This window comes from Saccopteryx bilineata, chromosome 2, assembly GCF_036850765.1.
Source record: "Saccopteryx bilineata isolate mSacBil1 chromosome 2, mSacBil1_pri_phased_curated, whole genome shotgun sequence".
Classification (NCBI taxonomy): Eukaryota; Metazoa; Chordata; class Mammalia; order Chiroptera; family Emballonuridae; genus Saccopteryx; species Saccopteryx bilineata.
The window spans coordinates 134,310,104-134,580,403 of NC_089491.1; the positions used below are offsets into that span (position 1 = coordinate 134,310,104).

General features: G+C 45.4%; 7 protein-coding genes, 2 non-coding genes and 3 pseudogenes across 21 annotated transcripts in view; 7 read left to right on the forward strand and 5 right to left on the reverse strand.

The window, feature by feature from the left end:
- FAM186B (family with sequence similarity 186 member B) overlaps positions 1-1,105 on the forward strand; it is a 22,258-nt gene extending 21,153 nt beyond the window's left edge. The window contains exon 8 of the mRNA XM_066254389.1: positions 937-1,105. Coding sequence (XP_066110486.1) covers positions 937-1,105 — 169 coding nt within the window. The remainder of the gene's footprint in view (positions 1-936) is intronic.
- Positions 1,106-22,417: 21,312 nt separating this feature from the next.
- On the forward strand, positions 22,418-32,500 carry MCRS1 (microspherule protein 1). Of its 5 annotated transcripts, none has more exons than XM_066257922.1 (15): positions 22,582-22,599; positions 23,749-23,868; positions 24,379-24,517; positions 24,883-25,021; positions 25,617-25,775; positions 25,917-26,026; positions 27,239-27,347; positions 27,634-27,772; positions 30,539-30,614; positions 30,831-30,859; positions 30,978-31,070; positions 31,268-31,350; positions 31,506-31,593; positions 31,827-31,984; positions 32,053-32,500. In XM_066257922.1, exons 2-15 carry the CDS (start codon positions 23,859-23,861, stop codon positions 32,224-32,226), a joined length of 1,506 nt encoding a protein of 501 aa, XP_066114019.1. In that variant the 5' UTR covers positions 22,582-22,599; positions 23,749-23,858; the 3' UTR covers positions 32,227-32,500. The 5 variants fall into 5 exon arrangements, with proteins under 5 accessions (XP_066114023.1, XP_066114019.1, XP_066114021.1 ...); XM_066257924.1 differs by having other exon boundaries at positions 31,827-31,954; positions 32,075-32,500; XM_066257923.1 differs by having other exon boundaries at positions 25,917-25,993.
- Positions 32,501-32,504: 4 nt separating this feature from the next.
- KCNH3 (potassium voltage-gated channel subfamily H member 3) lies at positions 32,505-50,795 on the reverse strand. Of its 3 annotated transcripts, none has more exons than XM_066257919.1 (15): positions 50,431-50,795; positions 48,726-48,959; positions 48,124-48,258; positions 47,071-47,204; positions 46,379-46,622; positions 45,012-45,169; positions 44,720-44,927; positions 40,608-40,880; positions 40,144-40,343; positions 39,541-39,790; positions 36,148-36,365; positions 35,055-35,386; positions 34,555-34,661; positions 33,553-33,629; positions 32,505-33,458 (listed from the first exon to the last, which is right to left on the reverse strand). In XM_066257919.1, the coding sequence occupies exons 1-15, from the start codon at positions 50,495-50,497 to the stop codon at positions 32,865-32,867; spliced, it is 3,231 nt and encodes a 1,076-aa protein (XP_066114016.1). In that variant the 5' UTR covers positions 50,498-50,795; the 3' UTR covers positions 32,505-32,864. The 3 variants fall into 3 exon arrangements, with proteins under 3 accessions (XP_066114016.1, XP_066114018.1, XP_066114017.1); XM_066257921.1 differs by having other exon boundaries at positions 48,726-48,955; positions 50,431-50,479; XM_066257920.1 differs by lacking the exon at positions 48,726-48,959.
- An 11,626-nt stretch (positions 50,796-62,421) lies between these two features.
- On the reverse strand, positions 62,422-204,533 carry SPATS2 (spermatogenesis associated serine rich 2). Of its 2 annotated transcripts, XM_066257928.1 has the most exons (13): positions 204,495-204,533; positions 137,901-137,997; positions 121,722-121,801; positions 114,250-114,358; positions 113,520-113,569; positions 100,702-100,963; positions 98,153-98,311; positions 93,373-93,508; positions 81,891-81,949; positions 75,105-75,214; positions 67,485-67,587; positions 64,703-64,917; positions 62,422-63,684 (listed from the first exon to the last, which is right to left on the reverse strand). In XM_066257928.1, exons 3-13 carry the CDS (start codon positions 121,731-121,733, stop codon positions 63,394-63,396), a joined length of 1,506 nt encoding a protein of 501 aa, XP_066114025.1. In that variant the 5' UTR covers positions 121,734-121,801; positions 137,901-137,997; positions 204,495-204,533; the 3' UTR covers positions 62,422-63,393. The 2 variants fall into 2 exon arrangements, with proteins under 2 accessions (XP_066114025.1, XP_066114024.1); XM_066257927.1 differs by lacking the exons at positions 137,901-137,997; positions 204,495-204,533 and adding an exon at positions 137,738-137,858.
- On the reverse strand, positions 116,552-116,625 carry TRNAR-UCG (transfer RNA arginine (anticodon UCG)). The gene has a single exon. It is a non-coding gene; the product is annotated as a tRNA-Arg (tRNA).
- LOC136322964 (keratin, type I cytoskeletal 18-like) lies at positions 134,331-136,133 on the forward strand (annotated as a pseudogene).
- On the reverse strand, positions 137,870-231,851 carry DNAJC22 (DnaJ heat shock protein family (Hsp40) member C22). Of its 3 annotated transcripts, none has more exons than XM_066257932.1 (4): positions 231,722-231,851; positions 228,676-229,633; positions 226,993-227,174; positions 137,870-137,997 (listed from the first exon to the last, which is right to left on the reverse strand). In XM_066257932.1, exons 2-3 carry the CDS (start codon positions 229,513-229,515, stop codon positions 226,995-226,997), a joined length of 1,020 nt encoding a protein of 339 aa, XP_066114029.1. In that variant the 5' UTR covers positions 229,516-229,633; positions 231,722-231,851; the 3' UTR covers positions 137,870-137,997; positions 226,993-226,994. The 3 variants fall into 3 exon arrangements, with proteins under 3 accessions (XP_066114029.1, XP_066114028.1, XP_066114030.1); XM_066257931.1 differs by lacking the exon at positions 137,870-137,997 and adding an exon at positions 205,896-206,390; XM_066257933.1 differs by lacking the exon at positions 137,870-137,997 and adding an exon at positions 221,146-222,484.
- LOC136323717 (large ribosomal subunit protein eL15-like) lies at positions 140,862-142,764 on the forward strand (annotated as a pseudogene).
- On the forward strand, positions 150,255-152,305 carry LOC136323718 (large ribosomal subunit protein eL32-like; annotated as a pseudogene).
- TRNAG-GCC (transfer RNA glycine (anticodon GCC)) lies at positions 157,204-157,279 on the forward strand. Its single transcript has one exon. It is a non-coding gene; the product is annotated as a tRNA-Gly (tRNA).
- An 11,398-nt stretch (positions 231,852-243,249) lies between the features above and the next one.
- Positions 243,250-245,784, forward strand: C1QL4 (complement C1q like 4). Its single transcript, XM_066254808.1, has 2 exons — positions 243,250-243,786; positions 245,605-245,784. The coding sequence occupies exons 1-2, from the start codon at positions 243,250-243,252 to the stop codon at positions 245,782-245,784; spliced, it is 717 nt and encodes a 238-aa protein (XP_066110905.1).
- Positions 245,785-247,399: 1,615 nt separating this feature from the next.
- TROAP (trophinin associated protein) lies at positions 247,400-254,134 on the reverse strand. Of its 4 annotated transcripts, none has more exons than XM_066254811.1 (15): positions 254,067-254,134; positions 253,662-253,810; positions 253,379-253,565; positions 252,716-252,873; positions 252,501-252,638; positions 252,229-252,311; positions 251,676-251,728; positions 251,116-251,237; positions 250,037-250,153; positions 249,846-249,929; positions 249,699-249,758; positions 248,965-249,099; positions 248,175-248,808; positions 247,709-247,902; positions 247,400-247,558 (listed from the first exon to the last, which is right to left on the reverse strand). In XM_066254811.1, the coding sequence occupies exons 2-15, from the start codon at positions 253,803-253,805 to the stop codon at positions 247,511-247,513; spliced, it is 2,157 nt and encodes a 718-aa protein (XP_066110908.1). In that variant the 5' UTR covers positions 253,806-253,810; positions 254,067-254,134; the 3' UTR covers positions 247,400-247,510. The 4 variants fall into 4 exon arrangements, with proteins under 4 accessions (XP_066110908.1, XP_066110906.1, XP_066110907.1 ...); XM_066254812.1 differs by lacking the exon at positions 247,400-247,558 and having other exon boundaries at positions 247,766-247,902; positions 248,175-248,317; positions 248,446-248,808; XM_066254809.1 differs by having other exon boundaries at positions 249,699-249,929.
- Positions 254,135-270,300: the final 16,166 nt, after the last annotated feature.

Genomic DNA, 270,300 nt, shown 5'->3' on the forward strand with positions numbered 1-270,300 from the left:
GCGTGTCCCTCTGGAGACACACACTCTACTTCCACTCCCAAAAGTGCATCTTCTCTTTGGCTGTCTGCCCCTGGCCCACCATGAATCCTCAAGGTTACCTGCTGTGTGGTTTCAGGCCACTCACCTCTTCGTGATCTTGCTGACCTCACCAGCTCTCCTGGCTGTGCTGTCCAGTTCACAGCACCATCTAGTTTCATAACTAGGACCACCAAACTCACTCTGACTGCCCCGTTTTTCTGATCTGCCTGGCAATGACAGCCTGTCTCATCTCAGGTCTGCTCAGGTGTCCTCTCAGCATGTGGGAAGGACTATTCATCTTCCCACTGTGGTTTGGGACACTAGGAAGATAATATCCCTGAAAAACCAGCAGACTCCCTCCTTCAAAATCTTTTTCTGCTTTGCCTCACAAGCATCTCCCTTGGGCTTTCTATCTGACAGGGAAGATAGCTACATGTCTGCACACACCAAATACTGTCTGCAGTTGGAGAAGAATCTTAACCTTCACTCTAACCGCCCTTCCTCACTTGGGGCCTATTCCTGCACAGCTCAAGTTCAGAGTGGTTTACATGTGTGCACTGAGATGCAGCGAGTGCTGACTCACATAGATGTCCAACATGCTACAGACAGAGGAGACAGTTTATAACTTGGTTTCTGGAAAGGAGATTAGATGGTGATGGAGATGGGTAGGAAGAAGTAGGGAAGAGTGAGGGGAAGGAAGAGGGAAGTATTCTGTGATATGACAAGAGACAAACTCACAAGAAAAGAAGCAGAGCCCTTGGGATGTGGTAGAAATGTGTGTTCAGTAGGTCCATGTCCAGGCCAAGTCTGGGCCCAAAAAAGACCTGGGAAGCTCTTGGATGGGCTGGGTGGGGGCACTCACATCCTGGGGCCTTGTCCCTGCTATTCCCTCACCTATAACTGTATTAACTCTTTCAGTGCCTCAGCAACCCAAAGAAAGGAATGCCAGGAGGCCTCAGATGAGTCAGCTGAACTTGTTCATAAAAAGTCATGCAAGTCTCTCCCTGGAACCCTAAAAAGCCAGAAGGATCGAGACAATCAATCCCCACTCCATCCCCAAGCCAGTGATTTTCAAAATTTAGGGTGACTAAAATCATATGGCAACTTGTTCCAAATTCAAGTTCCCAGTTGGTGTTTTTCAATACCAAGGATGTTGCTAAATAGTCCTAGAACATTGAGAAATACTACTTTCCTCCTTCCCCAAACTGTATATTTTTAATAAAATAGAGGTATGCTTATTTTAAAGTTTTTCTGTCTCACACAGAAACCCACACCTTCCCAAATGATTTTTGGAACCAGGTCCATGGCTACCTGGCCACAGACCTGGACACTAATCAGAGAAGACTCCCAAGTGTTGTCGCTGTCCTTTGGGAGCCAAGAAGCTGAGACAGCCACGACTGGTGCCTAGCACACAGTAGGGGTCAGGAACTCTTGAATTTATCAAAGACATGGGCAAATAAGTAACTGGAATACTGGTGAGTAGCCTGAAAGCACACAAGATAAAAACAAAGGGGAATATTATGTATAAGTCAGTGCTGTGTCACTGTGTGGGAGGCGAAGGCAAGTGTGGCTCTGAGCAGTGGTGGAAAAAGTGGCAGAAATGGAGACATGGAGGTACCAAATCCATATGGTGTGGGCGAAGGAGGTCATCTCTGGCAATTTTTTGTCAGTTCAGTTAAGACACTACTTTCCTTAGTTCATTCAGCTAAAGAGCACTGTCCCACCCTTACTGTTCCTAGCACACAGCCATCTCTTATCTTTCACTTGGCCTCTGCCCTCCCCTCCACTCAGCCCCTGGCCCAGGGACCAGGCATAATAAAACATTATCTGGGAAATGACCCTGTCTTTGGAGAACCCGCAATCCAGTCATTGTGATTCTCAGGAATGGTGACCATCTTTGCTTCCAGCTTAAGGTTGAGAGTCTGGAAGGAGGATGTGAGCTGTGAACAGCTGGCTCTTGGATAACATCGAAGTTATTAGGATTTGATTTCTGAGCCACAGCTTAATATATTGCAAGGAAAACCTGGTTGGGGTGGAAGGTGAGAGGCAATCCTGATACAGGTCACACAGGACAGCTATGGCAGCAAAGGACCCTTTTAGGTCCTAGGCTTATTCTTTTTTGGAGGCCTCATACCAATTGTATCCAACATTAAAACACCCTCATACTCAGTGTATTGCTTTAAATAATTTGAAAGGGAAAAAAATAATAATTTGAAGATTTTTATAACTCTGCTTTGGAAATTAACTGGCTATGACTGTTTTTAATGTGCAGTTGGCTGTGATTTTTCAGCTATCATCATGCATTGAGATGAAATCTAACATATTTAAATGTAATGAGAATATTTTGAATATTAAATATGACAGTGTAATGAAACTAAAAAGATGTTTTATAAACACTTAATTACATACACATATATTTATATTTTGAAACCAATAATATTTTTTGAACCAGTAACATTTTAAAATGTTTCATATGCCAGCCCTGGCCAGTTGGCTCAGTGGTAGAGCGTCAGCCTGGCGTGAGGAAGTCCCGGGTTTGATTCCCGGCCAGGGCACACAGGAGAGGGGCCCATCTGCTTCTCTACCCTCCCCCTCTCCTTCCTCTCTGTCTCTCTCTTCCCCTCCCACAGCCGAAGCTACATTGGAGCAAAGGATGGCCTGGGCGCTGGGGATGGCTCCTTGGCCTCTGCCCCAGGTGCTAGAATGGCTCTGGTCATGACAGAGTGACGCCCCGGATGGGCAGAGCATCACCCCCTGGTGGGCGTGCCGAGTGGATCCCAGTCGGGCGCATGCGGGAGTCTGTCTGACTGCCTCCCTGTTTCCAGCTTCAGAAAAGTGCAAAAAAAAAAAAAAGATAAATAAAATGTTTCATATGCCCTTGGAACTATGCTTAAGGAGCCTAGTGGCTAAAATAGCTCTGGTGATGGAGGACTTTCTGCATGTCCTCTAGCAAGCTCTCTGTCAAGATTCTTCTGCTTTGTCAACAATTCACCTCCTTAAAGGCAAAGAAGGCCTGGATGGGCCAAGCTGTGAAGTCAAGAGGGTTAGAAACCAAGAGATATATAGATATATGTGATGCTTTTCTAGGACTGAGGTTCTTTGATACTATACGCGTGCCTCATTTTTTTATTTTAGAGCAAAGTTGATATATTTAGTGAAACAAGATATTGCCTCCACCTAAAAAAAAACCCTCAGGGAAGCCAAGGCATGAAAAGGAGTACTTCTTGGCATGTTTCTTCAAGCCAGATTTGGGGGTTGGCCATAGTTCTGCTTGTCTGGGAGCCTCCAAGATGAGGATCCAACACTAATGTGGAAGGGGACATGAGGAAAGGCTCTACTTTAGCCCTCACTGTGATCTTCAGGGAGGCATTGATAAAGTGGAAGGAACCAACACCATCTGCAAACAATCCAGCCAAAGAAGCCACGTGGAGGAAAGCCATGTGGAGGCTAGTGTGTCCTATGTACTGGGGAGACTAACTTGGAAAAACTCAGAAAAAGAATAAGCATGACTCCATGAATAGAGGAGTCATCTCAAAAAGAGGTGTGCATGACAAACATGTAACTATCAATTAGGGACACTAAAATAATGTTAAAGGAGCTAATCTAGTGGAAAAGGTGGTCAATATGTGTGAACTAATGGGGAATTTGAGCAAAAGTAGGAAATTGTAAAAAAGAAATAGAAAAATTAAAATTCTAGAAGTGAAAACCTTAACTTAATATCAGAGGTGAATTATTGAACAGTTTTGCAGCAAACTGGACAAAAGTAGAAGAAAAAAAAATCCATAAACTTTTGGCTAGGTCAACAGAAACTAATCAAATTATAACACAAAGAATAAAAGCAAGCAATTGGCCAAACCCAAAAGCAAAATGTGTGGGACAATGACAAATGTTCTAACACACATGTAATTCAAGTTCCAGAAGGATAAAGGAGAATGAGGCAAAAGAAATATCTAGAGATGGGCCTGATGTATGGTGGCGCAGTGGATAAAACATCAACCTGGAACACAGAAGTCACCCATTCGAAATCCTGGGCTTGACAGATCAAGGCACATATGGGAGTTGATGCTTCCTGCTCCTCCCTCCCTCCCTCTCTGCTTTCTAAAAACGAATTTTTAAAAAGTCTTAAAAAAACAAACAAACAGGTAGAAATATCTAGAGATAATCACTGAGAATTTCCCAAATTAATGAAATACAATAAACCACCAATCCAAGATGCTTAAAGAACCCAAAACAGGATAAACACAAAGAAAAACACACATAAGCATATCATAGTCAAAGTGCTGAAACCAGAGATAAGAGAATAGCTTGAAAGCAACCAGAAAGAAAAACAATTATATCGAAATAATTAACAAAGCAGTCTTCTCATTGGAAACAGTGCCAGCCAGATAGTTACTGAGGCCCAGATGTATCCTTGCCCTATATATCCACAATATAATCCAGGAGGATTCCAGGATATTCCCCTCTTTGGGGCTGATATTAGCTTAGACAGGTTTCTGTTACCTGCAAAAATAATTGGCTAGAACTAAGCAATGGCTCAGCTGAGCAGTGTCCTACAGGGCATGAGCTCTCTGGACTTCTGCCCAACCCCTTCTCTCTTTACACACACCTAACCCTGAACTGGCTGGTAGCTGCATCACCCTCAAAGACTATTTATTGGCTGTGAATTGGGAGGAAACAGTGTAGGTGGAGGCTAGATATACTAGTCAACTGGCTTATATGCTCCTCAAGGTAGGCCCTGTGATCTGCTTATTGCCTCAAACTTTTCCTCAAAGGTAACCAGCCCAGGACAACCAAAGTCTGAGGCACACCTGTCAGAGTTCTGCTAAGAGGTGGTAATTGCCATTGGTGGCGATGTCTGTGAGATAAGGCAGTTGTCAGTAACTCAAGAGTTGCCAGAGGATCAAGAAGATTCAGATTCTTCCACAATCCCTGTTCCAAGAGTTCCTGTCATCTCTCTGGAAGCATTTCTTTACTGCAGGAGCCACAAGGGGGCAGCAAAGTGCCTGTTTAAGGGCCTGAGCTGGCCTGGATGGGGAGAGGGAATGAATTAAAAGTACAGAAATTGTTGAAAGATGGACACAACTGAATCTGGGTGGGGTTCGCCTGAGAAGGTGCCTGGCTGAGCATGGAGGGCAAGTATGACAATGGTAGGGGAAAGAGACAAGGGATTCCTGGCCCATCCTTTGGATATCTAGATCCTGCAGAAAATTCTTGGTGGCAGGAATGCTTTCTCTGAGCTTAGGGCCACTTCTTCCTCACTTGACCACCCACCCCCAGCAGGGCCCTTGGCTCTGCAGATCAGAGAGCTGTCCTTGCAAATAATTCTTCAGGCAACTGTTTTTTAGGAACTCCACCTAGAGGTCCTTCCTTTAGGCTTTCTCAAGCATGTATCGTGTCCTCATTCATTCATTCAACAAGTATCTACTGAACAGCTAATACTAGGTACCATTTGAGGTATTAGGGATACAGTATTGATGAAAAATAGTTTTTTTAAAAAGTACTTTCATGAATTTTACATTCTAATGGGAACAGACAATAAAAAATCAGTAAAATAGACAGTATGTCAGATAGTAAAATGATGTCATGGAGGAACACAAATTTCAAGAGTAAGGTACCAGAATGTAGGGGCTACAATTAAAATAGGTTATGTCAGGCTTCAGTGAGGTGACATTTGAGTGAAGATTTGAAGGAGGTGAGGAAGCAAACCATGGGGGAAGAACATTCCAGGCAGAGGGAATGGCCTGAAGTGGGAGCATGCCTGGCACATTCAAGAAATAGCAAAGTGTCCAGTGTGGCTGCTGTCAGGTGAGTATGTGGAACAACAGAAGGAATGATGCAGAAGCAACTGCAGGGGTGGAGTGCAGATCACATAATGCCTTACAGACCATTATAAAGACTCCCCGCCCTGGCCGGTTGGCTCAGCGGTAGAGCGTCGGCCTAGCGTGCGGAGGACCTGGGTTCGATTCCCGGTCAGGGCACACAGAAGAAGCGCCCATTTGCTTCTTCACCCCTCCGCCGCGCTTTCCTCTCTATCTCTCTCTTCCCCTCCCGCAGCCAAGGCTCCATTGGAGCAAACATGGCTCGGGCGCTGGGGATGGCTCTGTGGCCTCTGCCTCAGGCGCTAGAGTGGCTCTGGTCGCAACATGGCGACGCCCAGGATGGGCAGAGCATCGCCCCCTGGTGGGCGTGCCGGGTGGATCCCGGTCGGGCGCATGCGGGAGTCTGACTGTCTCTCCCTGTTTCCAGCTTCAGAAAAATGAAGAAGAAGAAAAAAAAAAGACTCCCCTTCCCATGCTGAATAGGAGCCATTTTTATTCTGAATGAAATTGGAATCATTGTAGAATTTTAAGCAGAGATGTGACATTATCTGACCTACACTTCAAGAGCATCACTCTACCTACAGTGACGAAAACAGACTGAAGGCTGGGAGAAGGAAGTAGGGAGACCAGTTGGAAGCTATTATAATTCCCATCCCATTCAGGAGAACTTAGTAAATAAGCTCAAATGCTACCTCCCCTTACCATGAAGCCTCTCCTAATACTTCCTAAGACCTCCATTCTCCTGGGAACTCTCTCCATCCTTTGTTCATGCAGCTCTGGTCAACCTTGCCTTTGTTCTGGGATTACTGATGGGCCTGTCCTCAGCCTCACCAGACTTCAAACTCTTTAAGAGCAGATGCCCAGTTATTTTCCCAGCTGTAGCAGCCCCCAGCACAGAGGACTGTGCATATAATAGAAACCAAGTCAGACTTTCCCCTAAAGGATAAGTTATCCCATTCTTCCTTTGTTGAGCTGCCTTGCTCTTGCCTCTGAGGCTTCTTCCAGGCTGTATTTCTGCCTGGAGAGGCACATCTTCCCGAGTTAAACAGTTACCTACCATTCCAGCACTAATTCAGTCTGTTAGCTGCACTTCACAGTCCCTCAGTAGGTCCATGTTTACATGACATAGCTTGCCATTGGCCTGCCAAGGCAGCTTGTCAGGGCTGGCAGCAAGCACATATAAAACATTGTTTGCCAAAGCTATTGGCCTCTCTGGAGGCTCTCTTCAGGGCAAATTATATGCATTAAGTCCTTAAACATTTATTGAGCACCTACTATGTTGCTATGCTCTGTATTAGGCAATGAGGTTTTAAAAGTGAACAAACTTCCAAGGAGATTACTGCCAACATAGGGTACAGACCATATGAAAAGCACTGGAGTGGTAACAAAATAAACAGATAAGTCCTTGTACTCCTAGGACTTACCACCCACCCACCAATCCATCACTCATTTAGCAAGTACTTACTGAGTGCACTTTACTAAGTATTGGCTATATAAAGATGACTGAGATACAATCCCTTTCCACACTCCAGTGTGGAGATAGGTAGTAAATAGTGAGAAGCTGGCATATGTAACAAACACAGTACAGAGCAAGTGATGTCATTTAGTTGCAAAGTATTTTGTATTTGTATTTTTTTTTCCTGAAGCTGGAAATGGGGAGGCAGTCAGACAGACTCCCGCATGTGCCCGACCGGGATCCACTCAGCACGCCCACCAGGGGGTGATGCTCTGCCCATCCGGGGCGTCGCTCTGTTGCGACCAGAGCCACTCTAGCGCCTAAGGCAGAGGCCATGGAGCCATCCCCAGTGCCGGAGCCATCCCCAGCGCCCGGGCCATCTTTGCTCCAATGGAGCCTTGGCTGCAGAAGGGGAAGAGAGAGACAGAGAGGAAGGAGAGGGGGAGGGGTGGAGAAGCAGATGGGCGCTTCTCCTGTGTGCCCTGGCCGGGAATCAAACCCGGGACTTCCGCACGCCAGGCCGATGCTCTACCGCTGAGCCAACCGGCCAGGGTCAGGTACAAAGTAAAATGGAGAACAGAAGGAGATGTTCTTGGCAGTAAGCGTCTGTAAAAACCTTCAGGGCTAACTGAGATTTCAACAGCATGTTGAAGAACTACCGCAGGTGGCAGGAAAAGGGGAATCTGGGGAAATGCAAGCAAATAGAGCACTATAAATATAGACCATACTTATGGACCAGAAAGTGGTCAGTGTAGCTGTTGTTCAATGGGTAAAAGCCAGGTGTTGTGGGAAATAAGCTGGGCTAGGACTAGATTTGGATAAGCTTGAAGGCTAAGCTGAGGGTTTTCCTCTGTATGCAGTGGAGAGTCACTGATGATTTTCAAGAAAAGGAATGTAGTACCAGATCTGTGCTTTAGAGGCAGTTTTGGCAATGTGGAGGTGCTATAGAGTGAATGCAATAATGAAGGTGTGAACTAAAGTAAAGAACTAGCTATGATTGGATTCATGCACTGATTTGTTCACAGACATACCTGTTATGTGCAAAACCTTGTGTTCATTGAAGGTTGGGATGGAGCAGACAACAAAGAAAAGTAAAACCCAGCTTATATCAACAATTTTATAATCAAGTGAGAGACACAGACCACTAAAACGCTACCACAGGTCCTGGCCAGGTAGCTCAGTTGTTTAGAGCATCATTCCAAAATGCCAAGATTAAGGGTTTGATCTCCAGTCAGGGCATACACAAGAATCAACCATAAATAAGTGGAACAACAAATCAATGTTTTTCTCTCTCTCTAATTATTAAAATTTTTTTTAAAAAGTTAAAACACACACACACACACACACACCTGCTACCACATTCTTCCCTTGACTTCTGTGACACTAGGTTTCCCTCCTCCATTCATGTAGGAGCTGGCTCCTGTAGGAGCCCCCTACCTTCTGCTGTGTACTCTAGGGGTCACTCCAGTGCCTGGATTCTCTCCTTTCCTCATGCCACAAAATATCCCAAGATGACTTCATTCTCCCTTACTGCTTCCAACATCAGCTATATGATTATTCCCTAATTCCAATCTCTCCCTGGAGCCATAGAGTTGTATATCCAAACACCCAACTGAACATCTCAACTCGTTGCCCACTGGCATCTCCAACTCAATTCACCCAAATAAAACTCATCCTTTCTTTTCACCCAACCAGGCTTCTCCACCAGTGCTTCCTATTCAATGCATTAACCATCACTCTCCATCTACTGCCAAAGCTGGAAACCAGAGTGTTATCCGTGCCTCATCTCTTGTGCCCTTACATCTAATCTATCACCAAGCCCTTATCCAGTTTACATCTTCTGTATCTTCTCCTTGGTGACTAATTTAGGATACTGACTGATCAACCTGACTCTAGTTCTACTCTTTCAATCTATACTCCACAGGCCACGTAAATCTTTCTAAAATCCTGATCTCATGTCACACTCTGCTTGAAAACTCTTTAATGGCTCTTGATGATTTTAATCATAGCCTATAAAGATTTTTGTGATAGCTCTTTGGTCTGGCTATATATTTCACTGTAAGGAGGGACTGTAATATATTTAAGTTCTTTTAGAAATAGCTGTTTGACTTATTTGTAAACTTTTGCTACTATAAGCAATGTTATGGTTGATAACTTTGTATATAGTTCATTATGTATATGTAAAGTATACTGGATCAGAAATTATATGCATTTGTAATTTTGACAGGTATTAGAGACTTACAGTTCTACCAGTAATATCTAAGAGGGCCTATGTCCCCACAACAATGCCAGAAGTCTATTGTCAAACATTTGGAATTTTTTCCAATCTAAATGTAGTTTCAATTTTCTTGTGAGGTTGAGTATTTTTTTCCTATACCTAAGAGCCATTTATCTTTCCTTTTATGTTAACCATCCTATTTTCTTATTGGATTTTTGTTCTTTTTCATATTGACTTGAAGGAATTTTGTATATATGAAGCAAATTAGTCTCTTTGTCTATGATATAAATTGCAAATATTTCCCCCAGTTTGCAATTTGTCTTTGTTTATGGTGGGGTTTGCACTGCAGAAATTATAGATTTTTACGTTGGCAGATTGTCTTTTATGATTTGAGGAGTTTTATGCTAGTCTGAAAAATACTTTTTTCACTATCACATTATAAATTTGTTTTTACTGTTTTAAATTTATTTAAACACGATTTATATGGATTTGTTACTGTTAAGGACTAAAGTAGAGATAGCACATTATTTTTTTTCAGATGGCTACACAATTGTCTCCATACCACTTATTGTACAATTCATCTTTTCCCTATTGATAAACAATGCCATCTTTATCACACACTAACATTTTAAATGTCTTGGGTCTATTTCTAGACTCTCTTTTGTTCTCTTGACCAAGTTGCCTATAAATGCGCCAGTGTCCCCTGATTTTTACTATTTTAATTATTATAGCTTTTAATGGTTTAATATCTCGTAGAGCTATTCCCCTCTCGTTAATCTTCTTTTTTTTAATGTTCATAGCTATTCCTAATGCAAAAATTTCCATATGAATTTTATATTCAGGTTATGTAGTAGTTAGTATTTTTATTAGATTGTGTTAAATTGATAGATTAATTTATGGAGAGTTGGCATCTTTATGACAGCAAGTCTTGTCTTTCTATCCAAAAATAGAGTTTCCTTTCCATTTACCCAAGCCTCCTTTTGTGTCCTACCGTATAGCATTTCAGTTTTGGGCACAGAGATGTAGCATATTCATTGTTAAAATTATTCTTAGTTTACTTTGTTGTTGCTATCACAAATGATACATTTTATACCCCTACATTTTCTAATTGACTGTTGTTAATTGTTTTTTTGTATATTAATATGTGCTCATTTTGCTAAAATGTTATATTTGTATTATTTTTTTCATTTATGTCCTTAAATTTTTCAGGTAGGCTCTCATAAGTAAGGATAATCCCCCCATTTTGTATCTCTTTCCTCCCTCTTCTGTAATTAAGTAGGCTAGTATTTTCTTTTTTTTTTAATAAATTTTTATTAATGTTAATGGGATGACATTAATAAATCAGGGTACATATATTCAAAGAAAACATGTCTAGGTTATCTTGTCATTAAATTATGTTGCACACCCCTCGCCCAGAGTCAGATTGTCCTCTGTCACCCTCTATCTAGTTTTCTCTGTGCCCCTCCCCCTCCCCCTAACTCTCTCCCTCCCTTCCTCCTGCGTCCTCCCTCCCCCCACCCCTGATAACCACCACACTCTTGTCCATGTCTCTTAGTCTCGTTTTTATGTTCCACCAATGTATGGAATCATGTAGTTCTTGTTTTTTTCTGATTTACTTATTTCACTCCGTATAATGTTATCAAGATCCCACCATTTTGCTGTAAATTATCTGATGTCATCATTTCTTATGGCTGAGTAGTATTCCATAGTGTATATGTGCCACATCTTCTTTATCCAGTCTTCTATTGAAGGGCTTTTTGGTTGTTTCCATGTCTTGGCCACTGTGAACAGTGCTGCATGAACATGGGGCTACATGTGTCTTTACGTATCAATGTTTCTGAGGTTTTGGGGTATATACCCAGTAGAGGGATTGCTGGGTCATAAGGTAGTTCTATTTGCAGTTTTTTGAGGAACCACCATACTTTCCTCCATAATGGTTATACTACTTTACAGTTCCACCAACAGTGGATGAGAGTTCCCTTTTCTCCGCAGCCTCTCCAATATTTGCTATTACCCGTCTTGTTGATAATAGCTAATCTAACAGGGGTGAGGTGGTATCTCATTGTAGTTTTGATTTGCATTTCTCTAATAACTAATGAAGCTGAGCATCTTTTCATATATCTGTTGGCCATTTGTATTTCTTCCTGGGAGAAGTGTCTGTTCATGTCCTCTTCCCATTTTTTTTAGGATTGTTTGTTTGTTGTTGAGTTTTATGAGTTCTTTGTAAATTTTGGATATTAGGCCCTTATCTGAGCTGTTGTTTGAAAATATCATTTCCCATTTAGTTGGCTGTCTGTTTATTTTGATATAAGTTTCTCTTGCTGAGCAAAAACTTTTTATTCCGATGTAGTCCCATTCATTTATCTTTGCCTTCACTTCTCTTGCCATTGGAGTCAGGTTCATAAAATGTTCTTTAAAACCCAGGTCCATGAGTTTAGTACCTATGTCTTCTTCTATGTACTTTATTGTTTCGGGTCTTATATTTAGGTCTTTGATCCATTTTGAATTAATTTTAGTACACAGGGACAGGCTGTCGTCGAGTTTCATTCTTTTGCATGTGGCTTTCCAGTTTTCCCAACACCATTTGTTGAAGAGGCTTTTTTTTCTCCATTGTGTGTTGTTGGCCCCTTTATCAAAGATTATTTGACCATATATATGTGGTTTTATTTCTGGGCTTTCTATTCTGTTCCATTGGTCTGAGTGTCTATTTTTTTGCCAATACCATGCTGTTTTGATTATCGTGGCCCTATAATATAGTTTAAAGTCAGGTATTGTAATGCCCCCAGCTTCATTCTTTTTCCTTAGGATTGCTTTGGCTATTCGAGGTTTTTTATAGTTCCATATAAATCTGATGATTTTTTGTTCCATTTCTTTAAAAAATGTCATAGGAATTTTGATGGGAATTGCATTAAATTTATATATTGCTTTGGGTAATATGGCCATTTTAATTATATTTATTCTTCCTATCCAAGAACAAGGAATATTTTTCCATCTCATTGTGTCTTTTTCTATTTCTCTTAACAATGCCTTGTAGTTTTCATTATATAGGTCCTTTACATTCTTTGTTATGTTTATTCCTAGGTATTTTATTTTTTTTGTTGCAATCGTGAAGGGGATTATTTTTTTGAGTTCGTTTTCTAATATTTCATTGTTGGCATATAGAAAGGCTATGGACTTTTGTATGTTAATTTTGTATCCTGCGACCTTACTGTATTGGTTTATTGTTTCTAGTAATCTTTTTGTGGAGTCCTTCGGGTTTTCGATGTATAGGATCATATCATCAGCAAAAAGTGATACCTTTACTTCTTCTTTTCCGATATGGATTAGGCTAGTATTTTCAAAGCAATGTCAAATACAAATAGTCACAGGAGCCAGTCTTGTGGAATACCTAACTTTAAGGGGGATAATTTAGGTTTCCTCATTAAGTGTGATTCTGGCTTTTGAATTAAGATGTGCTCATTTTCTCATGTTAATGAAGTTGGACATATCAAAACATAAAGTCTATCTGTGACTCTTTAACTTGGGGATCAATATTTCAGGGTTTTTAGTCTGTATATGAGACTCTACCTTTGCAAATGGTTTCTCCTCCCTTAGAGAAAAAAAACAGGTACAAACATTAGGTAGAGTATTATGTTGACTTAAAATGCATTGTAAACCCAAAGATAACTTCGTACTGGTCAACAGCTTTATTAAACTTGACTTCCTGTAGTTGAACCAACAGCAGGTAGATCTATGTCCTCTGACTGGGTGCCCAGAATGTAATAGCCTTAGGTGAGAAACTGGTCTTGTTCTAGTGGACAGGAGCGGGGAAAGGCCTAGACTTAAAGTCTGGGTCCTTGACTCTGACCACCAGGAGGGAGATGCTGAGACCCAAGCCCTAAGAACAGTACCAACAGCTCATATTTCTTTTAAACTTGCTATATACTACCCACTTGTGTAAGTAGTGATTTATACCTTGGCCAGATAGCTCTGTTGGTTAGAGCGTCATCCCAAAGTGCAGAGGTTGCCGGTTTGATCCTGGGTCAGGGCACATACAGGAACAGATCTATGTTCCTCTCTCCCTTTCTAACCCACTTCCTTTCTCTCTAAAATTAATAAATAAGAAAAAAAAATTTAAAGTAGTGATTTACTCCTCAAAAATATCCTATCAAGGCCCTGGCCGGTTGGCTCAGTGGTAGAGCGTTGGTCTGGCGTGCAGAGGTCCCAGGTTCGATTCCCAGCCAGGGCACACAGGAGAAGCGCCCATCTGCTTCTCCACCCCTCCCCCTCTCCTTCCTCTCTGTCTCTCTCTTCCCCTCCCACAGCCGAGGCTCCATTGGAGCAAAGATGGCCCGGGTGCTGGGGATGGCTCCTTGGCCTCTGTCCCAGGCGCTAGAGTGGCTCTGGCCGCAGCAGAGCGATGCCCCGCAGGGGCAGAGCATCAACCCCCTGGTGGCCGGGCCAGGTGGATTCCAGTCGGGCGCATGCGGGAGTCTGTCTGACTATCTCTCCCCGTTTCCAGCTTCAGAAAAATACCAAATATATATTTTATATATATATATATCCTATCAAGTTAAGTACTATTATTTCCCCACAGATGATAAAACTAAGGCAAAGAAAGGTAACTTACTCAAAGTCACAAGTTGGTCGGTGATATTGCCGTGGTCTGGTTTTAAACCAGAGCCTGTCTTCTTAACCACCATGTTCTAATCCTCCAGAAGAAGCCTGGGGCCCTGAGCAGATGGGCAAAGATCCTGAAGAAACTGCAAATGGGGCCTCCTTTATAAGCCACATCTTTCTGGGGCAAATAGTGCCAGACTATGAGAGAGTACTCTGGAACCAGGGATGGTTAACTGGAGGCTGGACGATTGGTGCCATTCTTCTCAGGAGTCAGACACGAGTGGAGGCAGCACAGAGGAGCACCTGACCACTGGTTTTTGTTATAAGCCACAGTTATTGACTCTCTTTTTTTTTTTTTTACAGGGACAGAGAGAAAGTCAGAGAGAGGGATAGATAGGGACAGACAGACAGGAATGGAGAGAGATGAGAAGCATCAATCATCAGTTTTTCGTTGTGACACCTTAGTTGTTCATTGATTGCTTTCTCATATGTGCCTTGACCGTGGGCCTTCAGCAGACTGAGTAACCCCTTGCTCGAGCCAGAGACCTTGGGTCCAAGCTTTTTGCTCAAGCCAGATGAGTCCACACTCAAGCTGGCGACCTCAGGGTCTCGAACCTGGGTCCTTCTACATCCCAGTCCGATGCTCTATACACTGCGATACTGCCTGGTCAGGCTTTGGTGCCATTCTTACTTTTTCTTTTTATCCACACTCTTCTTTTTGTTCCTTTGCTGGTTCCTCCTCTGTCTTAAACACTAGAGTGCCCAGGTATTGGTCTTGGGACTTCCTTATTTTCTACACTCTCCCTTGACACTGGCATCCCGATCTTCACGATAATGATTCTCTAATGTAGCAGTTCTCAACCTGGGTCCCGACCCCGGCGGGGTCGCCTAAAGCCATCGGAAAATACATAGTGCATATCAGGTATTTACATTCCGAATCATAACTGTAGCAAAATTACAGTTATGAAGTAGCCACCAAAATTATTTTTTGGTTTGGGGTCACCGCAACATGAGGAACTGTATTGCGGGGTCACGGCATTAGAAAGGTTGAGAACCACTGCTCTAATGTGTATCTCTAGTCCTGGCCTCTTCCCTGACAGGACTAGGGTGTCCACCTCTCTACTCAATACTTCCACCAAGATACCTAACAGGCATCTCAAACTTAACATGTCTAAACTGAATTGGTTGTTTCTGCCTGTAAAGCCAGTAGCCACGGCCACCATCACAGCAACCTGGCCCTAGCAGGTTTGCATTTGATTTGGACAGATGGTAATAAAACAACAGAGCCAAGAACTGGTGGGCCATTACCTTTAATCCTAGCTCACACCCGGCGGGTGAGAAATACACACATTGGGAAAACACTTCTCTTTCCATTCAGGGTTCCCAAAGCCACTGACTCATCCAAGTATTCCTAGAATCAAAGGATTCTACCTCACCAGCCTTATTCACCTCTGTTTCCCATCTCCTTCTCTCTGCACAAACTCTGCACAAACTGGCTTCTCCTTCAGCACTCCCAACATCTTGGCTGCCTCTCCTCTGCAATGCTGATGACAGGATCTGAGCGAGCGCCCCTCCTGCCCACCCCATCTGCCTCATTTTATAGTGTAGAAATTAAAGCCTTTAAGTCAATATACAAATAAGGAAGTCTCTGATACAAAGCCACTTGTCTGAGTCATAAATGGGATTCCTCATAAGAGTGCACCACCCCACATCATGCAACAGTCAAGGGTGTGGGGAAAAGCTTAGTTTTGAAAAGATTTTAGTATTAGAAGGATATTGAAAAGATCTTAGTATTAAAAGGGTGGGAAAGGCTTAGCCTTAAAACTAAGCCTTACAGCCCTGGCCGGTTGGCTCAGTGGTAGAGCGCGGCCTGGCGTGCAGGAGTCCCGGGTTCGATTCCTGGCCAGAGCACACAGGAGAAGCGCCCATCTGCTTCTTCACCCCTCCACCTCTCCTTCCTCTGTCTTTCTCTTCCCCTCCCGCAGCCGAGGCTCCATTGGAGCAAAGTTGGCCCGGGCACTGAGGATGGCTTCATGGCCTCTGCCTCAGGCACTAGAATGGCTCTGGTTACAACAGAGCAATGCCCCAGATGGGCAGAGCATCACCCCCTGGTGGGCATGCCAGTTGGATCCTGGTCGGGCACATGAGGGAGTCTGTCTGACTGCCTCCCCGTTTCCAACTTCAGAAAAATACAAAAAACAAAAAAAAAACTAAGCCTGGGCCTGACCTGTGGTGGCGCAGTGGATAAAGCGTCGACCTGGAAATGCTGAGGTCACTGGTTCGAAACCCTGGGCTTGTCTGGTCAAGGCACATATGGGAGTTGATGCTTCCAGCTCCTCCCCCCGTCTTTCTCTCCTCTCTCTCCCTCTCTGTCTCTCTCTCCTCTCTAAAAATGAATAAATAAAATTAAAAACAAACAAACAAACAAAAAAAACTAAGCCTTAGGCTATAATGACTTTGCCAGCTTACAGCCTGTCTCCCACACCCCATGCAAACTATAAGTGAGCAAACATATATATCATATTTACAAACTTATTTGACCTACACTGCCCCCATACAAACATGCTCCTCCCACAGACTTCTTTTCAGTAAGTTTATTTAACACACTTACTCAAAAAATATTTATTAAGCACCTACTCCAAATAAGCAAAAATCCCTGCCTTCATAGAGCTTATACTCTACTGAGAGACACACAATATACAGTGTTGGACAAATAAAATTTTAAATATGACATATATGTTTGCTCGGTTTGGGTGTGGGAGACAGGCTGTATGCTGGCAAAGTTATTATAGCCTAAGGCTTAGTTTTGTTTTTTTGTTGTTGTTTTTTCATTTTTCTGAAGCTGGAAATGGGGAGACAGTCAGACAGACTCCCACATGCGCCCGACCGGGATCCACCTGGCATGCCCACCAGGTGGTGATGCTCTGCCCCTCTGGGGCATCACTCTGTTGCATCCAGAGCCATTCTAGCACCTGAGGCAGAGGCCACAGAGCCATCCTCAGCGCCCGGGCCATCTTTGCTCCAATGGAGCCTCAGCTGCGGGAGAGGAAGAGAGAGACAGAGAGGAAGGAGAGGGGGAGGGGTGGAGAAGCAGATGGGCGCCTCTCCTGTGTGCCCTAGCCGGGAATCGAACCCAGGACTCCTGCATGCCAGGCCAACGTCTACCGCTGAGCCAACCGGCCAGGGCATAAGGCTTAGTTTTAAAACTAAGCTTTTCCCCACACCCTTGACTTGTTGCATAATAGGGGGTGGTGCACTCTTATGAGGAATCCCATTTATGCCTCAGATAAGTGACTTTGTATCAGAGACTTCCTTATTTGTATATTGGATTAAAGGTTTTGATTTCTACACTATAAAATGGGAACAGACTGGGGGCTCGCTCTCTCAGATCCTGCTATCATCATTGCAGGGGCCGCCCTGATCCCTTGCCCTCCACAGGAAAAGTAGGTTTTCTGCTTTTCCCTTGACTTCTCTTGTGGCTTGCCTGTCTTGGTGAGACGCAGCCAAGGCCACCACCACAGCAGCCTGGCCCATGCAGGTTCGCAATGGATTCAGACAGTCGGCAAAGAGACAACAGAGCCAAAAGCTGGTGGGCCATCATCTTTAATCCTAGCTTGCACCCGGCGGGCAAGTAAAAACACACACTGAGCTCCAAAACACACTCATTCAGTGCTCACAAAGCTACTGACTTAATTCGCTCAGTTTCTCAGTCCAAAAATTTAGGTCTCATCCTTGATTCTTTTCTTTCTCTCATATTCCATATCCAAGCCATCAGCAAGTCTTTGTGGTTCTGCCTCCAAAATACACACCAAAGTCACTGTTTCTGTCCATCTTAACTGCTACCACAATCCAGCAAAACCACCTGGGTTTACCTCTCACCTGGATTGCTGCAATAGCTTCTTATCTGATCTCTGTGCTTCCTCTTTTGATCCCTACAATCCAATCTCCACAAGCAGCCAGAGGGCTCATTTTAAAAATTAAATTATCAGGCCTGACCTGTGGTGGCGCAGTGGATAAAGAGTCAACCTGGAAATGCTGAGGTCGCCGGTTCAAAACCCTGGGCTTGCCTGGTCAAGGCACATATGGGAGTTGATGCTTCCAGCTCCTCCCCCCTTCTCTCTCTCTGCCTCCCTCTCTGTCTCTCGCTCCTCTCTAAAAATGAATAAATAAAATAAAAAAAAATAAATTATCACAGGATGGGCCCTGGCCAGTGGCTCAGTGAATAGAGAGCATCACCCTATATAGACATCCTGGGTTCAATTCTCTGTCAGGGCACACAGGAGAAGTGACCATCTGCTTCTCTCCCTCTCCCCCTTCCTTCCCCCTTTCCCTCCTGCAGGCAGTGGCTCGATGGGTTCCAGAGTGGCCAGAGCTGAGGATAGCTCTGTACTACAGTGGGGTTTGCCAGGTGGATACTGGTTGGGAGCACACAGGAGTCTACCTCCCCTCACCTCATTAAAAAAAAAATCAGCCTGACCAGACTGCGCAGTGGATAGAGCATCAAACTGGGATGCGGAGGACCCAGGTTCGAGACCCTGAGGTCACCAGCTTGAGAACAGGCTCATCTGGTTTGAGCAAGGCTCACCAGCTTGGACCCAAGGTCACTGGCTCGAGCAAGGTGTTACTCGGTCTGCTGAAGGCCTGCGGTCAAGGCACATATGAGAAAGCAATCAATGAACAACTTAGGTGTTGCAATGCGCAATGAAAAACTAATGATTGACGCTTCTCATCTCTCCATTCCTGTCTGTCAGTTTGTAAATATGATATATAGGTTTGTTCGCTTATAGTTTGCATTGGGTGTGGGGGACAGGCTGTAAGCAGGCAGGGTCATTATACCCTAAGGCTTAGTTTTAAGACTAAGCCTTTCCCACCCTAAGTGACTTTGTATCAGAGACTTCCTTGTTTGTATATTGGATTAAAGGTTTTGATTTCTACACTATAAAATGGGGCAGCCTGGGAGTTTGTTCTCTCTCAGTTCCTGAGATTAGCATTAGAGAGAGCAGAGAAAGGCCATGTGGAGGAGAGGAGAAGCAGCCAAGATGGCGGAGTGCTGAAGAAGAAGCCAGTTTGTGCAGAGTTTGTGCAGGAGGAGATGGGAAACAGAGGTGAATAAGGCTGGTGAGGTAGAAAACTTTGATTCTAGGAAACTCGGATAAGTCAGTGGCTTTGGAAGCCCTGAATAGAAAGGGAAGTGTTTTCCCACTGTGTGTATTTCTTGTCCGCTGGGTGCAAGCTAGGATTAAAGATGATGGCCCACCAGTTCTTGGCTACGCTGTTTCATTACCATCTGTCCAAATCAAATGCGAACCTGCATGGGCCAGGCAGCTGTGATGGTGGCTGCAGCTACTGCCATACAGCATTAAACATAAAGGCCAAAATTCATTCCATGAACTACAAGGGCCAATGTGGCCTTCCCCTGATGACCTCTCTGTTCCCTTCTCATTCCCTTTTTTTTTCTTCATCACCCTGCTCTAGCCACACTGGGCGACTTCCTGGGCTCAAACTCACCAAACTCTTCTGCTTTGGAGCTATGCTTTCCCTTCTGGCAAGATCATCTTATCCTAGCTCTTTTCCTTATCAACTGTCAAATCTCAGCTCAGTTGTTACCTGATTAGAGATCTCTGATAACTCTCATCTAATTTAGACACTGTAGCTAGGTAGTTCACTAGATCTTGTATCGAAACAATCTTTCATGGGAGATAAAATAGGTCAATAATCATTCCCAAGATCACAGGGAAGTAAATGAAGTAGGAACTTTTTTTTTTTTTTTTTGTACTTTTCTGAAGCTGGAAACGGGGAGAGACAGACAGACTCCCGCATGCGCCCGACCGGGATTCACCCAGCACGCCCACCAGGGGCGACGCTCTGCCCCTCCGGGGTGTCGCTCTGTCGCAACCAGAGCCACTCTAGTGCCTGGGGCAGAGGCCAAGGAGCCATCCCCAGCAATCGGGCCATCTTTGCTCCAATGGAGCCTCGCTGCGGGAGGGGAAGAGAGAGACAGAGAGGAAGGAGAGGGGGAGGGGTGGAGAAGCAGATGGGTGCTTCTCCTGTGTGCCCTGGCCGGGAATCGAACCCAGGACTTCTGCACACCAGGCTGACGCTCTACCACTGAGCCAACCGACCAGGGCGAAGTAGGAACTTTAAGTGAGAGGAGGAGAGGGAGAGAGACAGACTCCCACATGTGCCCCAACCAGGATCCACCTGGCAACCAAAGTGGGAATTTTCCAGGCAGAGAACAGCCAACCCTTCATCCAACACTTGAATCCTCTGTCAATGTCCAGGAGTCATGTACTTGATACATTCATTGAAGAGACTGCCCTGGACTGAACAGCTTTGGAATCGGATCTTCCATTTTCTGAGCCGCGGGATGTTTCTGTGGAGGCACTCCACTTTTGTGCCCTCCAAGGAAATAAAACAAAAAGAAATCCTTTATTTATTTATTTATTTATTTACAGAGAGAGGGTGTAAAGCCAGTAGCCAGGGCTACCATCACAGCTGCCTGGCCCATGCAGGTTCGCATTGGGCCAGGTTCGCATTGGATTCGGACAGTCGGTAAAGAAACAACCGAGCCAAGAGCTGGTGGGCCATCATCTTTAATCCTAGCTTGCACCCGGCGGGCAAGTAAAAACACACACAGGGCTCCAAAACCCACTCACATTCAGTGCTCACAAAGCTACTGACTTATCCGAGTTTCCTATAATCAAAGGTTTCTAGCTCACCAGCCTTATTCACCTCTGTTCCCCATCTCCTTCTCTCTGCACAAACTGGCTTCTCACTCAGCACTCCACCATCGTGGCCTTTCTCTGCTCTGCTTTCTAATGCTAATCTCAGGAACCGAGAGTGAGAGCGCAAGCTCCTGGTCTGTCCCACTTTATAGTGTAGAAATCCAGACCTTTAATCCAATATTCAAAATAAGGAAGTCTCTAACACAAAGTCACTTATCTGAGGCATGATGGGATTGTACCACCCACATCAAAAAGGGTGGGAAAGGCTTAGTCCTAAAACCAAGCCCCAGGCTACAAGGATCCTGCCTGCCCACAGCCCGCCCCCAACACACATTAATATCCCCTGGGCAACGGGCTTCTATCAGTGGAGTGGACAGTGGCATCTTTAACAAAGTGAGCATAATATAAATATATTTTATCTGCCCAACAGAAGGATAGATAGGGACAGACAGACAGGAATGAAGAGAGATGAAAAGCATCCATCATTAGTTTTTTGTTGCGACACCTTAGTTGTTCATTGATCGCTTTCTCATATGTGCCTTGACCGTGGGGCTACAGCAGACTGAGTAACCCCCTTGCTCAAGCCAGCAACCTTGAGTCCAAGCTGCTGAGCTTTGCTCAAACCAGATGAGCCCATGCTTAAGATGGCGACCTCAGGGTCTCGAACCTGGGTCCTCCGCATCCCAGTCTGACGCTCTATATACACTGCGCCACCGCCTGGTCAGGCAGAAATCCTCTTTTGAAGGACAGTTTTTCTGGTTTCCCAGGGCAGCTCTTACACCCCCAACTCCTCTGTAGGCTTGTTATCCCATCCCATGATTCCCTCCACAGCACTCCCTTCTGAAGGTGCTTCTATTGGTTTTCTCTCTTACCTCCGGGACCCAAAACGCCTCCAGTAGTCCAGGTGGAATAGGGTTCAAGGGACAATTGAGCATCACTCTTTCTCCCAGAGTCTCTACCTTTTAGGAACGTGGCCCTTCCGTTAAACAGACATCTTCTTCCCTGCCCCCTCTGTACGCTACATCTCTTTGGCGAGCCCCTCAACATCTCTTCTCGTCACGTGCCTAGCACAGGGCCTGACACAGAACAGTTCACTTAAAACCTCTGGTTGATGATCTGACTTGTGGTGGCGCAGTGGATAAAGCGTCGACCTGGAAATGCTGAGGTCGCTGGTTCGAAACCCTGGGCTTGCCTGGTCAAGGCACATATGGGAGTTGATGCTTCCAGCTCCTCCCCCCTGTCTCTTTCTTCTCTCTCTCTCTCTCTCCTCTCTAAAATGAATAAATAAAATAAAAAATTAAAAAAAAAACAAAAAACCTCTGGTTGAAACAAACAATGCATAAATGGTCCTGGGACACTATCTTGCCCGCAGCTGGGGCACACCCCATCCTGAGGCCCGCCCCTCCCCTCCCCTCCCAGCGTCGCCCCACCTCCTTCTTCTTGGTCTCGCCCCTCACGTATCCCCTCCCAAATCTTGCCTCTCGCTTTTCACTCGTTCCCCTCAGTAGGGTAACCTCTTTGGTGCCTATAATCCCTGACGTTTCCCTATTGGGAAAGACTTTAATTTTACCTGTTAGCAAAATAGCGATACCTCCGCAGCCATGACCACACCCCCTTCACTCTCGTTCTCGCGCGAACCGGAAGGGATTGTTCAATCCCTAGTTTGTAGGCCCGGAAGTAGACGTGCCTCACGGAAACTGGCTTTGGCCCTGCGGCAGCTGCTGTCGCCGCAGAAAAATTGTTGGAGCTGGCAGCGTAGGAATGGTGAGACTTCGCGGTTTGCCTCTGAGACTTCTGAGGGGAGTTGGGGGGTCAAATGGAATTTCCCAGAGTACGTCCAGGGACGACCCCCGCAGGTTTGGGGCTCCGCCCCGGTAGCGCCCCGAAAATCTGCGCATGCGTGGGCAGGACCCGGCCAGAATCGAGTCCGCGATGATACGCATGCGCACAGTTGGTTTGCCGAAAGTGGGGTGAGCGTTGGCCCGGGAGTTGTACCCTTTTCCCCGCCACCAGCCCATGGGGCTTAAACCAAGGCTGCGAGAGCATCGGGGTTCTCTCTATGCTTTGCTTTTGAGTTACATCATCACGCTTATCCCGAGCCCCTGAATCAGACCTGGATTAATCCCCACCTTGATGTACACCCGAGGGAGAATGAGTCGAGGGCTGGGGAAGGAAGGGAGCGCTGACCCTGCCTCAGTCGGTCCGTGGAACCGGGGTCCTTCGCCCTCTCCCCAGGTGTCAAGATTCCCAGCCGTATTCAATGGGACCGCGTGACAGCACACCTGGGGACTGGGCCGGAACGCTGCGGGAAGAGCAGCCCTGGGCAGGAGCGGGACCGCAAGCGGTGCGCCTCCTCGAGTCCCCAGTACCTGAGTTCTGCCGGGGGCAGTTGATGTACAAGCAGTTTCCAAACTGTGTTTTAGTTTTCCCCAGGTACCACCCACTAAATCTTCAACTGAAGATTTAGGTGGGGGGTGGGGAGATGGACTGGTTGGAATTCTATCTTTTTCACTTATTTGGCCTAGGAGGGAAAGGGGTGGTGCTTTTGACCTGAATAACCAGCTGATGGAAAGAAAAAAGTGAGCCAAGAAATCCTTGTTTCCTGCTAGTTTATATCAAGGCTGTGTTAACCTAAGGGTTATCAGTAGAATTAGTGGGGTCCATCAACTGCCTAATATTTAGAAAAATTACGTTTGTAATATTTCTGGGGTCCATAGCTTTTAGTATATTCTCAAAGATGCCAGTGGCCTCCAGAAGGTCTGATTTATACTGATTTATGAGGGTCATTTTGGCAAAAGAGAGGCTTGTGTCTTCCTTAGCTTATGGGGTCTTGGGGGACCTGTTACAGTATAAAGAGGTGAGTCTGGCCGGTTAGAATCCTGGGTCTCAGGAAGCCTCATTTCTCCTTTGCAGAATCTCCTCTCAGCCTCTACGCTCAGCTGGTCAGAACCCTTGCATGAGCCTGTGGGATCCTTCTGCCTAGCCGTGTGGTTTGGAACCTGTGGCTTTGGGACTCTAAGAGGATGGACAAAGGTAATATGAGGCCAGGCCAACCCCCAAACGTTAGGGCACCAAGCATCTGCTGATTCCACCCCATGCCTGGCACTTAAGTGTTTCGGTCCTGGCTGGGCATTGCCACCTCCCCCTGGGCCAGCGCCACCTATGTACCTCTCAGCAGAGGCCCACAATTGACTGACTTGCTGTTGAGCTGCTGCTCTTTGGCATGGCTGCATTTTGATGGCAGAGGGAGCAGTTATGCTCAGAGCCGGGTATGTTGGCATCACCACTCTGCCCTGAGCACCATGTGCTGCAGGACATGACATGTGGCACCGAGAGAACTGCCCAGCGTGGAAGGTCTGGGCCAGGTCTGAGCCCAAATGGCCAAGGAATTACCACCTTAAAATCTCAAGTGTTAAGGAAGCAGGTGAGGGCCTGAGAGGGGTGGTAGAGGAAGAGGAAGACTGAGAAAAAGACCTATGAGCAGAGGCTCAGGGCTTTGCTAGGCACTTAGGAGGCCTGAGTTAATTACTTCTCTTTTTCTAGATTCTCAGGGGCTGCTAGATTCATCCTTGATGGCATCAGGCACTGCTAGCCGCTCAGAGGATGAGGAGTCACTGGCAGGGCAGAAGCGAGCCTCCTCACAGGCCTTGGGCACCATCCCTAAACGGAGAAGCTCCTCCAGGTAGTAAGCGTTCGGAGGGCCAGGAAAAGGCAGGGGCATAAGGTACTGCATGCCTTTACCCCTATTGAGAATGACTGCCTGAGACCTTAGAGACCTAAGGGTTGGCAGAACCTTGTGGTTTTCCTGTCCATACTAAATCCCTGACTGAGGGTAGGGGAGTGAGATCTTAGGTCTTTGACATGAAATGTTTGTGATGCAATACCCTTGTGTCTCAGAGTGGTGGGGCATCACAGTTTCATTTCTTGACCACTGATCAGAAGTAGTTAGCGCCCTGCTGGGAACCTGCTCTGTTCTAGAGGTATGGTATGTGTGAGTGGGTACTGGGGAGGGGTCAAGGATTGCTCACTGGGTAGGAGTCTCCACAGGTTTATCAAGAGGAAGAAATTTGATGATGAGCTGGTGGAGAGCAGCCTGGCTAAGTCCTCTACTCGGGCGAAGGGGGCCAGTGGAGTGGAACCAGGGCGCTGTTCTGGAAGTGAACCCTCCTCTAGTGAGAAGAAGAAGGTGAGAGATTGAGAGATGTTGTGGGGAGGGAAGAGATGGGGTCCAGCGTCAGATTTTGTGTTTCCCCACAACCTGTCAACTGGCAAGAGTTCTTCAGAGGAGGCTGTGAGAGCCCCATATTGCCCCAACCCCAGCCTTAGATGCCTCCTTATTGGGAGCCCATCTCTTCCTACTTCATCTTTCTTGCTCCACTCCCCACCCTTCAGTGCATCCTGTATCACATTCTGTGTGGGTGGCATGGAGTGTGCATCTATTTTGGGAGCAGACAGCCTGTTCCCAGCATTGCTGGGTGTAAAAATAACACCCAGGTGGCATTGCTTTGGCCCCAGACACTGTACCAGCAAGTGTTTTCCTGGTATCCTCCACCCACCCTCCACTCGGGTTGGGGGTGCCACCAGCAAAGAGAAGACCTCATATGGTGAAGGACTATGTAGAAGTACTCTGGTGGGAGTGGGGGTTAGAAAGCTGAGCTCCCTGTCTGCGCTTATTGTTGAGTAGGGCTGGGGTTGTCACGTAATATGTGAAGCTCTGGGCCTGAAGACCCAGCTCCCCTGATGATGGCTTTGAGCTCATTGTATTCCTGTCTTCTGCCTAGGTGTCCAAGGCCCCCAGCACTCCTGTGCCACCCAGCCCTGCCCCCAACCCCGGACTCACCAAGCGTGTGAAGAAGAGCAAACAGCCACTTCAGGTAACCAAGGATCTGGGCCGCTGGAAGCCTGCAGATGACCTTCTGCTCATCAATGCTGTGCTGCAGGTAGTGCTTCCCACCACAGTTTTCGTGTCGCTCCCCCCAGCCTCCAGTTGTCCCCCAACTAGCCCAGTAATGCCCTGTGGATGGCAAGGGGAGGGTTCTTTACAATGCTAAGGCTGAAACAAACCCCTCTGAGCCTTGCAGACCAACGACCTGACATCTGTCCACCTGGGTGTGAAATTCAGCTGCCGCTTCACTCTTCGGGAAGTCCAGGAGCGCTGGTACGCCCTGCTGTATGATCCTGTCATCTCCAAGTGAGTGGGGCTGGTCCATTAGTAAAGAAGTACTGGGGATACCACCAGAGTTTGGCCCCTGGAACAAAGACAGTTGTATCAGGGCCCAAGGAGGGGGTCTAGGAGGCAGGGTTCCTGGGCCCTTGCATCCCCTGGGATAATACCAAGACCTGCCAGTCTGGGGAGGGGATCTTCTTCCTGCTGCTAACCCTGCTAGTTCTGGCTTGATACCAGAGACAAGGAGATTGCAAGCCAAGGAAACAGCATAGGAGAAAACACCTAAATGAGTGCCAGGAGCCCTGATTCCACCACTGTGTGCACTGTGGTTTGGGGCAAGTCACCTCTCAGCCGTTCCACACAGCCCTCCCACAATTCTTTCCAGCTCTAGCAGCCTAAATTACAAATAAACTTGTCCACACACACCACATACTCTTTCCTCAATCACCTCATTTAATGTCATCCAAATTTGGTTGGATGCTTAACACTTGTCTTCTACTCCATACCCCTAACATTGTTTAAGCTTTGGCCATGTCCCTGATATACCAGGAAACAGGCAGGGCTCGGCGTGCGAGAGAAGAGGTGCTGGGCAGTGGCTAGTGGGTGGCAGCTTTGGACGAGAAGGACAAAGATCCTGGGGAGAGAGCCTCAGCTGGGCTCAGGATCTCCTTCAGGACTGGCCTGTAGGGGGCTGTGCCTTTGAATCTCTTTACAGCAGTGGTCCCCAACCCCCGGGCCGTGGACCAGTACTGGTCCGTGGGCCATTTGGTACCGGTCCACAGAGAAAGAATAAATAACTTACATTATTTCCGTCTTACTTATATTTAAGTCTGAACGATGTTTTATTTTTTAAAAATGACCAGATTTCCTGTTACATCCATCTGAGACTCACTCTTGACGCTTGTCTCAGTCACGTGATACATTTACCCGTTCCACCTTAAAGGCCGGTCCGTGAAAATATTTTCTGACATTAAACTGGTCCGTGGCCCAAAAAAGGTTGGGGACCACTGCTTTACGGCATTCAACATAGAGACTCATTTCCTGAGCTGCCTGTTCATGTTTTGGACTAACCCATGAGGCCACAGATGCCGTGCTAAGCCTTGGGCTTTTCCTATTGAGGGCCTGGCCTTTTGTTCTACATCTCAAAGACCTGCAGACTTTGGGGGAAATAGGAACCTCGGATTGCTTGACACCTTCTCTTCAGTCTTACCCTGACTTTGTCTCCTTTCTGCCTAGGCTGGCCTGCCAGGCCATGAGGCAGCTGCACCCAGAGGCCATTGCTGCCATCCAGAGCAAAGCTCTGTTTAGCAAGGCTGAGGAACAGCTGCTGAGCAAAGTGGGATCGGTAAGGGTGAGGGGTAAGGTTGATGAAGGGTCTAGGCAGGGTGGCAGCTGGACTACCTGGAAAACTGATGTGGCAAGGCCCCATTGCCTGGAAACATCTCCGTGTACGTACACACACCCTTGGTGGACATGGTACTCAGGAAGAGCCAAGCCTGGCTCCCTAGGCAGCTATAGCTGTTGCTTCTTCCAGCTCCTGGTGGGAATGGGCAGGAGGTAAGGGTGGGGTGGTAAGGCAGAGGCGGGAGTGAGAAAACCCAGGTGCCTAGAGCACACTTCTTGCCCTCCAGACTAGCCAGCCCACCTTGGAGACCTTCCAGGACCTGCTGCACAGACACCCTGATGCCTTCTACCTGGCCCGTACTGCCAAGGCTCTGCAGGCCCACTGGCAGCTCATGAAGCAGTATTACCTGCTGGAGGACCAGACAGGTAACTGGCCCCAGGAGCTGGCACAGTGGGTGTGCATGTTTATTTGTGACATGATCTGGGCAGGCTGCCCTCAGTGCCCTGTAATAAATACCTCAGTGGCCCCCCCGTGTCTGGTTCGCCTCTCTTTGCAGCAAAAACCACTTCCTTCTAGAGGGAGGGAAAGTAGCTGGAATGGTCTACAGCTCCATGGTAAGGGTAGCCATGCAGGGATTCCTGGGCAAACGTCTTAACTGGCAGAGTTGTTTTATCTCTTCTGGATTTTGTTTAGACATTTTATAATTACATAAATAATATGTTGTATATTTCTTTTGTTTTAAATTTTTTTTATTTTTTATTTATTCATTTTAGAGAGGAGAGGGAGAGACAGAGAGAGAGAGAGAGACAGAGAGAGAGAAGGGGGGAGGAGCTGGAAGCATCAACTCCCATATGTGCCTTGACCAGGCAAGCCCAGGGTTTTGAACCGGCGACCTCAGCATTTCCAGGTCGACGCTTTATCCACTGTGCCACCACAGGTCAGGCATGTTGTATATTCTTTATGAATAACATTCAAGCATGAGCAAAGTGTGCACCATCCCTCTTACCACTCACCCTTCCTCATTTCCCACCCAAGAGATGATTCCTTTTCTAGGTCTTTCTGTCTTTCCCTCTTTTCACCTTCCTGTCTCTGCCTCTCCTGCCACAACAGTGAGTGCCCTTACACTGCCTGTGGGCCATTCAGAACTCCCCACAAGGATTTCCCACCCAGTCCGTTTGTCCTTCCCAAGGGCCAGAACGCTCCTGCTTCATCTCTTCTCTCCCCAGCGAAACTCGCTCTCCTAGTCAAGGATCAGGAAAGCAGTCCGATTAAACTGCAAGAACACTTGTTACGCCTGACTGGTGGTGGTGCAGTGGATAAAGAGTTGACCTGAAATGCTGAGGTCGCCTGTTCAAAACCCTGGGCTTGCCAAGTCAAGGCACATACAGAAAGCAACTGCTGTGAGCTGATGCTTCCAGCTTCTCCACCCCCCACATCTCTAAAAATCAATAAATGTTTAAAAATATAATAAAATAAAATAATATCTTTTAAAAAAAAACACTTCAGTTAGATTCGGGCTTCAGGGTCAAACTTTCGTAATATAGTACACACTGCTCTTACTTCCTAAATACTGTTACCCATCGCCTTCTAAATTGTTCACATTGTTGTCAAAGGAAGCTTTGGCCATGCCTTTCACTTTACCATCTGGGTCCTGCAGCTCTCACTTTTTAAAAGTATTTCTACAAGAGGATTTTCGGAAATCTTATCAGGGGGAGGTCTCATCTTTCTTTGTTACATTTAACCTTAGCCAGAAGGCTGAAGAGATCTGTCTTTGTTTTCTAAGGATGTCTGAGTATAGTACCCAGCAGGCAGCCCACTTTATTCCTGTAGCTTCCAAGTCTGCTGCTTCCTCAAGCTCAAATGTGAATTCCCACAGAGAGAACGGACACTGGATAAAGTTTATTTTTGCTGTTATAACTAGTTCCTTTGTCACTGTTTTGAAAGTTATTTTGTGTAAACTTGTTAGCTTAAAGGTGTTTTTTTTTTTTTTTTCTTCAAGAGCCTTTTTATGTCAGGGCACACAGAAGTGACCGCCTACTTCTTTCCCGCTCCCCTTCCTGTCTCTCTGTCTTCAGCTCCTGCAGCCAGTGGCTCAGCTGGTTTGAGCATGGCCCCAGGCGGGTGCAAGGTGCATCGGCCTCAGTGCTAAAGATGGCTCCACACGGGCGCATCTCACTGTCTTCTCCTCTTGCTTAAAAAAAACAAATTTTATGACCTATTAACACATTATGACCCACAGTTTAAAAAACACTGGTTAAGGTGGGGTAGCTCCTGTTAGCACATCTTTGTAAGTGGGCATGTGCCTCTTACCCCCTCGCAGGCATGGCAGAAAATGTTCAGGAGCATGTGGTACTTCTGGTTTTGGGGTTTGGAATCGGGAAAGCAGGGCTTGAATGTTGGCTCTGTCCTAAACTAGAATCACATAGTTGAACCTTCCCTCCTGTATCTGTTTCCTCATCTGTAAAATGGAGCTATTAGTAGTTGTTTCCTTACTCAGTCAAAGGCTGTGTGAGAGCTCTTTGCATACTGCAAAGCCCACATGAAAGGTCAACTTCCTGGCCCTGGTTGGTTGGTTCAGTGGTAGAGTGTCGGCCTGGCGTGTGGAAGTCCCAGGTTCGAGTCCCGGCCAGGGCACACAGGAGAAGTGCCCATCTGCTTCTCCACCCCTCCCCCTCTCCTTCCTCTCTGTCTCTCTTCCCTTCCTGCAGCCAAGGCTCCATTGGAGCAAAGATGGCCTGGGCGCTGGGGATGGCTCCGTGGCCTCTGCCTCAGGCGCTAGAGTGGCTCTGGTCACAACAGAGCGACGCCCTGGATGGGCAGAGCATTGCCCCCTGGTGGGCATGCCGGGTGGATCCTAGTCAAGTGCATGTGGGAGTCTGTCTGACTGCCTCCCCGTTTCCAGCTTCAGAAAAATACAAAAAAAAAAAAAAAAAAAAAAAAAAGGTCAACTTCCCTTCCCTTTATAGAAACACCTGCTTTCTGTTAATCCTGAGCATGCTTTGCCAAATTAGCGTGCACCCTAATGTGGCATGCACTCCATTACTTATATTGGATTAACTTCTGTTCATTTTAGCATGAAGCTGATCCCATGAGCTCAGTCTTTACAGTGTGCCCCTTAGTCAGTGGTCGACTCAGCAGCTTGAGGTTGGGTCATAGCATTGGCACTCACCTTTCCTTCATCCTTTGTTCAGTGCAGCCTCTGCCCAAGGGGGACCAGGTACTGAACTTCTCTGACGCAGAGGACCTCATTGATGACAGTAAGCTCAAGTGAGTGGCTGGGACCACAGGCAGGGTGCAGAGAGCTGAGTGCCTCCCGGGGGACAGAGTGCCCAGGTTACCTGCCCTACTTTAAGTCAGAGAAGCTGCCTGCTAGGCCACTCTGCTAAGGGGCTGAGGGAGGTCTTAATGAGCTGAGGAGCACCTGGTGGTGGTGATGGCAGGTGAGCTGGAAGTAGAACCTCATTCATCCTTCTCACCTCCCAGGGACATGCGAGATGAGGTCCTGGAGCATGGTGAGTGTGCCCTAGTAGGGATGGTGAGGGGGTGGAAGCTCCTGCCAGAACAGAGAGGACCAGTACAAGGTGCTGGTGACTTTGGAGCGTTCTTCCTTACCACCCCGCCTCACCCCAGAGCTGACAGTGGCTGACCGGCGGCAAAAGCGAGAGATTCGGCAGCTGGAACAGGAATTGCATAAGTGGCAGGTGCTAGTAGATAGCATCACAGGTGAGGAGGCCAGGGGACCAGAAGGTACACACTTCAACTCTTCACACTATCCTGGGCCCCCTCGTTTGCCTAGCTGGGTACACGGTCCTTTCCCAGCCCCAACTCCTTTCCCCAATAGATCTTGCTCTGGCTCCTTGCCTTCTTCCCCATAGCCCTGAAGGATGGGCTGTCCTGCACATGAATTTCTCCTCTACCAGGCATGAGCTCTCCAGACTTTGACAACCAGACGCTGGCAGTGCTGCGGGGCCGCATGGTGCGGTACCTGATGCGCTCGAGAGAGGTGAGGCAGGCCCAGCCCAGCCCATTCCCATTCCCCCTAAGTTTCCCTCTGCCAGTCTTCCCCTCACTTTCTATGTCTGGTCCCTGATTCTCACCATTCCCTGGACCCCTTCCCCAGTTCTCAGCTGCCAGCCCTTACCTGCCCCATTTCCCCAGATCACCCTGGGGAGGGCAACCAAGGATAACCAGATTGACGTGGACCTGTCTCTGGAGGGTCCAGCCTGGAAGATCTCCCGGAAGCAAGGTACCAGCGGGAAGCAGTGCAAGGATGTCCCCCTTAGCTTCTTGCTGCCCTCTAGCCCTGGGGCTTAGTCTCAGTGGGAACTCTCGTGGATGAGCTGTCATTTCAAGATCTCTAACTTGGGAGTCCTGGGTGTCTTCTAGCTTGTCCCTAGGAAGCAGAGAGGTACACAGGGGCTTTGGGCTCTTTTCTGGCCTTCCTCCACTCCCTCATCTTTTTCTTCTCTATTCCCGTAGGTGTCATCAAGTTGAAAAACAACGGTGATTTCTTCATCGCCAATGAGGGTCGGCGTCCCATCTACATCGATGGACGGCCCGTGCTGTGTGGCTCCAAATGGCGCCTCAGCAACAACTCTGTGGTGGAAGTGAGCTGGGAGGGAGGTGCAGAGGCCACAGTGAGACCTGCTTGGGATGTGATGAGCCAGTATGTGGGTCCAGCTTGCAGTCCCACCTCTGTCCTCAGCCACCCTCTCTCCTGTCCACAGATTGCCAGCCTGCGATTCGTCTTCCTCATCAATCAGGACCTCATTGCCCTCATCCGGGCCGAGGCTGCCAAGATCACGCCACAGTGAGGAGTGGTGGAAAGACCCATGGGCTCTCTCTGGCCTCAGTTTCCCCTGCCATTTCAGGTTCCTAGAGCTGGAAACTCAGGTTCCAGGTAAAACCAGAGTGGGCAGCTGGAGACACAAACGGCCTGTTGATCTGAGCCTCTGCAGGGGGCGGGGCAAGCCCTCAGGAAGCCCCTAGAGGCTGGGACCCTGCAGCTTCCTTAGAGCCAGAGCCCTCCTCCTCTCTGCAGACCACACTCCCCTCTCCCCAGTTCCTACCTTCACCCCGTGTATCCAGCTGATTAGCTTCAGACTTTTCCTTTATTAGTTTTCTTTTGTAAATAAAAAGCACTGAGTTCCAAAGTAGTTTCTTTTATTATTACTTTTTAATATAAAAAAATGTGGGGACAGGTGAGAGGGGCACATGCAGGGGATGGCAGAACCCCTCCTTTGCCTCAGGCCTCTGTCGTCCCCCCCCCAGCCTGCAGAGGGAGATAAGGTCAGAGGAGCAGGCTGAGGAGGGGACCCACAAGTAGAGGCCAGAAAATTACTGGCCCAGGGCCTGCCCCTGAGTCTCCAGCCCACCCTTCTTGGTTCTCAGGCTCCCTGTCTGGGGCCAGCAGGCAGCCCAGAGGCCCTGGGATGACTGCTGCCTTCCTCTACCCCAAGGTTGGGCAAAGCAGCAGATGGCAACATGTCTGGCAACACCAAGTTCTGATGCTGGAAGTCAAACCCCTGTGCCTTCTTCCTGGGTCCACTGGACCGGGCCAGGGCCATGGCATCCAATAAGCACCATCTCCAGGCCAGGGGGTTCCCAGGGCAAGGCCAGGCCCCTTGATCCTGGTGGGGGCTCTCCAGTGCTGGCAGCCTCAGCCTGGCTCACGGGCTCCAGGGGCCCAGTCCTAGCCCCTTCCTCCGGCAGTGGTGAGCCAGGTGTGCTAGGCTCAGGACAGAGTTCTGAGTCTGGTGGCTCTGAGTCAGAGGTGGAGGTCCAAAAAGCTGTTGCTCGAGGCCATGGGGAGCTCTGAGATGCTGGGGGACCCCAGGGCCAGGGTGCCACCAGAGGAGGGGGCCCTGGGCGAGGGTGGGGCCAGGTCCCACTCAAGACAGAGCCAGCTGGGGGCTGCAGACAGTAGGAAGATGTCCCAGTGTCCACACACAAAGGCTGTAAGAGACCAGAGGTGCTGGCTGGGCAGGGCCCCTCTCCTGATGCCTGAGGGCATGGGCCCTCCCTGAGAGGGGCCACGATGAGCTGCATGGCCTGGCGCAGGGACTGCAGTCCCTCCCGCATCTGCAGCACCTGCTCAGACAGCTCCATCACCTTAAGGGAGGGAGGAAGGTAGGTGAGGTCAGTGGAGTTACACAACAGCCAGGGCCCCTCTCCCCGCCCTGCTTCTACTTTGCCCCTCACGCACTGCCTGCCGAAGCTTGTCCAGCGTGTCTGTGTTGCTCTCCTCACTGGGTCCGAGGGGGACAGGAAACAGGCTGTTTTCTGTGAACCATAAGGATGAAGTTACGAGCCAGGGCTGATAAAAGGAGACAGCATGAGGCCCAGGCCTCTGCTCCAGTTAGCACAGAGTTAGCACAGACCACACTGGCCTGGCAGGAAGGTCCACTTTCAGCCTGGCCCAAGTTGCTGAATTCTGCCCTGCCAGGGGGCCATGGGCACATTGGCCCCCTGATTTCCCCAGCAGGAAACTGCTTTCTGTACCTGTCTCTTGTTCTGTCCTCCAGGGACATGGACACTCCTGGGACCTCCTGGTCCACTCCTAGGGCTGCCTGATTTGGCTGAGAGCCCTTTTCAACTCTCCTTCAGCCCTCTATCCTCCCAGCGAGCCAACCAATGTGCTAAGGGTCTTAGCAACATTATCTCATTTAACATTCAGCACCACTTTACAAACCAGAAGCTGAGGCAAGAATCAAGGTCACATTGCTAGCTACCTTCCAACACCAAGGTGCTGGTCTTTTTTTTTTTTTTTACAGAGACAGAGTCAGAGAGAGGGATAGATAGGGACAGACAGACAGGAATGGAGAGAGATGAGAAGCATCAATCATCAGTTTTTCGTTGTTCATTGAATTGCTTTCTAATATGTGCCTTGACCGCGGGCCTTCAGCAGACCGAGTAACCCCTTGCTCAAGCCAGCGACCTTGGGTCCAAGTTGGTGAGCTTTTGCTCAAACCAGATGAGCCTGCGCTCAAGCTGGCGACCTCAGAGTCTCGAACCTGGGTCCTCCACATCCCAGTCCGACGCTCTATGCACTGCGCCACCGCCTGGTCAGGCTAGGTGCTGGTCTTAACAACCAAATTCCCTGTTGGTACCAAGAGGGCTTCCAGGCAACATTTGTACCCTGCTGGTTTCTCAGGAGTTTACAAAGAGATTTCCCCACCGACCACCCCCCAGGCACCGGGCCCAGTACCTGTTCCAGGGGAGGGACTGCTGCTACATTCCGGGACAGACTGCCCCATGCGGAAAGAGAATTTGGGTTGGTCAGAGCCACAGCCATCCTCAATGCCATCTACAATCCTGTGGACACAGGTACCAGGACAGTAAATTGACAGGTAGTCACTGAGGTATTTCTCAGGAAAGATGCCCCAGTCTCCTCATAGTCTTCCCTCCTAGGACTGGGACAGGGGACTTGGGACTCCAAGAGAAAGGTGACACGAGACGTCCCTTCCCCTAGGAGATTGTAGCTCTGCTGGGGACCCAACCTTGAGAGACATGAAACAGCAAGAGAGTTCTGAATGGTGGTGAGGGGGTAGCAGGGAGATGGAGGAGTCAAAGACGGCTTCCTGGAGGAGGCTGGGAAGACTTAAGATGGAAGGATGGGCGCACAAAGCAGGAAGGATGTGACTGGCTGGGGCCCCAGCCCTATCACCACCATATTTTCCAAAGTATAGTGGCCTGGGGCCTGCTCACCTGGGGCTCAGGTCCGGGGGCACATTCCATGGTACAGGGGGCAGCTGCAGCCCCTCTAAGCTCCGAGGGTGAGCAGAGGAGCCTGCCTCAGCCTGCAAAGCCCCTGCCTTCCCTGGCCGTCCTCTGCCACCTAGACGGGACCGGGGTGCAGTTCGACGTGGGGATAGCAGCTTGGCAGCAGAGGATGAGGAGGTGCAGCCTGGGGACAGCAGGGGGCTGGATGGTTCATCCGCTGGGGCTGGTGAGGCTGCAGGGCCCTGCTCCCCGTCAGTCTCCTTCTCCTCCAGCGTGGACATGAGGGTGTCACCCCCACTCAGGGAGCTGGTGTCCGCCTGGAGACAGTGGGGCACAGAGAACTGGCATAGATAGCCCTTACTGTGCTTCCTGTACCTCCCCTACCCTGGCCTCACCTCCCTAAAACAGAGCCGTGTTCTTGTTAAACAGGTTGCCCAGTACATCCCGCCTGCCAAGGAAGACGCTCAGTTTGGGGTGGGAGGAGAGAAAGCTGCCACCATAAGGCAAGCAAGCTCTGGAGGCACTTGGTGCCCCTCAAAATTCTAGCCAAGTGTGGCTTGGTCCTAGGCTAACTGAACTACTCAAGAGAAAACAGTACTAAAGACTGGTTTGGAGTTGGTGATGTAAGCCAGGAAAATTTAAAAGCCCCTCAGAGCAGTTCTATTCACTGTCAAGAAGCAGGGCATATGCAGGACTTTCTTCAGAGGTGGGCTGGTAGGTTCTGTGTGGCCCTGCCCACCCTATCCTGTGGCACCCTCCCTCATCTTTGGCCGAAAGGCTCCTTTTTTGGTACCAGGGAATTCGGACTCACCCTGCGCCCCCAGGGACCTTGCCCTGAACAGGCCAGGCTATCTCTGCTAGGCCAGGGGAACCGGGAAGGGTGGCTGAGCATGGCTGGGCTGGGCTCTAAAGGACAGAGTGGATGTGAGGGGCAGGAGTGTAGACCCCCTACCACATGCGGGAGGTGTTCATCCAGGCCATGTGCTCACACAGCACCTCCTCAAACTGCAGCCTCTGCCCACCTTACCAGGCTCCCTGGCACCCAAGCCTCCTCCATGCAAGTACCCAGTGTCCTCACCTCCGCGGGGCCTCTGCTAGCACCCAAGTTGTAGCTGAGCTCCCCTCGGAGGCCCCGGCTGAAGCGCGGGGCAAACTCAGGGTACAATGCCAGGCTGTCGTGCAGCCCAGCCAGCTGCAGACACTGCAGGACACAGTACGTCAGCCCCTTCACATCGGCATTGGCCTTGACCACCTGCTCACGCCGGGGCAGCTCACAGCCAATCAGGTCACCCTTCCCTGGGGAGAGGAAGCAGAGGTCAGTGGCTGCCCCTTAGCTGCTACAGAGGGAAGTCAAGATGAGGCTGCTGAGCTTTCCTCATGGGCTGAGGAGCTCTCCAGCCAGACCCCCGCTGTGGGTCCTGAGGGCCAGGACAGGGAGAAGTGGAGGGGCCATTTTCCAATCCGATGGTGTTCCAGCTTCACGAGTGATTCAGGTACAGCTTATTCTGGAACACTATGTGGAACCAGCTGGTTAGTGCCCCGTGTGACACAGTGAAAATGTCAGGTGGCTGCATACTTCAAGCCCTAGTGCCTGCTCTCTACAATACATCCTGTATTGAACTGAGGCTGTGGTGCTTTCTTGCTGTTCCCAGCATGTGTCAATGAAGGGTTTTCCTAGCACTGGGCTGAGACTGCCACCTCGGGCAGTGATTATAAATCTGCATCCCAATCTCAGAAATGTGAAATGGTGGTGGTGGTGGTGGTGGTGGTGGTGGTGGTGGTGGTGAATGTGTGTCTTAAAATCAATGAAATAGGCCTGACCTGTGGTGGCGCAGTGGATAAAGCGTTGACCTGGAAATGCTCAGGTCACTGGTTCGAAACCCTGGGCTTGCCTGGTCAAGGCACATATGGGAGTTGATGCTTCCAGCTCCTCCCCCCTTCTCTCTCTCTGTCTCTCCTTTCTCTCTCTCTCTGTCTCTCCCTCTCCTCTCTAAAATGAATAAATAAAAAAATTAAAAAAAATCAATGAAATAATGGTGTCTCCAATCAGGAATATGGTGAGGATTAAATGAGATGGTGGAGATAAATGCCTGACACATAAGACATCAATCGAAAGTTCATTTTCTTCCCTCCTGACAACAAGAGTCCCTTGTAGATCCTTCCAACAGGGATGGTGTGCCGTCAGGGATTGGCCAGAGCACTCACTGCCCTCACAAGCCAGCTCAACCCACAACCAGACAGTTCACAGGATTAGAAAGCGTTTCCTTATCCTTAAGGAAGAATGCAGATCACTGCCACCCCCGCTGTGGGCTGCCTCATACTGCCAGCAGAACTCTCAATGTTCATGGACTTTTGCTCAAACTTAAAAGCAGAATGCATCACTGTTAAATCTTTTTTTTTTTTTTTTTTTTTGGTTTCAGGCCATCCTTCTGGTTCCTTCTGAGAGCTGTTTGGATCTCAATGTGATCATCTGATGAATGAGCTCTCTTCTCGTGTGTGTCATCTGGAAATAGGATACGTATGTATTTCTTGTCTTCCTCCAAGAGGTGAGATAAAAATGAGAAACAGGACAGAACCAAGGACAGAGTTCCATGCCACCCTCCAGGCTGGCATCTCAGCCAGAGCCTCCGGCTTAGCTCGTCAAGCCCTGTAAGATCCTCCTGGCACCATCACCCAACCCGCCTATCTTTGTCTTGCCATCTTCCTCCCCCACAACCAAGTTTGCACATGCTTAGCTGTTAGTTCATACACAGAGGGAGGGGCCAGAACCGACACTGCTAGATGCACGGTGAGCCTCCGCTGCCAGGGGCAGGCAGGAGGCCCTGGATGTTCAACCAAGGAATCAGGTGGGAGGTGGGATGAAGGCAAAGCAGAAAACCAGGTCATGGGGAACCAGCATTCTTGGGGCACCCAGAGCCACCAAGGAAACACAGGAAACAGTTCATTCAGAATAAATGAGTAGAGATAGGATGGATCAGAGCTGACAAGTCTCAATGCTGGGGACATTCTGAAGGCAAAGGCCCAGGGCACAGGTGGTGGCCATTCTTGAGGTTTTGTCTTAATTTTGAATGTGGCTATTCTGAGCCTTGGTGGTTGGCATCAGTGAAGATGTGCCCTTGTAGGACTCATGCCAGTTCCCAGCAACACTGCTTCCTTGCTCCAAGCTGAAGCCATCTGTTTAATAATCCACTCAACAATCTTGTTTTGGGGTGACCAGTCTGCAATTGTCAAACTCATAAATAACACAAGGTAAAAAGTGTAGCAGTCTCTTGCCTTTCTCAGTTCCAAGATCCTACTGATAGTATTTCTTTGTCCTGTTTCCTGTTGGAACAGTATCCTCTGCAAGGGAGAGAAGATGGACTCACAGTAGTTGCTGGGCATCTGGTCATCCTGGTTCTCCAGATTAGTGGCACACCTCAGCCACTCTGGGCATCACCTGTCTCCACGGTGAGTCTACAAGTGCCTGGCTGCCAGAGCATTCAGCTGTGGTTGGGGTGCCACCTCCATTTTGTTCTGTCCTGTCCCGTGTGCAAGGTCCTCGATTACTCAAGTAGATCACAGTGCTCCTGCCCTCTGGAGTCACTGCTGCCAGCCTCCCACAGCCCAGGCATCATGCAGCCCTGTGTTTCCTGGATGCTCGGATGTGCTGCATGTTTGGGCATCCTGAAACAAAGCCTTTTCTTCAGTGCAGAGTCTCTGCAGAGCAGAGTGCCTGGGAGTACAGAGTATACTGAAGCCTGAGGTTTGAAGCTGGGCAGACTAGCTCTAACGCCAGCCTGACAATTCATTAACCTCTGGGAACCTCTTCTCCTTCTATGTGACCTGGGAATAACACTAGTTCCTCCCTCCTGGGTTTTGCTTGAGATGAAGTGTAAGCACACAGGGCTGGCCCCACTGTGATAGTGCTGATTCCATAACTGCAATTTCTTCTTCCTTCTAAAGGGAATGGAGCCTTCATCTTCACCTCTTTCTTTTGCCAAGAAAGGAGTATACATGCTGTGTCTGAGCTTTGCTGTTGCCCTTTAAGGCCCTGGGCTTGCTCTGTCATCTGCCCTGGGAAAGTAGCATTTGCCATCTCTGTGGCCCAGTGGTAGTGGGAGCCCCACTAGGAGAACTTCCATTCCTCCTTTTTCTGGCCCTGCCTGAACACTCTCCAGCACTTAAATCCTCAGCCTTTGAATTTTCTCCTTGACATGAAGTGCTGCTCTGCTTTGTCCCCTGTAGACTAAAGACTGTTCCTCCACTCACTCTGGCCTCCAACACCCTCGAAATCATTTCCACTTCCCTGTGTTGCCACCTTATGATCACTAGGTCTGCTTTGAGCTTTGCACTGGGCTCCCTGGCTACTCCCGGTTCCATCCGGGCTGTTTCTCTCCAGGTGGTCTTGCCTGAGTCCCTTCTCTGGGTTTTCTGCAGGTGGGGCCATCTGTCTCCCACAAGCCCATGTGCCCTCTCTCCCACCCTCACAAACCTAGGATGGCAAGCACGGTGCCACCCTTGAGCACCTCCATGGAGCCGGAGCAGACGAAGTAGAGGGCCTGGAGAGCATCGCCTTGGTGAATGAGGTACTCGCCAGGCGTGCAGAAGGCGGGGCGCAGGGCCAGGGACAGTGACCGCAGGCAGCCTCGGCTTGCTGCCTCAAACAGGGGCAGCTGCAGGACCTCCTTGTGCAGGTGCATGGCAATGTCTGCTCGAAGCTCATCAGGGAGGCTCTGCAGCAGCTGCAGGTGAGGAGCAGGGGTGGGGATTGGGGTTGCAGAAAGAGAAGCAGCCTTCAGCCAGCCCCACAGGGCCTGACCAGTGAGGAGGCTCTCTACCTGCCTTCTCAACCACGTTAGCCCCTCTATGAGCAGCCCAGCTTTCCTCCTCCAGACATAACAAGGCTGGAAAGAGGCCCCCGAACCTTTATGGCTGCCCTCTGTCCCATGCTGCTGTCCTCCCAGGAGAGAGTGGAGGCAGAGAAGCCAGAATTCTACATCCCTTGCCTCCCAGCCCACTTCTCAGAATTTTAGGCCAAGCACACACCCTTTGAGGGAGCAAAGGCTGGAAGGGCCAACCCTAGAGGCCTGCGTACCTCTGTGGTGTCGATACCGTTGTTCACCGCCCAGGTCGCCTGGAAGTACTCGAGCATGCGCTGTTTGAGGGGCTTAGGGATGCGGTGGATGCGGATGTAGTCGCGCAGGTCACGGGTGCGGCTGTGGTACAGAAAGCGGCGGGCGTACATGCGCTGGATGATGGCCGTCACGTTCCCAAACACCACCGCGTGCATCAGGGCTGGGGAGGGTGGCGAGAGGGGGTCACCTCCAGGACTGGCCTGGTCCAGCCTGACTGACACCATGCTGTCCTATCCCCGCACCTCCCCACCCCACATTCCTAAGCAAGGTACAAAGGATGCTGTGAGGCATGGAGTCCTGCAGCCAAGTGGGCTCTCCTGGTCCTGCCTTAAGTTCCTGGGGCCCTTAAAGCAGAAGAACCTCGGGACTCTGGGAGAAGTAGAGAGGGAGGGACCACCTGGCCCCCGAGAGTGGCAGGCCTCACCACCAATGAGCATGGTACAGATGGAGAAGATCTTCTCCGTGTCCGTGTTGGCAGACACGTTGCCGAAGCCCACGCTGGTGAGGCTGCTCAGTGCGAAGTAAAGGGAGGTGATGTAGGCGCTGCGCAGTGATGGGCCGCCCAGGAGCTCCAGCCCCGTCCTGTTGGTCTCGCTGCTACAGTTGTCACTCTGGCCAGAGCTGTTCCCTCCAGCTGGGCTCCGGCCCACCAGGTAGTAGGGGGTCTCCAGTCGGCGTGCTAGCTCCTGCAGCCAGCCTGGGGTGGGGACAGGTGGGCCAGAATCAGCAGGACAGCACTGCCTGCTGTGGGTGCAGGTATGCTTGCTGGTACCCCCGGGGTTGGGGACAGGTGGATACAGATCTACCCCTGTGCCTTCCTGCCACCTTTTTTCTTTGCCAGCCCAGTATGCCCCTCTCCATTCCCTCGGCTCTCAGCAAGACAAACATGTGAGGATGAGGCTGAGATCTCCCCAGCAGGTGTCTATTGGTGCCGAGGATGGTGCAAGGAGCACTGTGTCCTCTTCCCCGCAGCTGGCACTAATCCCAGACTATCGTCCTCAGGGCCAGATGGGTGAGGCCACCTCCTCTGCCCTGTCCACCCAGACTCCTTTTGCTCTTTCTTTGAACTTGCCGGCTCCAGAAAGCTGCTTCCCGTTCAGTCTCATTCCTCCTCACAACCACTCAGCTTCACACACGTTTCGAGCACAGCAACATGGACATGCACATACATACCATCAAGGCTCCGCACGTGCTCCGCAAGGACAAGGACAGGGACAGATATGTATGAGCCATTTTCAGATGCATGGCCCCACCACTCACGCAGAAAAGGCCCCCACACACTTGGGAGATAGACAAGGCCACACAGGTGCTTGCACACTAGTGCCTCGGTTGAGAAGGGAACATACTTGCTTGGACACAAACACACAAGTGAGGACACTCAATGCCACAGACAGGCAGGCACCTGTGCACACAGAAAGGCCCTCAGCACACATGCAGACAGGTCAGTCTGGGCTGCCAGTTGAAGGCCAAAGATCACCCGTCTCCCAATCAACTCCATGTTCTCTGGGTTGGCCTTGGCAGGAGCAGTGGGATCTACGTCTTCATATGCACTTTACCCCTTCCACCTCAACAAACCCTAGCCCCTCTTTTCTACACTCCAGAACACCTTATACATTTTGCCTCCCATGATCCTGACTCTCCTCCTCTTACCCACTCTCCTATTCATTCATTCAGTAACCTGACACAGGCTTACTGCAGGGTAGGAGCTACATCTCGGTTATACAAGGCCTGGTGTAACATGGTGGGGCTCAAACCATGTTATGGGCTAGGGCTAGAAGGCTTCCTGGAAGAGGGACATCTGTGCTTGGTCTTAGAGGATGGCTAGAGGTCTGTTTTTATTTTATTTTTAATGAGAAGAGGGGAGATAGACAGAGTCCCACATGCACTCTGACTGGGATCCACCCAGAAAACCCCATTTGAGCTGATGCTTGAATCAACTGAGCTATCCTCAGTGCCTGAGGCCAATGCTTGAACCAATTGAGACCACTGGCTACAAGAGGGGAAGAGAGAGAGAAGGGGAAAAGGGAGGGGAAGAGAAGCACATGGTTGTTTCTTATGTGTGCCCTGACCAGGTATTGAACCTAGGACGTCCACATGGAGGGCTGACACTCTATCTACTGAGCCACCTGGCCAGGATGGATAGTTTTGATACAAAGAAACTGAGGGGGTCATTCCTGATCTAGGGAAAGGCATGAGTCAAATATCAAGATGGAGATGAGTATAGGCAAGCAGCTTGGCTTAGGTAGAACGAGGGTTCACACTGGGGCATCAAATTCTAGGCCAAAAAATTTGGGAGGGGGTTGTGATAAGACCTGAGCCAAGGTGAGGATTCCCCCTCCTGTAAGTTGAGGTGTTGCAGGGAAATATGCAAAACTTTTCAGTTATTATTTGGGCCCTTGAGGTGAAGCCAGTGCTGGGTAAGGAGGGAGGGAGCCCAGGGGTACAAGAAGCAGGAGGACAGGGGAGGGGAGGTACCTCTCCTCTCTGTCTTGCCCTGGGGCCTCCATGTGGTGAGAGTCGGGTGGCAGAGGCTGTTCTGGAGGCTGGTGACTCATTCTGTGAATTGCCCTCACTACTTAGCACAGTCTTTTGAAAATCCAGCCCATCTTCACTGGGCTCATGGGAATCTAGGGCAGGAACTCTGTGTCCACAGCATGGAACAGGGCAACCAAGGCAAGGAAGTCATGGGAAAGTGCCTCCAGGGAATGCCACTCTCCCCCAGGGACATCCTTCCAGAGCTGGACTTTGGGAGGTCGGGAGGTGTGACTCCAACCCAGGTTGGGGTAGTTTCTCTGGAGAAAGAAGGGGAAGATGATAACCTGAAAGACTTACTTGGAAGCTCCCCAGATGTGAATTAGTACCAGCCCCAAATAGAACAAAAGTACTCTGAAACTTAGCGTTCCAGAGGACAAGAATTGCCATGTGTATATCTGCAGAATAATCAGCCAGCCCCCCACATCTTCATGCTCTCCACGTGGGGCCCAGAGCACTCTGGGAGCCAAAGGTGTTCCTAATGTCAGCTCCAAGGCCCCTGTGAAGTGGCCAGAACAAAGGAACCACATGGACTCAAGACTCAGGGTATCAGGGTCCCATTTGGGGGTCAGGGGGCTAACCCAGGAATTTGGTGTCTCAGCCCTCTTTGGGGTCAGGGCTTTGTGTCAGCATCATCCATCTTCTAGCCCTCTGAATGTTCACTGAGTGGCCGTCTGAGCCCAAAGCAGCCTCCACCATGGCCTCCCTCTGGGAAGGGCAGGTACCAAGGATGTGATACTGCCTGGAGCCTCTGTGTGCTTGGCAACTAGAGCACTTGGGAACTATCCAGGTGGGCCCTCTGGATTACACACCAGTCTCTGTGGCTTTGGTGAAGGCAAGAGAATTCACAGGAGCCTCCACATCACTGGGAATTAATCAGAGTAGGTTTCTAAGACCAACCTGGATCCCACCAGGGAGTGGAGAGTCATGACAGGCCATCTGAGCAGCTGGTCTCTTGCCAACTGGAAGCAGCTGCTAAAGACTTGCTACTGGGAAGTTACCAGAGGTCTGGAGGGCATGGGAGGAAGATGTTGTGTTGAATTTTGGAGCTGTGAGTTGGAGAATTATAAATGGCTGGAACAGAATGGTCTGGTGTTAGAGAGACCATATGTGAAGTTGAGATATCACTTAGTAGCATCAAGGTGGGAAGGTAGAAGAGACCTGACGAAAGCTGGGAACTGAGAGGGGCTGGAGCACAGGAGGCCTAGCTAGGGCAGAGAGGCAGAACATTTCCAAAGAGTGTGGCTGGCAGGGTCAGGGCTACAGGGACTTCAAGAAGATGAGGGTTTGGACCCAGAAGGTCACTGATGTTTTCGGGTGAGAGGTGGAGGTGGAAGCCCTCCCAGCAGGAATTAAGATGTGGGTAGGAGGTAAGCAGAGGAGGAGTTTGAAAGTGGAGGTGAAATGAAGGAGAATGAAAACACTGGTGGGATGCAGAAAAAGACCATGTTTTAGGCTAGAGAAGGGTTGAGAAGCTGCTGAGAGAGATGCAGCTTGGAGGTGACAACGTGGGGAAGAACGCTTAGAGCTGAGGTCGTGGGGGATGAGCTTCAGAAAAAGTGGCAGGAAAGTACCAGACATTACCGAAATCCTGGAGGGCACTTGAAGAATGTGATAAAAGTTTGGCTACAAGGAGGTCATTATGGATGAATATACGTCCTCCAGGCAGCCTACTAGGCTTTCTTCAGAATGCCTGGCTGCTGGAGAACAGGCCTATTGTAAGGTGATGGCTTTGTCACACTCAGACATGCACACATACACAAGCTCCCACATTCTTCTCACAAACTCATGTCTACTTGCACTCATGTTGCTGAGACAAACATATAAGTACACACGTACATAGACCTATACACATCTCTGACACTGTGCACTAGCTCACAAACATGCCCTGACAAAGACACATGCACTCACACTTCCCTGACACACATACACTTGAGTAGACACACTCCAAGACCAATATGTATGCACACCAGAATGCCCCCTCCCCAACCCAGCCTCTAGTACCGATCTCAGGCAGCTCAGATGCGCTGTTCTCAATCTCCTGCTGGCCAATGTAGAACCAGACACAGGCCACCCAGTGGGCCAGCAAGGCAAACACGGCCATGAGCAGGGTCAGCACTACAGCACTGTACTGTGAGTAGCGGTCCAGCCGTGGGAGCAGGCGCAGCAGGCGCAGTAGCCGCACTGTCTTCAGCAAGTGGGCCCCAAAGTACTAAATTGGGGGAGGAAGGGAGGTCACCCTTGGGTCGGTTCCCACTGTCCCACTCCAAAGCCCACCCTGCCCAGCCACACTGACCACGTTGACTTTGAAGGCATGTAGCAGGTCAAAGGGCAGGGCTGCGATGACATCCAGCAGGAACCAGGTGGTAACGTAGTGGAGGCAAATGGACTTAGGGGCAAATACCACCTGGCCTGACTTGGACACGAACGTGGTTCGGAAATTCAGCACGATGTCTGTGGAATGAATGTCCAGGTGGGCGTCAGATCAGGGTGGGGAGAAGCCACTCTTTACTGGGTACCAGCTCAGTATTTGACACTATCCTGAGCCCTTAACTTGCAGTAAGTCTAAAAGGTGAACAATGCTATGCCTATTTGATGGAGAAAGAAATTGAGGCTTGGAGGGCTGACTTGCTCAGGGTCAAAAAACCCACTAGTGGTAGAGACACATTTGGAACCTAGGTCTGATTTCTTTTATTTTTTTAATTTCTTTTTTTTTTTTTCTGTATTTTTCTGAAGCCGGAAACAGGGAGAGACAGTCAGACTCCCTCATGCGCCCAACCGGGATCCACCCGGCACGCCCACCAGGGGGCAACGCTCTGCCCACCAGGGAGCGATGCTCTGCCCCTCCGGGGCGTCGCTCTGTTGCGACCTAAGCCACTCCAGCGCCTGGGGCAGAGGCCGAGAAGCCATCCCCAGGGCCCGGGCCATCTTTGCTCCAGTGGAGCCTCGGCTGCGGGAGGGGAAGAGAGAGACAGAGAGGAAGGAGAGGGGGAGGGGTGGAGAAGCAGATGGGCGCTTCTCCTTTGTGCCCTGGCCAGAATCGAACCCGGGACTTCTGCACGCCAGGCCGACACTCTACCACTGAGCCAACTGGCCAGGGCCTCTCTTTTATTTTTTATGTTTCTTTTTTTTATTTTTATTTTTATTTTTATGTTTCTTAAGTGAGAAGCAGGGAGGCAGGGAGGCAGAGAGACAGACTCCGCATGTGCCTTGACCGGGATCTAACCGACAAACTTTCTATGGGGCAATGCTCTGCCCATCTGGGGCTGTTGTTCCATTGCTCGACATCTGAGCTAATTTAGCACCTGAGGTGAGAACATGGAGCCATCCTCAGTGCCTGGGGCCAAGTTGCTCCAACTGAGCCATGGCTGTGGGAGGAGAAGAGAGAGATAGAGAGAAGGGAAAGGAAGAGGGGTGGAGAAGCAGATGGGCACTTCTCCTGTGTGCTCTGACTGGGAATCAAACCCGGGACATCCACATGCTGGGCCAACAATGCTACTGCTGAGCCAACCGGCCAGGATCCTAGGTCTGATTTCAAAGCCCACAGGTCACAGGAGGAGGGCAAGGGCACACTTGTGAGGTACTGGAGCCATACAGACTATCCCTTTGAAGCTTGAGGGACACCTGGCATGGGGTTGGGTGGGGGGCACAGAGGACACCTACCAAGAATGAAAAGGACCTCCACCGCCAGGTCGCAGACGCTGGGGGGGCCGCGGGCAGTGCTGGGCTCCCGGGCTGTGCTCACACAGACGCTGTAGGGCACAGTGACGGCCACATAGAGGGTGGCGAGCAGGATGAAGCCGTCCCAAGTGGCCCTCAGTGCCCCACAGTGCAGCAGGATGAATGGTGACTTCCGAATGGCGGCTACTTTGTATTCAGGCAAGTTTGGCTTCTCCCCAAATACCCTCTGAGTGACACAGGGCAGGTTCAGACAGGGAGGACAAGAAATTAGTACAAGCTGAGTTTGGACAGGGTCCAGGCAGGCATCTACCTTCCCTCCCTGCATTCTCAAAGCAACGTCTGACGTAGGCATTAGAGTGCCCATATTATAGATCGGAAGACGGAGGATCAGGGAGATCAAGTAACCTAGCTAAAGTCACACAGCTGCTTAGGGAAAGAGCCAGATTTGAGCCAAGGCCCCATCTAACCCCAGTGCCAAGACTCTCTTCTAGAGCTTTGATGGATCAGGCATATGACAGTCCCTCCCTCAGGCATAACCCTCAAAGTACTGGTGGGGCCTCTGTGGCCCCTTGAACATTTTCTCTATGGTGAACTGTATTCCCCCCCCCCATTTCCTCAATCTGCTCCTACCCTGTTCCGACACCCAGACACACACCCTAGTGTTAAAAATCCACCTTATTGAGCTTGTGCTTGCCCTTGGGTTGCTTCTGTAGATGCCCGGACAAGTGGTAGAGCACAGCCCGGCTCCGCCTCCGGTTGGCATTGAAGCCTTTGGCTCTTGCCCGGCCATATCGGTGCCGGCCACCACCTGCAAAAGAAGAGGGGCCCATGAGGATGATGGTATCATGATCTTGGGTGTAGAATACTAGTTGCTGGTCCATGGACAGGTCTGGCTCACTGACTACTTTGTCTGTTTAGAGTTGGGGGCTCTGGCATTCCTCACTTACTAGGATCACTTGCACCCCTATGGGCAATCCTATGGGTGATCACAGATGCTACTCCCAGTGCCTGCTTGCAGGGGAAGGAGGTTTGGACCAAGGCAAGGCAGGAGAAGATCTCCACAGGGAAAGGCCTGGGAACAGAGGGGAGACATGGCTCTTAGGGGTAAGGGGAGTGCAGAGCAAGCAAAAAGCTATCAGGCAGAGTTGCAGAAGCTCAAAGAAGCCTAGGGTCCAGGTACAGGGACCACTGAGGATTTATACATTGTGTAGACGCTGACCCAGGGCTGGGGGTGGGGGACTGAGGAATAGAGAGTACCCAACATCCCCAAGTAGCAAAGGGGACTTGGAGCAGGTTCAGATGACAGCTTGGTGAGCTGTCTAAGGGCCTTCCCCAGCCCTGGAAGGATACATGAGGGGCAAGAATCCAAGGTCTTAAAAGATGGTTTTGGCCAGGGCTCCTCACTCAGATTTGTGTGAGGAAAAGGCATGGGGGATGGTGAGAGTTGTGCTCAGCCTCACTAATTGGTCAGAAAATGGAACTTCACAGGCACTAGTGAAGTTTGTTTGCTTTCAGTGTCTTAGTAAAGATGACTTCAAAACTCCAACTGTATAACCAACCACTAGTCTATTTGGCTTTCCATACCTGGGTATGTGGAGAGAAGAGCAGCACAGGCCTCTAGGCTAGCAGAGTGGGAGTCCATGAATGTGAATGGGTGTGGGCACCCATGAGTCCAGGCCTACAGTACTCAACACCTCAGCCACAGCAGTTAACCCACAGGTACCTACCCGTCTCCTTCCATTTGTCAGGGCCTCCTCGGTTCTTGGTGTCACTGATGTCCTTATGAGAGACCAGGAAGAGGGCTACCTCCCCTTTCTCATTCTTGATGGGTATCACATCCAGCAGACACCAGAATGGGAGCCCTGGGCACAAAGATAGACTCATTCCAGCTCCCATTCTCCACCTTGCCCAGAGGTTCCACTGACACCCGTGCCTAAGACACAAACAGGATCCCAGGAGGGGAGCGGCAGCCTGCTCCATTTAGGAAAGATCTTGATGGAACAGGGCGGTGGAAAGCAGGGGAGAACAGGGATGACTGTCAGGCATGTGTGTTCACAGACCTGTCTGTCCTATGACACTGGGACATTTTCCTGCTGCGGCTAGGAACCCAAGGTAGGAAACTGAGTGAAGGCTAAGGCTGGGGTGAGGATGGAAGAGAGGAGGGTCAGGGACAAGGGTGGGGTGGAGAAAGAGGAGGTGGGTATGTGGAAACTGGGATAAGATGGGGAGATGGAAAAGAGGAGAATGCAAAGGAGGAACAAAGGACGGGGCAGATGCCAGGCTGGAGGAAATTGAAGAGGTGAGGTGGGCTGGCCAGGTGGCCCCTCACCGCTCTTCCGGTAAAGGATCAGCTCCGCCTTGAACTCCTTGTGTTCATCCAGGGCCTTGCGGATTTGTTGGCGGACGAGCTCACTGGTGTCTGGCCCATAGAGGAAGGAGCAGGCACAGCCCCGCTGCATGACTTCAGCCCGGGAGAAACCCGTGAGGTCACAGAAGCCATCAGAGCAGTAGACCACAGGGAAGAGCCCTGCCACCTGGGCGTTGCCCAGAACGAAGTTACTGTCTGCAAGAGAGTACCTCTCAGAGGAAGTGTAGGATAAAGAGATCCAGGGTTCACCACCCCTTCTTTACATCAAAGGTGGCCTTTACAAAACCCAGGAATCGTGTGTGTGTGTGTGTGTGTGTGTGTGTGTGTGTGTGTGTGTTGGGGGGTGGAGAGGGTTAGGGCAGGACCTGTTAATGAACAGGAATGAGTGTGTCACCTGTGTTAGTGCCCCATTCCTAGCCATGTGTGTATGAGTATATTGAGAACTAGTATGTGTGAACACTGAGGTTGGTGAATGCAGCCTCGTGTGGGCATTGTGCCCTCTAAAGTGGGTCCTGAGCAGCATAGAGTAAGGAGTGGGTTTGGGGGTGCCCAAAGGAGGACTGTACCACCAGTTATAGGCCAGCTTCTGCCCCACATCTACTTCTGCCAAGCTCACTCACCAGCTGGGTACCCAACTTGGCTGTGTGGCTCCTCCTACTGGGACCCACCTGGACTGAGAGGCAGTCAGGGCCACCATCCATTCTGCACTCTCTGTCTGAGCCCCAGCTGGGTGACCTGGCTCAGGAATTAGTGAATTTGATTGAGAATGAGCATGTAAGAATGGTATATAGCTGAACACTGAGCCTGGACCCAGAAATGTATTGGGGATTGGGGTGGGTGGGTGGTTGGGGGTTGCTGAATCAGCAGACAGCAGGAGCCAAGCAAACAGCAAAGCAGATGGAGAAGCCTGGGGGGGGGGGTGCTCTGTGATGGGCTCCCACCCGCTTCCTATCAGGAACTGGAGACCATGAAGGGCGCTAGGCAGAGAGATGGGAAGCCCCACGGGGGACAACTGTGAGGGAAGAGAGAGAGAAGGGGACTTTCATGACTTTGTGCTCAGTAACTTGGGACTCTACAATCCAGAAGGTCTTATCTCCTTCTCCAAACTTCCCCAGTCTTGGTGGGAGTCCCCAAAGCTACCTTTTTGGGACTAGTGGACTCCCTGGGTTTAGACTCGTGGATCTAGGCGGTGAGGTGAGCTTAGCCAAACAGTGCGCTCCTGAGTCCCGCCTACTCTAGCTCCGCTTGCAAACCTCTGTCCTAAATCTTTCTTTTTGAGCCCTCCTGGCTATCTCTGAGCTCCAAGACCCTGACTCACCCTGGACCCCGCCAGCTTGAAGGTAGTCCGGTGGGATAGCGCCAGGCTCGGGGATGGGATGGATAAGCCTGACTAGGTGGGGTTTGCTCCCCAGCGAACACACGGCATCCCATGCCCCCAGCCCAGAGACTTCTAGCCGTTTTGCCTGGCCTGGGGGAATAGACTCTAAACCTTCAAGGGGAATGACATCTAGAAGGAGAAGGTGGTCTCAGCTAGAAGCAGGGAGTGGGGGCAGGAGGGTGGGTGAGAGCAGGAGGGCGGCAGGTCGAAATGTGGGGCACAGGACCCGCAGGGTCCCTGGCAGGGGACTGCTGGTTCAGGAACCAGTGGGGCTAGAGTCGGACTCACGCGTGCCGTCGAAGCGCGTGGCGATGGTGTCCAGAAAGGTGTTCTGCGGCGCCAGGAGTCCCCTCATGGCCGGTATTTTAGGCGGCCGTGGCCGCCCGCCCCATTCCTCCGGGATGCGGGGACTCAGGGCCGGAGGAGGGCGCCGAGTTCGGCCACCCCCCGCCGGGCCCCGCGTCCCCTAGTGCAGCCGTCGAGGGAAAATGTCCACCTCGGGCTTGCAGGCCCCGTTGGCCGCCCGCGCGCGAGGGGGCGTCCCGGCCGTCGGGGCCAGGGGCATGGCGCGCGGCCCCTTGAGCTCTGGCCGCCCACGAATCCCGGACTCCAGGCTCAGCGCCTGCTGTGCTCTGGGCACTTTCCGCTCGTCACGGCGGCGACCGTGGCTCACTCGTTTCAGCTGCAGTTGTGCTCTTGCATGGGCTCGGCTGGGTGCTGGGTCCCCGCGGGTCTCTGCCTGTCGGGGAGAAGCGGCAGTCTCCCTCCCTCCCTCGGGCGCCCACCGCCTGCACCGGGGTAACCATGGAGACCGGGCACACCCAGGCAGGGCCGCCTCCTTAAAGAGACAGGACTCCCGCCGAGGGAACACCTTCCCCTCGGGACCTCGGTAAGGGCAGAGGCGGCGGCGGTCCTCCTATCCCCGCTACCTGGGCTGCCCCAAGCCGCCCGGCCCGCCCCTCAAACCTTCAAAGAACGACATGCAGCTCCGGGTCTGGCTGAGGCTACTCAGCCGCAGGGGAGAAGCATCTTTCAATGCAGTAGGGACCTGAGAAGAACCCGGGGTGGGGGGTAGGGGGGAGAGGTAGAGGATGCTTTCCCGGAGGAAAATGTAATTGGAAAGGGGGCTGGGCAACTAGCGGAGGTTAAGGCCAGGTAGTTGGTGGAGGTTGTGACTCCTAGAGGGGCTCCAACTGTACAGGGTAAGTCTAAATTTGGTGGCGGTGGGGGCGGTCTGAACACAACCTCTGGGCATGCAAGCCTTTCTCAGCCTCAACTAGTCCCCTTGAAAATGGATCGTGCCATCTCTAGCAAATGCCGCTGCAGCGAGGAGCTTTTGAGAAATTGGAGGGTGGGTAACCCTCCAAGGAAGGTTCAGATGGTCCCCGTGTGTGCCCCGGGAGTGAAAAGGGTATATGTGCGCATGGCTGCGTGTGTGTGTGTGTGTGTGTGTGTGTGTGAGAGAGAGAGAGAGAGAGAGAGAGAGAGAGAGAGGCTAGACTCTGTCTTTTCCCTATATTATTCATCACCTAGGGTGTCAGGTTGCAAATATTGGGGACAGGTAGACGTCGAGCGCTGGGAAGAACTTCCTAACCTTGAGCGCGAGGCTCCTGGCGAGCCGGGAGTCAGGAGGTCCCGGCCTACGCTCCCCGCCCTGCTTCAGTCCTCCAAAACTCAGTTCTGAGCTGAAAGGGGATCTGGCAGGGGTTGGGTGCAGTGGCTGCAGGGACCCCCACCTACTCTGGTGAGGGGATGGGGAGGAGGATCCAGGCGGGCGGAGCGGAGCCAGCCCGTACTGCTGTCTCCTGCTGGTCTTTGGCGCTGCATCGGTGCCCCCAGCCTCATGCTGCCTGGGCTGCTCCTCCTCCCTCCCACGGTTTGCCAGAGAGCGCGGCTACCGCCCGCGCCCAGAGGAGCCGCCAGGGCCAAAACAGCAATTTGTTCCCGAACGAGTGAAGCTGGAGGCTCAGCACTCCTCACCCCTGTAGGGGATATATCCATAGTCGTCAGTATGGCAAAGGAAGAAGTGTCATCCGCAATGAGGGTCAAAGTCTAGGCACCTGTATTAAAATGAACTGGTGCTTTGGGCGGAAAGGGAGGAAGCGTGCTCCTTCCCCAGTTCTCTGAATCCTGAACTCCTGCTCCCAGGAAGAGTAAGCCTAAGAGGAGTCTGCAGATCATGCTCTCTCACTGCCACCAGGGTCCTGGGCTGCAAAGTAACTTACCCGCGTCCTTAGTGGCTCATCTATGTCCCTCCAAGGTGTCAGGCATTCTACTAAGGAGAGGGTGCAGTTTGAAGGTGGAATGAGGCTGTGGTAGAAAGCACTCACCAACTTGGGAACCAAGCCACCTAGTTCTGAATATAGCTCTGCTACTTACAGTGATTCTGTGACTTAATTTTCTTATCTGTGAAATGGGGATAATAACACTTCAGAGGTTTGTTAGGATTAAATGAGTCAAGGACTGACCAAGAAAAATGTAACATTTGCATTATGTCAATGTTTATGATCTGAAATCTTAGAAAAGGAGCCCTGTGGAATAGTCAGGGTGGGTGCTACTTACACTCCATTTCACAAATGAGGAAACAGGTTCTACCTAGAGATACATATCTTTTACCAACTTGGTTTTCTTCAGCAGTCTATCTCATTACCTAAGTCCCTAAATAAGGTCCTTCTGCCTTCTCCTTCCAACTCTCCCCATCCCAAACATATACAAGGAGCAGGAACTACAATTAAGGAGAGTAAGATGGGAGTTGGGGAGGAGCTGAAAAATGAACGGAGCACTGGGAAGTCAGAGAGCACTGGCTTCCACACTTTAATCTCCTTTCCCTTTCCCCTCCCAATTATTGACTCAGACAGGCGAAGTGTCAAAGCGAGGGGAAGGTTGAAGGAGAGCCCTGTTCAGAGATAGCTCAAAGCCATTGTCAACAAGAAACTCAGGAGGCTACACTTTGGAGCTGCCGTGGGAGTATTATTTACAAAAGGAACAAGGAGAAAGAGAAAGGAAGAGCAAAGCAAGGGGAAAAAATGTTCAAGACACAAAAGATGGAAAAAGCCCCCACCCCCCAGGCACAGGCAGTCAGTCACTGTGCAGTGTGGGTGAGAACAGGTGGCTGTCGAGGAATAGAGCCTAGGGGGCTCTCCCTTCTCCCCCCCTCTCCACCCCCCTTTTTGGAGATCCTCAGGTGTGTCACTTAGTGTAGCCATTCTCCACTTCTAAGACTGTGTAGTGTGGTGGGAAAATCCCAGGGTTTCAAGTCAGACATTCTCTGCCATTAATCAGCTCAGTGAGCCTGGGCAGGGATGGGATGGGTGCTAAACTCAGAGCATCAGTGCCTTCATTTCTTTTCTTTTTTTAATTTTATTTATTGATTTTTGGAGAGACAGGGAAAGAGATAAAGAGAAGAAGAGTGAGAAAGAGGGGCAAAAGCAGGAAGAATCTACTCATAGTTCGTTCCTGTATGTTCCTTGACCAGGCAAGCCCAGAGATTTGAACTGGAAATTTCAGTGGTCCAGGTCAATGCTTATCCACTGCGCCACCACAGGTCAGGCAGTTCCTCCACTTCTGAAATAATCTTTCTAAGAGGATTGTTGATCTTAGAAAGTGGTAGCAATTGTTATTACAAATTCCCTAGTGCTTGCTCTGGCCTTGGGTGCTAGGACCACGGCAATGAGCTCAGAACGAACCCTCACGGAAGGTTCCCCTTTTCTACCAAAATAATCAAAGCACTTTGGTATACTCCAAGGCCTCCAGTAATTGCCCACCCCCTAGCTCTCATTTTAGGCCATTCCTTTTCTTTTTTTTTTTTTCAGAGAGAGAGAGAGAGAGAGTCAGAGAGAAGGAGAGAGAGGGATAGACAGGGACAGACAGGAATGGAGAGATGAGAAGCATCAATCATTAGTTTTTTGTTGCGCATTGCAACACCTTAGTTGTTCATTGCTTGCTTTCTCATATGTGCCTTGACCACGGGTCTTCAGCAGACTGAGTAACCCCTTGCTTGAGCCAGCGACCTTGGGTTGAAACTGGTGAGCTTTTGCTCAAACCACATCAGATGAGCCCGCGCTCAAGCTGGCGACCTTGGGGTCTCGAACCTGGGTCCTCTGCATCCCAGTCTGACACTCTATCCACTGTGCCACTGCCTGGTCAGGCCATTCCTTTTCTTTTTTATGTTCAATGTTAACTGCAGCATTACTATTAAAGTTTATTTTTCAATTACAGTTTACATTCAGTATCATTTTGTATTAGTTTCAGGTGTACAGCACAGTAGTTAATTACAGTGTGTCCGTAAAGTCATGGTGCACTTTTGACCGGTCACAGGAAAGCAACAAGACAATAGAAATGTGAAATCTGCACCAAATAAAAGGAAAACCCTCCCAGTTTCTGTAGGATGATGTGGCAGCATGTGCAGATGATGACGTAACACCGAGTATGCAGCGGAGCAGCCACGGCCACGCCAGTCAAGATGTGGATGGTACAGAGGAAAGTTCAGTGTTCTGTGGCTCGCTAAATTCGAATCCATGACCAAAGTACAACGTGAATATTGGCACGTTTATAACGAAGCGCCACCACATAGGAATAACATTACTCAGTAGGATGAGCAGTTGAAGGAAACCGGCAGTTTGGTGGAGAAACCCCTTTCTGGTAGGCCATTAGTCAGGGACGAGTCTGTAGAGGCTACGGGATAGCTACCTAAGTTAGGAGCCCTAAAAAGTCTGTGTGTGAGCCCACATCGAACTGCACTGAATAGGTATGAAACTGGGAGAGTTTTCCTTTTATTTGGTGCAGATTTCACATTTCTACCGTCTTTTGTTGCTTTCCTGTGACCGGTCAAAAGTGCACCATGACTTTACGGACACACTGTATATGCTTTACAAAAGCCATTTCTTTTAGTGGATGATCTTACCTAGTAAGGAAACCACAATAAACTTTCAAACAATGTACTCCTGGAAGATAGATGGTTTTATTAACAGATAAATAAACTGTTTTATGTCTCATGGCTAGCAGTGGAGGAACCGGGCCTGGACCAAGATTGAACTGAATTGACAGCAGTATGCGACTGTGCCAACTGCAAGGGTGCTTTGTCCTGTCCTTTGGTAAACAGCCTATAAAAGGCAACAGTATGGTCATTTTGATGAGTGGTCAGATAGTAACCTGTAGTAACTGCCCACTGTAACAGCAGCCTGGACTGTGGGCCTTGAGCAGGCTACTACAATCCTACCCAAAGCCAGCAAGAGTCTGAGAATCTGTGTTCTAGCAGCACCAGAAAATGGGTTTGTTTGAAATCGAGTTACAGAGAAAGCTAACTGGGGTAAGCTGAAGAGATAGAAAAAAGGAGACCTGACTTTTCCCTGAAGAATCAGAGTGGGTGGTGCTTGTTCCTGCTGTTTTGACGGCAGTGAAGGGGCGGATGGGCTGGAAACAGTTGTACTGGTTGTGGTGATGGTGGGTGAGTTTCCTCACCCAGAAAAATCTTCAGATAGTGTTTCCTCCTGCGTAAAGAGTAGCAATGTAGGTAAAACCCCTCTGCACCTGTATGGAAATAACATTCTGTCTCTCCCCTGGGAAACCCTGCCCCCCCTTCTCTCCTACGTGCTGCTGTGCTGGTACTGCGTTAGTTAACCCAGGTCAGGGCCATCGGCATCCGGCCTGCTCCACCGGGAGGGCTCAGAAACTGGGGGTGGGGGTGCACTTTTCTAACAGGTATGGCACACAGACAAGAGGGGCACCATGCTGGGGGGATATAAATTAGAAAAGCTACAAAAGGAATAGGATTACTGAATTACTTTTTTGGTTAATAAGTCTGTATAGCTGGAGATAGAAGTTTTTCATCCCTTTTTAACAGGGCAGAAGACACAGAAAGCAGGAGTTATGGTGAATGAACTGTCAACTGGTCACAGGTTGACTTAGACACTACGGTATTGCTCTGCAACAGCTGGTACAACAATGAATTCGTTGCTATTGTTCCTCCTTTAAAGTTCATGAAAAGCTTCAAAGGTGTTATTGCGCAATGTTAGTTGCTCATATGGCTACCAAGTAATGAAGCCAGAATTTAAATCCAAGTGTGTGTCTCAAAAGTCCAGGTCTTAGCCTGACCTGTGGTGGCGCAGTGGATAAAGCGTTGACCTGGAAATGCTGAGGTCGCCGGTTCGAAACCCTGGGCTTGCCTGGTCAAGGCACATATGGGAGTTGATGCTTCCAGCTCCTCCCCCCTTCTCTCTCTCTGCCTCTCTCTCCTCTCTCTCCCTCTCTGTCTCTCTCTCCTCTCTAAAAAATGAATAAATAAAAAAAATTTATTTAAAAAAAAAAAGAAAAAAAAAAAAGTCCAGGTCTTTCCACTCTAGCACACTGCCTAGGCACCAGACATGACCTCCAAGAGCTTAAGGAAGAGCTAAGAGCTGTTTCCTTCAGCTAGAACCATTCATCTTAGCCTCAGAGCAGCACGTGTCTAGCACACAGTAGGTGCTTTAATGTTTGAAGGAAAGAATGTGCTTAGGTAGCTAAAGCAACCAGAAGTCAAGCTTGACTGATTTTACAGAATGTTGTCTGGCTACCAGCATTATGGCCTGGTACTCAGAACTGGTTAAAATAGGGACAAAATAGCTCCTTCTATCACTTGGTGACCTCCACACATGTATTGTTTTGGACACCTGTGTCTTCCATGAGATGTGTTCCATATGGATATAACCCTCACCAGATGGGACAAAAGGTGAGATGAAATCACCATCAGGCAAGACCAAGCCTCTCTGTTAGGTCAAATGGTAGAATTTCCAGGGCCAACAAGTCATTATTCTACTGACCTCCAAAAGTATATAGCTTTGTTCAGATTGATAACCATGCATCCTAACTTTTCCAGGTCACTCCCAACCTAAGGCAGTTTTACCCTATTTTTCCTTATACATACATTAATATTCTCAAGTCTGTACCCTGGTTTGGGATTCTGAAATATATCGTCACTCTACCTATAACCACTGAACAAATGCCTGATCACCCCTTGAATAATTCCTAAAGTGGTGCTTTATCCATTTACTCACAGAAGACAGCATGGCTCTTTCATGCAACACTGTTACCTTGTATTATTATTATTATTTTTTTTTTGTATTTTTCCGAAGCTGGAAACGGGGAGAGACAGCCAGACAGACTCCCGCATGCGCCCAACCGGGATCCACCCGGCACGCCCACCAGGGGCTAGGCTCTGCCCACGGAGGGGCGATGCTCTGCCCCTCCGGGGTGTCGCTCTGCCGCGACCAGAGCCACTCCAGCACCTGGGGCAGAGGCCAAGGAGCCATCCCCAGCGCCCGGGCCATCCTTGCTCCAATGGAGCCTTGGCTGCGAGAGGGGAAGAGAGAGACAGAGAGGAAGGAAGGGGTGGGGGGTGGAAAAGCAAATGGGCGCTTCTCCTATGTGCCCTGGCCGGGAATCGAACCCGGGTCCCCCGCACGCCAGGCCGACACTCTACCACTGAGCCAACCGGCCAGGGCCTACCTTGTATTATTTTAACTGTATGTCTCAGCTGCCCCAACTAGTTTATCAGCCCCTTGAAGGGATGTTTTAGTTATCTTTATCTCCTCTTAGCTTCCAGCTTAGCAACTGTACAAAGCACTCCCATACACTGTTGGTTAGACTGTAAATTGATGCATCTTTAAGAGTACTTTGTAAATAACAGTAATCCAGTAATTATACTCCTAGGTATGTGTCCTAAGGGCACACATTCAAAAATGAGGAATGATATGCCTGACCAGGCGGTGGCGCAGTAGATAGAGCGTCAAACTGGGATGCGGAGGACCCAGGTTCGAAACCCCGAGGTCGCCAGCTTGAACTCAGGCTCATCTGGTTTGAGCAAAGCTAACCAGCTTGAGCCCAAGGTTGCTGACTCAAGCAAGGGGTCATTCAATCTGCTGTAGCCCCCTGGTCAAGGCACATATGAGAAAGCAATCAATGAACTAAGGTGCTGCAATGAAGAATTGAAGCTTTTCATCTCTCTCTCTTCCTCTCTGTCTGTTCCTATCTGTCCCTTTCTCTGTCTCAAAAACAAAAAAACAAATGGTTAACAATATGCGTATTATGAGATGCTCATTTCATCAATACATAATAGCAAAAAAACTGAAAACCATCATTTGGGACTGGTTAAACTAATTATGATAAATCTATACAATGGGATACTATGCAGCCATAAAAAGAACAAGGAGGCCCTGGCCGGTGGCTCAGCGGTAGAGCATCGGCCTAGCGTGCGGAGGACCCGGGTTCGATTCCCGGCCAGGGCACACAGGAGAAGCGCCCATTTGCTTCTCCACCCCTCCGCCGCGCTTTCCTCTCTGTCTCTCTCTTCCCCTCCCGCAGCCGAGGCTCCATTGGAGCGGGGATGGCCCGGGCGCTGGGGATGGCTCTGTGGCCTCTGCCCCGGGCGCTAGAGTGGCTCTGGTCGCAACATGGCGACACCCAGGATGGGCAGAGCGTCGCCCCTGGTGGGCGTGCCGGGTGGATCCCGGTCGGGCGCATGCGGGAGTCTGTCTGACTGTCTCTCCCTGTTTCCAGCTTCAGTAACAAAAAAATAAAAAAAATAAAAAAAAATAAAAAAAAAAAGAACAAGGAATATTTGTGTATACCAACTTGGAAAGAGGTCTAAGTGATATACAGTCTTATAAGACACGTGCACTGGGACAGAAAATCTCTTAAGGGAATCATGAGGTACTTAAAGAGTGGTTGTTTAAGGGGTAGGGGCCAATAGTCTAGAGTGCGATGGAGGCGTATTTTTCATCATATGCAGTTTTGAACTGTTTAAATTTATTTTTAACATTTATATATATTGATAAACTAGTTATAAAAGGTGAGGACAAGTGAAAACAGCAACTTTATGGCATTATGCATAGTTTGATTTCTATTTATATAGAAGTGTATCTGCATACTTAATTTTAGAAAATTTGTGGCAAGATATATAAGAAACTTATCAGTGTGACAAGACGGGAGGATTTTTTTTGTGTGTATAACAGAGACAGAGAGAGGGACAGATAGGGACACACAGACAGAAAGGGAGAGATATGAGCAGCATGAATTCTTTACTTTGGCACCTTACTTGTTCATTGATTGCTTTCTCATATGTGCCTTGACCAGAGGGCTACAGCAGAATGAGTGACCACTTTCTCAAACCAGCAGCCCTAGGCTTAAGCCAGCAACCTTGGGCTTCAAGCCAGTGACCTTTGGGCTCAAGCCAGTGACCATGCTCAAGCCAGCAACCCTGCACTCAAGCTGGTTTGACAATAAAAAATCCCCCCCCCCCCCCGCCGTGCTCAAGCCAGCAACCTCGGGGTTTCAAACCTGGGTTCTCTGTGTCCCGGTCCGACGCTCTATCCACTGAGCCACCCCTTGGTAAGGCGGGGGGGGGGGGGGATTTTTTATTGTCCATTATGCATCCTTTTGTACCTTTGTAAAAAAATAAAATAAAACTAGTCTGGATTACTTAAGTGAATTTTAAGAATTGTCATAACTAAGCAGCCTAGGAAATATCTGATGTCCATAATAAAGTTATGCTAATTTAAATGTTCTCTCTCGAGTGGCACATACTTTTAGAGCTAAGAAACCTGAAGTTTCAAGTCCTATCTCTAACTTGGGAAAGGACAAGACATCAATCTTTTTTTTTTTATTATTTATTATTTTTTATTTATTTTAGAGGAGACAGAGAGAGAGAGAGAGAGAGAGAGAGAAGGGGGGAGGAGCAGAAAGCATCAACTCCCTCCCATATGTGCCTTGACCAGGCAAGCCCAGGGTTCCGAACCAGCAACCTCAGCGTTCTAGGTCGACGCTGGATCCACTGCGCCACCACAGATCAGGCCAAGACATCAGTCTTTAAAGGGAAATGGAAAGGGAAGGAAAAATGATGACTAGGTAGGATCTCTCTGACCAGCCAGTGAGAGCTGCCCAGAGTTTGAAGCCTCCCTTCTCTTGGGAAATCCAGAGCTACAATGGGAGCAATGAGTAGGCAGCACAATTCAAACTTAAAATAATTTATTTTCATTGAAGAAAGTTAAATTGGCAAATTGAGAATATCTACAACAAAAGATCCTAAATGAATTATGGTTTGGGCATGATTTAAAAAAGAATCATAGAACAAATATGATCCCTTTTTTATGAAATAGAACAACACAAAAGAACCTATATATTTATGTGTATATACACATATATGCTTTGAAAAAGGTCTATAAGGGTATATACCAAAATTATTTTTGTGTGTGTGACAGAAATAGACAAACAGAGAGAGGGACAGATAGGGGCAGACAGGCAGAAAGGGAGAGAGATGAGAAGCATCAATTCTTCATTGCAGCTCCTTAGTCTCCTTAGTTGTTCATTGATTGCTTTCTCATATATGCCTTGACTGTGGGGCTACAGCAGACTGAGTGACCCCTTGCTCAAGCCAGCAACCTTGGGCTTCAGGCCAGAGACCTTGGAGTCATATCTATGATCCCATGCTCAAGCCAGCAACCCCATGCTCAAGCTGGCAACCTCGGGGTTTCAAACCTGGGCCCTCTGTGTTCCGCGTCCCAGTCCAATGCTCTATCCACTGCACCACCGCCTGGTCAGGCTACACACCAAATTATTAATAGTCATTACTAATTCTGAGGAATAGAATAAGAAAACAAAAACTTTAACTTTCTCTTTTTACCTCTCTGTATTACTTGATATTTTAAATACTCCTTTTGTAATTAAAATATATAGAAAGCCTGACCTGTTGTAGCGCAGCGGATAAAGCGTTGACCTGGAACACTGAGGTCACCAGTTCAAAACCCTGGGCTTGCCTGGTCAAGGCATATATGGGAGTTGATGCTTCCTGCTCCTCCCCCCTTTCTCTCTTTCTCTCTCTCTCTCATTCTAACTCTCTCTCTTCTCTAAAATGAATAAAAAAATTAAAATATATAGAAAATCTTCCTAAATTTCAAAGTTTTTATAGTCACAGATAAAAATCTTCATATACTTTCCTATAAGAAGATTTTAATTTCAACTTAAAGACAGTTTTGACAAACAGTGGCTTCCCCTCTGTCTGGGTGTTTAAATACAGTTTTGCCTGGATCCATGGATAGACCTCATACTCCTTCAAGGTTGCTTCAACCTCAGGATTTCCTATAAAGTAAGGTAGGCAATTAAACAGAAAAGCAGGACTTTCTCCTCACACACAGCAAGCTGATGATGTTGTTGAACAAATCCCCCAAAATGAAGGCCCTGGCCGGTTGGCTCAGTGGTAGAGCGTCGGCCTGGCATGCAGAAGTCCCGGGTTCGATTCCCGGCCAGGGCACACAGGAGAAGCGCTCATCTGCTTCTCCACCCCTCCCCCTCTCCTTCCTCTCTGTCTCTCTCTTCCCCTCCCGCAGCCAAGGCTCCATTGGAGCAAAGATGGCCCGGGCGCTGGGGATGGCTCTTTGGCCTCTGCTCCAGGCTCTAGAGTGGCTCTGGTAGCGGCAGAGCTACGCCCAGAGCGTCGCCCCCTGGTGGGCAGAGCATCGCCCCCGGTGGGCGTGCCGGGTGGATCTCGGTTGGGCGCATGCGGGAGTCTGACTGTCTCTCCCGTTTCCAGCTTCAGAAAAATACAAAAAACAAAAACAAAAACAAAAAAATCCCCCAAAATGAGGTGATCAGCCTTTTAGAAAATGGCTTCCAGTACTCCTCGACTATTGCTTTCATTACTGAAAGTCACACACACACTCTCTTTCTCTCTAAATCTGTTCAACCAACCTGAACCCTGGCAGCTCAGCTTCAGCTAAAGAGCCAGGGGAAGCCCTGAGGCAGCTAAGTTCTGCACCACTGCTACTCCGTGTTTGTGGTTCAGACTTGGGAGAACAATGCTGGAGAAATAAATAGCTCTGCTATTATTAAATCATAGATGCTATGAGTGGGGGTAGGGTGGAAGGGTCTGGCACCAATGCCACCTGCTACATGAGGGAGCTCAATTACACTGTTACAGTCACTACTCTCAAGGGACAGGCAGGGAGGAGAGGGGTGCTGATATAACCTTTGGTTGCCTGGGAGAGCTGTTGGCAGCTGTGGTTTTTCTAAGCTGGTTAGCTCTCCTTTGGAAAGTCACCATTCCCTCTCCTATGACTCTGTCCCACAGGAACAGCTGCATTTGCTCATCCTGGCTTTCACACTGGTTCAGAAGCTAAGTGGCGGACAGATGACTTAGGCACAGACACCCTCATTTAAGCCCCAGGCAAGCTGTCTGAGACTTCTACCCCATAAGATCCAAAGAAAAACAGATAATAAAAAGAAGTAATTTGCTGCTGGGAAACAAATGTGGGAACATTTTTGCAGTTGTTTTTATTTACTGAACTATAAAGATTAACTGAGGCAATTTTCTGATGGGTAACACCCCAGATTAACACTAATTATATCACTATAAATTTGTTTCAGGATAAGAATATGATTCAGGAAAGAGGTAGAATAATAACAAAAATCTTCAAACATTAAAACAAAGAAACATGAAAACAAACAAACATTAAAAAAAAGAAAGACTTTTTTCCCTTCTTTTAACTTTAACTAAATGCTCCTTTCCCACAGACTTCCCTAGACTGGTTTGCAGTCAAAGGTGATAGGAAACAAGGCTTTGGGCATTTTGAAGAAACTGTAGGTTAAGCTACTGTGCCAAGCAGGAGACTGAAACCCTGACCTGTGCGTCAGTCTCAGACACAGTCTGGAAGGAGAGGCAGTTTCTCAAATATTTCCTAGTGTTCTTCCCTTTTCATCAATTAAGTTTTACGTTCTCTGGCTAATTCAATGTGGCACACAATCCCTCACTGCATCTCCTGGTTAAACTATTGTTAGAGGGTACCTAACAGGCATGGGTGGCTTTGCTTGGACTGGAAGGGCAGAAGGACTAGCTCTGCTCCATCTCCCTATTGAGAGCCTAAATGGGGGGGGGGGGGGAGTTTGCTGAGGAAGGCCTCTTTGGGCAACTGAAAGGCCTGGTGCCCTGAGAAGAACACTGCTTACCCTTGGGAAACCTGGCAACAGCTGTCCATGATTCCTGGTGGAAATGACCAATCAGAATCAACCCATGTCAGTGGGAAAGGTTAAGGGGAAAAAAGAGCTTCCCCCCAAAAAAATGGTAAAAAAGGAAATTAGAAAAAAAGAAACCAAAAATATTTAGAATGGCATAAAAAGTGATATGTGAAAACTTCTTTTTGTTATTAAATCTAGCTATAAGTTTCCTAAAGTCTAGTTACCAAGTTGAATTGTGGAATAGAGGAGAGAGGCCAACTGGAATTTCCCTTAACAGTTCACAGCTTCAGGATGAGAGGTCCTGGGTTTGCGCTGGGGGAGCCCCTTTTGAATGGGGGCTTGGGTGGGCTGGCTTCCATTGGTCCCTGCAGAGTGAGCCTGGCCCTGCTCACTAGCATTTCCTGGTGCCTGGGGTGGTACACTCTGATACTTGGAACCAGATGAATACGAGTTATTTCTGTAACGACCCACACTGTCATGTTGCCCTTGGTTTGAGGGGTCATTGAACTTTCGGCCTTGAGGCCTGTAGCCTTGTCCTCCTCTTCTGTTCCTGGGCAACACCTAAGGATAAAAGAATACATGTTCAAAGCACTCTGGCACTGTGGTACTCTGTTTGTTCCAGTTTAGTTTATAGGAGTATTCTGACACCATAATTGTGGTATTCCATGCTTGGGACTTAGCTATCTCTCAAGACTCACAGAATTCTGTCAGCCAGTTCAACCTAGCCACTACATCAGAAATAATAAATGTTTCACTATTTTTTCCTGCCTTTCACCTTAGGCTCTTCTCCAATGAAGAGGAGTTCACTTTTCTTTAGTTGGGCACAAGATAAAAAAGGAAGATAGAATATTCTTTGGGTTGTTGCAAGCCCTCAATTGGGCAAGTATCCTGTCATATGTCTGAAGTTTGCAGATATAAGCAATCTGTAAATATAATGAACACTTGTTATAATAAAATAAACATTATGATCTACTTTGCTATATATCATGAATCACAGGTTCTGTGGTTATGTGTGTCACAATGCTGCTGTGACATTAGTACATTTTTACCTTGCAACCCAGAAAGCTTACGGTATGGGATTTTGTTTTTGTCTTCCAGTTCCAATGTAATACTACTTCTAAAGAATTACTGACAGCACTGCCTTGAATTGCTCTTATGTATTTTTCTCGAACCAAGGAAAAGAAACTGCACATGCTTCAAATTTCTAGTGTTTGCTCCCCAAGGCACGAGGTTCCCTCTCTCTCTCCCTGATATTATACATTGTGTTCTAGGGAGTTGTTGCTTCACTCTGTTAACCTGCCACTGTGACACTTACCCACCTTGAGATGGGTGCACGACTCCCAGTGTGACTATTACCAGGTGTTATTAACTACAACAGCTAGTATCACTGCCCACATCAGAAAGTCATCAGTCTTGGTAATAGGAAATCTAAGCTGACTGGTAGTTTGGAACAGACATACCAAACGCTTTCTCTGGAACTAACTGGGGCTGAAGGGATTCAAAATATTCAATAGGTATGGAATGGGAATAAAGAAAGGAAGGTAATATACTGAGCTGTCAGGTGTGGAAGCCAGGTTACCTCTCGATGAGGCTGACAGGACCGACCACTGGAGTGTGCTGTGCCTGCAGGAGTCTCTCCTGGTGCTGAGTTTTTCTTGTTAGCACTTGTAAGGCTGGGAGCAGAGGCACAGGCAGACGAGGAAGCAGCAGAGGCATCACACAAGCTACTCAAGGACACTGATGTAACTGAGCTACACCGGGACCGGGTTGAATAGCTGTTCTTTGGATGGGATACTGAAACAGAAATATAAGAAATATGTGGTCATATTATGGAAGAGCATAAAAAGTAAGGTTTTCCCTATTTCTCCACTTCACAATCAGCAATTTAAGATATAGAACTGTCTACTTGAGTAGTTGTAAAGAAAAGCTTATAAAATGGGTAACAAAAAGGGAAATCTCCCTTCTGTCTTATTCTTGCACTCCCTCCGAATCCTCACCACTCTGTAAAGGCACACTTAGAGATAGAACAACAGTTTAAGATCAGAGTGATCCATCCCCCTACCAACTAATGACTCCTTGACACTTCCTTTTACTTAAACTCCTGGCTATGGCTCTGGCAGTTGACTAAGTCTAGGAATAATAATATAAGCCATATGTTCAGTTACCTATGTGAGGAACACTCTAAAGTACAGACTTTGCAAAGAAAGAAAGAGGTAAAAGCTAAAGCTTTTTCTTTTTTCAGAGAGAGACAAGACGATGAGAAGGATCAACTCATAGTTGTGGCACTTTAGTTGTTCATTGATTGTTTCCCATCTATGCCTTGACTGGCAGGCTCCAGCTGAGCCAGTGACCCCTTGCTCAAAGAAGTGACCTTTGGGCTCAAGCTAGCAACCATGGGATCATGTCAATGATCCCACGCTCAAGCCAGTGACCTTGCGCTCAAGCTGGTGAGCCTGCACTCAAGCCAGCAACCTCGGGGTTTTGAACTTGGCACCTCAGTGTCACAGGTCGATGTTCTCTCCACTGTGTCACCACTAGTCAGGTGGTAAACTAAATCTTTGAAAGAATTTTTGAATAATGCACAGTATAAATAGTCAAGATTAGCTAATATAAACAGAACTAGTCTTTACTATAAACATGGATCTTCCTAAGGTTCTTTTGCAAAAACAATCCCAAATTCAAGATACTAATCTAGATGAAAAATATTAGCATTTTAAATTTGAATTTATTCAGAATTCAATGGTTTACTGCTGTCCACTAGATTTTTTCTTGGTGTTAAGCCTGTACTAATGTTGAGTTCATAATCACTGCCTCAGATCCAACATTTTACTTTTATACTGAGATGGAAAGACAAAGGAGCTCAATCTGACTGGTGGTGGCACAGTGGACAGAGCATCAGCTTGGGATGCTGAGGGCCCTGGTTAAAAGCCCCAAGGTCACTAGCTAAAGTATGGGGTCGCTGGCTTGAGTGTGGATCGCTGGCTTGAGCAAGAGGTCACTGGCTGAGCTTGAGCCCCACACTGGTCCTATGAGAAACAATCAATAAACAACTAAAGTGAAGCAACTATGAGTTGATACTTCTCATCTCCTCCTGTCCCCCTCTCTCCCTTTCTGTCTCTCTCTTAAAAAGAAAACAAAACAAAACAAAAACAGGCCCTGGTCAGTTGGCTCAGGGGTAGAGCGTCAGCCCGGTGTGTGGACGTTCCAGATTTGATTCCTGGTCAGGGCACCCAGGAGAAGGGGCCATTTGCTTCTCCACCCCTCCCCTTCTCACTTCTTTCTCTCTTTTCCCCTCCTGAAGCCATGGCTCAATTGGAATAAGTTGGCCCTGAGTGGTGAGGATGGCTCCATGGCCTCTGCTTCAGGTGCTGAAAAGAGCTAAGTTGCTAGGCAATGGAGCAACGCCCCAGATGGGCAGAGCACTGCCCCCTAGTGGGTTTTCCAGGTGGATCTCAGTAGAGGCACATGTGGGAGTCTGTTTCTCTGTCTCTCCTCCTCTCACTGAAGAAAAAAAAAGGAACAGAGGAGCTGAGCTCAGGGTTAGTGTCACAACAAATTCTTCCTTAGAGGCACCACCCCCTTTGAAGCTATTATTTAAGTACCTATAACGTGCCAGGCAAAGCTGGTATTATCCTCTTCATTTTGTAGAGGAGTATAAAATGAGGTTCAAAGAAGTCAGTAGAGAGGCAAGTATTCAAACTTGGTCTGACTCCACAGCTTCATGTTCTTTCTCTACACTATGTATCATATACCTCTCAACTCAAGAGAGAATGGATGAAAAAATTCTTATGCAAATTGAAGGCCCATCCTCAGGACTCAAAGCATCTGCATCTACTGACTTTTTAAAGATCTCAGTATTACTTTTCATAAAAACAAACAAAAACACGAGAGGCTCTAAAGAAGAATCAGTGGTGGCCTTGGCTGGTTGACTCAGTGGATAGAGCGTCAGCCCGGCATATGGATGTCTTGGGTTTGATTCCTGATCAGGGCACACAAGAGAAGGGTCCGTCTGCTTCTCTCTCCCTCCCTCTCCCCCTTCTCTCCCTCTTCCTCTCCCACAGCTAGTGGCTCAATTGGTTCGAGCATTGGCCTGGGTGCTGAGGACAGCTCGGTTGGTCCGAGCACTTCAGCCTCAGGTGCTAAAAATAGCTGGGTTGATTTGAGCATTGGCCCTAGACAGGGGTTGCCAAATGGATCCCAGTTGGGGTACATGCAGGAATCTGTCTCACTATCTCCCCTCCTCTCACTTAAAAAGAAAAAAAAAAAAGAATCAGTGGAGAAGCCAACTGGCACTTCCGTCTGTAATTAGGACAGTATGGTCTTTTTACCACCATCTCTAGTGCCCAGAATATCTATCTCACCTTGTCCAAATGAATCAATGTTCTTCTTTAGGGTCTCTACATCACAGGTGAACCGAGCTACTCGTCCCAGATCCTCGTCATATTTACGTTCACTAACAAAGTGCTGGAGAAAGGGCAAAGAAAGGCCTCCAGTTGAGACAAACGATATACATGGAATCTACAGCTTGCTATGTATAGATAATACAGACTTCTTTTCAGTTGAATTCTTTATACTGCTTCAAAGTTTACTCAATGACTACAATTATTACCAATACTGGGTGATTGACAAAATCCAGTCATTTTCTTCAGAGACCAAAGATAAGTCTATTTGGGAGCTTGTATTATGAAATACTACATGATGGTCAAAGCCCACTAAATATAATGAAGAGAAAGGAGAAAGAATTTATAGTAGAGGGCCATCTTTCCACTGCTAGCTACTCTCCACACTGTTCCATTTTATACAGAAGCAGAGGTTACAGCAAAACACTCATAAGTTACAACAGTGATTCCATTTAAATAGATGGTTTAGTGTTCTTTAACAGGAACTTCCTTAGGAAACCCACTTCAACTCTTTAGGGTTTGTTAGTCCGTGAAATAGAAACAATTTCTTGGCCCTGGCCAGTGGTTCAGTAGACAGAGCACTGGCCCAGCATATGGACATCCCAGATTCGAATCCCAGTCAGGGTACACAGGAGAAGTAACGATCGGATCTGTTTCTTCCCCCTTCCCCTCCTGCAGCCAATAGCTCTATTGATTCAAGTGTGGCCCTAGGCATTGAGGATAGCTGTGGAAGCACATCAATCTTAGGCACTAAAAATAGCTCAATACTTGAGCATTGGCCCAGATGGGGTTGCCTGGGTGAATACTGGTAAAGGCACATGAGGAAGTCTGCTTCACTATCTCTCTTCTTCTAGAAAGAAAGGAAAGAAGAAAGAAAAAGAAAGAAGGGAAGGGAAGGGAAGAGAAGGGAAAGGAAGGGAAGGGAAGGGAAGAAGAAGGGAGTGAAAGGGACAGGAGGGGAGGAGAAGGGAGGGGGGAGGGGTGGGGGAGGGGCCGGGAGGGAGGGAGGGAATGAGGGAGGGAGGGAGGAAGGAAGGAAGGAAGGAAGGGAGGGAGGAAGGGAGGGAGGGAGGGAGGGAGGGAGGGAGGAAGGGAGGAAGGGGAGAAAGAAAAATTTCTTGATATGGAAAATCATTTATGTGAAAAATCAATTTTACAAATGAGAAATTTATGCTGCAAATAATTTAATCCTTTAAGTAGACTGAGCTGAGAAGTAAGTAATCCCTTGGGTCAAAAACTATACTATAGAGGCCCTGGCCGGTTGGCTCAGTGGTAGAGCGTCAGCCTGGCGTGCAGAAGTCCCGGGTTCGATTCCCGACCAGGGCACACAGGAGAAGCGCCCATCTGCTTCTCCACCCCTCCCCCTCTCCTTCCTCTCTGTCTCTCTCTTCCCCTCCCGCAGCCGAGGCTCCATTGGAACAAAGAAAGCCCGGGCGCTGGGGATGGCTCCTTGGCCTCTGCCCCAGGCGCTAGAGTGGCTCTGGTCGCAACAGAGCGACACCCGGAGAGGCAGAGCATTGCCCCCTGGTGGGCGTGCTGGGTGGATCCCGGTCGGGCGCATGTGGGAGTCTGACTGTCTCTCCCCGTTTCCAGCTTCAGAAAAGTACAAAAAAACAAAACAAACAAAAACTATACTATAGAAATTATGGGACTAAAACTATGTTACGAATAAAGTGTTTCTGAGGGTCTATTTCAATAAACAATTTCTAAGGTAGGCTGGAATAATTTTTTTCAGATAAAAAAGTTATAATTTTTTTTAAGAGGAAGGGAGAGAGAGAAACACACACAGAGGCAGGAGGGAGTCGGAGAGAGTTGAGAAGCATCAACTTGTTGCATCGCTGTTTTTTAGTTGCTCATTGATTATTTCTCATACGTGCCTTGACCACTTGCTCAAGTCAGCGACCTTAGGCTCAAGCCAGTGACCATGGGATATTGACGATCCCATGCTCAAGCCAGAGACCTCAAGGTTTCGAATCTGGGACCTCTGCATCCCAGGTCAATATTCTATCCACCGTACAACCATCAGTCAGTCTGTTCTACTTATTAATGCATTCATTAGCGTTTGACTCATCTTTTTTAAGTGCCCTGACTGGGAATCAAACCCGTAACCTTGGTGTACCAGGATGATGTTCTAACCAACTAAGCTACTTGGCCAAGGCCGAAAAATATTCTTCTTCTAGGTATAATTTAAAATAATTGAACTCCTTTGAGCAGCCCTATAACTTGTGGTGGTCTAATTCCACTTTGGATTGTCAAATCCAAATGCATCAGAATCCTTGAGATGCATCTAGAAGCAGTGAAAGGGTAAAGAGAAATAAAAATTACCTCTGGTCCTTGAAGTCCTAAAGCTTCAGAGTATATTGTGACTTAAGAAAGCACACAAACCTCTGTGGCAAAGCCTTCAGACATATAATATCAGTCTGAGATTAAGTCCGAAACAAATTCTAGAGTTTGTTGAGCCAAAGAACAGGAATGACGGAAATAAAATGATCTGAAAATAAGACATTTAAATTGCATAGCACCCACTTCAGTACACTGAAAATGTGGAGAGAAACAGATCCCTAGTCAGTCTGCAGAAATATTTCTAGCAGCTTTTCAACCATGTGGGAAGGAGAACAGATGAAGACTGTGAAAGCCAGAATTCTCATCTAATTCCAAAGGGGTTTCCAGCTTCTCTCAGATAGTTGAATGAGACTGGCATCAATGTGAAGACTTTCTATAAAATTTAGTAACATGCCCTGGCCGGTTGGCTCAGTGGTAGAGCATCGGCCTGGCGTGTGGAAGTCCTGGGTTTGATTCCCGGCCAGGGTACACAGGAGAGGCGCCCATCTGCTTCTCCACCTCTCCCCCTCTCCTTCCTCTCTGTCTCTCTCTTCCCTTCCCGCAGTCAAGGCTCCATTGAAGCAAAGATGGCCCAGGCGCTGGGGATGGCTCCATGGCCTCTGCCCCAGGCGCTAGAGTGGCTCTGGTCGCAACAGAGTGACACCCTGGATGGGCAGAGCATCGCCCCCTGGTGGGCGTGCCGGGTGAATCCCGGTCGGGTGCATGCAGGAGTCTGTCTGACTGCCTCCCCGTTTCCAGCTTCAGAAAAAGACAAAAAAAAAAAAAAAATTAAAAAAAAAATTTAGTAACATAGTTTTAGTTACTCAGAAAATGGTCATTTAAAATTTACATTGTTTTGATATTTTACCCCAATAGAGTCTAAGGGAAAGAAGTGAGAGAACAATAACATGACTTAGGATTTGTGTGAAACACTAAGTCAGAATGTTGACAAGGATACTTCTAAGAGTTTAGTGATCTTCCATCTATGCTTTTATTTTACAAAAACTGTTATATAGCCTACACAGCAAGTATTCCTCTTAAATATGGCAATAATTCTCATGTATGCAGAAAGAACAGAAGTTAAGGGTTCAGGAGTAGGGCAGGCCAACTCCCTTTGTTCATCTACCTACAGTTTAAAAACAATTACTTAGAACATCAGTGTCTACAACAGTGGTAGTTAACCTGGTCCCTACCGCCCACTATTGGGCGTTCCAGCTTTCATGGTGGGCGGTAGCGGAGCAACCAAAGTATTATATAAATAAAAAGATAGATTTAACTATAGTAATTTGTTTTATATGTTTTATAAAGATTTATTCTGCCAAACTTAGTGAAAATCTGACATAAAGTACTTGGTAAGTAATTATTATTATATGCTTTAACTTCTTATAACTCTGCTTCATAAATTTTATAAAGTAAAGTTACTTCCCTACTTTATAAATCACCGTTACTGTGGAACCGGTGGCGGTTAGAAAATTTTACTACTAACAGAAATACAAAAGTGGATGGTAGGTATAAAAAGTTGACTACCCCTGGTCTACAACTACCAATGAGTATCCCAAACTCTCTCAGGTTCCCATGGTTAGTCTGAGAAACACTGTTCTTTAGTTAAGAACACTGTAATTTAGTTAAGAATTTAAGATGTATGAGTGTTAGAGAACCCTAAAGATTCTAACAAAACCCCCCCAAAAAACCTATTAGAACTAATAAATGAATTCAGTTAAGTAGCAGGATACAAAATATTCAGAAATCAGTCACCATTTTAAAATACCAATAATGAACTGTCAGAAAGGGAAACAATCCCATTTATGATTGCATCAAAAATAAAATATCTAGGAATAAATTTAACCAAGGAGATAAAAGACCTATACTTGGAAAATTATAAGACACTGAAGAAATAAACTGCAAAAGAACAGCAAACAAACAAACTGCAAATAAATGGAAGGATATACTATATACTGTGTTCATGGATAGCAAGAATTAACATCATTACAGTGTACCCAAAGCAATCTACATAGATTAAATGCAATCCTCATCAAAATACCAATGGCATTTTTCACAGAACTAAAACAAATAGTCCAAAAATTTATATGGAACCACAAAAAACCCTGAGTAGTAACAGCAATCTTTGAGAAAGAAGAAAAAGTTGGAGATATCACATTCACATTACCTAATATCAAACTATACTACAAGGCTATCTATAGTAAAATAGCATGGTACTGGCATAAGACACACAGATCAGTGGAACAGAAGAGAAAACCCAGAAACAAACCCATGCCTATACAGTCAACTAATATATGACAAAGGAGGCAAGAACATAAAATGGGGTAAATACAATCCATTCAATAAATGGTGTTGGAAAAATTGAATAGATACATGCAAATAAATGAAACTAGACCACCTTCTTACATCATAAATAAGAATAAACTCAGGCCTGACCTGTGGTGGCGCAGTGGATAAAGCGTCAACCTGGAACGCTGAGGTCGCCAGTTCAAAGCCCTAGGCTTGCCTGGTCAAGGCACATATGGGAGTTGAAACTTCCTGCTCTTACTCCCTTTCTCTCTCTCTCCCCCTTCTCTAAAGTCAATAAATAAAACAATCTTTAAAAAAAAAAAAAGAATAAACTCAAACTGGATTAAAGACTAGAAACCATAAAAATCCTAGAAGAAAACACAGGCAGCAAACTCTCTGATAATTCTAGTAGCAATATTTTTTCTGATCTATCACCCCAGGCAAGAGAACCAAAAAAGAATAAACAAATGGGGCTACATTAAACTAAAAAGATTTTTTGCGCAGCAAAGGAAAACATCAACAAAACACAAAGACAATTTACTGAATAAGAAAACCTATTCACCAATAATACATCCAATAAGGGTTTAATATCCAAAATTTATAGAAACTCAAGACAACTCAACACCTAAAAACCAAACAATCCAATTAAAAAAATAGGTAAGGGACCTGAATAGAGACTTCTCCAAAGAAGACATACATATGGCCAATAGAAATATGAAAAGATGCTCAATGTCACTAATCATCAGAGAATGCAAATTAAAACCACAATAAGGTATCACCTCACAACTGTCAGAATGACTATCAATAAATCAACAAACAACAAGTGCTGGCAAGGATGTGGTGAAAAGGGAACCCCTTGTGCTCTATTGGCAGGAATGCAGACTGGTGCAGCCACCGTGGAAAACAGTATGGAGGCTCCTCTAAAAATTAAAATGGAACTGCCTTATGACCCAGTGATTTCACTTCTGCATATATCATATATCCAAAGAAACCCAGAACACTGATTTGAAAAGATATATGTACTCTTTTGTTTATTGCAGCATTACTTACAAGCCAAGACATGAAAGCAGCCCAAATGCCCATTAATAGACAAATGGATAGAAAAGTTGTACATATGTACAATGGAATATTACTCAGCCATAACAAAGAATTAAATCTTACCACTTGTGCTTGACCAGGCAGTGGCACAGTGGATAGAGCGTCGGACTGGGATACCGAGGACCCTGGTTCGAGACCCCAGGGTCGCCAGCTTGAGCGCGGGCTCATCTGGTTTGAGCAAAGCTCACCAGCTTGGACCCAAGGTCGCTGGCTCAAGCAAGGGGTTACTCAGTCTGCTGAAGGCCCACGATCAAGGTACATATGAGAAATCAATCAATGAACAACTAAGGTCTCACAACGAAAAACTGATGATTGGTGCTTCTCATCTCTCTCCGTTCCTATCTGTCTGCCCCTGTCTATCCCTCTCTCTCTAAAAAAAAGAAAATAAATAAAAAGGAAAAAAAGAAAGAAAAAAAATGAACAAACAAACAGAAACAGACTCATGAAACAAACAGATGGTTGCCAGAGGGAAGAGGGGCTGGGGACTGAATGAAAAAGGTGGAGGGATTAAGAAGTACAAATTGGTAGTCACAAAACAGTCACAAAGATGTAACATACAGCATAGGGAATATAGTTAATAATATTGTGGTAACTTTGTATGGTGCCAGGTAGGTATCTGAGATACCGGGGAGTAGTTTGTAAACTGTGTGATTGTCAACCACTATGCTGTATACATGAAACTAATATAAAGTAACACTTAATATCAACTGTGATGTAAAAAATAAACAATAATAAAAAATAATAAAATATTTAAGTGTTGGTAAAGCATTGGCCTGGGATGCTGGGGACCCAGGTATGAAACCCCAAGGTTGATGACTTGAGTGTGGGCTCACCAGCTTGAGTGTGGATTCACTGCCTTGAGCATGGGATCACAGACATGACCTCATAGTCACTGGCTTGAAGCCCAAGGCTGGTTTGAGCAAGGGGTCATTGGCTCAGCTGGAGCCCCTTGGTCAAGGCACACATGAGAAAATATGTGTTAAACCCAAGTAACCTTTATAAATAGATAATATAATCAATATCTCAAATTGCCCATTTTTCTCTATAAAATCAGAACTGACCAACCATTTAAATATTTACTGAACACCTATTAAGTGCCAGGATAGTATGCTAGGCACTGAAGAGACAGCAGTTCCTGTCAATGTAAAGTTCACAATCTAGTGGGAATGACAGCTTAGTCAAATATACACGGATTATAACTATACTATGAAGGCACAAAAGAGGGGAATATGACAGAAAAATCAGGAAGGATGAGTAGGTCTTGAGTGACTACATCTGTAGGAGTAGCAGGGAGGGAACAGGATGTATCTGTGGAAAGATGTTAATATGGCTGGAGCTGAGAACAAGGAGGGCATGGAGGGAAATGAGGATGTTGGCACAGTCAGACCATGCAGAGCCCACCCACCCATGCCAAGGATTATAGTCTTTATCCTAAAAGCAATGGAAAGTTTGCAGCAGGTTACTGTAGTGTGAGGAACAGATTTAGAGGGATGGAGAGAGTAGGATAGTGATAAAGAGGATAGGTGGAATCAGTTAAGATGCTATTGCAGAAGTCCAAGAAAGAGATAACAATAACTTGATCATCACAGTAGTGGTGGAGATGAAGAGAAAAGGTCAGATCTGAGATTCAGGAAGAATTCAAATGCCAGGGACTACTGATAGGTTTCATGTAGGAAAGGGGAAATTTCCTAAGATTCCCAGTTTGGACAACTGGACAGATGACAGTACCACTTAAGAGAAAGGGAACCTGGAAGAGGGTCAGGTTTTGAAAGGGAAGCTCATGAATTCAATATACTAGAGACGGCCATGAATTATGGAGATTTGCTACGTTAGTCCCCAAGGGCAAGAAGAAAAAAAAGGAGAAAATTTTACCTTGATATCAGCTCTAAGCTCAACTAACTGTTCCTCTGACATTCGGACAGCCACATCAGTCATCTTCTTTAGAAGTTCAGCTTTCTTTTGTCGGCTGAGCAAAATTTCCACTGTAGAGGAAAAAAGAGTATAACTCTTATGTTCTGCTCAATAGGATAAAGAACTGGATAGGCCCTGCAGTATATATTTGGACAGCCAAAGGTTTAGCTGCCCACCCATGTAGAAAATGAAAATACCAAAGGTCCAGTTTCCACCTTCTTGAGGGACTCTGAAGGCAGTTAAACGGTAAACACTTTATGAAATTATAAAGATGTATAAATCATTTGTCATTTCTCTTTCTCCTCTTCCCATCAAATAAAATTTTTTTTGAGAAGCATGTAAATTGAAACAGAAATATGCACGTGGTAAAAAAAAAATATTTACCTAGAATAAATGAACATGAAAAGTAAGTGTCCCTCCTACTTCTGACTTGTCCCCTCCCCAAAGGAAACCACTTAATTTCTTATGCGTATGTGCAAATATATTCTTTTTTTTTTAAGTTTTATTTTATTTATTCATTTTAGAAAGAAGAGAGAGAGGGAGGGAGAGAGAAAGGAGAGAGACAGAGAGAGAAGGGGGGGAGGAGCAGGAAGCATCAACTCCCATATGTGCCTTGACCAGGCAAGCCCAGGGTTTCGAACTGGCGACCTCAGCATTTCCAGGTCGACGCTTTATCCACTGCACCACCACAGGTCAGGCCCGCAAATATATTCTATGTATTTGTAACATATCTCTCTCTCCTCTTTTTCCCTCTCATACATGGGATTAATATATCACAGGGTCCTTCCTTTACCTTAGCTATTTTTACTTAATATATCTTTTTTTTTTTTGTATTTTTCTGAAGCTGGAAACGGGGAGGCAGTCAGACTCCCGCATGCGCCCAACCGGGATCCACCCAGCACGCCCACCAGGGGGCGATGCTCTGCCCATCGGGGCGTTGTTCTGTTGCGACCAGAGCCACTCCAGTGCCTGAGGCAGAGGCCACGGAGCCATCCCCAGAGCCCGGGCCATCTTTGCTCCAATGGAGCCTTGGCTGCGGGAGGGGAAGAGAGAGACAGAGAGGAAGGAGAGGGGGAGGGATGGAGAAGCAGATGGGTGCCTCTCCTGTGTGCCCTGGCCGGGAATCGAACCCGGGACTTCCGCACGCCAGGCCAATGCTCTACCACTGAGCCAACTGGCCAGGGCAATATATCTTAAAGTTCAATCCCTATTAATACATTGAATCTCCCTCACTGTTTAACAGCCACTCAGTATTCCGCTTTATGGATATACCACAATTTACCAAGTTCCCTAATGGTGCTGTTCACAGCCTGTTAAGAAGAAGCATCTTCTTTGGTATGTTCCCAGATGTATATTACTCAGATATGACTTTGAAGGATAACAAATTGAAAATAAAAGCTCTCAGAGTAGAGAGCAGAGGCTATAGAGGACACGGGTCAAAGAAGTCCTCCCAGAGCAGAACTACAGGTTGTCAGATGAACCAAGGAAATTTCTCTTCCACCAGGGCAAGGACTCTGCTACTCCTGTCCAGTAAAATTTGATCATTGCTTTTCCAAGTGGGAATTTTTGCTCTATTTATCTTTTCTTTCTCTATTAGTGCAATATTGGAGAAGGGGGGCATTTAACTTTTCTTTTAGTTTATGGGGCCCCAGACTACAGTGTGCCATATCCAGATCTGTTGAAAGGGCTGAAATTCCCCAGAAGTCCTGGACTTTCAGCTATATATACTAACTGGATGAGACAGACTCTGGAGGTGATGCCATTGAGGAGGAAATGAGTCCATTCTCATTTTGGGGAAAAAAGGTACGGGGGGATGGACTGTAGCAAAGACTGTTACTGACTGCATATTCATTCTCCTCTTCTTCCTACCAGAAGTGTAATGTTGTTTGTACCAACCTGCTTCAGTAAAAATCTATATTTCTTGACTTTGGTACAAATAAGACAGTCATGTGATAGTTAGGACATTGAGATCTAAGCAGAACTCACAGGGCAAGGTTTACAGTCTTAGCCAGCATGTAGCATTTTGTTCCTCCTTGACTGGAGTCTCTTTAGACATAAACACACTCTAAGGATGGCTGGGTAGAAGGATAGAAAAGCCTGGATCCCTCATGTCATTTTGGAGATGCCCTTTAGCCCTGGATCACTTAATTCTGGACCTTTCATTTCAGGAGAGAAAAATAAACTCACATTTATTTAGGCCACTCTGTTGCATATAATCAAACTCAATTCCTAACTATTATACACAGAATCCTGTAATTTACTAATAAATTAGCCTAATTTATTTTAGAAAAAAATAGAATTTTCAAAGAGCTACATCAGGTATTATAAAGAACTGAACTTCTTTAGCATCTTTAGCAAGTTTTTCAAATCTGATTGCCACATACATGCCATCCATGGTCGCCCATGTCAGGTTAATACCATGTCAGGTAAGGGCATACTTTCCCAATATATTAAGAACAATGCCTGCAAACACCAAGAACCAATAGCAACAAATGATCTACTGGTCTGGCTCCCAAGATAAACCATCTTGCTATCTGTATCAAATTCAGTTTCTGCCTGACCAGGCAGTGGCGCAGTGGATAGAGCATCGGACTGGGATGCAGAGGAACCCAGGTTCGAGACCCCAAGGTCGCCAGCTTGAGCGCGGGCTCATTTGGCTTGAGCAAAAAGCTCACCAGCTTGGACCCAAGGTTGCTGGCTCAAGAAAGGGGGTTACTCAGTCTGCTGAAGGCCTGTGGTCAAGGCACATATGAGAAAGCAATCAATGAACAACTAAGGTGTCACAACGAAAAACTGATGATTCATGCTTCTCATCTCTCTCCGTTCTATCTGTCTGTCTCTATGTATCTCTCTGTCTCTGTAAAAATAAATAAAATAAAATAAAAAAATTTACTTTCTCTCGGCTCCAGCATTCTAGGATTCTAAGATGAAGAAACTATGTTGTGTACAGATTTATACATATCCCATCTTAACTGAGAACCTAATTATATGATTTTAGACAGTCACATTTCCCCTCCAAATATCATAACTAGTTTCTTCACTTATGAAATGGAAAAGGAAATCCTAACTACCTCATAAGGTTGACGTAAAGATCATATATGTGTAAAAAAACTAAATTGCGAAGCATTATGAACAATATAAATTAATAAAACTATAATGTATATATATAAAAAGAGAGGAACCCTCTTGATAGTATTGCTAAATGAGTAATTACATTAGCTTACTGGGTCTCTGAGAATCAGGATTTTTAGCGTGGGAGAAAGGAGACAGAGATATAAAACTAATGAAGTTAAGTAAAATTGTAGTTCTGAATTTGATAAAATAACATTGGCCATGAATTGGTCACTGGTTGAAGCTGGGTGACAGGGATTAATTATATTAGTCTTTCCACTTGAAATATGTTGAAAGTAAGGACTATGCCTTACTAGATTTGTGTTATCTGAACCTTCATCTTCAAAAAGAACACATAGCTATATGAATGGACTAAAACAGTCACATTTAGAACTTCCATGCCTGGCCTGTGGTGGTGCAGTGGATATAGTGTCAACCTGGAATCCTGAGGTCACTGGTTCAAAACCTTGGGCTTGCCCAGTCAAGGCACATTCAGGAAGCAACTACTATGAGTTGATACTTCCCACTTCTCCCTCCAATTTCTCTCTCCTCTCTCTAAAAGTCAATAAATAAAATCTAAAAAAAGAAAAGAAATTTAAGGATATACCACTCAATTTAAATGAAATTTTACCTCTAAAAAATAGTGAGTAACATCTCTGCTATGTAGTAAATCTTTCAGATTAAAAAAAATCAAAACTGAATTCAGCTCTGTGTTTCAAAGTTATCTCCTCTGGCCCATGAACACAGACACAAGTGATTTCGTGTGAGTCATCATCTCAACCTATTTCCATTCTTACCAGTTTAAGAGGTTAAAAAACAAACAAACAAAAAAAAAAACAACCTTCTTAATTACAAACCTGGCATTCAATGTATAAGAGTAAAACCTGTCGCTGACAAGCCCCAAATTAATGCCACTGTATAAGTTGCAGTTGACATTTCCTTCTTTTCATATAGCTGTATATGTTTAACCTATACTTATAGAAGTGACCAAAAACAGCCTGACCAGGCGGTGGCGCAGTGGATAGAGCGTCGGACTGGGATGCCGTGGACCCAGGTTCGAGACCCCGAGGTCACCAGCTTGAGCGTGGGCTCATCTGGTTTGAGCAAAAGCTCACCAGCTTGGACCCAAGGTCTCTGGCTCGAGCAAGGGGTTACTTGGTGTGCTGAAGGCCCACGGTCAAGGCACGTAGGAGAAAGCAATCAATGAACAACTAAGGTGTCGCCATGTGCAACGAAAAACTAATGATTGATGCTTCTCATCTCTCTGTTCCTGTCTGCCCCTGTCTATCCCTCTCTCTGTAAAAAAAAAAAAAGAAATGACCAAAATAGTTATCTGATTCTTCTGTATAAAGCCCCACAAATTACCCAGGTTAGAATCTATTCCTCTAGAATCTATTTTAGTAAGTGCTAGGTTTGGGTTCAGGGCTCCTTCAACTCCAGAGCCCCTTTAAAACTCAAATTCCTGCCCTGGCCGGTAGAGCATCAGCCCGGCGCATGGAAGTCCCAGGTTCGGTTCCCAGTCAAGGCACACAAAGAGAAGCACCCATCTCTTCTCCACCCTTTCCCCTCTCCTTTCTCTATGTCTCTCTCTTCCCCTCCCACAGCCAAGGCTTCACTGGAGCAAAGTTGGCCGGGTGCTGAGGACGGCTCCATGGCCTCTGCCTCAGGTGCTAGAATGGCTCTGGCTGCAACAGAGCAATGCCCCAGATGGACAGAGCATTGCCCCCTGGTGGGCATGCCAGGTGGATCCCAGTCGGTCCCATGTGGAAGTCTGTCTGACTGCTTCCCCACTTCTAACTTCGGAAAAGACAAAACAAAACAAAAAACGCAACTCAAATTCCCCTCCCCCAACTTCCCACTAGGGCAACTTCTTCATTAAGCATCTCCTTTGCCCAAACTTCCCCTCCCCCAACTTCTTTTTTTTTTTTTTTTTCTGAAGCTGGAAATGGGGAGAGACAGTCAGACAGACTCCCGCATGCGCCCGACCGGGATCCACCCGGCACGCCCACCAGGGGCGATGCTCTGCCCACCAGGGGGCGATGCTCTGCCCATCCTGGGCGTCGCCATGTTGCAACCAGAGCCACTCTAGCGCCTGAGGCAGAGGCCACAGAGCCATCCCCAGCGCCCGGGCCATCTTTGCTCCAATGGAGCCTTGGCTGCGGGAGGGGAAGAGAGAGACAGAGAGGAAAGCGCAGCGGAGGGGTGGAGAAGCAAATGGGCGCTTCTCCTGTGTGCCCTGGCCGGGAATCGAACCCGGGTCCTCCACACGCTAGGCCGACGCTCTACCGCTGAGCCAACCGGCCAGGGCCCTCCCCCAACCTCTTAAGCAACTCCCCCCCACCCTGGGAAGGGTCTGGGAAATGGCCATGGGACAAGGCCATCATGAGGGACCTGAGGGCTGGGAAAGGGAGACAGTCTGTGACCAAGGCCACAAGCTAGAATATGCTAATCTGAGCAGGTCCAGGTGCACCAACCCCATGCCAGCAAATGCCTGCAGCAACCCCTTTATCAGATATCCCCTTCCTCCAGCTCTCTGCTGATGTCCCTAGGGTTTCAGCTCTTCAGTTTTACAGATGCATAAATAAAGTTCTTGTAAAACTCATTAGGCCTGTGCCAACGTTCCTCTTTTAGCTGGCCTAACTGTAAGCTTTCAAGGTATCTTGAACCCTCCATTAACCTTTCCTCTACTACCCAATGATAACAGTCACTGAGTAAAGACTGTTCTACAAACCAGGAAAACAAAGTTCTGAGATGAATGTATGTACATATTAAATTGTAGGCAACCCTGTGGAGTCTCCTCAAATTATGGCAGAAGAATTCTTTAATTACTGGAGGAAAAAATAAAATATAATAAAACAAAACAAACCCAAGGCATGTGCAGGAGACTTTAATTTCCTAAGTTGATGCTGCGGTGGAAGATACCATGACATACTGAACTTATATATTGAACTCTACAGCCAAAATATTAAAATTTACAATTTTTTATTTTTATTTCATTTATTCATTTTAGAAAGGAGAGAGAGAGGGAGGGAGAGAGAGAGAGAGGAGAGAGAGAAGGGGGAGGAGCAGGAAGCATCAACTCCCATATGTGCCTTGACCAGGCAAGCTCAGGGTTTCAAACCGGCGACCTTAGCATTTCCAGGTCGACGCTTTATCCACTGCGCCACCACAGGTCAGGCCTAAAATTTACGAATATTTAAAAAATAGGCTCTTGTGCCTAAAATTTACGAATATTTAAAAAATAGGCTCTTGTGCCTAAAATTTACGAATATTTTAAAAATAGGCTCTGACCTGCGGTGGCGCAGTGGATAAAGCGTTGACCTGGAAATGCTGAGGTCGCCGGTTCGAAACCCTGGGCTTGCCTGGTCAAGGCACATATGGGAGTTGATGCTCCCTGCTCCTCCCCCTTCTCTCTCTCTCTCTCTCTCTCTCTCCTTTCTAAAATGAATAAATAAATAGGCTCTTGTAAAGTTGTTTTGCCTGAAAAAATTCAAACACCAGTGCAATACTACTGCTCAAGATTGTTTAACTAAATATATAACTTTTGTTGTGGCATTTATATTGAGCTTTTGCTATAGGGGTTGAGAGTCAGGTACCTACTAACTGATAATAGCTTTAATTAAAGATCAATCTTACTTGCTTCAGCTTTCACTTTGTCCATTTCAGCAAGCAATGCCACTTCTCGATCCATTAAACTAAGAAGGGGTAACAAAGGAAAAAAAAGGTTGATCAGAAACTTGAAACTGAGAAATAACTAGCACATTGTAATAGTGAAGAAAGACTTCTGGAGTCTGTTCACTAAAAGCATACTACAAAGTAAAGTGTACGGGCCATAAGAAAATTCTGTGTTACTCTCGGTCAATACTTAATTCCCTTTTATTTCTACATATTACAGTAGACCAGTAGATGGCAGTAACAAGCTATCAAATATTTCTTAGTAAACTGCTTAAAGCAAAAGTCCTTATAGAAATGACATATTTTCACATATAAAAACACATATTTTTAATTTTATATTTTGGCCTATAAAGTTGGACAGCTTTGCCTCTAATGAATTTATCAGGCAGCACCCCTGCTGAGACAATGTAAATTTATTCACAAGTAGGACTTGTTCACCTTCAGTTTGCCACAGTTGTACTAAGTCTACTGGCATTTTAGCCTTTAGAATGAAGAGTAGTCAAATTTTGTGCTGGTTTCAACTATTTCTTAGTAATCCAGAAAATATGAAATCAAAGTTTTCTGATAGGCTTTTTACAGAAAAAAAAAACTAAATGGACAATTAGCACTTTTTCCACTCAAATATAAATGGTATATACAGCTTTTCCATGTCCTTATCAGAGTTCAGATAACAGGCTGCCCTAGTATTCAACCTCTGAATGCAAATAATTTCCCTTAACATATCAGTTTTGCTTAGTGGTGGGGAAAATATTCTAAAATTTTAATACCTATACAATCATGAAATGTCCCAACTGTCTTCAAATTTGGAATTCATTCTGATTTCTCCTTTTGAATGAGAATATAATTAATTACAAGGTTAATAAAAGTTCTCTTGTTTCTTGTTGTAAAACCAATCACACACACACACAAATTCAGTTCAGCTCAATATGTACTTATGTTAGCACAAAGTAGCTAATACAGAGGCTATAGTGTGAGATATACAAAACAGTGTAAGGCAGGGACATTTCCTCAAGGAGCAAAATCCTTTAAAGTGAAGTGCCAGAGAACACAGGCTAGATAATCATTATGCATGATGTTAATAAATACACTTGTAGTGGGACAAATTTGTTGGCATATTAATCCAAAAGCACCAGACTGAAGAGAAGATACAACTATTGTGGGGTAGCAATACTTTGTTAGGAAAGCATTTCCCAAACCTTGGCAATGTTTCGCTCCAAGAATTCTAGAAGCATTTGGAATACTTAAAAGGTAAAACAAAAGCACAACTAAGACAGGAGCTGCTGGGCCTGGGGTCTGCTGTTACCTCTCTTCTGTTGCTGAATCACTGCAAGATGCAGATATTGTGTCCACCAGATGACAAATTTATTTTTGACAAAGCTTGTAAACTATTAAAAGACTTCAGCAGCCTGACCAGACGGTGGTGCAGTGGATAGAGCGTCAGACTGGGACGTGGAGGACCCAGGTTTGAGACCCCGAGGTCGCTGGCTTGAGCGAGGGCTCATCTGGTTTGAGCGAGGATCACCAGCTTGAGCCCAAGGTCACTGGCTTAAGCAAGGGGTCACTAGCTCTGCTGTAGCCCCCGGGTCAAGGCACATATGAGAAAGCGATCAATGAACAACTATGGTGTCACAACAAGGAACTGATGCTTTTCATCTCTCTCCCTTCTTGTTTGTCCCTATCTGTCTCTCTCTGTCTCTGTCACTCACACACACAAAAAGACTTCAGCAAACAAGGTTTTTGTAGCTTATGTAATTATGTTAATAATATTTATAACAATCTTTATTATGAAAAGTAGACTGTCACATGACCTTACTTTTAGCAAGGAAAAACATTTTAAAGATCTGCACTATCACAATCAGACCTTTTTTATGGCAATTTTTTTTTCCCTGAGAAAAAGCATCCATTTCGCTGAAGAAACTTCTCTCTTCACATAAAAACGAAAAAAGAGAATTGTCAGTAGTTTTTATTAGCAGAAAATTAATGATGCTTCATGAGTTTTGTAAAACTCCAGATTCTCAGCACTGGCCTTACTGAAGTACGGTACACACATCTAGGTTCAAAACAAAAACGAAAACAAAAAATACAAGGTAGCTAGGTCACCATACAGAGCTAAACAACTGATATAAAATGAATTGAAAAAACTAACTTATTAAATCAAATTTAGATTTTATAAAAATTTTGATGGGTTCCTCTTTGTCAAGAGCCCTTTACAAAGCATGTGGACATACGATTTCGTAATTCAAGAGTCTAGAGTCGCTTTTAAGAAGTTAGAATGTGAGCCTGACTGGTGGTGACACAGTGGATAAAGCATGGGCCTGGGATGCTGAGGTCATAGGTTCAAAACCCTGAGATTGCCTGGTGAAGGCACATATGGGAATTGATGCTTCCGGTTCCTCACTTCTAGTTCCTCTCTTTCTCTCTCTCCTCTCTAAAATGAATAAAGTCTAAAAAGTACAATTAGCCTGACCAGGCAGTGGCGCAGTGGATAGAGCATTGGACTGGGATGCAGAGGACCCAGGTTCGAGACCCCGAGGTCACCAGGTTGAGCGCGGGCTCATCTGGTTTGAGCAAGGCTCACCAGCTTGAGTCCAAGGTCGCTGGCTCGAGCAAAGGGTCACTCAGTCTGCTGTAGCCCCCCCCCCAAATCAAGGCACCTATGACAAAACAATCAATGAACAACTAAGGTGCCACAACGAAGAATTGATGCTTCTCATCTCTCTCCTTTCCTGTCTGTCTGTCCCTATCTGTCTCTTTCTCTGACTCTCTCTGTCTCTGTGACAAAAAAAAAAAAAAAAAAGTTAGAATATGAACATACACTGTTCTTGTCGGACAGGCCTCAATGAATAATGGGTTTTCCTGTTCTTTTCCAGTGGTCAAAAGCTTCTTAATCTTGCCCCGGACAGCTCAGTTGGTTACAGTATCATCCTGATATGCAAAGGCTGTGGATTTGACCCCCAGTCAAAGCACATACAGGAACAGACTTATGTGTCTGTCTCTCTCCCTTCTTCTCTCTCAAAAAATCAATCATTAAATTAAAAAAAAAAGCTTCTTAATCATAAATACTAGAGACCATATGACTCAGTAACATTTTACAATACATTTAGGAAAAAAGAACCAGCAGCAATCTAGATTAACAACGAGTTTTCAAATTTCTACTTGGTAAGGAAAATTTGTTAGTGTTAAGCCACACAGCAAGTGGCTGATGAGATCCTCATTTAAAACTGTCATTTGTTCTCGTTTGATTGCTTCCAGAAAGAGAGAAAGAGAGAGAAGTATTGATTTGTTGTTCCACTTAGTTGTGCATTCATTGGTGATTCTTGTATGTGCCCTGAGCAGGGACTGAACCTGCAACCTTGTTTCAGGATGACGCTCTCACCGACTGAGCTAACCAGCCAGGGCCCTGTGATTTGTTTTTTTCAATCGCTCTCTGGAATTATGATAGCAATTGAAGACTAAAGGCAACAGATAAGACACAGAAAAAGAAAGAAAGAAAGCATGATATAGTGGACAAGTGTCACTTAATGCCTATATGACTTTGGGCAAAATATTATTCTCTGTGCCCATCTTTCCTCATCTATAAAACGATTACAATATTACAAATGATCTTATTATATATGTTAGAGATATTGTACATAAACGCTTCTGACATACAGTAATAGCTCAATAAATGGCAACAGCAATTATTATTCCAATTTTATGTACTAATCTTGAGTTCTTAGTTTCAGAACATCTATTTATTAAAAGTCTGATAAATCATTATACATTCTAGATCCACTGTCTAGAAATTCTTTTTTTTTTTTTTTTTTTTTTTTTTTACAGAGTCAGAGAGAGGAATAGACAGGGACAGAAAGACAGGAACAGAGAGAGATGAGAAGCATCAATCATTAGTTTTTCGTTGCGCATTGCGACACCTTAGTTGTTCATTGATTGCTTTCTCATATGTGCCTTGACTGCGGGCCTTCAGCAGACTGAGTAATCCCAGCGACCTTGGGCTCAAGCTGGTGAGCTTTTGCTCAAACCAGATGAGCTAACGCTCAAGCTGGTGACCTCGGGGTCTCGAACCTGGTCTTCGGAATCCCAGTCCAACGCTCTATCCACCCCACCACTACCTGGTCAGGCCGTCTAGAAATTCTTAAATAAACACGTACACACACTAACACTGTATAGGCAGTTAACACAAGTGAATCTAAAATAAGTTTAAGTGAAAAGAATGCATTACAAAATTACAGTCTCACTATGATTATAACTATTAAGATTATATATGCAGATAAGAGAAGGGACCCAAAGGAACAGAAAAATTATGTTAAGGTGGTAGTTATATGACTTTCGTTTCTAATTAAAAAAACTGTTATAATTATGGGAAATAGTGTACAAATAAGGGGGAATATTGGAACCTTTAAAAATAGAAAAACAGCCCTGGCCGGTTGGCTCAGTGGTAGAGCGTCAGCCTGGCGTGCAGAAGTCCTGGGTTCGATTCCCGGCCAGGGCACACAGGAGAAGCACCCATCTGCTTCTCCACCCCTCCCCCTCTCCTTCCTCTCTGTCTCTCTCTTCCCCTCCCGCAGCCGAGGCTCCATTGGAACAAAGATAGCCTGGGCGCTGGGGATGGCTCCTCGGCCTCTGCCCCAGGTGCTAGAGTGGCTCTGGTCGCAACATAGCGATGCCCCGGAGGGGCAGAGCATTGCCCCCTGGTGGGCAAAGCGTTGCCCCTGGTGGGCGTGCCGGGTGGATCCCAGTCGGGTGCATGCGGGAGTCTGTCTGACTGTCTCTCCCCATTTCCAGCTTCGGAAAAATACAAAAAATAAAATAAAATAGAAAAACAAAATTCAGATTCCTTCATCAAATACTCTCAGTCTACCTTTGGCTCTGACTTCATCCCTCACTCCTTTCTAGTATATGTTGTCCCATTAACTCTAGCTACACAGTATAGAGTCCCTACGTCTCTTCTATCCCCTGCTTATATTTCCTAAATGCAGTGTTCTATCCATTCTTTCTGCCAATATAAATTCCATGCTTCTTTCAAAGCTTGATAATGATTCATTTCTTCCAAGAAATCTTTTCTAACTGACTTCACTCCAGTGATCTTTCCCTTAATCTTCATACCTTTCTCACAATTAAGATCTGACCCAGGCCTGACCTGTGGTGGCGCAGTAGATAAAGCGTGGACCTGGAAATGCTGAGGTCGCCAGTTTGAAACCCTGGGCTTGCCTGGTCAAGGCACATATGGGAGCTGATGCTTCCAGCTCCTCCCCACCTTCTCTCTCTGTCTCTCCTTTCTCTCTCCTCTCTAAAATGAATTTAAAAAAATAAAAATAAATAAAATAAAAAGAATGGAAGATCTGACCCAAAGAATATCTGAATCATAAGACACTCCAAGTTGTGACTTAAGAAAAGTAAGTTAGGATCTTCTGAATTACAAAAAAAACCCCAAAAAACAAAACAAAATAGTGAATATCTGAATGAGATATTCTTTCTTATAGGTTTATTTTTGAACTAAAGATAAATACTTATAAAGGCTTCTACAGGTTCAGTCAAAATCTTGGTCCTGTTCCATAATGACTAACTCCTTAGTCCCTAAACTCTCCTATAGTGGAGTTTCTCTGTTACACAGCCTTTAAGCTGAGGAGGAAATAATATATGTGACATGTACCAACAATCTCCAGCCATCTTTCCAAGCTTTAGTGGGGAAGTGAACCATTAATGATAGATGAGAGGAAGATCGTTAGGTTGTTGGGAGTCAGAATACACCAATTCAAATATCGAGTCTGCAACTTAAGATGTCATGTTAGGCAAATTACTTAAGACAACTCTCTTTTAATAGTATGTAGTATGAAAAATTCCTACTTCACAGGACAGAAAACTAGATAAATATATCAGATAATATGATTGAACATGCTTGGCAAAATATAAAGTAATTTTCAAATGTTGTTATTTTAAAAATAGTAAAAGAGTTAAACATTTATTTATTTAATTTAAGAGTTAAAATTTTAAATCAAAGAACACTGAGACCCATGGAACTAAGTATTAGTAGAAATAAGGTATCAATGTCCTAAACATGAAAAAACTGGAGAATAATTTAAAACTATAGAATATGTATATTGTTAATAATACATTAGCCCATTCCTTTATTTCTTTGCTCTTTAGACATTTTTTAAAGTGCTCTGGTTCATAAAATGATTCCAGCATCCCCATATAGACTTTAAGGATCTAAAAGCTTTTGGTAAGACTACTGATAGCTTACTATAAGAAGAGAAGCTCAAATAAAAGTAACTTTTCTAAGGTCAATCAGGAATCAGCTAGGGAAATTACTGAAATCTTAAGTATAGACTTACATTGACTTTATATATTGTATAATCTCAAATTTCTTGACAGTCTCTTTTTCTTACCTGTTTTCTCTCCTTTTTAAAGTACCTTTTGACTTTCAATAAAATAGAACTCTTTATTTAAAAAGCAAGCTGGTGTGCATCCTGTTTGTATTTTTCACCAACATATGACAACCATCCAAAGTAGTTCATATATTCCAATGTCATGTTCCACTCCATATCCTACTCATTAATGGCCTTAAACTTAAGTTAACTAAGAGTGCCAACAATGTCAGACAAATTTTATTAAAATAATTCAAGTAAACTTAAGTCCAGAAATGATTATTATTATTGCATCACCAACATAAACAGATGTTTTTTGAGGATTTTTTTTTTTGGACAGAGAGAGACAGAGAGAGGGACAGATAGGGACAGACAGACAGGAAGGAGAGAGATGAGAAGCATCAATTCTTTGTTGTAGTTCCTTAGTTGTTCACTGATTGCTTTCTCTTATGTGCCTTAACTGGGGGCTATAGCAGAGCAAGTGACCCCTTGCTCAAGCCAGCAACCTTGGGCTCACACCAGCAACCTTGGGCTCCAAGCCAGTTACCTTTGGGCTCAAGCCAGCAATCCTGCACTCAAGCTAATGAGCCTGTGCTCAAGTAGGCGACCTTAGGGTTTTGAACCTGGGTCCTATGCATCCCAGTCTAACGTTCTATCCACTGCGCCACCGCCTGGTCAGGCTGAACAAATGTTTAATGTCACATACTAGAAAGCTTCAGATTTCACCTTCCCAGAGGTATGTGTCAGATTCATTTGGCCTTAAAGTGAAAGCAGTTATTTGGCCCTGGCCAGTTGGCTCAGCGGTAGAGCGTCGGCCTAGCGTGCGGAGGACCCGGGTTCGATTCCCGGCCAGGGCACACAGGAGAAGCGCCCATTTGCTTCTCCACCCCTCCGCCGCGCTTTCCTCTCTGTCTCTCTCTTCCCCTCCCGCAGCCAAGGCTCCATTGGAGCAAAGATGGCCTGGGCGCTGGGGATGGCTCTGTGGCCTCTGCCTCAGGCGCTAGAGTGGCTCTGGTCGCAACATGGCGACGCCCAGGATGGGCAGAGCATCACCCCCTGGTGGGCAGAGCATCGCCCCACGGTGGGCGTGCCGGGTGGATCCCGGTCGGGCGCATGCGGGAGTCTGTCTGACTGTTTCTCCCTGTTTCCAACTTCAGAAAAATGCAAAAAAAAAAGAAAGAAAGCATTTATTCATATAATTCCCCTAGTGCCCCATCAGGGGTAATGTGATCTTATGATTACAAATTTGTTAGAACTCTCTGCTTTTATTTTACATTATAACCAACACAAAAAAATGGCTTCCTAAATGACACTAACTCCAAGCTCTGGTTCAGTGCCAAACAGAGTTAGCTCACCTTTCAATTAAGTCTTGAAGTAGCAACTACAAAGGCCACTGAAATAAGGTAGTTTAAAAATCCAATCAACCAGAGAGAAGGGTTTTATACCAGCAGGAAAGGGCAGGTAATCTCTTTTCTCAAGTTAAACTGACCTGGTTGCTATGTCTGCTAAGCAATCCTAAATACACCGCTTCTAGGCAGGAAACCATTTCGTTTGTCACTTATTGAAGGAGGCTCCCCCTGGCTAGGTTCCAAATCTCTCTCCAGGAACTGTGTTTCCTGCTTCAGGCAGGATCTGAATTGAATCAGATCCTGTGGCTAAGTAACCAGTTAGCTAAACAATCATGGAGAGCAGAGGCTTATCAAGGCCAAGTTGTGATGACTTACTCTTAGCACTTTATTCTTTTCCAAATAAGCCAATAATATCTGCTATGATCATAATCCAGGAAAACGGCATAGAGGTACAGAAAGAGAGGAAATCAGTTACCTAGCAAAATTTCCAGAAGTTAGAATTTAATTTAAGGCAAGTTTGGAATTAAGACTTAGTTGGATTTAGATAAGTAAAGATATAGGAGAGCATAGGCTGGGAAAGTGGTAGAGGAAATGCAAAGATTAATTTTTTGAGACAAAAGGTAATCTGACTAGAGTAAAAATGCTTGAAAACAAAAAAAGAAGATATAACATCAAGTTTCTAGTATAAAACCTGAAAGGAGAAACTTGGAATTCAGGACAAAGCATGGGTAGAGTAGTATATGAATGATCTATCCTAAAAGTACTTTTCGGTTATAATGGTTTAATAGACCGTTCTGCAATCTGCAAATGATAAAAACAGGGATCAGTAACTTTTTGGAGGTTTTATTCTACATCTTCGTTAATTCATTCCTCTTCAATTCCAGAGGACAGGAGGACTTAGGCTACCCATATACTACCTCCACCTCTTGTCTGCTGTGGCATAAAGTAACCAAGCAAAGTTTGTGAACAGAAACACAGTGGAATAATGACCTAAGGAAACTGTTAGGTTTAGGTTCAGAGCCCCTTTAACATTCAAATTCCCCTCACCCAACTTCCCACTAGGTCTCAAAACAGAACATTCTCAACTGCTACTGTGAGGTTGGAGTAATTTGCTTGCTATTCTCTTGCTTAATGGCTTCCTGGACTTCACTTTGAAATGTAGCAAAAAGTTTATCTTTGCAGAAATGTCAGGGAAAGCTTATACTGGGGAGGGATCTGACAATTTGGGGAGTTTAAATCACTATAGCTGTTTGTAAAAGCCACTGGCCAGGGGCGCTGTCTTCTGATAAACTGCCAGTGCAAACCTGTTGGAAGATGAGGGAGGAGGAGCTGGCGGCACAGGACCTATGACCCAGCCCAGGACTTCAGGACTTCTTTTAGACAGCCGAGTGGGGGAGCTAAGCAATTTGGAGAAGGTGTGACACCACTCAAATCCACATACAAAAAAATATTACCTTGTACCTATAGAGGCAACTACTTCAGCCAGCCGCTTTTTCTAAGACCCTTGACTAACCTATATAAACCATGCTCCAATTCTCCCACCACTGACAAGGCTTTGGTCTCAGTCCACCTGCACCCAGGCGTTTTAAATAAATTTTCCTTTTGGAACGTACTAGCCTTGTGTTTTTGGTTCGGCTCTCCCCAGTGCCCAACCTTAGACCCGGGAAGGGGTTTAGCCTGTCAGCCATCTCATGGGATAAGGCAGTCCAGCTGGAGTTCTCTCCAGGTCTGACCTAGTCAGGGGTTGATACCAACCTGCCATTTGCCAAGGGAGACTGACAATAGGTTTTATTCCTCCCCAGGGGACTGGCTACCCCTAGTTTCAACCTTTCAGAAACATGACAAGAAAACAGGTGGTTGGGAAGAAGAATGGAATAGGTTCTCTCTATTCATGAACACTTACTCTCATTTTTCAGAGATCTAGGCAAGTTTTAAAATAAGCAGGGCAGACAGTCCTCTACCACAAAACATCAACCTAGATGCTCTTCTTCCCATTATTTTACTTAATTTGTTCCTTAAGTCTTTTCGAGTTTCAAAAAAGTCTTCCCAGAAAGGAGTTATTGTTTAATATCAGTTAATACCTAATGTCTTATAATTAAAACAGCTTTGGCACTTTAGAAAACATTAGAATGTATTTCTCCCCTCCCCCTAAAAAATTCTATAATCAAATACATTTGAGGAGTAGCATAATATAACTCCCTCTTGTAGATTCACAATCACATTAACATTGGAAAGGCACTAGAAGTCTAGTAGTAAAATTTTTGTTTTTTCAAACCTTTTCAACTACAAACTCTACTTCCTCTACAGAATATATATTAATATATATTTTTTTTATTTATTACAGTCTTTTTTTTTTTAAATTTTTTATTTATTTATTCATTTTAGAGAGGAGAGGGAGAGACAGAGAGAGAGAGAGAGGAGAGACAGAGAGAGAGAAGGGGGGAGGAGCTGGAAGCATCAACTCCCATATGTGCCTTGACCGGGCAAGCCCAGGGTTTTGAACCGGCAACCTCAGCATTTCCAGGTCGACGCTTTATCCACTGCGCCACCACAGGTCAGGCCTATATTAATATATTTTAAGATGAGTATCTTTAGGATACAATTTGAAAAATATAAAATTAAAACAAATTGGCCCTGGCTGGTTGGCTCAGTGGTAGAGCGTCGGCCTGGCATGCAGGAGTCCTGGGTTCAATTCCCGGCCAGGGCACACAGGAGAAGCGCCCATCTGCTTCTCCACCCCTCCCCCTCTCTGTCTCTCTCCTCCCCTCCCACAGCCAAGGTTCCATTGTAGCAAAGTTGGCTTGGGCGCTGAGGATGGCTCCATGGCCTCCACCTCAGGCACTAGAATGGCTCTGGTTGCAACAGAGCAATGCCCCAGATGGGCAGAGCATCTCCCCCTGGTGGGCATGCCGGGTGGATCCCGGTCGGGCATATGCAGGAGTCTGTCTGACTGCCTCCCCGTTTCCAACTTCAGAAAAATACAAAACAAAAACAAATCAATGACTGATAATAGAGCACAAAGAGACCACGAAGGTGAGGTGCATTAGGAAGGATGAAAGGAGGTAGAAAATCAAAGACAGATCTTTTCGCCTGACTAGGCAGTGGCGCAGTGGATAAAGCATCGGACTGGGATGCGGAAGACCCAGGTTCGAGACCCTGAGGTTGCCAGCTTAAGCGTAGGCTCATCTGGTTTGAGCAAGAATTCACCAGCTTGGACCCAAGGTCGCTGGCTCGAGCAAGGGGTTACTCAGTCTGCTGAAGGCCCGCGGTCAAGGCACATATGAGAAAGCAATCAATGAACAACTAAGGTGTCGCAATGCGCAATGAAAAACTAATGATTGATGCTTCTCATCTCTCTCTGTTCCTGTCTGTCTGTTCCTATCTATCCCTCTCTTTGACTCTCTCTCTGTCTCTGTAAAAAAAAAAGAAAAAAAAAGATCTTTTCTACTTTATAGAATATATCATCTACTCTGTAAGTATTTCTTCCTTTCCAAACAATATTAGCCTCAAGTCCATTTCCAGAGCATAAATTCTGGGTCACACCCATTCCTACATTGTGACCAAAACAAGTATAACAAAGCAGAAAGCTAAATCTATCATAGGATTTTTAGGTTTCTCCCCACTATGTAGAGTAGTGAGGAGTCAGGAATTAAAGAACTTGGTGAATGGCTGACCATCTTTATAAACGATCATTTTTGTGCTACTGATATCAAATGTAACTTAACTTACCAGCTCTGCAATTCAGCAAAAGCTTGTTTCATTTTCTTAATGGAAGCATCCATTTCTTCTTTAACCACAACTCGGTATCGCGCCAGAGACACTGTGCAGCGCTGGAGGTCTTTCACAGATTTTTCAATATTGGAACCTTAGAAAAAAACCCAAAGATTAATTTGAAAAAATATAGGTAACTCGAAAGATGAATCTGAACACTCAAGCATGTAAAGCTGGGGTCCCCAAACTTTTTACACAGGGGGCCAGTTCACTGTCCCTCAGACAGTTGGAGGGCTGGACTATAAAAAAAACTATGAACAAATCCCTATGCACACTGCACATATCTTATTTTAAAGTAAAAAAACAAAACAGGAACAAATACAATAATTAAAATAAAGAACAAGTAAATTTAAATCTACAAACTGACCAGTATTTCAATGGGAACTATGGGTCTGCTTTTGGCTAATGAGATGGTCAATGTGCTCCTCTCACTGACCACCAATGAAAGAGGTGTCCCTTCCGGAAGTGCAGCGGGGGCCGGATAAATGGCCTCCGTGGGCCACATGCAGCCTGTAGTTTGGGGGGCCCTGATGTAAAGTAATGTGCGTGGACTAAGAATGTTTTCAAGCCTGACCGGGTGGTGGTGCAGTGAATAGAGCGTTGGACTGGGATGTGGAGGACCCGGGTTCGAGACCCCGAAGTTGCCAGCTTGAGCCAACGTCGCTAGCTCTAGCAAGGGGTCACTCAGTCTGCTGTAGCCGCTCCCCCCCTCCCCCCGTCAAGGCACATATGAGAAAGAAATCAATGAACAACTAAGGTGCTGCAACAAAGAATTGATGCTTCTTATCTCTCTCCTTTCCTGTCCCTCTCTCTGTCTCTGTCACAAAATAAATAAATAAAATTAAAATGCTTAAAAAAAAAAGTTTTCTAATTGGCCACATTAAAAAAAAAACAAAAAAACAAACTGATGTTTTCATAGATTTAAAAAAATTTTAAGTATCCTGTCCAAGATGGAGAAATAGTAATATATTTTCCCCCGTCTTACACAACTAAACACACATACACATAGTACTTGAAACAATGGTTTTCAGACACAACAGGCAGTACTTTTTCCCTGAGAAAACAGAAACAAAAGAAGTGAGGCCCATGATTACTCCAAGAGTTTCCAGGCTGCAATGCAAGGCAAAATCCTACACTGAGCCTGGAAGTCTCCCTGAATTGAGGGGACAGTGTTGAGGGAGGCTAAGGTTAGAACTCAGGGCAGAGTGCTGGAGAGGAGAGAGCTACACGAAGATGAGAGTTGTACAGAGATCTAGAGAGGATTCTGAATGCATGAGTGTGAGGAAACCACCTAACGCAGGAAAGAGAACCAGTGGAAAGGAGCAGGTGGAACAATCCCCAGAGCTCACCCAGGCCAAGAATAGTTCATTTTCACACCAGCTAGTGGGGGACACTAGGTACAGTACTCAGAAGTGCTCAGTAATGAGGCAAAATCAGTTCTAGAATAAAGGGCTGCTCTAGTACCACCTAGGCTCAAACTTTTTCCATGTAACAGTCCCAGAACAAATCATAAGAATGGCCCTGGCCGGTTGGCTCAGTGGTAGAGCGTCGGCCTGGTGTACAGAAGTCCTGGGTTCGATTCCCGGCCAGGGCACACAGGAGAAGCGCCCATCTGCTTCTCCACCCCTCCCCCTCTCCTTCCTCTCTGTCTCTCTATTCCCCTCCCGCAGCCGAGGCTCCATTAGAGCAAAGATGGCCCGGGCGCTGGGGATGGCTCCTTGGCCTCTGCCCCAGGCGCTAGAGTGGCTCTGGTCGTGACAGAGCGACGCCCCGGAGGGGCAGAGCATCGCCTCCTGGTGGATCCCGGTCAGGCGCATGTGGGAGTCTGTCTGCCTCTCCCCGTTTCCAGCTTCAGAGAAATAAAAAAAAAAAAAGAATATTTAAAAAAATAAAAAAATATCTAGTAATCAACAAAGTAAAATTTACAACATCTGGCATTCAATAAAATATTACTAGACAGCCTGACCAGGCGGTGGCAGTGGATAGAGCATCAAACTGGGATGCAGAGGACCCAGGTTCAAAACCCCAAGGTTGCTGGCTTGAGCGCGGGCTCATAGACATGACTCCATGGTTGCTGGTTTGACCCCAAAGGTCGTTGACTTGATCCCAAGGTCACCAGCTAGAGCAAGGGGTCACTTGATCTGCTGTAGCCCCCAGTCAAGGCACATACGAGAAAGCAATCGATGAAGAACTAAGGTGCTGCAACAAAGAATTGATGCTTCTCATCTCTCTTTCTTTCTGCCTGTCTATCCCTATCTGTCCCTCTCTGTCTCTCTCTATCTCTATAACAAAAAAAAAAGAGAAAAATTACTAGACATATAAGGGGCAGAAAAATATGATCATACTGAAAAGTCAATTAACAGAAACAGATGCAGAAATGACACAAATGCAGAATCAAGAAGAAAGGAAATCAAAACAGCTAATATAAATACAGTCAGATACCATATGTTCAAGAAGGTAGAGGAGGCCCTGGCCGGTTGGCTCAGTGGTAGAGCCTGGCATGCAGGAGTCCCGGGTTCGATTCCCGGCCAGGGCACACAGGAGAAGCACCTATCTGCTTCCCCACCCCTCCCCTTCTCCTTCCTCTCTTTCTCTTCCCCTCTGGCAGCCAAGGCTCCATTGGAGCAGGGTTGGCCCGGGCACTGAGGATGGCTCTGTGGCCTCTGCCTCAGGCGCTAGAATGGCTCTGATTGCGGCAGAGCAACACCACAAGATGGGCAGAGCATCGTCCCCTGGTGGGCATGCTGGGTGGATCCCGGTCGGGTGCATGCGGGAGTCTGTCTGAATGCCTCCCCGTTTCCAGCTTTGGAAAAATACAAAAAAAAAAAGAAGGTAAAGGAAAGCATAAGTATGTTAAGGAAATACATGGAAGATACTTTCAAAGACCCCAGCTGAACTTCTAGAAATGCAAAAAACAATGTTGAGATTAACAGAAGATCAGAAACTGTTAAAAAAAGATTAATGAATTTGAAGGCAGCAATTTTTAGAAATTACCCAAAATGAAATGTAATAAGAGAAAAAAATAAAAAAGACCTATCTGACTAGATACCAAGATTTAAAAACTTAATAGAATTTAAAATATAATTCACTGTGTGTCATCACAAAACTGATAAAGTTCTCTCTCTATAGTACAGTTTGAAGCATTATATGTGGGTAAGCCAACTCTGTAAAGATAAAATATGTCTAACTACCCAACACATTTTTAAGCACTTTCTAAAATTCTATTATCCTTTCTATATTCACCAATGTCAAAGTTACACATACAACTGAGAGTTGGAATCACAGATCTTAGAAGTTTATAAAGTGCTCTAATACAGATTTTTAATTTTTTATTTAAATTCCTTCTCATATAAACCTGATTTCTTTTAAAATCTACCTAAAGGCTTTCAAGGCTTGCGCCTTTATGTTGTTTGACTAAATATTCTCAGACTTGCTTTTCTGCACCAAGCTTTTATTATTTTATATTGTTATTTTATTAGTGAGAGAGAGAGAAAGAGAGCAAAGGAGAGAGACGAGAAGCATCAACTCGTAGTTGTAGCACTTTAGTTGTTCACTGATTGCTTCTCATACATGCCCTTGATGGGAGGCGGGCTCCAGTCAAGCCAGTGACCCTTTGCTCAAGCCAGCAACCTAAGGGTTTCAAACCTGGGACCTCAGTGTCCCAGACTGATGCTCTATCCACTACACCACAACCAGTCAGGCAAGCTGAGGGTTATGTTAGAAAGATGAAAAAGGAGGCCCTGGCCAGTTGGCTCCATGGATAGAGCGTCAGCCTGGCATATGGAACTCCAGGGTTCAAATCCCGATCAGGGCACATCTGCTTCTCTCCCCCTCCCTTTCCCCCTTCTCTCCCTCTACCCTTCCCGCAACTGGTTTGAGCACAGGCTCTGGGCACTAAAAACAGCTCAGTTAATTTGAGCATTGCCCAAGACAGGGGTTGCTGTGTGGATCCTGGTTGGGGTGCATGCTGGAGTCTGTCTCACTATCTCCCCTTCTCTCACTTTACAAAAAAAAAAAAAAAAAAAAAAAAAAAGATGAAAAAGGAGAGCTTCACTAATTAAATTTATCTCATGTGGAATAAATAATTCAATAAAAAGCTATAGGTTAGAAGTGTCTTCCACTTCTATGTTTCATTTGTTTAGGGGAGTAGATCCCCATGTTTAGATATATGATACTAAAAAAGGCTATAATCTGTTTAATTACTAATTATTTAAATGACTGTTACAATTAAATTTAAAAAAGCAAAAGGCTACTAGTCAATGCTAAGTACTTCAGAGTAAAGGATCTTGTTTAAATCTAGAGTCTAACAGATTTTAGTAAGAACATAAAGTTGTAAAAAGAAATGAAAATATTTCTTCCAAATGTCATGTCATAGATGGCAGTGCTTTTTATTGTTGAGTCAACCAGGAGATAAAAATGAAGGAAACAGCACAAAAATGTTGCAGTAAAGCAAACAGTAAAAGAAACAGATTAATGGTAGCAGTAAAGTCATCCTGGCAGCAGAGTCTGCCTTTCATTCACAAAAAGAATCCCCACTATTGTAACAAGACTGTGTAGCATGTGAATCACTGTTAGACTCCAACTGTGTACATAGTGTCAGGTTAAGAACTGGGTAGTAATTGTCTGGAAAACAGAAAAAATATTACCTATAGAACCTTCTTAGACCTTATCTTTGGGAACAAAGAAGTAATTTGCCCTCCTCAGCCAAAATACAGATTTTTTGTTTTCTCTGATTTACCTAGCTTTCTGTTGGTGGAGGAGAGTGAAACATTGTCCATGCCCAAATTTGAAAACTGAAGTCTTGAGAGAGATTTGACAGCATTCTTATTTTGTTGAGAATTGTGAGCAGTCAGAGACTTGGACTCAAAACCAGTGACACCATTTTCCAGCATAGATCCTGTCAAAGAAACAGGAGAGTGTTTTAGCAAGATTTAAGGGTATATCAATCGTGCAGTCTTAAGTGTCCACAAAGAAAAAAGGTAAAAATATTTTAATCAAAACTATGTTTCTTTTTTTAACTATGTTTCTAAAATGGCTGTGAACAAAATCTACTGAGCAGAACTAGTTGAAGGAGGCTCTCTGGTTTAGCCCTAGGCAGCAGTTCTAAAAGAAGAAGAAAAGTCTGTGCTAACCCATCTCTAGATAGGCTAGCTGGTTTTTGTACTTTAGTAACTTCTTGTAGCTCTGGGCACAAGGAATTGAACAGTCAACATCACCAACTTCTGATAGCTTCTATAAGTTATGGTGAGAAGAAAAGAGGTTTACACTACCTTAGAGAATGAAGAATTTTTAAAGCTTTAGGGAATAGAAAGGGCAAAGACTTAGAAATCTAAGAGGAGGCCCTGGCTGGTTGGCTTGGTGGTAGAGCGTTGGCCCTGCATGTGGAAGTTCTGGGTTTGATTCCCAGTCAGAGCACATAGGAAAAGGGACCATCTGCTTCTCCACCTCTCCCCCTCTTCTTTCTCTCTCCCCCTCCCCCCAGCATGGCTCTAATGCAGTGGTTCTCAAAGTGTGCTCCAGGGCTCACTGGTATACCCTAGAAGATTTCTGGTGCGCCCTATGGTATTCCAGAGAAATATGTACCTGTTGGGGGAAAAAAACCCAACAGGGTTTTTGGAGTTTTAGAGTTTTGGGGGACAGAGGTGTGGGGAATTGGCTGTAAGCTGACAGTCTGCCCAACCCCCCACCTCACTTGCCTGACTAGGTTGCAAAAGGCTGTTAGCTGTAGTGCTGGATTGTTTACACTACCCCCCCCATGTTCCCCGGAAAGACTGGAGGCAAGTTTCTTCTATCCTTTGTTTGATGTAAAGTTAAGATAATATGTATGGTGGGGGTTTTCTGCACTCAACACAATTAAGAGTAAAACCAGAAGAATTCTTCAATGTATTGTCGAGGAAATGAAAGTTTGCCTTTCAAATATATGCCCAAACATTGAAGAAATCGCTAGGACATATCAGGCTCATGTTTCTCATAAACACAAGAATGAAAAAACTTAACACATTTGTGCCAGGACCTGCTGAATTTACTAAATCTTACTAAGAATGTATCTATCTATATATAAAAAGATAACTTTTTTGTTGTTTGTTTTCTTTTTAACCCCTTTTTTTATGAATTCTAAAAAGCGTAACTCAAAAAATATAACAAAATATTTTTTATGTCAGAATAAATTTAATTAATTTCATTTAATTACCATAAAAGCATGCTTGGACTTTATATTTTTTCTTTAATATTTGACTTAATTATTATAACATATTTCTCAGAAATTTGTATATAGTGTGCCTATAATTATTTGTAGGATTTTAAATGCGCCTCAACTTAAAAAAGTTTGAGAACCACTGCTCTAATGGTTTGAGCAATTGTCCCTGGGCACTGAGGATGTTTCCATGGTCTCGCCTCAGGTGCTGAAATAGCTTGGTTCTGAGCAGAGCATCGCCCCCTAGTGGGCTTGCTGGGTGGATCCCAGTAGGTGCACATGTGGGAGTCTGGCTCTCTGCCTCCCTGCCTCTCACATAATTAAATAAAAAAAGGAATCTAAGAGGAGAGCCAGCTCAAAAAAAAAAAAAATGAAGCCACTGATTATCTTTGGTTTGTCTGTAGTCACTTTAGGTGTTTCATGTTTTTTTGTATTTGTGCACACTAATCAATAGAACATAAGATACAGCATAATTCTTCAATTGCCATTATATTTATAAAACCAGCAGCAACAGAGCAAGGTGAACTAGATTAACAACAAGTAATTTAAAAAACTTTTATAAAAAGATATTTCAAATATCTTCCCAGCACTCATCAAAATGGTTAACAAAACAAAACAAAACATTTGAATTTAGAACTAACAGTAATCTTAACTCTCTACTAGAAAACAAATATGAGACTATAAAAATCAACAGTCTACTCATGAAAAGCCATGGATTTACAGTTATTACTATATATTTCTCATTGTACTGAATCTTAGAATAATAATATCAACATCAATTCATTATAATTATTGTCCTTAATAACTGCAATTTAAAAAGAATTTAAGGTCACCTTCTGTAGTCTCTAAGTACTAAGGGACTCTTAAGACAAAAGTTTCAGAAGACTGCTTTAGACTAAAATTAAAATGTGAGACAATGGAAAAAATTATATTTTTCTAGGCCTTTGGTAATTATAAAATGTGACTTTTCATGTGACAGGTAACAACAACTAAAAAGCAACAGATTTAACTAGATTTAATTAATTGATTGCTTTCTCAACCAGGAAGGCCCTAGCTGAGAATGCAACTTTTCAAAGATCTGTTAATAAACTCACCTGTTTTGTCCAGCATATCTGGTATGGCAGACTCAGGATCCTCCAGTTCTCTGGCATCTATTGACAGTGTCTCTATACCTTCACTGAGTGAGTCCACAGACTCAGCATCATTGATGGCATCATTTACATGGTAACCATTAACACCACCTTTTTCTGAAGAAGGCACGGACTGCTCCTCTTGAATGGAAACCGATTTACTGGAATCTGGGATACTGCTACTTGCTTCTGCTGCAGGTTTTGGTTTGCTTTTCTTCTTTTTGTTCTAATGGATTATTAAAGATTTGAAGAAAAAAAAAGAGAGAAGGAAAGAGAAGACCCCCTTACCTCAGGGAGGTAACTCTAGTTACCCAAAGGCAACCAATGTTACCAATTGCTCACATGCTCTTTCAGAAATTGAACACATTTCTGTGTATGTTGAATTAGTGACTAAAACAACTATGAAACAACTATGTAAAATACTTTGGATAAACTCAAAACACATAAATATAAGAAATTTATGTATGGCAAAACCCACCATAAGCAAAATCAAAATAAATTACATAATATGAAAAAATATGTGCATCTTATGTACAAAGAGCTAAATATATGTAGAGCTCTAACAAAAAACAATAACCCAATAGAAAAAAATGGTATGGGATATAAGAATATGAAATGAAATGCAACCTCAGTAATAAGAGATAGAAATTAAAACTGCACTGCAGAGGATTCTGGGAAGACAGCAGAGGCAGAAGCACTGGGAATCTTTTGGCTCATCTAACCTACCTTAAACAGGCTCAGAACACTTACATTAGCCTACCGTTGGGCAAAATCATCTAACACAGTGAAAACAATGTTGAGTACCTATTGGTCATATACTCTCATTATCAGGCAGCTGACTGGGAGCTGCAGGTGCCCACCATTGTGAGAAAGTACTACACATTGCTAGCCTGGGAAAAAAATCAAAATTCAAAAGTACAGCTCTGGACGGTGGTGCAATGGATAGAGCATGGTCCCAGAGCACAGAGGTTGCTAGCTCGAGCCCTGGTCAGGGCACATATGAGAAGCAATCAATGGTACAATTAAGTGAAACAATGAGTTGATACTTTTCTTTCTCTCTCTTTCTCTCTTTCTAAGTCTCTCTCCCAAACCCCTTCCACTCTCTCTCTCTCTCTCTCTCTCTCTCTCTCAAAAAAAGAAAAAAGAGCCCTGGCTGGCTGGCTCAGTGGTAGTAGTAGTACGTCAGCCCAGCATATGGATGCCTGGCTTTGATTCCTGGTCAGGGCACACAGGAGAAGCAATCATCTGCTTCTCTACCCCTCCCCTGCCCCATTCCACTCCGGCAGCTATTACTTGATTGGTTCCAGCACATTGGCCCCAAACCGGGATTGCCCGGTGGCTCCTGGTCAGGGCACATGCAGGGGCCTCTCTATCTCTCCTCCTCTCACTTGAAAAAGGGGGAAAAAATATTCAAAGAATGGTTTCTACTAAATGTTGCTTTTGCACCATCCCAAAGTAAAAAAATTGTAAGTCAAATCATTATAAATTGGAGTCCCTCTGTTCAACATACCAAAACATATGGGATGCAGTAAAGCAATGCTAAGAAGGACATTTACAGCTATAAATGCTTACATTAAAAACAAGAGGGATCTCAAATTAACAACCCAAATTTACCACTTAAGGAACTAGAAAAAATAAGAACAAGCAAAACCCAAAACTAGCAGAGGGTAAGAACTAAAGATTAGAATAGAAAACCAATAGAGAAAATTCAATGAAACCAGAAGCTAGTTCCTTGAAAAGATAACAAAATTGATAAACCTTTACCCAGATGGACTAAGATAAAAAGAAGACTCAAATTACTAAAACCAGAAATAAAAGTGAGGACATTACTACCAATTCTACAGAAATCAAAAGGCTTATGAGAGTACCATGAAAAACTGTGTGCCAAAAAATTGAATAATCTTGATAAAATGGACAAATCCTAGAAACACAAAACCTACAAAGATTAAATCATGAAGAAATAGAAAATCTGAATAGACTTCTAAGTAAGAATATTAAATCACTAATGAAAAATCTGCTGACAGCCCTAGCCAGATAGCTCAGTTGGTTAGAGTGTTGTCCTGGAGCACAGAGGTTGCCGGTTCAATTGCTGGTCAGGGCTCATACAGGAACAGCTCAATGTTCCCTTCTCTCCCCTCCTTCCCATTCCTCTCTCAAAATGAATAGGGTCAGGGCACATATTAGAAGCAATCAATGGCCCAATTAAGTTGATACTTTCTTTCTCTCTTTCAATCTTTCTCCCCAACCTCCTTCTCTCTCTCTAAAAAAAAAATAAAAAAAATAGAAGGCCCTGGCCGGTTGGCTCAGTGGTAGAGCATAGGCCCAGAATGTGGACATCCCACATTCGAGTCCTGGTCAGGGCACACATGAGAAGTGGCCATCTGCTTCTCTCCCTCTTCCTTTCCCCCTCCTCCTCCCATGGCGAGTGATTCCACTATGTCGGCCTGGGCACTGAGGATAGCTCTTTGCTTGGAGTGTCGGCCTCAAGTGCTAAAAATGGCTTGGTTGATTCAAGCATTGGCCTCAGATGGGGGTTGCTGCATGGATTCCGGCCGAGGCATATGCAGGGGTCTGTTTCACTATCTCCCCACCTCTCACTTAAAAAAAAAAATGATCACTACAACACCACACTAACAGAATGAAGGGGGGAGGTGACACATCATTTGATGCAAGAAAAAAAAAGCATGCTGCCTGACCAGGCGGTGGCGCAGTGGATAGAGAGTCGGACTGGGATGCAGAAGACCCAGGTTCGAGACCCGAGGTCGCCAGCTTGAGCGAGGGCTCATCTGGTTTGAGCAAAAGCTCACCAGCTTGAGCCCAATGTCACTGGCTCAAGCAACGGGTTACTCGGTCTGCTGTAGGCCCATGGTCAAGGCACATTAAAAAAAAAAATTAGTTAATATTAAAAAAAAATTTGCAGAAAAAAAAAGCATGTGACAAAATGCAACACCTTAGCATGATTAAAACAACAACTGGGAATAAAAGGAAACAACCTCAACACAATAAAACCAACTGTGAACAATGATGAAAGACTAAAAGCTTTTCCTCAAAGATCAAGAATAGGTCAAGAATGTCCCCTTTGTCACTTCTATTCAATCTAATACTAAGAGTCCTAGCCAGGGCAACTGGGCATGCATACATGCATGCCTACATAAAGAAACAAATGGTATCCAAATCAGAAAGGTAAAAGTAAAATTATCTCTGTTTGTAGATGATATATATGATCTTATAAGTAAAAACTCTAAAGATTCCACAAAAAAACTTTTAGAACAAATAAATTCAGTAAAGTAGCAGGATATAAAGTTAATAAATAAAAATCAGTTGCATTTCTATACATGAACAATCTGAAAAGAAAATTACAAAAACACTTCCATGTACAGTAGCATCAAAAAGAATGAAATACTTAGGAATTCAATTAACCAAGGAGATATAAAACTTGTACAATAAAAATTATAAAACATTGCTGGTAGAAATTAAGGATGATATAAATAAAAAGAAACACATTCCATGTTCATGGATTAGAACAGGGGTCAGGAACCTATGGCTCATGAGCCCGATGTGGTTCTTTTGATGGCTGCATCTGGCTCACAGACAAATCTTTAATAAAATAAATAATAATGTTAAAAATATAAAACATTCTCATGTATTACAATCCATTCATTTCCTACCGCTCATGTTCATGGTTGCGGTTGGCTGGAGCCAATCACAGCTGTTCTCCGGGACAACACCAAATTTTTATTGAATAATGCCTAATGTACACAGGTGGTTGTACACGGCTGGGTGGCTCTCACGGAATTCCATTTTAAAATATGTGGTGTTCATGGCTTTCTCAGCCAAAAAGGTTCCCGACCCCTGGATTAGAAGATTCAGTATTGTTAAAATGTCAATACTAGCCTGACCAGGTGGTGGCACAGTGGATAGAGCATCGGACTGGGATGTGAAAGAACCAGGTTCAAGACCCCGAGGTCACCAGCTTGAGCGCGGGCTCATCTGGTTTGAGCAAAAGCTTACCAGCTTGAGCCCAAGGTCGCTGGCTCGAGCAAGGGGTTACTTGGTCTGCTGAAGGCCCGCAGTCAAGGCACATATGAGAAAGCAATCAATGAACAACTAAAGTGTTGGAACGCGCAACGAAAAACTATCAATAAATGATTGATGCTTCGCATTTCTCCGTTCCTGTCTGTCCCTGTCTGTCCCTGTCTATCCCTCTCTCTGACTCTCTCTCTGTCTAAAAGAAAAAAAAATGTCAATACTACACAAAGTGATCTATAGATTCAATGCAATCCTCATCAAAAACTCAATGTTTTTGCAGAAAAAGAAAAGCCCATTCTAAAGTTCATGTGAAAATCTCAAGGGACGCTGAATGGCCAAAACAATCTTGGAAAAATGAAAAAAAAAAAAAAAGAACAAAACTGGAGGACTCATACTCCCTGATTTAAAAACTTACTACAAAGCTACCGTAATCAAAACAGTGTGGCACAATCTGACCTGTAGTGGTGCAGAGGATTAAGTGTCGACCTGGGGCACTAAGGTCCTAGATTCAAAACCCCAACCAAGATCACTGGCCTAAGCATGGTGTTGCTGGCTTGAGTGTGGGATCAACATGATTCAAAGGTCGCTGGCTTGAGTCCAAATGTCATTGGCTTGAAGCCCAAAGTCACTGGCTTGAGCAAGGGATTACTGGCTCAGATGGAGCCCCCAGGTTAAGGCACATATGAGAAGCAATCAATGAACAACTAAAAGTAATGCAACTATCTAAGTTGATGCTTCTCATCTCTCTCCCTTCCTGTCTCTCTCAAAAAAAAAGAAAAAAACCCCAAAAAACAAAAAAAAAACACCAAAAAAACCAATGTGGCATAAAGACAGACATACAGACCAATGGAACAGGATAGAGAGCCCAGAAATAAACTCTGACATCTATGGTCAAATGATTTTTGACCAGGGCACCAAGACCGAAAGAACTGTCTTTTAACAAATAGTTCTGGGAAACTGGAGTATCCACATGCAAAAGAATAAAGTTGGACCCTTACTAATGCTATGTTTAAAAATTAACCGAGAATGAATCAAAGACCTAAATGGAAGATCTAAAACTATTACAAGAAAATGTAAAACAAAAGCATCACATTTGTGATTTGGCAAGGATTTCTTGGATACGTCAAAGGTACAGATAACAAAAGAAAAAATAGACAAATTGGATATCATCAGAAAGTTTTCTAAATTGTGCTAAAAGATACAATGTATCAACAGTATAAAGGCAACCACAGAATGGAATGCAATATTTGCAATCATATATCTGATAAGGAAAATGAAAAAACTTGAAAGCAACAAGTACTGACAAAGATGTAGATAAATCAGAACTCTGAGGACTGTTGGTGGGAATGTAAAATGGTACAGTTGCTGTGGAAAACAGTATGGCAGTTCTTCTAAAGGTTAAAACTAGAATTACAATATGATCTGCAATTTCACTACTGGCTACTGTATATTTCAAAGATATATCTGTGTACCCATGTACATAGCAGCATTATTCACAATAGCTAAAACATGGAAGCAACCCACGTTTCCACTGATGGATGAATGGAGAAGCAAAAAAAAAAAATTATATATATATAATAGCCTGACCTGTGGTGGTACAGTGGATAAAGCATTGACCTGGAATGCTGAGTTGCCAGTTTGAAACCTTGGGCTTGCCCAGTCATGGAACATATGAGAAGCAACCGCTATGAGTTGATGCTTCCTGTTCCCCCATCACCTTTCTCTGTCTCCTCTCTCTAAAATCAATAAATTATCCCTGGCCAGTTGGCTCAGTGGTAGAGCGTCGGCCTGGCATGCAGGAGTCCCGGGTTCGATTCCCAGCCAGGGCACACAGGAGAAGCGCCCATCTGCTTCTCCACACCCCCCTTCCTCTCTGTCTCTCTCTTCTCCTCCCGCAGCCAAGGCTCCATTGGAGCAAAGTTGGCCCAGGCGCTGAGGATGGCTCTGTGGCCTCTGCCTCAGGTGCTAGAATGGCTCTGGTTGCAGCAGAGCATCACCCTCTGGTGGGCGCGCCAGGTGGATCCCGGTCAGGCGCATGTGGGAGTCTGTCTGACTGCCTCCTCGTTTCCAACTTCAGAAAAACACACACACAAAAAAAAGAAATAAAATCAATAAATTTAAAAAACTTAAATATATATATATACACACATGTACGTGCACACACACACAAATAATGAAATTCAGCCTATAAAAGGAAGGAAATTCTGCAATATACCAAAACATGGATGGAACCTTGAGAATGTTATGCTAATTAAGATAAGCCAGTTACAAATACACAAATATTGTATGGTTCCACTTATATGAGGTACTAAGAGTAGTCAAAATCATAGAAACAGAAAGTGGAATTGGTGGTTGGCCAGGGACCAGGGGGAGGAAAAAATGAGGAGTTATTTTTTAATGTCAAAGTTTTTTTTTAATTTTTATTTATTTATTTATTCATTTTAGAGAGGAGAGAGAGAGAGAGAGACAGGGGGGAGGAGCTGGAAGCATCAACTCCCATATGTGCCTTGACCAGGCAAGCCCAGGGTTTTGAACTGGCGACCTCAGCATTTCCAGGTCGATGCTTTATCCACTGCGCCACCACAGGTCAGGCCGAGGAGTTATTTTTTAATTGGTAGAGAGTTTCAATTTTATAAGACAAAAAGAGTTCCAGTGACCCATATTTGAAAAGTGCTATAAGAGCAGATCTTAAACGTTCTCCCCATAAGAAAAAATTTTGTAACCATTTATGGCGATGGATATTAACTTGACTTATTTCACAATACATACAAATATTAAATCACTATGTTGTACACCTGAAACTAATATACATGCCAATTAGCCTCAGTAAAAAAAGTAAAATATAAAGCCTTTACTAGCAAATTAGTTTAGATACTGGCTTAAAAAAATAAAAAAATAAAAAAGAATTCTAGAAATGAATTGTAGTGATGGTTGTGCAACATTTTGAATGTATTTAATATCACTAAACATTACACTTAAATGGTTAAAATGGCCCTGGCTGGTTGGCTCAGTGAATAGAATGTAGGCCTGGCATGAGGACATCCTGAATTTGATCCCCTGTCAGGGCATACGGGAGATGTGACTATCTGTTTCACCCCCCTTCTCTCTCTCTTCTCTTGCAGCTAGTGGCTCAACTGGTTTGAGTGTCAGCCCTGGATGTGGAAGATGGCTCAGTTGATTCGAGTATAAGCCCAAGATGGAGGTTGCTGGGTGGATCCCAGTTGGGGTGCATGTGGGAGTCTATCTCTCTTCTCACTTAAAAAAGGTTAAAATGATTAATGCTGTGTATTTTCTATAGTAAGAAACATTTTGAAAAAAAAACACTGCATCACAATATCACTTTATATCTGCTAGATTAGCAAAGGTCAGAAAGTTTGATAACTCTGTAGGGTTGACAGGGCTGAGGGTATGGAGAAACAGACATTCTCTTATATTACCTGTGGGAGTGCAAAGTAGCACTATGGCAATCTGGTTAACACTTATCAAAATCACAAATGCAGCCTGACCTGTGGTGGTGCAGTGGATAAAGCGTCGACCTGGAAATGCTGAGGTCGCCGGTTCAAAACCCTGGGCTTGCCTGGTTAAGGAATATATGGGAGTTGATGCTTCCAGTTCCTCCCTCCTTCTGTCTCTCTATTCTCTCTCTCTCTCTCCCTCTCTCTCTCCTCTCTAAAAATGAATAAATAAATAAAAAATTTAAAAAAAATCACAGCCCTGGCTGGTTGGCTCAGCAGTAGAGCGTCGGCCTGGCATGCAGGGGATCTGGGTTCAATTCCCGGCCAGGGCACATAGGAGAAGCGCCCATTTGCTTCTCCACCCCCCCCCCCCTTCCTCTCTGTCTCTCTCTTCCCCTCCCGCAGCCAAGGCTCCATTGGAGCAAAGATGGCCCGGGCGCTGAGGATGGCTCCTTGGCCTCTGCCCCAGGCGCTAGAGTGGCTCTGGTCGAGGCAGAGCGACCCCCTGGTGGGCGCCCCCTGGTGGGCAGAGCGTTGCCCCTGGTGGGCGTGCTGGGTGGATCCCGGTCGGGCGCATGCGGGAGTCTGTCTGACTGTCTCTCCCCGTTTCCAGCTTCAGAAAAATACAAAAAAAAAAAAAAATCACAAATGCACATACACTTTGACCTAGCAATTCCAATTTAGATATTTATCCTTGCCAATACTAACACATGTGCAAAATGATATATGTACAAGGTGATTCAGTGAACTATTCATAACAGCAGAAGACTGGAAACAACCAAAATGTTAATCAATAAAAGGACTAGTTAAATTAGTTATGATACATTCAAACGGTAGCATGACTATACATCATAAAAAACAGGAAAGCTCTTTATATACTGACATAGAGTAAGTTTCAAGATATATTACATTTAAAAAGCAGGCAAAGAAGAGAAGATATATATTCATATTTACTCATATATGCACACAATATCCTAGAAGATAAATAAGAAATTGATAATACTGTTCTGGGGTGGGGAACCAAATGGCTGGGGAATAAGGACAGAATGAAGATGTTTCAATGTATTAACTTTTGTAGCTATGAATATAGGGCGGAGCAAAAGTAAGTTTACAGTTGTTTGTATGAAAAAATAATACTATACAGTACAATCACTATGGAAGAAAGTATGGTGGTTCCTCAAATAATGAAGAATAGAACTAACATATGACCTAGCAATCCCTCTACTGGGTATCTACACCAAAAACTTGAAAACACTGGTACATAAAGACACATGTACCCCAACGTTCATTGCAACATTATTCACAGTGGCCAAGACATGGGAACAACCAGTGTCCTTCAACAGAGGACTGGATAAAGAAGATGTGGTACATATATACAATGGAATAGTACTCAGCTATAAAAAATGATGACATATTGCCATTTACAACAACATGGATTGACCCTGAGAATATAATACTGAGTGAAATAAGTAAATGAGAAAAAGCTAAGAACTGCCTGACCAGGTGGTGGCGCAGTGGATAGAGCATCGGACTGGGATGCAAAGGACCCAGGTTGGAAACCCCGAGGTCGCGAGCTTGAGCTCGGGCTCATCTGGTTTGAGCAAGGCACACCAGCTTGAGGCCAAGGTCTCTGGCTTGAGCTGTAGCCGTCCCCCCCCCCCCCAAGGCACATATGAGAAAGTAATTAATGAACAACTAAGGTGCCACAATGAAGAATCAATGCTTCTCATCTCTCTCCCTTCCTGACTGTCCCTATCTGTCTCTCTCTCTATCACACACACACACACAAAAAGCTAAGAACTATATGATTTCAAACAGAGGTGGGATATAAACTGAGACTCACGAACATAAGATAAAAGTGAAGTGGTTACCAGGGGAGGGAGATTTGGGGAGGAGCGGGGGTGAAGGGAAGGGAGTAAAGAGGGACAAATACAGTGTGTCCGTAAAGTCATGGTGCACTTTTGACCGGTCACAAGAAAGCAACAAAAGATGACAGAAATGTGAAATCTGCACCAAATAAAAGGAAAACCCTCCCAGTTTCTGTAGGAGGATGTGACAGCATGTGCACATGCGCAGATGATGACGTAACACCGTGTATACAGCAGAGCAGCCCACAGCCATGCCAGTCGAGATGTGGATGGTACAGAGGAAAGTTCAGTGTGTTCTGTAGCTCGCTAAATTCGAATCCGTGACCAAAGTGCAACGTGAATATCAGCACATTTATAATGAAGCGCCACCACATAGGAATAACATTACTCAGTAGGATAAGCAGTTGAAGGAAACCGGCAGTTTGGTGGAGAAACCCCGTTCTGGTAGGCCATCAGTCAGGGACGAGCCTGTAGAGGCTATATGGGATAGCTACCTAAGGAGCCCTAAAAAATCTGTGCTTGAGCCCACATCGAACTGCACTGAATAGGTATGAAACCGGGAGAGTTTTCCTTTTATTTGGTGCAGATTTCACATTTCTATCGTTTTTTGTTGTTTTTTTTTCTTGTTTTTTTTTACAGAGACAGAGAGAGTCAGAGAGAGGGATAGTATAGACAGGGACAGATAGGAACGGAGAGAGATGAGAAGCATCAATCATCAGTTTTTTGTTGCAACACCTTAGTTGTTCATTGATTGCTTTCTCATGTGTGCCTTGACCGTGGGACTACAGCAGACCGAGTAACCCCTTGCTCGAGCCAGTGACCTTGGGCTCAAGCTGGTGAGTTTTGCTCAAACCAGATGAGCCCGCACTCAAGCTGGCAACCTCGGGGTCTCGAACCTGGGTCCTCTGCATCCCAGTCCGACGCTCTATCCACTGTGCCACCGCCTGGTCAGACTCTATCGTCTTTTGTTGCTTTCCTGTGACCGGTCAAAAGTGCACCATGACTTTTTGGACACACTGTATAAGGTGATAGAAAATGATTTGACTTTGGGTGATCGGTATACACATGATCAACAGTTCAAATGCTATAGAAATGTTTACCTGAAATCTATGTACTTTTATTCATCAATGTCATCCTGTTAAATTTAATTCTCTAAATAAAATTTTAAAAAGAAAATAAACTATAATAAATAATAATACAAGAATAAACTCTGTTTTACATACTCACAACTGTAAACCTACTTTTGCTCCCATCCTGTATACTACCTAGGTAAATAGTAATTTTAAATCAAACAAACAAAAAGTCCTTTAGTTTTTATTTTGACAAACCACAGCTCTACTAGCAATACTTTATACTCCTAAGGCTAGACTGACATGACTGAATCAATTTTTCCCCAAGTCCTTCTCATGACCCTAACAGAAACACTACTGAAACTCTAGATATAGTTTTCTTCTCCCCACAGCTCCCATCTTTGTCTCTTTAATACTTTCTCCCATGTATATAATAACCGTCCCAGTAAGTGTTTATGGTCATATTCTTTTGAACTAATCCTAACAGTTATCTGAACTGGACTTGGGCATTAGGGGATGCCAAACTGAAACCACTTTTCTTTCTCTAAATTTTAAAAAATTTATGTGTCTCCAACACATATTTTTCCAGCTTTAAGCATCTATTACATCACTAAATAACTTACTGTGCTGGATCAATAAATTAATAAACTGGTGTTCTCCAGAGCACACAGAGTTATTTATTAGGTGAAAGCAATGGGAAGAAGTTATGCAAATATTCAAAGTTACAGATATGAAGAACTTCAGGGGAATCTAGTTTATTAGGTTCTTCATGGAAAAAACTTTCAAGCGTCCCTGGGGCCAAGCCTGGTTTGGTGAAGACTTAATAGATGGGCCCTGGCCGGTAGGTGGCAGGTTCCATCCCTGGTTAGGGCATGTACAAGAAGCAATCAATGAGTGCACAACTAAATGGAACTAAGTGGAACAACGAGTTCATGTTTTTCTCTCTCTCTCTCTCTCCCTCACCCCCCATCCTCTTTCTCTCTCTCAAATCAATGGGGTAAAAAGCAAACACTTAACAGATGTCCTAACGAAGTGATTTAGAGTCATCAAAAAAGCATTCCAGGCCTGCCTGTGGTGGCACAGTGGATAAAGCGTCGACCTGGAAATGCTGAGGTCGCTGGTTCGAAACCCTGGGCTTGCTGGTCAAGGCACATATGGGAGTTGATGCTTCCAGCTCCTCCCTCCTCTCTCTCTGTCTCTCTCTCCTCTCTCTCCCTCTTTGTCTCTCTCTCCTCTCTAAAAATGAATAAAATTAAAAAAAAAAAAATAGGCTGACCTGTGGTGGCGCAGTGGATAAAGTGTCGACCTGGAAATGCTGAGGTTGCCGGTTCAAAACCCTGGGCTTGCCTGGTCAAGGCACATATGGGAGTTGATGCTTCCAGCTCCTCCCCCCCTTCTCTCTCTATGTATCTCTCTCTCTCTCTCTCTCTCCTCTCTAAAAATGAATAAATAAAATTATAAAAAATAATAATAATAATAATAATAATAATAAAAAAAGCAGTTCAGAACTCCAGTACTAACCTGATATAGGAAAAGAATTTTCCAAAGAGACTTCATAGAGATACCTGATTAAATCCATACTTCAGTGTTTCCTAAAGGAGCTAGATTTAAGTACAGAGCTATGGGAAGCATTTTGAGACCAGCTAGTATTCTTTGGGGAAAGCAGTTTGGTTTCAAGTGGACAAGCAGAAGGAATAAGAACTGGTATGTCAGAAATCAGATACTAGTATTTGTTGGAATTATTTTATTTTAGAGATGAGCAAACTAAGGCACACAAAGGTTAAGCAATACTCCCAGGTTGCAAGGACAGTAAGTAGAACAGGATATAAATCCTATTCTGATGAACTGCATAACCCACGTGCCTTCTCTCTCCCTAAATTGGAACATCAGATCCCTCTGTACAGCTAATAGTAGCAAAGCCCCTCTTTGAGCTTTAAGTCAAAGCTCATTAATACCAGAGACTACAACACAGTTGTCTGACCTCAAATCTAAACTACTTTAATTGATCTATGATAAGAATGATGTTGAAAACCACTGGCCTAAAACACTGTCTCTAGTGAAGCTCTGCCTTCCATGCCACACTATCTTCTTTCATGCTTCTTTCTATCTTCTTCTTCTTTTTTATATTAATATTCCCTCAGCAACCACACCACAGCAGGGTCATTCTGCTTCCTGTCCTAAGTCACATGGAGGAGGCCATACAGCACTCTATGAACACAGCTGTGTTCCAATGTCAGAGAAGAGTTTTTATAAACCAGGTGAACTAAAGATGCATATGTAAGTCTTTTCTTTCAAATATTTCTTCAGAGCCTATATATTTTTATAATATCAATTAAAATTTAAATTTAATTCATTTTTACCTTTTTCTTGCCTGTTACTGTCCATTCCTTGAGTACTTCACTGGCACTACCTGTAAGAAAAACCAATTACCGATCTTCTCTCCTAGCACATGTATGGTCAAGCAGGAATTAGTGTTCCTGCATTCTGTAATTGCTGCAGTATTTCTAAAGTTCCTATCAGGAAAAATCAAGGTTCAAGTCTCTAAGCTAATGTAATGACATAATCATACCATGTTTATTTTTTGGAATACCCGACCATTTAGATTCCCCTTCTCTATGTAATTTCCTCTGTAAGTTCTTCCAAGAAGAGACTAATGTGGCTTGACCATTTTGAAATTCTTTCATTTATACAGCTTAGACCAAATACAAAATGAGTAATTTCAACCCAAGTATGCCATCCCTCTCCCTTCAGAAGATTACACACCACCTGGCTACATTGTTAGTAGTAGCTATATACTACTCTAGACCCAAATACTAACACTACAAAGAAAACAGATGACAATGAAGAAAAACCTTACAGTATTTGGACCTGTTCACTCCGTACTGGAATGAGAAATAGAAACAGGAAGACCTAATCTGATGTAGCTATTCAGTGATAAAATATCTTTTTAAAATGGCATAGTATGCTATATTATCATGGGGTCTACTATATCATTTAGGAAACACCAGGTTGCTGAATGAATGTTACAGAGTCTGAAGCAACTTCTATTTCAACAAACACAAACTTATTTAAAAATTGAGCTAGGATTACCTTCCATAAATGCTTGTACTGTTTTGTCCACACAATTATCAAAGTGCTGCAAAACCAAGATGATTTCATTGTTGCTCTTATTGGGAACTATTGCACGCACTGCATTTATCTGGAAAAGATAACAGGGTCATTTAATTTTAACATCAGTAAGTCAGTTGGCAACTGAGGCCTATTACAGAGCGATATTTCATTCTTAACAACATATATCACTCTTTAGAATTAATGAAAGTGATTAATAGATGAGAGATAACAGCATATAAAATTAATTTCAAAGTTCAGAAAATCAGAACATTTCTAGAAATAAAAGGTATGTGTTAAATTTTATTCCAAAAAAGGGAGGTTAATTTAGGTATCAAGTATTAATTTTAGCATCAACATTTCCTAATTTCTAGCATATTATAAAGAAGGTGGGAAGTTTAATGAACCACACCAGTAACAATTTCAGGTTTTTATATAGCATTGAAAAACATTTCACTTCATATAATTTAATTGTATAACATTACAAAGATAATTTAAATTATTATAAGCTATTTCAGGCATACAAAACATAGTAAACACTCACTGTGTGACAGCTGGTTTAATAAAAGATACAACTGAAACCCCCATGAAGTCCCTCATAAATCCCATTTTACCTCCTCTCCATAAAGATTTCTACTTTCAATTTGATGTTATTTCAATTCACATTTTTGTACTATTATAATATATGCATGTATCCACAGGTAATATATACTATTGTTTTATATTACATAAATATTATATTGTACATGTCTACAATTTTTTCATGTAATACTGTTTATTAGTTTTTTTCATGCTGACAAATTCATCTCTTATTTAACTGCTACACAGTATTTCCACTGTATGAATATAACCAATTATTCATAATCCTATTGATAGACACTTACACTGTGTCCAATGTTTGGCTATTATAAAAAATGCTTATTTGCTGCTGAATCCTCAGTTCCTAAAACAATGTTTAGTGTATTTTTTTAAAATTTATTTTTCTGAAGCTGGAAACGGGGAGAGACAGTCAGATAGACTCCCGCATGCGCCCGACCGGGATCCACCCGGCATGCCCACCAGGGGGAGATGCTCTGCCCACCAGGGGGTGATGCTCTGCCCCTCCGGGGCGTCGCTCTGTTGCGACCAGAGCCACTCTAGCGCCTGGGGCAGAGGCCAAGGAGCCATCCCCAGCGCCCGGGCCATCTTTGCTCCAATGGAGCCTCGCTGCGGGAGGGGAAGAGAGAGAGAGGAAGGAGAGGGGGAGGAGTGGAGAAGCAGATGGGCGCTTCTCCTGTGTGCCCTGGCCGGGAATCGAACCTGGGACTTATGCATGCCAGGCCGATGCTCTACCACTGAGCCAACTGGCCAGGGCCAATGTTTAGTGTATTTTAAGAAAAAAAAATCAGGTCTTCTGTGACCAGTGAGAGGATGTTGTTCTTTTTTTTTTTTTTTTTAATTTTTTATTTATTTCTTACAGAGACAGAGAGAAAGTCAGAGAGAGGGATAGACAGGGACAGACAGAAGCAGAGAGAGATGAGAAGCATCAATCATTAGTTTTTCATTGCGCGATGCAACACCTTAGTTGTTCATTGATTGCTCTCTCATATGTGCCTTGACTGCGGGCCTTCAGCAGACCGAGTAACCCCTCGCTGGAGCCAGTGACCTTGGGTTCAAGCTGGTGAGCTTTTTGCTCAAGCCAGATGAGCCCGCACTCAAGCTGGCAATCCCGGGGTCTCGAACCTGGGTCCTCCGCATCCCAGTCCGACGTTCCATCCACTGCACCACCGCCTAGTCAGGCGAGGATGTTGTTCTTATATATACCCACTAGTAGAATTACAAAACAGTAGGGCATCTACAATCATTAGATAATAAATACCAAACTGCTTTTTAAAATAGGTTTGTTAATGTTATCAGATTTATTCCCCAAGTATTTCATTTTTTTGATTAAAAATATATAATTTATAATAATCACAAATTGTTTTCATTTTTTTTTTTTTTTTCATTTTTCTGAAGCTGGAAACGGAGAGACAGTCAGACAGACTCCCGCATGCGCCCGACCGGGATCCACCCGGCACGCCCACCATGGGGCGACGCTCTGCCCACCAGGGGGCGATGCTCTGCCCATCCTAGGCGTCGCCATGTTGCGACCAGAGCCACTCTAGCACCTGGGGCAGAGGCCACAGAGCCATCCCCAGCGCCCGAGCCATGTTTGCTCCAATGGAGCCTTGGCTGCGGGAGGGGAAGAGAGAGACAAAGAAAGCGCGGCGGAGGGGTGGAGAAGCAAATGGGCACTTCTCCTGTGTGCCCTGGCCGGGAATCAAACCCGGGTCCTCCGCTCGAGGCCGACGCTCTACCGCTGAGCCAACCGGCCAGGGCCCAAATTGTTTTCATTTTTATGTATCAATTTTATCCAGCAACCTTGATAAACTCTTATTCCTAATAATTTGTAGCTTTCTTGGTTTTTCTATGTAAATTAACAGTATTGTCTATAAATAATGGCAGTTTTTTTCTTCCTTTCCAATCCTAATAATTTACATTTTTTGTCTTACTGTATAAAATTACTTATTTCTGTAAAAAGATCTGGTTCTTTTTGGTAGGGAGTTGTAGTTAGAAATCAAGATCTAAGAGCTAGGTGTGTTTACTGCTTCTGGGGGAGGTCATTATTTCTAGGTCTTTTCACTAGCTAGAGCTAGGAGATTTCATTTTTTATAATATGAGTTCATACCGACATCTTCAATTAAATATAATATTTAAAGACTTAGCTTGACCTGTGGTGGTGCAGTGGATAAAGCGTTGACCTGGAATGCTGAGGTTGCCAGTTCGAAACCCTGGGCTTGTCCAGTCAAAACACATACGGGGAGCAACTACATACTACGAGTTGATGCTTCCCGCTTCTCCCCCCTTTCTCTCTTTCTTCTATCTAAAAATCAATAAGCAAACAAAAAAAGGACTCAAAAAAAATTTTCCCATTGGTTTGAGAGAGGAAGGGAGGGAAAGAGGAGGAGGTGGTGGAAAGGAGAGGGACAGGGAGAGAGAGACACAGAGAGAAGCATCAATCTGTTATTCTACCTAGTCGTTCATGTAGTTGTGCACTCATTGCTTCTTGTATGTGCACTGACCAGTGTGTACGACCTCCAGAGCACCAGGTTGACGCTTCATCCACTGAGCCACCTGACCGGGGCAAAAGGCTTTTTCTTATAACAATATGATATATTACTACAAATGCTAAAACATTAAATAAAATTTAAGATTTATTTCCATCATTTTTGTTCTTTAAATATATCCCTTTAAACATGTATAGTAAGAATATTGTGTTCAGAAGTATATAGGAAGATTTGTTCTAGCTCACCCTTACCCTGAAGGTAAAATATTTTTAGGATCTCAATCTTATATAAGATCTCAGCCCCAAATCCTACCCTAGGACAACGTTTGAGCTTTATGGCCCTATGTGGTAAAACCCATTTGTCACCGAGACTGGCAAAACACATCAGTTACCTAACTCAGACTTACCACTCTGGTTTTTCATTCCCTCTATATACATACTTAGCTCCTAGGGATTTCCCTAACTTCTTTTGTTCAGCTATGCACTTAAAATAATATAGGTATGTTATTTTTCATTCTGCATTTCTTGGTATTTTATATTATGAATGTTTTCAAGTTATTTAATCAGCAATACTGCTTAAAAAGAAAGTCTTTTTATAGATGAGAAAAAGTAAAGTATCTTGTCCAAGCAATAAGCAGAGTCTGTATTAGAAATCTAAGTCTTTTTTTTTTTGTATTTTTCTGAAGTTGGAAATGGGGAAGCAATCAGACAGACTCCCGCATGCACCCAACTGGGATCCACCCGCACGCCCACCAGGGGGCGATGCTCTGCCCATCTGGGGCCTTGCTCTGTTGCAACCAGAGCCATTCTAGCGCTTGAGGTGGAGGCCATGGAGCCATCCTCAGTGCCCAGGCCATCTTTTGCTCCAATGGAGCCTTGGCTGCAGGAGGGGAAGAGAGAGAAGGGAGAAGGGGAGGGGTGGAGAAGCAGATGGGCGCTTCTCCTGTGTGCCCTGGCCGGGAATTGAACCCGGGGCTCCTGCACGCTAGGCCGACGCTCTACCACTGAGCCAAGGCAGAAATCTAAGTCTTTTTAGTACACTTGCTTTCACATAAGTCTATGCTTTTTTTTTTTTGTTTCAGGCTTAATTAAACAATGTTAAGGTTTAAAACCACACAAGTGAGAAGGTATATAATCTATAATTCAAAGAGGGATAACATATGATAATATATAATTATACCTTTTTGAGATGAGCAAAAAACTTAGCAGTGATCACTAGAAAATAGACTTTAGGCAAAACTTAGAGATTCAACAATAAAGGTAAGATTCTGGGAACTTAAAATGAGAAAGTGTTGTTTGGATGGGGTTTTTTTTTGACAGTGCCAGAGAGAGTCAGAGAGAGGGATAGATAGGGACACACAGACAGGAAGAAAGAGAGATGAGAAGCATCAATTCTTTGTCACAGCACCTTAGTTGTTCACCGATTGCTTTCTCTTAAGTGCCTTGATGGGAGGAAGGAGGGCTATAGCAGAGCAAGTGACCCCTTGCTTAAGCCAGCAACATTGGGCTCAAGCCAGCGACCATGGGGTCATGTCTATGATCCCACACTCAAGCCAGCAACCCCGTGCCCAAGCCAGAATAGCCGCGTGCTCAAATCAGCGACCTCAGGGTTTCGAATCTGAGTCCTACACACCCCAGTCCAATGGTCTATCCACTGGGTCATCATCATCGCATCGCATCGCATGGTCGGGCATGAACATGTTTATATTAGTGAAATAATATATATCTATGAATTCATAATCAACAATATACTTTTTCTATTAACACGGTTTTCTTAAAAAGTACATAAAGGTTTTATGTTTCCCTCAGTACAGTTCATTTAGGGTTATATTACTAAAAATACCTGGTTTTCTTCCAAAGGAATGTTAATCTATTTCTCATCTACTCTGCAGTCTCCTGAACTTCAGAATCTTCTTCAAGTGAATGGAAAGATCCTACTCAATTTTTTTCTTTAAAAAATGTTGCCAATTAACCAGTGTCACCAAAAAAAATTCACTTAAAAATGTTGCCGCCTGACCAGGCGGTGGCGCAGTGGATAGAGCATTGGACTGGGATGCCGAGGACCCAGGTTCGAGACCCCGAGGTCGCCAGCTTGAGCGCGGGCTCATCTGGTTTGAGCAAAAAGTTCACCAGCTTGGACCCAGGGTCACTGACTCAAGCAAGGGGTTACCCAGTCTACTGAAGGCCTGTGGTCAAGGCACATATGAGAAAGCAATCAATTGCAATACTAAGGTATTGCAATGAGGAACAAAAAACTAATGATTGATGCTTCTCATCTCTCCATTCCTGTCTGTCTGTCCCTGTCTATCCCTCTCTCTGACTCTCTCTCTCTGTCTCTGTAAAAAATAAAAATTAAAAAAACAAAACAAATAAAAAACCCCCCTCTAAAAAAAAATGTTGCCAAAGAAGATACACTTAGCCATATATTGTTAGATTATCAATATTAAGGTATCTCTTTGAAAGAATTTATAATATATAGAGCAATACCAAAATAAATCATGTTTGCACTTAACAGGCTCTAATTCCTTCAAACTTTCTTGGTAGTTACTCTCTGATACATGGTGGCATTCTGTTTTGTTCTTCAAGTTTCATTTTCTTGCCTGACTTGTGGTGGCGCAGTGCATAAAGCGCCGACCTGGAATTCTGAGGTTGCCAGTTCAACCCTGGGCTTGCCTGGTCAAGGTACATATGGGAGTTGATGCTTCTGGCTCCTCCCCCTTCTCTCTCCCTTTCTCTCTCTCTCTGCTCTCTCTCTAAAAATGAATAAATAAAATAAAATAAAATAAGTTTCACTTCCTTAATGACTTTGTGTAGTCACTAATTCTATTAGTACTTAACTTTTACTATGATATTGAAGTAAATTCTACAGCAGCAATTTTCAACCTTTTTCTTTCTTTTTTTTTTTTTTCTGTACCTTTCTGAAGCTGGAAACGGGGAGAGACAGTCAGACAGACTCCTGCATGCGCCCGACAGGATCCACCCGGCACGCCCACCAGGGGGCGACGCCCTGCCCTCCAGGGGGCGATGCTCTACCCCTCTGGGACGTCGCTCTGCTGTGACCAGAGCCACTCCAGCGCCTGGGGCAGAGGCCAAGGAGCCATCCCCAGCGCCCGAGCCATCCTTGCTCCAATGGAGCCTCGCTGCGGGAGGGGAAGAGAGAGACAGAGAGGAAGGAGAGGGGGAGGGGTGGAGAAGCAGATGGGTGCTTCCCCTGTGCGCCCTGGCTGGGAATCGAACCCGGGACCCCTGTACACCAGGCCGACGCTCCACCACTAAGCCAACCAGCCAGGGCCTCAACCTTTTTCATTTCATGACACACATTAACTACTAAAATTCTGTGGTACACCAAGAAATACATTTTTCTGCCAATCTGACAAAAAAAAATAGGTACAGTTTTGGTTCATTCACACCAGATGGCTACTGTTATGTTGGCTGTCATCTCTCTTTTTTTAAATTAAGTGAGAGGTAGGGAGGCAGAGAGACAGAATCCCATATGCGCCCTGACCAGGATCCACTCCAGGAAGCTCCCTACCCAGCAATGCTCTGCCCTTCTGGAGCTGCTCTGTTGCTCAGCAACAGTGATATTTTTAGCACCTGAGGCAGGCCACCGAGCCATCCTCAGCACCTAGGGCCAACTTGCTCAAAATATTCGAGCCATGGGCCCTGACCGGTTGGCTCAGCGGTAGAGCGTTGGCCTGGCGTGCGGGGGACCCGGGTTCGATTCCCGGCCAGGGCACATAGGAGAAGTGCCCATTTGCTTCTCCATCCCCCCCTCCTTCCTCTCTGTCTCTGTCTTCCCCTCCCGCAGCCAAGGCTCCATTGGAGCAAAGATGGCCCGGGCGCTGAGGATGGCTCCTTGGCCTCTGCCCCAGGCGCTAGAGTGGCTCTGGTCGCGGCAGAGCGATGCCCTGGAGGGGCAGAGCATCACCCCCTAGTGGGCAGAGCGTCACCCCTGGTGGGCATGCCGGGTGGATCCCGGTCGGGCGCATGCAGGAGTCTGTCTGACTGTCTCTTCCCATTTCCAGCTTCAGAAAAATACAAAAAAAAAAAAATATTCGAGCCATGGCTGTGGGAGAGAGAGAGAGAGAGAGAGAGAGAGAGAGAGAGAAAGAGAAAAAGGGGAGGAGGAAGGGTGGAGAAGCAGATGGTCGCTTCTCCTGCATGCCCTGACTGGGAATTGAACCCAGGACTTCCACACACAGGGCCTACTCTATACCACTGGGCCAACCGGCCTAGGCCTGTTGTCATTTTTTTATTTGATAAGGGACAAGAGGTCAGTGCCCCTGACTCTATATAGTCAGGTATGGCACGTTTTAAAATTCTGTGGTACACCAGTTATAAATCGCTAATGTATAGTAACTAATCATACCTTCTCTTTCATGTTCTCAAAAGCTCCTCCCTGGGCCAGTACAGTATTGGACTGTAAATCAAAAATGAATCCTGATGAATCTGAAATGAGAAGGAAAAAACATATTCAACAAGATTCAAAACTGACATGTGATCCATCCCCCAAATGGAAGGACCTATACCAGCTGTTTTCCTGCTTTAAAGTTAAGAACTTTGCAAATTCTACTATTATATAGATAACTGATAACTACATTTAGATAAAATTTGACTTTAACATAAACTGTCACAGCTTGAGAAAGATATTGAATACATCAACTATATTAAACTGTCTAGTAATCCTTGATATCTTTATTAACTATTTTAAATAAATTTAAAAGGCCCTCTAGAAATGTTGAAAGTGGCTCCCCAAGGTAAAATTCAACACTAACAAATCTGAAAACGTGAGGATGAGAGCTTCTGTGATGTTAACAATAGCAATAACATGATAGTGAATTTAATCTCCAATCTCCTAGACTGCATCACACACATCATGTCTTGAGACAATGAACTCCATGGATACATTCATGTTTGTGTCCCCATTATAACACTTGACAAGGCAATATATCTGAGTTTACATTACCAGAACATGGAAAAACTTAGTTTCATGCACTTGATCACAGAAAGAGTTTGGTTTCCCTGTACTTACAAAGAAAAGGCTATCTGCAAATTTAATCAATTTCTTTAAATGAGACAATCTGATCAATAAATTACCTCAGCTTTAAACACTTGAAAAATTTGTTTTAATACAATGAGATGCAATCCAAGAAATGGTTAAAATGCTTCTCAAATTCCGCTGTTGTATACTTATCTGGGGAATCTTAGCTTAAAATGAAGGTTCTGATTCAGTACTGTGGCCTGATATTTTTTATTCCCTGGTGGTAGCAACATTGCTGTTCCATGCACCATAGTTGGGAGTAGCATAGGGCTTAGAATTTCAACAAGGCAAGTAAGAGGGAAATTTTTTTGAGGAAAAAAAAAGGGTTGTTATGGTCTGAACATTTGTGTGCCTCCCCAAATTCATGTCAAAATCCTAAAATTATGGTATTAGTAGTTGAAGCCTTTGGAAGGTAAATAAATCATAAGAGCAGAGCCCTCATGAATAGGATTAGAGCTCTTACAAAAGCAATTGCACAGCCTGACCTGTGGTGGCGCAGTGGATAAAGCGTTGACCTGGAATGCCGAGGTCACTGGTTTGAAACCCTGGGCTTGCCTGGTCAAGGCACATATGGGAGTTAACACTTCCTGTTCCTCCTCCCTTCTCTCTCTCTCCTCTCTCTAAAATGAATAAATAAAATCTGAAGAAAGAATTTTTCAAAAAAGTTAAAAAAAAAAAAGCAATCAATTACACAGATCTCCCTATCCCTTGCCACCATGATCAGACACAAAGAGAAGTCTACGAGCCAGAAGAGGGTCCTCACTGACCGTGCTGACAATCAGATCTCAGACTTCTAGCTTCTACAACTGTGAGAAATTAATTTGTTGTTTATAAGCCACCCATTTTGTTATAACAACCTGAAAGGAACAGGGGTTTGAAAAATACAGCACTTCTAGTACATTTTCCAAATTTCTTTGCTATTATTACAGATATCTTTAAAGTTCCTTTAAAGATATAAAGCTCAATCTTTATTCCATGTTTTCAAATACTTTCTAGTTAGTATAGAAAACTGATAACTTATAAGTTAGAAAGCTAACACATTTTGGTACTAAAAGTGAAAAAGAGGATATGAATACAATGTATGTGTCATTCCAAGAGAAACAATGCGGCCTTCGCTGGTTGGCTCAGCGGTAGAGCATCTGTCCGGTGTGTGGAAGTCCCAGGTTCGATTTCTGGTCAGGACACCCAGGAGAAGTGCCCATTTGCTTCTCCACCTTTGCCCCTCTCCTTTTTTAAATTTTTTTTTCTTTTTTTTCCTTTTTGCATTTTTCTGAAGCTGGAAACGGGGAGAGACAGTCAGACAGACTCCCGCATGCGCCCGACCAGGAGCCACCCAGCTCGCCCACCAGGGGCGATGCTCTGCCCACCAGGGGGGATGCTCTGCCCCTCCGGGGCGTCGCTCTGCTGCAACCAGAGCCACTCTAGCACCTGAGGCAGAGGCCAAGGAGCCATCCCCAGCGCCCGGGCCATCTCCGCTCCAATGGAGCCTTGGCTGCAGGAGGGGAAGAGAGAGACAGAGAAGAAGGGGGGGTGGAGAAGCAAATGGGTGCTTCTCCTATGTGCCCTGGCCAGGAATCGAACCCGAGTCCTCTGCACGCCAGGCCGATGCTCTACCGCTGAGCCAACCGGCCAGGGCCTGCCCTCTCCTTTCTATTTCTCTCTTTCCCTCCCGCAGCCAAGGCTCCATTGGAGCAAAGTTGGCCTGGGCTCCATGGCCTCTGCTTCAGGTGCTAGAATGGCTCCAGCTGCAACAGAGCAACGCCCTAGATGGGCAGAGCATTGCCCCTGGTGAGCATGCTGGGTGTATCCCAGTCGGGGGGATGCGAGAGTCTGTCAGACTGCCTCCCTGCTTCTAACTTCGGAAAAATACCAAAAAAAAAGAGAGAGAAACAATGCTTGCCAATTACCAATGAACCATGAATTCATATGGATTTAACCTTTGTAATGCCAGCAGTTTTAAGAGAGTTCACAAATAAAAAATAAGGTTGTCTTAAACAAACTCATTATTTAAGCCTGAGTTTCCAAGGTGACTACATAATTCCCAATTTTCTTTAAAAACTGAAGAGACATAGTATATAAAAATAAAAACCTATAAAGCCAAAATACTATCCAGCAACCTTCTAGAATTGCCACAGGTTAGCCAAATGATACAGCTTCAATGTTGTAAGTACTCCCATGGTTACAATATTTTTTCTTGTGATGAGACTTACTCTTTTAGCAACTTTACTTATTTATCTTTTTATTCAGTGAGAGGAGGGGAGGCAGAGACAGACTCCTGCATCCACCCTGACCAGGATCCACCTGGCAAGGCCACTAGCGGGAATGCTCTGCCCATCTGGGGTGTTGCTCCATTGCTCAGCTAATGAGCCCTTCTTAGTGACTGAGGCAGAGGCCATAGAGCCAACCTCAGTGCCCAGGGCCAACTCGCTCCCACTGAGCCATGGCTGGAGGAAAAGAGAGAGAGAGAGAAAGAGAGAGAAGTGAAAGGGGGTGGAGTGGAGAAGCAGATGGGCGCTTCTCGGGTGTGCCCTGCCCTGGAATCAAACCCAGGACATCCACACACCAGGTCGATGCTCCACCACTGAGCAAACCAGTCAGGGCCTACAGTTTTATTTTTAAAAATTAAATTTTTTTACTTTGTTTTTCAGTGCACACAAGTGACAGCGAGAGAGAGAGAAACAGAGGGACAGACAGAGACAAACATAAAGGGAGAGAGATGAGAAGCATCAATTTGTAGTTGTGGCACTTAAATCATTCATTGATTGCTTTCTCATATGTGCCTTGAGTAGGAGGCTACAGCAGAATAACCCCTTGCTCAAATCAGTGACCTTGGGCTCAAGCCAGCAACCTTGGGCTTTAAGCCAGCAACCTTTGGGCTCAAGCCAGAGACCACAGAGTCATGTCTATGATTCCACATTCAAGCTTGCAACCCCACACTCAAGCTGGAGAGCACTGCTCAAGCCAGTGACCTGTGTTTCAAACCTGGGTCCTCATTGTCCCAGGTTGACGCTCTGTCCACTATGCCATCACCTGGTCAGGCTCTTTTAGCAACTTTCAAGTATGCAATACAGTATAATTAACTAGAGTCACCATCCCGTACATTACAGCTTCAGGACTTATAACTGTGTGTGCACCTTTTGACCCTCTTTACCCATTTCACTCCACCCCAGATCCACCCACCCCTAATCCTGGTAATCATCAATCTATTTTCTATATCTATGAACTAGGTTTATTTATTATTTTTCAGATTCCACATATATTTGTCTTTCTCTGTCTGATTTATTTCACTTAGCATAATGCTCTCAAGGTCCACCCATATTGTCACAAATGGCAAGATTTTCTTCTTTTCATGAATGAATAATAATGATATGTCACATTTTCTTTATCTATTCATCCATTAATGAACACTTAGGTTGTTTCCATCTTTTTTTTTTTTTTTTTTTCTGAAGCTGGAAATGGGGAGAGACAGTCAGACAGACTCCCGCATGTGCCCGACCGGGATCCACCTGGAATGCCCACCAGGGGCGACGCTCTGCCCACCAGGGGGCGATGCTCTGCCCCTCCGGGGCGTCGCTCTGCTGCAACCAGAGCCACTCTAGCGCCTGGGGCAGAGGCCAAGGAGCCATCCCCAGCGCCCGGGCCATCTTTGCTCCAGTGGAGCCTTGGCTGCGGGAGGGGAAGACAGAGACAGAGAGGAAGGAGGGGGTGGGGGGGTTGGAGAAGCAAATGGGCGCTTCTCCTATGTGCCCTGGCCGGGAATCGAACCCGGGTCCCCCACACGCCAGGCCGACGCTCTACCACTGAGCCAACCGGCCAGGGCCAGGTTGTTTCCATCTTAACTATTGTAAATAATGCTACAATGAACATAGGGTGCATATCTTCTTGAGTTAGTGTTTTTGTTTTCTTCAGATAAATACCCAGAAGTAGAACTGCTGGATCTTACCGTAGTTAAATTTTTAATTTTTTGAGGTAACTCCACACTATTTTCCATAGTGGCTGCACCAATTACATTCCACCAATACAAGGTTTCCTTTTCTCGACATCCTGTACAACACTTCTTATTTCTTGTCTTTTTGATAATAGCCATTCAAACAGGTGTGAGAACTGTCGTTTTGATTTGCATTTCTCTGATGATTAGTGAGGCTGAGTACCTTTTCATATACCATTATTTCCCCATGTTTAAGAAGCATACTTTCCCAAAAAATTTGGGGTCTAAAAACTAGGTGCGTCTTATACAGTGGTTATAGACTTTTTTACTTGCATTTCCCACTTTTTCATGCTTGTTTTTGCACTCATTGTTGAAGACAGTGATTTGTCATCAGTCACAGATGAGGACAAACTAATGGATGGGAGATTTGACAGTGATGAGGAGTTGTATGAATTTTATGATGAATAAAACTTGAGCTCAGTAACTTTATGTAATATGTTTACTTTATGTAATACATTCCCCCCCCCCCAATTTCAGGTCCCAAAATTAAAGTGCGTCTTATACAGTGTGTCTGTAAAGTCATGGTGCACTTTTGACTGGTCACAGGAAAGCAACAAAAGACGATAGAAATGTGAAATCTGCACCAAATAAAAGGAAAACTCTCCCGGTTTCATACCTATTCAGTGCAGTTCAATGTGGGCTCAAGCACAGATTTTTTAGGGCTCCTTAGGTAGTTATCCCGTATAGCCTCTACAGACTCGTCCCTGACTGATGGCCTACCAGAACGGGGTTTCTCCACCAAACTGCCAGTTTCCTTCAACTGCTTATCCCACCAAGTAATGTTATTCCTATGTGGTGGCGCTTTGTTATAAATGCACAGATATTCATGTTGCACTTTGGTCATGGATTCAAATTTAACGAGCTACAGAACACACTGAACTTTCCTCTGTACCGTCCACATATCGACTGGCAGAGCCATGGGCTGTTCTGCTGTATACACGATGTTACATCATCATCTGTGCATGCGCACATGCTGCCACATCATCCTACAGAAACTGGGAGTTTTCCTTTTATTTGGTGCAGATTTCACATTTCTATCATCTTTTGTTGCTTTCCTGTGACTGGTCAAAAGTGCACCATGACTTTATGGACACACTGTATATGGGAGCATCTTATACATGGGGAAATATGGTACCTGTTGGCCATCTGATATGCCTTCTTTGGAATTTAAACAGTAACTCACCAAACATAATGGTTCTCAAGTTGCCATTATTTTAAGAGTATTTTGGTATATTACCTTTCTTCAAAGGATCTCAGTCTTGTTATTACTCACTGATATTCCTTACACATATATAAAACAATCTGGGCAACAAAATTATTAACATTTTGCCATTGCCAAAGCGAGGCTACAGAGGTAAGATCAAAATAAATGCTGGTAAGCCCTGAGATGAGGAAGCCTATCCAAAAAGATAATCTAGCCCTGGCTGGTTGGCTCAGCGGTAGAGCATCGGCCTGGCGTGCGGGGAACCCGGGTTCGATTCCCCACCAGGGCACATAGGAGAAGCGCCCATTTGCTTCTCCACCCCGCCCCCCTCCTTCCTCTCTGTCTCTCTCTTCCCCTCCTGCAGCCAAGGCTCCATTGGAGCAAAGATGGCCCGGGCGCTGGGGATGGCTCCTTGGCCTCTGCCCCAGGCACTGGAGTGGCTCTGGTCGCGGCAGAGCGACACCCCGGAGGGGGCAGAGCATCGCCCCCTGGTGGGCAGAGCGTAGCCCCAGGTGGGCGTGCCGGGTGGATCCCGGTCGGGTGCATGCGGGAGTCTGACTGTCTCTCCCCGTTTCCAGCTTCAGAAAAATACAAAAAAAAAAAAAAGTGGTAAAAAAAAAAAAGAAAGGATAATCTAACAAGTGTGATGATCATCTGTCATTTATTCTCAAACTGTAAGCTTCCTCTTAAAAAATAAAAAGCTGCCCTTCTCTCTCTTTCCTCTTGCTAAAAAAAAATTTAAAAAGTAAAAAAAAAAGAAAAAAAGAAACTCCATCTTGGCTACCAATGGCCAAACACACAAATCCTCTCAGTCCAATCTCATCAACTGCCATCTCAGATGACTACTGTGGTTACATGTTCAGAAAAATCCACACTTCAACTGATCAACCTAAGTGTGTCTTCAATTATAAAAGCAGCCCCTTTTTTTAATTAAAAAATTTTTATTGATTGTCTTGGGAGAGGAAGGCGGGTAGAGAGAGAGAGACAGGAACATCAAGCTGTTCCTGTATGTGCTCTGATTGGGGATCGAACTGGCAACCTCTGTGCTTCTGGATGATGCTTAACAAACTGAGTGCCAGGGCCCTTTTTCTTTTTAAGCAGCCTTTTATCTTCCTGTTTTCTGTGTTAATAGATGATTAAATATTTTTCTTTACTTTGTTCCTTTGAGTGCTTCTTCAACTACATTCTAAAGGATACTGGGCCTTTTCTTATAAAGACAAAGCACTTACACGGGGAAATTTCCAGACTTCTATGATGAGTTCTGATTTTTCCAGGTAGAATGGGAAATTAGGGTTTTTACAAAGATACAGCAAGCAATTAAATACTACTTTAATCACTCTAATAAAAAAAACTGGATAATATCAGGTTTTCAGCAAGGGCAACAAAATAAGCTTTTATTTTTTAGGTTCCAAGAATTCTTGAGGGTCTCACTGTTTAAGAGGTTTGCTGGTTCCAATAATAATTGTTAATTCTTCCATGAATGGTGATTGGATAGAAAACTCAGTCCACCTTTCAAAAACCTTCTTAGTAATACACTGTAGAGAATAGTCAAGAGGCAATATTGATTTTAATGCCCAAATTCTTCTGTCTCAATGTCATTTCAATTAGTTTGAATTGAAATTAGTTTTCTAAGCCCTGGCCAGTTGGCTCAGTGGTAGAGCGTCGGCCTGGCGTGCAGGAGTCCCGGGTTCGATTCCCGGCCAGGGCACACAGGAGAAGCGCCCATCTGCTTCTCCACCCCTCCCCCTCTCCTTCCTCTCTGTCTCTCTCTTCCCCTCCCACAGCAAAGGCTCCATTGGAGCAAAGTTGGCCCGGGCATTGAGGATGGCTCCATGGCCTCTGCCTCAGGTGCTAGAATGACTCTGGTTGCAACAGAGCGACGCCCCAGATGGGCAGAGCATCACCCTCTGGTGGGCATGCTGGGTGGATCCCGGTCAGGCGCATGCGGGAGTCTGTCTGACTGCCTCCCCGTTTCCAATTTCAGAAAAATACCCCCCCCCAAAAAATTAGTTTTCCCACATATAAAATAAAATAAATGATTAAAAAAAATTTGTTTCCGCCCTGGCCAGATAGCTCAGTTGGTTAGAGCATTGTCTGGAAGAGCAGAGGTTACTGGTTTGATGCCCAGTCAGTGTACAGACAGGAAAAGATTGATGTTCTTGTCTCTCTCCTTCCCCTTCCTCTCTCTCTCAAATCAATAAAATGAACATTAAAAATTTTTTTCCTATTCTTTATTATTCTTCAGATTCTTAGGAATTAATTCTACCAGTTGTTCCAAGAAATTCAATTTTGTAAGACAAAAAAAAGAATTTAAGAACTGTAATTTAAAAAACAAACAAATTCATTTTGCATTACTAAGAATACATCAATACATATTCTCTGCTGATTCTTGATCACCTCTGAGCTAGTTTTATTCAAAAAACTTTGTAGGCCCAAGGATTACATGAATTCAAACGGTTAATTAGAAAATTCATGAAGTCACATGATGGTTATTTTGATATCTGTTAGAATCAACATTCAGGCTTTTTAAAGAAAAGAGTAACTAAAATGGAATAAAAATTAAAATATTTAGTTAAGTCTTTAATTCCAAGTGATATGAGTTTTTACCTTTCTACTTGCTAATCTTTCCCTTTCTTTTGGGACAGGTAAAATTAAATTGTGATATGACTAAAAGATGGACAGCCAATAAAAATAGGGGGAAAGGGCCCTGGCTGGTTGGCTCAGTGGTAGAGTATCAATCCAGGATGTGGATGTCCCAGGTTCTATTCCTGATCAGGGCACACAAGAGAAGTGACCATCTGCTTCTCTACCCCTCTCTCTCTCGCTTTTTTCTCTCTTCTCTTCCTACAGCCATGGCTCAATTGGAGCAAGTTGGCCCTGGGCACTGAGGATGGCTCCATGATCTCCGCCTCAGGAAGAGCTCAGCTGCAGAGCAATAGAGCAACACCCCAGATGGGCAGAGCATTGCCCCCTAGTGAGCTTGGCAGGTGGATCTCAGTCGAGGTACCTGCGGGAGTCTGTCTCTCTGCCTCCCCTCCTCCCACTGAATTAAAAAAGAAAAAAAAACAGAGGGAAAAACCTGGATAATCTAAAAGCCAGAAAAATCAGTCTGCAAATAAATCATGTCTTATAAAATACCTCTGTGTGAGCCGGTCAATTCAGTCTGAAGAAAAACATACTTTCAGTTACTAAGGGCCTATTTTCAGTCCCTCTTACAAGCCAAATCCTCATTTTTAGATATCACTAACATTTTTTCTATTTAATAGGATCTTCTATTTTATGGGATTGTTATTCTTGAATGTTATTTGCAGCATGTGCCATACTTCCAGACTTAGATCGATTAGGTCAGTGGTCCCCAACCTTTTTTGGGCCACGGACTGGTTTAATGTCAGAAAATATTTTCACAGACCGGCCTTTAGGGTGGGACAGATAAATGTATCACGTGACCGAGACAAGCGTCAAGAGTGAGTCTTAGACGGATGTAAGAGAGGGAATCTGGTCATTTTTAAAAAATAAAACATCGTTCAGACTTAAATATAAGTAAAATGAAAATAATGTAAGTTATTTATTCTTTCTCTGCGGACCAGTACCAAATGGCCCACGGGCTGGTACTGGCCCGTGGCCCAGGGGTTGGGGACCACTGGATTAGGTGAGTTGAATGCATACCTTTTTTTAAAAAAATTATTTCCTACTCCTCACTGTCTTTCAGACTCTCAACAATTCTATCAACTATTCCAGGAAATTCAATTCTGTAAGTCAAAAAAATTAAAACATTTAAGAACTGTGATATTGCCTGACCAGGCGGTGGCGCAGTGGATAGGGCGTCAGACTGGGACACAGAGGACCCAAGTTCGAGACCCTGAGGTCACTTGCTTGAGCACAGGCTCATTTGGTTTGAGCAAGGTTCAGCAGCTTGAGCCCAAGGTCACTGGCTCGAGTAAGGGATCACTGGGTCTGCTGTAACCCCCCTCCCCATCAAGGTACATATGAGAAAGCAATCAATAAACAACTAAGGAGCTGCAACGAAAAATTGATGTTTCTTATCTCTCTCCCTTCCTGTCTGTCTGTCCCTCTCTCTGACTCTCTGTCTCTTTCACCACAAAAAAAAAAAAAAACCTGTGATATTTAAAAGTCAAACAAATCTTCAATACAAAGATCTGTACAGACTAAATGATAGAATTGTTGAGAATCTGAAGGAGAGTGAGGAAGAGGAAATAATCTTTTTAGAACTTGTACAGATACACTCTTGTCATTGTAAAAGACTTTGCTTTGGAAATTTTCCTTCTAGACCTGTCAAATAGCCAATGTTGTCCCTCTGCACACCATCCCATCACCTTGCTTCAAACTACAGAAATGAACAAGTCAATTCTAATCACATGCTTCTGTGTCCAATAAAATCACCCTTCTCACAAAACCACAGCACTGCAAAATCTGTCCCTCATTAGCCTCATGTAAATAAGAATTAAATTAGCTTTTGCTTTCTTAAACTGACTTACAGATCAATAAGCTACTTTAATTATAAATGTTTCTATTTCCAAATAGTTGTTATAATTACCACAAGGTGAATCCTAGTTTTTCAGTGTTATTTATACTTGTGCAAGTAGGAAACTCACTTCTTAAATAACACACTTGTTTAAGCACATTCTGTCCTAAGGAAATGTCTTCTCTTTAAAAATATTTTGTGAAATATAACATTAACAGCACATACACAAAGTACTACTGCTTGATAATTTATGTCAAACACCCAAATACTACTTCCCAGGCTAAGAAATAAAACACTTCTAGGACCCCAGAAATCTTCCTCATGCACACCTCCATCATCTCCTCTAATTCACTCACTAATCCACTCTCTAAACCTCCTTTCTCTATAGTTGATACCACCTAAGAACATGTACCCAAGTATTATGGTACACTTTTACTTTTGTCTATAAAAAGAATAGTTCCATATGTATTTTATTTTTTGGTGCATGGCTTGTTTTATTCAACATTGTCTTTATAAAATTGATACATGTTCTTACTAGTAAATATAGTTTATTTTCCTTGGTGGATAATACCACATTTTTCGCTCCATAAGTCTCACCTGACGATAAGACACACCCAGGGTTTTAAGGAGGAAAAATAAGAAAAAAAAAATATTCTGAACCAAATGGTGTGTTAAAATATTTAATAAAATACTGTATCTTTCACTCCGTAAGATGCACAGGCATTTTCCCCTCCACTTTTGAGGGGAAAAAAGTGCATCTTATGGAATGAAAAATACAGTATTTCATTGTAGGATTATGCCATTGTTCATCTATTCTGATAGTGATGGAAAATTGGGTTGCTTCTAGTTTCCGGCCAAACAATGCTGTATACTCTTGTAAAAATCTCCTGGTGTACTTGGGAATGCATTTCTGCTGAATGTACCCAGGAACAAGGTCTGTGTATCTTCAACTTGAGTACATAGTGTCAAATAGTTTTTTCAAAATACCAATTTAAACTTCCATTAGCAGTTTTTAAGTTTCTATTGTTCCACATACTCACTATCTTGGTATTATTAATCTTTTTAAAAATGTTAGCCACTTTAGTAGAAAAGAAATAGTATCTCATTATTTTAATTTGCATTTCCACTCATTTCTAAAGAGACTGAGTACCTTTACATATGTTATTATATAAAATAAGGGATCAATATCTAAAATATATAAAGAGCTCATACAACTCAATAGCAAAAAAACCCACAATCTGATTAAAAGCTGAGAAGAGGATCTAAATACATATTTTCCAAAAGAAGACATACAGATGGCCTACAGATATATAAAAAGGTGTTCAAGCTTGATTGGGCGGTGGCGCAGTGGATAGGGCGTTGGACTGGGATGCAGAGGACCCAGGTTCGAGACCCTGGGGTCGCCGGCTTGGGCATGGGCTCATCTGGTTTGAACAGGGCTCACCAGCTTGGGCCTGGGGTCGCCAGCTCAAGCAGGGGTTACTTGGTTTGCTGTGGCCCCCTGGTCGAGGCACATGAGAGAAGGCAGTCAATGAGCAACTAAGGAGCCGCAATGAAGAATTGATGTTTCTCGTCTCTCTCCTTTCCTGTCTGTCTGCTCTGTCTGTCCCTCTCTCTGACTCTGTCACACATACAAAAAAAAAATTTTAAAAGGTGTTCAATATCACTTATCATCAGGGAAATGCCAATCAAAACCACTGAGATCAAGATGCAGAGACACTCTATGATGTGCAGGCACAGAGGAAAGACCATGTGAAGACACAGCAAAGGCAGCCATCTGCAACCAAGGTGCAAGGCCTCAGGAGAAATCAAACATGCCAACATCTTGATCTTGGACTTTCAGGCTGCAGAACTGTGACAAAATACATTTCTGTTGTTTAAGCCAAAACAACAACAACAAAACATATGTCAGCCTCTTTGATATTCTTTTTTCTGATATGCCTACTCTTGCTCAGTGTTAGAAGGCAGAGGCAGAGTTGTCTTTTTCTTATTCATCTGTAGTAGTTCTCTATTCTTTAAACAGGATGAAAATTTCTTTTTCCATTCTGTGACCTTTATACTCTCTTAACTGTGCCTTTTCATGAGGTAAGTTCTTGATTTTAATGCAATAATGCAGTGACAGTAATTCTTTTTCTTTATGACTAGTCCTTTTCATGTCTGTTTAAAAAGTCTTTCTCTGAGATATCAGATACTTCTTCAAAATAATCCACTAGGGGTGGCTTGAATCTGACTCTTGGCTTCTCACCTTCCTCCTTGAACAACATGAGCTTCGGCACGTGCTCCAGCTTCTCCACAAACTACTGAACCTTGGATTCCATGCAGTCACCCAGCCACTGGCACAGACAGCAGCACAGCCAGTGTCTATGCAGATACAGGGGGCTCTGGCTCCTGGATGTCCATGTACCATTCCACCAGCGTGCAGGGTGGCTGGAGGTCTAGGGGCCTGGCAGTGGGGATGGTCAGGGGTCTGATGGGCATAGTGGGCATCCAGGGTGAGGAGACTATGCAATGCCTGAATGATCACTAGTCCTCCTACCAGGAGAGAGTGAGAAGCCTGAAGGCTGATGATCAGAGACTAGAGACTGAAATCTGGGAACATCTGGAGAAGAAGGGACCCCAGGTCAGAGACTTCAAGGCATTATATCAAAACCAAGGAGGACCTGAGGGCTCAGATCTTTGCAAGTTCTGTGGAAATGCCCACATCATTCTGCAGGTTGACAGTGGTCATCCTGCCACTTATGACTTCAGGTCACGTATGAGACAGAGATGGCTATATACCAGTCTGTGAAGAGTGACATCAGTGGGCTCTGAAAGGTCACCGATGATACCAGTATCACTCAGCTGCAGCTGAAGACAGAAATTGAGACTCTTAAGGAAGAGCTGCTTTTCATGAAAAAGAACCACAAGGAGGAAGTAAATGGTCTGCAAAAGCAGACTACCAATACAAAGAAAACTAGATAGAGGGTGACAGAGGACGATCTCTCTTTGGGTGATGGGTATGCAACAGAACTAAATGACAAGAAAACCTGGAAATGTTTTCTTTGAATATATGTACCCTGATTTATTGATGTCACCCCCCCCAAAAAAAAAAAAATAGCAGACTGTCAAATATGGGTTGACCGTGAAGTTGGATGCCCCCATATCTCAGGACTTCGGCATGATTATGGCAAACATCTGGGACCAGTATGATGAGCTGACTAGAAAGAACCAAGAGAATGGCCTGACCAGGTGGTGGCGCAGTGGATAGAGCATCGGACTGGGATGCGGAAGGACCCAGGTTCGAGACCCCGAGGTCGCCAGCTTGAGCGCAGGCTCATCTGGCTTGAGCAAAAAGCTCACCAGCTTGGACCCAAGGTCGCTGGCTCCAGCAAGGGGTTACTCGGTCTGCTGAAGGCCCACGGTCAAGGCACGTATGAGAAAGCAATCAATGAACAACTAAGAAGTCGCAACACGCAACGAGAAACTGATGATTTGATGCTTCTCATCTCTCTCCGTTCCTGTCTGTCTGTCCCTGTCTATCTCTGCTTCTGTAAAAAAAAAAAAAAAAAAAAAAAAAAAAAAAAAAGAACCAAGAGAATGAATAGACAAATACCTGTCCCAGCAGATGGAGGAGAGCACCACAGTGGTCACTTCACAGACCTCTGAGATAGGAGCTGCTGAGATGACACAGAGCTAAGGTATACGATTGAGTCTTTGGAGATTGATTGGACCTGATGAGAAATTTGAAGGCCAGTTTGGAGAACAGCCTAAGGGAGGTAGAGACACACTATGCCATACAGATGGAACAGCTCAATGGGATCCTGCTGCATCTGGAGTCAGAGTAAGGCCCAGATCTGGACAGAGGGGCAGCGCCAGGTCCAGGAATACAAGGCCTTGCTGGAGGTCAAACTGGAGGCTGAGATCCCCACCTACCACTGCCTGCTGGACGAAGGGGAAGACTTTGATCCTTGTGATGCCCTAAACAATAGCAATTCTATACAATCCATCCAAAAGACCAACACCTTCAGGACTGTGGACAGTAAAGTGGTGTCTGAGGTCAATAAAAGCAAAGGTCTGAGGCATTAAAGGCAGCAAAAGTAGGGCACCCCTTGTGAAGACAGGAGGCCAATAAAAAGTTAATAGATCATTGAACATTAAAAATAATAATAATCCACTGGAGGTGAGAGTTAAATATAGACAAAAAAGACTGGTCATGTTTTATTCATTACTGGACCTGAGTTCTGGGTATAGGGGAATGCACCACACTATTCTATTTTTTATAAGTTGAAATTTTCAATAATAAATTTTTTTAAAATTTTTTTATTTATTCATTTTAGAGAGGAGAGGGAGAGAGAGAGAGAGAAAGAGAGGAGAGACAGAGAGAGAGAAGGGGGGGAGGAGCTGGAAGCATCAACTCCCATATGTGCCTTGACCAGGCATGCTCAGGGTTTCGAACTGGTGACCTCAGCATTTCCAGGCTGACGCTTTATCCACTGCGCCACCACAGGTCAGGCAATAATAAATTTTTAAAGTAAATGTTATTTAAAACTTCTGGCCAGACCAGGCGGTGGTGTAGTAGATAGAGTGTCGGACTGGGATTCCGAGGACCCAGGTTTGAGACCCCGTGGTCGCCAGCTTGAGCGCGGGCTCATCTGGTTTGAGCAAAAGCTCACCAGCTTGGACCCACGGTTGCTGGCACGAGCAAGGGGTTACTTGGTCTGCTGTAGCCCCCACGGTCAAGGAACATATGAGAAAGCAATCAATGAACAACTAAGGTGTTGCAATGAAAAGCTAATGATTGATGCTTCTCATCTCTTCGTTCCTGTCTGTCTGTCCCTATCTATCCCTCTCTCTGACTCTGTCTCTTTAAAAAATAAAATAAAATAAAACATCTGAAACTAATAATGATTATATCAAGGTTGCAGGATGTAAGGGAAATATACAAAAGTCCATCACTTTCCTATATAACAGCAATAAACAAGGGGAATTTAAAATAAAAAACCATTTACAATATCATTTACATTACTACCCCAAAATAGTTGAATACAAATCTAACAAAATATATCTAAGACCTATATGAGGAAAACTACAAAACTCTAAGGAAAGAAATAAAAGAATTAAATAAATGGAGAGACAGTCTATGTTCATGGATAAGAAGACTCAATATTGTCAAGATTCTAGTTCTTGCCAACTTGGTCTTTAGATTAAAAACAATTCCAATCAAAACCCCAGTATTTTACTTTATGAATACTGACAAACTGATTCTAAAATTAATACAAAAAGACAAAGATCCAGAATAGTTAACACCATATTGAAGGAGAACAATGTTGAAGAACTGATGTTATCTAATTTCAAGACATACTATAAATCTACAGTAATCAAGACATTTTTTAGATACAAAGAGTAACTTTAATATATAAAAGAAACAATTTACAAGTAAATTCTAAAGATCCTTAATGTATCTAACAGATTAACTTTTTTTTGTTTTTTTCTTTCTTTTTTTTATTGTGTTGACATGGTTTCAAGTATACCACTCAATATAACACCCTCTACACACCGCATGGAGTAAAGGAATGTATAACCATTCAAAACACGTTGAGAGAAGGTTTTTAAAAAATATATAGATATAAAATGGTAACCATTACTCCACAACTATGTTTTTAACAATTTATGTGCACATATAATCTTACCCTTCTGGTTTTGTTTCCTAGACATTGCAGTTTCTTTTATCTCAAAAGATAGAGAACAAAGTATTCTTTTGTCTTGTCTGGGTTGATTATGTAATGAACTCTGATTTAAAGGCAAGCAAGAGAAGTCTGTAGTTGGAGGAGATAAATACAAAATCCTGGTTACTTGAAATTCTGTTCTCTAATTGGTGATCTCATTTCCTTCTATTAATTCTTGTCAGGAAATATCATTGCAGACAGTCATGTCTCTTTCCAGGGAGATTCTGGAAGGGAAAAAAAAAGAACACATACATTAACTATTACAGTAATAGCTATAAGTACAAAATTTCTGAGAAATCAACAGGTTTTATTTTGTATTTTTTCTAAACAAAACTAGTGATTAGAAGAAAAGTACTCTAAAAAAATGCAGCTATGAAAAGCAATGTTTTGTTCCTTTAGAAACTTTAATCTTAGACTCAAACCATCTTCTTAGTTCAGAAAGCATGTTTTCTTAGTCATCCTCTATTTAGTATCTATCTCAAATATCATATCTACATCTCTGCTTCACAAACTAACATATTACCTCTTATCACTCCCTAAGATCTTTCTTACTACTTGCTCTTCCTGTCTCAGTCAAGGGTCTTTTCTTTTCCTCTAAAATTTCCTATTTCTAATCTTTCTTCAGGTTTCCCAGCTCAAATACAGCTACAAGAAACCTGGGGCAGGGGAGAAATGAATGGGGAGCACAAAAAGGAATTTTAATTTAAAAAAAAAAACTGAAACAGCAAAATTTGAATTAAATTATAAAGATACAAGTGCTGCCTGACCAGGTGGTGGTGCAGTGGATAAAGCGTCGAACTGGGACGTGAAGGGCCCAGGTTTGAAACCCCAAAAAGTCGCCAGCTTGAGCCCAGGCTCATCTGGATGAGCACAGGCTCACCAGCTTGAGCACAAGGTCGTTGGTTTGAGCATGGGAACATAGACGTGACCTCACGGTCGCTGGCTCACTCACTCTTCTGTAGACCCCAGGTCAAGGCACATATGAGAAAGTAATCAGGGAACAACTAAGGTGCCCCAACAAAGAACTGATACTTCTCATCTCTCTCCCTTCCTGTCTGTGTGATTTTAATTTGCATCTCTCTGCTGATTAATGACCTTGAGTAATTTTTTCATATGCCTATTGGCCATCTGTATGTCCTCTTTGGAGAAGAGCTATTCAGGCCCTTTGCCTAGTTTTCTTTTTTTAAGTATTTATTTATTTATTTATTTTTAGACAGAGAGAGACCGAGAGAGGGATAGGGACAGACAGACAGGAAGGGAGAGAGATGAGAAATATCAATTCTTCACTGCATCACCTTAGTTGTTCATTGATTGCTTTCTCATATGTGCCTTGATTGGAGGGCTACTATAGCAGACCAAGTGACCCCATGCTCAAGCCAGTGACCTTGGGCTCAGGCTTGGTGAGCCTTGCTCAAAGATGAGCTCGTGCTCAAGCCGGCAACTTTGGGGTCTTGAATCTGGATCCTACATGTCACAAACCAATGGTCTATCCACTGCGCTACCGCCTGGTTAGGCTAATTTCTTTTTTTTTCAACAGAGACAGAGAGTCAGAGAGAGGGACAGACAGGGACAGACAGACAGGAACAGAGAAAGATGAGAAGCACCAATTATCAGTTTTTCACTGCAAAACCTTAGTTGTTTATTGATTGCTTTCTCATATGTGCCTTGATCGTGGGCCTTCAGCAGACCAAGGAATAACCCCTTGCTCGACCCAGTGACCTTGGGTCCAAGCTGGTGAGCTTTGCTCAAACCAGATGAGCCTGCGCTCAAACTGGCGACCTCGGGGTCTCAAATCCGGGTCCTCCACATCCCAGTCCGACGCTCTATCCACTGCGCCACCGCCTGGTCAGGCTAAATTCTTTTTTATTAATAAAAACTGTAAAACACAGAATTGGAAATTGAAACAAAAAATCTGAAAATTTAAAATACAATTTAAGTAGAAAATCAGAAACCATGTGATACCACAACTCCTCTTTACTACTATTAAAAGACACAGGATCCTCCAAATTGCTTAACATTAATCATCAGTGGCAGCTGTCAATGTGGGAGTAGAGGGGCCTCAAAAGGAAGAGTAGAAATATATATGTTTGCCTCTTCCTATTTCACTGCTAACTGGGTGGTTAGAGTTGTCTGTATTCTCAGCCTCCTCATGCAGGTGGCTGTATCCCAAACCCAATCAAGTCAGGTTATCCTCAACTACTGTATATGAATTCTTCAATAACTGTGTTAAATGATACTGATCATTTCATCCCCACCCCCACGCATATACATTGCTCACAAAAATTAGGAGATATTTCAAAATTATTATTAAGCAATAAAAAATCCCCTAATTTTTGTGAACAGTATATATAAACTCCATTCCTCCCATCTCCCCAAAGCACTGATGCATAGGCAGCTCAAGGGAATGGAGGCTGCTACGAGGTAAAAACAAAACAAGGCAATTAAAAGTAATTTTATTCATGGATTCCAATCCACAAAGGGAAATTCCATGCATATAGAAAATGATTTCTAATGCCTCTGCTAACTTAACAAACATTATTAACTGATCAACTAATAAGTATTTAACATGAATCTACTATGTGCCAATACAAATATTGATCGACTTACGACCTATGCAACTTATGACCATTTGACTTTACGACCACAATCACTAGCCATTACTGCTTGCGTCTGGCAGTGCAAGCGTTGCCCAGCTGGGCATAGGACAGTGCGGACCAGCTTCCGGCAGCACTACCATCTCTGCGTGCACCATTTCAACTGTTATCCCAGACTCAGTACAGCGATTAGTGTTTTGTGTCTTGTATATTTTTCATCAAACCCCTTCCAAGATGTCTACACCAAGAGGAAATTGTCTTTGCAAACATTAAACCAGCTGTACTGTTAATGCAGTGTTTTACTTAAACCTGATGAATGTAAAAATAAGAAACAAAATGGTGTAGAGATGACACAAATGGCATAAAATCAACAAAGAAAATTATAATATATAATAGTGAAAAAAAATTATGATAAAATATGACTTAAAGATTTTTATAACATCATTTCACAGTACTGTACATATAGCCTACTCAACTTACGACCAAATCGTGTTATGACCAGTCTGTCGGAACCAATCGTGGTCCGACAGACTAAGTAGAGCACTAGCTATAGTTGTGATAGCCTGACGAGGCAGTGGCACAGTGAATACAGAGTCGAACTGGGATGTGGAGGACCCAGGTTCGAGACCCCGAGGTCGCCAGATTGAGCGTGGGCTCATCTGGTTTGAGCAAAGCTCACCAGCTTGGACCCAAGGTCGCTGGCTCGAGCAAGGGGTTACTCGGACTGCTGAAGGCCCACGGTCAAGGCACATATGAGAAAGCAATCAATGAACAACTAAGTTGGCTGGCCGGTTGGCTCAGCGGTAGAGCGTCGGCCTAGCGTGCGGAGGACCGGGGTTCGATTCCCGGCCAGGGCACACAGAAGAAGCACCCATTTGCTTCTCCACCCTTCCGCCGCGCCTTCCTCTCTGTCTCTCTCTTCCCCTCCCGCAGCCGAGGCTCCATTGGAGCAAAGATGGCCCGGGCGCTGGGGATGGCTCTGTGGCCTCTGCCTCAGGCGCTAGAGTAGTTCTGGTTGCAACATGGCGACACCCAGGGTGGGCAGAGCTTCGCCCCATGGTGGGCGTGCCGGGTGGATCCCGGTCGGGCGCATGCGGGAGTCTGTCTGTCTCTCCCTGTTTCCAGCTTCAGAAAAAAAAAAAATAATAATAATAAATAAATAAATAAAATAAAATAAGGTGTCACAACGAAAAACTGATGATTGATGCTTCTCATCTCTTTCTGTTCCTGTCTATCTATCCCTATCTATCCCTCTCTCTGACTCTCTCTGTCTCTGTAAAAAAAAAAAAAAAAAAAAAAAAAATACTGTGATAAAAAAAATTATGAGCCCTGGCCGGTTGGCTCAGCAGTAGAGCGTCGGCCTAGCGTGCGGAGGACCCGGGTTCGATTCCCGGCCAGGGCACACAGGAGAAGCGCCCATTTGCTTCTCCACCCCTCCGCTGCGCTTTCCTCTCTGTCTCTCTCTTCCCCTCCCGCAGCCAAGGCTCCATTGGAGCAAAGATGGCCCGGGCGCTGGGCATGGCTCTGTGGCCTCTGCCTCAGGCGCTAGAGTGGCTCTGGTCGCAACATGGCGACGCCCAGGATGGGCAGAGCATTGCCCCCTGGTGGGCAGAGCGTCGCCCCATGGTGGGCGTGCCGGGTGGATCCCGGTCGGGCGCATGCAGGAGTCTGTCTGACTGTCTCTCCCTGTTTCCAGCTTCAGAAAAATGAAAAAGAAAAAAGAAAAAAAAAATTATGAGATTTTTCTGTGTGGCCAGAGCCATCAGGTAAGCCCACACGTGCACTTACAAGTTCACCCAGGAGCAACAGAGAAAGAGGCAATCCGGTATACGTAATGCACTTTCTACTCCAGGGTGCACTGCAGACAGTACCACCAGCTCTCTGAACTCCACAAGGCTCTCCATCTCAAGCCTGCCTGATAAAATGCACAGGCTTGGATACAAGGCCAAGCCAGGTTATGTCATATACTGGATTCGTGTACACTGTGGAGTCCACAAATGCCCAGTTCCTAAGAGTGCAACCTAGGGCAAGCCTGGATATCATGGTGTTAACCAGCTAAAGAAAGTTTGCTGAAGTCTTCAGTCTGTTGCCAAGGAGTGAGCTGGATGCCACTGCAGGGCTCTAATAGTCCTAAATTCTTAACGGGTTGGTGAAGATTCTACATAAAAATTCTTTGAGGTTATTCTCATTGTTCCATTCCAAAAGGCTATCAGAAGGAATCCTAACACCCAGTGGATCACCTAACCAGTTAATAAGCACAGGGAGATGTGAGCGCTTACATCTGCAGGCTGCAAGAGCTGTGGCCTTGGAAAGGGCCACACATTCCACGACACTATTGGTGGTTCTCACTCTGCAGCTTGGGGGAGGTGTAACACTCTCCATCTCCACCACTACTGATAATACAAGTAGTTTATAAATTCTTATCTAATATAGGACAGTCAAAAGAAACTATAAAACACAGACTATTATTCAGGCTTAAAAAGAAAGAAAATTCTGAGACATGCTAAAACATGGATGAACACTGAGGACATGGCCATGTCCTGTGACATGGCCATGTCCTTATGACTGGCTTGTGAAACAAGCCAGTCATAAAAAGACAAATACTGTATAACTCTACTTGTATGAGGTGCTTAGAGTAGTTAAATTCATAGTAGCTGGAAAGGTAGTTTCCATGGGTTATAGGGAGAGGAGAATGAGGAATTAAGTGTTTAATGGGTACAGAAATTCAGTTTGGGAAGTTTAAAAGGGTCTGGAGATGAATTGGTGATAGTTGCAAACACTGTGAATGTACTTAATGTTACTGAACTGTATACTTTAACATGGTTCAAATGATCAGTTTTATGTTACATGTATCTTACCATAATTTAAAAATTTTTTTGACGGCCTGACCTGTGGTGGCACAGTGGATAAAGCGTTGACCTGGAAATGCTGAGGTCGCCGGTTCGAAACCCTGGGCTTGCCTGGTCAAGGCACATATGGGAGTTGATGCTTCCAGCTCCTCCCCCCTGTCTCTCTCCTCTCTCTCTCTGTCTCTCTCTTTCCTCTCTAAAATGAATAAAAAAAAAAATTAAAAAAATATATTTTTGATGCAGTAAGATTTTTAAAAATATGAAAAGAAAAAATTGATATCTTGACCCAGCAAAAACCCTAGAAATAATGATCAAAGAAAAAAAAAAAGCACAAATGCCAATACTGTATCAAGATTTTTTTAAAAAGAATCAGCCCTGGCTGGTTTGCTCAGTGGATAGAGTGTCAGCCTAGTGTATGGACATCCCAGGTTCTATTCCAGGTCACGGCACACAAGAGAAGTGACAATCTGCTTCTCTCCCCCTCCCTCACCTCCTTCTCTACCTCTTCCCCTCCCGCAGCCAGTGGCTCAAATGGTTCGAGCATAACCCCAGGTGCTGAGGATAGCTGGGTTGGTCCAAGCGCATCAGCCTCAGGCTCTAAAAATTGCTTGACTGGAGCATTGGCCCCAGACAGGGGTTGCTGGGTGGATCCTGGCGGGGGCACATGCAGGAATCTGTCTCACTATTTCCCCTCCTCTCACTTAAAAAAAAAAAAAAGAATATAGATCTCACAGACAAAAATAAAATACAGAAAATATTATATAAATACATTTGAAAATTTAGAGAACACATTTCTTGAAAAATACAAGTTACTGAACACACACACACAAAAACAAAAATCTAAATAACCCTATATCTCTAAAAATAATTAAGGTCATAATTTAAAATTCTCTCATAATGAAAATAATTTCATCTCTGATATACTATTGATAGGTGTGAAATTGGTAAAACTTCTCTGTAATATAGGCATTATTTTGTAAAGTGAAACATTTATTAATCCTATGACCCAGAAATTACATTCCTAAGGACAAAGAGAAATTCTCGCTCATGGTACACATGAAAACATGTAGAATTCACTCATAACAATAAGAAATGGAAACAACCCAAATGTCACTGGCAGGAAAAAAATAAATTGTGATATATTCACTAAATGAAGTAGTATCCTGCAGAGAAAATGAGTAAACTACAACTATATGCAACATTATGAATAAATATTAGCAATATAATATTAAGCATAAAAAATTCTAAAAAAAGAAAGAAATTGCCTGACTGGTAGTGGTGCACTGGATAGAGCGTTGACCTGGGATGCTGAAGTCCCTCATTTGAAACCTCAAGGTCACCAGCTTGAGTATGGGGTCACTGGCTTGAGCGCAGGATCACTGACATGATACCAAGGTCACAGGTTGAGCCCAAAAGTCACTGGCTTAAAGCCCAAGGTCACTGGCTTGAGCAAGGGGTCACTGGCTCGGCTTGAGCACCCCCCCCCCCGTCAAGGCACATATGAGAAGTAATCAATGAACAACTAAAGTGAAGCAACTACGAGTTGATGCTTCTCACTCTTCCTTCTCTTTCTTGTTCTGTCTCTCTCACTCTCAAAAAAAAGGGAGTAAAAAAAAGGAAAATCAATTACCAGATTATATAATCTTTTTAAAAAATTCAAATACAATTAACACTAGACAATATATTATTTACACATACATATGTAGCTGATAAAACTATTATTTGGAAAGGCAATAAAAATAAAAAATAAATTTAGAACATTATTTACCCTGAAAGCCAAGGGGACATTAATGAGAGAAAAATATGTAAGTTACTGTTAATATTCAGTATTAAACATCTTAGGTTAGATGGTGCGTTCATAAATATTCTACATGTTTTTAAAACTAAATACACTACATCTGACCTGTGGTGACACAGTGGATAAAGTGTCGGCCTGGAATGCTAATGTGGCTGGTTTGAGACCCTGGGCTTGCTCGGTCGGGGCACATACAAGAAGCAAGTTGATGCTTCCCATTCCCACCCCCCCCATCCTTTCTCTCTCCTCTCTCTAAATCAATAAATATTTTTTAAAAACCTAAATTAAATACACTACATAAACAAAATGACAAAATAAGTACATAATAGTTTTTTAAAAGGGCCATTGGTGAATGTGGAATAACTGATTCTCACATATTGCTAGTGAAATGTAAACATAATTGTGACCTAGATGTCCCACTCCAAAGTATATGTTCAACAAAAATGTATGTATATGTGCATCAAAGACATATAAGAATTTTACAGCAGCACTATTTGTAACTAGAAACAAATCTAAACATATATGAATGACAGAATGGATAAACTGTGGTATATTCACAGAATAGAATATTGTACCACAATGTAAAAGAACAAGCTACCAACGTGGATGATTTTCAAAAACAATGCTAAGTGAAATGTCAGGTATAAAAGTACAAGTTGTATGATACCATTTATATAAAAGTCACAAACTAGCAAAACTAACTTATAGTACTAGGAGTCAGAATAGTGATGGGAGAGAAACTGGGTCAGGGCACAAGGAAGGTTTTCAGGATCATGGTAATGTCCTATTACCATACCTGAGAATGGTTATATAGGGGTGTTTACTGTATAAAAATTCATAAAACTGTACCCTTAAGAAATTTGCATTTCAATATATACATGTTACATATAAAAGTTTACCAGCCTGACCTGTGGTGGCGCAGTAGATAAAGTGCTGACCTGGAACACTGAGGTTGCCAGTTTGAAACCCAGGGTTTGCCTGGTCAAGGCACATATGGGAGTTGATGTTTCCATCAAAAATGAAAAAGGATAAAAAAGAGAAAATAAACCCACTGACTAAAAGCATTAGATAGGCCCTGGCCAGTTGGCTCAGTGATAGAGCATTGGCCCGGCATGTGGAAGAAGTCCCAGGGTCGATTCCTGGCCAGGGCACACAGGAGAAACGCCCATCTGCTTCTCCACTCCTCCCCCTCTACTTCCTCTCCGTCTCTCTCTTCCCCTCCCACAGCCAAGGCTCCATTGGAGCAAAGTTGGTCTGGGCGCTGAGGATGGCTCCATGGCCTCCACCTCAAGCGCTAGAATGGCTCCAGTTGTAACAGAGCAACACCCCAGACAGGCAGAGCATCACCCCCTGGTGGGCATGCCGGGTGGATCCTGGTCAGGCATATGCGGGAGTTTGTCTCTCTGCCTCCCCGCTTCCAACTTCAGAAACACACACACAAGAAAAGCATTAGATAGCTCTGAGTGATAGTATTTTAAAATTTCTATTTCATTCATTATTCAACTAATATTCCTTGAAAGCCTACCACATTCTAAGCCTCATGGAACTTGAGTTGGGAGGGTACTGCTGTTTCAGATTCATGGGGAAATTATGGTATATGAGACTGCAGTGGTTCGTCTGACCTGTCCTGGTGCAGTGGATGGAATGCTGAGGTCACCAGTTCCAAACCCTGGCTTTGCCAGGTCAAGGCACACAGGAGAAACAACTACTCCTCCCCCACCTCCCTTTCTCTATCTCTCCTCTCTAAAAACAACAACAACAACAAAACAATAAATACAAGTAAAAAAAATAATGCAGTGGTTTAAATGGATAGAGTGTCAGACTGGGATGCAAAGGACCCAGGTTTGAGACCCCGAGGTCACCAGCTTGAGCGCGGGCTCATCTGGTTTGAGTAAAGCTCACAAGCTTGGACCCAAGGTCACTGGCTTGAGCAAGGGGTTATTACTTGGTCTGCTGAAGGCCCACGGTCAAGGCACATATGAAAAAGCAATCAATGAACAACTAAGGTGTCGCAACGAAAAACTGATGATTGATGCTTCTTATCTCTCTCCGTTCCCGTCTGTCTGTCCCTATCTATCCCTTTCTCTGGCTCTCTCTCTGTCTCTGTAAAAAAAAAAAAAGAAAGAAAAAGAAAAAGCAGAGGCCAAACACCTTACCTACTCAATTAAGAATTTTGGCAATAAAGGAATGAAAAGAAACAGGGTATTAGCCAGAGTTCTATCAAAACAAAGTAAAAGAATTTTACCCCCCAAAATAGGGAGTACTTTCTTCCTCCCTTCCTTCCTTTTTTAGACAGAGGACAAAGAGAGAGAGGAGGGGGTGAGAAGTGGGTGAGGAGAGAAGCGAGAAGCATCAACTTGTAGTAGTTTCCAGTATGTGCCTTGGCCCCACAAGGCCAGGGTCTCAAATTGGTGACCTCAGCATTCCAGGTAGACTGTTTATCTACTGCACCACCACAGGTCAGGCTACTTTTCAAAAATAAGAGGGAAAAATCAAATATACTTCAGAGAAAGATAATATTTGTAAAAAAGAGAAAATAATTTAAAGGAAAAGCAAGATGGAAATGTAATCAAAGATAAAATTAACCTATCTGACCAGGTGGTGGCACAGTAGATAGTTTAGGCCTGGGATGATGAGGACACAGGTTCAAAACCTCAAGGTCGCTGGCTTGAGCGCTGGCTCATACTGCTTGAGCACAGGCTCACCAGCTTGAGTGCAGGGTCACTGGTTTGAAGTGCAAGGTCGTTGGCTCGAGCCCAAGGTTGCATGCAGTCTTGAGCAAGTGGTCACTGGCTTGGCTGGAGCCCCCCAGTAAGGGCACATATGAGAAAGCAATCAAGGAACAACTAAAGTGCCACAACTATGAGTTGATGCTTCTCATCTCTCTCCCTTCCTGTCTGTCCTTGTCTGTCCCTCTCTCTCTTGCTAAAAAAAAAAAAAAAATCTTTTAGTAATGAATTTCATATGACATGTAGTAAATACCATGGAAAATGAAAATTTTAATGCAAATGAAAATTTTAATGCAAATGCTCAAGAGAAGTAAATATCCTTTTCCATTCATGTATATATATATTTAAAGAAGGCCAGACAAAACTTTGTCTTGTCTCTTCCCAGTTCTGAAATACTTAAGAATTGAAGAAGTATAGTCAGCCTGACCTGTGGTGGCGCAGTGGATAAAGCGTCGACCTGGAATGCTGAGGTCGCCGGTTCGAAACCCTGCACTTGCCTGGTCAAGGCACATATGGGAGTTGATGCTTCCTGCTCCTCCCCCCTTTCTTTCTTTCTCTCTCCCCCCCCCCCTAAAATGAATTTAAAAAAAAAAAAGAAGTATAGTCAATGCTGAGGCTGGTATGTCTTGAAAGAGCCCATAACTCACAAAAGAATTCCCAGTTGCTTTTCTCCTGATGCATAGTGTAAATAAAGCACTGTTTTAAAAACAGAAACCTCAAAAAAAAACAAAAACAAAAACAAAAACCCAGAAGCCTCATCATTTCAGAAATGCTTAAAATCTTTCATCTGAACTACTTTTGATCACTACTCACCAATAAAATTGATGGTTCGTTTTCATACTGAACTAAAAAAAAAATCTAAATTTAACACTTTTTCTGATCCAAAATTTTGCCAGTAACATGTGTGCAATCATAAATATATTAAATATGTTATTTTCAAAATAATAGTTGTCTCAGCAAAATATTTTCAAAATATTGTATGTCAGTTCAAAGGACAGAATAATCAAACATTTTTTTAACAAACTAACCTGACTCAATATATACACACAGCTTAAAGAAGCCCATACTATAAGTCAATACACAAACTAAACATGAAATCAACAACATATTTGAAATTCACTAATACATAGGAAAAGAGCCTGACTGGGCAGTGGCACAGTGGATAGAGCGTCAAACTGGGAATGCGGAGGACCCAGGTTCGAGACCCCAAGGGCGCTAGTTTGAGCCACGGACTCATCTGGTTTGAGCAAAGCTCACCAGCTTGGACCTAAGGTCGCTGGCTTGAGCAAGGGGTTACTTGGTCTGCTGAAGGCCCATGGTCAAGGCACATATGAGAAAGCAATCAATGAACAACTATAAGGTGTTGCAAGAAAAAACTGATGATTGATGCTTCTCATCTTTCTTTGTTCCTGTCTGTCCCTATCTGTTCCTCTCTCTGACTCTCTGTCTCTGTTAAACAAAACAAAACAAAACAAAAAAAACATGAAAAAAGAGCTGATCACTGCTCAGATCTTCTGAGCCCCAAATTTAAAATATCTCTCATACCATTAGTCTATGGAATTACTGGTTTCACAAAGCAGCTATTCTCTTTTCCTCTCTTAAAATCAAACAAATTCACAGTACTCTAAGAAAAGAAAGAATAAAATCAAGGTGTACCAAAAATCTTTACACTCAGCTCCTTCCAAACTGCTCTTATGACTTATAACATGCCGGAAAAAATACTGCTCTAGCAATTACTTTGTCCAAAAATGAACACAGCAATTTTAGATTGAAAATAATCTGCTATCCATGTCATTCATAAATCCATCCTACTATAATCCTTAAAATGAATGCATAATTCATGGAGCATATAATGCATTGAATATTCTAAAATATAACTTTCCATCTAGTTGAAATTAACTAAATAATACTAGCAGATTTAAAAGCATGAAAAGTCAACTTTTCCTTCTCCCTACCTCTAATCCCTCCAAACCAGCTGTGTGTCAACTGGAAAAGAATACACAGATAAAAACTAAAAAGGTATAAAATGCTAATCCCAAAAGGAGATGTTATCTTTTCCAGGTTGCAACTGAAGTTAAAGAACCGTAGTGAGAAGTCTTTACGATGGGTTTGTACTGTCCTCCTCCTTGGGAATGTAACTCATTCCAGAACTTTCTTTTCTGATTTTCTGGCTCTTCTCAAAGTTCTCATATCACTACAGATTATTGGCATGTGTTTGCAGGATTCTATCAAAGTTCTATAAAATCATTTTTCAAATACCATATAAAATAATAACAATCTGGCCTGACCTGTGGTGGCGCAGTGGATAAAGCATCAACCTGGAAACGCTGAGGTTGCCGGTTCAAAACCCTGGGCTTGCCTGGTCAAGGCACATATGGGAGTTGATGCTTCCTGCTCCTCCTCCCTTCTCTCTCTCTCTCTCTCTCTCTCTCCTCTCTATAATGAATAAATAAAATCTTAAAAAAAAAGAAAAAAAAATAATAACAATCTGGTAGCCATTTCCTACTTGGCATCATGGCTGCTTTTAGACCCCTCATAAAACCCAAGATCATCAAAAAAAAAAAAAGAACCAAGAAGTTCATCAGGCACCAGTCAGACCGATATGCCAAAATTAAGCAGAATTGGCAGAAACCCAGAGGCACTGACAATAGGGTACGCAGAAGATTCAAGGACCATATCTTGATGCCCAGTGTTGGTTAGTGAAACAACAAGAAAACAAAGCATATGCTTCCCAGTGGCTTTCAGAAGTCCTGGTCCACAATATCAAGGAGGTTGAAGTGCTGTTGATGAGCAACAACTCTTTCTGTGCTGAGATTGCTCACAATGTCTCCTCAAAGAACCGCAAAACCATTGAGCATAGAGCAGCCCAGCTGGCCACCAGAGTCACCAATTCCAATGCCAGGCTGTGCAGTGAAGAAAATAGACAGCTGTGTGCACATTGTATTTGTGTTAATAAAACCATAAAATTCTGCCATCTGGCATTTCAAAAATAAAATAAGTAAATCATTTAACATAAAAGTTAATAGGCTTTTTTCTCTACCCTCAATTCAACAATGTATACATCTAGATACCAAGAAAAATAAACCAGGTAAATTATTAAATTCAGGTATTTCTTCTTTCCAGAAATGGGAAGAGTAATGTCAGGCAGCTATTTCTATTACAAATTCTTATTCACTAAACCATTTTCTTTTTTTCAGATCATCAGAGATTTTAGTGTACAAAACAAGAAAGAAGGGTAAAGAATGAAGCAAAATGGACCTGACCAGGTAGTGGTGCAATGAATAGAATGTCAGACTGAGATGCTAAGGACCCAGGTTCCAAACCCCGAGGTCGCCAGCTTGAGAGCAGGCTCATCTGTCTTAAGTGGAGGCTCACCATCTTGAACCCTAGGTTGCTGGCTTGAGCAAGGGGTCACCGGCTCAGCTGGAGCCTCCCAGTCAAGGCACAATATGAGAAAGCAATCAATGAACAACTAAGGTGCCACAACCATGAGGTGATACTTCTCATCTCTCTCCCTTCCTGTCTGTTTGTCTGTCTCTCTCTCTTAAAAAAAAAAAAAAGGAAACAAAATGGAAAGAGAAAAAATGGAAAGCACATAAAAATGCAATATTAACATTGCCTATATGACTAATAAATAAAGCAAACCATGTCCACTGCTACCATCTTCTACCTAGAGAAAAGGAAAAAATAACATAATAGCCTCTACAAAGTACATATCATAAAATACCAATTTTTCTGATTATTTTAGTTCCAAAGCCTGATTACTAGATAAGGTAAACAAAGTCTCATAATATGGGGTCAGGTAGTAAGTTCTAGAGACCATTTCCTGATACTATTCACAGTCTCTTATAACCTGCTTTACCACCTGCTCTAGAGCCCCCAAATTTAAAATTATTTCTATCACCTACCCTTTTTTCAAAGTTTCCCTTGGGAGTATCCCTGAAGGCATCAAGAAAGCTAGCTAAACTAATTCAATGGAAAGTATAAATAACAAACAGGGGCACATACTCTTTAACTCTTGCAAAAATGTTACTCATCAATTCAAACAAATCTATAAATCATAGAATTTTTAATAGTTTGAGATATTTTGTTTCTTTTCACTTTTGGGATAGAAGTACCAGTATGCCTGTTCTCATTCAAAAGGAAAAAGAATGTCAAATCCAAAGCTCCCAGGTCCTATCCTATCACTACTAAAGGAAAGAGGCATTTGTGACTGAGAAGTCTCCTTCCACAATTCTTGGCATCTTGACAAGTCCATTCTTGAACATAAATGGAGGTGATCTCCTACCTTCACCCCCATGAACAGGTAAGAGAGAAAGCCTGCTCTCACAAAGACCCACTATATTCCAGCTTCCAATTTTTTTTTTATAAATGGGGAGGGGGGATTTGTTTTAAACATATTTGCGAATTCTTTGATCTTACTCCCATCAAAAGTAGAGTCTAATTCTACTTCTCATAAAGAGAATGAAATAGAAGTGACATTGAGCAACCTCAGAAGTTAGGTCATAAAAGCTGATCAAGTTTTTGCCTGGTGTTCTCCCAGGACAGGCAACTTTGGAGCCTGAATCACCATATAACATATTCAGCTTCCCTAAAGCCCTCATGCTGGAGAAACTATGGGACCAGGCCTCACAGAAAGTTTGACTCCTTAAGAGTGACAGCTGTTTGAGTCTTCCCAGCCAATCATCAGACATGAGAATGAAGAGTCATCTCCTGACCCAGCAACTGGCTGCCTCCAACTGCATAAGAGACTTTGGAGAAGAAGCCTTTTAAATGCTTCCATCACCAGCTATCATCTGATTGCATTCTCATGAAAAACAACTGCCTAGTGAAACCTAAACACCAGAACTCTAAAAGATAAAAACTAGTGTTACTTCACACCACTAAATTTGTGATGGTGTGTTACACATAAACAAACAACCCTAACAGATTTTGGTACAGGGAGTGGGTTGCTTCCATTACAAAAAATTAAATTGTTTGGCTTTGGAACTGTGTGGCAGGAGAAGGCAAGAAGGACCTTTAAAATGCTGGTGAAAGCCTGAAGGGTTGGGACACTGTTAGGAAAAGCCTCAGGAAGATGTCAGTAAAGATTTTAAAACAGCCAACTACAATCACCGGCGAAATTAAACCTGCTGCCTATTTTTGTAAACAGTTTTACTGGAACACAGCCATCCCTATTGACATATTGTCTGTGGCTGCTTTCTCCTATAACAGCAGAGTTGAGCAGGTGTGCCAAAGATCATATGGCCCCAAAAGCCTAAAATATTAATTATTTCACACTGGATAGAAAAAGGGTGCTAATCTTGGCTTAAAAGAAAGTGGGTTTAAAAGAAAGTGTTACTGGAAGCTGAAGGAAAGAAGAATCTTACTCGAAAATGGTGTCAAGTTCAGAAAAGCTGTCATCTGCAGTAATGTGGAAAACAGAAAATATTATTAATAAAATGATGAATCTGGGAAAGATTTCCAGGCAGAATGTCAAAACTGTCAACCAGGCCTGACCTGTGGTGGTGCAGTGGATAAAGCCTCGACCTGGAACACTGAGGTTGCCAGTTCGGAACCCTGGGCTTGCCCAGTCAAGGCACATATGGGAGATGGGAGTTGATGCTTCCTGCTCCTCCCCCCTTGTGTCTCCCTTCTCTCTCTCTCTCTCTCCCTCTCTCTCTCTCCTCTCTCAAATAAATAAATAAATAAAATCTTAAAAAAAAAAAGTGTCGCCTGACCTGTGGTGGCGCAGTGGATAAAGCGTCGACCTGGAACGCTAAAGTCGCCGGTTCAAAACCCTGGGCTTGCCCGGTCAAGGCATATATGGGAGTTGATGCTTCCTGCTCCTCCCTCTCCCTTCTCTCTCTCCTTCTCTCTCTCTCTCTCTCTCTCTCTCTCCTCTCTAAAAATTAATAAAAGAAAAAAAAAAGATAGTGAAAATAAAAATTAAAAAAAAAAGTGTCAACCAGCTGTTTTTTTTGTTGTTTAGCTATGTATCATAAAATACTGGGAGAGATGAGGAAAAAAGGAATTATATCATTTCCATAAGATACAGGAAATATAAAATAAAGGGCTTGTTAGGTCCAAAAAAGTCTATTTCTTTTTTTTAAGACTTTACTCATTTTAGAGAGAAAGGTAGAGAGAGAGAGAGACAGAGAGAGAAGGGGGAGGAGCAGGAAGCATCAACTCCCACATATGCCTTGACTGGGCAAACCCAGGGTTTCAAACAAGCGATCTCAGAGTTTCAGGTTGATGCTTTATCCACTGTGCCACCACAGGTCAGGCCAAAAAAGCCTGTTTCTTATTCCCAGCTTCCCCATATAGCAAAATATTTTTCAAATTAAGAAATCCCCTTCAGGCAAAGATCAAATCCAAGGCAGGGCAAACTTTTTCTGTAAAGGTTCATATAAATATTTTAGGCTTTGAGAATCTCTGGGAAACACTTTTTCTTTTTTAACAACCTTCAAAGACAAATGTAAAAACAAATGTTAGCTCATTGGCCATAGTTTGCCTACCCCTAGTTTAGACTTCAAAGAGACTTAGGTGGTGTCTCACATATCCGTTCTAACAAAAGGCCTAAATATCCTGAAGGTATTGTGCCAGAAAAGTCTTACAGGGTTCAGGACAAGCAACCCCAAAACATGCACCTTGGCATATTGACTATTTTAAGAGGTAGGAACTTGAGCAAATGGCAGAAGCAGGATGGTCACTCTGAAATTCCTCTGCCCTTCTCCCCTATAGCAAGTACTAAAATCCTCATGTGAAACATACCCTCTCTATAACTGAATCAAAGGAGCATCCTTATCTACAAAAAGGGACACAGAGAAGAATCCTAACAAATAAACCTTGTCAAATGTCCCCAGTTTATTATATACTTAATTAATATTCTTTAACCTATTATATTCCTTCATCAAACACTACAAAAAAGGTATTCATATTTAAACACATATTTGGAAGGCCTGACCTGTGGTGGCACAGTAGGATAAAGCGTCGACCTGGAAGTGCTGAGATCGCCGGTTCGAAACCCTGGGCTTGCCTGGTCAAGGCACATATGGGAGTTGATGCTTTCAGCTCCTCCCCCTCTTCTCTCTCTCTGTCTCTCCTCTCTCTCTCTCTCTCTGTCTCTCCCTCTCCTCTCTAAAATGAATAAATAAACAACATCTTTGGGTTTTCAGTTACCTAGGAAGGCTCTGTGTCACATAAAATGTATACTGTAAATAAACTTGTAAATATGATATATATGTTTGCTCACTTATAGTTTGTTTGCATGGGGTATAGGGGACAGGCTGTAAGTAGGCAGGATCCTTATAGCCTAAGGCTTAGTTTTAAAACTAAGCTTTTCCCCACACTCTTACCTGTTGCATGATGTGGGGTGGTGCACTCTTATGAGAAATCCCATTATGCCTCAGATAAGTGACTTTGTATTGTTTCATAATGATAATAAACTAAATATTACATTAAAAGACAGTAACAATTCTTAATATTTAAACCAAGATTTCAATATTATAGGGCTATAAAACAGTAAATAAGAATTAGCAAAAGGTCTTTGAAATAACATATACATTTTAACATGGAAAATACTTTTTATTTATTTTATTTTTTTATTTTTTGTATTTTTTATTTTTTTATTTTTTGTATTTTTCTGAAGCTGGAAACGGGGAGAGACAGTCAGACAGACTCCCATATGCGCCCGACCGGGATCCACCCAGCACGCCCACCAGGGGGCGACGCTCTGTTGCGACCAGAGCCACTCTAGCGCCTGGGGCAGAGGCCAAGGAGCCATCCCCAGCGCCCGGGCCATCTTTGCTCCAGTGGAGCCTCAGTTGCAGGAGGGGAAAAGAGAGACAGAGAGTAAGGAGAGGGGGCAGGGTGGAGAAGCAGATGGGCGCTTCTCCTGTGTGCCCTGGCCGGAAATCGAACCCGGGACTTCTGCACGCCAGGCCGACGCTCTACCACTGAGCCAACTGGCCAGAGCCGGAAAATACTTTTTACACAATAAGGGATTCTTGGTAAAAACTACCCAGCTGGCAAAGAGATATTAACTTTTTTTTTTTTAGATTTTATTTATTTATTTTAGAGAGAGGAGAGAGAGAGAGAGAGAGAGACACACACACACAAGGTGGGAAGGAGCAGGAAGCATCAACTCCCATATGTGCCTTGACTGGGCAAGCCCAGGGTTTCAAAACAGAGACCTCAGCATCCAGGTCCACGCTTTACCCACGGCGCCACCACAGGTCAAGCGAGATATTAACTCTTTTGACCCACAGTAATTTACAACATGATAGGTGGGATGCCTAAGGGCAAGCAGACTCTAAGAACTGGGAGTCCGTCTCTGCCGCTTTTAACTTTTTTTTCTGCTGTTTGTCCTGCATAATCTATTTTTATTTATTTATTTATTTTTTGCCATTGTAGAACTTACACTGCAGTTATGGGGAAGGGTGAAGAGGCAAAATAAGTGCTAGAAATTAAGTGATATAAGTAGAATATTGGTGGTTATAAGTTCTTATTTTTTTATTATTAATTTTAATGGGGCAATATTGATAAATCAGGGTACATTTGTTTAGAGAAAATATCTCCAGGTTATTTTGACATTTGATTATGTTGCATACCCCTCACCCAAAGTCAAATTGTCTTCCGTCACCTTCCATCTGGTTTTCTTTGTACCCCTTTTCTCCCCCTCTCAACCACCACCCTCTTGTCCATGTGTCTGAGTCTCATTTTTATGTCCCACCTATGTATGGAATATAGTTCTCAGGTTTTTCTGATTTACTTATTTCACTCAGTATAATAAGGTCCATCCATGTTGTTGTAAATGATCCGATGTCATCATTTCTTATGGTTGAGTAGTATTCCATATATATATGTACCAAAGCTTTTTAATCCACTCGTCCTCTGATGGACACCTGGGCTGTTACCAGATCTTCGCTATTGTGAACAATGCTGCCACAAACATGGGGGTGCATTTCTCCTTTTGAAACAGTGCTATGGGTGTTCTTGGGGTATATTACTAAAAGTGGTATAGCTGGGTCAAAAGCAGATCGATTTTTAATTTTTTTTTTTTTTTTTTTCATTTTTCTGAAGCTGGAAACAGGGAGAGACAGTCAGACAGACTCCCACATGCGCCCGACCGGGATCCACCCGGCACGCCCACCAGGGGCGGTGCTCTTCCCCCCCCGGGGGGGGGGTGCTCTGCCCATCCTGGGCGTCGCCATATTGAGACCAGAGCCACTCTAGCGCCTGAGGCAGAGGCCACAGAGCCATCCCCAGCGCCCGGGCCATCTTTGCTCCAATGGAGCCTCGGCTGTGGGAGGGGAAGAGAGAGACAGAGAGGAAAGCGCGGCGGAGGGGTGGAGAAGCAAATGGGCGCTTCTCCTATGTGCCCTGGCCGGGAATCGAACCCGGGTCCTCCGCATGCTAGGCCGACGCTCTACCGCTGAGCCAACCGGCCAGGGCCGATTTTTAATTTTTTGAGGAATCAAGAGCCCTGGCCGGTTGGCTCAGCGGTAGAGCGTCGGCCTGCCGTGCAGGAGTCCCAGGTTCGATTCCTGGCCAGGGCACACAGAAGTGCCCATCTGCTTCTCCACCCCTCCCCCTCTCCTTCCTCTCTGTCTCTCTCTTCCCCTCCCGCAGCCAAGGCTCCATTGGAGCAAAGTTGGCCCAGGCGCTGAGGGTGGCTCCATGGCCTCTGCCTCAGGCACTAGAATGGCTCTGGTCACAACAGAGCAACACCCCAGATGGGCAGAGCATCGTCCCCTGGTGGGCATGCCGGGTGGATCCCAATCGGGCACATGCGGGAGTCTGTCTGACTGCCTCCCCATTTCCAACTTCAGAAAATTTTTTGAGGAATCTCCATAACTGCTTTCCACAGTGGCTGCACCAGTCTGCATTCCCACCAGCAGTGCAGGAGGATTCCATTTTCTCCACATACTCGCCAGCACTTATTCTGTGTTGTTTTGTTGATGAGCGCCATTCTGACTGGTATGAGGTGATATCTCATTGTGGTTTTAATTTGCATTTCTCTAATGATTAGTGATGTTGAGCATTTTTTCATATTCCTATTGGCCATCTGTATGTCCTCTTTGAAGAAATGTCTATTCATTTCTTTTGCCTATTTTTTGATTGGATTGTTTGTCTTCCTGGTGTTGAGTTTTACAAGTTCTTTATAAATTTTGGTTATTAGCCCTTTATCAGACGTATTGTCGAATTCATGTTCTCCCATTGTGTAGTCTTTTTATTCTGTTCTTATTGTCTTTAGCTGTGCAAAAGCTTTTTAGTTTGATATAGTCCCATTTGTTTATCCTGTCTTTTATTTCACTTGCCTGTGGAGATAGATGGGCAAATATATTGCTGCGAGAGATGTCGGAGAGCTTACTGTCTATGTTTTCTTCTAAGATGCTTATGGTTTCACAGCTTACATTTAAGTCTTTTATCCATTTTGATTTATTTTTGTGAATGGTGTAAGTTGATGGTCTAGTTTCATTTTTTTTGCAAGTAGATGTACAATTTTTCCAACACTATTTGTTAAAGAGGCTGTCTTTACTCCATTGTATGCTCTTACCTCCTTTGTCAAATTATCAGTTGTCCATAAAGGTGTGGATTTATTTCTGGGTTCTCTGTTCTGTTCCATTGACCTATATGCCTGTTCTTATGCCAGTACCAGGCTGTTCTGAGTACAATGGCCTTGTAGTATAGCTTGGTATCAGGAAGTGTGATACCTCCCACTTTATTCTTCCTTTTCAAGATTGCTGAGGCTATTCATGTTCTTTTTTGGTTCCATATAAATTTTTGGAATATGTGTTCTATATCTTTGAAGTATGTCATTGATATTTTAATTGGCATTGCATTGAATTTATAAATTGCTTTGGGTAATATAGACATTTTAATGATGTTTATTCTTCCTAACCATGAGCACGGTATGTGCTTCCACTTGTTTGTATCTTCCTTGATTTCTTTTATCAATGTTTTGTAATTTTCAGAGTACAAATCTTTAATCTCCTTGGTTAAATTTACTCCTAGGTACTTTATTCTTTTGGTTGTAATAGTGAAGGGGATCGTTTCCTTAATTTCTCTGACAGTTCATTGTTGGTGTATAAAAATGCCTCTGATTTCTGAGTCTTAATTTTATATCCTGCCACCTTGCTGAACTCATTTGTCAGGTCCAGTAGTTTTTTGACTGAGACTTTAGGGTTTTCTGTATACAGTATCATATCATCTGCAAATAACGATAGTTTTACTTCTTCTTTTCCAATTTGGATGCCTTTTATTTCTTCTTGTCTGATTGCTGTGGCTAGGACTTCCAGAACTATGTTGAATAAGAGTGGTGAAAGAGGGCACCCCTGTCTTGTTCCTGATCTTAAGGGGATTGCTTTTAATTTTTGCCCATTGAGTATGATGTTGGCTGTGGGTTTGTCATAGATGGCCTTTATCATGTTGAGGTATGTTCCCTGTATTCCCACTTTGCTTATGGTTTTGACCATGAATGGGTGCTGGATTTTATCAAATGCTTTTTCTGCATCTATTGAAATTATCATGTGGTTTTTCTCCTTCCTTTTGTTTATGTGATGAATCACACTGATTGATTTGCAAATATTGTACCAGCTTTGCCTTCCCAGAATAAATCCCACTTGATCATGGTGTATGATTTTTTTCATATATTGCTGGATACGATTTGCTAATATTTTGTTGAGTATTTTAGCATCTAAATTCATCAGGGATAATGGCCTATAATTTTCTTTCTTTGTGTTGTCTTTGCCTGGTTTTGGAATCAGAATTACGCTTGCCTTATAAAAGGCACTAGGAAGTCTTCCTTCCTCTTGAATTTTTTGAAATAGCTTGAGAAGGATAGGAGTTAGTTCTTCTTTGAATATTTGGTAGAGAATTCACTTGTGAAACCGTCAGGCCCAGGACTTTTCTTTATTGGGAGTTTTTTGATAACTGTTTCTATCTCATTTGTTGTAATCAGTCTGTTTAGGTTTTCTGATTCTTCCAGATTGATATTGGGAAGATTATATGTTTCAAGAAACTTCTCCATTTCATCTAGGTTGTCTAGTCTGCTTTTATCTCTTTTTCTTTTTCTGCCATTTGTCCTGCATAATCTAATTTACTACCTGTAACTAACTGCCTTGCTTTGAGCAGTTAAATACAATTTTCACAAAATTACTTTCTCAATAGTGAGTTGTTTTAGCCTATATGAGGTTTCCAATTTTTTTTTTTCTGCAATTCCCTGAAAATTCTTTTACAGTTTTTACTATTACGGCTAATACAGTGGGTCTTCCCCATGAATTCTATGCCTCCCTCATCAGATAACAATTATGCCACACGAAGGAATTGGGAGACTCGGAGAGAATCCAATACCCCCTCGGCCCCACGGGAGAGTGTTGGAAACTTTTTCTAAAATTTTTTATACCAGTGGAGTGGAGAGCAACAAGCAATTATCCCCAACCCACGGAGGGCTTGTCTCTAATAATTCTATTCCCTATAATCCTGTTACTCATGCTTCTATCACTCCTGGAGTTGCAATTTATTTTAAGGAACTGATAACTAGCAAGGTCCACACCCTTGGTTTGTTAATTTTTAAATTCTTTTTCTTTCCTTTAACATTTTTCTAAAGCAAAGTTCTAATTTTTAATACTATTCCTACCCTGTATTTTCCAAATGGACAAAACTTCTTTTGGTTAGTAGGCGGATTTTGAAACTAGTTTCTATTCTATATTTCTTCCAGTTACCTCACCCTTTCTCTAGTGACATGCTCCCTCCCCACCCCATCGCTCTACACACAGCAGGCTGAACCCTAGCCTAGCCAAGCGTGTTGAGTCGGCTGTGGGGCTCATCTCTTGGCACTTGGTTTGCTGTTTGCCTTCCGCTCCAGTGCGGTGCGAAGGCTGAGGCCAAAGAACGATGGGGAGGGGAGGGAGCATGTCTACCGTTCGCCTCTCCTCAGCCATTGCCCCAGCCCCTCGCTCCAGCTCGGTTTTTCTCTTTTCTTTCATCTAAATAGCTTGCTTGCCAGCCCTTTCCCCTAGAGCAGGGGTCTCAAACTCGTGGCCCGCCGAACAATTTTGTCCGGCCCGCAGACTAATCCACGAAGTTCAAAATATTTTGGATAAAATTAAGTAAGCCTAGGGGCCTACTTGTATTTTTCGTTTCTCTAGCATCCTAGCTAGATATTAGCTTAGTTAACAGCAGTTGTGATGCGAACTACAGTTTCTGGTCGTTTTGTGACACTGAGTAAACTGCATGTACGATTGTGCTTGTTGTACTGATTTTTTTTTGTTTTCAACTGCAGTGAGAAAAATGTTGCATAACAGTTGCCTTTTGTAGACCTAGTGCGGCCCGCCAAATGGCTGTGATCTTGCTCTGCGGCCCACATGCTGAGTTGAGTTTGAGACCCCTGCCCTAGAGGCTGGAGAAACAACTTTCCCGGGCGTATTCCCTACTGCAATACGCATCTTGATTTTTTCCTAGCAGAGTTCTAGTCCTTTCTCTTGAATCCCCTTTCTATTCTAGATATAAGTCTGGCCGGACTAGGAAGACATAGCATCCTTTCTGTATTAAACAAGCTTTTAGCCATTGTGGTGGATTCTCTGTTAAATTTAGCCATTGATCAATGTATGGAAACTGATCAGGACAGCCTGGATTCCCAGTCATAATATTCCAGACTGCCCTTATTATCTGGGGATTAAAAGTTCCAGCTGTTGCCCACTCAACCCTGAAAGTTGGCCATTCTGATTCACAGAGAGTGTGTAGCCTTCTCTTGGACCATTTAATTCCATACCCACGGTTGTCTTCATAAGCTTCTTGAAAGTGCTTTAAAAGACAACCCAAAGGGGTCTTCTGTGAACAGGCTCTTCCTCCCATATTTAATAGCTAAGGTTACCAATTACAAAATTAAAACTACTTCAGGAAAACCCAGAAATTAGTGCATCAATAAAGCAAGAAAGATAAGAAAGATAATTAACTAGCACCCGGAATAAAATGCTGTTTGACTATAGAGGTATTATATATTATATTACACAAGACAAGGGGAAGAAGCCTACAGAAGAGAATAATTTCTTCAGGGGAGAAATCAGAGCGCCCTGAAGCTAGAAGTCGAGAATAAAGAGAATAACAATTCCCCACTTAAGATTACTTCTTAGTAAAAAACTTCCAATTACTGACACAATAAAACTCATGCCAGGCCTTAAAAGAGACACATTTAGACATTAAACAAAGACTTATACACATACACAAACAATGAGCGACCAGATATTTTGACAAAGACAATGCTTCATAGATGAGGGAATGGCTCCCCATCGTGGCCTCTCAGGTGCATGCAGGCCGTGGCACTAGAGATTTCTTTCAACCAGGGGTTTCTAGACAGACACATTAAAAACAAAGACTGAGATCTCGACAATACAAAGGTGTCCCTGAAAGTCCTGAGATGGAACTGATCAGCTCAGTATCAACTCAGTCCCTACTCAGGTTTCTTCCTGAGAACACCACCAAATGTCCCCACTCGGTCTCCCTGAGAGCACAACTAGGTGCTTCCGGAAGTTCGGGGTCTATACTCAGTCCCCTTTGTCTTCCTAGAGAAATGTACAAATGTGCAAACAAAAACAGATGTCTCTGAAAGCCCGAGACAGAACTGATAGACCTGGTCACCTCAGTTCCCACTAATTGTCTTTCTAGAGGACGACTGCAAACACAAATGAACATCTCTAGAAGCCCACTTTCCAGAGTACAACTAAATGCATCCCAGAGAATCCTAAGGCAGGACCAACAGACCTCCTACCAACATCTTGTTCTTTGGAGAGTCTCAGATCCAGATAGACTAGTTACAAACAGCAAAGTAGTTCTGAAGGTCCTACTTACACACCAGGGTTCCATATCCTCAGAGTTACAAGTTAGCAAAGCCACAAATCTCAGATTGCCATAAATCTAAGATTGACCTTACCTACAAGTTTCCAGAGTTTCAAATCAGCAAAGCAAGAGATCTGTCTTACCTACACATTGGAGTTACAAATTAGTAAAGTCACAAACCTACTTTACCTACATCCTAGTCTCAGACCAGTACCAGTCCCAAACAGAAAAGCAAAAGCAAGAATTCAGAGGAAAGCTAGAAGTCAGTAAAGCCAGAGAGTTAGTTGCTTTACCTACCTCCTTGATTTCTCTACTGAATTGTCCGAATTGTCCAAATTGTCGAATTTGGGAACCGGGAGGTATCTACCGGAGAACTGTCCGGACCCCACAGGAAGACTAGAAGCCCTGAAAAGTCTCAGGTGGCACGCCTCTCCTTGAGATTCAAGTGGGACCGGGCAGCTCCCGGAGAGTCCGTTCGATTTGGGGTGTCTCTATCCGGTGACACAAAACACCACAGCCCTGCGCTGGGCGACAAATGTTATGAAGTACCCATACCTCAATTCCGCGGGTTCATATAGAGACACCAAGTCCAGATGAATTTTGAAGAGTTTTATTAAAGGAGGAGATTTATTAAATATGCCAGCTGCATATAGCTTCTGGGGCATTCTGGAAGCCCAAATCATGTATCCCAAAAATATATCAGGGGCTGCTTATATACCCTTGATCACACACAGGCAGGGGAGAGCATGACATCATGGCACAAGCTGACAACATTTGTTTAGAGGATATACAGAAACATTAAGACTTTCAAGTTAACACAATGTTGGGCAGATAAAATATATTATGCTCACCTTGTTAAAGATGGCGCTGCCCACGTGAAGGCTGTCACCCAGGTGATATTAATGTGTGTTGGGGGTAGGCTGTGGGCAGGCAGAATCCTTATAGCCTGGGGCTTGGTTTTGGGATTAAGCCTTTTCCACCCTTTTTGATGTGAGGTGGTACAATCCCATCATGTCTCTGATAGGTGACTTTGTATTAGAGATTTCCCTATTTTGTATATTGGATTAAAGGTTTTGATTTCTACACTATAAAATGGGGGCAGAATGGGAGTTTGCTCTCTTGGTTCCTGAGATTATCATTAGAGGAGAGAGCAGAGAGGAGAGCAGAGAAAGGCCAAGTGGAGGAGGCCAGGAGAAGCAGCCAAGATGGTGGAGTGTTGAGTGAGAGGCCAGTTTGTGCAGAGTTTGTGCAGGGAGAAGGAAGGAGATGGGGAACAGAGATGAATAAAGTCTGGTGAGCTAGGAACCTTTGATTCTAGGAAACTCGGGTAAGTCAGTAGCTTTGTGAGCACTGAATGTGAGTGGGTTTTGGAGCCCAGTGTGTGTTTTTACTTGCCCGCCGGGTGCAAGCTAGGATTAAAGATGATGGCCCATCCGTTTTTGGCTCCATTGTTTCTTTACCGACTGTCCGAATCCAATGCAAACCTGCATGGGTCAGGCAGCTGTGATAGTGGCCCTGGATACTGGCTGTTGGGCAGATAAAATGTATTATGCTCACTTTGTTAAAAATGTCGCTGCCCACGTGAGGCCGTCACCCAGGTGATATTAATGTGTGTTGAGAATCCTTGTAGCCTGGGGCTTGGTTTTGGGATTAAGCCTTTCCCACCCTTTTTGATGTGGGGTGGTACAATCCAATCATGCCTCAGAGAAGTGACTTTGTATTAGGGACTTACCTACTTTGTATATTGGATTAGAGGTTGTGAAGCTACACTATAAAATAGGGGCAGAATAGGAGCTTGCTCTCTTGGTTCCTGGGATGATTAGCATGAGAGAGCAGAGGGAGCAGAGCAGAGAGCAGAAAGAGGCCATGTGGCCAGGAGAAGCAGCCAAGATGGCGGAGTGCTGAGTGAGATGCCAGTTTGTGCAGAGTTTGTATCTGGGATAAGGAAGGAGATGGGGAACTGAGGAGAATAAGGCTGGTGAGCTAGAAACCTTTGATTCTAGGAAACTCGGATAAGTCAGTAGCTTTGTGAGCACTGAATGTGAGTGGGTTTTGGAGCCCAGTGTGTATTTTTACTTGCCCGCCGGGTGCAAGCTAGGATTAAAGATGACAGCCCATCAGTTTTTGGCTCCGTTGTTTCTTTACCGACTGTCCGAATCCAATGCAAACCTGCATGGGTCAGCAGGCTGCTTTGATGGTGGCCATGGCTGCTGGCTTTACACACAATCAAAGATATTTACAAATCTTTTAGGGTTCATCTTCCCTCACTAACCTAGAGATATTTTACTCCCAAGATTCCAGGAAGGGGGAGGAACTACAGTCAATGTAAGGTAGTATGTAAATTCCGTCTCCCATTGAAAGAGAAGTTTCTCAGTTAACCTTTATTTTAGATTTAAAACTAAATGACCCATTGTTCTTGCAAGCCAGAAACTTCTACATTCTTCTCCCTCCCCTCTCCAAAGGAAGAACTGGACAGGAAAGCCTAACCTTTCCTCCTAGAATGTCAATATTAATTTTTCAGCTTTTTGGTACCTTACAACAGTATCAGAGACTTCCTTGTTTGTATATTGAATTAAAGGTTTTGATTTTTACACTATAAAATGAGTCAGACCAGGAACTTGCTCTCTCTCGGTTCCTGAGATTAGCATTAGAAGGGAGAGCAGAGAAAGGCCACGTGGAGGAGAGGAGAAACAGCCAAGATGGCAGAGTACTAAAGGAGATGGGGAACAGAGGTGAATAAAGCTGGTGAACTAGAAACCTTTGATTCTAGGAAACTCAGATAAGTCAGTGGCTTTGGGAGCCCTGAATGGAAAGGGAAGTGTTTTCCCAATGTGTGTATTTCTTGCCCACTGGGTGCAAGCTAGGATTAAAGCTAATGGCCCACCAGTTCTTGGCTCCATTGTTTCATTACCGTCTGTCCAAATGCGAACTTGCATGGGCCAGGCAGCTGTGATGGTGGCTGTGGCTACTGGCTTTACATAAGCTTTCTCCTCTTAATCTGTCTTTGTCAGTTTAATTTCAGACCCATCCATGGCCCTAAGAGGTTAGAGGAAACTTCTCCTCCTCAACAGAGCCTAAAGTAGAAAAGGGCTTATATCAATGTGTAAGTATGATTTTTGTCTAATAGAGTGAACCCATCAATAAGATTCAGAGAATTTTATGCTCAGAAACACTGTCATCTTAGACTAAAAAGGGCAGAAACAGTACAAAATGAAGAGAGGCTTTTGGGGGACACCCACCCATACATACACACACAACACACACTCAAACCTCTATGCCAGGAAATAGACTGAGAAAATTACTCAGCAGCAAACACAAGATACATTTTATGAAAGAGAATAATTTGTAGTAAGGTACCAAAAAAGCTGCAAAACTAATATTGATATTCTAGGAGGAAAGGTCAGTCTTTCCTGTCCCATCCTTCCTTTGGGGAGGGGAGGGAGAAGAATGTAGAAGTTTCTGGCTTGCAAGGACAATGGGTCATTTAGTTTTAAATCTAAAATAAAGGTTAACAGAGGAACTTCTCTTTCAATAAGAGACAGAATTTACATACCACCCTACATTGATTATGGTTCCTCCTCCCTTCCTGGAATCCTGGGAGTAACATACCTCTGGGCAGAAGACGGGAGATAGACACTAAATCACTTGTAAATATCTTTGATTGTATTACCTTTAAAGTTTTAATGTCTCTGGATTCCCTAAACAAATGTTGTAAGCTCATGACATGATGTCATGCTCCCCTTCAGTCTGTATGTGATCAAGCGTATATAACCAGCCTCTGAAATGTATTTGGCACACCCGATTTGGGTCTGCAAATGCCCCATGTCAGCCATATGCAGCTGGCATATTAAATAAATCTTCTCCTTTAATAAAACCCTTCAAAATTCATCTGGGCTTGGTGTCTCTACGTGAACCCGCAGAATTGAGGTATGGGTACTTTACAACAAATTCAAGTGCAAAACTAAGAGCTGTGGAGAATGGTTCCTAGGCAATAGGGCTGATCACAGAACTGCTTGCTAACATGTGCCTGGCTGGATTTAAGAATTGCTTTGAACCAGTGACTACTGTGTTCCTTACATTTTTCTTTATTTTTGAACAAGAGTGTCTATTGTGGTTATCTCATTGCTGTCTACTGTTGCACACTGGGTGGGCTGGCTTTAAGGGAAGATGATGTCACTCTTTAGTTCACAGATCTTTAAAGTGAAAGCAATAGTACTCAAGGAGCTATACCCAAGGAAACAAATATAAATAGCCTTCTCTGCACCTGGACCTGATTTAGATAGCAAGTTCCTGGGCCTCAAGCTGAGCCTAATGCAGTACTAACTAAGACTTTGGGGGCTTTGAGAAGGGATAAGTGTGTACTGAATGTAGGAGGAATGTAAGTAATTTGTAGCCAGAGGGAAGACTGAAGTGATTCTGAAATACCTCTGCATATTCTTCACATTCTTTCCAGTAAGAGATGGAGTCTAGTTCCCTTCCCTTTGAATATGAGTTAGACTTAGTGACTCACTTCTAGTGAACAAAATGCAGTGAAAATTACAGTGAGCCTCACAAGGCAGTGGTGTAGTGGATAGAGTGTCAGACTGGGATGCCAAGCACCCAGGTTCAAGACCCCGAGGTCGCCAGCTTGAGCGCGGGCTCATCTGGTTTGAGCAAGGCTCACCAGCTTGGACCCAAGGTCACTGGCTGGAGCAAGGGGGTTACTCGGTCTGCTGAAGGCCTGCAGTCAAGGCACATATTAGAAGGCAATCAATGAACAACTAAGGTGTTGCAATGCACAATGAAAAACTAATGATTGACTCTGGGGAGAGACAAGATGGCGATGGAGTAAGCGGACATACCAACTTCCACTTCCCAGAACCAAAGTGGATTACAAACTAATTTTAAGAACCATCATCTGGAAAAACCAACTTTGGACTAAACTAAGAGGACTCTTCAACCAAGGAACACTGAAGAAGGCACACTGAGACTGGTAGGAAAAGCGGAAACACGGAGAGGGCTGCCCAGCTCCCCAGAGCGAACGGCAGCAGGGAGAGACTTGCGTGGCAGGAAGTGAGTTTAGCAAAGAAGGGAGGGTCCTGAGTCCCAGGAACAAAGCCCCAGACTGCAGCCCCAGAGCCTAGAAGAGGAGTATGGACAGTATTTAGCTGGAAACAAGACAGGATACTGTTTGTGAGAAAGAGACTGATTTCTCAGACCCAAGATTCTTCTTAAAGGGACTGCGCAGAAAACCTCTCTCACAACCACTAACCCGGGGATCCAGGGGACAGGGAGAGAGGAGAGGACCGGAGTAGCAGGAAGAGAGTGTAATTTTGAGAGACAGCCACCCTAACCTCTGGGACAAGTCACTCCCCAAATCTGAAGTGAATATTTCCCTGGAAACAGCAATACCAGCAAAGGGAAGCAGGACATCAGCCAAACAAGCTCTCCCACGGCACTCAGAACAGAGTTGCTTAGAAGGAGGGAACTTTTGGGACTACAGTAGTGAGTCTTAGGGTTTGAGCTGCAGCACACCCACCCACACAGCTGAGGGCTCGCCCAAGGGCGGGTGGGCAGCAGGATGCAGAAGTGCAGTTCTGTTGGCAAGGGCGGAAGCCGGCTGGCCACCACTGGGCTCGGGTGTGAGCTCAGTCTTGCCCAGCTGGGGAGTAGGGGAGGAGCAAAAGTGGTCAAGCCCAGCTGCGGGCCACCTGTAATCCAGCCTGCAGGGAAAGGGCAGGAGCCCCGGAAGGGGTGGAGACCGCCCTTGAGCAAGGGCGCAGCCTTGCCCTGCCCACGGAACTTAGGCTTGTGGCCTGACTTGGGAGCCGGCTCCTCCCGCAGAGGTGGAGCTAAAAACCCAGAACAGGTGGAGTCCTGCTACTGAGCGTCGGCATGCAGTCCTACCCGGCCTGTAGAGCCAAGGCTTGCAGCCATCCCACAAGTGGGCTCCTTCTGCAAGGGCGGGGCGAAAGCCCGGAATCAGGCAGAGACCCGCAACTGAGCAAAGGTGCTCACCCTTGCCCTCAGGGCCAAGCATAACACCACCGTGGGGGCAGAGCGAAGGCCAAGGCCACCGAGGCTTGTGCACCCAAGTATGTGATCACAGCCACTCCCGTGAAGGAGAGGCGGAAACCACAGCAACAGCCCCAGTGGGCAGGCACCGGCAACGCCCATACCCAAATGTCAGAGGCAGCAACAGCAGAGGGGCTGGCGGGCCTGCAGACAGACCACACCTAGGGAACACAGAGGCCACACCCAGTGAAATCCAGTAGCCAAAAACTTCTTCTATACAGACAAAATGAGAAAGCAGAGAAATGCAACATAAATGAATCAAAAGAAATCCCCAGAAAAGGACCTGAATAAGTCAGATATAACCAAATTACCAGATGCAGAGTTTTGTTTTTTTTTCCTTTTTTTGTATTTTTCTGAAGCTGGAAACGGGAAGAGACAGTCAGACAGACTCTCGCATGCGCCCGACCAGGATCCACCCGGCACGCCCACCAGGGGCGACGCTCTGCCCACCAGGGGGCGATGCTCTGTCCCTCTAGGGGGTCGCTCTGCTGCGACCAGAGCGACTCTAGTGCCTGGGGCAGAGGCCAAGGAGCCATCCCCAGCGCTGGGGCCATCTTTGCTCCAATGGAGCCTTGGCTACGGGAGGGGAAGAGAAAGACAGAGAGGAAGGAGGGGGGGTGGAGAAGCAAATGGGCGCTTCTCCTATGTGCCCTGGCCAGGAATCGAACCCGGGTCCCCTGCACACCAGGCCGACGCTCTACCGCTGAGTCAACCGGCCAGGGCCCCAGATGCAGAGTTTAAAATAACGATTATTAGGATGCTCAAAGATATTAGAACAATAGATGGTCATTACGAACACCTAAATAGAGAGATAGCAAATATAAAAAAGGACATTGAAATAATTAAAAAGAATCAGTCAGAAATGACAAATACAATATCAGAAATGAAGAACACAATGGAAGGAATTAAAAGGATGGATGAAGCTGAGAATCGAATCAGCAAGTTAGAGGACAAGATAAATAAAGGCACGGAAGCAGAGCAGAAAAAAGAAAAGAGACTCAAAAAGTCTGAGGAAACTCTAAGAGAGCTCTGTGACAACATGAAGAGAAATAACATCTGCATCATAGGGGTTCCTGAAGAAGAAGAGAAAGAACAAGGGATAGAGACTTTGTTCAAACATATCAGAGCTGAAAACTTCCCTCAATTAAGGCAGGAAAACATCTCACAAGTTCAAGAAGTACAGAGAACTCCATTAAAGAGAAACTCAAAGAAATCTACACCAAGACACATCATAATTAAAATACCAAAGCTAGCCTGACCAGGAGGTGGCACAGTGGATAGAGTGTCAGACTGGGATGCGGAAGGACCCAGGTTCGAGATCCCGAGGTCGCCAGCTTGAGTGCAGACTCATCTGGTTTGAGCAAAGCTCACCAGCTTGGACCCAAGGTCGCTGGCTCAAGCAAGGGGTTACTCAGTCTGCTGAAGGCCCACGGTCAAGGCACATATGAGAAAGCAGTCAATGAACAACTAAGGTGTTGCAACGCGCAATGGAAAAATTAATGATTGATGCTTCTCATCTCTCTCCATTCCTGTCTGTCTGTCCCTGTCTATCCCTCTCTCTGACTCACTCTCTGTCTCTGTAAAAATAAATAAAAATACCAAAGCTAAGTGATAAAGAGAAAATATTAAAAGCTGGTAGAGCCTGACCAGGCGGTAGCACAGTGGATAGAGCGTCGGACTGGGACACGAAGGAGCCAGGTTCAAGACCCCGAGGACACCAGCTTGAGCACAGGCTCATCTGGATTGAGCAAGGCGTCACTTGGTCACTTGGTCTGCTGTAGCCCCCCGATCAAGGCAGATATGAGAAAGCAATCAATGAACAACTAAGGTGCCACAAGGAAGAATTGATGCTTCTCATCTTTCTCCATTCCTGTCTGTCTATCCCTCTCTCTGACTCACTTTCTGTCACTGTAAAAAATAAATAAATAAATAAATAAATAAATAAATAAATAAATAAGACAATATAACTCCGTCTGACTCTCTTACTCAAAACAAGTGCTTTTGAAGCCCTAAGCCTCCATGAAGAAGTCTGGCTACCATAAAACCCCAATGCTAAAATTCATTATCTCCTAGAGATACAATAGGAAATATTTATGCATCAAACATGATGTCTGGAATTGCTTCAAAACAATACAAAAGGGTTGGAAGTGCCCTGGCCGGTTGGCTCAGCGGTAAAGCGTCGGCCTAGCGTGCAGAGGACCCAGGTTCGATTCCCGACCAGGGCACACAGGAGAAGCGCCCATTTGCTTCTCCACCCTTCCGCCGCGCCTTCCTCTCTGTCTCTCTCTTCCCCTCCCGCAGCCAAGGCTCCATTGGAGCAAAGATGGCCCGGGCGCTGGGGATGGCTCTGTGGCCTCTGCCTCAGGCGCTAGAGTGGCTCTGGTCGCAACATGGCGACACCAGGATGGGCAGAGCATCGCCCCCTGGTGGGCGTGCCGGGTGGATCCCGGTCGGGCGCATGCGGGAGTCTGCCTGTCTCTCCCTGTTTCCAGCTTCAGAAAAATGCAAAAAAAAAAAAAAGAAGAAAGCAAAAGGGTTGGAAGTAAGGGTACAGATGAAACAAGACTAGTCATGAGTTAATATTTGTTGAAGCTGTGTGATGAGTACTTGAGGCTCTACCTACTTTTGTGTATTTAAAAATTTCCCTAGTAACATATTAAAAACAAAAAATGCAATTCTCAGTTGAGCAAATAAGTTTGTAAAATTTCTATTTTTTGAGTTTGCTCACATTTACTGTTAAAAAATGGTGCTGGGCAGCCAGCCATGTGTATGCTTGCCCTCAGAGCAGGGCAGTTGACTACAAATTGCGGACTGCATTCCTGCTTGGGAGGGGCCACTGTTTTGCTAATGTTTGCTGGAGGGAGGGGTCTCTGTGGGCCCAGGTAGTTTTGCAGGGAGAGCAGAGAGAATGCAGAGCACTGAAGAAGCAGCTAGTTTGTGCAGAGAGATAGAAAGTGTGCAGATGGGAAACCAGAGCTGAGGGGCTTTGTGAGCTCTGCTAAGACTCGCGGGGTCTCTGATTCTAGGAGAAACCAGAAAAGATTCTCCTGGTCGTGGAACTGGAGAATGTGTCAGGGCCTTGGGAGCTCTGAATGGGAGGGAAGCGGTCTTCCCTGTGTTTGCTTGTCTGCCAGTGTGAGACTTTTTTTTTTTTTTTTTTGTATTTTTCCAAAGCTGAAAACGGGGAGAGACAGTCAGACAGACTCCCACATGTGCCCAACCGGGATCCACCCGGCACACCCACCAGGGGGCAAAGCTCTGCCCACCAGGGGGCGATGCTCTGCCCCTCCAGGGCGTCGCTCTGTTGCGACCAGAGCCACTCTAGCGCCTGGGGCAGAGGCCAAGGAGCCATCCCCAGCGCCCGGGCCATCTTTGCTCCAATGGAGCCTTGGCTGCGGGGGTGGGGGGGACAGAGAGGAAGGAGAGGGGGAGGGGTGGAGAAGCAGATGGGCGCTTCTCCTGTGTGCCCTGGCCGGGAATCGAACCTGGGACTTCTGCACGCCAGGCCGACGCTCTACCACAGAGCCAACCGGCCAGGGCTCAGTGTGAGACTTTAATAAACGGAATGGCCCACCACTTTTTGGCTCCACTGTTTCTTTACCATATGCCCAAATCCAATGAGAACCTGCATGTGCATGGTTGCAATGGCAGCAGCCACTAGCCATAGTCTTTCTACTCTATGCCTGTACCATGCCGCTAAACATGGCTTTAAAACGAAAAAACAAACACACACACACAGATACACACAAACATATCCGATACTAAACAGTCTCCCTTAAAATTTACAATTCTGCCTCACCAGCGGGTGGGGCAGTAGATAAGAGTGTCAACCCAGAACACTGAAGTGTTCAAAGCCCAAGTTCACCAGCGTGAGTACAGGCTCTCCAGCTTGAGTAGCAGGTTGGTGGCTTCAGCATAAAATCACCAGCTTGAGCCCAAGGTTGCTGGCTTAAACAAGGGGTCACTGGCTTGAGGTCGCCAGTCTAATACCCAGCCAAGGCATGTACAAGAAGTAATCAATGCACAACTAAGTGAAGCAAAGAAACAAGTTGGTGCTTCTCCCTCTCTCCCTCTTTCCCCCCGCAAAAAAAAATAAAATTAAATTAAATGATCTATGAGAAAAACAAAGAAGAGTGTGCATATAAAAAATTCAACACAGGGCCACGAACTAAATCTGACAAGGCCAGACGAGGACTACACAGTGACCTTACAAAGGCAGATACCTAAAGTAAACACACAGGATGATCTAAACTAAACCTTTCTAAAGCAGTTCATGGTGGGTAGTCATGGCCTAGGTATTTTCTCTAAACAATGATCAATGCTTACTTTTACTCAGGCCTGCCTGTTGTCTTTTGCATCTAAGATAATATACATGACAACATGCCCTTGAAATGTAACGGTCATCTCTCTATCTCTCTCTCTCTCTTTTTTTTTTTTTTTTTTGTCTCCATCAGGCCAGACATCCCACCAGGGCAGGAACCAACAAACCCTGTCATTTTTACTGCTATGTGTGTGAATCATTAACTGTTAACTGTCTTTTTCCTACCTATGTAAAAGTTTCAGCATGCACATTTTCACTTTTTATCCAATCCCAGAGATTTCCCTGCTTGGCTTTCTCCCACCTCCCTAATCTATCACCAATCAATCTCATGTAAGAGACCCCCTTACATCTTTCCCTTTGATTCTGATGTATAAAATAAGTAGTGAAAGTGCCATTTTCTGGAGCACTTTCTCAATCCATTGAGACTTTGCTTCCTGGCAATGGTTGACAGTTTGGCTCAAATAAACTCATAAAAAATTCTTACAGGTTTGGAAGTTGCTTTACATTGACAAAAGAAAAACATGGACATGGAAAAAATGCAGGGGTCGAAGGTAGGAAGCCCTTGAGTCTATCTAGCAAGAGCAGAATAAAGCAGAAGGATAAAAACAGGGAAGAAAAATCTAGAACAGCTTTGCAAGGACTGGAGACAAACATTCTGAAACAGGCTAAGATACAAAGTCAAATCATCAGGTTGTTTTAATTGAAAATGGGCTCTGGCTAATGGCTCAGTGGATAGAGCATCAGCCCAGCATATGGACATCCTGGATTCGATTCCCAGTCAGGGCACACAGGAGAAGCGAGCATTTGCTTCTCCCTCCTCCCTCTCCCCTTCTCTCCCTCTTCCTCTCCCACAGCCAGTGGCTCAACTGGTTTGAGTGTTGCCCCAGGCACTGAGGATGGCTCAGCTGGTCTGAGCAGCAGCCTCAGATGCTAAAAATAGCTCGGTTGTTTCCAGCATCTGCTTGATGGGGCTGCTGGGTAGATACCGGTTGGGGCACATGAAGGAGTCTGCCTCATTATCTCCCCTCCTCTCACTAAAAGAAAGAAAGAAAATGCAGGGAACAAACCTATTCAACTGAGTGCCATATTTATTACCTAATGTACATCTCCACCTATATACATGTATATCCAATGCGAACCTGCATAGGACTGGCTGCTCTGATGGTGGCTCTGGCCGTGGCTCCTGGCTTTACATTTGGCGTAGTCGGCAGGATTCGATACAGATCGGCAAGGAGCCTTTGAGCGGTGGAGTAGAGGACTGGCTAGTGTTAGGGCTCCTCATGGCTGTCCTTTTGGGGATTGTAGGCTGGCTGACTTTTACAGCCATGTGTGAGGAAACTGAGAGCTCTGTGGAAGAGGCTGCCCGGGACCTGCAAACCAAGCAGTGGAAGGAGTTGGAGCAAATGCAGGAGAAACCGATGCTGACCCTGGAGCTGAAGGAAGCGCTGGAGGACGAGGCCAACCAGGTTGGCGAGATTCGCCTGGAAATGGAGCAAATGCTGGAGGAGGATTCAGATGTTCGTGAGTTGCAGATTGCCCTGGATGTTATGGAGAGCCAGCAGCGGCGGGAGGCCAGGGCTGAGGCTGAGGCTGAGGCTGAGGCCGGGTCCGGAGTTGCAACGTCTGCGGAGCAGAAGGTGGCGGCAGCCCGGGGCTCGAGACCGGCAACGGGAGCTGGTGTTTTCAGTTCCTCTTTGGAGGATGAGGAGAATCGGACTGGAGTTGTGATCTGCAGTCTCCAGAAGATGGAAGCCCAGCTGGAAGGAGCACCTACTACAGCCCTGGTAGGTCTGCGATTTGGGGACATAGGGCTGGACATGCTTTCCGGAGCAGAGATGGAAATGCTGACTGCCATTGCCACGTGCCCCTCTTTGGGACAGTGGAAGACCTGCCAGGACGGCAGGAATGAGGGGGGTGGCTGACGCCCCATGTAGTTGGACTGATTTCCTGGACTACGACCGGAGTGGGCATTGGTTCCTTTGTTGGATGGACTTACGGATTATGGATTTTGGACAATGTGAAATACCCTGATGGGGGTGGGGGGGTGGCTTTGCTGGAAGCACTCCCCTGCCCCGGGAAGCTTTTCCCATAGGCCGAGGACATTTTGCGCTTTGGGCTAAGTGCTCAGAGACTGGTGAAATGTACCTTTGTAATTGTTGAAACTGTATGATTTTTGCTGTTGTAATCTGTGTAATGTTCTAATTTCCTTGCACAGGAATGCTGGTGATGTAAATTGTGGGTAGTAAAGTGAGCATAGGGGTGGATTGTTGGGCAGATAAAATGTATTATGCTCACTTTGTTAAAGAGGCCATTGCCCAGGTGATATTAATGTGTGTTGGGGTGGGCTAAAGGCAGGGAGAATCCTTGTAGCCTGGGGCTTGGTTTTGGGATTAAGACCTGAGGTTGCCAGCTTGAGCACGGGCTCATCTGGTTTGAGCAAGGCTCACCTCAAGCAAGGGGTTGCTCGGTCTGCTGAAGGCCCGCGGTCAAGGCACATATGAGAGAACAATCAATGAACAACTAAGGTGTCCCAACAAAAAACTGGTGTTTGATGCTTCTCATCTCTCTCCGTTCCTGTCTGTCCGTCCCTATCTGTCTCTCTCTCTGTCACTGTAAAAATAAATAAATTTTTTTTAAAAAGTTAATGAGCCTGACCTGTGGTGGTGCAGTGGATAAAGAATCGACTTAGAATGCAGAGGTCACTGGTCTGAAGCTTGGGACTTGCCCGGTCAAGGCACGTATAAGAAGCAACTACAGGCCCTGGCCGGTTGGCTCAGTGGTAGAGCGTTGGCCTGGCGTGCAGAAGTCCCGGGTTCGATTCCCGGCCAGGGCACACAGGAGAAGCACCCATCTGCTTCTCCACCCCTCCTCCTCTCCTTCCTCTCTGTCTCTCTTTCCCTCCCGCAGCCGAGGCTCCACTGGAGCAAAGATGGCCCGGGCACTGGGGATGGCTCCTCGGCCTCTGCCCCAGGCGCTAGAGTGGCTCTGGTCGCAACAGAGCGACGCCCCGGAGGGGCAGAGAATCGCCCCCTGATGGGCAGAGCGAAGCCCCCTGGTGGGCGTGCCGGGTGGATCCCTGTCGGGCGCATGCGGGAGTCTGTCTGTCTCTCCCCGTTTCTGACTTCAGAATAATACAGGAAAAAAAAAAAAAAGCAACTACACCTTGAAACTTCCCACTCCTCCCCTGCCCTTCTCTCTCTCTAAAATCAATAAATCCTGCCTGACCTGTGGTGGCGCAGTGGATAATGCGTCGACCTGGAAATGCTGAGGTCGCCGGTTCGAAACCCTGGGCTTGCCTGGTCAAGGCACATATGGGAATTGATGCTTCCAGCTCCTTCCCCCTTCTCTCTCTCTGTCTCTCTCTCTCTCTCCCTCTCTCTCTCCTCTCTAAAAATGAATAAAGAAAAAAAAAAAAAGAAAAAAAGATTTAAAATCAATAAATCCTTTTTAAAATGTTAATGAAAAATTCAACTTTAGAGAATTCCAGCTAATAAATACGAAGAATAATAACATTAGAAAAATCACTATTGTGCAAGCCTTAATGAAAGAATGGATCTAAGCAACAACCATCAATGGCTGTTAAAACCACTGATGAAAGGCTCATGAAGAGCTTTTTTTTTTTTTTTTTTTTTTTTAAAGATTTTATTTATTCATTTTAGAGGGGGGAGAGAGAGACAGAGGGGGGAGAGAAGCAGGAAGGATCAACTCCCATATGTGCCTTGACCAGGCAACCGCAGGGTTTCAAAGCAGCAACCTTAGTGTTCCAAGTTGATGCTTTATCCACTACGCCACCACAGGTCAGGCATGAAGAGCTTTTTATAAAGAAAAAGATGAGTTATGTAGACAGTACCCAAACCAACTAATCAAAAGAAGGGTGATTGAGGGATAGATAAAATTAAGAATGGAAAAAAAAAATTGATAATTGTTGGTTAGATGAGGGTACATGGGATTTCATTTTATTATTCTTTTCACATAAATGGAATGTTGAAAATATACACAATAAGGTCATTTAAGCCTGGCCTGTGGCAGCGTATTGGACAAAGTATCAACCAGGAATGCTGAGCACAATATCAGGTTGCCAGTTTGAAACTCCCGGCTTGCTTGGTCAAGGCACATACGACAACCAATCAATGAACAACTAAAGTGGAGCAACTATGAGTTGATGCTTCTTGCTCCACCCACCTCCTCTCCTCTCTCTGTAAAATCAATAAATAAAATCTTTAAAAACAAAGTCAATTAAAAAAAGATGTGAAGGCCCTGGCCAGCTAGCTCAGCGGTAGAGCATCGGCCTAGCGTGTGGAAGTCCCGGATTCAATTCCCAGCCAGGGCACAGAGGAGAAGCACCCATCTGCTTCTCCACCCTTTCCCCTCTACTTTCTCTCTATCTCTCTCTTCCCCTCCCGCAGCCAACGCTCCATTGCAGCAAAGTTGGCCTGGGCGCTGAGGGTGGGCCATGGCCTTGCCTCAGGCACTAGAATGGATCTGGTTGCAACGGAGCAACAGCCCAGATGGGCAGAGCATCGCCCCCTAGTGGGCATGCTGGGTGGATCTGGTCAGGCTCATGCAGGAGTCTGTCTCTCTGCCTTCCTGCTTCTCACTTCAGAAAAATACAAAAAAAAAAAAAAAAAAAAAAAAAAGATGTGAAGCCTGAGCAATGGGTAGCACAATGGATAGAGCATCGACCTGGGGCACAAAGGTCACCAGTTGAAAACCCCAGGCTTACCTGGTCAAGGCCCATATGGGAGTTGATGCTTCCTGCTATTCTCTCCCTTCCTTCTCTCTCTCTCCCCCCCCCTTTCTAAAAATAATAAATAAAAAAGCTTCCCTGATCAGGCAGTGGATAGAGCGTCGGACTGGGATGCAGAGGACCCAGGTTCAAAACCCTGAGGTTGTGGGCTTGAGCACAGGCTCATCTGGTTTGAGCAAGGAGTTACCTGGTCTGCTGTAGCCCCCTAAGTCAAGCACATATGAGGAAGCAATCAATGAACTAAGGTGCCACAATGAAGAATTGATGTTTCTCATCTCCCTTCCTAGCTGTCTGTCCCTATCTGCCTATCTGTCCCTCTCTCTTTCTCTGTCATAAAAAATAAAAATAAAAAAATAAAAAGCTTAAAAAAAGAAAACTAAGCAAAGGGCCTGAGTAGACACTTCCCCAAAAAAGACATACAGCCTGAGCAGGTAGTGGCGTAGTGGATAGAGTGTAGGACTAGGAGGTGAAGGACCCAGGTTCGAGACCCCGAGGTTGCTAGTTTGAGCACAGGCTCATCTGGTTTGAGCAGAGCTCACCAGCTTGGACCCAAGGTCGCTGGCTCGAGCAAGGGGTTACTCGCTCTGCTGTAGCCCCATAGTCAAGGCACATATGAGAAAGCAATCAATGAACAACTAAGGAGTCGCAACGAGAAACTAATGATTGATGCTTCTCATCTCTCTCAGTTCCTGTCTGTCCCTATCTATCCCTCTCTCTGACTTTCTCTCTGTCTCTGTAAATAAATTTTTTAAAAATTAAAAAAAAAGACATACAGATGGCCAACAGACATATGAAAAAATTACTCAGTATCATTAATCAGCAGAGAGATGCAAATTAAAACCACAATGAGGTATCACCTTACACATGTCGGAACGGTTATCATCTAAGAAGTGTTAGGATATGGAGAAAAGAGAACCTCATGCAATGTTGGTGGGAATGTAGACGTACATCCACTGTGGAAAGCAGTATGGCATTACTTCAAAAAATTTAAAATGGGCCTGACTAGGTGGTGGCGCAGTGGATAGAGTGTCAGACTGGGATGCAGAAGACCCAGGTTCGAGACCCCGAGGTCGCCAGCTTGAGTGCGGGCTCATCTGGTTTGAGCGAGGCTCACCAGCTTGAACCCAAGGTCGCTGGCTCCAGCAAGAGGGGTTACTCGGTCTGCTGAAGGCCCACGGTCAAGGCACATGTGAGAAAGCAATCAATGAACAACTAAGGTGTTGCAACGCGCAATGAAAAACTAATGATTGATGCTTCTCATCTCTCTCTGTTACTGTCTGTCCCTGTCTATCCCTCTCTCTGACTCACTCTCTGTCTCTGTAAAAATAAATAAATAAATAAGCTGTCATATTGCCTGACCTGTGGTGACGCAGTTGATAAAATATCGACCTGGAATGCTGAGGTCGCCAGTTCGAAACCCTAGGCTTGCCTGGTAAAGCCACATATGGGAGTTGATGCTTCCTGCTCCCTCTCTTTTCTCTCTCTTTCTCTCTTTCCTCTCTAAAATGAATAAATAACATCTTAAAAAAAAAAAAGGGCTGTAGTACATTTACACAATGGGAATAATAAGCAGCCATAAAAAAAGAGTAAATTTTATCATTTGTGACAGCATGGATGGACCTTAGCATAATGGAGATTATTATGCTAAGTGAAATAAACCAATCAGAGAAAGACAAGTATCATGTTATTTCACTTATAGAAAAAATAATCATAGGCCCTGGCCGGTTGGCTTAGCGGTAGAGCGTCGGCCTGGCGTGCAGGGGGACCTGGGTTTGATTCCCCGCCAGGGCACATAGGAGAAGCGCCCATTTGCTTCTCCACCCCCACTCCCTCCTTCCTCTCTGTCTCTCTCTTCCCCTCCCACAGCCGAGGCTCCATTGGAGCAAAGATGGTCTGGGCGCTGGGGATGGCTCCTTGGCCTCTGCCCCAGGCGCTAGAGTGGCTCTGGTCGTGGCAGAGCAACGCCCCGGAGGGGCAGAGCATCGCCCCCTGGTGGGCAGAGCGTCACCCCTGGTGGGCGTGCCGGGTGGATCCCGGTCGGGCACATGCGGGAGTCTGTTTGACTGTCTCTCCCCATTTCCAGCTTCAGAAAAATACAAAAGAAAAAAATGAAAAAAGACTCATAGATACAGAAAACAGACTGACAGCCGTCAGAGGGGATTGAGGTTGGGGGGCTGTGTGAAAACAGTGAAGAGATTAAGCAAAGAAAAAACAGACACAGACAACAATGTGGGTATTGCAGGAGGGAAAGAGGTTGCAGGGAAGGTGGAGGAGGGCAGAAGGGGGACAGATGGTGATGGAGGAAGACCTGACTTGGGATGGTGGACACAAAATGCAATATATAGATAATACAGGGTGTCCATAAAGTCATGGTGCACTTTTGACCGGTCACAGGAAAGCAACAAAAGACAATAGAAATGTGAAATCTGCACCAAATAAAAGGAAAACCCTCCCAGCTTCTGTAGAATGATGTGGCAGCATGCACGGCCCTGCCAGTCGATATGTGGACGGTACAGAGGAAAGTTCAGTGTGTTCTGTGGCTCACTAAATTCGGATCCGTGACCAAAGTGCAATGTGAATATCGGTGCATTTATAATGAAGCGCCACCACATAGGAATAACATTACTCGGTGGGATAAGCAGTTGAAGGAAACCGGCAGTTTGGTGGAGAAACCCCGTTCTGGTAGTCCATCAGTCGGTGACGAGTCTGCAGAGGCTATACGGGATAGCTACCTAAGGAGCCCTAAAAAATCTGTGCGTGAGCCCACATCAAACTGCACTGTATAGGTATGAAACTGGGAGAGTTTTCCTTTTATTTGGTGCAGATTTCACATTTCTATCGTTTTTTGTTGCTTTCCTGTGACTGGTCAAAAGTACACCATGACTTTATGGACACACTGTATATCATAGACACACAATGCAATATATAGATGATGTATTCTAGACTCATGCACATGAAACCTGTATAATTTTATTAACTAATCTCACCCCAACAAAATCAATAAAAAATTTTTTAATTAAAAAAATAAAATTTAGCCCTGGCCATTTGGCTCAGCGGTAGAGCATCGGCACAGCATGTGAATGTCCCGGGTTCAATTCCCAGCCAGGACACACAGGAGAAGTGCCCATCTGCTTCTCTACCCTTCCCCCTCTCCTTCCTCTCTCTCTCTCTTCCCCTCTGGCAGCCAAGGCTCCATTGGAACAAAGTTTGCCGGGCATTTAAGATGGCTCCATGGACTCCACCTCAGGCGCTAGAATGGCTCTAGTTGAAACAAAGCAACGCCTCAGATGGGCAGAGCATTGCCTTCTGGTGGGCAAGCCGGGTGGCAGGTGCATGCGAGAGTCTGCCTCCCAGCTTCTCACTTCAGAAAAATACAAAAATAAAAAATAAAATAAAATTTATAAAGAACGGCCTGACCTGTGGCGCAGTGGATAAAGCGTCAACCTGGAAACGCTGAGGTTGCCGGTTCAAAACCCTGGGCTTGCCTGGTCAAGGCACATATGGGAGTTGATGCTTCCTGCTCCTCCCCCCCTCCCCTCTCTATAATGAATAAATAAAATCTTTAAAAAAAAATTTATAAAGAACTTATAAAACTCAACACCAGGAAGACAAACAATCAAATTTAAAAATAGGCAAAGGACCTGAATAGACACTCACCAAAGAGGACATACAGACGGCAAATAGACATATGAAAAAATGCTCAACATCACTAATTATCAGAGAGATTCAAATCAAAACCATGAGATATCACCTCACACCTGCCAAAATTGCTATCACCAATAAATCAACATAGAAAAATCAATAAATCTATAAATCAACAAACAACAAGTGCTGGCAAGGACGTGGAGAAAAGAGATCCTACTGCACTGTTGGTGGGAATGCAGATTTGTGCAGTCACTGTAGGAAACAGTATGGAGATTCCTCAAAAAATTAAAAATGAAACAGCCTTTTGACCCAGCAATCCCACTTCTAAGAATATATCCAAAGAATCCTGAAACACTAATTTGAAAGACTATATATACCCCTATATCCACTGAAGCATCGTTACAATAGCCAAGATCTGGAAACAATCCAAGTGTCTATTAGTAGATGAGAAGATAAAAAGGCTGTGGCACATTAACACAACAGAATACTATGCAGCCATGAAAAAAGGGAAATCTTACCTTTTGTGACAGCATGCTTGGACCTGGAGATTATTCTCCTAAATGAACTAAACCAGTCAGAAGAAACAAATACCATATGATCTCACTGAAGTATAGAATCTAATAAAAATAATAAATAGATGAAAAAATAGAAACAGAGGTACAGACATAAGAACAGACAGCTGTCAGATGGAAGGGGGTAAGGGGACTGGATGAAAGAAGGTGAAGGGATTAGCTGAAAAACATATATAAATAAAACAAAGACACAGACAATGGTGTGGTGATAGCCAGAGGGAAAGGAGGGTGGGGCTAAGTAGAAGCGGGGGAAGATGAGGACAGAAAGAGACTTTGTTTGGAGCGGAGAGTGCACAACTCATTGTGCAGATGGTGTTATATTAAGTTGCACACTTGAAACCTATACTGTTTTGTGAACCAATGTCATCCCAATAAATTCAATTTAATAAAAAGAAAAAGACAAAGAAAAGAAATGGGTCTAAGTATTAAAATAAGAATGTCCTTGTGGCACAGTGGATAAGGTATTGACCTGGATGCCTGACCAGGCAGTGGCGCAGTGGATAGAGCGTCGGACTGGGATGCAGAGGACCCAGGTTTGAGACCCTGAGGTTGCTGGCTTGAACGCGGGCTCATCTGGTTTGAGCAAAATCCCACCAGCTTGAACCCAAGGTCGCTGGCTCCAGCAAGGGATTACTCGGTCTGCTGAAGGCCTGCGGTCAAGGCACATATGAGAAAGCAATCAATGAACAGCTAAGGTGTTGCAATACGCAATAAAAAACTAATGATTGATGCTTCTCGTCTCTCTCCATTCCTGTCTGTCTGTTCCTGTCTATCCCTCTCTCTGACTCACTCTATAGTATTAAATTAAAAAAAAAGTATTGACCTGGAATGTTGAGGATGTCGGTTCAAGACCCTGGGCTTGCCGGGTCAACACAGGTAACAAAAAGCATCTGTGTCTACGACCATACCACCCTGAACGCGCCCGATCTCGTCTGATCTCGGAAGCTAAGCAGGGTCGGGCCTGGTTAGTACTTGGATGGGAAAAGCATCTGCAAGTTGGTGCTTTCCGTTCCTCCTTCCCCTGACATTTTTTTCTCTCTCTCTCTCCTCTCTAAAATCAATTTTAAAAAAGAAAAGAAAATAGCATGCGGAGGACCCGGGTTCAATTCCCGGCCAGGGCACACAGGAGAAGAGCCCATTTGCTTCTCCACCCCTCTGCCGCACCTTCCTCTCTGTCTCTCTCTTCCCCTCCCGCAGCCAAGGCTCCATTGGAGCAAAAATGGCCCGGGCGCTGGGGATGGCTCTGTGGCCTCTGCCTCAGGCGCTAGAGTGGCTCTGGTCGCAACATGGCGACGCCCAGGATGGGCAGAGCATCGCCCCCTGGTGGGCAGAGCCTTGCCCCATGGTGGGCGTGCCGGGTGGTTCCCGGTTGGGCGCATGCGGGAGTCTGACTGTCTCTCCCTGTTTCCAGCTTCAGAAAAATGCAAAAAAAAAAAGAAAAGAAAAAAAAGAATGTTCTTCCTGAGACCTTGCCATTTGTAACAACATGGATGAACCTGCAAAACATTACACTAAGTGAGAAGGCAAATATCGCATGGTCTCTTACAAGTGGACTCAAAATTAAAGTAAAAAACACTGAAGCACAGAGTGGAATGGTGGTTATCAGGGGTGAGAAGATGGGGAAATAAGAGTCAGAGGGTACAAAGCTGCATTATGTAGGATGATTAAGTCTAAAGATCTTATGAACAGCATGATGATTATGGTTACAAATACTCTATTGAGCCTGACCAGGCAGTGGTGCAGTGGATAGAGCGTCGGACTGGGATGCGGAGGACCCAGGTTCAAGACCCCGAGGTCACCAGCTTGAGCGCGGGCTCATCTGGTTTGAGCAAAAGCCCACCAGCTTAGACTCAAGGTCACTGACTCGAGCAAGGGGTTATTTGGTCTGCTGAAGGCCCACAGTCAAGGCACATATGAGAAAGCAATCAATGAACAACTAAGGTGTTGCAACTCGCAATGAAAAACTAATGATTGATGCTTCTCATCTCTCTCTGTTCCTGTCTGTCTGTCCATCTAACCCTCTCTCTGAATCTCTGTCTCTATAAAAAAAAAAATTTAAAAAAAACAAACTCTATTGAGCCTGACCGGGCGGTGGCGCAGTGGATACAGAGTCGAACTGGGATGCAGAGGACCCAGGTTCGAGACCCTGAGGTCGCCAGTTTGACGGTGGGCTCATCTGGTTTGAGCAAAGCTCACCAGCTTGGACCCAAGGTCGCTGGCTTGAGCAAGGGGTTACTCGGTCTGCTGAAGGCCCACGATCAAGGCATATATGAAAAAGCAATCACTGAACAACTAAGGTGTCGCAACGAAAAACTGATGATTGATGCTTTTCATCTCTCTTTGTTCCTGCCTGTCTATCCCTATCTGTCCCTTTCTCTGACTCTCTCTCTGTCTCTGTAAAAAAAACAAAAACAAAAAAAAACCTCTATTGAATACTGGAAATTTGCTGAAAGTAAATACTTGTATCACAATTAAAAAAAGGTAACTATGAGAAAATTTGTTAACTTGACCATAGTAATCATTTCAGTGTGACTATCAAAACATCATGTTGTACATCTTAAATATATACAATTTTTATTTTAAAAACTAATTAAAAATTGCCTGACCAGGCAGTGGCACCGTGGATTGAGCCCCTCGGTCACTGGATTAAGCAGGGGTCACCGACTCAGCTGGAGCCCCCCCCTCAATCAAGGCACATAAGAGAAAGCAATCAATGTACAACTAAGGTGACGCAACTACGAGTTGATGCTTCTCACCTCTCTCCCTTCCTGTCTGTCTGTTCTTGTCTACCATTCCTTCTGTCTCTCTCTTGCTTAAAAAAAAAAAAATCTAATTAAAAATAAGAATGCCCTCCCTAGAAGCCACCCTTCCTTCCCTCCAAACACTCACACCCTCACCTCCAGTATCTGCCTGCTGTCTATCAGGCCTTATCTCTTCATGTTCTTTGTTTATGCTGCCCATCAAAAAAAAACACCCAAATTCTAATCTGCACATTTCTATATAGCCTCTGCTCTGTTCCCATGTGCCACATCTCTCCAAATACTACAACCCTTCCACTGCGCCTACATTTTCAACCTCTACTCTGAAAATTCCCTTCAATTTCTTGTTCTAATTGAAACCTGGTTCTCCTTTCAGGCCAAACACACTCCTCACAGCCCTCAAGTGGTAAAAGCCATCTTTCCCCTCCCTTCACACACTGGACCTGGGGATGAGAAAAGTGATCTCTTTGCTCCTCACTGATGCTTCAAATCAGTCTTCAAAAAACTGCTCTACTTTGACGTCAGACTGGGATGCAGAGGACCCAGGTTCGAGACCCCAAGGTCGCCAGCTTGAGCACGGACTCATCTGGTTAGAGCAAAAGCCCACCAGCTTGAACCCAAGGTCGCTGGCTCCAGCAAGGGGTCACTCGGTCTGCTGAAGGCCAGCGGTCAAGGCACATATGAGAAAGCAATCAATGAACAACTAAGGTGTTGCAACGCGCAGTGAAAAAACTAACGATTGATGCCTCTCATCTCTCTCCGTTCCTGTCTGTCTGTCCCTATCTATCCATCTCTCTGACTCACTTTCTGTCTCTGTAAAAAATAAATCAATTTAAGAAACAAAAAACGCCTGACCTGTGGTGGGGCAGTGGATAAAGCGTCAACCTGGAAACGCTGAGGTTGCCGGTTCAAAACCCTGGGCTTGCCTGGTCAAGGCACATATGGGAGTTGATGCTTCCTGCTCCTCCCCCCTCCCCTCTCTATAATGAATAAATAAAATCTTTAAAAAAAATCAAAATTAAAAAACAAAAAACGCTTTACTTTGAATATCATGTGAAAACTCTATTACCCATTACCTGGCTGTGATGGCTAATTTTGTGCGTCAACTTGACTAGGTAACAAGATGCTCAGATATTTGGCTAAACGTGTCTGTGTGTCCGTGAGGGTATTTTCATCCGAGATTACCATCTGAGTAGGCAGACTGAGTAAAGCAGATGGCCTTCCCCAAAGTGAGTGGGTAGCATGCAACACCCTGATGGCCAGAAAAGAACATAAAGGCAGAGGAAGGGAGCACTCCTCCTCTCTCTCTCTAGCTGGCTACTGAGCTGAGATACCAGCAGGCCCTTGGACTGGGACTTAAAATGTTCCTGGTACTCTCAGGCCTTCAGACTTGGAACTGGAATTTACACCACCAGCTTTCCTGGGTCTCTGGCTTACAGACAACTGATCATGGGACATCTCAGTCCCCATAACTGCATGAGCCAATTACATTTCATTCAAGGTATTTAGAGATAAAGAAATAAAAGATATAGACATATATGAGACAAAGACCTTATTGGGGTTTTTTCTCTGGAGAACCTTAACATTATGACTCTCCACAACACTGCTCTTGTCTTAAGTCTACGTGATTTCAAATCAATGCTCTTTCTAGGCCCTGACCAGTTGGCTCAGTGGTAGAGCATTGGCCTGGTGTGCAGGAGTCCCGGGTTCGATTCTCAGCCAGGGCACACAGGAGAAGCGCCCATCTGCTTCTCCACCCTTCCCCCTCTCCTTCCTCTCTGTCTCTCTCTCTTCCCCTCCCGCAGCCAAGGCTCCATTGGAGCAAAGTCAGCTGAGGCGCTGAGGATGGCTCTATGGCCTCTGCCTCAGGCACTAGAATGGCTCCGGCTGCAACAAAGCAATGCCCCAGATGGGCAGAGCATCGTCCCCTGGTGGGCATGCCAGGTGGATCCCGGTCGGGCGCATGCGGGAGTCTGTCTGACTGCTTCCCTGTTTCCAACTTCAGAAAAATACAAAAAAAAAAAAAAAAAATGCTCTAACACCTCATCTTTCTGAATTCCTATCTCATTTCTCTGAATTCCTTACCTCTGCTGATCTTGACCTTGTCCGTTACCCATGCATCCCATGATAATGCCTCCATGATCTTAATTTCTGTATTCTACTGCCTGACTACAACCTACTATCTTTATAGCTCTGCCTCTCAGATACCCAAATTCTAACATCTTTTTATCCCACCAGGCCCTTCAATTCATTGATTCAACCGTGTTTCCAATACCTCTTAGGCACTTTACATTCTCCCTTCTCTCCTTATCTTCTTTAAATTCCATAGTACATTATCATAATCACTCCCTTGCATATATCCTGTTCCTTGACCCTCCTGTGTTTTGTTCTACTATCTTGGTAAAGTCTCTTTCTGGTTAAAGCCACTCCAAACATATACCACTTCAGCTGAATGTGGCTGGAGGATAAAACCATACTGATTAATCTCACTTTAAATTCATGACCACAAACCTCAAGGGGCTCTTAATGCCACCTGGCAATTATACAGTATTTCCCTGCTTCAGCCACTCTCCCATTCTCCTGAATAATTTCACTTTCTCCTCTCTCCATAAACCTCCACTACTTCCTCCTCCCCACCCTCACTCTCGCTGAACACTCTGATACCTAATTCACTGAAAATATTAAAACAATCAGAATAAAACTTTTACAAACTCCTGGCGTATAAATGTCCCAGGTTCAATTCCTGGTTAGAGCACACAGAAAAAACAACTATCTGCTCTTCTTTCCCTCCCTTTCCCCTTTCTCTCCCTCTTCCCCTCCTGCAGCCAGCTTGATTGGCTCTAGAGTGGCCCTGGGCACTGAAGATAGCTCAGTTGTTCCCAGCTCATCAGCCTCAGGTGCTAAAAATAGCTCAGTGCTTGAGCATTGGCCCCAGATAGGGTAGCTAGGTGGATCCCGGTCAGGGCATATAAAGGCATCTATCTCCCCTCCTCTCACCTAAAAAAAAAATTAAAAAGAAAAAAGAATATCATAATAACTACTACAGGTGAGATCCACTGATGAATGCTAAAAATAACAGGTGGAACTTTTATTATTTTTAAAGATTTTATTTATTGGTTTTAGAGAAAGGGGAGAGAGAGAGATAGAGAGAGAAAGGGAGAGAGGAGAGAAAAGCATCCATTCATAGTTGTTTCTCTTGTGTGCCTTGACCAGGAAAAGTGCAGGGTTTTGAACCGGCGACCTCAGCATTCCGGTTTGACACTTCATCCACTGCACCACCACAAGTCAGGTGGAACTTTCAAAGAGAAACAGTATATTTGCTTAGTCTCAAACTATCTCCCTAAACTACTTACTATTACTGTGGAGGTATGAACATGTGCCCAAATTCTTTGATACATCTCCCTCCAGGAAGTGGAACTTATGTGTGGACTGGTTTTAGTGACTCAAGAGTATCAAATGAGAAGAGCAGAAATTTTACAGTGAAAGAACCCGGCACACACCACCTTAAATCACCAAGGTTAACACTGCCAGTAATAAGACATGTTGATATCATCTACCCCAATATGATGTAATGAAAAAGGCATATGCCCTCTGTGGTATTCTCCCCCTAAATCCCTAACACCTCTGTCTGATCATGAGAAAAATCAGACAAAGTTATGTTATGTTCCACAAAATTCCTCATCAGTACTCTTCAAAAGTGTTAAGGTAGTGAAAAAGACAAGGAAAAATTAAGAAACTGTCAATATGAGGACACTACACAGACATGATGGCTAACTGCAATGTGACATCCTCCATTGCATCCTACAACTTTTCAGGACATTAGTGGAGAAACTGGGCAAATCCAAATAAAGTCTATAGTTTGATACCAATGTTAATTTCTTAGTTTTGGGCCTGACCTGTGGCGGCACAGTGGATAGTGTCTTCAACAGAGGTCGCCTGTACGAAATCCTGGGCTTGCCTGGTCAAAGCACATACGGGAGTTGATACTTCCTGCTCTTCCCCACCTTCTCTCTTTCTCTTTCTCTCTCTGTCTCTCCTAAGATGAATAAATCTTTTTTTCTTTCTTTTTGTATTTTTCCAAAGCTGGAAACGGGGAGGCAGTCAGACAGACTCCCGCATGCGCCCGACCAGGATCCACTCGGCATGCCCACCAGGGGCGATGCTCTGCCCATCTGGGGCGTTGCTCTGTTGCTACCAGAGCCATTCTAGCGCCTGAGGCAGAGGCCATGGAGCCATCCTCAGCGCCCGGGCCAACTTTGCTCCAATGGAGCCTTGGCTGCGGGAGGGGAAGAGAGAGACAAAGAGGAAGGAGAGAGGGAGGGGTGAAGAAGCAGATGGGCAATTCTCCTGTGTGGCCTGGCCGGGAATCAAACCTGGGACTCCCGCAAGCCAGGCCAACGCTCCACCACTGAGCCAACTGGCCAGGACCCCAAGATGAATAAATCTTTTAAAAAAATTTTCTTAGCTCTGTTAACATGTATAATGTAAGATGTTAACATTAGGGGAAGCCAGGGGAATAATATATAGGAATGCTCTGTACTATCTTATTATTCTGCAAATCTAAAATTATTTCAAAATTTAAAAAATTTAAAAAGTAATTTGGCAGTATTCAACAAAATTTTTAGAATATACCTTTCCACCCAACAATTCCCTTTGAGCAACCTAGAGAAACACTTTATGTCCAACAAGAAGCATAGAGAAAGTGTTCACACTGAAACATTGCTAGAAACAATGGATAATAGAGGAAGTTACAGAATATATAAAAATCATAAAAACAATACATGCAAAAGTATTTTATATAAATATGTAAATGTAAGTGGAATAAACTGAAAAGGCTTATAACAAGATTACTCCTGAAGAGAACAATGTTATTGAGAAGGACAGTTATTACCATATTTACCCATGTATAAGACACTCCCTTTTTTGAAAAATTTGGGGTCTAAAAACTGGGTGCATCTTGTACAGTGGTTGTGTTTTTTACTTGCATTTCCCACATTTTTGCGCTTGTTGTCTTTGTACTCATTGTTTCGCATTGTTACTAGTATATTACGGTAGATTACGTTTTTGCCACATTCTTGTCCAAAATGGCTCAGAAAAGATTTTCATACAGTGTTGACTTCAAGTTAAAAGTGAACCAGTTTGCAAAAGTGAATGGAAATCATGCTGCTGAAAATAAGTTTCGTTTTCCTCCAACTGAGAAATCATTCCGAGACTGGCTACGGGAAGAAGAAACCCTATTGAAAATGCCATGGAAGAAGAAGGCCATGAGAGGCAAGTCAGCAAAATGGCCTGATTTAGAGAGAGAATTGAAGATATGGATGGAAGAGTAAAGGGCAATTGGAATTCCTGTGTCCATAAAGATGGTTCACCATAAGGCAAGAAGAACTGCTGATAAAAAAGAAGTTACTAATTTCAAAAGAGGACACAATTTGTGCTTCAGGTTCATGAAACAAAATGGACTAAACATGTGTACATGCACCAGCCTTGCCCAAAAGATGCCTGAAAGCTATGAGCAGAAGGTCCTCGAATTTCATTGTTTTGTCATTCAATGTCAGAAGACATATGAGTTTGAGTTGGGACAGATTGCAAATATGGACAAAATCCCCCTTCAATTTGATGTCCCAAGTAACAGATCTGTTAATAAGAAGGGGTGAAAACAGTAACTGTAAAGACACGTGGACATGAAAAGAGCCATTATAGAGTTCTAGCTTGTGCCGACGGCACCAAGTTGCCTCCTTTGCTGATATTTAAACAAAAGAAGACATTCCTTGAGGAGTGATTGTCCATGTTTTTGACAATGGTTGGATGGATCAGGATGGGATGAAGATCTGGTTTGAGAAAGTTTGGAGAAAGACCAGGTACACTCTTATGCAAACCTGCCCTATTGGTGCTTGGTCAGTTCAGGGCACACATAACAAAAAACACAAAGAAGATTGCTGCAGAGCAAAAAACAAAATTTACCGTCATACCTGGAGGCTTGACTCCCAGCTCCAACCACCTGATGTCAGCATTAACAAACCCTTCAAAGCTGTCTTAAGAGATGAATGGAATCAATGGATGAAGTCTTCTGGGAACAATTTGACACCAGCAGGAAGAGTGAAGAAACCTACTATAGAAGAAGTCTGTACCTGGGTGAAAAGATCCTGGGATAGTATCAAGATTGAGAATGTTGTCAAATCATTTAAGAAGTGTGGCACTTCAAATGCCACAGATAGAATTGAAGATGTGGCAATATATGAAGACAGTGATTCGTCATCAGACACAGATGAGGACAAGCTAATGGATGGGAGTTTTGACAGTGATGAGGAGTTGTATGAAATTTTATGATCAATAAAACTTTTTTTTTTTTTTTTTTACAGAGACAGAGAGTCAGATAGGGACAGACAGACGGGAACGGATAGAGATGAGAAGCATCAGTTATTAGTTTTTCATTGCGACACCTTAGTTGTTCATTGATTGCTTTCTCATATGTGCCTTGACCACGGGCCTTCAGCAGACTGACTGTAACCCCTTGCTCGAGCCAGCGGCCTTGGGTCCAAGCTGGTGAGCTTTGCTCAAACCAGATGAGCCCGCGCTCAAGCTGGTGACCTCGAGGTCTCGAACCTGGGTCCTCTGCATCCCAGTTCAATGCTCTATCCACTGCGCTACCGCCTGGTCAGGCTGATCAATAAAACTTGAGTTCAATAACTTTATGTAATTTTTTTTTTCAAATTTCAGGCACCAAAATTAAGGTGCATCTTATACATGGGAGCATCTTATACATGGGGAAATACGGTATAAGGGAAGGACAAGAATTAAGTATCAAGGCAAAAGGGGCCTTTCACTTTTCACTCTATGTATTTCTACAATGCCTGAATGTTTTTCTTTGCTAAAGAAATTAAGAGAGCCCTGGCTAGGTAGCTCAGTTGGTTGAGCATCATGCCAATACACCAAGGTTGTAGGTTTATCAGTGGGCAAGGCACATCCAGGAACTGACCAATGAATGGATAAATAAATGAAACAGCAAATCGGTATATCTCTCTCTCTCCCCCTTCCTTCCTCTCTCAAGTCAATTTTTAAAAATTCAAATCAAATTCACAATAAGATACACCTCATGCCTAATGAGATGGCTACAATCAAATAAAAGGAAAATAAGTGTGGGCAAGGATGTAGAGAAACTGGAACACTCAAACATTGTCAGTGAGAATATAAAATGGTGCAGCCTCTGCCTGACCAGGCGGGGGTGCAGTGGATAGAGCATCGGACTGGGATGCGGAGGACCCAGGTTCGAGACCCCGAGGTCGCCAGCTTGAGCGCAGGCTCATCTGGTTTGAGCAAAAGCTCACCAGCTGTAGCCCCACGGTCAAGGCACATATGAGAAAGCAATCAATGAACAACTAAGGTGTTGCAACGAAAAACACCTGATGATTGATGCTTCTCATCTCTTTCCGATCCTGTCTGTCCCTATCTATCCTTCTCTCTGACTCTAAAAAAAAATAAAGTTAAGAAATACTATATGCCACCTGACCAGGTGGTGGTGCAGTGGATACAGCATCAACCTAGGACCCTGAGAACCCAGGTTCAAATCCCTGAGGTCACCGTTTGAGCACAGGCTCATCCAGCTTGAGCAAAGGTCACCACCTTGAGCATGGAATCATACACATAACCCCATGTTCGCTGGCTTGAGCCCAAAGGCCGCTGGCTTGAAGCCCAAGGTTGCTGGGTGAGAAAGAGGTCACTGGTTTGGCTAGAGTTCCCTGGTCAAGGCACATATGAGAAAGTAATCAATGAACAACTAAGGTGCGGCAACAAAGAACTGATACTTCTCATCTCTCTTCGTTCCTGTCAGTCTGTCCCTATCTTTCCCTCTCGGATTCTGTCAAAAAACAACAAAAAAAGTAATGATGTAAAAATTTAACATATAAATCTACATAATCTTACTTAAATGTTAAGATTTCAAGCAACATGTAATTAGGATGAAGGTACCAAATATCCCTCCTTTTTCAGAAGCTTTTCCTATGTCATCAAATTAGATGACCAAACACAAATTTTTTTATCATTGCTGCTGCATTGTTTCCTTTGTAATAAAATACACAGCATCACTTATTACCTCATAGTCTTAATTTATAGGATCATCATAATTTATGGGACAGACCAACAACAAATGTCAAACATCATCTTGTAAAAGACTGACCTAAAATATGTACAACGTTTGAGTAGTGACAGAAGTAAAAAAGATTACCCCAAGAAACTGACTGTGTACTGATTCATAAGATACAACAAAAGATAGAGTTTGTATCTAAGCTAAATGGCTGATTTAGTCTGGGTGGTCCTGTACCACCTACCATTCCAGTACAATACTTTACTTAGCTTCCTGTCATTCTATCTTAGTTAGACAAGTTTCACCATTTTCATCAAATGTGAAGGAGCATCTTCTGATGCTCAATACAAGGAATGAGGTCCTTGTATTGAGAGCTTGTACAGGATATACCGGGGAGCTATGAAGACAATTTACTATAAAGATGTAAGAAGAGGATAACCAGGCCCTGGCCAGTTGCCTCAGTGGTAGAGCGTCGGCCTGGCATGCAGGAGTCCCGGGTTCGATCCCGGCCAGGGCACACAGGAGAAGCGCCCATCTGTTTCTCCACCCCTCCCCCTCTCCTTCCTCTCTGTCTCTCTCTTCCCCTCCCGCAGCCAAGGCTCCGTTGGAGCAAAGTTTGCCCAGGTGCTGAGGATGGCTCTGTGGCCTCTGCCTCAGGCGCTAGAATGGCTCTGGTTGCAACAGAGCTACGCCCCAGATGGTGGGCATGCCGGGTGGATCCCGGTCGGGCGCATGCAGGAGTCTATCTGATTGCCTTCCCATTTCCAACTTCAGAAAAATACAAAAAAAAAAAAAAAAAAAGAAGAGGATAACCAAATGAAGTAAGCTGAAGAGTCACTTTTATTACACACTAACACATACTTTGAGTCAATGTAACAGTAGAAGATAACCAGGAAGAGCCAGCAGTGAGCTGACTACTACACTGACATGCTGTAATGAGAGACCAAGTGGATAATAAAGAAGTGTTGTTCTACTACTGGCGTTAGCCTTAAAACAACAGCAAATCATTTACTATTGGACAGATCATATAGGTACTCAACAAAGGAAGGACTGCAGGTTTTTCAAGCGTCTATAGGTTAATGGGAACATGTAACACTGACATCATTAGCAGTATCTTAAAATATAAATGACATCTTCACATATCTATAATGATTCGTCTACAATCACATACCTCCTTCTCCTCAATCCCAATACCCCTCAGCCAATTATAAAGAACACACACATACACCCTCAACCACTAGTAACCATGTCATTTTGCTAATTAAGTAATGTAAAAGTCCTCTTTACCAGCAACCCAAGGTTATTATTTAGGATTTAAGCTGGTAAGAATTCCTAGTTAACCCTTAACCACAAATTAGTCATAGAACAGGGCTATAGAAGTTGCCTTTAAGCTATTGGCTACATTCTCAGACCCTGCAGAATGTTTTAAGGGCATGGAGTTGCTGTAGAATCTGTGCTGAAGATGATGTATACTTCAGGAACCCGTCTTTACACTCCACCATGGTAGATTTGAACATGGATACTAAGTGCTGGCCACTAACCAACCCTTAATATCCAGTAACCTAAAAAAAAAAGGGTGTTTACGCCTGACCAGGCGGTGGCGCAGTGGACAGAGTGTCGGAATGGGACATGGAGGACCCAAGTTAGAAACCCCAAGGTTGCCAGCTTGAGCATGGGCTCGTCTGGTTTGAGTAAGGCTCACCAGCTTGAGCCCAAAGTCGCTGGCTTGAGCAAGGGGTCTCTCGGTCTGCTGTAGCACCCCAGTCAAGGCACATATGAGAAAGCAATCAATGAACAACTAACTAAGGTGCTGCAATGAAGAATTAATGCTTCTCATCTCTCTCCCTTTCCATCTGTCCCTATCTGTCCCTCTTTCTGTCTCTCTATCACACACAAAAAAAATGTTTACAAATTTTAAGTCTTTAGAAATATTTCAGAATCAATGCACCATCCTCAAGGTAAGTATGGGCTAAGTCTATGAGGTTCCCAGAAAATGGCACCTAAGCCTAAAGTCCTTTTGTAACCCAATGATTTCAAGAAGCAAGATGCAGGGATAATTAACCTCCCTGTGACATTTAGAAAAAATTAAATGGGAAGTTAGACCCATCCTAAGAGATAGTTCACTGTCAATCTGAAGCTACTTCAACCTACTTTATTTGGTACTGTGTGTCAACTTTCATATATGAAGGAAGGGGGAAAAAATGAGTCGAATCGCCTAACCGGTGGTGGTGCAGTGAATAGAGCATTCACCTGGGACACTGACATCCCAGGTTTGAAACCCCAAGTTCACTGACTTGAGTGTGGGCTCACCAGCTTGAATGAAGGGTTGCTGGCTAGAGCACTGGATAATAGACATGACCCCATGGTCACTGGCTTGAGCAAGGGATCACTGGCTCAGCTTGAGAAAGCAATCAATGAGAGCAATCAACAACCACAAGTTGATAATGCTCATCTTTTTCCCTTCCTGTCTCTCCAAAAAAAGAAAATGGAGTCAAACAAATTACTCTAGCCAATTTTACTTCCTGTATTATAGCTATCTTCTTAAAATATATTAAGCATATAGCAAACACTAAAACTTTATTCAATGAATGAAGAGGGGATACCAAAGATAAACAGTAATCAGCTCATACATGTAAAATATTTTAAAATAAAAAAAACTACCATGAATTTCAATCAAAGGTAGCAAAGTAAACTGAAAATGCTCTACATTGTTGACATATTTCCCTCATACCCATACAATGTTCTTAAGATGACTACCCACATTTACAAGTATGACTGAAAAGATGTGCATATAACAAAAGATTCTTTCCACATGGGATACATTTCACACCATAGAACAAAAATTTTATTCATCAGCTGAAATGTCTAAAAGATTTTTAAAAGTACTTTTATTGCTAGTTGAAATATATTTTATTTTTTTTATTTTTTAATTTTAATTTTTTGTATCTTTCTGAAGTTGGAAACGGGGGAGGCAGTCAGACAGACTCCCTCATGCGCCCGACCAGGATCCACCCGGCACGCCCACCAGGGGGCGATGCTCTGCCCATCTGGGGCGTTGCTCTGTTGCAACCAGAGCCATTCTAGCGCCTGAGGCAGAGGCCATAGAACCATCCTCAGCGCCCGGGCCAACTTTGCTCCAATGGAGCCTTGGCTGCGGGAGGGGAAGAGAGAGACAGAGAGGAAAGAGAAGGGGAGGGGTGGAGAAGTAGATGGGCACTTCTCCTGTGTGCCCTGGCCGGGAATCGAACGCGGGGCTCCTGCACGCCAGGCCGACGGTCTACCACTGAGCCAACCGGCCAGGGCCTGAAATGTATTTTAATGTGCTTGCCAGATGTCATAATACATAAATATAAGTTGCCAGAACTTAAGAGAAAGCCATAAAAACTGGGTAAATCATTCCCTTTTTAATCATTTCCAGTACAAGTGTCCTGCGAATAGTACAGAAAAAGTCAGTGGAGTCTGACCTGTGGTGGCGCAGTGGATAAAGCATTGACCTGGAAACGCTGAGGTTGCCGGTTCAAAACCCTGGGCTTGCCTGGTCAAGGCACATATGGGAGTTGATGCTTCCAGCTCCTCCCCCCTTCTCTCTCTGTCTCTCTCTCCTTGCTCTCCCTCTCTGTCTCTCTCTCTCTTCTCTCTAAAAATGAATAAATTTTAAAAAATTTAAAAAAAAATTTAAAAATTAAAAAAAAAAAAAAAAGTCAGTGGAGAAAACATCAGGCCCTGGCCGGATGGCTCAGCAGTAGAGCATCGGCCTGGCGTGCTGGGGACCCAGGTTCGATTCCCCGCCAGGGCACATAGGAGAAGCGCCCATTTGCTTCTCCACTCCCACCCCCCTTCTTCCTCTCTGTCTCTCTCTTCCCCTCCCGCAGCCAAGGCTCCATTGGAGCAAAGATGGCCCGGGCGCTGGGGATGGCTCCTTGGCCTCTGCCCCAGGTGCTAGAGTGGCTCTGGTCGCGGCAGAGCAACGCCTCGGAGGGGCAGAGCATCACCCCCTGGTGGGCAGAGCGTAGCCCCTGGTGGGCGTGCCGGGTGGATCCCGGTTGGGCGCATGCGGGAGTCTGTCTGACTGTCTCCCCCCCCCCCCCCCCCGTTTCCAGCTTCAAAGAAATACAAAAAAAGAAAAAAAGAAAACATCATCCCTCAAACATAAGGCCAAGTGCTACTTTCAGGTAAAAACATAATAAAACCACCATTTACAAGTAAGCGAACTTCCTCAAAAACTTAAACACAGAATTACCATAAGATCCTGGCAGGTGGCTCAGTGGTAGAGCATGGGTCCAGCATGTGGAAGTCCTGGATTCGATTCCTGGTCACAGCACACAAGAGATGCAACCATCTGCTTCTCCACCCCTCCCCTTCGCCTTTCTCTCTCTCTCTTTTTTTTTTTTCTCTCTCTCTCTCTCCCTCCCTCTGTTACTGCAAGTTGCCCCCGCCCACTGAGGAAGGCTCCATGGCCTAGCCTCAGGCACTAAAGTAGCTCAGTTGCCAAGCAACAGAGCAACACCCCAGAGGGGAAGAACACTGCCCCATAGAGGGTAGAGGGCTTGCCGGGTGGATCCTGGTCAGGGGTGCATGTGGGAGTCTGTTTCTCTGCCTCCCCACCTCCCACTTAATAAAAAAATTTAAAAAATTAAAGAGCCTGACCAGGTGGTGGCACAATGGATAGTGTCAGACTGGGATGCAGAGGACCCAGGTTTGAGACCCCGAGGTTGCCAGCTTGAGTGCGGACTCATCTGGTTTGAGTAAAAGCTCACCAGCTTGGACCCAAGGTCGCTGGCTTGAGCAAGAAGTTACTCGGTCTGCTGAAGGCCCATGGTCAAGACACATATGAGAAGCCCTGGCTGGTTGGCTCAGTGGTAGAGCGTCAGCCTGGCGTGTAGAGGTCCCGGTTCAATTCCCGGCCAGGGCACACAGGAGAAGCGCCCATCTGCTTCTTCACCCCTCCCCCTCTCCTTCCTCTCTGTCTCTCTCTTCCCCTCCCGCAGCCGAGGCTCTATTGGAACAAAGATGGCCCAGGCGCTGGGGATGGCTCCTTGGCCTCTGCCCCAGGTGCTGGAGTGGCTCTGGTCGCAACAGAGCGACACCCCGGAGGGGCAGAGCATCGCCCCCTGGTGGGCAGAGCGTCACCCCCTGGTGGGCAGAGCGTCACCCCCTGGTGGGCGTGCCGGGTAGATCCCAGTCGGGCGCATGCGGGAGTCTGTCTGACTGTCTCTACCCGTTTCCAGCTTCAGAAAAAAAAAAAAAAAAAGACACATATGAGAAAGCAATCAATGAACAACTAAGGTGTCGCAACAAAAAACTAATGATTGATCCTTCTCATCTCTCTCCATTCCTGTCTGTCTGTCCCTATCTATCCCTCTTTCTGACTGTCTCTGTTAAAAAAAAAAAGCCCTGGCCGGTTGGCTCAGCGGTAGAGCGTCGGCCTAGCGTGCGGAGGACCCGGGTTCGATTCCCGGCCAGGGCACACAGGAGAAGCGCCCATTTGCTTCTCCACCCCTCCGCCGCGCTTTCCTCTCTGTCTCTCTCTTCCCCTCCCGCAGCCAAGGCTCCATTGGAGCAAAGATGGCCCGGGCGCTGGGGATGGCTCTGTGGCCTCTGCCCCAGGCGCTAGAGTGGCTCTGGTCGCAACATGGCGACGCCCAGGATGGGCAGATCATCGCCCCCTGCTGGGCAGAGCGTCGCCCCTGGTGGGCGTGCCGGGTGGATCCCGGTCAGGCGCATGCGGGAGTCTGTCTGACTGTCTCTCCCCGTTTCCAGCTTCAGAAAAATGGAAAAAAAAAAAAAATTAAAGAAAAAAATTACCATATAACCCAGAAATCCACTTCTAGGTATATATTCAGAAGAACTGTAAGCAAGGACTCAATCAGATATTTGTATACCAAAGTTCACAGTAGCCAAAAGGTGGAAACAACCCAAGTGTCTATTGATGAATGGATCAATAAAATGTGATATACAAATACAGTGGAACATTAGGCAGTCCTATGAAGGAATGAAATTCTGACACAGGCTCAAACACTGATGAACCGTGAGAACATTGTGCTAAGTAACTCAGACACAACGGTCAAATAGAAGAATGACATTTATATGAGGTGTCCAGAGTAGTTATATTCAGAGAAAGAAAGTAGAATGGGCTGGAAGAAGAAAGGAATAGGGAGTTATTGTTTAACAGGTACAGAGTTTTGGTTTTGGGAGATAAAAATATTCTGGAGATGGATGGTGGTGATGGTTGCATGCATAGCAATGTGAATGTACTTAATGCCACTGAACAGTACTCTTAAAGACAGTTTAAATGGTAACTTTTGTTATGCACATTTCTATCACTTTTTTTTAAAAGTAACCAAGCAGGCCTGACTAGGCGGTTGGGCAGTAGATAGAGCAGGGGTAGTCAACCTTTTTATACCTACCACCCACTTTTGTATCTGTTAGTAGTAAAATTTTCTAAACGCCCACCGGTTCCACAGTAATGGTGATTTATAAAGTAGGGAAGTAACTTTATTTTGTAAAATTTATAAAGCAGAATTACAGCAAGTTAAAGCATATAATAATAATTACTTACCAATTAGTTTATGTAGGATTTTTGCTAAGTTTAGCAGAATAAATCTTTATAAAACAACTTACTATAGTTAAATCTATCTTTTTATTTATACTTTGACTGCTCCGCTACTGCCCACTATGAAAGCTGGAACGCCCACTAGTGGGCGGTAGGGACCAGGTTGACTACCACTAGGACAGAGCATCAAACTAGGAGGCAGAGGACCAAGGTTCAAATTCCCGAGGTTACCAACTTGAGCACGGGCTCATCTGGCTTGAGCGTGGGCTCACCAGCTTGAGCGCAGAGTCGCTGGCTTGAGCCCAAAGGTCACTGGCTTGAAGCCCAAGGTTGCTAGCTTGAACCCAAGGTTGCTGGCTTGAGCCCAAGGTTGCTGGCTTGAGCAAGGGGTCACTCACTCTTCTGTAGCCCCCCAGTCAAGGCACATATGAGAAAGCAATCAATGAACAATTATAGTGCCACAATGAAGAATTGATGTTTCTCATCTCTCTCCCTTTCTGCTTGTCTGTCCCTATCTGTCTCTATCACTAAAAATAAATAAATAAATAAATAAAGTAACCAAGCAAGAATGATGATCAAATTTTTGTGGCAAAATTATATCAAGAGAGCCTGACCTGTGGTGGCACAGTAGATAAAAGTTCGACCTGGAATGCTGATGTTGCCAATTCAGTTAGAAACCCCAGGCTTGCCTGGTCAAGGAACATACAAGAAGCAACGTGTTGATGCTTCTCACTCCTCCCCTCTTTTCTCTTACTCTCTCTCCTCTTTCTAAAATCAGTAAATAAAATCTTTAAAGAGTATATGTATATATATATAATTTTTTAATATATACATGTATAGATAACTTTTTTATTTTTTTTATTTTTTTAGATATTTTTTCTTTCTTTTTTTGTTTTTTTATTTTTTTTTATTTTTTACAGAGACAGAGAGTGAGTCAGAGAGAGGGATAGACAGGGACAGACAGACAGGAATGGAGAGAGATGAGAAGCATCAATCATTACTTTTTCATTGCGCGTTGCAACACCTTAGTTGTTCATTGATTGCTTTCTCATATGTGCCTTGACCGCGGGCCTTCAGCAGTCTGAGTAACCCCTTGCTGGAGCCAGCGACCTTGGGCTCAAGCTGGTGGGCTTTTCCTCAAACCAGATGAGCCCAAACTCAAGCTGGCAACCTCGGGGTCTCGAACCTGGGTCCTCTGCATCCCAGTCTGACGCTCTATCCACTGCAACACCGCCTGGTCAGGCTGTATTTTTCTGAAGCTGGAAACGGGGAGGCAGACAGACTCCCGCATGTGCCCTACCGGGATCCACCAGGCACGCCCACCAGGGGGCAATGCTCTGCCCATCCAGGGCGTCGCTCTGTCGCGACCAGAGCCACTCTAGTGCCTGGGGCAGAGGCCAAGGAGCCATCCCCAGCGCCCAGCGCCCGGGCCATCTTTTGCTCCAATGGAGCCTCAGCTGCAGGAGGGGAAGAGAGAGACAGAGAGGAAAGAGAGGGGGAGGGGTGGAGAAGCAGATGGGCGCCTCTCCTGTATGCCCTGGCCAGGAATCAAACCCAGTACTTCCGCACTCCAGGTCGACACTCTACCACTGAGCCAACTGGCCAGGGCCAAGATAACTTTTTATTTATACACACACCAAGAAAAGTGGTAAAAGTCTGTAACAGGCATGCTTCAATGTCACCCTCAGAAGTCTAGATGACTTACCTGAAAGTCAAGATCTCAGAATAGAGGAGGGATGGTCATGCCATTTTTTTTTTATTTTTTTTTTTGTATTTTTCCAAAGTTAGAAGCAGGGAGGCAGTCAGACTCCCGCATGCGCCCGACCGGGATCCACCCAGCATCCCCACCATGGGGCGATGCTCTGCCCATCTGGGGCATTATTCCATTGGGGCCGGAGCCATTCCAGCACCTGAGGTGGAGGCCATGGAGCCATCCTCAGCGCCCAGGCCAACTTTGCTCCAATGGAGCCTTGGCTGCGGGAGGGGAAGAGAGAGATAGAGACAAAGGAGAGGGGAAAGGGTAGAGAAGTAGATGGGCGCCTCTCCTGCATGCCCTGACTAGGAATCAAACTCAGGACTCCCACACACTGGGCCCAAGCTCTACCCTTGAACCAACTGGCCAGGACCAGTCATGCCATTTTTACATTGCTACAGATACATACGAAACAACTGTAGAAGTTGAACTATATGCACAATACTTTCCAACAATTAAATGAGGGGTGAAAAAAAAGCTTTTCCTTGCAGTCGCTAATGGAAGCAGCAAGATTGAAATAACCAGTTTTACTTCTAAAAAAGCAGCACAATGGCTCTAAACAGTGACTTAAGTTTCCTGTTAATATGGTGGCTTTAAAGTGGGAAACTGCATACAGCAATTTGAAATAACAATAATAGTACATACAAACTGCTATTATTAATTGACTTTGTATAAGTTACTTAACTTTTCTGAACCTCATCTGAAAAATGAGGATAATGCTTATACCTGATAGATTGTTTGATCTTTTTTTTTTTTTTAAGTTAGAGGCAGGGACACAGGGAGGCAGAGAGACTGACTCCCGCATGTGCCTGGACCAGGATCTACCCTGCAAGCCCCCTACAGGGTAACACTCAGCCCATCTGGGGCCGCTGCTCCACTGCCTGGCAACCAAGCTATTTTAGCACCTGAGGCGAGGCCATGGAGTCATCCTCACCACACAAGGCCAACTTGCTTGAATCATTTGAGCCATGGCTATGGGGGAGGAGGGGTAGGGTGGAAAAGCAGATGGTCGCTTCTCCTGTGTGCCCCGATCGGTAATGTACCTGGGACTTCCACACACCGGGCCCACACTCTACCTTTGGGCCAACCAGCCAGGGCCTGTTTGAAGATCTTATAAGATAATATATATAAAATAGAGTTTAATACCAGAATATATAAATGCTCAATAAATAATTCCCTCCCCTCTGGCCATACACTAGTATCTGTCCTTTGCTACTCCTGGATCAGTCTCCAGGGGCTATGCTGCTGTTTTGACTAGTAATCTATGGCTCCTCCCACAGGTCCCAGCTGTTTCTCTCAGTTCTAGTTGTTTCACTAAGGGTTTCTAAAAGGATCCTATCTATATTTAGAGATAATGCGAGTACCAACTGCAGACTCAACAGGTACTTGGAGGGCAGTGGTGCACTCAGCAGTTTTCGACTGTTTTCCAGTGTAAACTGGTTTTGGTTCCACAAATGGCTATCTTGAATTCTACAAGGAAGAGTGCCACGTATGCACAGTATTAAAGCAGTACACTAAAGAGAAAATTAAGTGTGCTCACAGGAGAAACCCTTAGCAAGATGTTTTAGCCCTACTATTAAGACCCTAGATTTATTAAATCATAGGAGCAGTAAATATTCAATTAACTCTACAGATGTAGTCCACTAACTCATTCTTCATCTAAATCATTAATATCATTATCAGACCCAAGTTGCAACCAATTCATGCTGCTTGTACTACTACCAAGATTGGAGGAGAGAGAAAGCAGGAAGAACAACAGACAGGGAAGATTTTTAAAAGGCTTCTAATAGAGCTGGATCTGAATTCAGCTTTATTCACTAGCTCTGTGACCTCGGTAAGTTAATTCACCTCCTAATTTATAAAATAGGAAATAATTGTAAAGATTAAATTAAATGAGTTAATGCAAGCAAAACAATCTGAGCACTTTGCCTAGCCCACTGAAAGCAGTCAATAAAGAGCCACATTATCACTAATGAAGACAGTGCACTCGCTCCTTGCTATGCTCAGTTTTTGTAAGTGACAATTTAATCATTATTTTTGGACCTTTATAAAGTGGCCTAATGCTACTATCTAAGACCTAGCTCAGAAATATTTATAAACTGATGAATTCCCAGAAATCTTAGATGAGTCAGCAAAACTTAATGCCTAATAAATAAAAAGCTTAACATGGACTATTTATGAACACATAAAAGATACTACAATTTCAAAACCAACAATCTTGTATCTAATGCCATTCAAAATTTAGTCTGAAAATCCAAGTATTAAGGAAATGCAAAGATCATAGCCCCAGAAATACTCTCCCATAATATTTTCAAGTCATCTTCATTCAAACTGGAAAGTATGAAGCAGCCTGATAATTTGAAATCGCCATCAATAATTTCTTGTGGCAGCACCCAAACTCTCTCTCACAAACATAAAACCAATAGCAGATGGTACATGAACATTTCCTCAGTGAGAAACTGCAATTCTAACAAAATACAGATAACTTAGATATTATCAAGGCTACTCATCACCTTTTGCTCTAAATGAAAATAAACTCTTGGTTCTCCCCCAAAACTCAACTCTGCATTAATATTGGCCTAACTTAAAAATAAGATGTCTGTTTCTGGTGATCTGATTTCTCCTGGTTCATTAACCACAAGCAAATTATGTACTGTAACCTGCTGAACAGAGGAGAAGTAATTATTACAGGCATGCTTTATCAATGAAACTGACTATAAGTGATAATCAAATTACTGAAAGAACAGTTTATACTCCTTAGCAGAGAACAAGCCTGAGAAAGATCCAACTTCTAAAAGAACCCAATCATCCTGGATGAATTAGGAGAAAAATGCCACTCTAGTCCACCTATTCTATTTTAACTGGATCTATCCTTCTGCTTTAATTCAAGCTCAAACCACATCTATTTTATTTCTCTGCCCCACTTTGAACTATTTTCCGTTCTTTTCCTCCCCTCAATTTCAAGAATGCCCTGCTATCTTATTTTCAAATCCCACTTTGTTCCCAAAGCTTAAGGACCTCCGGCACCCACGCAGATGACCTTACGCATCCCTACTGCATTCCCAATTCATTGTACTTCTCCCAAATAGCCCATCCTTTTATTATTTTCCATTTCTCGTTTTTTCTTAAAATCCATATCCCACGGTCGCACCACAGACACCACACACACACACACACACTCTCTCTCTCTCTCTCTCTCTCCATTGTTTCCCTGGCCTGTGCCTCTGAAAATACCCCAACTCGGAACGGTGTGCTTCGGCTCGCCCCACTAACCTCAAAAACCTTTCACTATCTGAGCACCCCAAGTCCCAAGGGCTCACGTCCCTCTCCTCTCCGTACCCAACCCCCAACAGCTACCCAATCCCAGGTGACTTCTCTGAAACCCGCTCTCTGCACTTCTGTCTCCTTTATCCCCCACCAACCCCCTCCACCCAGCACGCTCAGCCTCACCTACGCCGGGCCTCCGCAGTCGCCGCGTCCCCCCAGTTTCAGGTTCTGCGTCCCGGACGCTCCGGGGTCTGTGAAGAGAAAAGAAGCTCCGCCGTCTACTTCGCTTCTTTTAGAGCCGCCGCCGCGCTCTTCCCGCCCCTTTCGCCGCTTCCCTCCTCGGCCAGCGGGCGGACAGGGAATTGCTACCGCGGCCAGGGGCCGGAGCGCCAACGGATCCACACCGACCTCGCCGGGGCTCGAGCTGTTCGCCCCGCCCCAGAGCCCGCTCGGGCGCGTGCGCGCCAACCAGCCAGCGCACAGGGCGCGCGCTCGCGCCGGCGCGAACCCGGCGCGCGAGTGGTAGGGCGCCGCGAGGGAGGCGGGTTCCAATCAGTCTGGTTTACCGTGCTTCCCGACAGACTGCCCCTCGCGCTTGAATTGAGAGAGCTCGGGCGTCGTCAGGAATGGGGATAACGAGGAAGGGAAAGGATTGGAGGAGCGCAAACTAGATGGAAGTGGGGCGGGTGGGACGCAAGCTCGCTCACGTGCACTACGCCCAGTGCCCAGGAGACGCGGGCGGCGTGGGGGTGGGGGACAGTGCGCTGGGAGTGCTGCGCCGGAGCTGGAACTGTCGGAAACTGCCGAAACTCGACCGAGGTGGCCGAAGGCGGGCGTCTGGAGGGAAGCCGCGCGAGGGACTTTTTTCTCTAAGTCAGGTCGCTCTCCCTTTCGACGGTCACGTCTCGGCTCCTTGAATTTTCCACCACTTTCCCTCTTTCCAGACCCAGGTTTTACAACAAAAGGCCATTTTAGAACTACCGGCTGCAGGAAACCTCGGGATGTCCGGACTTGGCGGCCGCTCAGCCTCCTGGGAGGCATGGAGGCCGGTGGCGGTTGGGGCGGGGAGGAGGCACCGCGCAGGCCTGGCGTACTAGAACTTTAGGACCAAGTTGAAGGTTTTCTCTTCCGGCCACGTCCCCTGACACACTGCCCAAGTTCCTTGCGGAGTCGGTTTTCTGATCCCAGCTGTCTGCATCCCTGTCTGCGGCTGTGGTTAGTCTCCCTACCCGTCCAATCTTCCTGTCAAATACTCCTCTGTCTTTGCTCAGATTCCCAACCTTCCCAACCCAGAAGTGCCTCTATTATCTGTGCACCTTCCTAGCCAATGTCCTGCATGTATGAAGCGCTCACCCCACCGGTCAGCCAGCCGCTTATTAGGAGCGACTACAAGCTGGGAATTTAGATAATCATTAAAAAAATTAACCAGTCGTTGGCTAGGTAGCTCAATTGGTTAAAGCATTGTCAAGATATGCCAAGGTTGTGGGTTCAATCCCCAGGGAGGGCACATACAAGAATCAACCAATGAATTCATAAATAAGTAGAACAACAAATGATGTTTTTTTCTCACTCTATCTTTAAAAATCAATTTTAAAAAATCAGAATCTGTCATGTTTTTATCTTTTGAGGCCAAAGCATAAGGGGCTCTGGATAAACCTGAATGTGTATATGAATGTGTATAGCCAGAGGCACAATGCAGTTTTGGTTTCCACATATTTGTTATCGCAGTTACAGCACACATTATGGAATAGTACAATAAATCTCTACAAAGTGATCCGGTCCTTTGGTTTGTAACTTTGCATGAGATGGGAGTGGTGGTCAAAAATATCTTAGAGCCGACTGACCCCTGTTAATAATGCCTAGATTAATTCAACCATATCATTTGCAGCTCTAAAGAAACAGAAGAGTGAGGCTCTGGCCAGGTAACTCTGTTGGTTGGAGCACCCTCCTGATAAACCAAGGTTGAGGGTTTGATCCTAGTCCAGGCACATGCAGGAATCAACCAATGAATACATAGATGGGTGTAGCATCAAGGCAAGTCGATGTTTCTCTCCTTCTCTCTCTCTCTCTAAAAATCAGCTTTTAAAAAAAAAGGAAAGAAAGAAAAAAAGCATAAGAGTAAGTCATCCAACCAGTTAGGGCACTACACACGTGTTGCTTCTTTGAAAGAAGATTCAATAGAAACAGACCATCCACATATCTGTTCTCTTTTCATTCACTGAATTGACATAAATACCCAATGAGTGGTAGGCATTGTACTAGACACAGGATCACTTACAAAGAAAAATAAACCAGTATCCTGACCAAGGAGTGTATCCAATTGTAAAGGAGAACATAAGCTATTAAATAATTAACTCTAATAATATGTGGTAAAGACTGAAACAGAAAAATACAAAATGGAATGAATGACAAACTCACAATTCCCCTTCCCTTCCATACAGAATAAAACAGGACTATAATAAGTCTTGGTTAATAGGAAGCTTCATACTAAAGAATGGGACCTGAACTAATAGGATCCAAGATCTTATTCCATAATGACTAATTTCACCTACCAAAAGTCACTCTGGAAACGCCTTCATTACAGGGTCAGTTACTGCTGCAAAACCAATATAGTTTCTTTGGGAGGAAAATAAAGTCCCCACTCTTGGAACCCTTATGGTCTGTTTAGGAAAAACATGAGGCCTATCCTAAGAGAGCCCCTGATCTAACAAGAGAGAGTTTTTACTATGTAGTTTTTACTACACTTAAAGAGAAGACAGGTGGATTCAAGAGCACAACTAGGCTCAATTTAGGAGAGCTGCCAAACACTGAAAATCTAATGAGATGAAGAATATCATACTTAACAGATACCCTATAGGGGAGAGTTCTGAATGTGGTTGAGAGGAACATTTTGCTAAATCCTGAGCAGCAGAAGTAAAAGTAGGCTCCTTCCAAGGATTTTACTCAAAAAATAGCCCTCCAGCCTGACCAGGCGGTGGCGCAGTGGATAGAGCGTTGGACTGGGATGTAGAAGACCCAGGTTAGAGACCCCGAGGTCGCCAGCTTAAGCGCAGGCTCATCTGGTTTGAGCAAAAGCTCACCAGCTTGGACCCAAGGTCGTTGGCTCGAGCAAGGCATTACTCAGTCTGCTGAAGGCCCGCGGTCAAGGCACATATGAGAAAGCAATCGATGAACAGCTAAGGTGTCGCAACGAAAAACTGATGATTGATGCTTCTCATCTCTCTCCATTCCTGTCTGTCCCTATCTATCCCTCTCTCTGACTCTCTGTCTCTGTGTAAAAAAAAAAAAAAAAAAAAAAAAAAAATAGCCCTCCAAGGAACGTGGGTCACATAGATCATATTTCTTGCTGACTGAGGTTTGCAAGTACTCCTGCTGCAACTCATAGCCCACCTTTGCCCTTTCTCCATGCAGCACTCAACTATTCTAAAAGGACATGGAAAAACGGTTTCAAAATACCTTTTGGGGCCTGACCAGTCAGTGGTACAGTGGATAGAGCATTGGACTGGGATGTGGAGGACCCAGATTCAAGACCCCGAGGTCGCCAGCTTGAAGGCGGGCTCATCTGGTTTAAGCAAGGCTCACCAGCTTGAGCCCAAGGTCGCTGGCGTGAGCAAGGGGTCACTTGGTCTGCTGTAGCCCCCCGGTCAAGGCACATATGAGAAATCAATCAATAAACAACTAAAGAGCCGCAACGAAGAATTGATGTTTCTCTTTTCCTTCCAGTCTGTCCCTATCTGTCCCTCTCTCTGACTCTCTCTGTCTCTGCCACACACACACACACACGCACACACAAAAAAAAGAATTTACAAAATACCTTTTGTGTCCTAGCCAGGGGCTCAGTGGATAGAGCACCAGCCAGGTATATGAATGTCCAGGGTTTGATTCCTGGTCAGGGCACACAGGAGAAGTAACCATCTGCTGCTTCTCTCTCCCTCCCTCCCTCCCTCCCTCTTTCTCCCCTTTCTCTCCCTCTTCCTCTCCTGCAGTCAGTAGATCACTTGGTTCAGGAATGGCCCCAGGCACTGAGGATAGCTCTGTTGGAGCACATTACCTCAGGTGCTAAAAATAGCTCCATACCCAATCATGGGCTCCAGATGGGGTTGTTGGGTGGATCTTGGTCAGGAAGCATGCAGAAGTCTGCCTCACTATCTCCCATCATCTCACAAAAAAGAAAGAAAAGAAAGAGAGAGAAAGAAAGGGAGAGAGAGCAGGGAGGTAGAGAGGGAGGGAGGGAGGGAGGGAGGAAGGGAGGAAGGGAGGTAGGGAGGGAGGAAAAGAAAAAGAGGAAGAAAGATAAAGAAAAAAGCCTTTTGGACCTGGGTTACAAAGATTAATTTTATCTTTGTATAATTGTTCTTTATATTACCTATACATTTTCCATTTTGTGTGCTATACTTTACAATAAAACAGTAATTGTCTGCTTTGAAGTAATTGCAAATTGTTTAAAGCCCATCTATAAATTATATAGGAGAAAAGAAATGCCGTAATAAATCAACATATAATTCTTGTGAACTACTCTGAAGAAAACAAAAGAAAAACTCCATCAAATTTCTGAAATTAAAAAAAAAATTCTGAAATTATTAAAATAACTGCAAAGGATTACAAAAGAAGATCATTTTGAAATAACATCCTTATGTTTCAGTTCAGCCTTGAGGGACTTAATTTATCCCAGGTTACCTAATGATCGAGTGGCAAAACTAGAACTAAAAATAAATCATCACATAATCTTCACCTTAGCAGATATATTCTGCAGATTTTAACCTGACCTAATTTGATATGTTTCAAATAGATTCTGGAGATGAGAGAATTTTTCTTCTGTTTTTATTTTGAATTGATATTTTGTATCTAAAGTGATTGATTGCCAGATTCCATGTTATTTTTTTCTTTATTTTTTTTTTAGATCTTTTTTTAATTTATTCATTTTGAGAGAAAGATAGAAGACGGGAGGAGCAGGAAGCATCAACATCCATATGTGCCTTGACCAGGCAAGCCCAGGCTTTTGAACTGGTGACCTCAGTGTTCCAGGTCAAGGTTTTATGCACTGCACCACCACAAGTCAGGCTCATGTTATTTTATTTTATTTTTTTGTTGTTGATTTGAGAGAGAGAGAAACATCGATCAACTGTTCCACCTATCTATTCACTCATTGACTGCTCCCTGTATGTGCCCTGACCAGGGATGGAGCCTGTAGCACGGACATCTCCAGATGATATTATAATGAGTTTAGCTACCTAGACAGGGAAGATTCCATGTTTTTATGAGAAAGAAAAAGAGGCTAAAGTTAAACAATCTGAGAGAGTTAAAAATTTTACTCATTATCTTGGAGACTTGATAATCAGTGACTAACTGAGGAACATGATTTTTCAAAGTCTCTGTTGCCTAAAGATAAAGCTACAGGCCATGGCAAGCATGAAGACTCGCAGAGAACTCTCATAAGGGTGTACTTTTCTCTTTGCTTGGATTACTTCTAATACCTAAAAATATTCATGTTGTCAGCCCAACCTGTGTGTCTTAGAAAATTAGTTTCATGGGGATGCTAAATAGATGTTACCTGAAAAAAAACTATTCCGGGTCCAAATATATTTATAAAACACTGGTAAAATCAAGTTAAAACTGGTGCTTTACTTCTCAGAGCACTTGATATGGTAATATGCTTTGCTAATATTGAAGGAAATGAACTATATAATATGCAGCTTCCCCCAAGGAAACTTTTTTCTCCCAAGAGTCTTCTTTACAGGGTTAAGGTTTCTTTGACTATCCATTCTATAAAGTTTTGTTAAAGGGTTTTGATTAGGTTGGCATTTCTCATTTTAGAGAAAACAAAACTGAGGTCCAAAGACATGGGTAAGATATCCAAATTCAGTTGTATATCAGCTATTTAGAGCTGGAAGAGGCCTTAAATTATCAAAGGCTACCTTTTTACATCACAAAATTAGTAGCAATGCCAGAACCAAAATTCAGATTTTATTTATTAATTTTATAGAGAGAGGAAGAGAGAAGAAACATCAATTTGCTATTCCACTTATTTATGTATTCATTGGTTGATTCTTTTATGTGCCCTGATTGGAACAGAACCCACAACCTTCGTGTATTAGGACGATGCTCTAACCAACAGATTTTATTTTATTTTTTTTAATTTTTTTACAGAGACAGAGAGAGAGTCAGAGTGAGGGATAGTCAGGGACAGACAGGAATGAAGAGATGAGAAGCATCAATCATTAGTTTTTCGTTGCGCATTGAGACACCTTAGTTGTTCATTGATTGCTTTCTCATATGTACCTTGACCACGGGCCTTCAGCAGACTGAGTAACCCTTTGCTTGAGCCAGCGACCTTGGGTCCAAGCTGGTGAGCTTTTTGCTCAAACCAGATGAGGCCGCGCTCAAGCTGTCGACCTTGGGGTCTCGAACCTGGGTCCTCAGTATCCCAGTCCAACGCTCTATCCACTGTGCCACCGCCTGGTCAGGCTAACCAACAGATTTTTCGTATTTTTCTGAAGCTGGAAACGGGGAGGCAGTCAGACAGACTCTCCCGTGCGCCCAACTGGGATCCACCCGACATGCCCACCAGGGGGCGATGCTCTGCCCATCTGGGGCGCTGCTCTGTTGCATCCAGAGCCATTCTAGCACCTGAGGCAGAGGTCATAGAGCCATCCTCAGCACCCGGGCTAACTTTGCTCCAATGGAGCCTTGGCTGTGGGAGAGGAAAAGAGAGACAGAGAGGAAGGAGAGGGGGAGAGGTGGAGAAGCAGATGGGCGCTTCTCCTGTGTGCCCTGGCCGGGAATCGAACCCAGGACTCCTGCACACCAGGCTGACACTCTTCCACTGAGCCAACCAGCCAGGGCATTTTTTTTAAAGATTTTATTGCCTGACCAGGTGGTGGCGCAGTGGATAGAGTGTCGGACTGGGATGCAGAGGACCCAGGTTCGAGACCCCGAGGTTGCCAGCTTGAGCGCGGGCTCATCTGGTTTGAGCAGAAGCCCACCAGCTTGAACCCAAGGTCACTGGCTCCATCCAGCAAGGGGTTACTCAGTCTGCTGAAGGCCAGCTGTTAAGGCACATATGAGAAAGCAATCAATAAACAACTAAGAAGGTGTTGCAATCAATGAAAAAGTAATGCTTCTCATCTCTCTCCGCTCCTGTCTGTCCCTGTCTATCCCTCTCTCTGACTTACTGTCTCTGTAAAAAATAAATAAATAAATAAATAAATTTTTTTTTCATTTTTTTCTGAAGCTGGAAACAGGGAGAGACAGTCAGACAGACTCCCGCATGCGCCCGACCGGGATCCACCCGGCACGCCCTCCAGGGGCGACGCTTTGCCCACCAGGGGGCAATGCTCTGCCCATCCTGGGCGTCACCATGTTGCGACCAGAGCCAGTCTAGTGCTTGGGGCAGAGGCCACAGAGCCATCCCCAGCGCCCGGGCCATCTTTGCTCCAATGGAGCCTTGGCTACGGGAGGGGAAGAGAGAGACAGAGAGGAAAGCGCGGCGGAGGGCTGGAGAAGCAAATGGGCGCTTCTCCTGTGTGCCCTGGCCGGGAATCGAACCCGGGTCCTCCGCACACTAGGCCGACGCTCTACCGCTGAGCCAACTGGCCAGGGCAAATAAATAATTTTTTTAAAAAAGCAATAAATGAACTACTAAAGTGCCACACTGAAGAATTAATGCTTCTCATCTCTTTCCCTTCCTGACTGTCCCTATCTGTCCCCCTCCCTGTCACTCACACACACACACACAAATGTAGTCACCTTTAGAGTACAAAACCAATATGGTTAACAATTAAAATAATTTAATTAAAAAAAGAAAAAAAGATTTTATTTATTCATTTTATGAGAAAGAGAGAGAGAGAGAGAGAGAGAGAGAGAGGAGGAGGTGGAGGAGAGGAGCAGGAAGCATCAACTTCCTATGTGCTTTGACCCGGCAAGCCCAAGGTTTCAAAACGGCAACCTCAGCATTCCAGGTTGACACTTTATCCACTGCACCACCACAGGTCAGGCAACAGATTTTAAATACTGAGTTTTTCAATTCTGTCCTGGCCTGTTGGCTCAGTGGTAGAGCATTAGCCTGGAGTGTGGAAATCCTAGGTTTGATTCCCAGTCAGGGCACACAGGAGAAGTGACTATCTGCTTCTCTACCCCTCCCCCTCCCCCTTCTCTCTCTCTCTCTCTTTTTCCCCCCACAGTCATGGCTCCATTGGTTGCATGCCGAGCCTATCTCTCTATTTCCCCTCCTCTCACTTGAAAAAGAAAGGAAAAAAAAACCAGTTCAGTGAGAGTGCCTTGCAGTTTCATTCGAAACTTGAATTTAATCTTTAGTGAATTTGTTTCTATATGTAAGATACATAACTAACACTGCTGTTCTGTAAGTTCATTCATGGAATTTCAGCATATACTTTCTTTTTTTTTTTTTTTCTTTTTACAGAGACAGAGAGAGAGAGAGTCAGAGAGAGGGATAGGCAGGGACAGACAGACAGGAACGGAGAGATGAGAAGCATCAATCATTAGTTTTTCATTGCGCGTTGCAACACCTTAGTTGTTCATTGATTGCTTTCTCATACATACCTTGACCGCGGGCCTTCAGCAAACCAAGTAACCCCTTGCTTGAGCCAGCGACGTTGGGCTCAAGCTGGTGAAGTTTTTGCTCAAATCAGATGAGCCTGCGCTCAAGTTGGCGACCTCGGGGTCTCGAACCTGGATTTTCCGCATCCCAGTCCAATGCTTTACCCACTGCTCCACCACCTGGTCAGGCATATACTTTCATTTATATAGTCACCATTGTTTTAAATTTTTTGATAATGCCTACCTTCTGTAAGTTTTTTCGTTTATAAACCTCTCTCAACACATAGTCTCATTTTATTGTCTCAACATCCCTGTGATGCAGTCATCATTATCACCATGTAACAAATGAGAAAAGTGAAGCTTTAAATTGTTAAATAAGGCTTGACCTGTGGTGGCACAGTGGACCAAGCGTTGACTTGGAATGCTGAGTTTACCGGTTCAAAACCCTGGGTTTGCCTGACCTGTGGTGGCGCAGTGGATAGGGCATCGACCTGAAAATGCTGAGGTCACCGGTTCGAAACCCTGGTCTTGCCTGATCAAGGCACATATGGGAGTTGATACTTCCAGCTCCTCCCCCTTCTCTCTCTCTGTCTCTTTCTCTCCTCTCTAAAATGAATAAAAACAAAACAAAACAAAAAAAAAAACCCTGGGCTTGCCTGGTCAAGGCACATATGGGAGTTGATGCTTCCTGCTCCTCCCCCCTTCTCTCTCTCTCTCTCTCCTTTAAAATGAATAATTTAAAAATAAATTTAAAAAAATGTTAAATAACAAGTTAACACATTTAGTAAATGTCCTGTTAATTGAAGTGGGAGAAAACTGTCCCTTCCTTTAAGGGCTTCATCATAGTTAAGGAGACAAAACATAAACATAAGACAGAATGATTATATGGCAACATGTAAGAAAATGCTAGATAGAATGGTACAAACTAGACAAAAATGCTTAAGGAATTCAAGGTGGAAAGATTACTGGAGATTGAATTAATCAGTGAAGTCATCATTTAGGGATAAACCTTAAGCTGGATGGCAAAAGATATTTAAAGATTTCAATCAGCAGAAAAGGAAAATAATTATAGAAAAAAAAGAGTGGCCTGACCTGTGGTGGCGCAGTGGATCAAGCATCGACCTGGAATGCTGAGGTTGCTGGTTCAAAACCCTGGGCTTGCCTGGTCAAGGCATATATGGGAAGTTGATGCTTCCTGTTCCTCCTCTCTCTCTCCCTCCTCTCTGAAAATTGAATAAATAAAGTCTTTAAAAAACAAAACAAAACCCTGGGCTTGCCTGGTCAAGGCACATATGGGAGTTGATGCTTCCTGCTCCTCCCCCCTTCTCACTCTCTCTCTCTCTCTCTCTCTCTCTTTCTCTTCTCTAAAATGAATAAATAAAAATAAAATTAGAAAAAAAAGAGTGACATTAGCAAAGACACTAACATGAGAACAGGAAATACACTGATGGAAAAGAGCTAGAATTTGAAGGGAGATGGATCTGAAAGGATTAGTCTCTTAGCTGTGCAAGAAAAGTCAATTGCTAAGAGACAATGAGTTCCCAGTCAATTAATATAAAATAATTTAGCACCACTTGCCTGGAATGAGCAGTTACTTGCTTTCCAACCCAAATTACATATGCAGAAAAACAATAAGCATATACTCTCTTCTGTGGACCCCAGGAATGAAAAGGAGAAAGAAACAAGAGAAGCCAAGTCAAAACTAGTGGTTATGGGTATGAAAGAAAATGTGCAGAAGTAACATGAGCCTCACTGGCCCTCAGATCTGTGACTAGAAAACATGAATAGAAGACATTTTTAGCCTGTCTTGCCTGCTGCACTGGGGAGGTGGAGCATGAGCACACGTGTTAGGACCCGAAAGATGGTGAACTATGCCTGGGCAGTGCAAAGCCAGAGGAAACTCTGGTGGAGGTCCGTAGTGGTCCTGACGTGCAAATTGGTCGTCCGACCTGGGTATAGGGGCGAAAGACTAATCGAACCATCTAGTAGCTGGTTCCCTCAGAAGTTTCCCTCAGGATAGCTGGCACACTCCCACGTTTTGCCATGAACCCGGGGCCAACAACATACAATGGAGAAAAGAAAGCCTCTTCAACAAATGGTGCTGGGAAAACTGGAAAGCCATGTGCAAAAGAATAAAATTTGACTACAGTTTGTCCCTTGTACTAAAATTAATTCAAAATGGATCAAAGACCTAATATAAGACCTGAAACAATAAATTACATAGAAGAAGACATAGGTACTAAACTCATGGACCTTGGTTATAAAGAGCACTTTATGAATTTGACTCCAAAGGCAAGGGAAGTGAAGGCAAAGATAAATGAATGGGACCACATCAGACTAAGAAGTTTTTGCTCAGCAAGAGAAACTGACAACAAAATAAACAGCCAACTAAATGCGAGTTGATATTTTCAAACAACAGCACAGATAAGGGCCTAATATCCAAAATATATAAAGAACTTATAAAACTCAAAAACAAGCAAACAATCCAATAAAAAATGGGAAGAAGAAGAAGAAGAAAAAAATGGGGAGAAGACATGAATAGACACTTCTCCCAGGAAGAAATACAAATGGCCAACAGATATATGAAAAGATGCTCATCTTCATTAGCTATTAGAGAAATGCAAATCAAAACTGCAATGAGATATCACCTCACACCTGTTAGATTAGCTATTATCAACAAGACAGGTAATGTTGGAGAGGCTGTGGAGAAAAAGGAACCCTCATCCACTGTTGGTGGGAATGTAAAGTAGTACAACCATTATGGAAGAAAGTATAGTGGTTCCTCAAAAAATTAAAAATAGAACTACCACATGACCCAGCAATCCCTCTACTGAGTATATACTTCCAAAACTTAAACACACTGGTACATAAAGTTCATGCAGCCCCATGTTCATTGCAGCATTGTTCACAGTGGCCAAGACATGGAAACAACCAAAAAGCCCTTCAATAGAGGATTAGATAAAGAAGATGTGATACATATATACTATGGAATACTACTCAGTCATAGAAATGATGACATCAGATCATTTACAGCAGGGGTAGTCAACCTTTTTATACCTACCACCCACTTTTATATCTCTGTTAGTAGTAAAATTTTCTAACTGCCCACTGGTTCCATAGTAATGGTGATTTATAAAGTAGAGAAGTAACTTTACTTTATAAAATTTATAAAGCAGAGTTACAGCAAGTTAAAGCATATAATAATAATTACTTACCAGGTACTTTATGTCAGATTTTCGCTAAGTTTGACAGAATAAATCTTTATAAAACAGCTTACTATAGCCCTGGCCGGTTGGCTCAGTGGTAGAGCGTCGGCCTGGCATGCGGAAGTCCCGGGTTCGATTCCCGGCCAGAGCACACAGGAGAAGCGCCTCCACCCCTCCCCCTCTCCTTCCTCTCTGTCTCTCTCTTCCTCTCCCGCAGCCAAGGCTCCATTGGAGCAAAGTTTGCCCAGGCGCTGAGGATGGTTCTGTGGCCTCTGCCTCAGGCGCTAGAATGGCTCTGATTGCGGCAGAACGATGCCCCAAGATAGGCAGAACACCTCCCCTTGGTGGGTGTGCCAGGTGGATCCCGGTAGGGCGCATGCGGGAGTCTGACGGACTGCCTCCCCATTTCCAGTTTTGGGGAAACAAACAAACAAACAAACAAACAAAAAACAGCTTACTATAGTTAAATCTATCTTTTTATTTATAGTTTGGTTGCTCCGCTACCGCCCACCATGAAAGCTGGAACGCCCACTAGTGGGCGGTAGGGACCAGGTTGACTACCACTGATTTACAACGACATGGATGGAGACCTTGATAACATTATACTGAGTGAAATAAGTAAATCATAAAAAACTAAGAACTATATGATTCCATACATAGGTGGGACATAAAAATGAAATTCAGGGACATGGACAAGAGTGCAGTGGTTGGGGGGAGGGGAAGGGGAGGAGCACAAAGAAAACCAGATAGAAGGTGACAGAAGACAATTTGACTTTGGGTGATGGGTATGCAACATAATCAAATGTCAAAATAACCTGAAGATGTTTTCTCTCAACCTATGTACCCTGATTGATCAATGTAACCCCATTAAAATTAATAAAGCCTGACCAGGCGGTGGCGCAGTGGATAGAGCATCGGACTGGGATGCGGAGGACCCAGGTTCGAGACCCCAAGGTTGCCAGCTTGAGCGCGGGCTCATCCGGTTTGAGCAAAGCTCACTAGCTTGGACCCTGGCTCTGGCTCAAGCAAGGGGTTACTCGGTCTGCTGTAGCCCCCACGGTCAAGGCACATATGAGAAAGCAATCAATGAACAACTAAGGTGCCACAACGAAAAACTGATAATTGTTGCTTCTCATCTCTCTTCGTTCCTGTCTGTCTGTCCCCATCTATCCTTCTCTCTCTCTCACTGTCCCTGTAAAAAATAAATAAATAACTAAATAAATAAAATTAATTAAAAAAAAGACATCTTTATGCCCACAACCCCTCCCTGCTCCTTTTTTTTATTCTACCTTATTTCCCACCTGACCTATAGTGACACAATGGGTAAAGCATTGACCTGGAATGCTGAGGTCGCTGGTTCAAAACCCCAAGCTTGCCTAGTCAAGACACATATGGGAGTTGATGCTTTCTGCTTCTCTCTCTTTCTCTCTCTCTCTCTCTGTCTCTTCTTTCTAAAATGATTTTTTTAAAAAAAAGAATCTTTGCACTCTACTGTATTTCCCCATGTATAAGACGCTCCCATGTATAAGGTGCTCCTTAATTTGGGGCCCAAAATTTGAAAACAATGTATTACATAAAGTTATTGAACTCTAATTTTATTCATCATAAAATTTATACAGCTCCTCATCACTGTCAAAAAAGCGGGAAATGCAAGTAAAAAATCTACAACCACTGTATAAGACGCACCCAGTTTATAGACCCCAAATTTTCCTCCAAAAGATGCGTCTTATACATGGGGAAATATGGTAACTCATCTGGAAGGTGCCTGGCCTTTTCTTTTTTCTTTTTTTTTTTTTTCTTTTCATTTTTCCGAAGCTGGAAACGGCAAGGCAGTCAGACAGACTCCCGCATGCGCCTGACCGGGATCCACCCGGCATGCCCACCAGGGGGCGATGCTCTGTCCCTCTGGGGCGTCACTCTGTTGCATCCAGAGCCATTCTAGCGCCTGAGGCAGAGGCCATAGAGCCATCCCCAGCGCCCGGGCCATCTATGCTCCAATCCTCAGCTGCGGGAGGGGAAGAGAGAGAGAGAGAGAGGAAGGAGAGGGGGAGGGGTGGAGAAGCAAATGGGCGCTTCTCCTGTGTGCCCTGGCCAGGAATCGAACCCTGGACTCCTCCATGCCAGGCCGACGCTCTACCGCTGAGCCAACCAGCCAGGGCTTTTTTTTTTTTTTTTTGCCTTTTCTTTTTTTTTAAGGTGCCTAACATTTTGATGCTGGGGGGAAAATGCCCTTTTAGATAGCACTTGTAAAGCCAGACTCAGTGCTAACCATCCAGCAGAGGATGTTCCCTATAATCTTTCTCAGCCCAGAAATGAGACTAAGGCCTGGCACAGAATGAGTTAAAATAAGTCCCTTTCAACTTTCCCACAAAAGACACTGCTTTGTTCTGTTGAGATTTGTCATAATTAAATCCAGAAAATTCAAGGTCTTGCTTAAATTTATAATAATTTAAAGATAAGCAGATGGACTATAGAAAGGGTGGATGAGAGGTAGGGAGAAAGGAGAGAATTAGGGAGAAAATGAAAAGGAAAACGAAAAGAGCAACAATCATTGAAATGAAATCTCACTTAGCTGAAACCCCACTTAAATTTTCTGCTTTTGTCATTCAAAACCCACCTTAGCAAAACAAACAAACAAAACCAGTGAATTGAACAAATTTCAATTTCTTGCGGTGACTAAGAGAAAGAGATGTCAAGGAAAATGAAGAGAAACAAAAATCTCAGCTTCTCAGGATGTCAACTCAAAAGCCAAAGTAGGGGCATGAAATGTGTGTTTGAGCAGAGAAACCTTTAACATGAAATACACTGCCCCAGAGTCCCCTAGGACAGTGGTCCCCAACCTTTTTTGGGCCACGGACCGGTTTAATGTCAGAAAATATTTTCACGGACTGGCCTTTAGGGTGGGACGAATAAATGTATCACGTGACAGAGACAAGCATCAAGAGTGAGTCTTAGACGGATGTAACAGGGAATCTGGTCTTTTTTTTTTTTTTTTAATAGGGACAGAGAGAGAGTCAGAGAGAGGTTTAGATAGGGACAGACAGACAGGAACGGAGAAAGATGAGAAGCATCAATCATCAGTTTTTCGTTGCAACACCTTAGTTGTTCATTGATTGCTTTCTCATATGTGCCTTGACCGCAGGCCTTCAGCAGACCGAGCAACCCCTTGCTCGAGCCAGCGACCTTGGGTCTTCCACATCCCAGGTCTCGAACCTGGGTCTTCCACATCCCAGTCCGACGCTCTATCCACTGCGCCACCGCCTGTTCGGGCGGAATCTGGTCATTTTTTAAAAATAAAACATTGTTCAGACTTAAATATAAATAAAACAGAAATAATGTAAGTTATTTATTCTTTCTCTGCGGACCGGTAGCGGTCCGTGGCCCGGGGGTTGGGGACCACTGCCCTAGGAGATCAAATGACAACTTAAAAATATGCTTCAATTGGAGCTTTTCCTGAATAGCACCCAAATCCAACTCCAAAGTTACTCTCTTTTTTTTTTCTTTTTCTTATTTATTCATTTTTTTAGAAAGGAGAGAGAGGAGGGAGAGAGAAGGGGGGAGGAGCAGGAAGTATCAACTCCCATATGTGCCTTGACCAGGCAAGCCCAGGGTTTCAAACAGGCGACCTCAGCATTTCCAGGTCGACGCTTTATCCACTGCGCCACCACAGGTCAGGCACAGTTACTCCCTTCTTCCCCACAAATGGAGATTACTGAACTCTGGTAATGAACCTGCTTCGTAGGTGCCACTACCAGATTCTTAAGAAAGTGAAGACAGGCCCTGGCCGGTTGGCTCAGCGGTAGAGCGTCGGTCTAGCGTGCGGAGGACCGGGGTTCGATTCCCGGCCAGGGCACACAGGAGAAGCGCCCATTTGCTTCTCCACACCTCCGCCGAGCCTTCCTCTCTGTCTCTCTCTTCCCCTCAGGCGCTAGAGTGGCTCTGGTTGCAACATGGCGACGCCCAGGATGGGCAGAGCATCGCCCTCTGGTGGGCAGAGCGTCGCCCCATGGTGGGCGTAGGGTCACCCCATGGTGGGCGTGCCGGGTGGATCCCAGTCGGGCGCATGCGGGAGTCTGTCTGACTGTCTCTCCCTGTTTCCAGCTTCAGAAAAATGCAAAAAAAAAAAAGTGAAGACACCTATTTTACCCTTTTGACAGCCTTAAGGCGCCATCTGCAGTTCTCAGCTAAGACTGCAAAAGGTTTTTGCTTGCTTGTTAGGATCAACACACTTGATGAAAAAAAAGAAAACAAAGAAATACTAAATTCAAGTCAGAGTCCTCAGAAGCCCTGGGTCATAGAGCAGATGCAAACATAGCTTTAAGACACAGTGCCTGGGAAAAGATCTAAGGGCCTTATTGGCTATAAGCTCAATGAGCAACAAAAAAAAGCTAATAAATTCTTAGGCTGCTTGATTTAAAGAATGATATATTATCTAGACCTTGGGAACTTAATAACCCCACAGTACCCTGTTCTGTCTGAACACAACTGAGAATTGCATTTAGTTCTGGGCACCACAATTTAAGAGCAATGTTGACAGAGCCATAAAAATGTTCATACCTTTTGACCCAGTAATCCCACCCATGGGAATTTATTCTGAAATAATTCAAGAGAATAGATGAATTAGAAGCATGAAGATATCGATGCAGTATTCTTTATAAAAAAATTATATATTAATAGTCTAAATGTATTCCAAAAAAGGGAATATTATATAGCATTAAAATATAGTGATGTATTATTTGGGGGATAAAAGTGATAATGCATGCTGCAACATGAATGAATCTTGAAAACATTATAAGAGATAGAAGCCAGACACAAAAGGAGACATTATATGATTCTATTTATATAAAATGTCCAGGATAGAAAAATCTATAGAGACAGAAAGTAGATTAGTAGTTTCCGGGAGCTGGGGAAAAGACAGAATGGAGACTGATGGCTAATTCTTTTTTGAGATGGTAAAAACATTCTGGAATTAGAGTGTTGATGTTTGCATGAACCTTATGAATATACTAAAACCCACTAAACTATATACTTTTTAAAAAGATTTTATTTTATTTATTGATTTTAGAGGAGAAAGAAGAAGAGAAAGGGGAGAGGAGGAGTAGGAAGCATCAACTCGTAGTAGTTGCTTCTTTTTTTTTTTTTTTCAGTAGTTGCTTCTTGTATGCGCCTTGACTGGGCAAGCCTGGGTTTTGAACCAGCAACCTCAAAATTCCAGGTTGTTGCTCTATCCACTGTGCCAACACAGATCAGGCTAAACTTTATACTTTAAAAGGGTGAATTTTATGGCATGTGAATTACATCTCAGTAAAAAAAAAATATATGAAGTCTTCATAGTACTATATATAAATGCTCATGATTCTGTGAGGGAGGAAAAGTATTAAATTATATCCCTGATATGATTCAATCATGAAAGTTAATTATGTACTCTTATGGATGAGGGCAGAAGAGATCATGAATAAATGAAAACAGTTTGATAGAGGTGGATTTTTTATAGGGGTGGGAATGGTGACCATTATATTCTTCAAGCAATTAAATATTTAATTTTCTTTCCAAGACAGTGTCCACAAGAAGGCACACAGAAGATGACACACCAAACCATTTAGCATAAAGCTCAACTGAAAAGAACCTAGAATCCAGTGTGGAAAGCAATCTTAGAAGTCATCTAAGTTCCACTTCCTCACACTGTAAGGAAAAAACAGGCCCAAAGTGGTGAAGTGACTTGTCCAAAGTCAGTCGACTGGTCATGCAAAAGGCAAAAGTAGAACCTCATCTCCTCACTTCTCCATCTGTGCTCTTTCTAACAACTACAGAGCTTCCTTAAACAACGTTTAATCTGAAAAGAGAAATTTAGAAGGATATGAGATGAATGGCAGGTTCTCATCAAGAGAGGGCTTTCTGTTGGTTTTTGTTCTTTGTGGCAAAAATGGCTAATCTAGAGAGAAATTACAGTGAAGCTAATTTCAATCCAATAAAAGAACTTAACTCTTATGGATATTCAAAAGGTGGGAGCCTGACCAGGCAGTGGTGCAGTGGATAGAGCATCGGACTGGGACACGGAGGACCCATGTTCAAAACCCCAAGGTTACCAGCTTGAGCACAGGCTCATCCAGCTTGAACGCAGGGTCACTGGCTTGAGTGTGGGATCATAGACATGACCTGATGGTGGCTGGCTTGAGCCCAAAGGTCACTGGCTTGAGCCCAAGATCACTGGCTTGATCCCAAAGGTCACTGACTTGAGCCCAAGGTTGCTAGCTTGAGCAAGGGGTCACTCACTCTGCTCTAGCCCCACAGTCAAGACATATATGAGAAAGCAATCATTGAAGAAGTAAGGTGCCACTACAAAGATGATGATTGATGCTTCTCGTCTCTCTCCCTTCCTGTCTGTCTGTCCCTCTCTCCGACTCTCTGTCTCTGTAAAAAAAAAAAAAAAAAAAAAAAAGTGGGAAAGGTAAGGAATTTCCTATTCAAGAAAAAACAAAATGGTCATCTCTGAACCAAGCTATTCTTGAAATTAGCACTGGATAGGTACTCGGCGTAGAGGCCTTCTCAGTTCCCTTCCAACTCTTTTTTTTAAGAGAGATGAGAAGCATCAACTTGTAGTTGTTCATTGATTGCTTCTCAGACGTGCCTTAACTGATGGGCTCAGCTGAGCCAGTGACCTGTTGCTTAAGCCAATGAACTTGAGCTCAAGTCAGCAAACATGGGATCATGTTCATGATCCCATGCTCAAGCCAGTGACCCCACACTCAAGCTAGTGAGCCCGCATTCAAGCCAGAGACCTCGGGGTTTTGAACCTGGGACACCAGCCTCCCAGGTTAACACTTTATCCACTGTGCCACCACCAGTCAGGTTCTTCAACTCTTTAAAAGGATCTATAATTTCTTTTTATTTGTGGCAGTGGGAGACTACGTATTCATTGGATTTCATTAAATCAATTCAGGTAGAGACTAAGGAAGACTTCTTACTTGCTAGTTAATCTGAGTTGTTTCTTTTTTTTTTAGTGAATTTCTGCTTTTAGCTGATTTTTTTTAGATTTTATTTATTCATTTTAGAGAGGAGAGAGAGAGAGAGAGAGAGAGAGAGAGAGAGAGAAAGGGGGAGGAGCAGGAAGCATCAACTCCCATATGTGCCTTGACCAGGGAAACCAGGGTTTTGAACTGGTGACCTCAGAATTCCAGGTCGATGCTTTATCCACTGCGCCACCCACAGGTCAGGCTCAGCTGATTTTTTTTTTTTTTTGTATTTTTCTGAAGCTGGAAACGGGGAGAGACAGTCAGACAGACTCCCGCATGCGCCCGACCGGGATCCACCCGGCACGCCCAACAGGGGCGATGCTCTGCCCCTCCGGGGCATCGCTCTGCCGCAACCAGAGCCACTCTAGCGCCTGGGGCAGAGGCCAAGGAGCCATCCCCAGCGCCGGGGCCATCTTTGCTCCAATGGAGCCTTGGCTGCGGGAGGGGAAAAGAGAGACAGAGAGGAAGGAAGGGGGGGGGGTGGAGAAGCAAATGGGCGCTTCTCCTGTGTGCCCTGGCCGGGAATCGAACCCGGGTCCCCCGCACGCCAGGCCGACGCTCTACCGCTGAGCCAACCGGCCAGGGCCTCAGCTGATTTTTATTATCTCAGAATCTTTGGGAAGCACATCTCCAGAAAAATCAGTGATTATATCCCAGGGTTGGCAGCAGAGTAGAATTTCCTTCCAGAAGTTCTAAATGCATATGATTTTACATCATTTCTTTCTTTAAAAAAATAAAAAATTAAAAAAGCTGTTTGCGCCCTGGCCGGTTGGCTCAGCGGTAGAGCGTCGGCCTGGCGTGCGGGGGACCCGGGTTCGATTCCCGGCCAGGGCACACAGGAGAAGCGCCCATTTGCTTCTCCACCCCTCCGCCGCGCTTTCCTCTCTGTCTCTCTCTTCCCCTCCCGCAGCCAAGGCTCCATTGGAGCAAAGATGGCCCCGGCGCTGGGGATGGCTCTGTGGCCTCTGCCTCAAGCGCTAGAATGGCTCTGGTCGCAACATGGCGATGCCCAGGATGGGCAGAGCATCGCCCCATGGTGGGCGTGCCGGGTGGATCCCGGTCGGGCGCATGCGGGAGTCTGTCTGACTGTCTCTCCCTGTTTCCAGCTTCAGGAAAAAGGAAAACAAAAAAGCTGTTTGCAATAACATGGATGGACCTTGAGGGTGTTAGGCTAAGTGAAATAAGTGAAACAGAAATACAAATACCAGTCTGACCTGTGGTGGCTCAGTGAATAAAGCTTTGACCTGAAACCTTGAGGTGGGGTCGCTGATTCAAAACCCTGGGCTTGCCTGGTCAAGGCACATATGGGAGTTGAGGTTTCCTGCTCCTTCCCCTTCTCTCTCTCTCTCTTTTCTCTCTCGCCTCTCTAAAATGAATAAAGTCTTTTGTTTATTGATTTTTTAAATTTATTTTTTATTCGTTTTTTAGAGAGGAGAGGGAGAGACAGAGAGAGAGAAAGAGAGAGAAAGAGAGGAGAGACAGAGAGAGAGAAGGGGGGAGGAGCTGGAAGCATCAACTCCCATATGTGCCTTGACCAGGCAAGCCCAGGGTTTCGAACCGGCAACCTCAGCATTTCCAGGTCGACGCTTTATCCACTGCGCCACCACAGGTCAGGCCATGAATAAAGTCTTTTAAAAAAATGGGGAATCTAACGGAGTGAAATAAGTAAATCAGAAAAAAAACTGAGATGAATCCATACATAGAAGGGACATAAAAATGAGACTCAGAGACATGAACAAGAATGTGATGGCAACAGGGGCGGGGGGGGGGGGGTTGGGGGAGGGGGGAGGGGGTGAAGAAGGAGAGAGGGGTTAGGGGAGGGGAGGGGCACAAAGAAAACCAGATAGAAGGTGACAAAAGACAATTTAACTTTGCGGGAGGGGTATACAGCACAATCAAATGTCAAAATAATCTAGAGATATTTTCTCTCAACATATGTACCCTGATTTATCAATGTCACTGCATTAAATTTAATAAAAAATATTAATATTAAAAAAAAATAAAGCTTTTTAAAGTTGGAAAAAAAAAAGGGGGGGAATCTAAAAACAAAAGTAAAAAAACAAGCCCATAGATACAGAAAATAGATTGGTGGTTGCCAGAGGCAGAGTGTGGGGAAGTGAGTGAAATGAGTGAAGGTGGCTCTGGCCTGGTAGCTCAGTTGGTTAGAACATTGTCCCAACACGCCAAGGTTGTGGGTTCAATCCCTGATCAGGGCACATACAAGAATCAAGCAATGAATGCATAAATTAATAGAATAACAAAATTGATGCTTCTCTCTCTCTCTCTCTCTCTTCTTTCCTCTCTCTCTAAAATCAATAAATAAAAATTTAAAACATTTTAAATCATTGAAGGTGGTCAAAGATGCAAACTTCCAGTTATAAAATAAGTCTGGGGATGTAATGTATAGCATGGTGACTATAGTTAATTATACTTGTATTGCGTATTTGAAAGTTGCTAGGAGAGTAAATCTTTTTTTTTTTTCATTTTTCTGAAGCTGGAAACAGGGAGAGACAGTCAGACAGACTCCCGCATGCGCCCGACCGGGATCCACCCGGCACGCCCACCAGGGGCGGTGCTCTGCCCCCCAGGGGGCGATGCTCTGCCCATCCTGGGCGTCGCCATATTGCGACCAGAGCCACTCTAGCGCCTGAGGCAGAGGCCACAGAGCCATGCCCAGCGCCCGGGCCATCTCTGCTCCAATGGAGCCTTGGCTGCGGGAGGGGAAGAGAGAGACAGAGAGGAAAGCGCGGCGGAGGGGTGGAGAAGCAAATGGGCACTTCTCCTGTGTGCCCTGGCCGGGAATCGAACCCGGGTCCTCCGCACGCTAGGCCGACGCTCTACCGCTGAGCCAACCGGCCAGGGCCAGGAGAGTAAATCTTAAAAGTTCTCATCACAAGAAAAAATATTTCTAACAATGTATGATATGGGTATTAACTAGGTTTACTGTGGTGATCATTTCACTATATATATACACAAAATCCCAAGGTCACTGGCTTGAGCCCAAGTTTGCTGATTTGAGCAAACGGTCACTGGCTATGCTGGAGCCCCTGGGTCCAAACACATATGAGAAGCAATCAATGAACAACTAAAGTGCTACATCTATGAGTTGTTGCTTCTCATTTCTCCTTTCCTGTCCGTCTGTATCTCTCTCTCTCTAAAACAAACAAACAAACAAACAAACAAAGTACAGCTCCTAGAAGTCCTACTATAAATGAAATTAAAATATTTTTCTCTCCTGGCCTGTGGTGACGCAGTGGATAAAGTGTTAACCTGGAACCCTGAGGTTGCCAGTTCAAAGCCCTGGGCTTGCCTGGTCAAGGCACACATGGGAGTTGGGGCTTCCTGCTCCCCCCACCCCCCGTTCTTTCTCTATCTCTCTCTAAAAATAAACAAATAAAATCTAAAAATATATATTTTTCTCAAATTTTGAAATTTAACATCAGTCTTACCTCTTAGTAATCCACAGAATAGATCAAATCCCTTTTGTCACAGGATAATTTGTGAAACATTAGAACTTTCATATTTTTCCTTCAGTCTAATCCAAAGCTTTGCATATTAAAGAAAAAGTATTAAATAAGCTTACTACTTCACTCATCAATGTACCAGGGGTGGGATAGGTGGGATATTCTCAAAAAGATATTTTATTGGTTTTATAAAGTATTTCATCTTACTGTATGGTGTTAAGAAAAAAATAGTCAGGAACACAATAGCCAAGAACTCAGAAATTCAATACATAAATACATTCTTCCACCATAACAGCTTTCTCACCCCTTTAAGTTTTTGTCATCTCTACTACCAGCAGTTTCTTTAATGCTATAGGATGTCTCCTATGGGCAAAGCTGGGTTGAGACAAGCTGCCCAGCTCTGTCAGGAAGATCCATCCTCAAAGGGAAGTTTTCTTCTCACCTCTAGAATCCCCTGGGCTTCCTGGGCTGATTCAGGACTTCATATGCAGCCTGGATCTCTAGGAAGTGACTCTGAGCCTCCTCTGTATGGTGCCGGTTGTGGTCAGGGTGCCAAATCTTCACCAGCTCCTTGTATCTCTGATGTATTTCTTCACTTGTTGCCCCCTCTAAGAGACCCAAAACCTGAAGGAAACAGAAGCTAACAAGTTAAAATACCATGTGCCTGGATCTTTCTCTGTTCCCTTGTTAACTTAGCCCATATTATCTCTGAGATTGGCTCCTACTTGACCATGGAAAGGACCTAGAATCTCACATTAGAATTTCAGCCTTTTGAAACATGGATAAGCTCTGGATCTCATGGCAAGAATCAGAATTTGCTTTAATTATAGCTACCCATTTTCCAACCCAGAACTTCACATCCCTGACAAGATCTCCTTGCAAGAGAAATAAGCATGTATGTCCACCAAATATATGTATAAGAATGTTCATAGCAGCTTTATTTAGACTAGCCCCATACCGGAACCCAAATCTTCATTAATAATAGAGTGGGTAAATAAATTCTGGTACATTCATGCAATGGGATACTATACAACAATGAAAATAAACAATTTACAATTGTGTATAATATTATGAATAAATCTCATAGACATAATGTTGAATGAAAGCAGACACAAAAGAGTAAATACTGAATGATTCCACTTACATGAAGTTCAAAATGGGTAAAACTAATTTATGTTAACAGAGGTCAGAATAGAGGTTACCTCTGACTGGTGGTTACATAGGTGCATACATAAAATTAGTATACCTTCTATTATAGAAAGGCTGATTTAATGGCAGGCACACTGGGCACGTGCCCTGGGCCCCGACTTCTGAAGGGCCCCGCAAAACCCCAAGTTTACACGTTTTTCTAATGATACCAAGTTTGGTTTCAGATGTGCAATTATAACATTAATAGTACATAATATTTTTTATTTATTTAAAAATACGGTTAACATGTATTTTTATTTTAATATGTATTTCTCTCTCTCTCTCTCTCTCTTGTATTTTTCCAAAGTTAGAAGCGGGGAGGCAGTCAGACAGACTCCCACATGCGCCCGACCAGAATTCATCCAGCATGCCCACCACGGAGCGATGCTCTGCCCATCTGGGGCGTTGCTCTGTTGGGAGTGGAGCCATTCTAGCACCTGAGGCAGAGGCCATGGAGCTGTCCTCAGCACCCGGGCCAACTTTGCTCCAATGGAGCCTTGGCTGTGGGAGGGGAAGAGAGAGATAGAAAGGAGAGGGGTAAGAGTGGAGAAGCAGATGGGCGCTTCTCTTGTGTGCCCTGGCCAGGAATCGAACCCGGGACTTCCACACGCTGGGCCAATGTTCTGCCGCTCAGCCAATCATCCAGGGCTTTCTCTTTTTTTTAAGGGGCCCAATATTTTCTTTTGCACCCAGGGCCTCAACCAACCTTAATCTGCCTGTTTCTATATTACTTCAATAAAATGTAAATAAAATATTTTTCCCATTCATATTCTAACCTCCTGCACCTTCAGCCATTGCATAGAGAAACCGAAAGAAGCCAGGACATCCTTCTGGGGCCAACCAGCAGACATAAAAACAGGACTTCATATAAAGGGCACCAGCTCCAATAAGTCTTAGCCTAAGTCCCAGAGAAAAATGAGAGGGAAGGAAGCCTTACCTGGTAAGCCAGCTGATGCTTTTCATCCTGAAAACTGTGAACAAATCCATAGAGCTTCTCCCATTCCTGGAAGTAGCCACTGCTGAAGCCAGCATCCCCCACCAGCAGCCTCCAGGCACGGTAAGGCAGAAGGAGGACAGACTCCATGAGGCGGCCAAGGAGGGGGAAGAAGCTGAACCAACTCAAGAAGGAGCCAAGGGTCTCTGCCACATAGCTGAGTGTGGCAGCCGTGTTGTAGAGGGCGCTGTATGTTAGTGGGCCCGTGAAAGCAAGGTAAGCTAAGCCCAGGCGGTAAAGCCGCGCACTGAGTGTCTCTGACCTAACTGAAACTTTGTAGCGGCGATGCTTCTGGGCTGTGATGCTGGCTACCAAACTGATGGGCAGGATGGCTATGGGGCGGCCATAGAAGATAGGGGAAGTAAGAAATGCCGCCCCCAGAGTATTCTTAAAATCTGAGGTCTGGTTGCCAACAGCAGCCACGAGCAAGACTCCTAAGCCAACTGCCAGTGGGAGGCCCACAATATAGAAGCTGGCCATGAAGGAAAGGCTAATGAGAGCCACAAGGCCAAAATAGATGCCTACTGTCATCTGGGCAGCAAAACGAATGGGACTCAGAGGTGGTGTCTCCCTTCCTGAACTCTGCCCCTGTCCCTGGGCTCTATTGGCCTGAGCTACAAAGCTTGGAAGCTTCCAGAACTCCCAGAGCCAGCCCAGCCCACCACCACCCAGGGTAAGCATCCAAAGCAGTGCATGGCTGTCCCTGCCTAGGTAAAGGTGGTGGAGCCCAGCAGGGCCCCCTATAGCCCAGAGGACATAGGTCACCAGGAGCCCTTTGGCCATCCTTTAGGGAGAGGGTCTCAGAACAAGTCCAGTGGCACCTGACGTTGCTCAGAGTGCAGAAATCTGGAGTCCTCTGTGAGAATCATGGCTATCATGGTCCCAGCGTTATCCTTAGACCCTAGGAGATGGAAAAAAGCAGTTGTAAGACTACATCCAGGCCCTGGCCAATTAGCTCAGTCAGTTAGAGTGTCCTCCTGAAACACCAAGGTTGCAGGTTTGATCCTAGGTAAAGGCACACACAGGAAGTGACCAATGAATGCACAACTAAGTGGAACAACAAATAAATGCTTCTCTCTCTCTCTCTCGCAAATCAGTTTAAAAAACAAACAAACTAGCATGGCCTGTGGTGGTGCATTGAATGGAGCAGCCACCTGGGATGCTGAAGTCATCAGTTCCAGGCTTTGGGCTTGCCTGGTCAAGGCACATGTGACCCGCAAGCAGTGAACAGCTAGAGTTAAGCAACTGTGAATCAATACTTCTTGCTCCCCCCACCTCCTCTCTCTGTAACATCAATAAATAAAATCTCAAAAAACAAAAAAACAAAAAAAACACAACTATATCTAGGTCCCAATACAGTAACCATTTCTCCTTCCAATAATAAGAGTCCAGATCTTCCTGAGTGTCCCAGAAATGCTGGTTCTCTCATACCCTTTGGTTTAGCACCTCATGCCTGTTTTTTACAACCACAGCAACTCCAAATTTAGGTGACAAAAATGTTTTAAATGCTTTCAGTTGAGTATCTAAAAACTCGGCACAGGAACAAAAAAGAATCAGAAGCTTTAATTTTTTACTTCCCCTCAGACCTGGGGAATGACTGAATTGGGAGTGGAGTGGATAATAAGAGTGAATAGGCTGCACTTCTAAATTTCCTACACATTTTGAAAGTTCCTACCCCCACCCCCTCCCCCCCACACTCAATTCTGAGTATGGCTGCCTTCAGACACTCTTGGTCAAGATTTTGTGGATGGGTTTTTTTTGTATTTTTCTGAAGTTGGAAACGGGGAGGCAGTCAGACAGACTCCCACATGCGCCCCACGGGGATCCACCCGATATGCCGACCAGGGGGCGATGCTCTGCCCATCTGGGGCGTCACTCTGTTGCAACCAGAGCCATTCCAGCGCTTGACGCAGAGGCCACAGAGCCATCCTCAGCGCCCAGGCCAACTTTGCTCCAACGGAGCCTGGAGCCTTGGCTGCGGGAGGGGAAGAGAGAGACAGAGAGGAAGGAGAGGGGGAGGGGTGGAGAAGCAGACGGGCGCTTCTCCTGTGTGCCCTGGCCAGGAATCGAACCCAGGACTCCTGCACGCCAGGCCGACGCTCTACCACGGAGCCAATCGGCCAGGGCTTGTGGATTTTTTTAAAATGAGATTTTAGGCCCTGGCCGATTGGCTCAGTGGGGGAGCGTCGGCCTGGCGTGCAGGGGACCCGGGTTCGATTCCCGGCCAGGGTACATAGGAGAAGCGCCCATTTGTTTCTCCACGCCCCCCCCCTCCTCTCTGTCTCTCTCTTCCCCTCCCACAGCCAAGGCTCCATTGGAGCAAAGATGGCCCCTTGGCCTCTGCCCCAGGCGCTAGAGTGGCTCTGGTCGGGGCAGAGCATCCCCCCTGGTGGGCAGAGCATCGCCCCTGTTGGGCGTGCCGGGTGGATTCTGGTCGGGCGCATGCGGGAGTCTGTCTGACTGCCTCTCCCCGTTTCCAGCTTCAGGAAAAAAAAAAAAAAAAGATTTTATTTATTGATTAGAGACAGGAGAGGAGAGAGAGGAGCAGGAAACATCAACTCATAGTTGCTTCTGGTATGTGACTTGACAGAGCAAGCGAGGGGCTCCCGGCGGGGGCCCCAGCACTCCAGGTCTGCGTTTTATCCACTGTGCCACCACAGATCAGGAACACTTTGCCAAGGTTTTAGCCCTACTCTAGCATTTCCAGCTCTCCAGACCATGAAACCTTCTCCCAAGTCAAACTTGGAAAGTACCTGTATTCTGTCCACTTAAACAGCTCTGGAAAACTACGTTTTGACCTAGACCCCGACACTGTACAATTCAACCACCTCTTTGCCAGGGCAGACTTGAAAAGCCTCTCCAAAGCAGCTAGGAAACCCCAGAATATCAAACCAGATGCCAAAGCGTGCCTGCCACTCTCTCTCCTCTACGTTGAGTGGGCCTCAAAACCACCAGCCGTCCCCGCTAGTCCCAGGATGAGCGGCCGTACCTGGGTACCCCAGCTCCCAGGCGCGTCAGACCAGTCATTTCCTAGGACCACAGAGTCAAAATGGCCCCTCTCACTCGGCTCCCACTTCCATCCAAATGGACTTTGTCTTTCTGTGTTTGCTATGTCACGGAAGTCAGGTCGTTGAAGCCAGGCCCCTCCCCCAAGGCCCTCCCCGGCCTTCTCTGGATCACCCGTCAGCCTCCCGCACCTCTTGCTTTTTCTCTCAGAAAAAGTCAGTTTAAGGTTTTGGGGGCGTATCCAGCCTCCCCAGGCTCCACAGGGCAGGCGAAGTGCCCCTCTCTGGGCCAAGCGCTCCTGCACCGCAGAACCACGGCCGCCAGGTGGCGCTGCCACTCAGGAAAGGGCCGGTCGGGTCGCCTGACTCACCTTGTCGTATTGCCCGGCAAAGCAGCCCAGGGCAGACCCCTATTTAAAAAAAAAAAAAAAAAAAAAAAAAAAAGGCTCCTGCTCGCTCTTTTCACCCCCACAAATGAGAGAGTAATTCCCCCTTCACCTTAGGCTGCACTTTCCTCTCTCCCTACTTGTCCTTCAAGACTGCCTTGTATGGCTCCACTTACAATTCCTACGGCAAGACACCCATGGACAGGCTGCAGAGGGGGACTCCCCGCCACAGCCCCACACACAGCCGATTTTGACTCCCTGCCTCGTTCTAGATGTGCCAGTCATGGGGCACTACATCTAGACCTGAGCCTGAGCCCCGAGAGCCTCTCGATCCAAGGAGCCCCAAGGCGGCTGTCTCTGGCCAGCTAAGGCAAAAGGAAGAACCTGGAGCAAAGCGGGGCAGAGTGTGCGGGGCGTCCGCCAGGAGAGCAAGGCCGCAGCCCGGGAGTAGCCTGCCTTCCTCCCGCCTCGATGCTGGGGTGAAAGATGCCTTCATTTTGGTACACTGGGCTCCAATCTTGGTTCTGCTATGACCTTGGCCGAGTCACGCCTGTTCTGGGGAATGTTTCCTCTTCTCTACAGGAAAGGCTTGACTCCCCAACGCCTCCCAGCCTTGACTTGGGGAAAGCTAGGCCTGGTGAGCCTCACCCACGTTATCTCCCTGCAGCCGGCAAGAGTGTTTCTGTTTCCCTCCGCACTCCCAGTCCTCTCAGTCCTTATCCCGGCCCGAGATGGGAAGGCGGCTCTCCATACTGCCCCTCGAGCGCATTGAGGAGCCAGGGCTGTAAGGGGACCCAAAGCAACGCGGGAGCTGCCAGCCGGGGGGTGGAGGCAGACCGGGGCGCTGAATAATGAATGAGACTTAATTGGGCCGGCCTAGCGCCGCGCCGAGCTAAGCTGGGCAAACAGCTCGGCTGCGGCCGCCGCCGCTGCACAAACAAACTAGCTCCCGGCGGAGGAGGCGGCGGCGGGAGGGAGGGGGGTGGAGGCACAGGCCGCCCAGGAGTGCGGGGCTGTGCTGGCCTCCCCGAAAGAGGCTCAGGGCTCGAGCGCAGGGAGCGAAGACTGGGGAGGAAGAGGAGCGGGTTGTGCGGTGGGAGCCCAGGGCCCCAGGACGACCTGAGCGTGAGAAAAAGATGGAGAAACAAGTGGAAGGCGGAGGAGAGAGGAGGAAGTGAGAAAGGAAAAGGCGCACCGGGGGAGAGGCCGCAGCGGGGCGGGGCGGGAGAAGAGCTGTTACCGGGAGGAAAGGGAAGAGCGATGGAGGAACAAGCGAAGGGAGGCGCCAAGGGCCGGGAGAAGAAGAATTGGAGAAGAGTCAAGGAGAGGGATGAGAGGTGACTGGAATGAGAACGAGAGGGCGGCGGGGGGGGCGGGAGGCGCCCCTGCCTCCGCCTCAGCCCAGCGCGCTCCCGCCCTAGCGCTCTCTCCAGTCGCCCGCACTCACTTTGTCACAATTACGGGGCCGTCACTTGGCCCGGATTGTTTTCCCCAAATTGTTGTTCTATAAACTGGTGCGGGGTGGGGCGTGGGGGGACCCGGCAAGCTGAGGTGGGAGCGAGGGTCTGCACTGCGCCGAGGGCGTGGTGGTGCATTTACCCACGAGACGGCCCGAAGCAGGCAGGTGAATTCAGAGGCCCACACGGGAATTCTGGCTGTTGCCCCAGTGTCATCTCTGACTCTGCTTTTAACCTTTCTAGTTTTGTCCGTCGCGCTGCCTCGGTTTCCCCGACAGAGAACTGCGAGGGTTGCAGGGTAGGGGCCGTAGAGGCAGTTGTAGTTTGGGGCCTAAACCTCCTTGCTCACCCCGTTCGTTTTTGTTCTTCACTACCCGCGTCACAGGGAGGGGTGTCTACCCCAGCGCAGCCCCTGTGCGTGTCTAGACTCCTACCTCCTGCCCGGGCCCGCGCTCCAACCCCGGGGCTCCGCACCTCCGGTGCCCCACGCCACCTTACTGCCCCTCATTTGGCAAACATCTGTTGCGCGCCTACTGTGAGCCACAGCTGCGCCAGCCCCCCCCCCCGCCCCGCTGCCCGTCCCTTCCCCGCCCGCCCGCCCGATCTGTCGGCTTCGTGACAGCCGTCGCCAAAGCCCAGGCCCCGCGGGAACGGCCGCCGAGGAGCTGCTGCATGGCTGGCTACGGCACCGGCCTCCCGGGCGGCTCCAGGGGCAACGGAGGGTAACGGCCGCTGAAGCGAGACCGGAGCCGGCCCGCAGAGTTGGCAGAGCTGGGCAGGGGAGACGCGGACCCCTGGGCGGGCTTGTGTCCGGGTCTCTAAGGTCTGTCACTCCATTGCCCTGGGGTCCGCTGGGGCCGGGGCCCTGTCTGGCTCCAAGTGCCCGGGACGCAGTTGGCTCCCCGAGCCCCCTCCCCCAGTCCGCGTGATTTACACCCTAGCTCTGAGCCGCGGCCGCTTCCCAATCAGGAATATCGACCCCGGGCGGGGCCCCCGGGCCGCATCGATCCTTCTAAGGCTCGGGATTTAAAAATGTCAAATTTGCCTTTTCCAGGAGGGCGGAGGGGGCGAGGGCCTGGAGAAGGGCGGCTTGGCGGGAGGTGGACAGCGGAGCATCGACCAGGCTCCTGTGCCCTGAATGAGAAGCGACTTGGCCGCGGCAGAGCCCTGACATTGCCTGGCCATCCTTGGGTTGGAGTCACCTCACCTCTGAATGGGAGCAGGAAGGAAGCCTCTCTCTCTCTTCATTCCAGTAAGCCTCACTGTTGCCCTGGGGTATTCCCAGAGGGAGAAGCTCCATAGGAACATAGAGAGACCCCAAATGTAGGGAGACAAATTTGGAAAAGATCTCTAAATATGGAGACATGCGGAGGTAAGGAGTAGGGTTGCAGGAACAACGATATAGAAGCTCCAAGAGATACCCTGGCCGTAAGGAAGAGCAAGGCAAAGAGAAGGTGGCTGAAAGACATACTGAACAAAACAGGGGACAAGAAACACAGAATCACCCTAAATCTCTGCCCTGTACAGCCGGGAGATTGAGAGCTGGGGAGAATGGTCAACCTTTTAGTGTGTTTGAGAGTAGGGAGGAAAGTGGAGACAAAGTCAAGTGATGAATGTTATTAGGGAAAGGAATTAGAATATGATTAGCATTATCCTCCAAGGTGTCAACTAGTTACTAGATCTGAGATCCAAAAGGTAAGGATCCCAGGGGCCCTGAGCCCAGGCCTCAATGAGGTGGGCTTTCTTGGAAGTCTGGTCTGCCTCTTCCCTTCCTGAGATCCACCTCCCCTTCTCTGGTCACCACCAATCTGGAGAAGCCAGAGGGGTTGAGGACATATTTTATATTAGAGACTGTATATGTGATGAAGACTGTGTGTGAACTACAGGAAACTGGTAATAACAACTTCTTCCCCTAGAACTCAAAAACTGGGTCTCCAGACTGGGGGTGGGGGGAAATATCCACTACTTCCAGGAAGCTTGGGGGGGGTGATGTTTGGGGTGGAGGTGATGGAAGGGAGCACTTGTCCAGACCAGCATTTTCACAGGTAACATCTATCCCCTCACTCCCAGCAGCACACCTCAGCTGTCACGCCATTTCCTACAGAACTGAAGACATAGAGCTGACAGCAAGTAATGTGGGGGGGGGGGGGGGAGGGCACAGACACACAGAAGAGGCAGCAGCTCATCCTCAGACGCTCACAGCTCACACCTCCACTGAAAAAATCAGCCTGACACATCCCTAACACTGACATACACAGTCACTGCCCCCCTATGCGCTATCCACACCCATCAATCCCTGTCACACACCACCTCTGTGTGCGCAGACACGCACAATTCCTCCCAGGTCAGGCAGAAACTCCTAGTCCAAAGGACTGTCTACACTCTTTCTTGTCATCTCAGACCTTAAGTCGCCTAACCTAACAGGAAACCTTGGGTCCCCATCCTCACTCCCCAAATTCTGCAGCGAGGGTCAGCTCCAACAGCTGATAGGCCAGGCTCAAGGAAGTCAAATACCAAGGTTGAGGCGAAGAATCTGGAGCTGACCAGGCGGTGGGGCTGTTAAACGCCTCCCTTGCTCTCTCTCCTGCCACAGGCCTCTTCCCGGCACGTCCACTCGCGGCCCAGGTCCGCCGCCCGCCTGTCAGTCGAGTAATGAATGCGCGCTTTGGGCCCAGGGCCCCCCCGGAGTCGTTCATCACTGCCAGCACCGCCCACCTCTCCGCCGCTCGCTGGGAAGGATAAGCGGTCCAGGCGGCTGGAGCCCCTCTCCCCCCACCTCGACCGCTAATTGTCAGATTGAGATGTTGATTTGTCAGCCGGAAGCTAGTGCCAAAGAATCCGCAGTAAAAACCTGGACTCCTTGAACTTCCTCTTGGTTCCATTTGGGTTGGCTCAGCCTTGGAGCTTTCCCGGATTTGATGTGGATGTGTTGGATTTTAATTCAGAGGTGGGGGCCTGACCTGTGGTGGCGCAGTGGATAAAGCATTGACCTGGAAATGCTGAGGTTGCCGGTTCAAAACCCTGGGCTAGCCTGGTCAAGGCACATATGGGAGTTGATGCTTCCAGCTCCTCCCCCTTCTCTCTCTCTCCCTTTCTGTCTCTCTCTCCCCCTTTCTCTCCTCTCTAAAAATGAATAAATAAATAAATAAATAAATAAATAATAATTCAGAGGTGAGGGATAGAAGCGCAATATCATTGTATTCCGATAGAGGCGCACCGGGCTACAGACCCTCAGTTTCCCTAAGGGGTTTCGTCCTGGGCGCAGTCCCACTTATACAAACCTGAGGCCTTAGGCCTCGGATCCCCAGCCTCCTAGCCTCCTAGCAGTGGGCGCCTGGGCCACCAGCCTCTCCTGTCCTGTTGCTACAGTCTGCGCTTCCTCACTGGAAGCCCCCAGGCAGCCGTCCCTCAGCCCAGTGGTGCAGGGAATCCTTGGCGCCATATACTGCACTCTCTCCTCGGGTGCCTCGGGTCTCCCACAGCCCTTCGTTCTCCCGCAGGAGGCACCCTGTTGCCGGCTGGCCTTCGCCCTGCCCTAAGCGCCTAGGCTGCAGTCTCAGCCCCGCCCTCTCCCCAGCCCGAGCCCGGGAGCTTCCCCCGCGGCCGGATGAGTGACGGGCGGCCGGTGATTATGCAGAGCGGGGAGCGGGGTGCGCCGCGGGCGGCAGCGCTGACCCTTCACATTTCCGATCCGCCGGGACCCTCATCCATCCGAAGCTGCTCTTTGTCTGGCCGCCTAATTGCCGGCGGACAGGATGGATGGTGGGACCGACAGCCGCGGAATCCCTAATAAAGGCCGCGGCCGCCGGGGAGGGAGCATGGGAAGGAGGGGGAGCAAGAAGGAAGGGATGGAAGGAGGTGGGAGGAAGCACAGGCGGAGCAGAAGCAGAGCTGCTAAGCGCGGCGGCGCACACGCAAGCCAGGCTGGCCTAGAGTGCAGAACCGGGGATCCTGGGTCGACCCGAGTCCGGGCGCGGTGGGTGTGGGGCTCGCTAAGGCTACTTGTTGTAGAAATGGAAAAAGCAGGAGTCCTGGGCAAAAAGAGCATCCTAGGGCGGACGTCGCTTAGCCGAGCCCTCGGGGCTTTGAGCGTGGCCCTGCCTCCTGCGCTCCGGGCCCTCCCCAACCAGCACTCCTCTCTCGGCTCCCTGCACCACCACCCCTCCTCTGCTCACCTGTCGGTCTCCCAGGGCGGCACCCAACATCCCGGCTGAAAAATGAGGGGTCTGACAGCTGTCTGTATAGCCGCTCGCTACATTTCATTAACTGGAGGCTGGAGCCGGAGGACGGTAGGAACAAGGGGATCGCAAAAGGAGGTAGAGAAGCAGGTTAGGGTGAGGAGCTGCACCTGACCAGGAGTCAAGGACTGTGGAAATAATTCAGCAGCCCGCTGTGGCCTTACAGACACCTTAGAAGCAATATCTACCCACTACCTGTGGAGCCAGGAGCCCGTTCTCTGTCCTGTGGGCGCTGGCACTGGGCTGCAGGGCCAGGGGCTCCTGCGACAAATGAGTGGAAGCCATAGGCCTGGAAGCCTGCGCTCACCCTCTTGCCAGGCTGGTGAGGCCCATCGACCCTCTGTGAACGGGGGCAAAGTGCGGGTAGTCTCTAGTGCCTTGACTTCTTCCAGTGCTGGTGGGGAAAGGAGAGCAATCCTCTGCCTCTCGGCCAGCTCTCCTCCCTTTCGACCCTTGAGCACGTTTTCCTCCCGTTTGTTTCGTTTCCTTCTCCCTCTGAACAGTTATTTTCCACAGTTAACATCCGCCAACATCTGTTAACTAGCAAGTGAGCACCCATTGGGGGTCAAAGTCAGACTCCATAGCGCTGGTAGTTGCAGATGGAGGCCACGCTGAGGCAAGTACCTGCTCTGTTGGCTTCTCACGCAAGTCTCCCCCGCGACAGTCACATTTCGCTCCTCACTCCTGTCCTGCTTCTTTCACCCTCCCACAGCCTCGGGTACTATTCTTCTTTTCCATGGCACAGAGAAGGAAGTCAGATTAGAACTCTAGTTTTATTTATTTTTTTATTTTAAAAAGATTTTATTTATTGATTTTTAGAGAGAAAAGACACACAGAGAGAAAGTGGGGGAGGAGCAGGAAGCATCAACTCATAGTTGTTTCTGGTATGTGCCTTGACCAGGCAAGCCTGGGGATTTGAACCAGAGACCTCAGCATTCCAGGTCGGGGCTCTATCCACCACGCCACCACAGGTCAGGCTAGAACTTTAGTTTCAGAGCTGCTATTTACAGGGTGATATAGGATAAGCAATTTTTCTCTTTGGTTCCCCAGTTTCCCCATCTGTAAAGTGGAAACAACATATCCACCTCTCAGGGTGCTGTGAAGATGCAATGAGAATTTGCATGTAAGAGCTCTAACATACGGAAAGCACTCAATAATGTTTTTTCCCTTTCCATGCTATCAGGTGGGCAAAGTTCCTTTCTCTTCATTTCAGGTATCTGATACTAAGCAACCCAGGTTACTTCCTATCCTGTGTCATCTTACATGTGGGAGCCGAAAGCCAGAATGTTTGTATGGGCCAGGGAGGGAGGAGAACCACATCATGAATTATCCTAAAAGGTGAGGAATGAAAGAGTGCAAGAAAAAAAAAAAAAAAAAGAGTGCTTCCTTAGATCTTAATGTAACACCAGCCATCTGGCTTCCCTCTTCTTACAGATGAGGAAACTGAGGCTTGTGGAGGTTACACCGAAAAAGACAAGGGCAGATCACATTGCCAGAATCCTTCCTCCTGCGAACCTTTATTGCTCATCTTCTCACCCCCATTTTTTTTTCCCTGTAAGGGTTTTTGGGTCAGTGGTAAGGAGTGTGGGAGAAGGAACAAAAAGAAAGAAGCTTCAAGAAGCCAGGACCTTTCTGCTAGACTTCATAAAATTTTAAAATGAAAACTTCCACAGAGTAGAAGGCACATAGCACATGCAAATCATATGCTAATCATATGCTAATCAAAAGTCTAGTTCTCAGAACTCTGAGGCACACCTGCCTGTAAGCCCCGGGGGAAATTCTTGGGAGACCCCTGGGTTCCAGGATAGGTGGGGATGGACAGGGGGAGGTTATGAAGTTAAGATTCACATTATGGTTGGAGAGGAGTCAAGTGTATAATTTGGAGTTAGGGTCAGGGTTAGTGCAGAGTCAAGTGTGGAGGTTAAGGCAGGATTCAGACTAGGCTCTGCTTTTACATAGGGGAGCCGAGGGGACTCCTTAAAGGCTTTCTCTTCCTTCTGCTCCCCCATCAGTCTTGTTCCCACCTCCACTGCTCCTTCTATGTCCTGTAGCAAAACCTTCTCTGCCTACCTCTTATTCCCAACTGTATCACCTCCCTGGGGCCTCCCAGTTTGTTGCTTGAGGAGCTCTAGGTAGATCATCCCAGACCCCAGCCTGCACCCCAGAATTTCCTCTTGAGCCCAGACACGTGGCTTCTGGCCTCAGGAGCACTGCCTGCCCTTGACCCTACCCAGATCCCTCCTTGTGACAGCTGCAGGGGAAGCAATAAGGACCTGGTGAGCTGGCAGCTTCATTCCAGAGTGTGGGGAAAGAGCAACAGAACATGAATAAATTCATAGAGCTGGCCCCTCAGCTCCCTGTGAGCCCAGCCTGCTCCCCCCCCCACCACCACCACACACACTGGCTGCTGCCTGCAGTCCTGCTGGTCACCACAGCTCACAGCCTAGGCTGAGGATAGGAGGAGAAGGGAAGCTCCAGAGAGAAGAGGGCTGGGCCCTGAACGGGGCTGAGGTGAGGGGCTCAAAAAGAGGGCCTTGTCTGGTGAGTAGGAGAGTACGGTGGGGAAGCAGGGTTGAGCGGCTGAGCAAAGATTGCCTCTGGCAAGTGGAAGTAGTGGGAAGGAGGGAGGTGAAAGGTGGCAGGACCTGGGGTTGATAGGGCTTGAGGATCGAGCAGGGGAGGCTGATGTGAGCCCTGGCCAGCTCTCTCCTCTCTCCTCTCCGATCCATCCATCATCCAGCCTGGGGGAGCATATCCAGAATTAGACATGCATGGGGCTGACATGGCCCTCAGCATCCCCCCCCCACCCCCAGGAAGACAAATGGCGACAAAGACCTTGAATAAAATTTGTATTTATGGTTGGAGGGAAAGACCCCTCCCCCACTGACTGCCAATTCTTTCTCTCCCAACCCTTTCAAGCATGTAGGGCCCTTCCTCCACACAGGCCCAGTCTCAGAAACCTCTTTCTCCCTGCACCATTATGGGCTGAAGAGGCAGAAAAGGGGTACAGGAAACAAAAAAATGAGGAAATCCCCTTCACCTAATAATCATGCCTTGGTGTGCCTTGTGCCCTCCATTTTACACATTGTATTTCTATACATTACAGTCCTGGCTTATCTTAGTCTCTAAGAGGTTCTTTGTAGCTGCCCATCTCCAGGGCCGCCAAACACCCTCACTTTGCCAGTTCTGGAGCCCTTCTCCGAGCCTCTGTCCCTGGTGTCCCTGGAAGCAAGCAAATTCCCCCAGAGGGGCCAGACTTTAAATGAAGAATGCAGCCACTAGTTTCCTCTCTCTACTCTGACCCCTCACAGACAGGAATCTATCAAAGCTTGTGTTCCCTCTTGGTCACCGGGAATGACAGACACAGTCACCTCCCACAAGAGGCTGCCTAGCACTTCATCTGCATTTTGGTTATGATAATTTGTATAACCAACTTCAACCTCTTTCAAGCATTTATTATGTGGGGTCAACTTCTCTGGGTTTCTATCTAACCATAGACCTTTGAGGAAGGGGGAAGGAAGGTGGCATAGATCCTAGGGCTGGACAAAATCTGGGACTAGGGCAGGGCTGGAGCTGGGCTGGGCTGGGAAGGGTCAAGAGCTACCTTCTGCCTCTTCCTCAGTCTCTCTACTTCTCAGTCCTAAAATAGGTGAGATGGTCCCACATTTAAGGATTAAGAAGACAAACACAAAACCTCCCTTTGAATAGCCGTCACACACACACACGTACACACACATACCGACAACAAAATCCACAATCCCACTCCCCAGGGACACACAAGACCAGGGTGCTATAGCCACGTCCACACTTGCCAGCACACTGTCACAATACACAGGACCGGAGCCTACCACTCTGCTAAGAACCGCCCCGCCCCCGCGTCTTCCTTACAGTTGATATGTCACATTGGAGTCCGAACACGGACCTGGGTGTCTTCTGCAGCGCGCCATTTACATTTCTCTCTCGATCTGTCAACCTGTCTCCGCTCCTGTCTCTCTCTCTCTGTCTCTGTCTCTTCCTCTCCTCCTTTGGGGCTGTCAGTTAGTCTCTTTTCTAAGCTTTGTCTCTGTCTCTGCGTCTCTATCTGGCTTTCCGTCTCTTTAATATCTGTCGCTCCTTCTGCTTTTCTGCTCGCTTCCACAGGCTGGTATGTTTATTCACTCTCTCTTGCTCTCTCACTCTCTCGGCTGCTCTGCGCTCACCAGCACTGGGGGGTCGAGAGTAGGGGTGACTGGAGATTTGCCTTTTTTAGTGCAAGCCAACATGTACCGTTGAACACTTTACAGTATGATAGATATTTGGTCATGGCACTGAGGGGTGGCGAATTTCTATTTTCTCGTCTTCTTGTTCGTTTGTTTGTTGGATTTCATTTTCCTTTTTATTTCTTTTCTCTGTTTGTTTTTTTTTGGGGGGGGGAAGGGACTCTTTTAAACTCAGGAATCCACCTGTCTTTTCTCTGTGTGCATCCCGACCCTTTTTTATCCCACCGCTATTTCTGGCTTCTCTGGGCTCTGGGAATACCCAACTCGAGGTAAAGGGTGAAAGTAAGGATAGCTGGGATCAATGAAACCCTGCAGAATCCGCTCAGAGCTGGGCATCACCGAGAGACCGAGAGTCCGCGGGCGGGGGCCGCTGCCTGCCCCGCCCCCTCTCTTCCAGCTCTGGGCGCCAGGGGTCGCTCCACCCCCGGTCGCTTATAGCGGCTCCCCGCGCGCGGCTGCTCACACCACAGGCACTGCCGCCCTGGGAGGGAGGAGAGGAAGGTTAGGGATGCAGAGAGGGAGTGCGCTAGCAGAAGAAACACGCGGGGCCAGGACTCTCTCTAGCAGGGTCTAGGGCCGCGGCTGGGGTAGCAAGGCGGGTCAGTGCTTGCCAAGAGCCAGAGCCAGAGCGCAAACCTTTGAGGAGGTCGCGTCCGGTGGGTGCCTCCCTCAGCGCAGAGCCCCGGACGTCCAGAGCCCGGAGAGTAGTCTCCCCTCCGGCCAGGAGAGATCCGTCTGGGTAGCTGGGGACCTAGGCTTCGCCATCCTTGAGAAAGAAGCTGTCCAGAGAGCAAACATCCTAGATCTGTAAGAAACCAGCCGTCCGAGAAGCCGCAGATGTCAGGCGCCCGGGAACGTTAGGCTGAACAGGAGAGTAATAGAGGACCACAGGCTCTGAAACGTCGGGATCTGTCCCTGGCCCAACCTCCGCCTTGACGGAAGGTTTGGGGAACTGCAGCGGTGAGGTGGGAGCCCGCAGGGGCGGGGAGACCGGGCGCAGCCGTCGGGGTTGTCCCGACCCAGGCGCGAGCCCGGCCACCGCCTCTGGGGCCCGCGGAGAGCCCCGAGCCTCCGTCGCCATTGCGCCCAAGAGTGAGGAAGATCTGCTGGCCCTGGCCGCGTCGCGTCTGAGCCGCCGCAAGCGGGTGGCGGGCGCGGCCGTCGGGGTAGCCATGGTGCTGCTGCTGCTGGTGGCTATTCCGCTGCTGGTGCACAGCTCCCGCGGCCCGACGCACTACGAGATGCTGGGTCGTTGTCGCATGGTGTGTGACCCGCACGGGCCTCGAGGCCCAGGACCCGACGGCGCGCCCGTCTCCGTACCTCCCTTCCCCCCGGGCTCTAAGGGAGAGGTGGGCCGGCGCGGTAAGGCAGGTCTTCGAGGGCCCCCGGGCCCACCAGGTCCCAGAGGACCTCCAGGAGAGCCCGGCAGGCCAGGTCCGCCGGGACCTCCTGGCCCAGGCTCCGGCGGGGTGGCGCCCCCTGCCGGCTACGTGCCTCGCATTGCTTTCTATGCGGGCCTACGGCGGCCACACGAGGGTTACGAGGTGCTGCGCTTCGACGACGTGGTGACTAACGTGGGCAACGCTTACGAGGCGGCCAGCGGCAAGTTCACCTGCCCTATGCCGGGGGTCTACTTCTTCGCTTACCATGTGCTTATGCGCGGCGGCGACGGCACCAGCATGTGGGCCGACCTGATGAAGAATGGGCAGGTGAGGTGTCCCTCCCCCACCCAGCCCCAAATTTGCCAGGTAGCTTTCTAAATCTCTCTGTACTCATTACACAACCCGACCCCCTTCCTCAAACAGCATTACTGAATCCAGGAATGCGAGGCTGCCAAGTCCCAGGCAGTGCACAGTCGGCAGGCATTCCTGTGTGGGGGCATTCAGCTTGGAATTTTTAGGAAAAGGTAAAAAGGAAAATACTAGCTCATTTGCCATCAGCTTTAATGCTAGTCCCAGGGCTTGGGGCCGATTCCAGAGCGGCCTTACCAGTCAGCTAATACCGAATCAGTAGACAGAGGTGAGAAATGATGTGATAGCTCAAAGGACCAGACAGACGGCTATAAGAAACAGTGTTGGAAGAGGAAAGAGGCAAAAGACGGGTTGGAAGGAGGAAAGGCAAAGAAGAGGATGTGGGGCCTGCCAGTAGGCCCCACATCCTCCCTGGCAACCACTTTCCACTGCTTCCTGCCCCTGTGGTCAGAATCAGAGTCACTGCTGCCTTGGCTTTGGAGAATAGCCGGAGAACTTAAACCTGAGCACCCCCCGACACACAGAGGGTGTGAGAGGCCTCAGGAGTGGGGGTTGGGTTAGGTGCCCGGGCCGCACAAGCAGCAGGGAGTAAGGTTAGGACTTAGCGGTAACCTCTGAAGGCCACACGAAATTGAGTGGTGTTGACCATGCCTCATCAGGCCTGCTCATCCTGGCTGTCCAAAACGGATCCTGCTCCAGCCCATAGCACTCTCCTTCTCCAAGACCCGCTGGCACTGCACTGGGGTCTCCTCCCAGCCAGACTGCCCCAGAAACCCGGGGAAAGGGAGTTAGAGTGTATGTGTGTGTGTATGGGAGTGAGGTAGAGTATGCGTGCAAGGGAGCATGAGAGTGTATGTCTGATGTGTGTCTGTGGGTGTGGGGGTGCGAAGGTGTGGAAAAAGTGTGTCTATCTGCATGTGGCACTGAATAGGTGTATGTGGTCTATGCAGGGTATCTGAGCAGGTGGAGGGGTCAGTGTGTATCTAGAGTGTGTCAGTTTCCAAGACGCCCAGGCTGCGCCTCTCCCACTCAGTATTTTGCTGCGGGCCCTGAGGATGGTAAATAGTGATTAGAATAATAATGAATAATTAATGAGTTAATAACCAGCCCCTGCGGGACAGGCAATAGGTGGTTGGGGACAGGCTGGCGACCAGAGAAGAGAGGCAGTAGGTGACTACCAGCAGCAAGGCCAGAGGGGAGGAGGGGCTACCTGTTGGGGAAGAAGGTGACCCCCACGTGGGTGCACCAGAAGCTAGGAAGGACATGGGCACTCTGAAGCAAGAATGCATCATTGCTCCTTCTCAGTTAAGGCCCACACCGTTGCATACACAGACATACCAGTGCCCTATCACCTGGGATGGGAGTGCAAATTTAAGAGGCCAAAGGGGGTTCAGAAGCTTAGAAATTATCCTGCAGGCTAATTTTTAAAAAAAATAATAACAAAGCCTTACATGTGCCAAGCACTGTTCTAGCACACTTCACATGTAGTAATTTAATCCTACCACATTAGAAGGTAAGCTCTATTATTACCTCCAACCTTATATCTCAAATTGAGGACCAGAGAAGGTGTAAAACTTGCTGGAGTTGCACAGCTAGTGAATGGCAGTGTCTGAGTAGCTCAGCCATCTTTTGGCCTCTATTTGTCCTCTTCAACCCCTGTAACCAGCTACTCTCGCGCTGCCTTCACAGGCCCAGTTGAACCTACTCAGCCTGACCCCTGTCATCACCCCAGCTCTGCACAGAGCATGAAGAGGTTTTTCTGTTCTCTCTCATTAGGTCCGGGCCAGCGCCATTGCCCAGGACGCAGACCAGAACTACGACTACGCCAGCAATAGCGTCATCCTGCACCTGGATGTGGGCGATGAAGTCTTCATCAAGCTTGACGGCGGGAAGGTGCACGGTGGAAACACCAACAAGTACAGCACTTTCTCTGGCTTCATCATCTACCCGGACTGAGCCAACCCCATCCCCCAGGCCCTCACTTGCCCTTCCTCTTCGCTCTCCTCCTCACCTACTTTCAGTCGGCCCCAACCAAGACACCACCCCATCCTCTGAGCCTGGCTGTGGGGCAGACCGCCTGCTCCCGGAGGCGGAGGCGGCGTTAATGGGCAGACTCTTGGTGCTCTGGGGGTATATGTGACTGGGGAGCGGAGGAGGCCGGCGGGAGGAGCAGAGCTGCTTGGCTTCCAGAGGGACCACCCGCAACCATGCGCGGGAAGATTGGGAGGGGAGCTGTGAGAGCAGGTCTGAGAAGGGCGGAGGTTGTGGCCCTCTCTTCCTCGGAGCTGGGGGACAGTCTCACTACCCAGACCTGGCATTTTTTGGGGGGGAGAAAATGGAAGGAGCCCATTTATTTGGAAGGCGTTAGGACTTTAGGACAGGGTAGGCACTGGTCCTCTGTCATAACAATCTTCTTTTGCTCTGTGCTCCTCCCTTCATCTCCATTTTTCAGGCTCCAGCCTTGGCAGCCTTCCTGTGAACTGGAAGAACTAGTGAATTCTTTCCTAGCATTTAAAACTCACTCTGTACAGTCCACACTTCATCCCCATCTGGGCTGAGCCCTGGGGTTAAAGCTGCTGTTGCCTCTTCCAATAAAGTGAGGTTAGAGAATGTGTGTACCTCTTAAGTGGTGCAGAATGGGGACAGGGGACTTCCACCCACCTTGCCAGAGGCAGAAGTTCAGTTCATCCCAGCAAAGCCTGCCTCTGGAGGAAGAGGGGTATAGCCCACCAGGGCTTCTGCTGGGAAGTGGGAAGGGGGAGGAGGGTGGTATCAGCTTCAGGAGAGCTTCTAGCCTTACACTATAGGGGGAGACCAAACAGTGATACTAAGAATGGAAGGTTCCGGCCCTGGCCAGTTGGCTCAGTGGTAGTGTTGGCCTGGCATGTGGGTGTCCCAGGTTCGATTCCTGGTCAGGGCACACAGAAGAAGCAACCATCTGCTTTCCTCTTCTCACTTTCTCTCTCTTCCCCTCCCACAGCCATGGCTTGATTGATTCCAGTGCATCAGCCCTGGTGCTGAGGATGGCTCTGTGGAGCCTCCACCGCAGGCACTAAAAATAGCTCAGTTGCAAGCATGGCCCCAGATGGGCAGAGCATCGGCCCTAGACAAGGTTGTTGGATGGATATGGTCAGGGCGCATGTGGGAGTCTGTCTGTCTCTCCTCTTGTCACTTGGAAAAAGAAAAGAAAAAAAAGGGAAGGTTCCAAGAATATGGGTCCTATGTTCAGCTTTTTGCCCAATGCAAGGAGAGTTCTAAGAGGAGCTCTTAGATGAGGGAGTTGCTGATGGCTCCTGAAGTGGCATTGATTTCAAGAACCAGGAAGAAAAGCAGGTCCCCAAAGGTTCTCCAACACACTTATAGAACTTGCTGTGCGGGTGAGGTGAACAAGAGTGGAATGACTTCTTTCTCTCAGGACAGATCCAAGGTGAGGGAACCTGAGGGATCCTGAGAGCCCTCGGCTAGCTGTAAGCTGGAGAACACTGCCACCAAGTGGGCAACTGGAGAGCAACAGCAGTAGCTGGCCTAGGTCTGACCAGAGGGGAACAGACATTTGGACACTTGAGAAATTTTATTGAAAGACAAAAGAGTGTCGGCTCTCAATTCCATGGGATGGACCGACAATAAATTAGAGCTAAAACAAAGGAGCAAAGCAGGGCAGGAGTGGGTGAAGGCAGGTGCCTCACAACGGAGAGTCCTGAGGGGCAGCAGAACCAATTGGAATAAAACACTGGAGAGAGAGAAGACCTCGTCACTGCCCAGCCATCCTTGAACTGCGCCAACCCTTCCCCACTATCCTCTGTAAAGGAAGCAAGGTTGGCCCCCTGCCCCATTTCCTAATTCTCACAGGCATAAGCTGGCTGTGGATGGGGAGGCTCACCAGGGCATCCTGCCATTCCAATAACATGGCCACAGGATTGGTGCAGACCCGAGAGGGGCCGGAGGGAAGGGCTCGGCTGGTGTAGAAGGCACACTCATCATCCAGGCACGCCTCATGGAAGCAGTGGATGGCAGTCAGACATGCTTTGAGGCGCTGCCTCAGGGCCAGGGTTTGAGGAGCCAGACTACTGGGGCCTAAGGGTTCAAGGGCCAGAGTTCAGGGTGGGCTCTGGAGTACTATATACTCTCACCTTATATTGCCCCTTCTCAATCTCCCACCAAAGGCCAAGCCAATTAGGAGCACAGAACCGGAGGTCCAGCTCCTTTCATCTTCCTAAAGGAAAGCCAGGTTGGGCAAGGTAGGTGGAAGAAAGCAAACTTGGAATCACCTGGCACAGGGCAGGGGTCCCACTCCCAGCAAGATGAGGACCTCTTCTGTTCACAACCCCTTCCAACCAACTACTTACCTGCCCGGCCAGTTGGGGGCTTCAGAGATTGGATTGAGCGGATAGGGGGGCTGGCACAAAGGGGGCTTTGGGAGGAGAAGGTCACGCTGGTGGTCGATGAAGTCCACTGACAACAGCAGTGATGTGGGCTTGTTTCTGGACTCCTAGATTCCAGGGAGCAGGCCTCTGATGCCCCAGGCTCTACCCTAGGGCAGGGCTCTGGGAGTTTAGTCTGCCCCTGGGAGCAGGCCTGAAGGGGTTTAGCCTCTACTGGAGGGCAAGCCTCAGATACCTCAGGCTGTTTCTGGGTGGTAGGTTCTGGTATCTCAGGCTCTCTTCTATGGCAGGACTCTGGGGCCCCTGGCTCTGCTGGAGGGCAGGGCTGAGCTACCTCAGGCCCTGTTCCAGGGCAGAGCTGTGGTTCCCCACACTGCTCTGGAAGGCAGGGATTTGGCAGGCCAGAGTGCTGAAACGGTTCAGGAAGGTGGAAAGCCCCAGAATTATGCTCTGGGGCATTCAGAGTTCTAGGAATCTCTGCCAGCAAGGGCTGAAGTTCAACCATATCCAGAGAGGAGCCTTCATTAAGGGGGGCACACTTGCTCCCTGCCAGCCCCTCTATCTCTTGTTGCAAAAGCTGCTGCAGGATACCGATGCGCTGTGAGTGGAAGAGAATACCCCAGTATGATGTCAAGATGTGGGTTCAAGTGCCTACTGACACTGTCCTATTCCCATACCCCCTCTCCTCCCATTTCTCCTTTCCCCAGCCATCACTGACCATCAGATATCAAAGCTATTATCCACACAGACCCACCTGCATCTTCAGCTCCTGGAGGTTAGGGGTTCTACTGGGTTGGGGTCCATGAGGAGTTGCCACAGGTGGTTTCCCAGGCCCCTCCTGCAAACTTTTACAACTCTCCTGGTTAAATAACCGGACTGCAATCTGCTCCTGTCACATGGGAAGAGAGAGGGACCATGTAAAGAAGTCTGACTGGGGCAAGAAGACCAGTCTGGCCTGATCACGCAGTGGCACAGTGGATAGAGCGAAAGACTGGGATGCAGAGGACCCAGGTTCGAGACCCCGAGGTCATCAGCTTGAGCGCGGGCTCATCTGGTTTGAGCAAAAAGCTCACCAGCTTGGACCCAAGGTCGCTGGCTCCAGCAAGAGGTTACTTGGTCTGCTGTAGCCCCACAGTCAAGGCACATATGAGAAAGCAACTAAATGAACAACTAAAAAGTGCCACAATGAAAAACTGATGATTGATGCTTCTCATCTCTCTCCGTTCCTGTCTGTCTGTCCCTATCTATTCCTTTCTCTGACTCTCTGTCTCTGTAAAAAAAAAAAAGAAGACCAGTCTGAATCCTATCCTTAGGAGGAAGGGATCAGGTCCCTAATTCAGGGGCCCTAGATTGAGACTAAGAGGAACAGCAGAGAAGCAGGGAGAGTTAGGTAGCTATTCCAGAGAGCCCACTTCCCTCAGACTGCTGGGCCTCAGGCCAAGGGGACAGAGTGAAAGATGCCAGCATGGGTAGGCTTCGGGCACTTACCCAGCGCAGGGCAGCCTCTTCAGGGCAAGACTGAGGAGAAAGGCCACTCAAACATCGAGCCTGGGACAAAAGTGAGATGTCATAACTCCTTCTGTACCCATCCATTCCCTTCCTATGCCAGCTACCTCCCCTGCCAGCTTCTCTTACCTGCTGAGATTTGGGAGCCGACAGGATGGGTGTGAACTGGGTTTTAGGGTGAATGGTGAGACGCTGCAACACTGAATATGAGGTCTGGGAAGAGATGGGGTTGGTTGAGCAGTGACAAAACCTAGACTTAGGAGGGATCCCAACCAGACTGTTCAGCCCTTGCCCAGACCCTAGGAGCTGTGGATACAAACCGAAGCTGAGGGGCCAGGGGTGGGGACACGCTGAGCCAATCCAAAGGGGGATGGACGGGTGATGGATGGTAGCAGCACATGGCCAGGGGAGGTCATCAGATGGCAGTCACGGCTGTCCTGTGGAGAGGAACAAGGTGAAGGGTGATCCCTCCCTCCTTGCTTTCCCAGGTCTTGTTTTTACTACAGAAGCCAGTGTGATTCTTCTAAGACCTACTCAAAACATGTCACTCCCTTGTTCATTCCCTCTCCCCTGGGCTTTCCACTCATTCCAAGTAAAACCAAAGGTCTTACACTGGTTTGTAAGTCCTTACCCAGTCTAATCCTGTTATTGCTCTAACCTCACTTTCTGTCACTCTCCTTACTCAATTCAGTCTTGCTGGCATCTCCTTTTTGCTGATCCTTAAACAAAGTAGGCACATTTCCTCCTCAGGGCCTTTGCATCTACAGTTCTCCTGGCATATTTTCTCCCCAAATAACTGGATGGCTTACTCCCTCAACCCCTTTTGGTCTTCACTTAAACATCATTTTCTCAATAAGATCTCCCTGACCACTCTATCTGAAATTGCAAAACCACCTCCCCACTTTCCCTTTCCCTTCAGTGCCTTATTTTTTTACAGGGACCTTATCACCAGCTGACATACTTTTACAATACATTTACTTTTTATCTCCCCCTTCTAGAATGTAAACTTACTTACTACTATATATCCAGAATCTAGAACAATGCTTAATACACAGTAGCTGATCAATAAATACTTGTGGAGTGAATTGATGAATGCTTTGGCTGACAAATGTCAGATTTCTGAACACTGATCTGATGGTGATACAAATATATACCAGTCTCATCCCCAAGCCTCTCACTTCCAAGCTCTCACCTCTAAGCCCCAGAAACCTGGTAAACAGAGGCTAGGCCCACTCTGGAGAGGGCTTGGGCACATCAGGAGTAAACCCACATCCAATTAACATCTGAGGCCCAGTACTATTTGGCTCTACCTATAATCCTCAGTGCTGGCTACTGACAGGGAATTTCCCCCAGCATCATCCCTCCCCACTTCCCCTATCCCAGTAGGGTCCCATCTCACCCTGGTGTGGGTTAACTCTCGGGTATCTCTTAATGGAGCCCACTGGGCCAGACTGAGGGGGCCCTTTCCTCCTTCATCTGAGTGAGTGACAACCTCATGTTCTTCTTCAGGGAGAGAGGAAACTAGGAGACAGGAAATTTGCTGTAGTATTTGGTGTACCCACTAAAGTTTAGGACAGGGCTTTGCAACCTCTAAAGAAGGTATGTCAGTTTGACAGTCCCCACTGCCCCTTCAGGGGTGAGTATCCCCTTGGAGCCCAGAACTTAGTAATCACTTATTAATCTGACATCCTGAGTAGCTTGGGGCGTACTAAGGGCTCTTAGGGGCAGAAGATAAAATAGTGAATGAAAGGCAATTCTTGTAGAAAGTGGCAGGGAGAAGGCAGGACCTTTGATGCAAGTGCAGCTGGGTCAACTTCTGGCCTATTAGGTCTCTTCCTCCCTAACTCCTTTTGATCTGGCCTTTTCCACCTCTCCCCAGCCTGTTGAACTTTTCCCTCTTGATCCCCACTGCAGACAGCCACCTGCTTCTGTTCTCTCCCCATTGCCAGACACACTCACCAGGCTGGACTGGGGTCTCCAGGGGCAATCCTGAGGCCTGGCTCACTGAAGTCCTGATGACAATAAGGGCAGCAGCTAGTGGTCACTGAGTATCAAGTATGAGCTGAGCTCTGTATTAACAGCTTTACAAATATCTCATTTAATTTTCACAACAACTTCTAATGAAGATACAAACATCATCCTCATTGGACAGATTAAAGAAAATGAAGTGTGGAGATTCAGGCAAGCTTGCACTACTGTTAAGTGCTAAGAGTCAGGAATCAAACCCAGATTCCATTTACTGCCACAGTCTGTGCTAGCTACTAAACAAAAGAGATAGCACTTCTTATTTTTGTATCCTTCCTCCCCCACAATCTAAAGAAACTGCTGTCCTACTGAGGCCTGGCTAGCAAGGCCTGAATCCTATTCCAGGAGCTCACCTGGGCAGTCACAGGTTCCCTCTTTCCCCTCCTGGGTTGGTGGGAAGTCCTAAAGCTACTTGAAGACCCCAGCTCTGAAGGACCCCTGAAAGGGACACTAGATCATTCTTTTCAAATGACCCCCTCCTTCTCACCAGCTCCTGCCTCCTGTCTCTCTTCTTAGTTCCTGGAAGCTAGGGCGAGTAGAGCAGTGAAAGGAAGGTCTTGAAGGTGGAATCTGACCATAGGAGCAAAAAAAGAAAGCAGAGTCGGAGCGGGCCCAAACTTTCAGGCCTCATCACCAACCCCATCGGCCTCTACAGAACCCTTTTAGCACATCATGAGGTACCTTCTCTCCCAAGGCCTAGCTTTGTCCCTGGTAGAAGCTCCTAATAGCACTGGATATCAGCCCCCTAAGCGTACTCACCATAGCCTCTAGCCTTTGAGCATAAAAGGTCCGGCTGCGGGGTCCTGGTCCCTCCAGCCTTGAAAAGCAGGAAGCCCTGGCAGGGTCCAGTCGGTTTTGGGGAGTTCTGGGGGCCAAATATGCAGAGGCCCGAGCACCCTGGAACCCCAAAAGAGGATATCAGCTCAGGATTCCCTTTTCAGTCCACCCAGCCTTATCTTCTCACATCTTATTACCTGACCCCTACGGATGGTGCTTCCCTGGTTCCCTCGAACCAGTACTCTCTGAGCCAGGCTGGGCTGGCGCCCCAAGCGACAGCTCTTCACCCCCTCTCCTGATAGGATGGTAGCCAGGGCCTCAGGGTCAGCCACAAATTCTATGATCCCTGGAACCTCTGCAAAGTAAGAGAAGGAAAGGTGAGATGGAACAGGAAGAGGGAAAACTGAGGGGCCAGGTACCCTAACATAGTCACCTTGAGGCACAACAGTGAGCCAGACTCATAATATGATTCAATTCACCAAATGGTCACAGACACTATTCTAGGCCATGGGACCCAGAGAAGAATAAGAAGAAGCTGTCATCAAACCCATCCTCAAGAAGCTGTCATCAAACTATAGAGAAGTAACAGACTCAAGCCAAAGTATAGACATGTTATAAAAGAGTATAGCAAAGTATTAGAATACAGAGCAACTGATTATGACTGGAGAGCTGGAGCAGGCTTTAGAAGAGATGACATTTTGCTGAAGGAAGATGAGGGCTTCTAAGAGCAAAGAGCAGGGACCAGGAAGGACTCATAGTCAGCAGGAGACTGGAGGAGTGCAAAGCCCACAAACTTCACTATCCCCATCCTGTTCCTCCAACCAGCCAGTGAGACTGTGTCCTAGGCCTCCAACCAGTACCTGTACGGGGAGGAGGCCCAGGCCCGACATTTTGTCCCCCGGGGCTAGGCCTGAGCTCCTCCAAGGGGTTCCGAAGTGGAGTGCTCCCCACCAATCTCCCTGATTTCTCTGTTTGATGTGTGGCTCTTGGCCTGGGGCCTGCTGAGTCAACAAGGGGATTTTGAATACTGAACTTCTGCTCCAATCTCTGGGTAGGGAGAGGACAAAAAAATTCAGCGTTAGGGTGCATTGCTAGTGTGCTGCCTCCTTGTAGCTACTGTCTTAACCATCAAGCCCCTCTTACCTTTGGATCTTGGTTCTCCTGGTCCAGGGCGCAGGGCTTGACTGTGGGGAGAGGCGGGCGCCTCTTTGAACGCACCGGAATCTTGCTAGGGGTGGGTGATATACCCCGGAGGAGAGGATCCTTCTTGGTTTGGACAGTGGTCATAATGGCTATGAGATGGGGAAGAAGGCAGGATCAGGGATCAAAGGCCAGCCAGTTTGGAATATTGGTGTGGTCCTCACATCCCTGATACTTCCACTTTCGCTACAATCCACGCGCCCAGAAGACTTTGCGGCTGCAGGCCCGCTTTTCTGGGCGCCACGTCCAAACACCCTGAGTCTAATCTTTCGCCCCAGGACTCCGAGCTCTCTCTCCTCCTTATGAACCTCCACAGCCCTCATTTCCTCCAAGATGCCCGTGCCGCACCTTCCCCAGAACCCTTCAGGGTCGCCTCCACTTCTTCGCTTTTTCCCTGACTCGGATTCAGCTACCGCTACTTACCCAGTTTGTAAAATACACCAAGTTCCTGATTGGCTCGTCCGCGTCGCGAGGCGCGTGACTCCTGAGCCAACTCTCCAATCCACAGGCTTCGGGGGCGGGGCCAAAATAACTAGTTGTCAAACCACTTTCTAGCTAGCAAAAAAAAAAAAAAAAAAAACTGACGCGGCTCAATCAGCCAATCCGAGAGCGGAGAGCGGAGTAGGAGGAGAGGAAAGAGAAAGGAGGAGGTCGTTCAGAGGCAGAAAAGGTGTGGCATCCCAGGTCCGGGCAATAACGGGTGCAGTCGTACTAACGCGAGGTCTCGGGACTGGTGAGGGAAGAACCGTTGAGGCCGCATTGCGGGAAGGGCTGGTGGCCTTGATTGGGGGTACCTGGTACCTCTGTGGGCGTCGACTGTAATCAGAATGCGGCGTCAAGCTTTGGGGACACCATTCCAGACACTTAAGCCATTTCCTCCCTGGCAGTGGTAGCCCAGTTGGTTAGAGAGTCGGGGGGGGGGGGGGATACACCAATAGTGTGGGTTCGATCCCCAGTCAGGGCACACACAAGATTCAACCCATGGCCTGACCTATAGTGGTGCAGTAGATAGAACGTCCCCAGGAAACGCTAATGTCACGGGTTTAAAATCTCCAGCTGGTTGGGTCAAGCTACATACGAGAAGAAATAAACAACCAGTTGATACTTCTCTATCCACCCCACCACTCTCTAAAATCAATAAATAAAATCTAAAAATAAAAAATAAAAAAATCAACCAATGAATGCATAAATAGGTGGAACAAGTCCAAATTTCTCTCTCTTGCCTTTCCACTCTCAAGTTAAAAAAAAGACATTTCCTCAGATAGGCCTTCCTTGAACTCCTCTACTCGTAACCTTCCCTAATCTAAAAAGATTCCTTGGTTATGTGCTCTTAGAGAACAGTGTTTGTTTCCTCAGATCATGTATCGCAGTTGGTAATTGTATATTCATCAAATGTGAACATAATAAATTATGTTTATTAAACCAGACCTCTCCTGCTAGGCCTTCATGAGGGTGGTGACCCTTTGTGTTTTACTTAACTGTCATATTTTCAATGTCTTGCATTGTGCCCAGCTTGTAAAGGTGCTCAGTATTTGTTGAATGAGTCAATGGATGGATGAATAATTGATCAAATGAGATGCGTGGAGAGACAAGGAAATCTCCAAGAAGAAGTAATATTTGAACTTCCTCTTTAAAAAAAGAACATTATTCTAATCATTGGGAACAATACTTGCAAAGGCAAGCAGACATAAAAGAATATGGAGTGTTCAGAGAATACTGAGTTCTTAGAGGTAGATACCAACATGGAAAATAAAACTAGGCCCTGGCTGGTTGCTCAGTGGGTAGAGCATCAGCCCAGCATATGGATGTCCTGGGATCGATTCCTCATCAGGGCACACACGAGAAGCAACCATCTGCCTCTCCCCCTCCCCTTCTCTCCCTCTTATCCTCCAGGAGCCAGTGGCTCTATTGGTTCCAGCATAGCCCCCACCCCAGTGCTGAGGATAGCTGCGTGGTAGCATAACAGCCTCAGGTGCTAAAAATAGCTTGGTAATGGAGCATTGGCCCCAGATGGGGTTGCCGAATGGATCTCGGTCGGGGCACATGCAGGAGTCTGCCTCACTATCTCCCCTCCTCTCACCTTAAAAGAAAAGAAAAGAAAACTAGGAAGATGGACTGAGTAGAGCTAAAGGGAAGGTCACCTTATTCCACTAACAAGTGCTGTGAATGTGCCAAGTCCTAACCACTAGGCCAGCAGGGATAATTACAAACAAACACTGTGTGCCTACTGTGTGTAAGGCTGTTTGCTAGGCATTTGGGATACCAGGAGGAATAAGGCTTAACTTTGAAGGATGGGGAGGCGCCAGGATGGAGGTTGGCTACACCTGGCTTTTTATGATTTTAAGTGCAGGTTGGTCCTCATCTTCACACATTTGGAAACTTGAATGTGTCAGGCTACCCAAGGTAGATCTTTGAACTGACTTCACACTAAATTTGTAAGAGAAAGTGAGTGATGTATCATGAATAATGTACCTTTCAATAACCAAAATATTTGTGCCTGTTCCTCAGGGCACCAGAATCAAGGTATAAGGGAGATTGATTTTATATCAGAAAAGTCTTTAAAAGAGCCAATGCTCAGAATATCTATCAGAGCATCCAATCTGTTTTTATTTTTTATTGAAATTATTGGGTGACATTGGTTAATAAAACTATATAGGTTTCAGGTGTACAATACAATAATACATCATCTATATATTGCATTTTGTGTTCACCACCCCAAGTCAAGTCTCCTTTCATCACCATTTATCCCTCTTTACCCTTTTCTACTCCCCAATCTGTTTTCTACACAGTGGTCAGAGTGACCTTCTTCTATTTGTCTTTGCTGGACCTTTCAATGGAGACTAGAGTTAATCTTCTTTAGGTTATAACATAGCATTTTCATTGATGTACAAACCATCTTTTTTGCTTTATTTTTTTATTTTTTTTAAGTGAGAGGAGAGGAAATAGACAGATTTCTACATGTGCCCAACTGGGATCCACCTGGCACCCCCCCCATCTGGGGCTGATGCTCAAATCAATGAAGCTATTCTCAGTGCCTGGGGCCTATGCTCAAACCAATTGAGCCACTGTCTGAGAGAAAGGAAGACAGAGAAAACAGGGAGGGGGGAAGAGAAGTAGATGGTTGCTTCTCATGTGTACCCTGACCAGGGATTGAACCCTGGGATGTCCACACACCAGGCCGATGCTCTATTCACTGAGCAAACTGGCCAGGGCCAATTCACTTTTTTTTAAAAAATGTTTCTTTCTTTCTTTATTTTTTTGACAGAGACAGAGAGCCAGGGGGACAGACAGGCAGGAAGGGAGAGAGATGGGAAGCCTCAATTCTTTGTTGTGGCACCCTAGTTGTTCATTGATTACTTCTCACATACTTCTGCCTTAACTGGGGCACTCCAGCAAAGCAATTGACACCTTGCTTAAGCCAGCGACCTTGGGCTTCAAGCCAGTGACCTTTGGGTTCAAGCCAGCAATCATGAGGTCATGTCTGTGATTCCATGCACAAGTCAGCGACCCTGCTGCTGAGCTCATGCTCAAACCAGACGAGGTCGTGCTAAAGCCAGTGACCTCGAGGTTTCAAAACTGGGTCCTCTGCCTCCCAGTCCAACACTCTATTCACTGTGCCACTACCTGGTCAGGGTTATGGGTTTTTTTTTTATTATTTTTTAAAATTTTTACTTATTGATTTTAGTGAGAGGAGAAAGGAGAGAGAGAAAGGAACATCGAGCTGTTGAGCTGTTCCTGTATTTGCCTTGACCAGGGATCAAACCACCAGCCTCTGTGCCTCGGGACGATGCTCTGCTATCTGGCCAGGGCAAACACCTTTGTTTTATTCTATCAACCCCTTTCATTCTTTGTCTGTTCTTTTAGTCCTCTCTCCCATAAACACCACTCAAAAGTGCTTGATATATGTTCCTAACTATGCATACATGTTTGTGGAATATGTAGGCTTGTGTATTAGTTTCCTATTACTGCTATAAAAAATGGCCACAACCCTAATGGCTTAAAACAATACAAATTTATTCTCTTACAGTTCTGAAGGTCAGAAACCTAGAATCAAGGGTTGAATGGGCTCCATTCCTTCTGGAGGCTCAAGAGCGTCTGTTGGCTTATCTTTTCCAGTTTCTAGAGGCTGCCAGCATTCCTCAGTTTGTGACCCCTTCTTCTTTCTCCAGAACTTCTTGTTCTGTCATCAGATTGACTATTTACTCACTTCTGCCTCCCTCTTATAAAGACCCTGTACTTACATCAAATCTACCGTATAATCCAGAATAATATCCCCATCTCAAGGTCCTGAACTGAATCACACCTTCAAAATCCCTTTTGCCATATTCTGGAGCAGGGGTCCCAAACTTTTTACACAGGGGGCCAGTTCACTGTCCCTCAGACCGTTGAAGGGCTGGACTATAAAAAAAAAAAACTATGAACAAATCCCTATGCACACTGCACATATCTTATTTTAAAGTAAAAAAAAACCCCCCAAACCAAATACAATATTTAAAATAAAGAACAAGTAAATTTAAATCAACAAACTGACCAGTATTTCAATGGGAACTATGCTCCTCTCACTGACCACCAGTGAAAGAGGTGCCTTTCTGGAAGTGCGGTGGGGGCCGGATAAATGGCCTCAGGGGGCCATATGCTGCCTTTGGGCTATAGTTTGGGGACCCCTGTTCTGGAGGGTCACAGATTCAGGGATTAAGTAGTAGAAATCTTAGGAGGAGGAATTTTTTTATTATTATTTTATTTATTCATTTTTAGAGAAGAGAGAGAGAGGGAGAGAGAGGAGAGAGAGACAGAGAGAGAGAAGGGGGGAGGAGCTGGAAGCATCAACTCCCATATGTGCCTTGACCAGGCAAGCCCAGGGTTTCAAACCAGCGACCTCAGCATACCAGGTCGACGCTTTATCCACTGCGCCACCACAGGTCAGGCCTTGGGAGGAGGAATTATTCAGCCTACTACAGGTTGTTTAGTGTATGCATTTTTTTTTTTTTTTGTATTTTTCTGAAGCTGGAAATGGGGAGGCAGTCAGACAGACTCCCGCATGTGCCCGACCGGGATCCACCTGGCACGCCCACCAGGGGGCGATGCTCTGCCCATCCGGGGCATCACTTTGTTGCTACCAGAGCCAGTCTAGCACCTGAGGCAGAGGCCATGGAGCCATCCCCAGCGCCTGGGCCATCTTTGCTCCAATGGAGCCTTGGCTGCGGGAGGGGAAGAGAGAGACAGAGAGGAAGGAGAGGGGGAGGGGTGGAGAAGCAGATGGGCGCTTCTCCTGTGTGCCCTGGCCGGGAATCGAACCCGGGACTTCCTCATGCCAGGCTGACGCTCTACCACTGAGCCAACTGGCCAGGGCCAGTGTATGCATTTTTAATTTGCATAAATGGCATTACTTTTTTTCAGTCAACTCTGTGTTTAGGATTCATCCTTCCTGCCATATATAATCTAGTTCATTGCCTATGACAGCTGCATAGAATTCCATAGTAGGCATCCATCATAATTTATTTACCCATTCCACACTTCTACAAGGAATTCTAGAGAATTATCTTCTCACCTGGTCCCCTTTGAACCTATCCAAGGATTTCCCTGGGATATTTACCCGGGAGTGGAATTTTGGAGTCACGAGGCTTATGCACACTTAGCTACACTAAGTACCACCAGATAATTTTTTCAGAATGCCTGCATCTCTTTATACTACATATTACTTGAACGTTCTCCCTGACCAGGCAGTGGTTCAGTGGATAGAGTGTCAGACTGGGACGCGGAGGATCCAGGTCCGAGACCCCGAGCTTACCAGCTTGAGCGCGGGTTCATTGGGTTTGAGCAGGGCTCACCAGCTTGAGCCCAAACTTGCTGGCTTGAGCAAGGGGTCACTCGGTCTGCTGTAGCCGCCCAGTCAAGGCACATATGAAAAATCAATCAATGAACAACTAAGGAACTGCAAGGAAGAATTGATGTTTCTCATCTCTCTCCCTTCCTATTTGTCCCTCTCTCTGACTCTCTCTGTCCCTGCCACACACACACACACAAAGTTATCACCTCTATCCTCTCCAATACTTGATATTATGTAACATTCTAATTTTTACAGTTCTAATGGGTATTAAGTGGACTTTTGGTTATTTTACATTGCATTTCTCTGATTATTAGTGAGTTTGAGTGTTACCTCATATTTTTGTTAGAATAGAGCTTTGCCTTCTTTGAAATGCCTACTCACATGCTTTGCACATTTTTTTCTATTGGCTTTCCAGTCTTTATTCTTGTTGATTTATAAGACTTCACTGTACATTCACATATTAACCCCATGTTCACTTTAGATACTGCAAATATTTCCTTTAGGTGTTCAGAGGAAGATAATTGATTTTCTAGCTGGCAACCTTAATGATCTTTTTCTTGGTTTTCCTAGTTTGTCTATTGATTCTGTTGAGTTTTCTATTGAGATAATTATGTCTTCTGCAAACAAAGGCAGTTTTATATGTTTTCTTTCAGTCTTTACACCTTATTGGGTTTCTTATTCTTGTTTTCTTTTGTTGTTGTGTTTTTCTTACATCGTTGTACAGAACTTCCAATGTTATATTAAATAGTAGCAGTACTAGGGGAACTTGATTTGTGGGAAACCATTTAAAGTTTTTTCAAAGAATAACACTTCCACCCCCCCTTTTTTTTTTTTTTCTGAAGCTGGAAACGGGGAGAGACAGTCAGACAGACTCCCGCATGCGCCCGACCGGGATCCACCCGGCACGCCCACCATGGGGCGACACTCTGCCCACCAGGGGGCAATGCTCTGCCCCTCCAGGGCTTCGCTCTGTTGCGACCAGAGCCACTCTAGCTCCTGGGGCAGAGGCCAAGGAGCCATCCAAGCCATCTTTGCTCCAATGGAGCCTCGCTGCGAGAGAGGAAGAGAGAGACAGAGAGGAAGGAGAGGGGGAGGGGTGGAGAAGCAAATGGGCGCTTCTCCTGTGTGCCCTGGCCGGAATCGAACCAGGGACTCCTGCACGCCAGGCCGACGCTCTACCACTGAGCCAACCGGCCAGGACCCAAGAGATGCCTTTTATAGCAAAGGGATCCAGTCCACACTACTGTGTTGCATTTAGTTGTCAGGTCTCTTTAGTCTCCTTCCACCTGGAACAGTTCTTCATACCTAACTTTCATGACCTTGACACTTTCGAGGATTAAAGTCCAGTATTTTGTAGAATGCCCCTCAATTTTGATTTGTCTGATATTTCCCTATAATTATACTCAGGGTAAGCATCTTTGGCAGGACTGTAACAGAAATGATGCTGTTTTCTTCCTATTGCATCTTAATTTTTTTTTAGACTTTATTCATTTTTTTTAAGAGAAAGTGGAGAGAGAGAGAAAGAGAAAGAGAGAGAAGTGGAGAGGAGCAGGAAGCATCAACTCCCATATGTGCCTTGAGCAGGCAAGCCCAGGGTTTTGAACCAGCGACCTCAGCATTCCAGGTCGACGCTTTTATCCGCAGCACCACCACAGGTCAGGCTGTTCACTTTTATTAGAAAGAGAGAGGAAAGAGATAGAACAGGGAAAGGGGCAGGAAGCATCAACTCCCATATGTGCCTTGACCATGCAAGCCTAGGGTTTCGAACTGGTGACCTCAGCATTCCAGGTCGATGCTTTATCCACTGTGCCACCACAGGTCAGGCTTCCTATTGCATTTTATCAGGTGGTGCCTGTTTCCATCTGTCTTTTTACTTTGATTACTTGATTGAAGTATCTGCCAGGTTTTTCTACTGCAAATTACTCTTTTTCCTTTATAATTACAAGTATTGGAGGGGGGAGAACTTTGAGATTATGTGAATATTCTAGTCCTCATCACACTTAAACTTTATTTTCTTGATTACATCAGTATGAACTCATGGATTTCTATTATATTTGGTGGATTATAATCCAATGATTAATATTATTTACTTTGATATTCAAGTTGTCTGATTTGGTTAGTGGAAGCCCTTCAAGTTGTCTTCTGTATCTTTCTGCATGACTGTGTGGGGTATAAAAAACCTTTTCCTCCCACCTTCTAAGTTCTTCTAGATTGGCTAATAATCAAATTAGCAGAGACAGATTTAATAGGAGAAATTTTTTTTTGTGAGATACAAAAGGAAACAGACAGAGAGAGGGAGAGACAGGAAGGGAGAGAGATGAACAGCACCAACTCATTGTTGTGGCGCTTTTTAGTTCATTAACTGCTTTCTCATATGTGCCTTGACCTGGGAGCTCCAGCAGAGCCAGTGACCCCTTGCTCAAGCCAGTGACCTTGGGCTTCACACTCAAGCCAGCGACCCTGTGCTCAAGCTGGTGAGCCTGCCCTCAAGCTGGATGGGCCCATGCTCAAGCCAGAGACCTCGAGGTTTCAAAGCTGGGACCTCAGAGTCCTAGGTCGATGCTCTATCCACTGCACCACCACTGATCAGGCAAAAATAAAAAATTTTAATGCATACACATGGGGAATTCATTTAAGCATGAAAACTCCCGACAGTGAGGCAACATTGGGCATATGTGACATTTTGGACAAAGAAGAAAAGGAAGGGGAAACAGGTCTTATATTTCAGAAGCGAGAATGGCTGATTTACAGGTTTTGAGGAGGAGCAGAACATACATGGCAGGCAAATTCTTGGCAACTCAGAAACAATGGCACACAGATTATGTAGACCAGGGGTATTCAACCTTTTTATACCTACCACCCACTTTTGTATCTCTCTTAGTAGTAAAATTTTCTAACCGCCCACCAGTTCCACAGTAATAGTAATTTATAAAGTAGGGAAGTAACTTTACTTTATAAAATTTATAAAGCAGAGTTACAGCAAGTTAAAGCATATAATAATAATTACTTACTAAGTACTTTATGTCGGATTTTCGCTAAGTTTAGCAGAATAAATCTTCATAAAACAACTTACTATAGTTAAATCTATCTTTTTATTTATACTGTGGTTTTTATTTATACTGTGGAAAGCTGGAACGCCCACTAGTGGGCGGTAGGGACTAGGTTGACTACCACTGGTAGACTAACAGGCCCCTGACTGAAGTCTTTTTTTTTTTTTTCTTTTTTACACAGAGACAGAGAGAGTCAGAGAGAGGGATAGATAGGAACAGAGAGAGATGAGAAGCATTAATTATTAGTTCTCCGTTGCGTGTTGCAACACCTTAATTGTTCATTGATTGCTTTCTCATACGTGCCTTGATCGCAGGCCTTCAGCAGACTGAGTAACCCCTTGCTTGAGCCAGTGACCTCGAGCTCACCTCAAGCTGGTGAGCTTTTGCCCAAACCAGATGAGCCCTCGCTCAAGGTGGTGACCTCGGGGTCTCGAACCTGGGTCTTCCGCACCCCAGTCCGATGCTCTATCCACTGCGCAACTGCCCCGTCAGGCTGAAGTCCTCTTATTTACCATACTGAACTCAAATTAAGCTGTTAAAGCTAAATTGAGCATTCTAAGATTTTCTTCCTGAATTTTTTGAGCAGGAAAGGGGGGGGGTGTCAAAGTTCTTTCTGAATCTTCTATTTCTTTTTCTTTCTTTTGTTTTTAGTTTGTTTGTTTGTTTTTACAGAGACAGAGAGAGAAAGTCAGAGAGAGGGATAGATAGGGACAGACAGATAGGAACAGAGAGAGAGATGAGAAGCATCAATCATCAGTTTTTCATTGCAACACCTTAGGTGTTCATTGATTGCTTTCTCATCTCATATGAGCCTTGACCACGGGCCTTCAGCAGACCGAGTAACCCCTTGCTCAAGTCAGCGACCTTGGGTTCAAGCTGATGAGCTTTGCTCAAACAAGATAAGCCTGCGCTCAAGCTGGCGACCTTGAGGTCTCGAACATGGGTCCTGCGCATCCCAGTCCGACGCTCTATCCGCTGCACCACTGCCTGGTCAGGTTCTTTTTCTTTCTTTCTTTATTTTTTAAGTGAAAGGAGGGGAATAGTGATACAGACTCCTGCATGTGCTCAGACCGAGATCCACCAGGCAACCCCTGTCTGGGATGCTTGAATCAACTGAGCTATCCTCAGCCCCGGGTCTATGCTGGAACCAAGGGAGCACTGGCTGTGGGAGAAGAAGAGGGAGAAGAAAGGGAAGAGAGAGGGGGAGAGAAGCAAATGATCGCTTCTCTTGTGTGCCCTGACTCGAATCAAGCCCAGGATGTTCATATGCCTGATGCTCTATCCACTGCCCAGTGGCCAGGGCCTTCTATTTCTTAATAAACAGCTTAAAATCAATATCCCAAAAAGGCAGCTTGAGCGGCAAAACTTGGGTTTCCTTCAACTGTGTCCTTTTAGCATTCATCATTTTTTGTTTTCTTTTCTTTTTGGCATAGCAACATATTTCAGGTTCAATTTATACTTTCCCTGCCAGCTCTGGAATCAGCCATTTCTCCAAGGAACTCTGGTTCCTCTTAATGAACAATGTTACTTGAAACCAAGAGCTGGACACTAGCTGTGCTCATTGCTAATAGGATATTGCTGCTCCAGGCTGTCTCCATGGACAGAGCTAGGGATACACTCTACACACATGCATGTGCACACACACCTGTGCACACTTACACACACATACCACACTTACATTTATATTTTTTTCTATATCTAAATATATTAAAAATTGTGAATTCAAGACTGGCTTTTAAAAACTATGTTACCTGCTTGAAATTAATTCAAAGGCTTTCTATTATCCTCAACAAATATCCAACTTAGAAACTTGCAAAAATAAGGCAGGCTCTCTTCTCTTTGCCCCAATGAATTGAGATAAAAATGTTTGCAATAAAAAGAACAGAGATCAGCCAAAAAAATGATTTTTCTATAGTTGTTTTATTTTAAAATTAATATACTCAAATGTTAAGTAAGCATCAGACCTAACTTACAGTGGTTTCTTAGCCCTCTGCTGGTGAGATTTATTTTTTCGTTTCAAATATTTGAGGCTCCTTTGTCTTAAAAGGGGTAGCAAAGAGAGGTTCATTTATGGTCAAGTTCTATGGATGTGGCCTGGTAACTGTTTCCCAGAAGGAAGGTGTCAGTATTCCAGAGGTATTAAGCCAGCATTTTCCACTCTGTAACAGGAATCTTTAAAGGTAGCAAGCATACTACTTTGGGCAAAGAGTTACAAGAATTTTGTTGTATTTTGTAAAATGTATAAATTATCTCTTGAACTACACAGACCTTAATCCAGTAACAATAATGATAATTTATTAATTCTATTTCTTCTCCAGAAAAGGAAATACTATAACATGGTTTATTCTGAAGAGTTCTTTGTAGTTGCAGCTAGAATTAACCAAAGTTTTTCCAGAATATTATGGCTTACAAGGTGCTGTGTGATATCCCCCTCCCCACCCACCTCATCTCAGACCTCTCTCCTCTCTCACTATATTTTTCCCCCCCATTATGTTTTGTTTTAATTTATCCAGATGAGCACTTGAAGAGCCTTTCAACCTCAGGATTCACACCCATATTCTGCTTTGGAGAATTTTTTTTTAAAATTTATTTATTTATTCATTTTTAGAGAGGGGAGAGACAGAGAGGGAGAAGGGGGAGGAGCTGGAAGCATCAACTCCCATATGTGCCTTGACCAGGCAAGCCCAGGGTTTTGAACCGGCGACCGCAGCATTTCCAGGTCGATGCTTTAGCCACTGCGCCACCACAGGTCAGGCTCTGCTTTGGAGAATTTTTATTAAAGTCTGGTTCATGGATCCTCTGAATCAGAATCTGCATTTTAATAAGATCCTCACATGATTTGTATACTTGCTAAAGTTTGGGAAGTACTAATTTACTCTATTCTTTCCTACTAAAACGCCTGTTGGACAGATTTAGGATTTTCTGCATCTATTATCCACATTTTAACTTTTATAATGTTTTCTTTATCCTTTTATAAATTCTGAAAAAATGCAGCCCTAATTTAGTTTTTAATAGGAGTAGTCTGGAATTCTTCAAATGGGCTCTGTAATATGTGCCCTATGTATAATTTGTATATAATATATGTATAATTTTTTTGTGTATTATAATGTTTTGGCATTTATAAAAAAACCTTTCAAACTGGAGAGAAACTGCCTCTCTACAGCTAGCTAATTCTTTAAATCTTTTTAAAATTTATTTAGTGATTTAGACAGAGAGAAACATCGATTTGTTGATCCACTTACGTACTCATTGATTGATTCTTGTATGTGCCCTGACCGAGGATGAAAACCACAACCTTGGCATATCAGGTCGTCTAACTGACTGAGCTGTCTGGCCAGGGCCTACCTAATTCTTAAAGATAGCAAAGGACTCAGCCTGGAGCATTCCTTTCACAAGCAAATTAACCAATAAGAGCCATACTTTCCCCAACCTGGTCTGTATACCCCAGGAGGCACTATTCATCTGCTTTAATCTTTCCAGGACCAGGAATTATCAGGCAACTAGGGACCACCCCTATAGTCGAGAGCCTGCCAAGATTATTCATTCTAACCCATCTCAAACTGTTCATCCGACCCTGCCTTGCCATTCCCTTGGAAACTCCAATAAACTTGGTGGCCTAAGCTTTTTTCTCCTTCCTGTTTTCTGCCACTGGACTAAAACCCACAACTTCCCCTGTGACCCTGTGTGGCATGTGGTGACTCCCTCTCTAGGACCTGTGATACAATAAACTTTGTTTTTTTCTACCTTTCTAGGGTCTCCTCCTGGAGCTGAAGCTGGCCTCAGGGTTTTGAACCTGGGTCCTCCACTTCCCAGTCTGACGCTCTATCCACTGCGTCACCACCTGGTCAGACCTTGTTAGCTTTTTTTTTTTAATAGCATTCTAATAAGTGTGAAATAATATCTCAAAGTTTTGATTTGCATTTCTTTAATAACTAATGATGTTGGCCTGACCAGGTGGTAGCACAGTGGATAGAGCATCGACCTGGGATGCTGAGGACCCAGGTTTGAAACCCTGAGGTCACTGGCTTGAGCGCGAGCTCATCCCATTTGAGAGTGGGCTCACCAGCTTGAATACATGGTTGCCGGCATAAGCATGGAATCATAGACATGACCCCATGGTTGCTGGAACCCCCATCAAGACACGTACGAGAAAGCAATCAATGAACAACTAAAATGCCGCAACTACAAATTGATGCTTCTCATCCTGTCCCTGTCTGTCTGTCTGTCTGTCTGTCTGTCTCACTAAAACAACAACAACAAAAAAACAATGAAACAGAAACTAATGATGTTGGGCATCTTTACATGTACTTGTCAGCCATATGTATATCTTCTTTGGAAAAACAGCTATTAAATTCTTTGCCCATTTTGTAATTGATGTGATTAAGTTAAGGATTTTGAGGAAAGATTATCCTGGATTATCTGGTGCACCCAACCTAATAACAAGGATCCTTATAAGAGGAAAGCAGGAGGACCACAGTCACAGAAGACATGATAACTGAAGCAGAGATCAGAGTGACATGATTGCTGGCTTTGAAGATGGAAAGGGCCACAGGCCTAGGAATGTAGGCAGTCTCTAAAAGCTGGAAAAGGCTGGGTAGTGCCTCCAGCAGGAACATGGATCTGTAATCTCATTTTAGATTTCCGACCTCCATCCAGCACTGTAATGAATTTGTTGTTTTAAGCCACTAAGTTTGTTACAACAGCAATTGGAAATTTATACAGTATTATAGGCTACACAGCACATGCTCAAGCTTTCTCCTTGAAACAGAAAAAACCCTTTGGTATTTATTTATTTATTTGTTCTTTTTTTTTTAAAAAGCTTAGTTTATTTATTTATTTATTCATTTTAGAGAGGAGAGGGAGAGACAGAGAGAGAGAGAGGAAAGACAGAGAGAAGGGGGGAGGAGCTGGAAGCATCAACTCCCATATGTGCCTTGACCAGGCAAGCCCAGGGTTTCGAACCGGCAACCTCAGCATTTCTAGGTCAATGTTTTATCCACTGCGCCACCACAGGTCAGGCAAACCTTTTGGTATTTACATTGTCAACTATTGGCTTGGGATGCTGAAGACCCAGGCTTGAAACCCTGAGGTTGCCAGCTTGAGAGGCGGCTCACTAGCTCGAGCCAGAGGTTGCTGGCTTGAAGTCCAAGTTTGCTGACTTGAGCCCAAGGTCATTGGCTTGGCTTGAACACCCCTGGTCAAGGCACATATGTGAAGTGGTTAATGAATAACTAAAAGTGAAGCAAATAGTTGATGTTTCTCATCTCTCTCCATTCCTGTCTTTTTCTTTTAAAAAAAGAAAGAGAGAGAGAGAGAGAGAAAGAAAGAGAGAGAAAGAAAGAAAAAAGAAAAGAAAGGAAGAATAACTGGAATTGTGATTCTTAGTTTTTTGTTTTTGTTTTAAGTGAGAGGAGGGATGATAGAGAGACAGACTCCTGCAGATTGAGCAGACTGCAGGAGGGGAAGAGAGAGAGAAGGGAGAGAGGGAGGAGAAGAGAAGTAGATGGTCCCATCTCATGTGTGCCCTGACCAGGGATTGAACCCAGGACGTCCACATGCTGGGCTGATACTCTAGCCACTGAACCAATTGTCCAGGGCTGTGATCCTTAGCTCATACCTTATAAGATTCCTTGTTACCCTACTGAGAGAAGTTTAGGGGCCATATCACCCCATTCTCTTGCCTACAGAATAGCCAAGTTTACTCACCTCTTTTTAAAAAAAATTTAATGCAGTGACATTGATAAATCAGGGTATATATGTTGAGAGAAAACATCTCCAGATTATTTTGACATTTGATTGTGCTGTATACCCCTCACCCAAAGTCAAATTATCTTCTGTCACCTTCTATCTGGTTTTCTTTGTGCCCCTCCCCTCCCCCACCCCCTCTCTCCTTCCTCACCCCATCCCCTCTCCCCCCACCCCCATCCCCTTTGCCATCACATTCTTGTTCATGTCTCTGAGTCTCATTTTTATGTCCTATCTATATATGGATTCATATAGTTCTCAGTTTTTTCTGATTTACTTATTTCACTCCGTATAATGCAGGGGTCCCCAAACTTTTTTCACAGGGGCCAGTTCACTGTGCCTCAGACCGTTGGAGGGCCGGACTATAAAAAGAACTATGAACAAATCCCTATGCACACTGCACATATCTTATTTTAAAGTAAAAAGACAAAACTGAAATAAATACAATATTTAAAATAAAGAACAAGTAAATTTAAATCAACAAACTGACCAATATTTCAATGGGAACTATGCTCCTCTCACTGACCACCAATGAAAGAGGTGCCCCTTCCAGAAGTGCGGCGGGGACCGGATAAATGGTCTCAGGGGGCCGAATGCGGTCTGCGGACCGTAGTTTGGGGACCCCTGGTATAATGTTATCAAGGCCCATCCATATTATTGTAAATGATCCGATGTCATCATTTCTTATGGCTGAGTAGTATTCCATAGTATATATGTACCAAAGCTTTTTAATCCACTCCTCCTCTGACGGACACTTGGGCTGTTTCCAGATCTTCACTATTGTGAACGATGCTGCCACAAACATGAGGGTGCATTTCTCCTTTTGGAGCCTTTCTATGGTGTTCTTGGGGTATATTCCTAACAGTGGTATAGCTGGGTCAAAAGGCAGTTCGATTTTCAGTTTTTTGAGAAATCTCCATACTGTTTTCCACAGTGGCTGCACCAGCCTGCATTCCCACCAGCAGTGCAGGAGGGTTCCCTTTTCTCCACATCCTCGCCAGCACTTACTCTGTGTTGTTTTGTTGATGTGCGCCATTCTGGCTGGTGTGAGGTGGTAATCTCATTGTGGTTTTAATTTGCATTTCTCTAATGATTAGTGATGTTGAGCATTTTTTCATATGCCTATTGGCCATCTGTATGTCCTCTTTGGAAAAGTGTCTATTCATTTTTTTTTCCCATTTTTGATTAAATTGTTTGTCTTCCTGGTGTTGAGATTTACAAGTTCTTTATAAATTTTGGTTATTAACCCCTTATCAGACGTATTGTCAAATATGTTCTCCCATTGCTTAGTTTGTCTTTTTATTCTGTTCTCATTGTCTTTAGCTGTGCAAAAGCTTTTTAGTTTGATATAGTCCCATTTGTTTATCCTGTCTTTTATTTCACTTCCCTGTGGAGATAAATCAGCAAATATATTGCTCCGAGAGATGTCGGGGAGCTTACTGTCTATGTTTTCTTCTAAGATGCTTATGGTTTCACGGCCTACATTTAAGTCTTTTATCCATTTTGAGTTTATTTTTGTGAGTGGTGTAAGCTGGTGATTAGTTTCATTTTTTTGCAGGTAGCTGTCCAATTTTCCCAACACCATTTGTTAAAGAGGCTGTCTTTACTCCATTGTATTTCCTTACCTCCTTTGTCAAATATCAGTTGTCCATAGAGCTGTGGGTTTATTTCTGGGTTCTCTGTTTTGTTCCATTGATCTATATGCCTGTTCTTATGCCAGTACCAGGCTGTTTTGAGTACAATGGCCTTGTAGTATAACTTGATATCAGGAAGTGTGATACCTCCCACTTTATTCTTCTTTTTTAAAATTGCTGAGGCTATTCATGTTCTTTTTTAGTTCCATATAAATTTTTGTAATATATGATCTATATCTTTGAAGTATGTCATTGGTATTTTAATTGGTATTGAGTTGAATTTATAGATTGCTTTGGGTAATATAGATGTTTTAATGATGTTTATT

Excerpts from the sequence above, each read along its gene's own strand:
- MCRS1 (XM_066257926.1), top strand. The coding sequence starts at position 22,437 with ATGACCACACCCCCTTCACTCTCGTTCTCGCGCGAACCGGAAGGGATT. Across the intron at positions 31,351-31,505 it reads ACCTGATGCGCTCGAGAGAG|ATCACCCTGGGGAGGGCAAC; the intron begins GTGAGGCAGGCC and ends CCATTTCCCCAG. Across the intron at positions 31,955-32,074 it reads GCAACAACTCTGTGGTGGAA|ATTGCCAGCCTGCGATTCGT; the intron begins GTGAGCTGGGAG and ends TCCTGTCCACAG.
- KCNH3 (XM_066257919.1), bottom strand. The coding sequence starts at position 50,497 with ATGAGGGGACTCCTGGCGCCGCAGAACACCTTTCTGGACACCATCGCC. Across the intron at positions 47,205-48,123 it reads TGACAAATGGAAGGAGACGG|GTGGTGGCCGGCACCGATAT; the intron begins GTAGGTACCTGT and ends CTTCTTTTGCAG. Across the intron at positions 33,459-33,552 it reads TGGACAAGCTTCGGCAGGCA|GTGATGGAGCTGTCTGAGCA; the intron begins GTGCGTGAGGGG and ends CCCTCCCTTAAG.
- DNAJC22 (XM_066257932.1), bottom strand. The coding sequence starts at position 229,515 with ATGGCCAAAGGGCTCCTGGTGACCTATGTCCTCTGGGCTATAGGGGGC. Across the intron at positions 227,175-228,675 it reads AGCATCAGCTGGCTTACCAG|GTTTTGGGTCTCTTAGAGGG; the intron begins GTAAGGCTTCCT and ends TGTTTCCTTCAG.
- SPATS2 (XM_066257927.1), bottom strand. The coding sequence starts at position 137,762 with ATGTCTAGGAAACAAAACCAGAAGG. Across the intron at positions 121,802-137,737 it reads TAGGAAACAAAACCAGAAGG|ATTCATCAGGATTCATTTTT; the intron begins GTAAGATTATAT and ends TTCTCATTTCAG. Across the intron at positions 75,215-81,890 it reads CAAAGTGAAAGCTGAAGCAA|TGGAAATTTTGCTCAGCCGA; the intron begins GTAAGATTGATC and ends TTTCCTCTACAG.
- C1QL4 (XM_066254808.1), top strand. The coding sequence starts at position 243,250 with ATGGTGCTGCTGCTGCTGGTGGCTATTCCGCTGCTGGTGCACAGCTCC. Across the intron at positions 243,787-245,604 it reads ACCTGATGAAGAATGGGCAG|GTCCGGGCCAGCGCCATTGC; the intron begins GTGAGGTGTCCC and ends CTCTCTCATTAG.
- TROAP (XM_066254809.1), bottom strand. The coding sequence starts at position 253,805 with ATGACCACTGTCCAAACCAAGAAGGATCCTCTCCTCCGGGGTATATCA. Across the intron at positions 251,729-252,228 it reads GAGACAGGAGGCAGGAGCTG|GACTTCAGTGAGCCAGGCCT; the intron begins GTGAGAAGGAGG and ends TATTGTCATCAG. Across the intron at positions 249,930-250,036 it reads CCCCTGGCCCCTCAGCTTCG|ACCTCATATTCAGTGTTGCA; the intron begins GTTTGTATCCAC and ends ATCTCTTCCCAG.